The following is a 254,467-nucleotide window of genomic DNA, read 5'->3' on the forward strand; positions in this document are numbered from 1 at the left end:
ATTGTTATCAGAATGTTCTTTATTCTTTCAAGCAAGATAAAGACATGTTCCTCTCACTGTATGTTTACTTCCTTCTGCTTGTAAAAGTAAGAGACTAAAAGTTCAGATTCATTCAATGTTTATGAGAAAACTTTCCAAATCCTTCATCGTCAATGCTGTACTGATGAATTGGAATGGATATTGTGTTCAATAATGAATTTTTAATTGCATGGGAACACAAGGACTCTCTAATTGAAAACTTAAGCATATACAGGTATTGGAAAAAAACCCAAAGACATGATCACTTATCATTTCAACTGGTAACTCAACATTAAAATTCTAAAATATCCATTTTTGGGCTCAATACATGTAGAAAGAGAATTTATCATGATTTCTGGGTGATACTGTATTCTAGATACCTATCAGGTGTTTATAACTGACACATCCTATGTAAGGAACCAACCGTACTTTCAAATTTTCTTGTAATACACCAGTTATGATAAAAATTTTATACCAAGAGTTGTTTAACAAAATTATAATTGGGAAGACAAATGACTCATGTGCCATGGAAAAGAAGTCCATAAAACTATATCTTTACTGAAAGTACTAGTCTTGTAATGCCTTATTGAAATTAAAGATAAACTACAATTATCAACAGAATGCATTAACATGCTTTAGATACACATAGAATCATTACAATTAGGTAGGACAGAACATACAGACACTATTGGGAACTTGGACAGAAATGAAATAAATGGACAAGACTGACATTTGCGAGATTCTATCATCAACGAAAGTTGAAGGAGCTATAAAAATCCATGAAAGATATGACAAGAGAAATACAAGCAGCATTAAATAGAGTATTTAATAAGCATGGTAGATGGCCCAATTTTACATCCATCAGCTTCTATCAAAAACACTCCTATACCCAACTAGATTACAGAGGGAGATGTGAATATTGATGAATGTACTAAACAAAACAACTGTAAAACTGGTTATTCAAATGTATTCATTTGAAAAAGAACTTCAAAATAGACTATTCTATTGGCTAAACTGCATTACACTATGTAACAAAATTTTTACTTTTTCTTGTTCCTGGACGGAAAGTGTTATTTCCCAATTGTTTATGTCTAAAGTAAATGGAAAAGACCTATTTTTCTCATCAAACTTTGCTTTTGTAACCTGGGAGCATATAATGAAAACATGATGGGAGACTATATTTGGGGGCTAATACATGAAAGTGATTTACATTACAGTTGCAAATCTCAAAAAAACTACTTACTTATAAACATTTTTGTATAACTTTAGTATAAATGCATGTAAGTCTTGATTCATATGTTGTTTTATTCAGACCTTATGTAAATGAAAATGTACAAATTTGCCAGTTTTTACATAGAAAATATCCAGACATTATCCAGGTCACAAAAGCAAAATTTGAAGGGAATAATGGCCATTTTCTGTACTTTTACAACACAAGCAATTAAGAAATAACACATACTATCCAGGAACAAAATTTGTGTTAACAGTGTTATGAGATGATAAGTCACAGAGTATTCCAAGAGATAGATTTAATATCGTGCACTATCCACGCTATGTGCCTCTTATAACAAGTATAAATGAAAACAGAATGACTGCTTATTAACATGACTAAGTTTTACATTTGATTCAATATCAATTCTACAAAAGAGAAAACAAAAAATATTGTTTAAGTTTGGGTGAATGTTGGTTTACACCCCAAAGAAAGGGGAAGTTAAAAAAAAAAACAAGACTCTTTGCTATGTTGGTTATTGAAAGGAATTGTTATATCTTTAAAAAAAAGCTAAAGTTATTTCACTACTTTAAGTAACAGCTATTAACTAAGAGTCAGAAGTAACCCCAGCTTTATACTTCTTTGTTTTTGAATTTCAGAAAAGCTACACGAGGACTATCTATGCTGGCTGTCCCTAATTTTACAGCATAAGACTAGAGAACAGACCACTAGTCATCACCACTCACCACCAACTCTTGGGATAATCTTTAATGTACGGTGAGATTGACTGTCACATTATAACACCCCCATGGCTAAAAGGTCAAGCATGTTTGATGTGACAGGGATTTGAACCCACAACCCTTGGATTACAATTTGAGTGCCCTAACCACCTGGCCATGCTAGGCCCTGACTTTATACAATGTTCTTAAAGTTAAATTAAAAAAAAGAGCAGATATAGAAGTATGTTTAAGCAGCAATTACTAAAGTTAGAGTCATTTATGATATGAACACATCATCAGGATTACAGTTTTAGATCACAACTTTGACACTTCTAATTTATATTCTTTCACTAATAAAGTTTTTTGTCTAAGGTATATGTGAAACTTATAAAACCCAGTATCATAAATATACAAATCTATAAGACATAATTTGTGAAAATAAAGCATAAATATGGTACAATTACAATGGTACAGCAGATCTCAGATGGACCTTCTTGACAGTAAGCATTAATGAACTGGAATGAGAGAGAGCTGATAGGTCAAGAGGATAACCAATTAATGAAGATTTGTAGTAAAAATCTTCACAGAGATTTGACATTCAAGGCAGTAATGCAACTTGGTCCCATGTTAACAACATGCTAAAGACACGAAAGAAGAAAACTGGATGAGCACTTTCCCTGATGATTTACAGGAAAGAAATATCAACCAATAATGTACTCAAGGAATTAGCCATCAAACAGTAAGTTAGAATTCTGGATGAAACATACTTTGAGGTTACGCTTTACCTCAAAAGATTTGCCATGGTTAACTCCTTATGTGCATGCAACCATAGAAAGCTATAGGGCAACACATAAAGTATAACAGCTTAATAGATATAAACACACGACCTCATATGTACATTACTATTATGTATCCTTCTATTTAAATCAAGACCAAAGAAGTGTAGTCAATCCAGTGTAATCATATTCAACATTAATCAAGATCTAAAGAGGGTTGAGGCTAGCCCCCAAAATGTCATAGGTCCCTCCAACTTTTTGTGATCCATTCAACTAAGTTTTACATTTATTTATGATTTGTACCACCCCAGTTAAAGAAAACTGGAGATAGAAAGAAACCCAAGAAAAGTAAGTAGCAAAATGTAACCATTATCAACTTCCTATCAGATCAAGCCTTGAACTCAGAGCAAAACTAAAAACAAACCTGGTAATCAGTAAAGCTGAATTACTATAGTTTTCTAACATTTCTTACAAAAAAGAAAAAAAAAGGACAAGAATGCATTATTTCATTAGTTGGATATTTTTGTCCAGTTGTAGCTGAAACAAGACCCATAGTCTCCCCACATTCAGTAATAGTTCAGTCAAGACCTAAAGAGTACAAGTTTTAAGCTACACACACTACACATCAGTAATGTTTCTCATTGGTGCATTTCATCTCATTGCTTTTTAATTTGTCGTTTTTTGCAATTCATTAACACAAAGTTAAGAACAATATGATTTCTTCAAATATTTTCTGATATATGTTTAATTCACCAGTTTTTCCAAAGTATTTTCCACAAACTGCAAAGCTCTAGGTATTTCCTTAGTGTGTATTCTCTGATGTATTTTTATGTAAGAATTACTTCGAAATTGTTTGTCACAAATTTCACAACTGTAAAGTTTTTCACCAGTGTGAATTCTCTGATGTATTTTCAGTTTACTATTTGTTCCAAATTGTTTTCTACAAACTACACAATTGTAAGGTTTCACTTCAAGATGTACTGTCTGATGTATTTTTAAGTTAGATTTATTAACAAACTGTTTTCCACAAACTGTACAACTGTAAGGTTTCTCTCCAGTATGTATTAATTGATGATTTTTTAAAGAATTATTTCTTCTAAAGTGTCTTCCACAAACTAAGCAGCTGTAAGGTTTCTCTCCAGTATGTACTCTCTGATGTACTTTTAAGTCACTGTTTGTTCTAAACTGTTTTCCACAAACTGTACAACTGTAAGGTATCTCTCCAGTATGTATTATTTGATGTATTTTTAATTCACTATTTCTTGCAAAGTGTTTTCCACAATGTACACAACAGTATGGCTTCTCCCCAGTATGTATTCTTTGATGTATTTTTAAGGAACTATTTCTTCCAAAGTGTTTTCCACAAGTTGGACAACCATAAGGTCTCTCTCCAGTATGTACTCTTTCATGTATTTTCAATTGACTATTGGTAACAAATTGTTTTCCACAAACTGCACAGTTATAAGGTTTCTCCCCAGTGTGAATTCTCTGATGTATTTTTAATTCATAATTTCTACAAAACTGTTTTCCACAAACTGCACAACAGTAAGGATTCTCCCCAGTGTGTATCCTTTGATGTATTTTTAAATCATAGTTTGTCCAAAACTGTTTTTCACAAGCAGCACAACTGTATGGTTTCTTCCCAGTGTGTATTCTTTGATGTTTTCTAATATTATTTATTGTTCTGAATTCTTTTTTACACACTACACAACTATATGGTTTCTCCAAAGTATGTGTCTTTTGATGCTGTTTTAGGTTACTGATGCTTCCAAATTCTTTGTAACACACAGAACAACTGTAAGGTTTCTTCCTAGTGTGTGTTCTTTGATGTTTTGTTAATTCATTATTTGTTCGAAAGTGTTTTCCACATACTACACAACTGTAAGGTTTCTCATCAGTATGTATTCTGAGATGTTTTTTTAATACACTATTTGTTCCAAAGTTTTTTCCACATACTAAACAGCTGTAAGGTTTTTCCCCAGTATGTATACTTTGATGTCTTTTCAAGGAACTATTTCTTCCAAAGTTTTTTCCACAAATTGCACAACTGTAAGGTTTCTCTCCAGTGTGTATTCTTTGATGTACTTTTAGGTCACTATTTGTTCCAAAGTTTTTTCCACAAACAGCACAGTTGTAATGTTTCTCTCCAGTATGTATTATTTTGTGTATTCTTAATTTACGATTTGTTACAAATTGTTTTCCACAAACTGTACAACTGTAAGGTTTTTCCCCAGTGTGTATTCTTTGATGTATTTTTAAGTTACTATTTGTTCCAAATTGTTTTCCACAAACTGCACAACTGTAAGGTCTCTCCCCAGTGTGTATCCTCTTATGTTGTTTAATATTATACACTGTTGCAAATTCTTTTCCACATATTACACAACTGTGTGGTTTGTCACCACCCTGAGTTATATTATATTGTCTTAGGTCACTTGTTTTCTCAGCCACATTGTATGGTTTTGGAGAATCAATTACTTCTGAAAAGGGATCTTCTTGTCTTAAAATTTGATGACCAGGAAACTGATTTTCACAAAAGATGTTCACACCAGTCTTTATATCTAAAATCAAAATATATAATGCAATAAACACAGTTCATAATAAATACATCACACATTATCTAATTCATTTTAACAGTTTATTAAGATCAACACATATATCAATATCAAACGTTTAAAAGTAATTAATAATCATAATGCCATTTTCACCGTTTAAAATCTTACAAAAACTTTTTCCTATGGGTTAAAATAACAATGAAAACATAAAATGCAGCTAACAGAGGCTATTTCAAGATAAAGTCTAAAACCAACTGTGGAAATACCATACAGTGTATAAGAATCAAGTTACTTTCTGGCACTAATTGTCTGGATTAGTTTTAAAAGATATGTGCTTTATTTAAGTAGTTGATAATGAAATCTCTTACTGCTTTATCCTCTTAACCTGATGACTAATATCAGTACTTCCTGTTACATATATGAAATAAATTTCTATAAATATAAATATTTTCACAAAATGAAATTGTTTACTAATATATTATTTACTTTTTTTATCAAGTACAGGACAGAAATGACAAACAATGTGAATACTTCCTTCAGCATGCTAAAGGAATTGGGGTTTGGGATCACCTGAGTCGTATAATCCAGAGTGATATAAGTTGTGAGAACTCACATTCATGGAAATTAATGATAAGGGTATGGTCAAGATAACTATTAAGCTGATCTTGTTTTATTATTTTTGTTCCCTTGTAATTTTTGATGTTAGAAATACTTGTCACCACCCATAGAGAGCACTGCCTAACCCTCTTGTAATGAACATCCTATTGTGAACACATCATAAGGTTTTAGTGAGCTACATTAAAAATTTAATTATCATGATATACAAATATACTTGACATAGAAACATAGCCTACAATCCAATTTTAATATTACATACGTTTTTAAGCTGTTCATTTTATGAGATATATATTTTTTTTAATCCTGAATTTCCCTTAATGTGAGAATTGTGACATTTGTTCTCTAAGTATCCCATCTGCTCTAGATTATTTACCACTCCTAGAAGTATAAGATTTAATATATATTACTCATTACAATGTTGTTATCACTCAGGCAAAATATTATTTTTAGAGCCTTCAATATTTTGATTAGAGAGCCATAAGAAGATCAGACCTCTCTTGCCATGCTTACCTGTCTCTTCCTTTTTTTCACTCTTTCAGGAATTACCAATATTTCATTCTGATATTTAATACTTTATAATTTATAACTAATATATTAAATTGTTTTTTTGTACAGTGATTTGTCTATTTTGCTTTCATTTCAAACTTTATTCCCATGGAAAACACATTCAATAGCTCAGCTAAAATTTTAACAGTTCTTGTTGCATGTTAGAAAGCCAGAATGTTATGACAGTTACAGGAAATTGTCTGCTTTATGCATTTTATCTTTTTTTTTTTTGGTGCATTATTTAATTAAATAAAAAATTACTCAGCACAATTATAAAATTAATATGAAAAATTAGGTTGCTTCAACAGTTCACAGCATAAAAAATAAAAACTCAGGTAAGTATTTACAGTTTTTCATATATGTTCTTTATTTGTTATTGTAAAAGTAACTGACATGTTAAAATTACAAATTTTTTAGGTTAAAATAAAGAGCAAAAATAAGAAAAACTTTACATGAGGTATGCTTGTAAGGAACATGCGAGTAGTCCATGTGTTAAGTAATTTGATAGATTAACATAAGCTACATGCTTACAAACGTGATTTACAATTTCTGTAGTGGAAGTATTAGTTAGCCTCAGTTCAAAGGGCAATAAACTATAAAATTTAAAAAAAAACAACATATATCCCATTTCAAGTTTAAAGTTATTAAGGATAAATGAATATAGTTTTATGTTGTGAGTTGAAGTCATTCTAGAAAGATGAAAAAAAGGTACTTTATTTAGAGTTCTGATAGAGAAACTAAGAGGTAAAAATATTAAGTTTTACTGAAAAAAACGTTTGAAAGTTACAATTTTCTTACAATTAAAATGTAGTTCTCACAGGTACTTAACTTCCTCTCAGAAACATAGCTATTCTTGTTCAGTTCTGCCTTCTATTTAAAAAAAAAAAAAATTACATGCCACAAGCAGTTTACTTCCATTCACATGGTTAAACCCTGTCATGACAGGTTCATTGGTCAAAAGCCATGCCATCTTGTTTGTTGACTCATATTAAAAATTTTATTTAACTATCATTTTTTAAATTTATTTCATTAAGATTGGTTTCACACTGTAATTATAATTCAAATTTTCATATTATGGACTATTTAATTTATTAATTCAAAAGTAAATATATAATAAAGCACACCAACACACTGATTTTTGTGTGTTATATGGTATGTTGAATGCAGCACTGGTTCAAATTAGATGTTTGTGATGTCAAAATACAAAGTCTGTTATAGTTTTATACAAATTAGAAACTCGAATTACTGATATTGAAAAGCTAGGATATAAAATAAAATCTCCTAACTTTTCTATATTATGAGATATCACTATTTACTGAATCAATCACAGTAACATACCTCCTCACCTCTTACAATTTTGGGGAACAGTCCCTTATATTCACTAAATTCTATCTATATGTGAATAACCAATTGAAAGCTCAGAATGTCCCACAATTGTTTTTTTCAACTATTTCAAATACAACAACGTCATTTCTTTCTTTCGAGGTAAACCATCATGCTGGCAAGTTGTGTCTTTTAGCCTGTTAATTTTTTCTTTTTAAATCAACATACAGCTCCATTACCACACTAAATAAATTCTAAAGGATTTCTATGGTATCAATACAGTAAGTTATGATTTTTTTGTTTATTCAAATGTATATATATGTATATAAAACCTAAAAAAAAGTATTTCATTTGACATCCTCCAAGTGCAAAATTTCTTAACACTTAGCAACTTCAACAAGCAATAACCAAGTACAAAGTTTGTAACTAGAAAAGCTAATTGTTTATTTTACTTCTTTATTTGCTGTTCTACATTTTATGAAAAATAAGTTTAAAATCTTATTTGTAAATAGTAATAATTATTTTAGTTAACATAAACATAATTTAATTGAAATAAGATTGTATTTTACAAAATACAAGTCCACTAAAACATAGTAAGACAGGTAACTTTGTAAAGGCCAGTTTTTTATTCTTGGATATAGGATCATCAATGTATATGTACCACATATTTGTAATTTCTATCTTAGCCAGCAATGGCTGAAAAATCAATAAAAGAAAAATAATAAAAATATATAAATGTATAATGCTATAATATTCAAGCTATTTAAATTAAAGGTTTATGTTTTCAAGTTATAATTTGCAGACATTCTGGAAAGAAAAACAATTTATATTTACTTCCTAATTTTATAGTGGTTACCAAATCAGTCAAATCTATGAAACATACAGAGATTTCAATTTGATAGAAAAATTAACAGATAAAATATAAAGTTTTTCTTAAAAAATAATTGATAATTATTTGGAGATTATAAATATTTCACATGTGAAATTTGACAATTTTCTCATACATAAAAGTATTTTAATCTTAAAATGAAAATTATTCTGCATGTTGCCTGTGAATATTCTGAAAAATAAATTTACAAGAAAATCTTCAATTAAAATATTTTGCTACATAATTTAAAAAAACTGATTTTTTTGACAAAAGCCTTGTAATGTCTACTAATAATCTGCAAAAGTTTGTAAACATATTCATACATTTTCAAAAATCATAGTATAATTACATTTATAGATATCTTTGTGGTTATGAGCTGGGTGGATATCACCCAACCCATAATGAAAGTATAATTTGAAACTTTTTTGTCTTAAAAAAGGCAGGCAGGCCAAGCAGATTCTACAGTAGAGGTCTGAGAAGGAAAGCTATAATAAGGTGGAGGAAAACTGACAAAATCAGGAGAAGATAAGGCAAATTCAGTCTACAAGGATTCCCACAAACTAAATTAACTGTAAGAAAATGAAATAGCTGATATAATGTATAGTGAAATAACCATATGTATATGTCATATGTGTGTTAAAAAACAGAAGATATTTAACCTATTTATCAGATTATCCATAAGATGAACTGCAGGTAAACCAGATACTTGTTAAGCCTAAGTGAACTGAGCAGAACAAAGTATATCACTAAGTTCTGATTTAAAAACCCTTACCTAACAATAATATGTACAATATCAGGAAAAGTTTGTGCAAACAACAGCTCCAGAGATCCACACAAACAAAGTTGATATGAAGAAGTATGGTAGATAAATAACAATGAGAAAGAAATATATTTTATACATTAAAATTAAATGTGTATTGATAACACATGTATGAGATACGATATTTTGAAGAAAAAACTATATGATTAACCTAACTTATGATATTAAGCCTAATCTAATTCCAGTTATAGGACATAACTAAGCTTTAATTACAAACCTGAACATAACTATGAGTATTGACAAATCTACTTATGTTATTGAACCCTAATAACTACAAATAGTATTGTTAGCAGTAAAAATAATCAAAATCCATAACAGCATAATACCTTATTTTTCCAAAGTCAGTGGACTATATCTCAAAATGTGTGGGTCCCCAAATTCAAGTCAAGGCCAAATAAAATTCAGCCCATTTGACAAGCAACCTACCACTGAAGTAAAGATGATAATTCCAGAGTCACAAACCACCATCTGAAGCCTGTGAAAATGCTCTCACAGAAGATATAACATTCTAAATGGTAACTTAGAATTTAAAATTCATATTCAAAATGACTTGTTATGAAGTATTTAGTTCTGTAATTGGACAGAAATATAAAATAATTCCACTTTGGAATAAGTTATAAATATTACTATTGTAAAATAAATGGCAAACATAGTAAGAGAAATTGATATGAAGATACAGAAAAAGCTTGGAGAGAGCACATGTTAAATGTCTGAATACAACTGCTGCCAAACAAGAAGTGACAAAGTCACGAGTGGGAAGTCACATGGGTGTGTGGCAATATTATTGGTAGAGGTTTGTCACATGATAACTTTCATGCAAAAATCAGTTAAACCATGTGAATCAAAGGGTGCATGGGAGAGAAAAGCTTATGGCATTGAAAATTTTTTGTAAACATATAGTAGCACTTAAGAATACATACACTGTTGGCCAAAATCTTCAGACCAATGAACATAAAGAAAAAATACGCATTTTGCATTGTTAGACTCGACCACTTATTTGACTTGAGCTTTGAAAGATGAAAATAAGAAAAGGGAAAATAAAAATAAAAAAAACATTTTTAGCACTTAATAGGGGAAATGTGAACACTATGAAAGTAGCCTAAATACTAGCTGGTCAAAAATTGAAGACCATACCAAAAACAAGTCCAAAACAGGGTAGGAAATGCCCAACAAAAGGTCTCAGTAGTGAGTTGCATGGCCGTCATTGCAAATAACTGCAAACATTCGCTTTGGCATGGTCGATATAAACGTTTGAACAAGGCTGGCTGGAATGTTATTCCAAGTGATGAAGATAGTTTCACGAAGATCATGCACTGTTTGGAATTGACATCCATTTCTATAGACTTCCCTTGTCATCCACCCCCAAACATTTTCAATAGGGTTTAGTTCAGGCAAACACTCTGGATGGTCCAAAAGAATCACGTTATTTGCCATGAAAAAGTCTTTTGTCCTGTGAGCATTGTGGATTGCAGCATTGTCCTGCTGAAAGATCCAGTCATTTCCACACAAGCGAGGGCCTTCAGTCAATAAGGATGCTCTCTCCAACCTGCCAATGCAGCCAGCTGCTGTTTGACACCCCTGTATAACCTGAAGCTCCATTGTTCCATGGAAGGAGAAAGCACCTCAGATCATGATGGAACCTCCTCCACTGTGTCATTTAGAAAATGTCTCCCGTGGGATATCCTTATCGTGCCAGTAACATTGGAAGCCATCTGGACCATTCAGCTTAAATTTTTTCTCATCAAAGAACAAAACCATCTTCCACTTTTCTACATCCCATGTTTAATGCTTCTCAGCAAAGTTTAACCGAGCTGTTTTGTGGTGTGGAAGGAGGCATGACCTTTGAAAACGTTTACGGTTTTTAAAGCCTTTTCTCTAGTAGATGCCATCTTATTGTTCTTGAGCTGCATTCTGTGTCCGTAAGGGCCTTAATCTAGTTTGATGACAGGCTGGTGTCTTGCCAAACAACTCGTCGAATCCTCCTGCTCAATGCCAGTGAAATTTTCTTGGGCCGACCACTCGAAATTCTCATTCTGTATCCTCAGGATTTGTTAAGAAATTTGCAACAGCAGTTTTACTATGCCCAATCTCACCAGCGATGGCACGTTGAGAGAGACCTTGCTTTTGCAGCTCGACAATTCTGCCACATTCAAACTTTGTCAACTTTTTAGTCTTTGCCATGTTTTCACCCAATGTAACACAGGAGATGTCAGTGGGAGATGTTGACAATGCTAATGCTTGAACACAAATGACTAAATTTCATTACATGTTTACCGATTAATGCTTCGTTTCAGTATGGTCTTAAACTTTTGACCAGCTAGTATTTAGGCTAATTTCATAGTGTTCACATTTTCCCTATTAAATGCTAAAAAGGTTTTTTATTTTTAATTTTCCCTTTTCTTATTTTCATCTTTTGAAGCTCTACTCAAATAAGTGGTTGAGTCTAACAATGCAAAATGCATATTTTTTCTTCATGTTCATTGGCCTTAAGATTTTGGCCAGCAATGTATGTATGTAAGTAGAAGTAAGGTACTGTGTCAGAACTTGGTTACGAGGTTGTAGAGATTATGTACATAAAATTTGAGAATTTTCAGATAAAGTATTTTTAATTTTAACATGAAAATCAATTTTCACTTGAACCAGTCAACACTTAGACTACATGTATGCATGGTTTGTTTTTTTGAACCATCATCTTTTTATCTACAAATAGCTCTTAATGTTTAGTGATGTTTTCAAAATTTCATGAAGATACACAAAATACATTAGAAGTTAGAGTATGTAAACTGTAAAAGTCAATTTGGAATCAATTTTTAGGTCAAATTAAACAGTACCCATCATAAGAGAGTTAATCTAACATTGTATCACAAAACTGAAAGCAACGTCCTTCAATGACTGTGCATAATGGAAATGACTGGTCACATGGTAGCAGATGTGGCACTAGGTAAATGCAATATTTCTTTGAAGCTAAGAAACTTTATGTTAAATCGTCCTGATCTAAAGTCACACACAGATTGTTTTTGTCTTTGTCAATAAATAAATGATTTTAACATTTTGGCATACATCATGTGCAATATGTTTTATCCTAATTTTAATGTCAATCTGTCAACATTTTTGCATTGTTTCACAGTACCAATTCTGAGCAAATTTCATGTTACACAGACATCTGATATAGCTTTCAAGTTAATTCAGTTCACATGAATATATCACAGCAGCACATTCTCTGTACATGTTGAAACATTAACCTGCAGAAACTTATTCCAACTATTACTCTCTAGACTTATATGAAGAGAAATAAAAAGACAAGAAACACTGCTCAGTAAGTCATTTTCATCTGATGCATGCAACCACACTTGCATACATAATTAAACGTGCTACACAAATTAAGTATGCTATTTGTCACATGCAAGAAATGTCATATTCAGCCACATTAGTACTTAAATATTCCTAAGGAAACAAAAAACATTTTATCTGTGAAAATGCATTGAGCAGCACGGTAATTGGTTGTGATTATTAATGAAGGAAAAAGAGAAAATGGAAGTAGGCAGTAAAACTGGACAGAAAATGTTTCAAAATGCAAGAAATTGGATATTATTAGATATAGTTTTGAAAAAAATTGTTAACTCTCCTAATATAATGGTAATTTTTGTAATATTAAAAGGCAGAGGTTTTCTTGCTATTTTTCTGTTACTATGTATCACTTCAAACATTTGCATTATTCACACACACAAGTTCATTTGCATATATGAATCACTGCACACATGTAGTTTTTCTCACAAAAAAGTCTGCTCTGTTAGAAAATTTCTTCCTGTTTCATTTCATACAAACAATGGCCATTCTCTCCATCCATTTACAGGCAAACTTAATCTAATCCTCTTTTTCAATTACTCTGTTATTATTTTAATATTCAAACCTTTGACAAGATAAGTCCAAAGTAAATACATAAAAAAGATCTTAATCTATAACCTCTAATTAATGTTATCACAACTGGTTTAATATATTTTAAGAAATTATCAAAAAAATGAACAATTCCTTTTCAGCTAGCATCAATAAATTTAGTTTTTAAGAAAGTTTTGCCCTTACCAGATGCATTTTCCAACCTAAATTCACTTTTCTTAAAATGTTCTTGAAATTCAGTTTCTGTTTTCAAATTCATAACACTATATTTTGAACAATCCAGATCATCATCACTGCTGTCACTGAACCTTGAAATAACATTATCCTGTAAAAGATCACTAGACTGCTCTGTTTGTATGCTGACAAACAAATTCTAAAATCAAAAAACACATTCAAAAATTGAACAAAAAACAACTCGAGGCATACTAAAGTAGATAAATATATATTTTCTCCATAATTTATTAATTTAAAGCATGACAATATAAATCCAGTACAGATTTGTAATAAACATTTCTAAAACTATATGAACACTCAAAACATTGTTTGATTCATAAGATAAAAAAGAAAACATTGGAGTGGTCTTGTGGAACAACCCATCTCAACAGTGAGCATAATAGATCTTATACATTACAGGATGTGGAATTTGAAAATCAGTATACCTGGACAGGTACAGAGAAGAATTTGTAGCATGTGAAGAAGACCACTGAAATGGATTAGTCAGGTAAATGAAATAAAAAACTTAGCTACTCATAGTTGTCTTATTATGTGTGGAATAGCAAAGGGAAAAAGAAGATGATAACCAGTGATAATCTCCTCCAGAGGACAATATAAATGAGCAGTCAAGGTTCTTGTGAGATGATAAATCTTATGAGATGAGACAAAAAACAAGTACAGGAGAAAGAGAGGAAAACACAAAACAGATAAGAGGAAAAGCAAGTGGGAAAAGAACTATCTAATCTTGGCAAAACACCTCACAGGCAAAGCCAAATAACGTGGAACTGGGGACTTCAAAAGGGGAATTGTTGTATCCAAAAGGATTGCAAATTCAACAAGATGAGGAGTAGCCAACAGAGAACAATCATTCAAATACCTGAAGACAGAGACTACTCCATAGGTAGAAACTTATCACAACATGACAAATGATTCACAACAAGAATGAGAGCACTTAGTATGCACCAAGCAACCAAATGAATATGATGGCAGTGAATCCCACAAAAGGAGATTAAGATTATGGGAACATAGGGTCCACGAATGAGTGCTCACTTCTTTGTCTGATAATATAAGTAACAACCTTTGAGTTGTCTGTGAATCATATTTGACATGCCTCAGAGATATGACAGAAATTGAGTCAACACTCAATGAACAGCAAGCAGGTATAAAAGGATGATTTGAAAACCCAAATCCCCATGAGACCAAAGGCCTGAGAACCTCAGGGTTTGACAGAAGTTTCCTCATCTTAGCATTGAAGCATCTGTGAAAACATGAATGGGGAGGAGACTCCAGCAATGCCCAAGTCCTCCAAAGACAGAGAAACATTCAAGCAGGAAAAGAAGGTTGGGCTTGACTGAGGTGTGAGATGAAAACAGACCATGGTAAACCAGATATGGAGTAGGAGTGACAATGGAATTTTCCATCTGGATAATCCAACCCACACAAGTAGCTTTCCTGAACAGAAAGTAGGTGTGGGTGAAGGATTCTGTAAAAGAAGCCATCCATCCATAAACTAACAAAAAGTGAGACTATGAGAATGTAAGAAAGGGTTTATGACTAAACCATCTGACAGTAAAAGTAAGATATTTATTCCAACCTCAAAGGAAGAACATGAAACTGTGGATAAAATGCAGAGAAAAATGTGAAGCCTATGCAATAGGGAGGTGGAGATAATAAAAAAAATACCAGAAAAAGGAAAAACATCTGAGAGACAGGTATAATTCCATGACAAAATGATGCATATCAAGTAAGCAATACAGTCTGAGGAAATCAAAAACAGGGTTTCAATCCCTCCTTTTCTTGTGCACAACAAAAAGTTGGGAGTAAAATCCTAGTAGAACAGGAGAAACCCGTTCAATGACACCCTCAAAGAAAAGTTGCTGAATCATTGTTGAGAGATACTAGTGGGAGACAGAACCTTGAAGAGTAAAGGAACCAGTATAAGAATAAGAGAGGAGGTGAGATGAAAAGAGAGTCCATCTGACAAAAACATGAAGGTCTCAAGGACATGCAGCAAGATTCTACTTTGGAAAAACAAGATAAACTGACTTCCACAGCATAGTCATTGGTACTGCTAACTCCTAGCAGGATTTTAATGAACACTCTCATGACATGGTTCAGAAAAAAGGAACTGGTAAAGGAAAGAAGATCATGAAAAATGAAAACTATAAAATGGAAACTGGGACAAGTAGAAAGACAGAGAAAAATGCAATCTGGAAGATTCCACACAAGACACCAAAGTACAACAGCTACCAAATGTCATAGATTAAAGAAAAGAGGCTGACTGTAGAATCAACAGAGATGAGGGGAAAGATTCACATGTGGTAATGTGTCCTGAAACAGCAAAAACTACCAGCAAAATAAGAGCCAAGTGTGAAGAGACAGGGCAGAAGAAGACACACTGAGCAATATCAATAGTAGAAGTGTGTAGGATTCTGCTGAAAAACTCACAAGAAAATTATGGAACATGTTGGACAACAGGTGGATATACTATAAAAGATGAAGTGGTACAAGGGATAAACATAGTTGGGCAAACAGTACTTGGGAAGAACATACTAAAAGGATCAAGGTCTGAACCCCAAAAGGGATGAACATAAACCTAATGTAGGTTATCAAAACTAACTGCAATATGATGAAAAGCAAGTGCACCAGCTGCTTTATGATGTGGAATGGCAACTTCTGCATGTAAAATCTCTGGACACTCAACAGCTTGAGCCCAATATCAAGTGAAGGGTGATAGAACAAAAATGTAGATTATCAAAAACTATACAAACAAAAACATATGCAGTACAAATCTCATAAGCATCCCACATAAATATAAAAACTAAAAAGCTGTTTTTGAAAGGTGTCTTACCCACAACAGAAATTATATATGCCCTGCCTTCCAAAAGTACAAGTGTTAATACACTGAACTTGAATTTAGGTTAGGCAATGTACAAGGAGTATAGGTTAAGCAGCAGCCCTATTTGAAAAATAAAACCAAACATTCATGCACTAAAAATGCATGTGCAATAAAACTACAAATACCATAAACTCCAGAAAATGGAAAACATTCTTCAAATTAATTAACCACACAGGAACAACATATAAGCAAAATAACAATAAGAGACAATTTAAACAAAAACAAATGATTGCATTACAGACTACAGATTAAAGTCTATAAATCTTATCATTCAAACAAATCACAGAAAACAACATTGGCTGACATACAAAGACACAGGCATTAGAAATATGAAGGGGTTATCATGTTTACATACGAGTTTACTGCATCCTCTAGTGGGAACCACAGACAAATTCAAAACAGAATACACCTACAAAGGAAAATGGATGCCTAGTTGTTTACACAAGTTAAAAAGTGCTAACACAGTAAAGAAAGTGGTTGAGGCTGTCCAAAACCATGTCATCTAATCAAAATACTAAAGCAATGGCATAAGCTCTTGTTGAATAGGAGATCTCTTAGCTTACATGAAAGAAACCATCTCTCAACAATTAATCACCATGATCCCCTCTACCAACAATAGCACTTCTCCAGTCTTCATGGATTGGTATTCAGCAGCAGTCATCACCATCACGATAATAGCCCCTAGTGGTACAGCAGTATGTCTGTGGATTTACCATATTAGAAATCAGGTTTTAATACCTGTTGTGGGCAGAGCACAGACAGCCCATTGTGGAGCTTTGTGCATAACTGCAAACATCAAAAAATCATGATAATAATTTGTGAATACACAAAATAATGAGAGACTACTGAAATTGAGTGGGTAAAAGAATTACAGTGGAACCCCTCTAAAGTGGCCATCTTTAGGACTGAGACAAACTGGTCTGATTAGAGGGGTTCCACTGTACATAATTAGGGATTATGTAAACGAAAAAGGGAATGTGATTGAATGACAGCTTTCAAGGGGTGACTGAATCTGAGGGGTGGTCACTTAAAGGGGTTCCACTGAATTAATAAAAATGAAACCCAACACAAATGTGGATTAAAAAAAACAACAATATTTTCAAGTAAAATGCAGTGTCAAAAACATACTAAAGAAAAATTCAGCTCTAAGTGTTAGCACACTTATGCCATAATCAGAAAAGAAGATTGTATTCAACTGCATAGAGGGAATATCGCACTCCTATTGGTGGTTGTTGCATGCTAATGTAAATGCTTAAATGCAGCTGAACCATGTGACATACATAAGGAACTAAGCAGAAGTTAAAAGCTATTGGTGAGCAAAAATCTGCATATTGAAGGACAGTTAAATCAAGTAACTAACTTTATTGGAACTATCTGTACTTCAAATTCCTAATGTTCCAGGTATACAAGTTGTACTCTTATTTTTTTTCTCCTCAATAAAATAGTACTTTATCCACATTTCCAGATATCACACATAAGTACTAATGAAACAACCAATTTTTGAATTTTACAATTTTAGAATGAATTATTTCACTTTAAATATAAAAAAATTTTGGAAAATCATGTCTAAATTAGCAGATATCTTTTTTATTTGTTTAAAGGTGAACATTTCAACATTCTAAAAAGCTTCCTGTAAATTGGACATTAACTTCATGATTATTTCACAATAATTTATGTTGAGAATATGTTTCACTTTAGACCTGCAGAGAAAATGTAAAAAACCAAATACTTACATACAGACAAGCTTGATTTAGATTACACTGGATAATTTTTTTAGTGATACTTCAATAAAGACTGTAATTTTAAGTAAACAAGTGCTGATTATCCTAGTATTATAGATCACATTGAATAGTGTGATATATAAATATAATAAACTGCTTGCAACTGGTGTTTACAGATATTACTGTTCTTGATTATTCTAACTATCCTTAATCAATGACATGAATAAAAAACAACTATTCAAAATTAAGTGTTGATCATTCCAACTATCATAGTCTCACATGAGAAACCTGATCAATTAATAAGAATGACAATCAATTGATTATCAATTTTAACAAATCAACCATTTCAAGCAACAAAGGACCTAGTAAGAAAGGAAATATAATTATTAGTTGAAAAATGCTGATTAGCTATTATACTTGTATTATGTGTGTTATACTTGAAAAAAGAAAAAATTCTGAAATACAATAAAATTTTTGAGGTAGGGTTTACAGTTCATTTTAAGATCATTTAGAAAAAAGATATTTTAGTCTTCATTTTCAAAAAGAGTGAAGTTTAGGAGTAACTTATAGTACAATTACTAGGGTGAGTTTATTACTATTTCTTCTACTATTAAGAACTATTAAAACTTTTAAGGGCAGAGGTTGAGAGAAATTTTTTGTAGAAATATTTTTATGGTGGCATCAGTTTATTTCTACTTTTGATATTATTAGAAGTACAGACAGTGAAATACCACCAAGGTACATTCCAACTTTAAAAATTAAAACATGTTTAGAAGACCTAGCCAGGAGACTTGTGATACTTTCCACAGAAAACAAAAACAAGAAAACAACCAAAAACAACCAACAGAAAGAAGACAACTTTGACAATTTTATTGATATCCAGCAGCTAAACTTCTCAGAAAAAATTAAAAATTTATATTTTCCAGAAACACCTAAAAACAACATTTTAAACAATTTTTTCAAAGAATTTTCTCACAAAACCATCAACATAATTTCACAAAACAGAAAGCTAAAAAAACAATCTTACAAAAAGAGACATTAATTCCATTAAAAACCTAAAACAAGACAAAACAAAAATTCTAAAAGCAGATAAAGGAAATGCTATAGTCATAATGAACACAAATGAATAATCCAAAAAATGAAGAACATCCTATCAAACACAAACAAATGTAAACCAATACACAAAAATCCAACAAAGACACAGGAAATGCAACTAAACAAAATACTATTAAAAATGAAAAAAGCCAACACAATTTCAAAAACACTTTATTCCTACCTATGCAAGAGAAACTCACGCACACCACAAATATATGGTGTCCCCAAACCTCCTAAACCAGATTGTCCATTACAACCAATAATGTCCACACATGAATTGTTTAATTACAATATTGGTACATACATAGCATGGGCATTCTCCAAATATGTAACAACAGCCAGCTCATTCATCAAAGACTCCTTTAATTTCAAATCTAACCTTAATCAACTTAATCATAAAGCCTTAATGGCCAGTTTTGATGTTATATTCCTCTTACAGAAGTCCCAACTGCTGAAGCCTGCAAGATAGCCTTGGAACTCTACATCCGAGACCCTAACCCATCAATAGACATTCCCAGCAACCAATTAGCAACTCTCATAAAATTCACCACAATGAAGACAAACTTCATGTTCAACAACCACAACTATACACAAACAAATGGCCTAAGCATGGGCAACCCAGTATCACCAGCTCTAGCCAATTTTTTTATGACCCAAGATGAAACACAAGCAATTAACACAGCATTACATCCACCACTATACTGGTACAGATATGTAGATGACACGATTGCGGGATTCACATCTACAGAACATACACTTAATTGTTTTCAATCACATTAACACTATGCATCCCAACATTAACTTCACATGTGAACAGGAAGAAAGCAATCAAATATCATTTCTTAACCTCAAAATTACAAGAACCGATACACAATTTAAAACAGAAATCCACCGAAAAATCACCCATACCAGACTATACATTCCTTGGGACTCAGCACATGAAGCAAAACAAAAATTCAACATACTAAGAAACCATATAAACAAAGCCATAAAACTATGCTCACCAGATAAAATTAAAGATGAATTAGACAAAATAAAACACTACTTCATCAACATCAATAAGTTTCCTCTACAAACCCTAGAAAACATTATACACACACACCTAGACAAAAAGCAAAATCAACTAACAAAAGTAAATATATCCCATGAAAAGAAATCACAAAAACATATACTGCTGCATACCATATATTCCCAACATCAGCAGAAAAATAACCAACATTTGGCAAAAACTAGTAACAAAATATGATATTCCAGTTAATACCAAATTTATTCAAAAACCAGGCACAAAACTAAGGTCTATGCTGTGTAAAAATTACATTAACAAACACCACACCAACATTATTTATAAAATACAATGTGATAACTGCCACAACTTCTATATTGGAGAAACAAGTAGAAAAATGAAAACCAGATTCAAAGAACACAAACGTCTCCTTAACACGTTTTTGGACACTGCAAATCAAATAAATAGAACATAACCACAGAAAACACCCAAATACTAAATAAAGGAACAAACATAAACAAAGGCAAAATTAAAGAAGCCTTACTTATACAACAACTCAAGCCCAAAATGAACCAATACAAAGGAACACCTTTATACCTATATTAATAAATATATTCAAACATCTAAGCATACCCTCAACATTCCTACACTCAGTTACACAACCCCTTCAAATATGTGGTCAGCTATCAGTAAGTTACTTCTTTCTTTCTTTGTGAACCTGACGATGACCGAAGAAGGTCAAAATGTTGTTCGCTCCTCTACATAAAAAATTTTCTCAACCCAAACCAGCTGTTTTTACATATATATTTCTAGACAGTGAAATGGTTTGTGTATAAGCACTCAACTCCATACCCTTAACTGAATTTCCATAATTACTAACTAGCTCTTCATCTGTTTTGGATTTTCTTTGATATATGGGATATCTCCCAACATTTTGGGGTGCTATCAGTACAGACAATTTTCATTATGACTTCAATGATGTGAATGTAATTGACAATGGACTTCATAAAATAATTTTAAGATTTATGTTCATTAATGTTTCACAGTGTTGATTTTAACTGCCTATGAACAATTAATGTAAGTACTATGACAATAGTTTTTAAGCTATTTTTTTCATTATAAACAAACACACATACCCATCACTGGGTAAGCATCTAGTTGTCTTACAGAAACACTTGATCTCTACAGTAAGCTTTATATAGTTATTCAAAACTGGTGTGGGTTTGAGGCAAAGTGTATCTGACAAAGCAACACCCACCATAAGGTGTGATCTGTAAAGTTGATATGAAGATTTGTAAAGCTGAAAAAAACCATAAAATAAAGGAAGTAATTAGACCTAACCTAGTCAAATGCAAATGTATGTATTAGAATCACTGCAGGAAGACAATATCTGCCAGAGAAAAACACATCCAGGTCTTGCAGATAATGAGCAATGAATGTATTGTGAGTAGCCCACATCCCAGTGTGAATGATCTGCTCCAAAGGAGGGCAAAGGGAAGCAACCGTAATGATGTGGTAAATTTAATGTGGTGAGATACTGTGAAGAAGGCAATCTTCCATGGACAAGTCCGAATATGTCAGCTTTATGAGTTGACAAATCCAACCAATGAGAAGAATATGGGAACAGGTGAAAGATTACAGAAAAAAGAAAGGTTCCAGGGAATAAAAAGTTGAGAATGTGAATCCTGAAAGGAGTTAGTATGAGCCACATAAAAACTTGAAGGAGCAAACTAAACAAAAAAGCCTATATGGAGTTGAATGGGACTACAGGTGAGAAAATTGAAAGTAAGTGAATGGGTAAGAAAGCCAAACTGCATTCTTGAGCAGCAGAGGTCATAGGTGAGGAAGGACTGGTTAAGATAGAGTATATAATAAGAGGAATGGTAAAAGGTGCAAGAAACATTAATGGCACAAATATCCAATGATAACCATAAGCAAGGAGGAGAAAAAACAGAACTTAATAAAAGATTGTACAAGGAACAGATAGCAAGAGGTTCAAAATGATAAAAGACATAAAGGACCACATTAAGATCCCAATCAAGCACAAGAAAGGAATATGGAGGATGAACAATGTTAAATGAATGGAAAAGGAAGGAAATGAAAGGGAGGAACTTTATGGAACTGAAAGAAATGGAAGGTGTTCAAAAGGATGGCCTGATAACTAAACACAGTCTAAATGCTGAAGAATTGGGAAAGCTGAGAAGCTGAAACAATGAAGCTATGGCAAACAGACCAAAGTCAGAAGATAGACCAATGCCTTTGGTAAATGGTCAAAGATGAAGGCCTAGTGGTCCAGGAAAGACATGACCTGAGGGGCCAGACCCTGAGTTGAGGCAATGGACCTGACAAAAACCAAGTGTGATAATGGTGTTTGGTGAAGTTGGGAAGAACAATGTCCAATCAGGGTTGACAGAAAAGAAACTGAGATAGAGGTAAAGGCAAGGGATGTTGAACAAATAGCAGCCTAAACAGAGGGAACCATGGCCAAGCAGGCCAATATAAATCAACAAACAGGATTAGATAAGAAGTGGTCTGGTTATGGGATAGAACACTGGATAGGAGTAAGATCAGAGAGTAAGCACAAATATGATGTCCTCTTCAATCCTGGCTGAATGCACATACTCCTACAGCTGATGGGTGTGAAATAGGAAGCCAAAGGAAGGTTTTACATTCCAGTGACTGGCAAAAACATCGACAAGAGATGTTCCCAGCTGAAAGCACACTCACTAAAAAGCCTGTAAATGAAGGGGCAAATCCATGTGGAGAATCTGGTCAGCACAAGATAAATAATTGGAAATCAAATCCATACTGCTAGGCATATGGCAACTTAATACCACCATGTGGTGATTGTGGGCCCAGAAAAGAAGATCTTGAGTCCAGAAACACAGAAACATAAATTTGATTCCACATTACTTGGTAATATAACTGGTGACAGTGGAATTGTGTGGGATTACCATAACCATCTGTACCCCTCAGGATTAGAAGGAAACAAGTCAAAACCCAATGAACTGTTACGAGTTCAAGAATGTTGATATAAAATCCAGACTTCCTTATTAACCATAGACCAGAAATCTCTTGATATCTGATGGAAGTCCTCACAACATATCAAAGATGCACCTGTGAACAACTGTAATACTGGATGAGGTGGAGAAATGGAAAACTACACCATAGTCTAGTCTCTGTCATACCATCAACAAAGAATAGCCCCGATGATGAAAGAAAAGGTAACAGAATGCTCCAAGAAATATAGAGAGAAGATCCACTGATCAAGACATGTTCACTGAAGTTAATGCATATAAACTTGACTCATGGAAATGAGAGCTTTCAAGGAAGCCTACATCCCTAGAAGAGATAAAATCTCTAAAGCTATAAGAGAATGAGAGGTAAGGGCTTTTGTGCCTGCTTGCTCTATATCCCTGAAATGAAGGTTAAACAAAAATGAAATGTAAATTGAAGAAAACCAAATAAACCAAAAATTGTGAAAGAGTAAGAAGAGACTTCTCCAACTTGATCAGAATACTCACCTGTGCTGCTTGCTGGAGAAGTAAATGTGTGTGATGTTCTGACTGAAAATGGGAAAAGATGAGTAGAAGTCAGTCATCTACATAATGGTAAGTTTAAAAATCCAATAAGTGAAGATGACAAGTAAATATGCAAACAACTCAACAAAACACATAAGGATCCAACAAGAGATCAAACAACAGTGCCCTGAACTGGAATACATTATCATTCCAGTGATATATTAGTGAAGCTGAAAAGAAAACAAAGGAAGTAATGAGGCTTAACCAACCCAAATACAAATGTATGTGTAGAATCACTGCATGAGGAAGACAATATTTTTGTAAGATGTTATCAAGATTACAGTAAAAAATATTGTTAAATGCAAAGATACTAAAATGATGAATTCTAATCTGTAAAGGTACGAATGTAAGAAAAGTACATTTAATTGCCTATAATAATGGCTTAATTTATTTTTTACATTTCATTCTAATTATACACAGCCTATTCTGATCAGAAATTACAATTATTATTAATTTAGCAAATAAATATCTGTGACTTGCTAACATTAATGCTACAATAACAGAGTAAAATCATAAGATTTCTAACACTATAATATCTCTGGATTGGAAGCATTACTGATAACATAAGAATATTGAAGAATCTGAGTAGTGCTGATGTTAATACTATAATAAAAGCAGTTTAATCATCTGTGAACTACCACCGTTAATTCCACAAGAAAAATAATGTAACATATATGGGCCATTAACATTAGTGCTATAATAATAATACCATGATATCTGTGAACTTCAGACATTAATGCAGTAATAAGAACAGTATAACAGCTGTAGAGAGCAATTTACTTTATTACAGTTGCAGTAAATTTCTTCAGCTTTCCACAACAAACATTTAATCACTGTTTAAGAGACCAAGCAAATGAAGTCCTTAAAGACACTATTATAGCCACATAACTTCAACATGAAAGCTGTATATGTTTTAAACTACAAATTACCTTAGTTTCCTCTGTTCCTCCATCACAGTTCTTTTCTGGTTCTTCTTTGGCTACAACAAACTTCAAAGTGACGCCTGAAGATCTTCCTTCTGAGAAATCACCTTTTCCTGTTGCTAAAAATATAAATAATGTGTATTTGTCTACAACAAGACTGAATGTATGACTTGCTCCACAAAATCATAATCTCCTTTGTGCTACACCAGTCAAAATACTGACCACAGGTTCTGAATATGTTATACAGATAGTAATTTCATGTATGAAGATCAAAATAAAAACAAGAAACACAACAAATGACAGTGGAACTTAAAGCTTTAATTGGGACAGAAAGCAGGATAAAATAATTTCCATACAGCACACAGCAGAAATAAAATATTAGATCTTTAGAATTAAAACAAATTTCAACTTCTATTTGCCTCTGGAATAATGTAAGCCCATTCATGCTGAGCCATTGTTTGTCAATAATCAAAGGACTTTTGGTTTGAAAATTCTTTGTACAGTACATTATGTGTACTACATCACCCAAAATTTTCCATTGTCCCAGTTTTTAGATGGCTTGCTTTGAAAGCACTACAGGAAACTACATAGTTTTGACTTCAATTCAGATTTTTTGTTTGCAGCTTTGAAGGCATATATATTGTTACCAATTGTGGGAAGGTGGGTGGAAGAGTATTTTACTGGTAAAGTACCTGGTTAAAACTTACTTTAATCCTAAACCTGTTAAATTCAAATAAAGTAGATGTACCTCTAAATACCGTAAGCAAAAATACAAACATACTGAGATGAAGGAATGAAACTGAAAAGTCATACTGACATATAAATATATATCAAATGTTGAGCATCAGGACTGCAAAAGTAACATACCTAAACTACAACAACCTCGAGGGTTGTAATCAAACCAACTGAGCAAAATACAGAGGAAAAAAAAAGACACTGGATAAGCGACCTTGGTAAGAATTGGGTGAAAAAAGACTATCTTCTATAGAGACAGAAGTGAAAATTGTAGAAATATAATCACTTGAAGGAAAAGCTTTTTTTTTCACTTATGCAGTCTTCATTTAAGAATATAAAGAGGGGAAACCCAGGATATATTTAGATTGTTATACACATTTTCAAATGTGGTTCTAAAATATTAGTTAAAGAGATAGCCATGGTCAGAGAGAAAACATATTTCTGTACCTCTTAGTGAAAGATTCTCAGTGGAGAAAAACAGTAATTACATAGATTCTGGGCATACTCCTAGGGCTAAAATACCCATCATCTGTAAAAGAAAAGGACACAAAAGTAATGCAATCAGCTTAGTCAAAAAGCACTCATGGAGATTCAAAAAGAGTTGTTTTAACATCTTGGAAACAGTTCAATGGGAACACAAATTAATGAAAACAGTGAAAGTGAAAATAAAGCAAAATGGTTTTCCCTGTTGTTACTTTGGCTACAAGATGATGCTTTGCAAGGACATTCAACCTGAGATGGGAAGAGATTTCCATCATTTAAGAACATCCTCTGTTCACTTTTAGAAGATGTCACCCACTTATGGAACACCAGCACACAGGATGAAATAATGTCTACAAAAATTGTTTAAGTAAATAACTGTAAATCTAGAAAAGTCCAAAATAAACAAATCTGCCTCTATATGATGTGTCATGTTACAAGAAGTATAAGTGAACTTAACTCTTAGGAATTTGACCTCTAATAAAGAATCACCATAAGAGTCATATTAAATCCCAAAAATTGAGAGGCAATGACAAGTATATAATGTAAGAAATAGTTTAAAATGTATTTTGATTTGTCCATATATACTATCCAGCACAATGTTCACCAAAGTGTACTCTGTACTAGATGTCATTTAGAATATCCAATTAGGTAAAGTAGAAACTGAAATTTACTATTATAATGATGGGTATATCAAGATAAACAAAATGAATCAGCTGAGATGGCCAATTTTTATAATGTTATCAGAGCAAGATCAAAAGTGTGTGATTCATAAACAACCAGTTTAAAGACTTCCTAAGTTGTTTGGTGCATGTAAGAAAATAACAAGCACTTAAAGGGCCATAAAATGAAATCCTTTGAATGAAAATCTGGGTCAGTCAGGATAAGTGGCAGAATAGGTGAGAAACAATGGTCACCTTCTCTACAGCTCATGTTTTAGGTATGAAGGTTCTATCACGATACAAGTATAAAATCTGATGAGAATATATGGCAGATGATTCAATATGGCTATATTTTCCTGAACATGTTCTACTTGTTACAAGTACAAAATATATAATGAGAAAACAATGATAAAGAAATCTGGCAAAACACTCAGAAGCAGAAGTTAAGTGCTGTAAATCTAAGTACCACTTTGGACAACATCAAGGAACTCAGAAACATTATATACGAATAGCTAGGAACAGATCTATGAATAAAGGAGCATGAATGCAATGAAACTGACAAACAGCAACATGAAATATTCAAGATTGTTAAAGTAGATATTTTAATTATGGTAATGGGATCAGTTTGCTGTGAATAAAAGAAATTAACAGAAAAACCCATAACAGCATTGGCCAAAGGAGAATGATGAAGAGAATCTGGTACTTCATGAAACTTATCTCAAATAAATTTGTTTCAAGAAATTTGTGTGACCGAAGAATCACATTTTTACGATACTTAACAAGATGATTAGGATAAAACAGGAAATAGAATGTGGAAATCACTTAAGTTAAACAACTTTGTGCAGATAATTAACACATAAAAACAACAGCTATCAAAAGAAATGTGCAAGAAATGAGTTAACTGGAATAATTTTCACTCACCTAATTGGTTAAGTATGTAGTGAAAACCTACTGTTTGCATTCTGGTTTGACTTACCTTGGGCAGTCAGGATGCCATTAATATCAAGTCCCTTAAAGACGACAAAAATGATTGTCAAACTAAAAGGAAAAAAAGGAAAAGAGTCTGGAGATAGAGAACAGCTACAGCTAAAAGTCATGTTGAACAATCCAGTCTTGAAATCTGAATCTTCATGGATTGAAATGAGGAAAATTGCAAAAAGACCAAGAAAAAAAATCCATATGAATGTTTCCTCAAGAGGAAATTTGAGGAATAAGTTGTAGTCCAATGAACTAAATTTTAAAAAAAATCATTAAAGTACCCACAGCATGATTATAAACAGAAATAATGTGCAAATAATTAATGTTAATTTGTGAAAGAATTAACAATATTTCTCCTATCAGGAAAATGAGGAAAAGAAATATTTTAAACAAAACAATCTAATGTGAGCCAAGTAACCTCAGCTATTACAGGAATAGGACCAATATTTAAATTGACACATAACATAATAACATGCTGATATGTCATCAGAAAGAGAGCCAATTGATAAGTTCTGCTCTTCAGAAACAGACAGTGAAGATATCTGAATAAAAGACTGGCTAGTTCACAAACAGATAAGAGCATTGTTCCATGAATCTGATATTGATTTGAGCAGAAAATTACATCATGAGAACTGCAGGTAGTTCAGTATGTATGAAACAAATACACTGATCAATCACGGTCAACAAAGCAATCTATGAAATTACCTAGTACCCCCATAGTCAGATACAACACAATACCCCAGTTAAAGGGAATATATATATATATATATATATAAAATTAGCAAAAGTGATAACATGAGATTAATTGTAAACTCTACAGGGTGGCCTGTAAGTCCCTACCCATCCTACCCAAAAATAAGAAAGATAATGCTATATAAATTTACTAGTATACATCTGTAGCACATGAAATCTAATAACAGTTCTAGATAAGATGTTTCCAATCTAATATGGAAAATTCACACTGTTAAAGCAGAACACAAAATGTACACTATTTGAGTATAACACAAAACAGTAAAATCATAAATACATATATACATATCTATGCTTACTACTAGTTGTTATCACATTTTCTTCTTCTTTCTCCAATTTAATGTCCAACAAAGCATCCTGCTTCTCATCAGAAAAAGGTTCAACCTTCATCTTTAATATTTCCATAGTTACATCAGAGCTTCACCTTCATATTCAAATCAAAACTTATAGTTAGATCACAGATAAGATAACGAATTACAACTTGCATTATTCACAGAGGTTCCAATGTTTCCAACAAATACTAATTATAAAATTCACATTATCCTGTAATGACTTAGGAGTATGTTACAACACTGAGAATTATATCTCATATATAAACACAATATCACACAACTACTGAAGTCCCAAACACTGTATCTTCACACCACTTTTTCTAAACATTATTGATAATTTTGAGTCTTTAATTAATTCACAATTGATATGCTATCATGCAATCATAAACTCACAAACAATTTAGTTGATTGCAAAATGTTTAAAAAAGCATTGTTTAAAAGAAATACTACACACACTTCTGTAATTTTCAATCTTTGGCATAAACCAAGAAAACTTGTCATATTTTAATAAAAACTATTATATCTAAATGGCAAAAACCATAGTTTTTTCTAAGATAACATTAATCGACAGGAAAGGTAAGTAGATATTAGGAATATTAACCATGTCATACGGTTACATAATTAACATAACATCATACATGTACAAGAAATGTTTTGTTTGGCATGATGTAAATAACTTTTAATCTCAAATGAACGTGTTTTTTCACATGTGGAGAAAACATTAATGATTATCATTACTAACTTCATAAGTTTATGATTGTGTTTGTTGCAACTGAACTTCACTAATTTCTTCATATTTCATTAATACTAAAAACAGTACATAAAATATTACAACTGAAAATGCAAAGGTGAAACTATATGACGTACAAAAATAGATATCCAATGGCGTTACAACCACTAACAACATTCTCCTATGGAGAAACCATTTTGCGGTTCCAGTTTATCGAAAATTCATTTCACCTCCAGTAGGTGATAAACAGTCTTGTATACAACGTAAACAGCTATGTATAATAAAAAATAAACACGTTACAAAGCTATATTCTAAGAAACTTTCCAACGTAAAATATTGTAAGGTTAATTTACTAATATCATTTAATATAAATTTCATAGATTAATATATATCTAATTGTTTTTATTAAATTTACTTGATCAATCTTCTATCTACCATTCAAACACTGAATACTTCACTTTTGCAGAAACCATTCATTTTGTGCTTCGTCTCATATACAACTAATTAAGTTATACACTTACACCTAAATATTGGTAAAAATTTCACAAACTTTGTTTGTATCAAACGACCTCAAGCAAATAAGTAAATTAGAATATTTAAAATATAGATTACAATGCTATCCCTTTACTGGAATGAAAAGTTCTTTAAATTGTCCTAAAACAGTTTGTTTTGTTTGTTTTTGAATTTCGCACAAAACTACTCGAGTGCTATCTGTGCTAGCCGTCCCTAATTTAGCAGTTTAAGACTAGAGGGAAGGCAGCTAGTCATCACCACCCACCGCCAACTCTTGGGCTACTCTTTTACCAACGAAGAGTGGGATTGATTGTCACATTATAACGCCCCCACGGCTGAAAGGGCGAGCATGTTTGGCGCGACGGGTATGCGAACCCGCGACCCTCAGATTACGAGTCGCCCGCCTTAACACGCTTGGCCATGCCGGGCCTGTCCTAAAACAAAAATAAAATGTTGTACTAAACTATCTGGATGCTGCATAAGAATTAAACATTTTAAATACATGCTTTAAAATAATCTTAAGACTAATCAGTATGCATCACATCTGCTTCGCAGCTCTTAACTATCTACCATCCCACCGTATGACTAAAACTTTAATTTGTCATCTGAGGCTGAAGAGAATTAATTGTTTCCGAGTGCTCCTGGTTGTCAAACAAGCCTCGAAGGACCTACTAACAAGTCGAAATAAATAGATTTTTTTTTAGGGGGGTTAGTAGATTCGAGAGTTGATAAAGACTTCAGACTGATCAGACGTTATTTTCTCTACCATATTACAAAGGATATCTACAGAACAACCATGCATTTTATTTTTCTTTGCCAACCATAGATAACAGCCACTTCCTATTCATAAGCAGACACTGACAAACAAACTTCCGTGGAACAACTATCACTCAAACCCACGAGAATAGGAATACGATCAATAAGCAAGACATTAACTAAAGAAGGACAGCTTGTCATGCTCCTGAGTAGTTCTTGCCAAGTCTTGAGCCTGTCAAGTCCAGCTTCAACCATAGAAGAGCCATTGTCTTCCTCACCTTACTCAACACTAAATGCTTCACCACCCAAAGCCACAAAGTCTACTCTTCATCCGCAGTCGCCATTAATCCAAGTACCAACTCATAAAACATCGGCAACCATAAGCAGCCAAGAATGTCTCCGAACAAGTTATCTAGTCAACAATCTCGTTCTCCTCCAGTAATAGTTGTTCAAGGAATTCCAGCAACCTACAGACTGCCAGAAATCGCAGCAGAACTTAAATGATTATTTCCGAAAATCATATTCACAAAAGTAAGCCTATTACGTAGGCCTGCTGATTTAATATTCATCAAAGTTGTTCTGGTTTAATAATGGATTCTCCACAATTCAATTACACAGATTTCGAAAATAACATTCTTTTTTTTCTCTATTAAATCAGGAGAAAACTCTTACTTAGATTAAATTATTATTTCGTTTGCTCCCTCCCCCGCTAGTACAGCGGTAAGTCTACGGATTTACAATGTTAAAATCAGAAGTTCGATTTCCCTAAGTGGGCTCTGTAGATAGCCCTATGTGGCTTTGCTATAAGAAAAACACAACCATTATTTGTTTATCACAATGAACACTTTTTATTATATGTTTTGGATCTAGAATGGTTTATAAGACTCTCAGATTACGATTAAAACGAAATCTATAGCCACTATGGTTCTCAACATGTTAAGCATAATAAAGTGTAACCCAGTTTCAATAAAAATGATTCACTTATATGAAAATACATATAAAATTTTGTGATAAATTTGTACGTGATGGAAAAAAATGATATTATTTTAGTATTCAGTATACAGGAAGTTTTGTAGAACATGTAAATATATCAAGAAAATAATTCCATCACAAGCCTGTGTTACTTAAGAGAGGCGTCGTAGTCAAAAACCAATGCCCTTCGAAAGTGTGCAAAACTACTCAAACCATGGAACAGCACTGTTTTCCAAATAACGAAGCTATGCATTAATGTCACTGGCGTTGACAGTCAACCTGTGTCCTTTAATATCATCGTCATAAGTGTTTAACTTGAGAAAGTTCTCCAAGAACTCACAAGTCAAAGCATCTGAGGTCAAATGCGTGAAATTAACCAGAACTGAAAAAGGATAAGTCAAATTTATCAAAAGTAAAATCAGTCTTTGGTATATTCAGTATCCTGTTGAAACAGATAGATCCACACAAACCCCTTTTCTGCGGTGCTGTTATTGCTAGGATTCGACTTGGCTTGTTATGAATTTTGCATAAAGCTATATGAGGGCTAGCTATACTAGTGGTTCATAATTTAACAGTGAAACCTAGAGAGAAGGCAGCTAGTAATCACCACCCACTGCCAAATCTTGGGCTACTCTTTTACCAAAGAATAGTGAGACTGATTATAACATTATAACACCCCACAGCTGAAAGGGCGAGCATGTTTGGTAAGAAAGGGATTCGAACCTGCGACCCTCAGATTGCGAGCTGAATACTATAAACATCTGACTATGCCATGCCCCAAGAGTTCGTACACACAGGAAAAGAAATGGTCAATAAATTACTTACATTTGATGATAATATTAAGATCTGTAGTATTACTGCCTGTGAAGAGGATGCAACTGGTTTACAAAAGGATTTAAATAATTTATTAAGCTGGAAAAATAAATGGAATATGGCTTCTAATTATTATAAATGCGTGATAATGCGTATTGGTTACCATAATTTGAATTATAAGTATAATTTGGATGAGAACAACCTTAACTTTGTCATAAAAGAAAGGGATCTTGGGGTAATGGTTGATGAGTCTCTTAAGCCGTCCAAACAGTATGCTGTTGCTACTGGTAGGGAAGATAGGATTTTAGATTTTATCTAGAGAAATAATGAATACAAGTATAAGGAGGTCATAATTTTATAGTTCAGGTCACTGGTTAGGCCACATTGGGCTCCATACCTTAGGAAAGACATTTAATTGTTGTATATGGTTTAGAGGAGGACTACTAAAGTTGTACCTACAAAAGAGGAGTTGTCATGTGAGAAGAGATAAAGATACTTAAAATTTTCTCTTGAAAAAAGATTTATAGGGGATCCGTTTGAAGTGTTTAAGATTGTAAGAAAAATTGATAATGTTGATGCATCAACATTTTTCACATTTAACAGCGAGAATTATAGAACTAGGGTACACAAATATAGATTTGGGCAAGGTAGAAGGCATCTTCAACTAAGATAATTTTATCTATCAAATAACGGTGTTGGCCTATGAAATGGGTCGACTTCGAATGTTGAGGAGGCGGTAAATTTGAGTGAGTTTAAAAGAAAGCTTTATTGGTATATAAATGACAAAAGCTGGCTTAATCAGTTTTATTTATCTATTTAATAGTTTTAGCTTGGCTTATAGAATGGGACAGCTACGATGGACCAATGGATCCCTTGTTCCTAAATATTATGTTAATTGGTACAATATATACCAAAAATTAAAATACCTTTACTTTCCTTATTAGCAATCATTGAACTGTTTTTCTTGAGTGAAATCCGAAGCTATGGAGACAGAAGAATCGAAAGATTAAGATATTAATTTAGTGTAGTAACTTAGATCTTGTCATATTCTAGGCTTACTGCTTGATCATATGATAAAAATTGCATGTCGGTCACAAACCGCCAGGTAGGAGCCTGGCTGACAGCTCATGAAATGTGGAATAAAAAGGTTTTGATTGGCTAAAACCAGTAATACGATTAGCGTAGCTAGGTCTAGTTCTATATTTAGCCATTTTAAAAGTATACATTGCACATATGGAATTGGATATTTTGTAATCTATACAAACTTTCCTGCATAGCAAGTGCATTAAAAGTCCAAAATACACTTTATTTAACTTGTTCCAGTGAATTCAGTCTACCCAGCTGTGTGGTGGGTAGCAGTTCTAGTTGGTTGGTAAACTGCGATGCCTGCCATCCCGTCCTAGGAGAGTGGGTTACCATCCTCATCTGTTTCTACCATTAAAAACTTAGTTCGAAAGCACGGCCTTATTTACCATTTCGGGACCACAGCAAGGATTAAACTAACTCAAAAAAATAGTAATAAGCTGGCAAACAACGATTTATAAATATAATGAAGTGATTTTAATTTGTAAAACATACTATATGTTTCGATTGAACATTTATGTGCTTTCTTCAGGTGTGAAAACATATTTAATACACATTACATATATTGTAACATATTTATTGGTGTACATTATTTTAGTGCCTACATTTGTTTCAAAATTGTTTTCTTGTTTGCCTGTGATTTATATCGTTGGCTGGGTATTGCATAAGGCTTGCCTGTTCTCAAAATTTGTAGAAAATTCTTGGTGTAAAATTAACAATGTACCTCGTGTGTATGTCATACTGGTAATTGGAAGTACTATAGTACAGCGTTATAATGTTACGGTCAATCCCAATATTCGTTTGTGAAAAAGTAGCCCAAGAGTTAGGGGTAGGTGGTGATGACTAGCCGCCTTCCTTCTAGTCTTACACTGCTTAATTAGAAACAGCTAGCTCCGATAGCCCTCGTGTAGATTTGCGCGAATTTCAAAACAAACCAAATAAATCAATGTGTTTGTTTGTTTAGAATTAAGCAAAAAGCTACGCAATGAGCTATCTGTGCTTTGCTCACCACAGGTATCGAAACACGAATTTTAGCGGTGTGAATCCGCAGACATACCGCTATGCCACTGGGATCAAACCAATCTGTGTCCATCAGAGGTATGAAAATCTAGTTTATAACGTTATAAATCCCTAGACGTATCATTGTGCCAAGAGGCGTTTATACTTAACAAACGTTTAAAAATATGTTTTATATTTAAATGTTCTACAATATAACGTGGATATGGAATATTATAAATGAAAGTTTTCCTACAAATGTACAAAGTTGGAATCGCATAGGTGTAAAAAGAGTAATATTTTTAAATACTTCTCGCCAATGAAAATTAAGTACTTTAAAGGTTTTACAGTTTATTGTTGTAATATTATTATTTCGTTGAGCGGATTCTTTTAAATTATTTGGTGAAAAATAAGGTTAAGTCTAGTGAACGTAATGTTAACAAATTAATTCATAAGCTTATAGGTTACAAGTTACTGTTTGTTTATTTTTTGAATTTCGCGCAAAGCTACACGAGGGCTATCTGCGCTAGCCCTCCCTAATTTAGCAGTATAAGACTAGAGGGAAGGCAGCTGGTTATCACTACTCACCGCCACTCTTGGGCTACTCTTTTACCAACGAATAGTGGGATTGACTACCACAATACAACGCCCCCACGACTGAAATGGCGAGAATGCTTGGTGCGACCAGGATTCGAACCAACGGCCCTCATATTACGAGTCTAACGCCTTAACCCACCAGGCTACAAGTTACTATCACTTGTACAAAATTTAGTTTGTTGGTTTGGTTTGAATTTCGCGCAGTGCTACACGAGGGATATCCGCGCTAGCCGTCCCTAGTCTCAGTCTCAGTTTTGATAGCAAAGCCACATCGGGCTATCTGCTAAGCCCACCGAGGGGAATCGAACCCCTGATTTTAGCGTTGTAAATCCGGATACATACCGCTGTACTAGCGGGGGGCCTAGCCGTCCCTAATTTAGCAGCGTAAGACTAGAGGGAAGGCAGCTAGTCATCACCACCCACCGCCAATTCCTGGGTTATTCTTTTACCAACAAATATTGGGATTGCCCATCACTTTATAACGCCTCCACGGCTGAAAGGGCAAGCATATTTGGTATAACGGGAACTTGAACCAGCGACCTACGGATTACGAGTCGAGTGCCTTAACCACCTGGTCATGCCGGGCCAACTATGTAAGCTAACATTCACTGATAGGGTTTTCATTTCTATTCAACTTTAACAGAGATTAACTAAGTAATAACTCAATGAATAGACAGATTAGTGTAGTGTTTTATTCTTTGTTCTAGGATTGTTTAGGAGAATTTCCAATCCAGGAAGGAGTCAGTGTCATAAGTTATGTTTTTGATTTTGTAATTGTTTATTAGTTAGAGGGAGATGTGGGTCGTTGACGATGTTAACTAACCTGCCTATAATGATCGAAAAAGCTATATCGCAAGTAAAAGTTTCCTGTGAAGACTAAGAGAAATATCATAAATAGTGTGTAAATCAGTCAGTGCGATTTTGTTGCAGTCATGGAATTGTACCAACAAGTTAGTTATTTTAGGTACTTATATAATTATTATAGATGTGGATATCGATTGTAGCATAAGGCTACAACAATTTAAGACGGAGCATAGGTATTAAAATTAGTAGAAACATTAAGGCAGAAATAAACTATTTTCTTCCCATTAGACCTCTATCAATGGATTTTTAACAAGGATTCTTAAAAGTCAGTGTTGGCATGTACAGGTTGGCGAAAAAGTAGAGAGAAGACAGCCTTTGCAGTAGAAAACAGATTTTGGAAATTCGTTGTGTTACTGTTTGAATTATGTAATGTGCTTACTTTATTTCAGCAGTTAATGAAATGTGCCCTCTCTCTGAACTACCCTGGAATGTCATACTCATCCATATGGATAATGCTTACAAATAATTAAAGAGGTTCTAGAATAGTTGAGGAAAGAAAACCTAAAGCTGAAGTCCACGAAGTAGGAATTATTCCAACAACATGAGAATTTAATGTAACACTCGTCATTAAGTCATTAGAAAAGTAGTATTTCAAGATCCATCAAAGATTGACTTTGTCTAGAATTGGCTAATACTAAAGAACTGCCATGAGATAAGAGGATTCTTTGTACTGTGCTCTTACTTTCATAATGTTGTAAAACATTTTTCTGGCATGGTGTATTCTCTGCACAAATTACTTGAGAAGCCAAATACGTTTCGTTGGACTGGGAATTATGGAAAGAGATTTAATAAACTGAAAAAGAAATTGACTGCGCTGGTGCTTGAATATCCAAATCTAGTAGATCCCTCATTTCAGGTACAGATACAAGTGATTTTGCAGTATGAGAAGTTTTGTCATAAGAACAACGTAAAAGAATATGTAAAAGCAATGAAAACTACAACATAGGTATTATTTTGATATAACCCTAATCACGTCCATCGTTTCGGCTTATTTTTGGTTATAACAAATTAATATATGGGAAAGTATACACTCTAGATCAAATGATTGGTAAATTTTTGCAACCCAGAAGTCCAAACGACTCAAACAACTTTAACAACATATATTATCACGGATGGAGCCAAAGAAATGCTAATGCATTGTCCTAAGATGCCATGTGTTGATGAGGAACGTAAACACTAAAAAAGAGAGAAACACAGGATAAAAAATACAACCAACATAAAAACAGCAAGATGTGGTATCCAAAATGATAATAAAGAACTGATTAATGTAACATCCAATTTGAAGCTACTCAGACAAAAGATATCAGTTTGAAACCAATTACTAAGTGGCTCAAACATAATGCACAAGAACTCCCATGATCACAGAACCCGAAAACAAAATTATACTTGACACAATGGAATTCTTTAACACTGAGAGAGGCTTAATATGTTGGAAATGGGAAGATATCAGAGGGTATAAACAATGACTAAAGTTGCTACTTCTTCAGTCTGTACATTCTGAAGCACATTGTCATCTCGACAACTTTACAATGACTGAACAATTGAATATTAAAAGGATATTGGAGAAAGTGTGGTAATGCTTCCACTAACTTGGCTGCTGGGAATCTGTGATTAATTTGTGTAAAATGTGTGAACTCTGTTTGGAGAAGAAAGGTCCATAAAAGTAACAGTATGGGCAGTAACAGTAGAATTGTGTTGAAGCACAATGGAGGTAGTTGCTGTTGACTTGTTTGGTCCTATTCCACAAAGTAAGGGTTGGATTAGATATCTCATGGTTCTGTTGATTACTTTTATAAATGAACAAAAGCATATGGTGTTCCTAACAAAGAAACCAGAATTATTACATAGAAACTGGTCTCAAGGTCTGGCGTGACTGTGTATTAGCTTCACTTGGTTTGCGTATGGAATTTTGAACCAGATTTGGTTTCAGAAGTGTTGAATCCTCAGGGTTAGAAAAACCAGGACAATAGCCCTTCATCCATCTTCTGATGGCATGATAGAGATATGGTACTGCATACTGTTAAATCACTTAGCTACATATGTGGATGCAAATCAGAAATTATAGGAACAAGATATTCCACTGCTACTAACAAGTTAATATAAGGATATACATGAATCTATCTGCAACACATCATCATCACTGATGATTGTAAGTAAGCTAAAAGTGCCAATGAACCTTTTATACTCTCATCCGGGAATAGCCATTTAAAAGAGCCTCACGCAATGTCATAACCTAAACTTACTTTACCAAAGAAAGACTTAAATTAACTGATAATAAAAGGAAAAGCCGTTATAATGATAATGTTGATAAAACTGGAATCCAATGAGATAACATTGTAATGACTGTACAGTCATCATCACAGGAAAAGACAAACTCCACCATTAAGCAGATGCTGGAAAAGATAATATGCTGTAATCAAAATAATTAATGACGTTTTTCAGAATACAGAAGGATGGGTAGTTCAAGTCAAAATTCATCCATTGTGATGGGCTTTAGAAGTATGATGGTGAGAGAATGGCTAACTGGATAACTCCGGAGAAAACTTGTCAGCAAAATCTCAACTTAGTAAAAAGCCTAGAATTTTTCCCGAGACTATTTTCAGGAGATTATCAAGATTGTGATAGTCAACACCTTCACTTGACCACCTAGAATATGTGATCCAATCTTTATATCATAGTCTCGGAACAGAAAAACACCAAGACTTGACGAATAGGCAGTTTAATGTAGTGTTATATTATTGAAGTAGGGTTGTTCAAGGATTTCATAATCCAGGAATGGAACAGAGTTGTAAATTACATGTTTACCTTTATGATGTATTTGTTAATTAGAACTGTAAATCATTGGTTATATAATGGTGACGTCAGATTACGACCTTGGAAAGTTCAAATATTTTGCATCAATTTTTGTTTAACAAAATTGAAGTTAGATTATAAATACAACAGTTGTGAAAACAAGAATTATTAAAGAGAGTGTATTAATCGGTCACTTTATTTTCATTTCAACCATGTAGTTGTTAGAGTAAGTTTATTGTTTTTCGTTGGTGTTACTATTTTTAGAAAGGATTCAACGTCATTTGTAAGATCGGCCTACAAGGATATTTGCGAAAACGTAAAAGATAAATAAACTGATTTCTTTGTATCAAGTGGACTGGACTTATAAGAGTCATTTTTAACAGATAGTTTGAAACGATCTTGCCAATAAGAAAACAGCATTACAACATTATTCGTGTAAAAAAAGATAACAAATATTTCGTGAACCTTTGTCAGGAGCTATGTATGTATACAAATTTGTATAAATGTGGATTAACGAACTTATGAGATATCGGTGGTTCCTGATGAAACTGTAACAGCGAAATAAGTTATGATCATTAATATTATTATTTACATTAATAAAACCATTGCATGTAAAGATTTTATAAGATATAAAAAATAAAGGTGGCGCTGAAATACGTATGTTTTCGTTTTTGATGGAAATTTCTAGAATGTGGAAGATCAAATTTTAAGATCAAAACTTAATCGATTTACAATATATAAAATGCATAGTGTATATTACACTGAGTTTCTTAGAGTGTTTTGTGTGTAATTAACTGTACATAGTGATTGTATTCTAACAAGGTATGAAATAGAAAGATGGTACTGGAAAGTTTTAAATTTTTTTGCATATGATTGGATTGGTTCTTCTCAAGCAGAAAGTTATTTAACAGAATATCTCTCCTCTGACCTTCACAAGAATCGAAATCCTATTTTTAGGGTCGTAATTCTCCAGACCAACCGCTTTGCAAAGATGGGATTTTACATATAAAGTTTTATATTCACAGGTTTTACTACAAACTGCGCAGATAGAAATAGAATATTTTTAATTTATTTTGATTTTCACATTTCTTTCACGGGAAAGCAAAGCTTCAAATTTATTGAAAAGTTTTAGAACATTTTATATATTTGCAGTTGAAGTCTGAAGATTTTTCAAAATTTCTTGCATACGATGTTGTTTTAGTATTACACCTGCACATCACACTGTTTACGTTCTGTTCATGACAAGAAACTGAATCCCTGATTCTAGCTTAGCAAATTTGTAATATTATCCCTGACCTATTGGAGAATTCTAACCTACAAAGTTTTATACTTAATTGTTTTATAAAATATAAGCTGTTGAAATGTCATTAGATTTTTTTTCTATTTATGAAAAATTTCTTATATATCAATTGCACGTTATATTTAATAAGTTTAATAAAACAAAAATGTATAGATTTAATCTGTGGGTCGCGTGTTCGAATCCAGTTACCGAACACGGTCACTTTCAGTTGTGGGAACATTATAATGTGATGGTCAATCCCATTATTCGTAAGTAAAAGAGTAGCCCAAGAGTTGGTGGTAGGTGATGTTGACAAACTGCTTTTCCTCTCGTCTATCACTGCTAAATTATAAACAACTAGTACCGATAACCCTCTAGTAGGCACAAAATATAAACAGCTAGTACCGATAACCCTCTAGTAGGCGCAAAATTCAAGCCAAGATTTATTTTTAAAATTATTATTTATGAAGGTCATATTTAAAAGTTTCATAAGATATACAATTTGTAATGCCACAGCAGATTTTCAGTAAATATCTGGATACGGAGATCAAGGAACTCTCCCTGGAAGACATGAAGACTACATCTCAGTTTTCGAATCAGACAAAAAATTATCGATTTATATTTGACCACACCACCATCAAAATGTCCATGGTTGTTGATACTGCTTATATAAAAATGTTACAGATTTTTTTAAATATGAATATGAAATTTTATATTTAAAGGGTTCAAGAATCTTAGTGCAGAGATGACGCTGACTTTTATATTTTATCTTTTAATTTCTTCATTTCTTGACTACATTTTAAAAATGTAACGTGGGAGTATTTTAATTTGTTGGCAATTTATTGCTTATGAATAACAATTTAAGGTTTACACGAAATAAAAATGTAGTTATAACACTAATGTTATCAACCAATTTTCCCGAATAACAAGTTTTATATTTAAAAGTTTTACAAAACAAAATATACGGATAGTAATGGTACATTTGTCATTTAAATTTTCCTTCATATGATGATAAACATTTATATTTAAATTATTTTAAAATATAACATGTTGAGAAGGCACTGAAACACGAAGATTTTTTAATATATACATTTATTAAATTTTCGCAATATACAAGTCCAGTAGAACGTATTTTTGTTTTTCCTCTCTGGTAATTTCCTGTACATAAAGACGAAGTTCCGTATTTAAAAGTTTCACAAGATAAAGTACAGAAAGGCAATTCAACGTATCTTTTCTCAATTTTCTGCATTTACACTGAAAACTTTCAAAATATAAGAGGATTCAAGATATGAATTGTATTTGATATAAAATATTAAACAAGAGTAATAAACTTGTATGACAAATTTCATTACGCCTAATTAAATTTTGGCGGTACACGCACAAATACACAAGTAACTTATCCTTATACACACATCACTATTTTACTGCATGTTTTTTTACCCGAATAATTTATTTATACAGGAGGTAATTTTCAGAATCATGGCTTTGAACATTTTTCCCAGCTTTGACTCCGTGCTAGTCAGACGTGTTTCTATATTTCTCTTGCTACAATGACGCTGTCATTTCCAGGTCCTGCTGTGCCGTTCCCGCCAACTGTCCCGCCGGTAATCGTCGACGGTCTACCGCCTCACCTTTCGTCTCTTCAAGTTGCCACATTCATTGCGCAGGCTAAGCCTGGCGCTTCCATTGATCCGTCTAGAACGCGTATTCTCTGCCGTGGAGGTATCCTTCTCCAGCCGTCTACGCCTGAAGATTTGTCCTACCTCTGTTCGCCATGGAACACCCCTATGAATATTAGTTGTGCGCCCACGAAAAGCCTTACTAGCTTATTCACAGTCTTCCTTAAAGGAATACATCAGTCCATCCAACCGAGCGAAATTAAAAGCGCCGTGGAAAACCAAACCCAGTCAGTGTTATACGCCGTGCCCGAATTTATTCAAAATCCTTCCGCCAAGCTACTAAGTTCATGAAGATTGTAACACCCAGCAAACGTATTGCCGACACTATCCTACGAAACGGATGCTACTACCATATATTCCACTACAGCGGCGAACGTCCCCGACGCCATCCAACTCAACCCAAAATTCCCAAGCAACCTACACCTGTACCACAGCCGAACGGAATATCCACTATGCCCACAGCCACCCCGCCACCAATAAACCAATCATCTGAAAAGTATACCCAAACGGGTTTCGTTAATAACATATCCCAGGGCACACAAACCATCGATGAAGCACCAAAAACTAGAGAGTCTTCTACCATGACTGACAATATCCCAACAGCAGAAGCAGTCTCTCAAACTAAGACCGACATGATTAATCAAAATACCCAGTATCCTGACGTTAGGCGCTTCACGAGAGCAAGCAGGAAGGCTGCTTTTCTTGATTCGAAGTTAAGTCCGTTCCCTAATCGTTCTCACTGGCTTGACGAACCACTCGTCCCATCCAACTCGGGAAAGTCGTCGTTCATCAAAAGTATTCCCTGGCTTGACCGACTATCCAACACATCGACTGACAATTCGACCGATTAGTCTTGGACAACCCGTGCTGCTCTTTGGAAGAGTCGCCATTTTAGTTCAAAATACATCCAAGCTACCACCTATGCGTTTTGTGTTCTGTTATTATCATTTGCTTTGTAATCATATGTATGTCAATTGTTCTTAATCTATATAATCTCTTCCCTACAGCTCTTCTTCCGGGCACGATCAGGGCCTATGTTCGGCGCCCTGGCCGTGAAAGTGGGTTATCTCGGGGTACTCCCGTTTCCCCCCACAGCAAAAGGTCCGTTTCATAGAATCTATAGATCCCAGCCCTGAAAAGAGGTACGTTATTTTGATATCTAAATTTTAAATTAGTATCCAAATATTTGAATATCCAAAATTTTTAAGTGTTTAATAGCTAATACATATAAGTCATGAGACCTAATCATGTCGGCGCACTGTGTTTGCATCTCTCGGCTCTCTCCAAGTCAACATTCTTAAACATCATTCCTCGGACGCTTGTGGGTGTTCTGCTGAACCTTCCTCATCTTTCTTCGTCGTTTCTCGGGCCGGCAGGATCTCTTCTCAGCTTTTCCCGATTCTCCTCAATTAAATTCAACACACTATCAACTTCTAGGTCATTCGTGACCGTCGCGTTGTATGAATAACTAACATGCCACTCCTGTCCATATCACTCGCTCCGTAATCAGGTAACTAATTTATTCTTGCCTTGTGTGGGGTGAAGAGAAACAATAGTTTCTGACCGCCCCTGGTTATTTTTCGTTCGACCAGAACGAAATAATAATTTAACCAAAATTCCTACCTAGATCTGTCCCAATCATGGCTTCAAGCAACACAAATCCGCAAGTGTCGATACTATCGCGAGATCTAAGCAAGAGATGTTGGTAATAAATCAACGCATGACGTTGTTGACATGAAGATTGGAAAGTTATCACATTTTTACTCATTTTAAAGAGGTAAGTAGCATATAATAATTAAAAATACACGAATTCTTGAATCTTGAAGCTACCTGTATACTTTTGGTACTGGAATTTAACTAATGGATCTGGAGAAGACATTTAAATGTCACGACAAATATTTGATACTTCAAAGGTCTAAGTTACACCTAAGTTATTAGCTTAGATTTCGTAAAATAATAATAAATAAATAAAGGCAAATTCTTTAATGATAGATCTAGATTAATTGGAGAAATAAATGTTTATTAGTAAATGGCATACGTGATATTAAAATATGCGCAATTGTTGCCATTTTTTTGCGAATTTAGTTTACGCAATACGTCAGAGATCTTTGCGTGTTAAATATCACAAAAATCAGAATAACAATCCTATCAGGCATGAAGAGATGTAAAAACAAACATCAAGGGTAGATGTTTAAAACATATCTTATCTGTTTTCTGAACATATATTGGCACAGACATTGGATACAAAAGTTATCAAATTTCTATTGTGATACCAGTAGCTGTTTCTGCTGCAAAAAATCAAGGCAAAACAAGTAAACAACACATTTACCAGAATTTTAAAAAGGTTTTTTGGTTACAAGTATCTGAACTATCAACACTGAATGTTTTGTACCAATAAAGTTAAAAAAAAAGTTTCAATAGATTATATATGCAAAAAAAGTAATCAGAATGTGCCACACCAAATTTAAAAATTCTTTTCATCTCCATACGTGTGACAACTTTAAGGTTTATCTTCATGTTGATTCACATAACTCTTTGTTCTAAATTCTGTGTCACACACTACAACACTGTCATTTCTCCCAGTATGAACCTTTTCATGTTTCTTCAGATGAAGTTTTGTTACAAACTGTTTTCCACAAACATCACAACTGTATGGTTTCTTCTTAGTGTGAATCTTCCCATGTTGTGTTAGATAACTTTTTGTTCTAAATTTCTTGCAACAAACTACACAAGCATATGGTTTCTCCCCAGTGTGTGTCTTCTCATGTTGTTTCAGGTTTGTCTTTGTTACAAATTCTTTACTACATGTTATACAACTGTAAGGTTTCTCTCCAGTGTGTACTCTCTCATGTCTTTTTAGGCTACCCATTGCTCCAAATTCTTTGCCACACATCTCACATACATATGGTTTCTCCCCAGTGTGCACTCTCTCATGCCTTTTAAGATTACCACTTGATATAAACTTTTTGCTACAAACTACACAACTGTATGGTTTCTGTCCACTGTGTATCTTCTCATGAATTTTAAGATCACCACTTGTTTTAAAGTTTCTGCCACATGCTAAACAGCTGTATGGTTTATCCCCAGTGTGTCTTGTCTCGTGTATTTTTAGGCTACCCATTATTTGAAAGTCTTTTCCACATACTACACAGATGTATGGTTTCTCTTCAGTGTGCACTCCTTCATGACTTTTCAGTTCTCTACTTGTTACAAATTCTTTGCCACACACTACGCAAATGTACGGTTTTTCCCCAGTGTGTATCCTTTCATGATATTTAAGTTCACCACTTGTTCTAAATTTTTTGCTGCATATTATACAACTGTATGGTTTTTCTCCAGTGTGTATTCTCATATGTATGTTTACTGTAGAGCTATATTTAAAGTTTTTACCACACACTGAACAATTGTATGGTTTCTCCCCAGTGTGTACTCTCTCATGCATTTTTATGTCATAGTTAGATATAAATTTTTTACCACATGCTGCACAACTATATGGTTTATTCCCAGTGTGTATCTTTTCATGATGTTTTAGTTTCCATTTTGTTACAAAATGTTTTCCACAAACTACACAACTGTGTAATTTCTCTCCAGTGTGTATTATTTGATGCATTTTTAATTCACTATTTGTTCGAAATGATAATCCACAAATTGCACAACTATATGGCTTCTCCCCTGTGTGTATTCTATGATGTATTTTTAATCTGCTGTTTGTTTCATATTGTTTTCCACAATATTCACAACTGTGTGGTTTGTCACTACCATCAGCTATATTAGATTGACTCAGGTTATTTGCACTTAAATGTGTTTTTCCACACGTACCGCTGTTTGGTTTTGGCAAGTTGGTAGCTTCAGTAAATAGATCTTCTTGTTTTGAAATATTATGATCAGGAAATTGACCTCCACAACAGATGTTCTCAGTTTTTATATCTAAAATTAAAATATATAATACAGCACACAGTTATTACTAAGTACACTTCATTGATAAATTTCTACATACTTGGATACAGTCAGATATAACAAAGAAACATATGGATATTGAAACTGGTGAATAATTATATACATTAAATAACAGATGTAATGGCAAAAGTTAACATTTTTTATCACCTCAAGTGTATTGATTATAGATATTCATCTCCATACATAACAAATAGCAAGCACCTCAGTGATAATCCCAAAAATGTTTTGTGCATTGTCACATTTGTGAAAAAACTCTCACTTCTGTAGTATGATGCAATCAACGTAAGACTACACCATAATTGTATAAAGCCAACACATTCTCTTTGCTCTGGAATCTCCATGAGCACATTGGACACACCAGAGCCCATTCTTGACGAGGCAAAAGAGACACTGAAAGTGGGGAAGAAAGATGGATGGTTCTCTGAAGAATTGAATACGTACATGAAACATAGATTCAGGTAAGAAATTTGTTAAGCTCAGATTGTGCTATTTGAGTCTCTGAAAAACTAATAACTAGAGTCCCAAAGTGAGGTGATAGTGAAGCAATTGATGTGATGTAAGAAATAAGAATTGTCACTCTTTTATAAAACTATAGCAACAGAACAGAAAATATTTTGGATTTTGTCTCCAACTAGGAATGGGTACCTAGTGTAGGCAGTATTCAGTGAAAAACCTCATCCTTCTCAACTAAGAGATGTAAGTAGTTGTTCAAATAGGTTTTTTTCAAATATCTTTCTTATTTTCCTAAAGTGTCATAGGTATTTGGAATGTCATGGCTGCTCAAATCCTCATTGTATCCCACAAGTCAGAAGATCAAGAAAGTGTAGCTAGGGCAATATGTGAAACTTGTACAGCATAGAAGAAATAAGTACCCAGAATAATATGTAGGTTAATGGATGAATCTTTTCCCACAGAAAACTTACCAGCTGGTCACAAACATCAGGAATGATCCATTTTTAACGCTCGGAGCAATAATTAGAGAGTTACAAGGATTAAACAACAATCATGTCGTCTCCTTAATGTGTATCTCACTGATGCAGTACAGTTGGTTACTTTGAGCTGCTAATGAAGATAACACAAACTGTCTTGTTTTGAAGGTAATTTTTTGCATTTGTGTATTCCATAAAGTGTGAAAGATCTTAAAATGCTGAAAAATTATTGCAGAAATTCCCAACTCAACAATGAGCAATCTGTAGGGGCAAATAGGTATCACTGATTTTGTTGCCCCTATTCAGTTGAGATAGAGAAGGGCTCTCTGCAGGGCAAAACCAGTGACTATTGTTTCCATTCTGTCTTTTGCATGAATTTGGTATTTTAGTGAAGCTCTACTAAAATGTAAGAATCAATAATTCACCTCTTAAGAGTCTATGGTTAGCTCATTACGAGTTAAGCAATTCAGTACAAAGATGTGAAAGATCATTTACATCCCTACCTGCAGGACTTCATCCAGGGGATGTAAAAAGCCTGTGGCAAAAGAAACAGATAAAATTAATCAGAAATGACATTCAAAAGATAAAAAGTGTCATCTCCCATGGAGGAAAAACAAACTTGATGACTTGCTTAACCCATCCAATCAAGGGATATAGCTCAAGAAGTTAAGGATTTCAAAGCAAGAAAAGACATTCTGATTGCTTCTACAGCATCAGGTAACATTATGCTGTCCCACACAGGAGATGACTGGGGTCTAAATGATTCTATAAATTAAATCGAAAGGACGGATATTACAAAATCTCTTGGATCAGTCTCAAACAGCCTACATCTTGCAAACTGAGGTCAAGTATGGAACAAAATCAACATATCCCTTTGCAGATGGCATCTAAGGGAAAATATCAGAACAATACATCTCCTACAAGGAAGTAAAACACGTCTGAAGAGAAAGATGACATATGGATCAAGTGCCAAAGGTTTGAAAGGATAACCCCAAGAACTAAACATAGGCTTCAATACAGAACAGAAGATTGTTGAAAAGGATGACTGATAAGAAGAGCTGAGAAGAGGTCTGCAAAATCTGAATGAAGAAGAGGTAACAAGAGAAAATCAAATCATCATCACCAAAGTAATGTGTATCTGGCAAGTAGAGAAACTGATACACAAAAACAGCTAAGGAAAAGCCAAGTAAAAATAAAAGTAGATAAAGAAAAGTTAAATGATTTGAAGTCATGGCAGCTTCAAAAAACCATCTACTTATGTTGATAAATCAAGAATGGATGGTTGACAAAAAATAAGAAAAACTATCTCCATTGCAAGAAAAACCTACCAACCTTGTAAGAAACCTTACAAAAGCAACACATAAGTATGAAGGTTTGTAAAGTCATGCTGAAAGCAATACATTCAAGACCCCCATTAACCCTTTCACAACGGGTCAGGGTTCAAAGACCAAGTCAACTTATTTGTTGACTTGCACTCAAAATTTTATTGAACTATTATTTTGTAGATTTATGTCAATAAGTTTGGAATCAAACTATAGATTAATTCAAATGTTAATAATATAAATGAGTTAATTTTTTAGTTTAAAAGTAAATATTAAAACAACACATTTAAATATAGATTTTAGTGAGTCACATGGTATGTTGAAGGCAGCACTGTTTAAAATTAGATGTTTGTGATGTCCAAATACTATGTCTAATTTTGTACAAATTAGAAACTCAAATTACTGATACTGATAAGCTAGAATATAAAATAAGAACCTATCTTTTTATTTTGCTGAGATATAATTTATATACTGAATCAAACATGGTAGCTCCATTCAACTTTTATTTTTTTGAAACAGTGCCTTATACACTCTTACTATAGTACATGACACATTAATAACTAATCAGTGGCTTTTTTAGCCATTTTAATCTTTGAAAAAGCTACCACATTCTTTTGACACAAGTTTTCAAGGAGGTAGGTTGTGTCTTTAGTCTACTCAAAGTTTCATATTTTTTAAAGTCTAAATAAATCTCAGTTACTAAGCTTAATAAATTAGTGGAATTCTATGGTATGAATGTAATTATTTATGATATTTGTGGTTATCAACTGTACATATATACAAACTTCAACAAAATCTGTTTGATACCGTCCACATGCAAATTTTTAAAATGTTTAGCAACTGAGTACAAAGGTTGTAGCAAGAAGACACAACTGTTTACTTTACTTCTTGATTTATTGTTCTGTATTTTAAGAAAAATGTTTAATAATTTATTTCTAAATAGTAATAATCTATATACATACATACACATATGTATAATAGCCAAAATGTGACTTGATATATTACAAAATACTAGTCCATTAAAACGCAGCCAAGACGGGGAAAACTAAAGGTAAGTTTTACATTACTGGATACGTGACCCGAGTGTACATGCACTGTGTCAATGCAAGTTGGTTGGTTGATTGGTTGGTTGATTTAGTGTTTTATGGCACAAAGCAGCTACGCTATCTGCTCCAAACGTCCGTTAAAAAGGTAAAAATAAAGTAAATGTAGTAAAATTCATAAAAGGAAATGAAGATAAAACAGCAATTAAAAATATAAATAGCATAAAACCAATGTTGACATCCAGTCTACAATGATAAGAGAGAAACTACAGTAATAGAAGTTGTAAAAGACTTTCTTTAGCATAATGGTAAATATCAGAACCTGCCAGGAAGACTAACAGGTAAGTACAATAACCACCATCAGTCACCTGAAGTTGGCCTTTCCAGTCCTGGTTCCAGGTTATGTGTCATTACGCCCATTATCAAAAAGTAAAGTAATAAAAGTTTTAAAAAACATGCAGCAAAATTGTAATAATAACTCACCAGGATGGCCAACAGGTAGTTCAAACAGCAGCGTCAGTCACCTGAAGTTGGCCTTTCCAGTCCTTGTGTCGAGTTATTTAATGTTACGGCTATTTTCTAATTTCAAATCGAACAAGAGATTGTGATTCTTAAAAAGGAACCGCAATAAAAAAGGTATAATGAATAAATATAAAACACTTAAATGACATTAAAAAGATAGATGGCCTTTAAAAAACTAAAATCTTTATCAAGGTGGACAGTGTCACCATCACCAATAACACTGTCTAAGGTTATGGACAAACCTTGGGACAGAACATGTTTAAAATGGTACCGTGGTTGAGAATCGTAACAATGGCAAGAAAGTAAAATGTGGCTAATAGTGATTTGAGTGCAACATAGACTACACACTGGTGCATCAGTTTCAGATAAAAGAAAACGAGTTAAAAAACTGTGACCAATGCGTAGTCCAATGGCAGAGCCCACAGAGTCACCTGATTTGGAACCACCCGTATAAATTGGAATGGAAAGATGTTCAGTAAATAAAAGACGGTACTTACAATCAGGAGTATCTGCTCTATTCAGATGACTTAGAGAAAGGTCACGTTTGGGGACTGTAATAAGCCATGGTGGGATGAGCTGACCAGTGGATAATGCAATGTTATCCAAGGAATCACCCAATTCATCCAATTGCACCTGGATGCAAAGGCCAAAAGGAGCAATGGCAGATCATCTGTTCTAAAAAAGTACGGCCCACCGAGGAAGGAAAACACAACCCCAGGTAGGATGCTTTGGTAAGGAACCAACGTATGAAGAATATAGTAAAGACAGTTGCAGACGGTGAAGGTGCAAAGAAGGTTCATGACACTCTAAGTATAAGCTCTGAACTGGGGAGGTGTGCAGAAAGGCCCAGTGCAGAGCCAAAATCCTTGATGATAAATGGGATCCAGCATCTTTAAGGCCGAGGGTCTGGCAGAGCCATAGACCAGTGATCCATAGTCAAGTTTTGATCAAATAAGAGCACAACATATCTAATGTAGAACATCAATCTGCTCTCCAACTGGTGGTAGAGAGGACACAGAGGATGTTCAGTGCTCTTGTACATTTGACCCATAGCTGCTGAATGTGTGGTATAAAGGTCAGCTTACAGTCAAAGACAAGCCCCAAGAACTTGGTCTCAGGGACTACAGGCAGTGAAAATTTACCAATACGAAGTTAAGGATCAGGGTGAATACACTGTTGGCAGCAAAAGTGCATGCAAACAGTTTTAAAGAGAAAGAAATTAAAGCCATTTGCCGTGGTCCACTTCAGTACATGATTGAGGGCAGTTTGTAGTTGCTGTTCAATATACCTCATGTTTGACAACTGACATGAGATGTGAAAGTTGTTGACATGGAGCCCATTTGTAACAGTGAGAGGGAGTTGTTCAGTGATGGCATTAATCTTTATACTGAAAAGTGTGACACTCAAAACACAGCCATGAAGGACTCCAAGTTCCTGCAGAAAAGAACAGGAAAGTGTTGAACCCACATGAGCTTGGAATCTCCTGTCCATTAAAAAATGTTTAATAAAAATGGGTAAATGGCCACATAACCCATATATATGGCGGTCTTGCAAAATGCCATACCTCCATGTTGTGTCATAAGCCTTCTCAATGTTAAAGAATATTGATATAAGATGTTGTTGTTTGAGAAAGACTTCTCTATTGACATTTCAAGTCCAATTAGGTGGTTCATGGTGGAGTGCTGTCGTCAGAACCCACACTGGGTGGGCAAGAGGAGGTTGTTTGATTCGAGGAACCAAACAAGACGAGCATTAACCATCCTTTCTAAGGTCTTACAGAGACAACTCCTCAAAGCAATTGGATGGCAGTTTGAAGGAATCTTGGGATCTTTCCCTGGCTTAGAGAAAGGTAAAATAATAGCCTGGTGCCAGGCATCAGGAAAAACATTATCCTGCCAGATCCGGTTAAAGACAATCAGAAGGACATCAAGAGAAGCAGGAGATAGATGGTGCAGCATGTCATAATGAACATCATCAGGTCCAACAGATGTACTGGCAGACCGATGAAGGGCCATTTTCAGTTCCACCAGTGTAAAGGGACAATTATAGTCAAAGAGACAATCAGTTTGAAAGGAAAGAGGTGAACGCTCTGCTGGAGTCTTGATGGCCAAGAAGGTGGAGGAACAAGCAGAAGTGCTAGATACCTGGCAGAAGCTTTCACCTAGAGTATCAGCAATGCTCCAGACATCAGCTATCTCTTGGCTATCAGATAGTAAGATCGAGAGAGGAACAGAATTGTAGTGCCCACTGACCTTTCAAACCCTGTCTTTGGAACTGGTGGTAGAAGGTATGCTAGTTGTGAACTTAATCCAAGATTCCTTCTGGCTTTGACGTCTTACTCACCTTGCATGTGCATGGGCCCGATAGAAAGTGATGGGGTTTGAAAGTGTGGGATATCTATGGAAAGTATCCCAGGCCCATTTTTGAGTCCTCCATACCATGTGGCAGACAGGATTCCACCATGGACAAGAATATAGTGGAAAACATGTAGAAGTTTTAGGAATACATTGAGCAGCTGCTTGTATAATACAGTCAGTTACTGCTGCCACACAGTCATCTATTGGTGGCTGACAGCCAAAGGCAGGATCAAGTTCTGTGAGAGCAGTGAAAGTGAACCAGTCTGCCTGATCCAGCATTCACTGGGGCAAGCGGGTCGGATGGCATCGACCACTGCCAGTCTCTCTCAAAAGTATAGGAAAATGATCACTGCCTCATGATTATTGTCAACCGTCAATGAAAAAATGGGAGAGTAATAAAGGGGAGCAAACAGAGAGATCAATAGCAGTAAAGGACTGACTAGGTGCATGAAAATAAGTGGAAGAACCAGTACTGAAAAGAGAAAGGTTGTGATCAGAGAGCGTACGCTCTACAGTGACCCCTCCTGTCAGTAACACCATTCCCCAGAGGGGATGATGTCATTGAAGTCCCCCCAGGATTAGAAAGAGAGACGGCAACTGTTCAATGAGAGCATCAAGGTCTGATTGATCAAATGTCTCTCCAGGTAACAGGTAGAGAGAACAAACAGTGATGGTGTGACCCAAGGAAACACGGATGGCCACGGCCTCCAAGGGTGTGTCGAGTGGCAAAGACTGGGTGGGCACATGCTGATCAATCAACAGTGCTACCCTTCCATGTACTTGTCCATCACAGAGCCTGTCATTTCTGTACAGAGAAAACTACTGAAAGATGACTGTATCTGCAGGTTTCAGAAATGTTTCCTGAAAGGAAAGGCATACAGGATGGTAGGAACTAATCAGTGCTTTGATGTCATCCAAATTAGAATGTAAACCCTGACAGTTCCATTGTATCAAGATGGCCATTTTTCATGACGTGTCAGCGAATTGGCTGGAGAATCCTTCTGTTTACCACCATGTCTTTTTCCCTTACTGTTCTTATTTTATGGAGGTCTATCAACCTCGATGGATCCTGCCCTGGGTCGATTGGGTAGGTCTTTGTTATTGGAAGGGGATTCCAGTGACTGAGGATGTAAACAAATAACTGTTTTGCATCTTGGGGTGAGAGGAAACGATGTATCTGAAGAAATGCCTGTACCTAGAACCAAAGGATGTGAATTTTGGGGTTTGTTGGAATGTATGGGAGAAACAGAGATGGTTGTAAAAGTTAATTCAATTTTTTTAACCATGGAAGTCAAAAAGCTTTTCATTTATTTTGAGAATGATTCTCTTGGAGGCACAGAGAGATCTGTCTGCACTCCCACTGTAGTTGTGGAACGAAGTGCAGCAGCATATGTCCCAGATGAAGTGGCGGATAATTTTCAAGCGTCAAGATAAGTAATGTTATGAGTCGTTTTCAAACACTGCACCTCTTTTTCCTCCAACCATTTAGGGCAAGAATGAAAGTAAAAAGGGTGAAAACCATTGCAATTGACACAACGTGGGTCTGTTTCACACTCATAGGCATCATGGTCCTTGCCACCACAATGAGCACACGTCAGGGAACCACGACATGATGTCTTTGAGTGACCAAACTTCTGACACTGGAAACATCAGAAAGGGTATGGAATGTACGGCCATAACCTTCAATTACGATAACCTGCCTTGATGGTGGCAGGTGGTGATGTAAATGTCAAAACAAGGATATTTGTCGGCAGTGTAACTCCATCTTTGCAAGTGGAGATGCGCTTCACTGCAGAAACTCCATGGGTGGAGAAACCAGGAAGAATCTCTGACTGAGGGATGTTCTTAAAATCCCTCTCAATAATAACTCCTTGTGACAAATTCAAAGTAGCATTAGGTGTAACTTCAATAGGTATATCCCCAATTGCCTTTGAATTCAAGAGGAGTTCACTGTGTTAAGATGTGGATGTTTCCACCAATATGTCACCAGAGCAAAGCTTCTTTACTGTCTCTGGAGAGCCAGCAAGTCACTCTAGTCCTTTCTGAATGAAAAAGGGAAATATCTACCCTAAAGGTTTATCTAAAAGAGAATGCAATGTAAGAAAATGAGGTACAGGTGTTACAGTTGTTGAAGATTGCTGCTCAGAATCTTCAAGACATGGTTGTTTACCAATGGACTGTTTTTCCACTATTAAGTTTTTGTTTGGAGGATCCATAATAAAAAAAATTTCAGTGTCCACTGACACCACCCACCATGAAGCCCTATGAGAGGATGGACTACAATGTGAAACAAGGATACTGCAGCAATTCCAATTTTGTGAGCACTATGCCCAAACACCAACATCAGACACAATGTCCACAACATCTATTGAGAACTTCCAACACTGGTACTTAGTTGACTCTTGCCCAAGTGGACCAGCCAATTGACCCAAGGGGGCCACCCAAAGGCTGCCCAACTACAGGAATTCAAGGCCAAAGTAGTGTGTTAGGGTTGGACCCCTCAACCACTAGGATCCTCTCCTCCCCTTCACGGGTCGCCACGCATGGCAAACACATGGGTGGATGTTTAGATCCCAGAGGAGGTAACCTGAAAGAACAGAACCTTCCCTGGGAGATCCCCTCACCACGTACAGGAATCCACACCAAGGGGTCAATGCAAGTTACATAATCTTTGGGAAGTATGACTAGAAGGCCACTATAATATATGTGTTCATATATAGCATTATGAGACTCAACTACATAGACTAAACATTTGTATTTTCGTGTTATAATATATAGTCATTCTAGCATGAAAAGTTTTATTTATTTCCTTTTTTTTTTTTATGATGGTTACAAGGTTGATCAAGTGACAATGAAATAACAAAATACAGTCTTATTGAAAACAAATGTTCGAAGTGTTTGAAGGTTCAAGAGATTATGCAAATATTATTTCAGATTTTGGGGAAGAAGTGTTTTAACCTGTTGACTGCCAAGTATTTCAGCTGCTATGGCAACTCTGAACCAAGTTCGAAATACAACTCTAATGCTTCTTCATTTTGTAACCTTTTTTGTGATGCCATTTTGGATTGAAACTGAAACAATATGTAAATAGGTCAAATGCATTTATGATGCTGACATCTAGCATTGAAGTTAGGTATTATTGAGAACAGATTAACTCGTCCGTGGCACTGTGTTACCGATTGGCTTGGATGAGTTTTCTCGTATACAGCACTGAACAGGTTAATCATAACATGAAGTCACTTTGCACTCACTCAGACCAGTCATGAAAGACTATTTTCACAAAGAAATCTTTAGTAATAATATTTAATTAAAAAGTCTGATATTTTATATTCGAAATACTTGTAATATTTATTAAAAATCTACCATGTTGTGCAAGAATACATATGCTGTATCAAAAGTTAAAGTACAAATACTTAAAGTGTGCAAATGTATTGATGAACTCGTGTATATTTTTCTGAGCCTGTTGCTCTAGGGTTAATTAAAAAGGACCTCAAAGAAGGAAAAGGTAACCTTCATTGATCACAAAGCAGAAGCAAACTATGAAGGCCAATGAGAGCAATTAAAACAATCTAGAATCCTGGAAAGGAGCTAAAAGATGATAATACTGAAATACAATATACCAATTCTTTCAAAGTGTCTACCACAAGTGCTGTAGAATCTGACGCTGATCACCAAATTATTGCATGTTTGATGATTGGGAAAGCTGCAAATGAAGTGATAATGAAACTCTCAGAGATGAAACAAGACACTAAGCTCTAAATAAATGTAAGAATCTGATTCTAGCAAAGTTAGACATGGCACATTTGCAACTGGATATTGTGGTTATTGGCTCAATACAGGATGTCTAGAGAGAGAAGAGCTTTTCAGTGAGTATTGATTGCTTGGTTGGTGTTTTATGGTGCAAAGCAACTGGGCTATCTTCAAACATCCAGTAAAAAGTTATTAAAATTTGTAAAAACGAATTAAGATAAAACAAAACAAAGTGTAATTTTTGAATTAAAAATATAAATAACATTAAATCAAATTTTTACATCTTGTTTACAGGAGTAAAAGAAAAACTACAGTAATACAAGTTGTAAAGAACTTTCTGTAACATAATTTGTAATTATCATAACTCACCAGGATGACTAACATGCAAGTTAAAAAACTAGAGTTAGTCACCTGCAGTTGGCATTTCAAGTCTTGGTTGATTTATTTGACTTTATGGCCATTTTCAGAAAGTATAGTAATACAAGTTTCAAAAAACTTGTAGCAAAATTTTAATTACTATAACTTGCCAGGATGACTAACAGGTAGTTAAAACAGCAGTATTAGTCACCTGAAGTTGGCCTTTCAGTCCTGGTTTTGAGTTGTATGTAATTACGGCCATTTACTAATTTCAAATTGAACTAATTGTACTTTGATTCTTAAAAACGAATAACCTTACAAAAGGGTCTAATATATAAATTAAAAAACTTAAATAGCATTAAAAAGATTAAAGTCCTTTAAAATACTAAAAACATTTCTAGGGTGGATAGTATCATCATCACCATTAACATCATCTAACATTACGGATAAATCTTGGAACAAAACATGTTTAAAATGGTGCCCTCACGAGAGTCATACCGATGGCACGACAGTAAAATGTGGCTTATTGTGACCCGAGTGCAGACAACATATTTGTGCATTAATCCCAGATAAAAGAAAATGATGAGTTAAACAGTGACCAATGTGTAGTCTAGTTAGAACAACTTTCTTCTTCCAATTTTTATGGAAGCAAGGTGATCAGTCCAATATAGGGTTTTTATTTGGAGAAAGTTTGTTTTCGTGTTGCTCACTCCAAGTCGACTGCCAGCTGGAACAGAGCCGAGCCTTGAATACAGGAATGTATAGAACAGGCAAAGTAGTGATAGTGCCAGAGCAGATAGATTTAGCTGCCATGTCTGCTTGTTCCTGCAAATACCAATGTGGCCTGGTATCCAGAAAAACTGGAGATAAGTAGATGTTAATGAGAAATGGGCCAGTTGGATTTGAATATCAGTGAGAACAGGTATGAACCAACATGAAGCAATTCCAGAGCCAGTAGAGAAGTAAGCGAGTCAGTATAAAGGACACTACAGCAACACCAGGGTTTTGCAAGCACTAGCATCAGATACAATGTCCACAACACCTGTTGAAAACATCCAACACTGGCACTTGGTTGACCCTCACCTTAGTGGACCAGCCAATTAACCCAAGGGGGCCACCCCAAGACTGCTCGTTTACAAGAATTCAAGGCCAAAGTGGTGTGTTTGGGTTGGACCCCTCAACCACCAGGATCCTCTCCTCCCCTTCATGGATCACCACGCACAGCAAACATGTGGGTGGATGTTTAAATCCCATAGGAGGTAAACTGAAAGAACTAAACCTTCCCTGTGAGGTCTCCTCACCACATACAGGAATCCATACTGAGGGGTACAGTGAATATCTCCTGTCAGTTGATGTAAGAAATGACAGATGAGATAAATGAACAAATCACAGTAACAAATCAAAACAGACACGACTATAGACAGTGGCAATCTACCAAATGGTCAACAAGCTATTAAAAGATGTTGCTTTGAAGAAACTGCACTTCTTGACACCAAATATCAAAAATGGTGAAGGTATCCAGAGTTATATTCCTCCAGGTAGTAACTGTAAATGGAAGTGGTAATTATCACATCACAATAACATGAATTAAAACAAATGGAGAGAAAGAAGATGACAGTGGATCACTGAACATATTACACTCATCTACCAGAGTTCAGTTAAAGGGTTTCAAATGGGCACTACCAGAGAAAGAATGGACTAAAATCTCTCGAGTCCCCAAATAAGAAAGATCCTCTTGCAAAAGAAGACAAAATTCTTGCAACCAGAATATCAAATAACTTGGAAACAAAGACAGCTGAATCTCTACAGTAAAAATGTGAAAAAGATCCTCCTTATGAAACCAATTTGGAGTAGGAAAAGCAAATATTGACAGCATCTGATGAGTTAGCTCAAACTAGCAAGATCCTGAAGGGAAAGAGATCAAAGCAGAGGACACCTCTGAGAATGGACTACAGATTCCAAATAATCACATAACTGTAGAAATACTACAAGCATCCTCAGTGTGAAAGGCATTAAAAGCATGTTTTGCACAAGGAATCCATAAGTGCCCAAGTTTAAGAACTAATCACTCTCAGAATTGTAGCCAAATGGTGTCAGCTCCTAAAATAAAAAGAGTTAATTCTGAGCTCCTTACTGGCTGTACTTTCAGGAACACCTGAGAGGAACCACATGACAACAAACAAGATAGATGTTGGATGAACAAGACTGTTTAAGAGTTATTTGCTTTGTTTAGTAATTTATTATTTAATAACAGTTTAATCTCCATAAAAGTCAAACATATATTATTATAAAAGCAATAGTTGTGACAAGTTTCGTTACATACATATTACATATGTAGTTTAATTGTGGTAGTAGGCTTTTGTAATATTGTTGTCATCATTGTACTCATAAAAAAGGTTCCAAGTTTTTCCCATGTCTAATATACAGGGTGTTCAGAAAGTCACTGTGCACATATTTATTAACTGACATGTTTCAATATAGAATACAGGAGGTAAATATGAATGACAATTATGAACAATGTTGAAAGTGACCCCTGTTGACACTAACACAGGCTTGGATCCTTCTTATTTTGTTTCTAAACACCACTATCAGTTTCTGGCTTGAAATAGACTGAATGAATATGATTACAAAACTGCACAGTGACTTTCCAAACACCCTGTAGTTGCTACTAGAGGGTTAGATATTTCTAGATTTTTGTCATATGTTAGAAATACATAGATACAGGAGTTAGTAAAAGTTTAGTTAGTGAAATAAATAACAGAATGTGTTATTGTCAGTTTAGCTGTAATATACAATATCTAAATTGACTTTCACAGTGGTATTGCAACAAGAGATGAAGTTTTCTTGTCAGAGGACATTTTAAAGTAACTAAACCCATCTCTGTGGACTTTGATGTAAACGAGGATTATTTAGAGTTTTGGATACAATTATGATAACGAATAGAGTAACAAATTTTTGAATATATGTTTGACTTGTTTTGAATATATCTTAAGACAAGTGGATCATGTGCTGTCCATTTATTGTTCAAATCCATTGATAACAAGTCACACACCTAATTCAAAGGAATCCAAACCCATGTATACAAAACTTAATAACAAGGAAGAAGGGTATCAAATAAAATTCCTTGACATAATACTGTTGCATTATGACTAGAGTATATAAGGCAACTCAAAGAAACAAATTGCAAAAAGTAAGAAGTTAACACAACAACTGCTGAAGAAGCAATCAAGGCAGTTTGGAGAACAGGTAGGTGGAAGCTTGATAAGTAGATATGGTAGGTTGTAATGCAGAGCCTCAAAGAGAAGGGGTAAGGAGGTTAGATATCCAGGAAGTTGAACAAGCTAAAAAGTCAGAAGGAGAATATCTCCAACTTGAAAGGGGGGGGAGACATGAGCAACAGAGGCATGTGTTGCTCGATTGATCAAGTAGTAGAAAAAAACTGGAGAAACAGAAAGTAAAAAGATCATACCCATGTAATCATAGCAGTGAAAACCAAAGATAAGATTACCTGATCCTCATTAAGATGGAATTGGAAGAAAAGTAGGAGTTGAAAATGGTCAAATGAAATAAATTAATCAGGTGATTGGTAATCATGAATCTACAATAAGAATGCAACCAACTACCCAATGCATAATGATAATTTTACTGACCAGTGTTTCCAGTCCACTAGATTATTATTGGATTATTCTTGAAGAATTTCAAAAATGTGAGTTCTTGTGAGGTCTAGGCATGAAAAATTATGCAATACTAGATTTAAAACACCTGGCACACAACATGCGACAAGACAAATGGAATGTGCATAAGCCCAGTATAGGAGATTCAAAGTCTGAAAGCAGAGATTCCTGTACCAGGTGTTCACTTGTTGGTTGATATGAGCCTCAACTGAAGAGTTATCAAAATGAAACATCACCAGGAAACAAGTTAACACCCAAAGAAACCGCAAGAAGTTCGACAACATTAAGATACAAAACGATTTCATCTGCAGACCAACAGCCCAAAGCTTTGTGGTGAATTATCTAAGTCTCCCTCATCCCTGGAGGAAAGCATCTGGTGAACATATGAACATCCAGAAATGGGTGAGAAAATGTCACACCAACTGATGTATGGGTGTTGTCTAACCACCATTGCATATTGTCTCTCAGGGAAGGAAAAAGGGAAATAGTGGCAGAAAGAGAATCCACTATCTAGGAAATCCTCCTAAATTTCCTAGAACAATGCATTGGATTTATGCAAGGTTCCTTAGTTCATGAAGTGTCCCACTGTGGAGATCTCAGGTGGACATGACCAAGGGGGACGAATATGGTCATGGAAGATCACACACTCAAAGGTGACAGAACCTGGTGAGCAGCAAGTGACCAGGATGAGAGAGCACAGTGAATTAAAAGTTCCGTGGAACATAGATGTACAGGAGAAGGGAGAGCAAAACTGATGGTGGTGTTGTAGAAGACCCCCAAGTGCATGAAATATTGGATGGATCAAAGGAAGAACCTCTTAATTCAATCAACCAGCCAATTTCAGCTGTAACAGAAAGAAGGTGGTGAGTGTGAAGTCGCATAATGCTCAGAATGAGCAAAGAGAAGCCAGTCATCCATGGAATCACATCCCCATAGCCTGAAGATAAGTAAAAGCTTGTATGACGTGATAAAAATACATATGGAGCCGTCGTAAGTTTGAAAGGAATGCCCCAAATTGGTAAATCACCTGAAGATGGACTAACCAAAGCTAAGATCAAGAACTAAAGAGCAAACAGGATGTGAAGGTAGGCAAATGAAATATCCCTTTTCATCTCCTAAATCACTGACAAAAACACCCATCTAATGGTGAGAAAAAAACTCCATGATGAACTTAGGGAATGCAACGAAGTGGTTGAGACAAGAAATTAATGACCAGCTGCCAATCACCAGTTTCAGTGGGGACAATGAAAATATCGGAAGAAATCCCCCAAAGAGATGGTGAACCATTTTTTCACTCATTGAAAAAGTAAATTTTCAACTGCTTCTGACAAATGCATATATATCATGGAATCTCAATGAAGAGGAAAGGAAATAGGTGAGGAGAAACAGGAAATGAAAAAGGAAACTGGATGATGAAACCCTTCGAAAAAAACTCACCCAATGAACATAAATGAAGGGAAGCTAGCTCCAACTCAATCTAAACTCTCAGGGTAGTCACCAGTACAGATGGTGACAGGTGATACTCCATCAAGGAAATTGACAAAAAGAAGTACCAAGAGTTGAAGGAACAGTTAAGGGTTGGAAGAATGAAGGACAGGAAGAGGATTACATGAAATGTGAGGTTCTGACTGAGACAAATGAGCTACAAAAGTTATAAGGGTAGGCTGCTGGCACCTCTGGCCTGATACTGTGAAAGACTGCATCAAATATATGAAGTCTCAGAAAAAGAGCAAGATGCAAGTCCCTGAGATATATAGAGAATAAAATGGCCTAAGCTAAAACTAGTTCCTTCTGAGAAGGTCCCAACAACAGAGAAACCAAATGTGTAAGACTAATAATTATGGGCTAAAATGGAGGATAGAAAGTAAAGGGTATCAGAAAAAATCCTTCAGGATGTCTGTAAAGACCCTCCAAAAACAGATGTTTGGAAGAAAGTTACCAGAGAAGGGTAACTAAGGTAAGACAAAAGCAAGAATATGGAGATGGAAAAAGTGATGATAATCTCCTCATGGAAATGTGAGGTTAATGGCACAGCAATAATCCAAATATTGGGGGAAAAAGTGGAAAGATAGTTCATGTAAGAAAGAAGAATGAGGAAAAAAAAAGAAATAGGTGACAGGAACGAAACATCAAAAATCATGAAGACTAAATTAGGCCTAGGAGAATTGCCAGTTTGGGAATAGGAATGATTGGAAAACTCTAGAGGTGGAAAAAAAAAAGAAAACAAAGAGTCCTTGTCAGCCAACAAAGGTTCAGCAGTTTTAGTGGGAGCCATAGTAAAGTTCAGGGAGAAAGGCTGAACTGTGTAACATTTAATCTCCCAACACAAAACACGAAATAAATCCATCATTGGGTCACCTGCACCTAAGGCCACAAAATATGGTAGTTGCTATTATAGCCCATGAAGTGGTTAACTTAACTTCACGATTCATTGAACAGAAAACTTGTACAAAATTGAGTGCAGAAATAAGGCAACTTTAACTGACTGATAAAAACAAAAAATAATCCAGTTGAACAAATCAAGAAGTTTAAAATAAATCATTTTGTGAGGAAAACAAAGTTGAACACAACAATAAGCAAATGAAAAAGCACATCTCAAACACCACCAAACAAGAAGGGAATGTTCAGTTGAAGAATGCAAAGGGAATTACACGAGTCACTTAAGCACGCTATGCTATTACTGTGTAATATGACACATAATGATTTGCAGAAGACATGTTGGAATATACCAATTCCAATGAGGTTGGAGCACAAGGATTGTGGCATGTGTAAAGAAGAATTTCACAAAAACAGGGCAGCACTGAACAAGAATAACTAATATGTATGGAATTACTGTATAACTTCAAAATATACATCCAGACTTCATAAAACAATAAACAATTAAGCTTCTTTCATGTTAAACTCTTGAATGTTTCTCAATCAAAATGGCTCACTCAAACAGGTTAATTAACTAGATATTGCCAGTTTTTGCTGCTTCACTAACTAGGCCTGACAAGTTTTCCATTATACTTTCCTGAGGCATGTGTACTGCTTAGTTACAATAATTTAGCTGCACTGAAAACTAAATTTCTCATTTGCAAAAGATGATGCACATTGTCACTTTTCCATTGCATTAAAATGGAAACCAAGGATCAACCTTGTTTTTGAGATGAAACAAATGCATTTTGAGTGTTAAAAAAACACTTTACTCGCAATAACTGAAACTTAATGCATATGTGATAATGCAGAAAATAACTGCAATAATGTTACTGGATTCAGATTTCTTATATCAAAGACTGAAATAAGCAAGAAAATAAAATCTTATTTTACTAGTACACATTTGCCTGATAAAAAAAATTCAATGAAAAAAACAATGTCAATCACCAACAGAAAATTTAGGTGAATCACTAAAATAAACTCAGTAAAATTAATTCTGTATTTAGAAAGAAAGTCACTGAAAAAAACAATATATTTAAGTTCTAAATATGTGTACTTGCCATTAGTTATTGAAAAAGTTTCTACTTCATTCTTCACCAATTTGGTATCCAACAAAGAATCCTGCTCTTCACCAGAAAAAGGTTCAACCTTCACCTTTAATACTTCCATAGTTCCATCAGACCTTCACTTTATATTCTTATCAAAATTTCCAGTAAGACTAAGGAGAAACAGGTAAAGGATTAAAACTTGAATTAAAATTTAAAAAATCCACTTTCTAGCAAATACAAATTTAAAAATGCACATTATCATGAGAACTTACCAATTAATTAGTTTCATCTTCAAATTTTTTGATATATTACTAGTACTTTTATCTGATGTTAACTAATTTGGACTGTGGATAGAGCTGGGTGCTTACTGCTAGGAAGTTACTTTTATTTTAGTCAACTACTAAAAAAAAAAAAAAAAGCAACAACAAAGTTGTTAGTGTATGATGCCAAAGAACTGCAGGTACAAATGTGAAAATTAATAACAGTGGTAAGTATCCTGAGCAGACCCTCAAATCATAATTATTTTCATGACAATTACTAATTTAATTGTTTAACTAATTAAAAACAGTCGCCATGTGAAATATTAATCAGTGGAATCATTGCTTATGTAGATTAATCAAATCATCTTGCTATGTAACTAGATATTACAAAATATAATAAGACTCCATGTAGTTTTTAATTCCTCAAAATTGCCAAAAATTATTCTAAGGTGGGATTTTTGCCCAGACTTCTCAACAGGGCGATTCCCTTAGCCATTTGAACTTCTTCAATGAACATTTGGGCTTCAGAAGTTACGGAGAAATTATTGTTTTTCATTATTCCAACAAATAATTAATCAAAATTATGACTGACAAAAATAACCACCAAATCAAAATTAGTCTGTCAAATGATTCTAATATTTGGTTAATTAAAATTATGATCAAATTGATTTTCAAATATATTATCAACTAATCAAAATTAGGGTTTCCAATTATTACAACTCTTCAAATAATTAAAATATCTTCATTACATTTGATGTTATGCAGAAAGTTACCAAATAGTGTGTGTGTGTGTGTGTGTGTGTGTGTGTCTATCCCTCATAATTTTGTTTTTGTTTCAAGGTTGTTCAGCCTCAGTGATTTGGTAAAATTTGATTCAATTTTCACTTACTCTTCAAATTTGTTCATCTCATTTTTGTTATGGCTTATGGCAAAACCACTAACTAAAAACTAAAATATCCCACTTTTTAAATTTCCTTAGCAGGAAGTTTTAACTTTAAATTTATATAAATTATATATAAAATTGGCTTTTTTCATTTTTCCTTTCCTTTAACAGTTGGGTTGGGAGAAGAACAATGGGTGTATTTAAGCATGTTAAATTGCAAAACGTGAAACAATAATATTAAAGGTTTAACAACTGAACTATTCAGTGGCCCTTTTTTTTGTAACGAACACAAGTAATAAAAATTACTTCTATGGCTTCTTGAAGTTTCAGTCTCTCATTTTTGAATTTTTAGACAATAAGAAAAGCAAAAACAAATTTTGAAATTAAACAAAAACAGAAATTATTGAGAATTTTATCAAGATTATCCATAGATGCATTTAAGTTCAACTTTATGCACTTAAAAACGTTTATTTAAATCACAAAATTCTTAAAGGCAAGGAAAGTATAATTGCTTAAATTTAGCAATTTAAGGCATAGAACATTCTGATAATGTTATCACTAATTACCCAAAGTATATTTTCAATGACATTAAGAATGTTTTAGCTAATGGTTTAAAATTTAGTATTCTTTATAAGCTCTAGTTGGAAGATTATTTTGCAGAGTTGGAACAATTTTTTCAATTACTGTTACATCAACCTATCTCATGCAAATTAGTTAAGACTTTAGTATTTAACATTGGAACTTAAAAACTAGTGATATGGCTCATATTTATTGAAATAACTATAAGTGTGAATGCAAAAATTACATGCATTTAAGTTCTATAAAATTACAGCTTTAAAAATTTAAATAAAAATGAAAGTATTATGATTTCCAGATCTAATAATGGAAATAGCACTGTAAAACTAGACAAACACAGCCTCCCACATCTCAAGCTAGTTATCTTCATCTTCTTCAGTTGAACATTACATGTAGACACAAAGAATAGCACCTTATATATATTCTAGAACTCTTTCCCCAAGAAGACTAAATCAGTATGTGTCTATCATTTGATGTTTCTTTCTTGATAACTGAATTTCTGAAGGTCATTTACTTAAATTTTATACCTTTTCTCTCATAATATCTTTTGTAACTAGTGTTTTAATACCTGTATTATTAACTTGAACTTTTGCTCACTCAAGTTGATTTTTTTTTACTAATTTATTGTATATCATGTATTAGAGTTTATTATATTATTTTTCACCTGTATAATAATGATTTAAAGTACACACAATGAAATGTTATATAACATGTTCATTTCTTTACTTTGCTATAACCATTTAGTTTCTATACTGGATTTAGTAACTAGCTGAAGAAGTGCCTTGGCTCAAAACACAGTCATAAATTAAAACCAAATTTGGAATATACCTTAAGTTCTTTTTTATTAAATCTGTTCCAAGTAACATTTATTTCCAATTCTAGTGTAAATAGCATCAACTTAACAAGAAACTACCACACTATATTAACCAACTCTAACAATCTTTATGTGACTGTGTGTGTGTGTGTGTGTGTGTGTGTGTGTGTGTGTAAAAGGGTATATGCTACAATGTGGAATACAAAATTTAAACTAGGTTTTGGAGGTGACTGAAGATGTAGGACACACGTTACGGTGGAGATACACTGTCTATCAGGCTTAACCTCCATTCACCAGTCTCACATGAAGAATAAAGAGTAAAATAAAGAAAAAGAAAAAGAAATAGAATTAGAAATTAGGAAAGCAAGATGTAGGTGCTCAACCCCACAATGTCCCACATCCATATTACCCTTCACTGCCTGCAGACAGTTGTAGGAAGGTGACTGCTCTCCAAAGTAAAGAATAAAATATATAAACTATTTATTGATGTTTCATGTAAAACTCCTCTGGAGTTTCGAGGGTTCACACACCCCCACGTCACATTAATTCTAAAACTCTCTATAGCCAACAATGCAAACATTTAAATATTTAAAAGTTTACTTCAGAACAATAATTTTGTACAACTAATGTTTTTTTTTTTAAAGTTAAAATCTAAGTTAAGAGGATATGAATTTCAGTAAATCTGTACAAAATATTTGCCATCTTACTATAATGGACATAATGTGTACATATACAATGTGTTGGAAAAATAATTACATTGTGGTGCTACGTACTGAATGGCACCACAAACAAAAAAATACATAAAACTTTTTCACTCTTAAGTATTCAAGATTCAGACAATTAGAAAAATAATTACAGTATGTGCAACCTTTTTTTTTTTTATCATAAAACATGATTTTCAATAAAAGTACATTCCTTACAATAAGAACATGACTTTCGCCAGGGCTGTGCATAAGGATTTAATTACATCTTTATTGGTGTAGTATGTTAATACAAAAAATGTAGTTCTAAAAAGTTATTTTTTCAATAAACAATACCAATTCTAACACATAAAATAGCAGTTTATATCAACACAATCTGAACACTTTTCATATAATAATACCAATTCTAACACATAAAATAGCAGTTTATATCAACACAATCTGAACACTTTTCATATAATAATACCAATTCTAACACATAAAATAGCAGTTTATATCAACACAATCTGAACACTTTTCATATAATAATACCAATTCTAACACATAAAATAGCAGTTTATATCAACACAATCTGAACACTTTTCCCATGCAGTATTTCCCAGAAAAAATTTTAATCGACAGTGTTAACTTGTAAATGTTTTCCCTCCAATGTTGCATGAATACTAGTTAGTAATTACTTGCATAAACAGCCACCCTGAGGAAAGCATTTTTGCTAGTTCTGATAGTAGACGAATGCAAATACGTAAGCTTAGCTGTAAACATTAATTTCAAAACTTAATGCATTAGTTTTATTTTGTTCAAATTCTAATTAGTTTGAGTATCCAAATAGGCTGGTTTGCAATACATCAGTTTCCCATTTACTTGAAAATGCTAAATGCTTAACTGTTGGGCAAAATACCAATGTTAGTTCAGAAATGAAGAACACTAATGAGTATATAGCTTACAATCAAAGAAAAAAACAAATAACTTCAAACTCAAAAACTCATTGCTACCATGGATCTAATGCCGAATTTAACTAAACATGACATCTTGTAAGATTGTTCAAATCATCCACCCCATTTAATATAGTAAATAAATACATCGACCATTGAACTAAATCCTTGGTGCAAAAACTTCAAAAGTTCAAATTTAATAGATTTAGAGGTTGAAAACAATATTATTAAATCTACTGCATGTGAACTTGAGGCTCTCTTGGATTTGGTAAAAATTCAATATTGACCTTTTCTTCTGAATCCATTACTTCTCAGTCTGAGTCAAACAAATGTTTTCTGTAATAGTCATGGTCACATTTAGACTTTTACTTGATTAAATTCATTAATCAATACAATGTTTTCTACAAATACTATTGATGTCCACAACACAAACTGCATTGATTTTGACAAAACAAAGATTTTAAAACTAGAATAAGTGCAAATTTACAAATAACATTACAAATACAATTTCAAATTTACAAAAGAAATTTTAACAAAGGCAATTCACAATTGAAAGTCATTAAGGAACTGTTGCAATAGGAGAATATAAAGAAATTTTAAAGTACCTGAAGTATGCCTTAAAACTGAGCAAAAAAGGAGAGAAAAAGGTTTTCCAAATTACAGGAACAACTATAAATTGGTTTGTTTATGGTGGAATTTAAGTATGTTTGACATCAAAGCAACTCCATCTATATTTTGAATTCTCATCAATTTATGATCAAAGAATACAACCACTGCAGTCACTGGGTTAGATCATGGAATGCTTGGATTCACTAGTTATTCTATACATTACTAATCAGAAGTGTGGAACGTGACAATCTCATTACTGAAAAAGTGATAAAGTGGGTTAATGAAATTCTGTCAAAAGCATCAAAACTGTAAATCAGTGTTCTAGCATATACTTTCACCATAAACTGCTTTCACGCTAATTTTATTTTGATCATGTCAGCCTGACATCACTTATAGAAGCTGCAAATGTGATGGGTAAAACCTAACAACTTACCTCTAACAAACCTTGAATAATTTTCAAGCCAAACAAACTGTTTATATCCCATACATTATGAAACTGGTAATCACTTGAAAATTTAAGATCTTAAATACAAATTCTTATTACATAGATAGGAAAGTGGGAAGAAACAAAGACTTGGTATTATTGAAAATTTTTACTCCCACTTTAATGTGTGTGTGTGTGTGTGTGTGTGTGTGTGTGTGTGTGTGAAAAGATTTTTTAAAGGAAAGATTCCTATAACATAATTCCATTTAACGGACGACTGTTGGGTATACAAGACTTAAGTTTAAGAGTTATTATTTAGTTTATTCAGTGATTTAATATTTAATGATTATTTAGTTTTCATAACAAATGTATTAAAGAGTAGTGTAAAAGCAATTGTTGTGACAAGTTTAATTACATAACACTTTGAAGAAGTCATACATTGTGTAAGCTGTTTAATTGTTGTACTAAGCTTTTGTAATATTGAGACATCATCGTACTCAAAATTTCTAGGTTTTTGTCTTCATGTGTATCATTGTCATCACTAGAGGCTAGAGAGTCCTAGGCCTAAGAATATTTATAAATAGATGTCCAACAATGTAAAAAAAAAAAAAAAAAAAAATTCAGTGAAAGATAATTAGACAAATCTATACTGAGTTATCATCAGTTCAGTTGTGACAGCTAATTTCTAAAGTTAGAAAAAGTCAGAAAATGTTAAATTAGTGAAAGTGAAGTTAAATTGATTGTTGCTTTAACCCTAACAAACAATATTTAAAGTGAGGTTCAGAACTTTATTGTAATAAAGGTGAAAGAAAATTTGTCTTGTTAAAGTGTGTTCTAAACAAACTAAACTTCTCTGTGTGGACCCTGAATAAAAGGGAACAATTATTTGAAGTTCTGGATATAAGTGTTGTAACACATGATGTAATGTTAGTGAATTTATCACTATTGTTATAAGAAAAAAGAAAAAAGGAGAGAGTTAATTTGTATTGTCAATTGAGTTCCGAAGTAACTGAACTGGCCTGTGCAGACATTGTGGCAAGAAAAGAGAATTATTTAGTTTTATATACAATGGTGACAACCAACAGCGTAACAAGTTTTGTATATACATTTGACTTGTTTTGAATACATTATTTCAAAATAACCACTGCCTCTTGTAATAATTTCAAAATATGTTTGCTAAAGTAAAGATGGAAAATAAGATTCCACAACCACCCCCATCCACTTAGTCATAAATTTGTGTATTAAAAGAAAAATGTTTCTCAATCAATTCCTGGATCCAACCATGTTTTAAAAACATTTTTTGGAAAGCTCTCAGCGTTCTTAGTATATTATAAGTTTGTGACAAATCAAATTTTATTGTGAAGAATATTAGTAAAAATATTAAAACTAGTCATAAAAATAAGTTTGGGCAAACTAACTACTGCAATTTGGTTAAAATAAGTGAAACTGTCACCAATAGTAAATGTACAACTCTTGAAAACTGGAGATCAGCCTGGTCATCTGGAAAACTGGTTATAGTCATTAGAAGAAAACTGGATATCATTATAGTTTTCTATTTTTCTTTTAATTTGTTCTGTATCTTCACCTGAAGACAAGAAAGTTGTGGCATTCTGAAAATTTTACTAGAATATAACTGTTTATTTGCAAGTGACCTCTTACAAACTTAGGTAAAAAAAGATTACAAGTTTGAGAAGTTTCCAAACAAATCAAAGAAAATGAATGCTTGTCATATTTTAAATACTGTTTACATAGCCTAAAAACTGTCAATGTTGCCATTCCATTTTTCAACTGAAAAAACAAATTACGTTTAGGATACTTTAATCTGATAACAATAAAAAAGAAAAATACAGTGAATAAAACTACAAATTCATTAATAAAATGAAATTTATATAAATAAAAGTATAAAAGTCATATCAGTCATTTGAAAGATACAAAACAATAAAGTACTGAAGATCTGTTCTAGTATGTAAAATAAACCCACAAAATATTACACATATACAAACTAGTCAAATTAAAGTTTACTGTTCAGTTGTGTGTTGAATAGAGGAGTCGTTAACATCTTAATGCAATTTACACAAACTTATTTGTAGTACACTTAGACACACAAAAAGATAAAAAAAATAGTAAAGCAAAAGGAGGGTCAGTAGACTAATAAAATATTTTTGAGAAACATTGCATATACAATACAGAAAACAATAGATAAATACAGGACAATGTTATTAGAGGATTAGGAAAAAAAAACAACAAAGAAAAACACTCGTGTCATAGCCTTAAACGTACAGATGCACGTTTTTCGTTTACTGAATTTCACACAAAATTATCTGTACTCGCCATCCTTAAATTAGAGATGACAGAGTCAAGGTAGTAATTATTCAACCCCACAATTTCTTCTGCTACGTTTTATCAACTCAAGTTATATTTACCTTCATGTTGTAACCCCTTGCACAGCTGAAATGGCAAGCATTATTCTAACACTAGTAACATGCCTGTTTGATATTCTTTACCGAGCATCCGATGACTGAACTCTTATTCGGAACCTTCAGGAATCCCCGAGGTTACGTGTGAATTTGATATACATCCCAGTAATACATTTGACAAGATTTTAAACAAGAGATACATTAAAAGAAAAAGTATGCGAAATAAGTTGGTTCATTAGTGGAACCAGAAAAGTGGCTGGATAGAGAAAACAGAGGTTTGTTATAGCATGAGTTTAGTGAAACTGAATTAATTTCACAAATATTTAACCAGGTTATCTCAAGAGTTAGTACTCTTACCTGACACGTATTATTATTAGCCTCGAAGTTACAAGAGAAACAACGACTGACACAACATCTTGTAAGTTCAAAAAGTCGGAAAACTATTTGTAACTTCAACTTCCACTCCTTTCAAACTGAGTTACGCGTGCTACTCGTGCCACCTGCTGATTACAGGTATTCAGGCATATTTAAAGCGAATGTGATTCTGTTGTTCAAATACTGTAACAGACCTTTTTTAATATTATAGTCTGTGAATTTGATGAGTGAACATTTAATGTTTAATAACCTCCGAAGGTAAAGGTGTGATTCTGGTATATTTGAATTTTGCAAAAGCATTTGATTGGGTTCACGCAAAACATTTGTTTTGAAAAAAGTTATATCTATATGGGGATAAATTGACTCGTTAGGTAGAAAAGTGGCTGGATGAAAGAAAATATTTCAAGACAGAGAATTGTTTGTGTGTTTTCTTATAGCAAAGCCACATCGGGCTATCTGCTGATCCCACCGAGGGGAATCGAATCCCTTATTTTAGCGTTGTAAACTCGAAGACATACCGCTGTACTAGCGGGGGACCAGAGGATTGTTATGAAGAGAATTCAGTCAAAATAAATTAAACGTTACATGTAAGATGCCTCAGGGATCAGTATCACCTTTGCTCTTTATAAGTTACATTAATAATACTGATGAAAGAATAGTTAATACGTCAATTTGCTGATGATTCTAAGGTATTGGGAGTTTCTGCCTTTGAAGTGGATACTGTTGCTTTACAAAAGAATTCAGATTATTTAAAGAGATTCGTGAGTAAATCATGAAATCGCTCATATTTACAATAAATGTTGTTGTTTTGAATTAAGTTCGAAGCTACACACTGGGCTATCTGTAATCTACCCACCACGGGTATCGAAACCCGGTTTGTAGCGTTGGAGGTCCGCAGACATACCGCTGAGCCACTGTGGGACGTACATTAAATGCAAAATGATACATGTTGTTATCAAAGTCTGAATTAATATTTATAAATATGATTTTGATAAAATAACTTTTACGGTGTGTTTTAAGCCATATTTTCAACGTTTGACTTTAGATGTTTGCTATAAAGAGCAGATAATAATAATAATGCAATATCTAGAACTCTCATGAAAGTTAAGGCCTTTGTAAGAGTTTAGGAGATTTAGTTAGAAGTAGTGGTACCTTATAAATACAAAAATCTGTGAGAGTGTAGTACTTGGATGTACTATATGTTTTCCACCACTTCAGTTACAAAGTAAAATTTTCAAACACTGAAACACGGTGCGAAAACAAGTTACTAACTTTAACTTTCTCCAGGTTAAGTGTGAATTAAGCACCTTCTTACATAGTCTTCTTATAGAAACAATAATGTGTTTTTAATGAGTGCGCTGGGTTATTCTTGTCAGTAAATGGAACAACAATTGTTAGTGGACCTGACCTTGAACTTCACTGCCTGTTGGCATAGACGTACTATCTAAATCATTTGCACAAATTTTATGTTACAACAGAAATGCCCGACTTTAGATAATAACACTATCTAATCTAATTATATATAATGTTTCTTTGTTAGTTTTGAATTTCGCGCAAAGCTACATGAGGAAAGGCAACTAGTCATCGCCACCAACCACGAACTCTTGAGCTTTGTTTGTTTGTTTTTGAATTTCGCGCAAAGCTACTCGAGGGCTATTTGCGCTAGCCGTCCCTAATTTAGCAGTGTAAGACTAGAGCGAAGGAAGCTAGTCATCACCACCCGCCGCCAACTCTTGGGCTACTCTTTTATCAACGAATAGTGGGATTGACCGTAACTTTATAACGCCCCCACGGCTGAAAGGGCGAACATGTTTGGTGTGACGGGGATTCGAACCTGCGACCCGCGGATTATGAGTCAAGCGTCCTAATCGCCTGGCCATGAGGTAATATGCAACATACACAATAATACAAAAATAATAGAAATGAAACAATACACACGGATTACTAAATGCTACTATCAAACTCAATATTAGAGGCTCCTGAAAAATAAGCGTCATGCCTTTTTCTTATACTGAAGGTGTCGATAGTTTTGCGAAGGTAATCTATATAAATATAATAGTACTGTCTGCTGTATGTCTATGTAACGACTTTGCAGTTTGTATATTAATCTTCACCAAAACTAATATAGAGGTTTATTCTGTGACTCTTTTTCAATATTTAAATATGAATGATCTACTCCACACTAACTTCCTGTAGGGAAAGCTCTCACACTGACGTTTACCCATGTCAAAACTATATCGGGAGGGGGTGAGTGGATTGTATACAACTAGGGTATAAAAACCCTGAAAGAGATGTCTCTTCCGAATTTCTTTGGATCATACTAATTTAGAACTGGTTGCTTCAGTATATTCGAAGCAGTTGTCAAAGGTTAGTTAGGATGGAGTTTTCTATTGGCACCTGTGCCGTAACTGATAGAGGTTTGTAACTTTTGTCATCACCATCAGAGCTTAAATCAATGTCAGATGTTATAATAAATGAATAATTTACAATATCTTCCTATGTATGCAAAATACCAGAACAGTCTGATTTATGATTAAGACATATGACAATGGAGTCAGTGTCAATCTCAGTCACCTCTAATTTTATTTATAGATGGACATCTTCTTCGAATGAACTATTTCTTCTAATGGATTATTTTATGCGCAAGGATTAATTGAAACACTGTTGAAGCTTTTGCTTTCTCATTCGTTAGCAGGTTCCAGATTTCAATGCTTCACGTTCCCAATGGAGAAGCTACTGAGTTGTGATTGATTTGCATTGACCACTGCGTTGAATATAACTTTTACGCCTTTGTGATTTTTTTCACGTGGTTTTCATCACAGCCCAAGATAGTTTTTTTCTTGCACTCATTTTAATTTTAATTAAGTTGAATGAACTATTTGTGAAAACAGATCCATAGCGTTGATTTAGAAATTCTAATAACATAGAAAAAAATTTATATAAAACATGTTTCCCCAACCTGAAGACACCTTGCTTCAGACGATCCTGACCTATTAGTAAACCCACTAATACCCAGAAGTATGGCTATTTTACAAACACTTGAAGAGATTTGTTACACGAACGTTTTGTAAGTAATGATATTTCTGATCTATTCTAACAGTGTTTCACTCTAATAATGTCTGAAGAGATAAAGATGAGAAAACTGCATTGAAGACTTAGAAAGGCTAGTAAAATATATCATACAGGGTGGCCCGTAAGTCCCCACCCATCCATATGTTATTATGTTATATTCAATTACGCATGTATTATAAATTTGTTTTGTGTTTTTTTTTCAGAGAAATATGGCCGCTGTAAGCCCATTTACACTTGAAGAACATGGCGTCGCATAATATTATGCAGTGAGAATGAGAGACAGCACACAGATACACTGGATACATAAGATATATGGATGGGTAGGGACTTACGGGCCACTCTGTAGAATGGCTAAGAGATATATATCGGTAGATTTGCTATTACAATTGTATAACAAATCTATGACTGAAAGAATTTCTTGTATTACTTTAATAGTTAACCTGTTCAATGTTGTATCCTTGTTGGTGACCATAGTATAAAATCTGTTTAATAAATATATCAGTATTCAAAACGAAGTATTTGATATTTTTATTATTTCAAGATAGCTTTGGAAACTTTGATGTAGAGGAATCGATCAACAGCCTATTATGAAAAGGTTTTGGTATTAATATTTCGATTGTCTCAGAGTGAGTTTTTATTCCATGAGTAAATTCTTCGAGTTTGTAGCTTGTAGGTTTAACCCATGACTGCAGGATTTAAATAAATTCATTTATAACTCCTGTGAAATCAAATCTAACATTTATGTCTCCCAGACACTTATTATAAAGTGTCGGACAGAGCAATTAATATCAGATTTAATTAAGAAATAAGAATAGTAGTTATGAATATAATAAATGAGTTTTGCTAGTATGTGTGGAACAAAGAGAGTGAAAATGAAAACAACCTTTATTATGAAATAAATAAAAAGAAAATGCAGCAGGTTTAATTGCACAGAAAAATCACAGTTAGTTTTATTAAAATGTGCTTAGTTCCATAGCTTTATTTGTCTCAGGAGAGACTTCTGTCAAACTAAATGTGATGACCATAAAAAATGTCTATTGAAAGAACACCAAGTATAAATGAACTAAGAAAGTGCACCTCAAATCAACAGGTAAACATTCTTCTGTGTGTCTAATCAACAGAATATTCTTGTGATATTTGTTTTTCCCAACATTGATCATATAAATTAAGACAGCATCATTGAAGGCAACAAAAGAGGTGTCTAATCAGTGATGATTTATTTAAGTTGGTGAAATCAATGAAGTGTTAATAAGTGCAGAGTGAGAGATTCAGATCATTGTTAATAGTGAAATTTATATTGTATTTATTCTTATTCAATCAATTATCTGTGAAACTCTATAATTAAATTATAAGTTAAGCAAAGTACCATAAGTGAGGATTTTCTGCTGGAATGTTATCTGTGAATTTATTACAACTTTTTCAATGTGAAAGCAGGTAGAAATGTTATAGAAGAAATAAACTAATTTATAATCATTACTTGGACTAAAGTTTACATTATTTTTACTGCATGATTCAAGAGAACACATAACATTTATCAGAACACTGAATAAATCTCACCTTCAATGTGATGACAATATGGGTGAGAAGATAAATAAGAAAGAGTTGAAAAATTAAAAGAATTACAAGAAGGAATAGAAAATTAAAGGAAGATCAAGAAGGAGTTAAAAATAAAACATTATTTAAAGAAGAATTTAAAACTAAAATAACTATGACTGAAGACAAGTTTAAAACTATCAGTGGTGTAACAAGGTTGAAGAAACAGAGACAGACTGTTCTGATAAAACTTCAAGAAGCACTAAAAACATAATTTAGGTATAAAAGAAAATTGACAACAAAATACAACATCTGTAAAATAAATTAATAAATACTAAAACTAAGCAAACAAAATCTTGCTCTGTATGTTCTCAAGACATCCTACTTAAAAATAAATTACCACTAAATATAGAATATAAAAAAATATTCTGTTCCCAACAAATACAGTTTCAAACTTTAGCTAGACAATTTAACAACACTGCCTATTTGTGATACCAATGGACCATATCAAAAGGTACCATGGGAAGTGTAGCAGGCTTAGTTAAAAAATATTTTCAGAGTGAATAAGTGGAAAAGCAAACAACAAGCTGTTCTTCTTACTTGATAAAAAAGAACAGTTGGTATTGGAAATTAACATATGCTGAGACATGTATGAAAGGGGAAGCCAGCTTCAAAGTAAATTATAAGGAAATCATTTGGAAACAGTTTGAATTTCCAGTGATATCAAGGAGCTCAGTCATTGTACCACCAAGCAGTGGAATAAATATTCATGCTATTATACACTAGGAACAAATAAATCTATTTATTGAGCATCAAACATTTCAGCATTCCTGATGAATTAATGTTTGGAAGAACTCTCATAGTTCTGAAGAATAAAAATGTTATCATTATGATTATGAACAGAACAAACTAAAGAAGTCAAATGTGGATGGGATACTGCAAGAAACTGTTTATAGGTAGTACATAGATAGCAATGAACATCGGTTGTAGTCACCTTTAAAGCAAGATGTAGAAAGTATAATGTCAATCCTCATATAAAAAGAACTTATTATATTACTTATAGTTGTTGTGTAACCAGAGGTGTGGAGGCTTTATTATTGATCAATTCCAAAAATTACATGACTTGTTCATGTAATATCAGAATAGTTTCTCCAGTGGGACCCATGGCTTAGGCGAAATAAATGAAATGTGTTACAACATTGCAGCCACAAAATATATGCTCACCAGTTGTCATTCACTTGCAAAGTGGGCTGAGGCTTTCAAGAAGATAGAAATCATGTAAAATAAGGAGAGATAAAAGTAAGTGCTAGTCCTTTGGTCTCAGCTATTGTACTTGTGAAGAAAAATGGATTCACAAGGTTGTGTATAGACTACTTGGAGGTAAATAAAATCTCTAAGATAATGCCTACCATCTGCTAAGGATTGATTGTACTTTGGATGCTCTATGTGGACTATAATGGTTTTCAACATTGGATCTTAAGAATGGATACTGGTAATTGCAGGTTGAAGCAAGTGGAGAAGGTATCTTTGCAAATTATGGATTGTGAAAATTTAGTTATTTTACCATTTGGATTATGTAATGTATCTGTTATATTTCAATGATTAATGAAGTATGCATTCTCTAAAATGGGATAAAATAATCACATGTATCAAGCATCATTATTTATGTTAACAGCTTAAACTAATTTTATATGTTGCTAAACACTCTTTAATGAAGATAATTTCATAAAATTTAACATTTTTTACTTAGAAGTTGGCAATGAATAATAACCATCCACCTATATGTTTTTGAAAATGTAAGCTCAAAACTAATAGTTTGATTAGCCCAACCAATACTTAGTTTCAATGCACTAAATCAGTCATCTTTAATCTGAATGACACAAAGCTAAAAATGGTCCACTTTTATTCTTAAGTAGCACTAAGCACTAGTAAAAATTTAAGACCAATAGCTTAAGATGTGCATAAGAATTTTGGTCAAAGTTGAGTGGTCTATGTTGAATAACTTTATACATTTGGCTTATACTTAAACCAAAATTGACACGTAATTTTAAGTTTAAAGATCTATAAGTGTGCCATATTGAACAAAAAATCCATAAAAGTTATGTATACTTTTCTATCAAATGAAATTTCCATATTTTTTATATGAAGAACAAGTGAGAAGAACTTGAATCGAAATTGGAGATTTTGTATCTCGTATTTTGTAATGCATTGTCTTGGAATTTGGCATGTGAAATGAGTGTTTTATGGATAAGCCAGTACTAGAGCAGTCACAAAATCAAGCTTTAGGTATTGGAATGTTTGATCACACTCTATCCCATGTGCATTTCAATTTATGCAACAGCAGACTATGGTGCTGCTATCTTGGTGAAGTTGGTCAAAATCATTGGTAGTAAAGAAATAATGAAACTACAGACTTCTCATTACTTTCAAGTTAATCCCTCATCATAATTACTTTAGCTGGATATTTAAAGATTTCATCTTTATGGCAGAGAAACTCCACTTCTGAGTGCATGAACTAGCAATTTTCTTGCTACAAAACTGTTAACAGTTTCAAAGCTGTTTTACTTATCCACTGGAATTTTCAGGTTCTTAGCTAAAGACTTTAAGGTGTGACCAAATACCTAAATATTATCAAGGTAGACTAGGCATCTCTCTTACTGCAGTCATTTCAGTACTCTATTAGCCTCTTGAATATGACAGGTGCATTACACAAACCAAATGGCATGATGCAAAATTCACTCTGGCTACCTGTCATGCTCAGTCTGAGTATTCTTTTGGCTTCCAATCTGACTTTCTATTATCCAAGTACTAGATCCAAATTGTTGAATTAAATTGATTCTTCTAATACGTCCAGTAATAATTTGTTTTTAATAAAGAAAGATGTCAATGAGAATTACTGTATTAAACCATATGAAATCAATGCATAACCTTCATGTATATTTCTTATTCCTGATAAGCATGACTAGACACAACCAAGCATTATTTTAGGATCACATGATGCTCTCCTTTAAGATTTCTTGTATTTCAGTTTTGTCAACATCTTTAGTATTCTAGGTAATGTGATACAGTAACTGCTGCATCAGAGGTTTTTCACTTGTATCTATGATGTGGTGGGTTACCATCATTGGCTTGCCATTTACACCCACAAGTACATTGTAATATCAAACTAGCAAGTCACAGAATTACCTTTGCTGTGTTAATCTAGATTATATGTACATTACCCAATCAACAGTTCCAGTTGTATTGGAATTCACATACTTGCTCTCAGCCATGGTCCAATGTATTTTACTCTATAGTTACAACAATTTCACTTGCCATGCCTATAACCATCCAGTGAAGAGTTGAAAAAAATGATCACCCATAACTGAAACAAACATCAGGTCTTAATCCCTCATTTCATTTTAACTGTTAAATCTAATGTTGCCTGCTTTCTAAAAAAAGATGTATTTAATATCATTTGTAGCTTCTTTAACCATGTTTCATTATAATTTGCTTGGAATAAACTGCAGGATATGACTTGTGTACATGGAGACACTGTTGTTCCCTCCATTCTATGTTGTTTGCTGTTCTCAGGTTAACATGGTATGACTCTCTTGTAGAACATTAGTTCATCTATTTCACAGAGGGAACTGAAAGATACTTATGGCACTATATGCATCATGAGAGTATCAATACCAGAGCTGACATCAGAGATGATTAAATTCATTTTCTGAGCAAGATTTCCTTGGTAAAGCTAGAGATCTCTCCTCTAACATCTAACCTATTATCACCTGACAGAATGGAGACTATTCACTGGCTCTGATGATGATGTCATATGGAAGTCTTTTTATTCTGAGATGTATAGAAATGTTTTGGCTGCTGCTTTCTTGACCACAATTTTAATATTTCACCCTTGTAGCCTCATAAATCCATATCAATCTCCATAATGAGCTTACCATTAAATATGCTTGGTGTAAGCAACATGTTGTGTTCCTTCAAGTTAGTGTCCAAACCTGAAATGGGCTCTTTCAGTTTTATGAAGTATTTGTTACAGCATCTACCACTTCTTGCTTCTATTTGTCTTGGATGTGCTCAGCTGTTTGACAGTATTGGTAACTCTATTACCTTTGCATGTCAGTAAAATATGATCAGTTTACTTGACAGTGTTCTGTCATGCCACAAGCTAAACAGAAGCTTTGGCCTTATCGTTCTGAATGATATCCAGGTAAAGGAAAACTGACACTGACTGTAAGTAAAACCTAAAAATAGACCTGGTGGTATTGCCCATACACTAACAATCAATGTGGTTATATTATACTGCACAGATGTATGGATAACTAGTTAATCCTTGACATTGAACTAGTTTGATATGGTGGAGGTGCTTCGGTGAGTTCACCTGTCAGAGGTACTTCTACAACAGCTTTTGCTGCAGGATTTTTCTCTCCAACAAGTTATTTTATAATAATACTATGTCACAACAAAAACTCTTTCCCAAGCTCAGGTTATCCCTCATTTCCAATGATGCATCGTTTCTTCACCAGGAAATATCTTGACAATTTTGTCCATGAGGAAGCACTGCCAGTCTAGCATTTTAATGAAACGTCCCATGCAATGGGGCAGACCATTTGTGTAAGGGGACAAACCCTTCTTGGAATTTCTCTTTCAAGCCTTAAACTTACTCCAACAGACCAACCAATTCTCCACTTAGTTGAATTGGTAGTGCAACTCAGAAATTACAATGTTTCAATCCTTTTGTCATGCTTTCTTTCAGGTGGTTGATGACTTACAAAGCTATATTATACAAGCTCAGGATCAGACATTTCCCTGTCTGTTCACAAGTCCAGCCTTTCTAAGTAGTTATCTGTCCAAAGTCGAGAATGAAAATTTTCTTACAATATATCTTTAAATATTGAACACAAGGTTAGTTTTGGCTAGTGCACCAGAAGTAGGGAGGACAAGTAAGAAGTGTGAGAAAAGTTAAGTATCTATTGGAAATACAATTTCATTGTTGGAAAATTTTAACATAGCATGCAATTCATAACATATTTCCATACAGCTAAAATTCCACATTGAAGAATGTTAATGTGAAGACAAAACTCCTTTATTGAACAGAGATCAGAAATCCCCTGAAAATCTAAATAGGCAAGCTAATCCTTTAAAGTTGTGCCTGATCCTTTTTGAGCCACTGAACCACGTTGGCCCTAATTGGTTGAGTGGTTGATTGACGTTTATTGGTGCAAAGCAACTAGGCTATCTGCACCAAACAACTGGTAAAAAATAAGTTATTAAAATTCATAAAAAGGGATTACGTTAAAATGAAACGAAGTACAGTTTTGAATTAAAATTTTAAATAGAGTTAAAAAGGCCAATGGCCCTGAAAAATTTAAAAACACAACAGGTGGAGAGTGTCACTATCACTCATGACATTGTCCAATGTCAAAGGTGAACCCGTGGTAAAAATGTGTAAAATGGTACCATTATTCATGGTCGTAATGATGGAAAGACAGTAAAATATGGGCTATTATAACTTCAGTGTCACACAGACTACAGTTTGTTGCATCAGTCCCAGATAAAAGAAAATGAGTTAAAAACTGTGACTAATGCTTAGCATAGCCAGCATATCTTTCACCTTCTGATCCTTATGGAAGCAAGACGGCCAAGAAGCAATAGAAGATTTGATCTGGAAAAGCTTGTTGTCACATTGCTCACTCCAAGTCGACTGCCCACTGGCTTGGAGCCGAGCCTTGAATATAGGACCATGGTTCATGTTTGGGATAGACATGGCCTTGAGAGCACCAGAGCAGTCAGACTTAACTGTGAAGCGAGGTCATTCCCATGAATACCAACGTGACCTGGTATGAAAAAAAAACTGGTAGAAGTAGATGTTAGAGAGAATGGGCCAGTCGGTTTTGAATATTGACAAGAACAGGGTGAGAACTAATGTGAAGCAGCACTAGGGTCAGTAGAGAGCTAAGTGAGTTAGTACAAATAGTATAATTCGTGTACTGCATACCTTCTGAGTGATCTAAGGTAAGAGAAATGGCAAATACTTCGGCAGTGAATGCAAAAACTGTAGAGGATATTCTGTGTTCAACCACCAAATCACAACATACCATGGCAGATCCACAGAGTCACCTGATTTCGAACCATCCATATAAATAGGAATGGAAGGATGGTTTGAAAGATGTTCAGCAGAGAGAAGACTGTACTTCCAATCAGGAGAATCTGCCTTCTTCAGATGATCCAAAGAAAGGTCAATATTTATGGATGGTAGTTAACCATGGTGGGATAGGCTGACCAGTAGATACAGCAATGTTGTCCATGGACAGACCCAATTCATCCAACTCTGTCTGGATACGAAGACCAAAAGGAGCATGGTCCACCGAAAAAGGAAAATACAACTCCAGGTGGTATGCTGTGGTAAGGATCGAAGTTTTGCCACATACAGTGAAGACAGTTGCAAACAACAGAGGTGTAAAGGAAATTCATGAGACTCAGTGTACAAACTCTCGACTGGAGAAGTGTGGAAAGTCTCTGTGCAGAGCTGAAGCCCCTGATGGTGAACAGTGTCCAATATCTTAAAGGCCGAGGTCCTGGCAGAGTTGTAGACTAGAAACTCCAGTTTTGATCAAATGGTGGCATGACAATTTTGTAGCTTAGGACATCAATTTGCTCCTCAAGAAGTGGAAGAGAGAACACACAGAATGTTCAGTGCCCTTGTACACTTGACACATAGCTCCTTGATGTACAGAATATAGGTCAGCTTACTGTCAAAGATACGCCCCCAAAACGTTGCTTCTGACACCACTGGAAGCACAACTTCTCTGAGACAGCACAAGTGCATGCAAATGGTTTTAGAGTAAGAAAAGGTAAAACTGTTTGGTCCACTTCTGTAAAGGATTGAGGTTGCCTGTAGCTGATGTTCAATAAATCTCATGCTTGATGAATGGCGTGAGATGTGGAAGTCGTTGATTTAGAAACCATTTGCAACTGTGGGAGATGTCCACTGATGGCATAATCTTTATAATGAAAAGTGTGACACTCAAGACACAGCCCTGAAGGACTCCAAGTTTCTGTGAGAAAGTGTGAAACCCACATGAATTTGGAATCTTTGGTCCATTAAAAATGTTTAATAAAAATGAGCAAGTGGCCATGCAACCAATATGAGTGGAGGTCTTGCAGGATGCTTATCATAAGCTTTCCTAAGGTAAAAAATACAGAAACAAGATCTTGTTATTTGAGAAAGGCTTTTCCGATTGATGTTGCAAGTCTAATCAGGAAGTCACTGTGGAGCACTGCCATCGAACCCACACTGTGCAGGTGATAGGAGGTCATTTGTTTCGAGGAATCAAACAAGATGAGCATTAACCATCTTCTCTAAGATCTTACAGAGAGAGCTCGTCAAAGCAATTGGATGGTAGTTTAAAGGAATCTTGGTATCCTTCTTTGGTTTTGGAAAAGAGAGGACAATAGCATGGTGCCAAGCATCAGGAAAACATTCTCCTGCCAGATACAGTTAAATACAACCAGAAGAATAGCAAGAGAGATGGTGCAGCATCTCGTAGTGAAGGAATATTGTCAGATCTGACTAATGTGCTACCAGACTGATGAAGAGTAGGTTTGAGTTTCTCCAGTGTAAAAGAGTGATTATAGTCATAGAGATTGTCAGTCTGAAAGAATAAGTGGCGATCACTCTGCCCGTATCTTGATGGCTAAGAAGGTGAGGGTTGAAGCAGAATTGCAAGATGGACAACAAGAAAAGCTTTAGCTGAGAGTATCAGCAATGCTTTGGGCATTAGCAACTTTCTGGCCATCAGAGAGCAAGATCGAAAGGGGGCAGGAAATTGTTCTCTTACCTTTCTAATCTTGTCCCATATGATTTTGGAACTGGTGGTAGAAGAGATGCTAGATGTGTATTTAATCCAAAATTCCTTCTGACTTTAATGCCTGAGTGCTGAGCAAGTGCATTGGTTCACTGAAAAACAATGTAGTTTAGAAGCATATAATACCTCCAAACGATATTGCGGGCCTGTTTTTGAGCCTTCTGTACCATGTGGCAGGCAGGATTCCACCATGGATGAGGATACTATGGAAAACGTGTTGAGGTTTTAGAAATACACTGAGAAGCGGCCTGGATAATACAGTCAGTAACTGCTGGCATGCAATCATCAATCGATGGCTTATAAATGATGACAGTATTAATTTCCAAGAAAGCAGTGAAAGAAGGCCATTTAGACTGGTCCAACTTCCATCGAGGCATGTGGGTCAGGTTGAATCGACCAAGGCCAATATCACTCAAAATGATAGGAAATTGATCACTACCCCACGGGTTACTATCAACCCTTCACAAAAAGTGAAAAGGAGTAGATAGAAATTAGTAGCAGTAAAAAACTGACTAGGTGCATGAAAATAAGTACAAGAACCAGTGTTGAGGAAGGAAAGGTTGTAATTCGAGAGCATATGCACTATGGAATGACTCCTTCCCTCAATACCTGCACCACCCCAGAGAGAATTATGTCCATTAAAAAGGGAGGTGGTAATTGCTCAATGAGGGTATCAAGGTCTGACTGAACATAAGTCTCTGCAGGAACCGAGTGATGGCACAACACAAGGAAACACATATGACTTAAACTTTCAATGGTGTATCAAGTGGGAAAGACAAGTTTGGTTTGTTTTGAATTTTACGCAAAGCAACAGGAGGACTATCTGTGCTAGCCGCCCCTAATTTAGCAGTGTAAGACTAGAGGGAAGGCAGCTAGTCATCACCACTCACTGCCAACTCTGGGGCTACTCTTTTACCAACGCATAGTGGGATTTACCGTAACATTTTAACGACCTCACGGCTGAAAGGAGTTCATGTTTGGTGTGACAGAAGAAAAGAAAGAGTGGGCACATACTGATCGACCAGTAGTGCCACCTTTGTATGCACTTGACCATTACACAACCTGTAATTTCAGCACAAAGAAAACTGCTGAAGGGCGACTGCATCGGTAGGTTTCAGACACGCTTCCTGTAAGAAGATGCACATAGAATAGTAAGAATCAATCAAATTCTTAATGCTATCTATATCCAAATAAAATCCCAACAGTTCCACTGTATCAAAGTGGCCATTTTTATTTATGTGGAGGAGAATAGGGTGGAGAGTCCTTCTGTTTTACACCATGTTTTTCTTTACTGGACGAAGGTCTGACGACCTCCATAGATCCTGTCCTGGGTCGAGTAGGCAGGTCTCTATCAGTAGACGAAGTTTCCATCGATTGTAGGAGTGAACAAATAATTTTTTGCATCTCAGGGCTTCAGAAGAAAGTGAACCTAGGCAGTCATCAGAAGGAGTGGTAGTGACAGAGGTGGAAGTAGTCGTAGATTCGTCAAATGTTTTAACTATGGAGGGCAACAAACTTCATATGTTTCACAAATGTCTCCACTGGAGGCATCAAGAAATCTGTCTGCACTCCCACTATTCAAGAGAAACAGAGTGCAGTAGCATATGTCTGAGATGGAATGGGGAACAATAGCTTATGAATCCCTGGGTAGAAGATATTGTTTATATTTTTCAAGCTTGCACTTCCTTCTCCTTTATTCACTTAAGGCAAGAAATAGAGTAAGAGGGGTGTGAACTACTACAGTCAACAGTGTGATTTCAATTCGCAGATAATAACTTCAGATAATACTCTGAACATGTGTTAAATAACCACAACATAATGTCTTCAAGTGATCGAACCACTGACACTGGAAACATCTGAAAGGGTTGGAAATGTTTGGCCATACATTACAGTTAAGATAACCTGCTGTAACTGTGGCATGAGGACAAGATGATGTCAACATCATTATCAAAACATTAGTAGGCATCATAATTTCGCCTTTGGGAGTGGAAATTTAGCACACTACAGAAACGTTTTGGCTGGACAAACCAGTAAGGATCTTGGACTTGGGAATGTCTCTATAAATCCTTCTCAACTATAACTCCTCTTGTAAAATTTATAGTTGTATGGGGAGTAACCTCGATGGGTATATCCCCAGTGGGCTTCAATTCCAAAAGGAGTTTAGTTTATTGTGGTGAAGATGTTTCCAGAGCATAACTTCCATACTGACTTGGGGCACCAGCAAGACCTTCTAATCTCTTTTGAATAAAAAGGGAGATATCTGTTCTAAGGATTTTTCGGATAAGGAATGCATAATTAGAAATCGAGGTACAGAATCTGATTGTGATGGTGACTGTACAACACAGTCGTTCATGCGTGGCCGTTTTCCTATAATCTGTTTTTCTGTTTTTTTTATCTTTTTTGAATTGGTGTATCCATAATAAAGGCAATACATTTCAGTGCCCACTGACTGCATCCACCATAGATCCCGACGAGGGGGCGCACTACAATATCAAACAAGGACATTGCAGCAATACCAGAGTTTCATGAGCACTATACCCGAACACCAGAATAAGATACAATGTCCCAAACACCTGTTTAGAATGTTCAACACTGGTACTCAGTTGACCATAGCCCAAGTGGACCAGCTGATTGACCCTGAAGGGGCCATTTCAAGGCCGCCTGTCTACAGGAATTCAAAGCCAAAGTATGTGTTAGGGTTGGATTCCTCAACCACCAGGATCTTCTCCTCACCTTCACGGTTCGCCACGCAAGGGAAACACGTAAACTGAAAGTATAGAATCTTCTCTGGAAGGTCCCCTTACCACATGCTGGAATCCACCTCGATAGAGATTGACCCTGATTGTGAAAGGAAGGGTAACAGAATAGTACAAGAGATCCAGGGAGAAGTCCCTCTGATTGATGAGCTTCCAATGAAGTGAACACATAACTCTGGTTCAATTCAACAAGATATTGAGTGGAAATAAAAATGGACTTCTTCAACCTTTCAAGAAAAACCCACCTGCGCTGCTTCTTGTAGGAGTAAATGAATGTGGTTTCTGGACTGTGTATATGAAGAAGTAAGCAGGAACCAGCTGTAGGGAGACCTATTGAGTAAAGATGGCCAAAGGTGCATAACATCTGATAAAACACATAAGTAGCTGAGATTGGTCTAAACGACAAAGTGAGGGGTAAGATTCCATAGTGAATGGAAGGAGATTTCAAAAAAGTAAATAAACTGGAACAGATCAATGATAGGTCTCCAACCTCCCGTTTGCTTGGGAACTAGAAAGAGATGGGAATAAAACCGAAATTAAATTCATTGAAGTGACGTATTTCATTTAATAACATTTAAAGTTCGATTAATACTCACAGTAATACCACTGTTAGTAAAAGTAACTTATGAGTAAGTTATGTTTAGACAGTGCTCCTCAAATGGGTGGCTGTTTCATCCAAGGATTAATGAGATCAGAATGGGGTAAATATCATGGTCAATGATTAGTATCAATTATAGAACAAATTCAAGAGCAAGAAAAGAAAAATCATAAGTTATTATTACTTATTTCATTCGTAGTTTCATAAGTACATTTACTTTTGTTAATTTTATGTTATATTTTTTCTAGTTGTAGTTTGATGAACATTTGAGTCTTGTTTGTGTATTTTTGAATTTTAAGCAAAGCTGCACGAGAGCTATCAGCGCCAGCTGTCCATTATTTAGCAGTGTAAGACTACAGGTAAGGCAGAGAGTCATTACGAACCACCTCCAACTTTTTGGCGTCTCTTTTACCAACGAATAGTGGGATTGACTGCACATTATAATGGAGATCCAAACCCGCGACTCTCAGATTATGAGTCGAACTCCCTAACTACCTGGCCATGCCGGACCATATTTAAGTGGTATTTTCTAATAGCAGAACCAGAGAAGGACATGTCTTGTGTTAACCGAAGGATATCGAACCCCTGATTCAAGCATTGTGAATCCGTAAACGTATCACCGCCCCATCGGGGGTATAAATCATAATAAATTTTAATTTTTTATGTTTTAATTTAGTGCTTGTTTTTTTCCAACTGGAGTAAGTGAGCTGCTGTGAAGAGCTTATAGGGATGAGTGATATTGGAAAAGATTTTCGAATCATTGGTCCACACGACCAGCATATCGATAAATGTATCGCTTAAGTCCCACGCATGCGCATATGTGCTACTCGGATAGCACTGGTGCACAGGTAAAATTTTGCGGTACTTCGGTGGTTCTGAAAAGTTAAATAAATTTAATTTGTAAATTGTTACAGTTAAAGCAAATTAAAATAAGAAAGCAAAAGTTTTTTTTCTTCTGGTATTTAGTAAACTTGTTGAAAATACAATAAGTAAGAAAATAATTAATGCATTTTAATATATTTTGAATATCTTTTTCCTATAATTTAATCTTTGAACTTTGTAAATTGTAGTAGTAATATTATTGTTATAATCAATACCTTTAACATTCAGTTACAAGGAAAAGCTGGAGTAATACGAAACACTAGTAACATCAACTGTAACTTGTAATAAACTGTTAAACTGGTTTTTTCGAATTTTATTGTTAATGCTAAAACTTGTATTAATGACTCGTAATACAGTGCTAATAGTAATATCATATTACGATTAGTATTACTAACAGTAACAAGTGTGGAGGACTAGCCTTATAAATTTTTGAAACAAATAATTTACCAAGCATTTGATAACCATAACTCGTCAAGTACTAGTAGTACTAAAACTAATTAAATATTAATTTTATAACTTAATATACTTACCATTTTTATCAAATAATAAAATATAACCATATTCAATCATTTATTTAAAAATTAATGTTTGAAACTTAACGGACTTAAAAGTTTAACTTTTAAGAATATGTTTATTAGTTTTTGCGTTCATTGTTAAATTTACGGTTGATCTGATTTGGTGCTCATGACTGATATTAACTTTATAAATTACATTAAACTTTGAAAGATAACCTGAATTTTAAATATATATTTGTGGGGGTGTGGAGAGTGTGAATGTGGCATTTTGGTGGCTGACCCAGACTTTATATACATCTATGTATAAGCACATGAAATAAGTGGAAACTAGTTTGTTGTGCTAATTTTTTGTAGTGTTTTTTACTTATTTATTTTTTGTTTTGATGCCTGTTATTACAAATAAGTAACATAAGAAACCGTGAGAATCTAGAGAAAAGTAAAATTCTATTGAATTTACTACTGGTAATAAGAGCATTTTCTGCTGTCCCAAGATAATTTTTTTCAGCAACATAAGGAACCATGAGAATCTAGAGAAAAGTAAAATTCTATTGAATTTACTACTGGTAATAAGAGCATTTTCTGCTGTCCCAAGATAATTTTTTTCAGCAACATAAGGAACCATGAGAATCTAGAGAAAAGTAAAATTCTATTGAATTTACTACTAGTAATAAGAGCATTTTCTGCTGTCCCAAGATAATTTTTTCAGTTCTACTGTTCTAATCTATTTTAATTATATATGGTATCAATTGTGATAATCAAGTGCACCATTTTATAGGTAAAGGCTATTTGCCTAATATTTGTCCAAGTTACCAATTGATCTAGGTCCTTTATTACTTCATTCTCCTCAATACAACTATAAATGCCAAAGATTTGATATTATTATACACCTTACTAGTTATACTGTATAAATATCATTAATGTGAAAAACAGATCAGAGCTTAAGCACTGATCCCTGACTTCCACTGCTGGGGTTTTAGTGTTACTGGATTTCATTAAGAACAACCTTTTACTTATCCCAACACCCTACAGTTTAATTAATTAATCAGTTTCAAACCTCTTCTGTTTAATTTTATTAGTTAAGCTATTGTGAGGTATTTTATTAAAAGGTACACCACTATAAATCTAAGTTGATACCATTTCTATCTATCAAATAGCAAAATTAAAAAAAAATAAAACAGTTAACTGGTTATAAAAATAAAGTTTAATTTTGATGAATCTTGGTTGTTTTTCATTTATTATATAAGTGGTTTTATAAAGTGTCCATAAAATTATAACACTAAATGACTTAAAATTTCCAGGACAACTTTCTCTTTAGAAATAAGAGCAACATTTCTATTTGTTTACAAAAAATGAGAGAGATTTTCATATATGATCTTTGACCTCCATTAATACTTTTAAGAAAACTGCCCTTAGTATTTTATCTATAGTATAATATTTCATCACAAAACTCAAAATATTTATACCTAAACCCAAAGGATTAATATTTACAGAAGGGTCAGTTCCTCCATTTACAGTTCCAAAGTACTGATTGTACCTTTATTTCTATTGAAAAGAAAATAATTTAAAACCACAGTTATTTCACATCTTCAACAAAAACTTTGCCATGTTAATCCATTAAGGATTCAATCCCATATTTTAACATTTGTTTACACATGACATTATTTAATATTATCAACAAGCTGTTTCTCCTGACTTCATATTTATTTAATTTGGAATCAAATTTTCAGCTTTACTACAGTTCTGTAAATTTCCCACCCTGCCAGATGATGCTAAACATCTGTTATTTCTCCCTGATTGTCTCCTTTGTATCTTTTACAGTCCATGGGGAACATTCCTTAATGAGACCTTGTGTATGGTTTTGATGGCAGTGCCCTACAATGGTTATTCAGGTGATATTTTTATCACCTAGAGGTTATTGCTGACCCACTTATGTATAATGAGAATTATCAGTCATGTGATAGCCAGTTTACTCTTGGAGAATTAAGAAATCTGGCATTAAGTCAGTTTCAAACTTGTCTTTCAACTAGTCATCTATCTTATAGAAGCTACTTAAAGTGATTGTTCACAATTAGTGCTCTGCAAGTACACATGCTGTGTTTGTCTAAGTGTCTTGATAAAGTTTATTTATTTCTCTGGACCAATTTCTTTGTCTGCAGTCTTTACTTTATTTAACATTGACTCAGTAAGCATTGTAGTATTACTATCTGCTTTAATATTTTGATTGAATCTCCTGTTTTTCAGACCCTTCTGATATAGTTCAGTAATTAATTCAATTTCACTAAAATGTATCACAAAACTAACTCATCAACACACAATATAATCAAGTCATTAACAATATAGTGTGAATGCTTCATACAACAGCATAGCAGCACCTTCAACTCGGTAATATAATTCAACATGAGTACTAGACTTTAACATTACACCACATAATATCTTCAACTCATTATGATACAATGTTAGAAATATGTTTCAACAACACAGCATTTTCAACTCACTGATAATGTACAACACCAGTACTATACTTCAACAACACACAACATAGCATCTTCAACACAGCAACAAAGTACTTGTACAATGTACATAGTATTGAACAGTATACTAACTGTATTTTTATCTGTAAGTAGGTTACAGAACTAGGAATAAACACTTATCAACTAAAACTACTGTTTAAATATAGAATGTATTTTGTATAAATGTAGAATGTGCTCTGTATAAATATAAAATGTACTCTTAATCTGCATGAAGAAAGTTTTAAATAGTCATTTTTATCACTTAGATGGAACTATTAAACATTTTCTTTTTCACGTAGTAATATATTTCTACTTCCATTATTCACTCATATTTGGAATGTTCAAACTTTTAATGTTAAACAGATTGCCTGTGATCAAAACATGTGCTTGCTGAATTTCACTGTGATAATCTTTTGTGATTGGAGCTATAATAGCTAAAATATTTAGTTTTATCTCTTATGTGCTATATTTCATCTGCTAATTAATAAAGCTTTTATTTCCTCTCAAAGTTTCCGTAAGCAGCATGGAGAGTAAGTGTTCTTCCACTGAATACTTTTGACTTTGACCTAAACAGTTGCAATTTGTCTCTTTAATTGATAATTACAACAATATTCATGTTGATCAGAATGTTTATGTACAGTATTTATAACCTTTCTTTGTGTCACAAAAATATTTTTTTGTGGTTAACTTGTTTTGGAAAGATGTTAAACATTGAATTCATAAATGTAAAGTTGATGAATAATTATATGGACATTATTTCTTTTCTCTTATGTTAAATATTTTTTCTCTATTAATTTTACAATATTTTATGTACCATTTATTGAAACTAAGGAAATTTGGAGAAATTAGTAAGGTTTATTTGTAGCAAGCACAGTCTTCTGAGTAATTATGTTTATAAAGTTGATAACTATGAATGTCTGTTTCTGTAACATAAAATAACTCACAATTGTTTGAAACCAACATAAATCAAGTATATTTTTGTGTTAACTGCAGAACAGTTCTAATACATATAATCTTTATAAATTAAAACATTAAACAAAGTTTATATTATTGTTCAATACTCTGTTTATTCTTTTGGTTGAACAGTTTATGGACTTACAAAGCTGTAATTTTGGTTTGATCCCCTGCAGTAAACACACACAACTCAATCTGGCTTTGCTCTAAAACAAAGTGTCTTTCCATGTTTGTTTTCTGGGGAAAATATGTATTTTTTATAGTTGGTGTAATGTTTTTTATTAACATGAATCAAGTTTTTTGTTATGAACATTAAAGATTCAAGATTACAAAAAGTGTGATGTTTCTTTCAAATAGTACTCCTTTAAACCCATTTTGGAATAAACCAAATGAAGTTTTTATGAAGTGGTGATTGTATTTGGTGAATTATTGAATTATACTTATGTTGGGAAGTTAAAAAGATTGAATCCAACTATAAACTAAAATCCAAGGTGGTGTAAAGATACAGAGTGTATTATCTTAGCAGTTCTCCTGATTTCATATAATGTGGTAATTTTATATATATATATCTCTCCTCATTGTGGTAAAAGTTTGCCTTTTGTACATACTGTAATGGCTTTTTTCTATGTGTTTTGTTTAAAAAAACATTTAATATCATACTGAGAGCTGATAAGAATTTTATTATAAAGATATAAAGAAGAAGTTTACCATTGGATTTAAAGTTTTTAAGGTAATATAAATTGTTAAGCTAATATTTACTATACAGTTTGGAACATTTTCTAAGGATACAGTTCTAATTCTTAATCTGTTTCTTTGTAGTCTGATTGGAAGCTCTTTAAGATTAGAAAGATGAAGCTCTGATATAAGTATGGAAATATTAAAGATGAAGGTTGAACCTTTTTCTGATGAGGAGAAGGATTCTTTGTTGGATATTAAGTTGGTGAAAAATGAAGAAACTTTTAAATTAACTAAAAGTAAGTGTAAACTTTTGGAATTTTAACATTTTATTTTCTCAACACAAATCTTGTGAAAATTACTTGAATTACTTTGTGTGCATAAAGTTCTTTCATCATGAATTGAAAATCCTGTATTGTGTATTAGGATTATATTTCTTGTTCTAAATATTGTTGCTAGTAAAATTAGATTGCATTGTCTTGCTTATTTGTTTTTGATATGAGAATCCTGAAACCAGTGAAACTGTCATAATTGTATTCTTTATCACCACCTGCATTGAGGTTAAACCTGAGTCTTTTCAAATGTTAACTAAAGGAGTAATACAGTACTCTGAGTAAAGCACTTTGTTATGAAATCAAAGTCCATCATTTGTTGCACCTCAAAAATAAGTCCCTTCCTTAGGCAGTACAAGACTGTAAAACAATAACAATGTATATCATATTTTGTGTACAAGAACTGACATTGTTCAGTGTAGCTAGATCCTCATAACTAAGTGGTTATTTTTAAATTGGGAAATCATAATGTAAAAACTGTTGCAATATTGAGGTAGCAAGTCAGCTAGAACTAGCATTATCTAGTTAATCAGTTTGTAAATAGGATCGTGAGTTAAACATAAGACAAGCTTCCTTGTATATTTGTTTTATGAAATCTGGAAATAGTATGTAATTTGAGTACATAAACCTAAACTTGAAGGAATAAAAGTTATTGGTGGGTTTTCAGGAAATTGTATTATAACAACAGCTGACCATTTGGCTAATTTAATACATTAGTCTGTATATTAAATTATCTACATTGATTTGATTAACCAAAATTAGGATTAATTTTATTAATATCACAAAAGTAGTCAACTAATAACATTTCTTACCTCTACACACGGAACAGCTTTATTCCTAGTGCATCTGCCTATGAGATTTGCATACTATTAACCTTGAGCTAACTCCCACATAAGAATAATGTATTTAATGTGAAATTAATGCAGCATGATATCATCATTCAACATAATTTTCTCATGGAGTAGTTCAACCTAAGCACCTTTCTAATGCATTGACTAGAACTGATTGTTAATCAGTTATTGAGACTCACTGTGGTTTCTTACTGATTTAATTTCAGTTTTCTATATGATACAAATTTCTCCTTGTATATAAAGCTTCACTCAATCTTGGACAGCCTTTTAAAGCATTAAAAAATCTTAATTCTTGCATAATGTACTTGTGCCCCTTAGTTCCCTCTGCTCATTTAGCATGCATAATGCATGTGACAGCTTTTTACCAGTAAGAACAAAACATATGCTCCCTGAACAACTAGCTATCTATGTATTACATTCCATGAACTTTACTTTTCATTTAGCATGCTGTTAGTTGGAGATGTTTTTTCTTGCTCTTGATTCTTTTTCAGTTTGTCTGCTTACAGTTTGGAATTTATTACATACTTTTTTGCATTGTTTTTTATAAGTTATGAACTAACAATTTAGTATATCCACCACTTTGCTTTTTGCTTTGTCTGAAGACTCGTTTAGCTTTATTACTAAAGTCTTGTGATTGGTGCTATTGAGTGTGGAGTGCAGGATTTGATTTGGTAGAGTTTTGCTTCCTATATAGGGGCTTGGTTTGTGGTCTTCTCAATGTGAGACAGCATGAGCTGATGACATTGAACGTGACAAGGAGGAATTTGGTGAAGTTTTTCTGCTATGTCTTTTTTTTTTTTTTTCTGTCAATGATGGAGGATGTTCAACTATTATTGCCATTCCTATAGCTAATTATTCAAGTTTCCAATATTTTGCAACTTTCTCCTCTGTCCTATGGTTCATCCCTTTTTCCATTAAAAGAGGTTCTTTTTTTTCAGATTACTTGGTATCTTCTAAAAATTTTTTTTTTTTTGTGGTTGACCTTTGGTCTTTCTCTTCACTTCAGGTCCTTCCCCCCTTTGCTCTTTCCATATTTCCTTCCCTCCTCCAACAGTCTGGTTTGTTAAATTTGTCTTTTCAAAAGTATTTCAGAGCTTCTGGTCAAAGCTGCTGTTGAATAAGTATTTCCAATTTCTCCAGGTTATTATTCGAGTTTTTGTTGTCTTCAAGGGGACCAGTTATAGATCAGTTCTTTCTCAATTAGTTTCTGGAACCCTTCATATAACCATAAAATCCTTTCTGTTCCCTCATTGGGTTATCACTTTGGGTTTGTAGATAACCAAATTCAATGTAACAGATGCTTGCTTATCTTCGTGTGCCCATATCTCTCTTCTCCTGTCAATTTGTTTTCACGAATTTTAGAGTTCTTCCATTCGAGCTTGTCACAACACCTTATGTATTTGTTGCATCATCTGAACTTTGCCATCTTTATTCTTTCTGTCTAGGGCTTATCATTATATAGATGACTGGCTTCTTCTGACTCTTTCCAGTGGCCGTCTGTTGTACATAGTTGTTTACTCCACCAGGACATGGCAAGGGTAGGTTAGTTGATTAAATTAGAGAAATCTGTTCTTTACCCCACTCAGTATCTCATTCATATGGGTTTATTATTCAATTCCCATTACTGTCAGGCACAGTCATCTCCTCTTCATATTCAGGATATGGAGAGGTTGGTAGTTAGGACTATATCCTCTTCTTCTCTGCCTTTTTTTTACTGGATGTGAGCTTTAAAAGCACTCATTCTTTCTTGGGCATAGTCATATATATTATCTTCAGTGGAAACTGTGAGATTAGTGGAATTTCCTCTTGGATCCATCAAATTGTAGGTCATCCTTCTGTTTTTCCTATGGAAATACCCTGCATGGTGGTTGAATAGAACCAATATTATTGTTGTGATTCCTCTTCCATTTCCTTGCCTGCAGCAGCATCTGTTCACAGATGCTTCTTCTGTTTGTTGGGGTGTGTTTCTAAATACACATGCAATCTCTGGAATTTGGACTTTTGGGAATTAGACCTTCATATCAGTCTTTTGGATCTCTTCGTAGTTTGCCAGGTCTTGTCTCATTTCTCCATCATCTATAGGCAAATATGTGGTTCTGACATATTACAACATTTCTTCAGTAATCTCCTACATTAAGAGACAGAAAGGTACCAAGTCCAGGCTCGCCATGCTTTTAGATACTGAGACTCCTTTTTTTGGGTTCAAGAGCTCAGTAGTCACTTATTGGTTTGCCATATTCGAAGAGCTTTAACTCTGATGAATCAGTTATCTTTACTACACAAAACCTTTCCTAAAGAGTTGTCCCTAGATCCCCAGGTTGTATTCTGTTCTGGGTACTTCCCACATCAGTGCACCTGAAACTCATTTCAACACCAAAGTTCTATCAATTTGGTCTCCAGTTCCTCATCTGGTAGCATTGAAAACCCAGTATTGTGTATTTGGATTATATTTCTTGTCCCAGATATTAATGCTAGTAAAATTAAGTTTTGTTTATTGTCTTGCTTATTTAAGTCTTTTGATATGAAAATCCTGAAACCAATTCCTTCAGCCAGAAGTGGTTGGGCTTTCACATTTATGCTTTCCAACCAAGCTTCTGTTCTTCATCCAATCTTCTCTGTATCAAGTACTCTTGGTAGCTTCTTATTAGTCAGCTCAAATTTGGTTTCCACTTCTCAAACTTTTGCAGATTTCATCTCCCTCTTTCTCCATTGCTCTTTCGTCAACCTGCCATCTCACCATTACAATTCTCTAACTTTATGCTTGGCTTTTGTTAGGTTCCTCACCAGACACATGTTTGACATGGCATGTTGTTTCTCCTTTGTATTCAGTCCTTAATATTCTATGTGCCTCATCATTCCCAGTTTTTCTCTTGGCATTTTGATCAGAATCTTTCATTTCCAACATTTTCAGGTTATCAGGCTTCTTTGTCCTGAATGATTTTTTTTTTTTACTTGATTGCGGCAAATTTTGTCATCGCTTGACCTATCCCTTCTCTGTAAGTCATTCTAGCCTTTTTTAACTTTTTCAATCGTATTTTCTCCTTCTTGATTGGGATGTTAATGTTGTCATCTATGCCTTATCAAGCCATTCATTTGAAGTCTTCTCATTCTGTTCCATATTTTTCTTTCCCTATATTCTTCTCTTGTTGGCATTGGATTGACATAGGTCTGACCTCTTTACGATGTTTATCATATATTTATCACGGTGCCTATGTTGTTCTTTATCTAGATCATTCCTTCCTTCTTAAAACCTCTTCTGCCTATGAAGGAAAATTTGCCCTCTCTGCTATCTTCATCCCTTTTACCTTGCATCTTTGTTCCTGATCACTTTGTCCTGTGCGAGGATTGCATTGTATATTTTTTGTAATTCTCCTTTTCATGGTTCTACTTCATGTTTGTTTATTTTCCAGAATCCTGCTGTTTTTTTTATCTTTCTTCAATCAGTATTTCAGATTAGGTTCATTTGGCCTATTTGGTTGGCCTTCTCTTCTGTTTCCTGCCAAGGGTGTCATCTTTATCACATCACATCTCATAAACTTGGCCACATCATTATGTTATTGCTTGCTTGTTTTTTTGCCATTTGAAGGAGATTATCCAGACCAGTATGTGGACTGCTCCTCTTTTGTTTATATTGCATTACTTACATCATTAAACTGTATTATTTGCTGGCAGATACCATTTCCCTTCAGTGGCAATTCTTTCTGCTTCAGTTTGATTATGGTGTCAAAGACTGTATTCTCTTTTGTTACTCTTTTTATTGTCCTTGCGGGGCCACATCCCCTTCTGTTAATTAAATTGCTTAAGAATTTAAAAATTAAAGAAAATAAATGAAATTGTAGTTTTATTGTATAATTTGCATCAACCAATCCTCTTCCTTTAACAGAGATTGTAATACTTCTGTATAAACTATATTTTTAGTTTCTTGTGGTGGCTTACTCAGTCACTTTTGCTGCTTGTGACTAGTATTGAGGACTGTTTTTTTTTAAACATGTTACTCTGAGGTACATAATTGTTATCAGAAATTTTTATGTACCTAACTGTTCTCTCCTTCCGAAGAAAAAGTGAATAAAAACTAATTTATTTACTGAGAATTTTATGTGTTTAACCTTTCGATTCTGTAAAAAGGTTAGTTTTGCATTTGTCAGAAGACACAAATGCATTTTATGAATTTAATTGTGACAATACATTAATAGCACATGTCTATAAGATACATATAAATTTTGCTTATGCTATTTCCACATAAATCAGACCAAAGGTCCAGTCCATCTTCTGTGGAAAACATTAGATTACAAGGTTTTCATCGACACTAAAAATGTAATGTTACAGATGTTAAACTTTAATACATTGGTTTCATATTTTTATGGGCCTATTATAGGGGCTGAAAGGTGCAAACAAGCACAAACTTATCTTAAAGAAGGGTTTGCATCATTTGTATTTCCCTCATGTTTGTTTGAAATAAGATTTTTTTTTTTTTGCTCCACAAGTAATAATTTTTATTTAAATTTGAAAACCATAAACTTTGTATAAATACAATTACTGAGGGAAATGTTAAATAATAAAATTGCAAAAATAACCTTTTTTTTTTACAACTTTTCTTTATCAATATACAAGTCTAATATTTTTTGTGTAAGGTTTTATTGGAAATAATAACATAAATAAAATTTTTTAACTTCTCGCATATTTTGAAAATACATATATTTATACAAATTAACAAACATATAAATATAATCATTTCCACCAATAATATGAGTTATAATGCTTTTATATGTGTTTTTGAAACTGCTGTTACAAAACTGTTATTGTTATTATTAAACAAGTTGTTTGTTTTTTAATTTTATGCAAAGCCACATGGAGACTATCTGCAATGGCCATCCCTAATTTAACTGAAAGATTAGAGGGAAGAAAACTAGTCATTACCACCCATTGCCAACTCTTGGGCTACTCTTTACCAACAAATGGTGGGATTGGCTCTCACAATATAATACTCTCATGGCTGAAAGGGTGAGCATTTTTGGTAAGATGGAGTTTTTGAACCCTTGAATCTCAAATTGCAAGTCAGGTGCCCTTACTACCTGGCCATGCTGAGTTAAACAATTTATTGTACCAAAATAACAAATGGCAGTATATAATTTTATCTTTCTACAGCTTAATAGCTATAGGGCAAAATTATAGTAAAAAATAAAATTGGTCAATAGTTGTTTGAGATAAAAATAATACCTAAGTATACACCTTCAGGATGTTTTCTTAGAGTGCATGCAAACGTTCAGGTTTCTAGATTCTTTCCTTTTATAACTATGGCACTGATACTCATACACACACAGGATGTTTTATTAGTACAGATTAAGATCTGCACCTGCTAAATTTATTGTGTTACACACCCTTGACATGGAGTGTTCCATAAGATCAGTGTCTTGGAGCTTCCAGCTATAGACATGTTTTGGTACATTTTCTTTATTTGATCAGAAGTCATCTGGTTATGATCCATTCTGACTTTTCTTCAGTGGTTGCTAGTCCCAAATACCAGTGTGGCATGTGTTCTCCATTTTTCCTCTTTATTCATATGTTGGAACTTCTTTTTGGGCCCACATGTATCTTTTTTTCTTTTCCTCCTCATCCAGTTTTCTACATTTAATGGATGCATCTCTTTATGGATGGAATATATGGGTTGATCAACTCTTAGACCAAGAGGTCCTATTCTGTTAATGTCCAGGGGATTCCAGTTATTGGTCTTTTTGATTTTGGGTGACTTTAACTTCAGTGGGATACTTCTCCCATTGAGGCGTTTGCTGTGTCTCTTACTTACAGTTTGCCTTGATTTTAGTGTCTCTGGTTCCTCATTTTCTTACCCTGGCTATAAACGTTTTCAGCCAGGATTTGACCCACACATTTGTCTCTTCTTCTCTGGTTGATTGCATTCATCCTTGATACTTTGTGTTCATTAGTTCCACAGTTTCTCCAGTTCTAAATTCCTCCTCTGTTGCCTTTTCTTCTCTCCCTTGCTTTTCTTTACTATCTTCAGTCACTGGTGTTTCATCCATGTCTTTCTGTCCTCCATCTTCATGCCTGGTTTTCCTCTGGTTATTATGAAGGTGATTTATCTTCTCCCATTGGTTGGCTACTTTTCTGACTTGTTTTATTGACCCTTCCTTCATGGAAGTTTCTCAATGCAAATGGCCCCCCCACTAGTACAGTGGTAAGGCTAGAGATTTACAATGCTAAAATCAGGGGTTTGATTCCCCTTGGTGGGCTCAGTAGATAGCCTGATGTGGCTTTGCTATTAGAAAAACACATTCAATGCAAGTGGAATTTTTTTGTCTTTTGTTTCTGGGTTAAGGATTTCTATTGATCAACCCACTGTTGTTCTTCATGCAGGTTTCCTCTCGTGACTTTTAGAGCAGGGGTCTTTTGTCTCCTTTTCACAGATTTTCAGGTGGTCCTGTCCCACACCTTTCATTTTTCCCAATCTTGCAAGTATACACCTCTGCTACACTTTACGCGTGGATATGTTCCTTCTTGATTTGTCATCTGCTCTGGCTAGCTGCCCTTCCAGATAGGGATATTGATGGGATCCTGCACTGTCTTACATATGAACTATTCTTCCAGTGTTCCTTGTTTTACTCCACTTTCTTCTCTTTGCCTGTGGATGTTGGTGATCTGTTTATTTTCCCATACTCTTTTTCTTTCCACATATCTTCTCCTTTCTATGGATTATTTTTTCCATCCAATGCTTAAGCAATTTTTTTGGAATAATTCCTTAGTTTAACCACTTTCCCTTCATTCTGTTTCAAACTTTTATCCTCATTCTGATCCAGATAGACTTCTATGTCCTTTACTTTCTACTCTGTTATATTGCATGAATGGGTCCCTTTTGATGTGTCTTTTCCATTTCTTTCTTTCTTGGCAAATGTCCTCTTTTTGTGTTCTTTCTCTTTTGCCAATTGTGTTTGGTTCTTTATTTGACTAGGTTCTTTCTCTTTACTGTCTTCCTCTTGTACTTTGTTTTGGGTGCTTTGTCACCCAGTTTGATATCTTATCTTCTTATTGGCATTTTCTCATTGTTCTGTGGAGGTATTTTTTCACTTGGACATGTGGACTACCCATGATACATTCATCTCTCACTATATGCATAGGTTTGCATCTTTTTCCTCTTTGGGTTATTGTCTTCCATTTGTAATCATTCTAGAATATCAGAATTCAGTTAGACTTTGACAGGGTAGGTTGTTTTTTAATTACTATTCATTTTCAGGGGCCCTTTTATAAATGCTCATTGTTTGGTTCCTGCTTTGGGGCAAGCAGTGCCTGACGAAGTAATCTTCAACTGTTCATATTCATAGTCAAGCCTTGCTGACTTGCATATTAAAATTCTATAGCTACTCAACACACACTGCAAAGATGTGGTGTTTCCCAAGATGTATTGTAGTTTTATCCTCATGATAGAATTGCTTCATAACTTTGCCCTTTTCAGATCATACCCACCCATGGACTAAATGAATAAAGCAGAAGGGGGATAGCTGCCCATCCCTGCCATGCCTTGTATTGAATAAATCAGTATGGTCTGCTTTTAAAAATAGGATTTTGTTGTCAGCCATTGCACTATCTGCAGTATTGTTCCTGTGGATCTTAAACTGCATTTGACTCCACTTTTCTTCTAATGGAGTTGAGAGCCCATACCACTTTCCACTTTCAAGCCACTGGAATGATAGACCATTGAATGGGTTAACTCTAAACATAGGCTCAGCCAATCTGACTGACCACATAACCTCTTTGTACTCGTTTAAATTCGTTATAGATTTAATACTTACTTTCAATATAGTGTGTATATCTTCACAACACTTGGCAGCCTTTCAGTTAACATTACAAGTTTTTCACATGCCAAAAAGCATTTTGTGTGAAGTATTTTTTAAAAACTGGATTAAAGATTTGTCAATTAATATATTGATCATTTGTTTCGAATTGTTTATGTGAAAATTAATTTTGGTGTTAAGGTTAAAAGTACTTTTCCTGATTTGAAAAATTTTAAATTTCCTTTGTGTAATCCCTAAAGACTTCTTCATACATTTTAAATGTTTCTTTCAGTGAAACTTTATATTTTATCTGTTGTTTTCTCTACCTTAACTTATAGTGAGATTGGTCAATTTGACTGACCTTGTAACTACCCAAAAAATTGAAATAAATTACTCTTTTTTTTTTCTTTTTAGAATGGTTTCAAATTGTAACATGAAACTAATTTATTCTAAGTAACTTTAAGCTTATAACAGTATGCCTCCATTTATAATTAAATTTTATCATTTTATGATCCTTTTGATTGCCCTTTGAACCATGTCTAACAACTATTTGGTTAATAATAAGTTGTAAATCACTCTTGGCACATGTATTGAATTACATTACTTGCTTGCTGCTCATATGCTTGCCTCATGAAACATTTTTATTCAGTTATTTTACCTAATATTATCTTAACTATGCTAAAAAGATTCTTATATTTACATTTTAGTTACTTTTATACAAGTAAAGAATAAACTTGGAAAAAATGTACTTTTTCAATCTTATGTTTTTTGCTATTGATTGTTGAGGACATATAAGCCTATTTTATACTAAAGGTAGTAATATAGTCAGTTATTTTTATTTTGTTAAGTAATATATCAAGTAACATGCAGAAAGTAGACAACTGTTCTTAACTCTCAAGGTCTTTTTGGCTTGCTAACTTTGCAACAAGAGCAATTACAAATTCATCCAAACTAGTTATTAAATTTCTCGTGTGGGTACTATGAGTGAAATTGCTTATCATCTCATCTCTTCAGAACAATATGTTATACAATGTCGTTTCATAGATGAAAACCTTGACTATCTATGGTTATAGATAATGTATAATTGAATGAAAGATACAACTATTAACAAATTCTGAGAGAGAGGATGTGACAGGTTGATGTAGTGGGAAGGGTTTGATTTTCTATTCAGTAGCTCTAATAACCAAACAAAATTGAAGGCTATAAAAGATATAATTTGTTTGAGCAACAGTGATGCTATAGTGAGTAGTTGACATTTAATTTTGTACTATTTCAAGGTGTGGTGGCTAAAGTATAAAAGACAAGATGTGCCGAGAACATAGGTGACATGTTTCATGCTAGGGGAAACGCAGGAACTTTTAAAGTATTGCCTTATAGAACTAGAAACTTAAAACTAAATATGGATTATTAGCTATGATTTTATGCTCTACTAATTGATTTAACATAAACAAAAACTAGTTTAACAAAATGTTGAATATAAGACACTAAAACTTTCTGTCATACATAGTAATGGATATACAGGGTGGAAGGGTTAATGAAATGCAAACAGTATATAGAAATAATTATACAACCATTCAATTGAGAGTATGGAAGTGGTCTTTTGCTGGTGTAGATGATGGGGGATATCCTTCAGTATAAAACATTAAAAAAAATTGGAGTAAGACATCAAAATTGCAGTTTTCCCTTTTATTTGAAATCCCTCATGTGGATGTCAGTTCCCAGTGGCTGGGGTTTAGAATTATAGTAGAACCAATCAACATAAGTCCTCACAAATGTATTACAGATGTTTATATTCCTTCTTCAGTTCTACTCCATCAGAGTCACATTGGAGATAACTGTGAATTATTACAGTTTAATCCCTTGCTCTGTCACTCAACATTTTTTATTTCGACAATTTTAATGTACTTGAGGTGGTTCTGGCCAGTTTGGTTTTTGATACTGGATGCAGTCTTCCTATGACAATGTATCAATTTACCATATTCGCATGTACTCCCTTCATCAGCCACATGGTGCTAGATTCCCTTCAGTTTCATGCACTTAAGGTGATTATGGTATGATTGTCTTTCCCACTCCCACATAAAGTTCAGGAAGTTTAATCCTTTCATCTATGTAACTTGAATATTTCTCCATGTACATCCTACTTCCATATATAAATAGAAATTAGGTGAATTGTTCTGTTCAGACATAACTTCTTTCAAGCTCCTTAGGGCATGTTTGGAGAAAGGATAAATAAATTCCTTAACTCTTGACAGAAGCCTTTCCCATTTTCTATTCATATAGTCTCGATTTCTTAGCCAGTTATACTTATTTGAGCTAGGTGTGTATAACCAAATCAATAACACATTTCAAAGTACCATTTCCCAATAATTAGTTAAAAATTCACAGAATTATATATGGAACTAGTCAAACTGCTCTTAGCATATTTTATTTTACTTTTTTCTTAGCTTGCACTTCAGCATAGTTTCTCATCTAGAAATGTGTAAGTCAAATTGTATTTAGGGTTTAATTTTATATTTCAGGTAATTGTGTTATTTATGCTTTAAGATACATATTTGAAAGGATTAATATATTTTTTTTAAACATAAACCATTATCTAAGTTCACAAGGATTAGCAAGTGTGCTATTTTACTGATGGCTAAAGTTTCTCAACCTGTAATATTGGCCAGGGATACTGATGAATGTGTGTTATCATAAAAAATAACATTCTAAAGGACAGGAATGAAAAAAGAAAATTAAAATTAAATTGTATGTGAAAGAGTAAAGACGTAATTAAGAATAATAGCAAAAAGATGTTTCAAGATTATTTGATAGAAATTAAAAGATATTTAGTTATTTCTCTTTTAAGCATTTCATTGCATTGTACATTGATAATAGCTAGAGTTAGTGAAATGTTAAAAAAATTAAATATAAACATTTACCTTAAAACAACTTATGAGATTCCTTTAGAAGGTTCAAGAAGCTTTGCAAATTAAATTTGAAAACTTTTAGAAGAGGAAAAGTATTTTTATACTTAACATGAAAATCCAAGTATAAACAACTATAATAAATAAAGTTTATTTGAAATACTTTATAAATATAATCTCATTCTTGATACACAAAAAACATGAAATCTTTAATAAAACCTTACCAATCTTCACAAAAATACCCAAGAAATCTCAGAGTTATTGTAAATATTATTGCACTATACATAATTCTCCATACAAACTATTCTCATTGGATACTGCCCCGTCTCCTCAGAGTTAACAGATGTGTCTTTAACAAGATTTTCAGTTGGTGATTCCCTGAAGAATTGGTCCTTCATATCAATCTGTTACAACATTTAACAGTATATTGAATGGTTGAATTGTCTTCTTATGATTGTTTGTGGACATTTAGTTACAATCTATACAGACAACTCTATAATTGTTACCCATATCAATCATCAGGGGATCTTGCTCTCTCAGTTTCCACACACTCAACCTTCTTTTCTGAACCCATTCTTTACAGGAAGGACAAATAGTTTGTAATATTCCAGGTACCCTATATCTTGTTACATATCATCCCTCAGGGCTATGTGAGATATTACCCAAAGTAGTCTCTTGATCCTCTGGTGTTCAAATGGCTTTGCAGTTGTTTGGGCACTTCTCTTACAAATGCATTTGTAACTCATCTGAACACTAATCTGCTCTTTTTCTTGTCAGCAGTTCCTTATTCATCAGCTCTACTTTAGGATTTTTTTGAGCCAAGACTTTTCCAACCTCTTCCTCTGTGCTTACCCTCCTCTATAATTTCTTTCTTGTATTCTTTTTCTCAGTTGGGACACCATATCAAGTCCTACATACAGCGTTGTATTAGATTTCTCAACTGTGGTTTACTCTATTGAAACTTCTCCTTTGCTCCTCTTTCTCTACCTCTGTCACAATCCCTACTCCTTCAACTTTAATTTACCTTCTCCCATTCAGCAGTGTTGATACAAGTAGGTTTTGTTTGGTACTTTACAAGATGTTCTAAATTCTCTTCATGGGTAACATTCCTTCTTTCTCCTTCTATTTGCCCATCCTTGATTATCAAATAAAATGGCACATTTTCTACAATTAGTCAGTGCATCATTCTTTCTCTTCTTCCAATCCTTCTGTTTCCAGTATTTTTGAATTTATTATGTGACTCTTCTTCCAAGGTTTATCACTGTCAACCCTATCTAATACTTTTAAGTTTTCCCCTTATTGTCGTCTGTTCTCCTCTCCAGTCATTACTATGTTCTTATTTGTTTCAACACCACCATCCCTGTCCTGCTGTACCTTCTAATTAGGATTAAACGTTTTTCTCCGTTTGCTCACCCTTCCTCTTATTGACTCTTTAACCTCTTGTTCTTTGTGCCATTTTTCATTTACACCCTATTTTTTACTTCTTTTTGCCTGCCTATTCCATGGTTTCTTCCCATATTCTTTTTCATCAATTATATATTCTTTATCTTTATTATGTTTTTCTACTCAAAACATTTGCAGCTCATTAAAGGGAACAGCACATTTGTTCCTAATTTTCTTCTATCTGTTTTTCACCTTTATTTTTGCTCTGATCCTGTACCTTCTTTGTCCTGTCTATGAAGTTCAGTTTTAATTGGCCTGCACTTTTGAGGCTCGTACTTCCTCTGTTTATTCCTTGGAATACCTGTTCTGCCTAAATTATTTCTCCTGTCACCTTCACAGGATGGCTTTGTCAACTCACCTGCTTAGCCTATGCTTTCTTGGATTACAATTATCATTGTCTTGTTCAAGTTCTCTCTCATAAAATCTCTGGCTGCTCACTCCTCACTCCCCCCACCTTAGAGAAGATTTTGTTGGGTAGTACATAATCATGGGTGTAGATTTTTTACACCCAATGGGGGGGATGATTTTTGCAACCACTTATGTGGACGGTTCAATTTGCATATTGGTAATCTCTGATTACATGAACCTGAAAGCTGTAAACATGCAGTCACAGAGTAATCTTGTTGCCACGATACTTCAAGGTTTCCATGTAGATTTGTATAAGTGAGGTGTTGGGAACAGTTTTCAAAATGTTAATAGAATAAAGACAAATGTGTCACAAATTAACTGCCACATGAATTTATTCCTGCACACTGTACGGTATAAAAGATGGCCATTATACTTGACAAGGTTACTAATACTTTTCATTGCATGAATCACGTTTTTAAATATTAATAAAATTAGTAATTACCCTTGATAAGTTTATATCTACTGAAAAACTATTCATGTTTGATAAAAATAATTAAAATGTATTTGCGAACTCTTGAAAATTACACATCAGTACAATGTAGCACATCGTATTGAAAAGTATTCATACTTTCCATTGAAGTAAGATTCATTTAGTCCTTTAGTCTACATGTTCCCAAACGTAGACCTCCTTTGTGATGATCTGTTTATAAATTCTTTCATAAGCTCATCTATATGTATCTTGTCGACCTCATCTGTGTGAGTGTGACAAACTGCCACATGGTTAAGGTGGCACTGAGACATAGTTGACCTTACCCACCTCTTCAACCATCTTAATGCAGAAAAGCTGTGTTCACAGTTGCAGCTGGATACTGGACATATAAGCAAAATTTTTATGAGAAGAAACTTCACTATACATCTGCTGGCTTGTTTCATGCATTTTACAGTAAGCATCCTTTGCACCTTTCAGAGATACTGCTTTTGTTCCTTTGAACATGGGCAACTGAAACTCAAGCCGTTGTGCAGAGATTTCTGGACAGAAGTTTATAACCGAGTTGTCATACTTGCCAGATGTGATCATGTTCTCAAGTGCCAGATATTGCCTCAAGTCATTGTTGTCTGCATTGAATCTAGTGGTCAGATGTTCTATGACTGTATCTACAAATTCAAAATATAGGCTTCTGTAGTAATCTCTAGCTGTTGCAGAATGGTGTGCTGAGCCATCACCTGTGATCCTTCTGAGGGGGGGGGGTCTGCAAATGCGTGGTAGTTTCAATAGGCACCAGATCTAGGGAAGTTACCTTTTTCTCAGCATCATCAAATATCTTGTAATTTTCCTCTGTTTGCAATACCCGCAATTGCTCAACTGTCATTGCAGATGCTTTAATCATGCCATATACTATCACTGATTTTGCTTGGAATGCACAGTTTAGTTCCTCTAATGCAACTAATGGATGCTGAGCCATCAACAATCCTAAAACTGTCTTTCCTTTGCCAAATCTGTCCAGCAGACCTCGTGCTTTCACTGCTACATCTGATTTTTTATTTGTTAATTCAAACAAAGAATCAACAATGTCACTGTAGTGATCATTAGCACATGTAATTGCAGATAGGTGGCACAACCAGCATGTTGGACACAGTGGGCAGATGTATTTAACTGGACCATTGTGGCTGTCTGATAACACAATATTTTCAAAGATTGTCTTGTATTTGTCTGACCTCTGAAACAAGACATCAAATTCATGTACCCACTGGATAGAATCTCAAACACATTCACAAGCTTCAACTGCATGTTGCATTATTAAATTAGCCTTGTGTGCTCTGCAGTGAAAAAACAAAGCTGACGGTTGGTTCTCTTTTATTTTTGCCTGGCATCCACTGTACCCACCACTCATTTTAGAGGCTCCATCATAAGTTTGTGCTCTTAATCCTGATAGTGACAAATTGAGTCTAGGCAATACATCAAGTATAGTCGAGGATATTGTTTCACCAGTTGTATTGGAAACACTGTACAAACCAAGAAATGTCTCACGGACGTCAAGGTTCTCATCTACGTATCGTACACATATTGCTTCCTGTTCGGCACCTGTAATATCTTGAGTGTCATCAACCATTAATGCAAAGATTTTACTTTGCTGCACTTTGTGTGCTAAGTTTCTCAGTATTTGATGGCTGAACATCTTCATTATTTCATTCTGTGCCTGGGGTGAGGTGAATGTGGTTTTCTTTGACAAGTAGGCCATCAACTCAGGATCTTCCTCTTCCAGGAGCTTCATTAACTGCAGGAAGTTCCCCTCCGTATCAGTATGTCCACTTAATGCTAAACCTTGATGTAGTAAGAAACGTAAACATCTGAATATTTTGGCTAGACTCCTTTTGCATTCTTCCTGCTGCTTCTTTTTTCCATCATGTAGCTGGACAGTCACTGGAGTTACATCATTTGAACATTCTGGAGATATAGCGAATCTGTGCTGAGAGGAGGATTGGTGTTCGTTGAATTTCTGTTTTGCCTTTTTCCAGTTGCAAAAACCGGGGGATATGAAGGTATATTCCACTGGCCTCTCCAATTTTCCTGTAAAAAGGCCTCTATTTTCCACATTGGCACAATGAAAGCATATGACTTTTTGAGTCTGATTGTCGAAGTGCAGCCATGGGAACTCATCAAACCACTTGCCCCGGAATTTGAGATTTTGCTTTCTGTTGTGGTATTTGTTGTGCATCTGGATAATATGGCTTTCCACACTGTATCTGTGGAGTGTCAGATTTTTCATTACTGCACAAACTTCTTTCACAACTATCTGGTGATTCATGTTGTGCAATAGTTGCACAAGCGATTTCAGACTCGTCCTCTGATAAACATGGTATTTCCTCTGTATGGCAAGTTTTTATTCCTTTGCTTGAGGTTGTTGGATTATCTGCATCTGCATTGTCACTTGTAGTACTAGTAACTGGCTTGCAGAACTGTCTAATATCAGAAAGTTTCAGACGCTTGCTTGTCATAATTGGAATCTGTTTCCCAGATGACTCAACAGGCTAAAGTATAGTCTTTATTGAAAAACTCTAACGTACAACGAACGAAGATAAAACAGAATGGAAGTGGGACTGAACTGTACAATGTATTTTAAGTCGAACACGCAAACCTCACAGTGATTACCGAGCCGACTGACCGCTTGAGCATCGCTGGGACAGTGATGTGTGCTAGTTACAATGCAAGTAATTGCAAGTTTCTCAAAAAATACTTAAACATCACAAATATATTATATTCCTGTTAAAGTTCATCAAAAGGCAAACACGTTGTGATATAATGTCTATTAGTACATATATTAAATAAAAACACCTAAAACAAAAACTAGCAATACAATTCGAGTAGAGGCTTCAGGCCGTTGAAATCGCTCCTTTTGTGTTCTAATTATACAAGAAAATACAATATTTTTACTATCTATGATAACAGAATATATTGTTCTTTTACCATAAAGCACCAGAAATATATTAGAGGGCAGTGATAATCTGAAATTTCATGGATTAATGAGGGCCACAAACACAGGTGTAATGAGCCCTGTTGTAAAATCGAGACTCAGACGAAAGGGAGAGGAGGGGGTGATGTAGGGTGCATCTGGATCCGAGCGGCCTGAACCTGTTGTTAGCTGTACACTAAACGTACACTATGGTCAGTGGCTTTGGCAGCTTAGGAGAGTAAGGTGTTCGACAATTAAACCGACTAGACATGCATAAGAACAAATGGCATAGAAAAACTGCACAACATGCACATAAGATTGATGCAGCTGCAAGCTACAAATGGCTTGCCAGATCTAGATCACAGAGGTTTACACTTGGGAGTAATATTTTCGAATTTCATGCTCTGTTCAATCTGTTGTGATGAAAATTTTACTTAATCTTACACTACGTACAAGACGTAGGTAGATTCTGTGATAGTGCTTGCAAGCCTTGCATGTATACTTATGCCTACTGACTGATACTTACGAATTATCGCTTAGATTGAAAAGCTTAGAAGCACACCTTTATTAAAGATGTACATTTTGGCTACTGAAAAAGCCTATATCTAGGCCTAATTATGTAATTCGATTGGTAAGAGCATGAGAATCACAAGAACAAACACATAATTTGTAGGCCTGTAATTCAATAAAACAATTCAACAGACCAAACTGTAGGGGGGGGATGATTGTATGCACCATACCCCCCACGTAAAATGAAGGGAGGATGTATCCCACCCATCCCCCCAGGATCGATGCCCCTGTACATAATCAATGCTGCATACTTTTCCACACATTATCTTCATCATCTGGATATTTATAGGTCAAGCTATAGGCTACTTCCCATTGTCCATCCACCTAAGTGGTTCTGAGTGGTGAAGTTCTTTTTCTGTTTCTCCTACTTTTCTAAGCTCCTCTTATATTTCACAGGATTCCACTAAGTGGCAAATGAGGCTTTTCAGGGTATACGTAACTAAACCTGCACAGTGTATGGCTTTTCAGGGATGTTCCACAATACTGTTAAAAGTATTCATGTAAAATAGTTACTAAACAAGTCCTGATCCAGACTGTACTCACTCATAGACTACATGAATAAAGCAGTATTGTGATAGCTGCTTATTCCTCCAAGTCCCAGATAAATAAACTGGGGCTGGCTTGATTTTAAATAGTGTTTTTGTGGTCACCCAATGCATTGTATTAGGATGTTACATTTTTCTGGGCTCCCCATTGTAATTTCACTTCTTTTTATTTTTTTTTCATTTTAGTAGAATACAGGAATCATTGTCAATTCTCAGTTCCTAGCTTCTGGGGTGGTTGACTACAAAGAATTCTTCATGATAAATTCTTCTTAACAGAGTAGGGTAATGGTGTTATGTTTGTGTCAGTGGTGCAAACACTCGTCCTTCTGCAAGATCAACAAAAATACCCAATGCCACTTGGTTTTGGACTGAAATTGGTCCAACACATATACTTTTGTCCATCCTGCTGTTGCCAAGATGTTGATTCCTATGTGGTCTTGTACTGGATGTGTGCAGGAACTGCACACATGAGTCTTTACTCAGTTTATAAAATGGAGGTTACTTTCCCTTCTTTGTGGGATTAAGGTGAAGATGACAGGACCCTCCTCCTACTGCATATCAAATGAAAAATACCTAATGCTGCCTGATTTTGAACTGGAGTTGACCTACTACCTATGATCTAACATGCTCTAGTCACATTACATAATATTAAATGTCTATGAGCCAAAATCAAATTCTGGACTGTGCTTGTTTTCCACCCATAATAGAGGCACATATCCATAATGTAAATAAATAGTGTACCCTAGTCTGTATGAAGTGCAGTCTCCCATATATGTGCCCCTATATGTTTCCATGGTATAAAGTGCTACACTTTAGGGGTTCACTTTAGGTGTTTTGCAAAGGAGGCTCAGCCATGTTTTGCACCATTTCCTCAACCACTTCATTGTATAATTCTAGTTATTATGTGGAAGGAAGTAAGATATAATGTATTTTCAATAGACACTTACTTCTGGTTACACTTTTCATTCATTCTTCCCAGTGTTCAATGTACATTTACTTGCCTGATATCAAAGTGGTGATTAAGCAATCAGTATGGAGGGAGCCAACTGAGCTAGAAGGGTGGGTTACATTTCTATTAGTTGGAGGAATGTTGTATGTAGCAATATCATGTGGAATTATGCTATCTTAAGTGGAAGTTTCAAGGTTAGTGGTGAGCAAAAATTGTGTATATAGAGGGCAGCACTAAATTGAGAAATCTGCTATGTGAGAGAAAGTATGCACTTGAAATATATTTCAGTGTTGAAAAATTTTAATATTCCATTGTGAATAATATAACCTTGCCAGTTAGTAGGAACATAAGCTATGGATAATTAGAAATATTTTATTTTTCTAGTTATATTTTTTTTACTTCTCCTTTGCTCTTCACGTTTGAAATTATTTTGTGCACAAGATATTCAGAAACTGATAATTTGCTGATAATTCATATTTTCCTGGTGGATATAAGTTTTGTACACTCAAATTTAAATTATACAAGGGGCATGCTTTACCAAATATATTGCAGAGATTATGATTGATTGTTGCATAAATTATATTCAGTCTTGTAGATAAATATATATTACTTATACTCTAGCAGAAGAAGAAGCTAGGTACATAGAAAAAAGATCTTCAGATATTACTTTGAAGATTGATGTAACCACAGAGGAACAAAAAGGGAACTGTGATGGAGCACCAGAGAAAATTGAGGTACTTTGTAGATTACAACTTTACATTTTTTCCATATTGAAGTGATTATGAAGCTGTAATAATGTATTTTTGTATTACATTTGATTGGTATTATTAGTGGTGATATATTTCTAGTCACAAGGTGGAGAAATTCACTACAAGTTTATTATCTGCTTTACAGCTATTACACTGTTGTTACTGCAACATTAATATTTATCTATTTATGTACATTATAGTGTTCTTAATGTAGCATTGTTATTATTAGCTGTCCTCAAATGTTAACTGTTCTGACATTGATATTTTTAGTTTACAAGTATTATTCAGTAACAATGTTCTTATTGTAACATTAATATTAGCAATCATACCTGTGACATTAATAACGCTGCACAACAAAGGTTTTGCTTCTTGAACACTGTTGGGTGTTCCTTATAGATTTTTGGCTGCTGATTATGAAAATCACATCCAAATTTGCCCATCACGTACAGTTTCATCAAAATCTTCATTTTCATCAGGACATTGCTAGAATGGAAAAAGGATATCAGGGTAACTGGAATCCGTCAAAGATTGCTGACTGCTGTTGGATACTGCAACGTGATGCACCAGAGATTGAATACAAACGAAAATCAGGAGCAAAACACTTTTAATTATGCTAAATGTAATAGCGTATTAGAAACACAAACGCAGTTAAATATGTTATTGCCAGGAAACAGTTAACTGTTTATTTCTCAGAGTTCCTACGTGATGAAGCAAAACCAAAACTAAATTTGTGCATACCCACCAGGTACCTGTCATAATCAGCAAAACCTTTTCAGGAAGCAAAACTTTTCAAAAAAATTGTTGTGCAATTTATTGATGATGCTTGTTTGTTTTGCAACATTATTTTGTAGTAACACTAACATTAGCCAGCCAAAGGTTTAATACCATTCTTATTGTAGCATCAACTTTAGCTATCCATAGATCTTACATTTCCTTTTGTAACATTAATAGTGAAAGAAGTATTCGTTATTTTGTAGCAACATTATTATTATCAGGCTGCAGATGTTTTCTTACATTGTGTTCTACAACTTGTACCAATTAGGTTTGAAAATCATTTCAGATAAAACAAAACTGATACTAAATTTGGTTTTATTTAACATTTATTAAATTTTTTGTTAAATGAACTGCATGGGTTTTACATAAGTGAACATATATTTGTATAATTGTGTTTTAAATATTAAAAAATAATGGTCTACCTGAATTAACTTTGGATAGAATTTTCTATTAAATCAGCCATAATGTGATCTGATATGGATTTGTATATTAAAGCAACCGTAATGTGGTATATGATATGGATATGTAAATAATACTATCCTAGTAACTGTACTATTGCATTGCAGTACATTTTGCTTTAAAATACTGTAAGTTCATTATTAATATACCTTTTTATTGTCACTCTGATGTGTGAATTGTCTGTTATAGTGGCTTCAAATGATCTGTATATTAGTTTGTTCAGCAGTATAAAATCAGAAAGGAAGTTTTGAAACTTTGTGATGGATACACATTTAAAGTGTGTTGTAAATAGCTATTTTTGAAACTTTATGTGGACATTGTGGAACATTTAGAAATTTTCTGCACTATTTAACCATTGTATGTCAGATTAATAGTATAGAGACCTTTGAAATAATATGATGCAAAAAAATGAATAAAAATTCATTAGTCACAAAATGAAAGCAAACCAAAAAACATCTGAGGACAAGTATTAAGAATAATAATTTTTTAATTGTTATTGTGAAATTGTTATAATAAAAAATAACTGCTGTATGTTTAATTCATAAGTCACAATATGTCAACAGTTGATAAAAATATGAAATAAAGTGAATAATGCCATTTTTTAACTCTGAACTGGCTGCAGTAATTCAGAAAATTTCAAGTTACTTAACAGTTTTAAGTATTACCCTTTTTACATTTGTTTTTTAATTCTATGGTCTTGTTTGTGTACTTTGTATTTAATAGAGTAGTAATTGTGATATCAAAAGCATTACATTGCAGTGGTAGCCATTAGCTCTTTCCTGTAGACCCTATATAAACAATGCTTAGACGTGCACTTGTGAAATTTGAAAATAAAAATTTTTAGATCTCGTATGAGGCTTTGAACTCTAGTACAAATTTGAAGCCATTCTTTTACAAATCATTTAGTTTTACAAATTTTGTTGTCCATAAAATAGTACATACAGTGTTCAAATATGCATTTTAGAACAACAAAAAAAATCTGTCAATAGAATGTAATGTCACAAAACTATGGTACTCTGGCTTTCTAAGTAAATTATGAATAGATTAAATAAATTATCAGTGATTCAGAGCAGGGGTAATGATAAAAATGCTAAGAAACCAGAGTCATTTGTATACTTTGCACCATGAAATAGAATAATAGTAATCACTTTCTATTCATTAGTTATAAGTATGCCCATCAGCCATGAGAGTGGATTAGCAAACAATTTTGAAAGAGAAAGAGAAAAATGGTGGGGGATTCTAGAGGGTTTGACAAATTTATAGAAATATCAGTAACTAAAGAAGGAAAGATATTAAAATCTTAAATTATTGTTTATAGTAATATAAACTTCATGTTTGTAATTGGTTGGAAGTTTTAGAAATCAGATTATAAAGTTTTAAATTCAGAACGTGGATGCATCACGTGACGAAGAGAAATAAAGACAGTGTATCTTTCAAATGTTTATTTTGAATTTAAGAAGTTAAAACTAAGATAACATTTTGAATAATAAACAACATGTTTATGCCAATGTTATTGCAATATATTTATAACAAAAGGTTGTCACATGTGCAGAAAAGTCAGGCTGAATCTAAAAGATAAAGTTAATAATTGTCAATTTCAATAGGACACACATGAATGTAATTTTGTTTAAGAAGGTGTCACTTTCATGATCAGTGTGTGTGACATTATAGATGTTTTGTGCACTACTGTTGAACCTAGCATTCATATTCTGTTAACCAATAAAAAAGTTATTTCAATTTACAATCAGATCTTAACATATGAACAAAGGAAATTCATTGTATTTACAAATACTACTATTCAAATTATTATTTTAATTTTATTGGTGCTTGTACATTCACAAGGCAGGAGTTATAGAATCTTATTCTTTAACATTGTAAAGGCAGGTTTAGCAAATATCCATGTATTATTGGTTTAACACTTTCTCAAGGTGTAAAAAGCTATGTCATCGAGATTGTTGAATTGCATTCAAAATTTTATTCAACTATTATTCTAAGAATTTATCTCAATATGTTTGGAATCAAATTTTAAATTGTAATTCAAACTTTAATTTTGAGCTAATTTCTTTATTTAAAAGTGCATATTAAAAGAATACAAATATAGATTTTAGTGATTTGTGGTATGTTGAATGTGGCAGTGCTTAAAATTAGATGTTTGTGATGTCAAAATACTGAGTCTTTAGTTTTGTACAAATTGTGAACTCAAATTACTAATACTGACAAACTAGAATATAAAATAAGAACCTCATATCTTTTATTTTTTTTTAGATATGGCTCACATACTGAATCAAACACAGTGGCCCCTTTAGTTCTTTTCAATTTTTGAAACAGTTCTTTATATACTCTTACTGCAGTATTTGGTATGTGAATAATCAATCAACAACTCAGAACATTCCCCTGGTGCATTTTCCAGCCATTTTAATCTGTGAAAAAGCTACTACATTCTTTCAAACCAAGATATTGAAGAGGTGGGTTATGTCTTTAGGCTGTTCAAAGTTTCTTTTCTTTTTTTTAAATCTAAATACATCTTAGTTACTAAGATAAATTATAGTGGAATTCTATAGTATCAGAATAGTAACTTATGATTGTTTGGTCATTCAAATGTATACAGAAAACCTAAAAAGAAATTTTGTTTGATATCCTCCACATGGGAAATTTTAAAAAGCTTAGCAACCTAAGTCCAGCAACAACCAATTTCAAAGATATAGCAAGAAGAGAATTGTGTGCTTTACTTCTAGATTTATTGTTCTGTATGTTAATATAGTTTAATAATTTATTTCTAAATAACAGGGTCAAATCATCCAGATTTTGGAAAATTTTCCAGGTGACCCCCTTAGAATGCCTTGAAAAAATTCACATGTGCTCATCTACCCATATAATGAAAAACTGCCAAAGATTAGATCAATATCTCTAATAGTTTCTGATTTACAGCCCTGTAAAATTTAATTAATTTTTTGTTATTTTTGGCAAATTCATTTTCAGGCAACTTTGGCTACTTAAAGCTGCAAGAGTAATAGTGGTAGAAGGCTGAAATTTGTTACACTGACTGAATTAATCTCACAGAATTCAAAAATGGTCTCAAACCAAGTTTATCTCTCTTAGGATTTGCATAGTGAGGCTGTAAAATCACCTGAAAACTCAATATCATAAAAAACATTGGTTTATTTAAAAAGCCATAGCTCAAAGACTTAAAATGATGCAAAGCTGAATTTTGTTTTCAAATTTCCTATAACATATCAGTTGATAAATCAGCAATTGTTGTAATTAAAAGTGTATTAGATCTTTTATAAAAAAAATTAGTTGTATGCAACTTTTTATGATTTAGCTAAAAATAGCCCTACTTCAGGCCACAGTTTGACCATGTCACCAGTTATTCAGCCTTTTCAGATATTTACCATATATTCTTACATCTCTGAATATGATATACAAAAAAATCAGGATGGTGTTCAACCTAATTTTTGAGTTATAATTTTTAAAGTATCCTCTGACCATACGTTTTTTATTAAAAAAATTTCAGTTCAGGTGTGTTACTGTGTGCAAATATATCCATACAATTACAAAAAATACCTGTCAGAATTTTATGACTGCCACTGAAATATTCTAACCAGCCTTTCACAATGTTAAATAATGAAGTTGTAAGAAACAAGAACAAATTAATTCATTTATGAACAAGTTTATTAGCATAACTAGTTAGATCACATGGCAATGCAAATATATTGTGTATGCATTACAGTTATGCAGACATGGCTGAGTTTAAGATTCATAATATAATAAATACAAAGGTAAATCAGACACAAAAAGCACAGTGCTACAATAGAGGATAACTGAGAAAGATTATAGTCACACCAAACTGCAATAATCGTGACAATGCAATGTTTCAAAAACTGCTTTGGCGATAAATTAGCCTTAACAACATCAAATAAACATTGCTTTGTTCAAACAGCTTGAATAAATTCCTGAAATTTGAGTTTGATTATGTTGAGATCACTTAGAACATAGTGGTGAGCACTACTGCCTTGCACGGTAGCTGCACTTATCAGACGAAGAATATGTTGGAAAGGAATCCAGCTTTTATCTTTTACGTGACCTTGCAGGCCATGAGAACAGTTCGTTTCTTGATTTCTTCATAAATGACAACAACACATCGGAATGTTCATCTGATCTATCTTTTATGTTTCCCACGTACCATTCATGATCGTATATGCATGCCACATATTTCCCTGGCTGATAATTGTCATTGCTATCATTAGACCCTATTTGAGCTGCTGCAGCATCACTTTCACTGCTACTATAAACAGTTACATCTGTGTACACAACATCATCTGATAGCCTTCTCATATACAATTTGTTGTTAGAGTGGGGAATAAAGCTATGATGTAACCTAATACCTGCCACAATTTTGCATTTTTCAAAGTGCTCAAGTAGATCAAACTTTATACAATTTTGCCAGACTGATTCCTGATTGACAAGAAAGAACTGTATGCCCTGAATGTGGTTCTTTGCCCCAATGGTACATATCAGAGACACTTATAATTTGATAATTTATTTTTCAAAACCTTGATTTTTCTGAAGATCATGTTCAGAGATGTAAGAATATATGGTAAAGGCTGATTTGAATATTTCAATGAGATTCATAATTTATTTCAAACTTGTATGGATATATTTGCACACAGTGACACCTAAATTGAGGTTTTGTTTTTCAAGTAAACAACGTATAGTTAGAAGATACTTTAAAAAATTATAACTCAAAAAGTAGGTTGTACACCATCCTGACTTTTTTTTTGTAGATCATATTCAGAGATGTAAGAATATATGGTAAAAATCTGAAAAGGCTGAATAACTGGTGACATGGTCAAACTGTGGCCTGAAGTAGGGTTATTTTTAGCTAAATCATAAAAAGTTGCATGCAACTAAAATTTTTTACAGAAGATCTAATACACTTTTAATTACAACAATTGCTTGTTTATCAACTGATAGGTTACAGGAAATTTTAAAACAAAATTCAGCTTTGTATCATATTTAGTCTTAGAGCTATGGCTTTTTAAATAAACCAATGTTTTTTATGATTTTGGGTTTTCAGGTGATTTTACAGCCTCACTATGCAAATCCTAAGAGAGATAAACTTGGTTTGAGACCATTTTTGAATTCTGTGAGATTAATTCAGTCAGTGTAGCAAATTTCAGCCTTCTTCCACCTTTACCTTGCAGCTTTAAGCAGCCAAAGATAACCGAAAATAAATTTGCCAAAAATAAAACAAAAGTACTAAATTTCACAGGGCTGTAAATCAGAAACTATTAGAGATATTGATCTAATCTTTGGTAATGTTTCATTATATGGGTAGATGAGCACATGTGAATTTTTTCAAGGCATTCTGTGGGGTCACCTGTAGCCCCCTGGATGATTTGACATGGAATGACTCAATAATAATCTATGTACATATATTATGTATAATAAAATAAATATGACAACATATTAAAAAATACTAGTCCACTAAAACATAGCCAAGACAGGGAAGACTAAAGGTCAGTTTTATGTTAATGGGTGTGTTACATGAGTGCACGTGAACACAAGTTATGTAATAATAGCTGGGCATGACTGGAAGGTCAGTATAATAAATATATATATATATATCATGAGACTTAAGCTACTTAGTCTAAACATTTGTTTTTTGTGTTATAATATGTAATCATTCTATCATGAAAAGAGTGTAATTTATATTTGTTTCCTAATTTTTTTTATGATGGTTATGACATTAATCAAGTGGGAAATTCCACATAGAGTATAGAAAATAACAAAATATAGTCTTACTAAAACTAACATTTGAAATGTATTTAGGAGGTTTTAGAGATTATACAAATAATATTTGAAACTTATGGGACAAAAATAGTTTTTTTAATCATGACATGAAATTACTTTGTGTTGAGACTAGAAATGAAACATTATTTTCACAAACAAATCATTAGTTAAAGTATTTCATCTAAGAATCTTATTTTTTATCATACAAAGTACTTGTAATCTGTACTAAAAGTCTACCACATTTTGTAAAGATACACTTGCTGTATCAAAAGTTTTAGTGCAAATACTTAGTGTGCAAATGTGTAGATGAACTTGTGTATATTACACTGAGCCCATAGTGAAAGGGTTTAATCTCTATACAGTTTACTTATTAGATGTTTCTACAATTTAATTGCTTTTGCATAAAACATTAACCATTGGAATGTACAAACTCATATATAAAGTTATTTTTATTTTTATTATTAAGTTTATTTGAAGAGAGTTGTAGAACCCAATTATTTTATTTACATATTTCTGTAGTAACATGTTCATCTTGTCACAGATACAAGTCCAACCACTGATAGTGATTCACATAAAGTTTGTAGGTCTATTTGGAAACTTGGAAAGCTGATAGTGTTATATACATGATTGAAACTTGAAATATTTACCAAAATTAAAGCTATTTGCAACCCATTACCTTGAAGTTTCTAATTTATAATTATCACTTTAGATTATGCCCTCTTGTATGTAAGTGTATTTGAAACTTGAAGTAAACTTCAGTGCTTATATCTTGCATCAGATATTGTGGACACTGGGCAACTAATATGATTATCAATGTACCTCTTATATAGTTTACCTTCATTGAACTTCTATAGAAAAAAAGTAGTTTCATTATTTTTGTCTTATGAAGAATGAATTACTTTGATGGCTACCAAAAATAATATTTAAAGTATTTTAATTTGTGAGTTGATCTTAGTTGTTGTTCATAAGATCTAGTTTTTTGTTATTGAACATTGCAATACTTTGCATTTACAGTTTCTTGCAGTACTTAACACAATTCAGGTTTGTTTTTAAGATTTTTGCAAAGGTATTTCAAAAAAGTAATAGTTACAACTAATAATAAGAAATGATAATTACAAGTAACAAGCAAATACAAAATTCTTGTATGACCACTTCCATAGCATTATTGTTGACCCAAGAACACCCGATAAATTAAAGTCTGTTCATTATTACTATGAAGCACCTAAAGCATAATTGTAACATAGAAAGCTTCTTGTACCTAACTTATCACATTTGACCAGTGTAGTTTGAACATACAGCAGCTTCAATCAGTTCTTAATTCTCAGTGGAAGCTGTGGGTAATTCTGTTTCTATTCCAATAGAGCATACATGGCTGACCCTAGCAACAAATTAGTGCTATCAGTGATAATCAGGCACCACCAGTAATTTCTTGCACCTAATCTTATTGTTTTGATTACAAATTGATGTAGAGTTGTTCTCAGCTGCTTGATGATCTACATCTTTCAATACATTTTTCAGACATTGCTTCATTATCCAGTTATTCTCAAGAAGTTTTCTGTATAGTAGCTTATAAACACTGTACCTCCTACTTCCACTAGAAATATTACAGAAGTCCAGCCTTCAGTGCAACATTCTCCAACAAGCTTTTAATATCTAGCAACATTCTCTCATGATCTTATGTGTTATTTCCTTCCAAGGGTAGAGAAGCTTTACTATTATTACCTTAAGTTCTAGGCTGTATATCACCATATCAGGTTATTTTTCCAGTTGGCACAGTCTTGGGAGGAACTACAAATTATTATGATCTAAGATCAGCACATTCCTCCCATTTAACATAAGATGTAAAATGATTTCAGAGATTGATAGCTTTTTTTTTTCCTTTCCCTAATCACTCCTTCTTTCACAAATTGAATATTTCCATATTCTCTATCAATTCCTCTGCATCCTTACAAACCATAAAAGCATACTGTTCTAGAATCTTCAAGACCTGATTTATGCCTCTATATGTACCTACTAAGTCCTACAATGATGTTTTTCAGCATTTTCTTACTAGTACAATCTGGACAGCTCTTAATCTTGTTCACTTTCCACCTCAGTTAACTAGACTTGGAAGCTGTTTATCTACTTCAATCAGCAATCTGCATATTGTTTCCAACATATTTATTTACTTTTTTACCCTAAGATACTGGCTGTGCTATCTTTTTTTCTTTCTTCAGTCTTCTTTAACTCCTTTTTCACCATTTATCTACATCTTTCCATATTACCCTTTTGAAAACCACACCTGACTTTTCTAACCTTAACCTTTTGTATCTGCATACACTGCTCCTACAATCTTCTTTATTGCTAGGCTAGTTTCTTCATTTTAACTCTTGTCTACTACAGTGTTGAAATTGTATTTACTAATTGCGTTTTGACAAAATATTCCTGATTTATTAATACAAAATAGCTGACCTATTACATTAATACTATAATTGTAATGAAAATACTGTGATTTCACATGTAAATACATAGATGGTTACATAAACAGTTTGTTTTTTATGCCCATTCTTACTGCCATTTGTGATTCTTGTCCTAACCATTAGTGCTTTATTGCTATTTTCAGTTTGTTTCTTTGCAATTCATTAATCCTGTTGCAATGAGTTATGGGTCAAAGGCCTTTTCATTGTTATTTGTTAACTTGGATTCGTAATTGTATTGAATTATTATGAATTTATATGAATAAGTTTAGTATAAAACTAGATTATAATTCAACTTTTAGTATTATGCATTAATTAATTTCCTAATTTAAAAGTAGATGATAAAAGAACATATCTAAATATTTTTGTGAGTCACATGGTATATTGAATGCAGCACTGGTTTGGGTTAGGTGTTTATGATGTTAAAATACTAAGTCTATAGTTTCATATGAATTAGGAACTCAAAGTACCAATATTGACAAGGTAGAATATGAGGTAAGAATCTTGTATCTTTTAACTGTTAAGAAAAGGCTTATGTTCTGAATCATACACAGTTATTCAATTTTTTCCTTTTATGGAAATGGTCCCATATATATATATTACTTTCTGTAATATATCACATGTGAATAACCAATCAGCAGCATAGAATATCCCATTGTAGTTTTTTCTACCATTTTAATTTGTTAGAAGCTGTTTTGTTCTTTTGAATCAAGATTTTAAGGAGATAAGTTGTGTCTTTAGTTTGTTTGAATTTTCTTCTTCTTTTTTTTAATAACCAAATACAACCTAGTTGCTAAGCTTGATAAATTATAGTAAAATTCTGTGGTATTAGTGTAGTAACTTATGATATTGTGATGATTCAACTGTAAATATAAAACCTATAAAAAAAATCATATCCTCTACGTGCAAAATTTTAAAAGGCTTAGCAACCTATGTCAAGCAACAACCAAGTTCAAAGGCTATAGCTAGAAGAGATAATTGTTTGCTTTACTTCTTTATTTACTGTTCTATATTTAGGAAAAAATAAGTTTAATAAATTATTTCTAAATAGTAATAAGCTATACACACATACAATGTATAATTTAAATGTGACTGTTTATTACATAATGCTAGTCTACTAAAACACAATTAAGACAAGGTCACTTTGTAAAGACTAAAGATCAGTTTTGTATTATTTGGTACGGTATGATTAGTGTAAGTTTTGTAATGGTAGCCAGGTGCAGCTGGAAGATCAATATGATAAAAATAATATATATAAATATGTAACATTATGAGACCTAAGGTACATAGACTAAACATTTGTATTTTTCATGTTATGATCTGTAGATGTTTTGGATTGAAAAAAAGAATAATTTGTAATTATTTCATAAGTTGTTTTTTTTATGGCATTTACATTGTTGGTCACATTAACAGATCCCACATATAGTAGAGAAAGTAACAGACAAAGTGTAGAATCTTACTGAAAATAAACATTTGAAGTGTATTTAGGAAGTTTTAGAGATTACACAAATAATATTTGAAAGAAAGAATAGTTTTCTAATCATAACATGAAAATCACTTAGCACTTGAACTTGTAATGAAATATACACAATATTTTCAAAACAAATCTTTAGTAAAAATACTTCATTAAAAAATTTGATTTTTTTTGTGTACAGAAAATTGCAATCTTTAGTAAGAGTCTACCAAATTTGTGAAAATACACATACTGCATCAAGAGTTAAGTTCTTAACATGTACAAATGTATATACAAACTCCTGTATATTGCACCGAGCCTGTCATGAAATAGTTAAACTATACTGAGAAAGTTTTACATTTTAAAAATCAAAATCGGTTTGAAAAAATAAGCACATCTAAAGTTATGAAAGTCTTTTTTTTTTATGAATTTAAATTCATCATGTTACCAAACATGGAACTGAAACAATATATAATGCCCTTTACACATTGCGAATATACATCACTCATTATTCCTCCACGTTCCATGTGACTTATTATATATGCTTCAAATTTTATGCAAGCTCTGTCTTGACAGAATTTAGGGTTTTTTTTGTTGACAACGATGCTGTTCACTTTGTTACAATGTTTTTTTTTTCTGGTGTAACTTTCTTCTGTTATCAAATTTCTGGATCTTTGTTGGAGATCTTGTATAACTTGTAGGTATAAGATTTGGTGAAGGTATATTATATATGTGATGTCTGTAAATGTGGCTAAAGTGTTCCATTTTGTCAATAACAAAAATTAAACTGAAATACTTGGAATCTCAAGTTCAGATATTTGGTTATATTAAAACATCAATGTTTGATTTTTTTTCACTTCATTAGTGTATCCTTATAAAGCTCAATTTTTCTTGCTTATTTATTTAATAAAAGATATATTCAGGTATGGAGTGTTCCAATGATGATGATAATTCATTAAAATTTATTCATTCAAAACCTGAAACTACAAATGACAAAAATTAAACTTTACTCTGCATTTTTACACATTGAATATTTTCATATATTCAAAAAACAATAAAAGTGTTTCAGATATTTAAATAATTCAAATGTTAGATTTATATCACCATGTTTTAGATTATTAAACTGTAGAGACTAATCCATTTCTGTACTTTAGTGATGCCCCTAATTGTTCTTTTTATTAATCTCTGGAATGTATTGTTTGATTCTAGAATATATTTGTCAGAGTGAAAGCAGAACAGCCTGATGATGTACCACAAGATGAGGTTATTTCAAAGTTCAGTGTCAGCAGTGATGATAATCTGGATTGTTCAAAATGTAGTGTTACAAATGTGAAAACAGAAAGTGAATCTAGGTTAGAAACTAGCTCTGGTGAGTACAGACATCTCTAAGAAAACTAAATTTAATGGCAGTGGCTGAAAAAACTAGTTGGATTCTTAATAATCAGTTACAATTTATTGAACTCTTATAAGACCACTTTTTAATCTTTAAGATTACTTTGAAGTATATATATATATATATATGTTTGGCCTAGTGGTTAAGGTGCTTAACTCACAACCTGAAGATTGTGAATCCAAATCTACATCACCAAACATGCTTGTTCTGTGTGTTTGTGTCATCTGAGCTGGCCACCTGGGTGTAAATATTGTTGGCTTAAAAAAAATACTGGATGACCCAAACCTAGTTGGGATTAAAGTCATTATAAAGAAGAAAGAAAGATTTATGTTTGATGTGTCTTTTGATATCTGTACTTAAAATTATTGTGTTAAACAGTTTAAAGTGATAAAATTAGAACAGTTGAAAAACTTGTTAAAAAAGGTTGGTTAGAAATGGATGGAGAAAACAGCCATTGTTTCTACAAAATGAAACAGTAAGAGTCTTTTTGAGCTGCATTTCTTATTTTCCTGGTTTTTTTTGTAAAGACTTAGCGTGAAAAAGAGCTATTAACTCATATCATTGCCAAATATATTTTGTTCATTTCCCTAGCCTTAGGAGTAGCTCTCACTCTTAAATGTACTCATGTACATTATGTGACAATAGCCCTTCACCAATAGGTGGGTGACTTATCCTTCTTGGGCAGTAGATCCCCATGAGCACTTGCAATTGAAATTAAGTTCATTTTTAACCTCAGCACTGTTTTCAAGTTTAAAACTTAATAATTTCATGAGATTTGCACCACCTTTTAATAGTGTTAGCTTTTTTTAGTTTCCTTTTAGTCTGTAACTTCAACTTAAAGTTGCATCACCAAGTAATAAATTTTGTTTGTTTTTTATGCTTTTCTTGCTAATTCTACATGACCCTCCATTACTTGAGTCTTTTCTTTCAGCTTGGGAATCTTTTCATTTTCGTTTTCTTTCTCATACTCTTCATCTGTTTTCATCTCTTGCATACTCTACTTCTTTGCTATATATTCATGCTTTATTTTTTTATGATTTTACGTCATGACACTTTGAGATTTATGGGAAAATCTTACGCATACATGTTTTTTACCTTGCCCTCAATTTTCAACTTCTGTTGTGTCCTGCTTAAATCTTTGTTTCTGGAATTTCATTAATTTTAATGTCTTACATTTGGCTGTTTGCCTCTCCCAGTTTTATCTTGGGAACCCCTGATTAGTTTGGTTCCTGAATTTCTAAGTTTAAGTTATCATTAGGAGTCTCGTCAGGTTGCTTCCTCTTCTGCTTCTTGTCCTTTTATGCCTTTTCATTGTATAGCTTTTCTAAGGACTAGCAGCTGCTGTGGTCGATTGAGGTGACTTGTATGTGGAAGTCATTGAGGGGGGTACTTGTATTTTATTCTTGTTTTATTTATAGTTTCAAAAAAAAAGGAAAAAGTCAGAAACTGGTGTTCCATCATAGACCTTTCTTCTCTTCTTCAGTTTCTGTTTGTTTCACAGTTCAAAATGGAAGCACTATGGATGACCACCGCAGCTGATATCTCACTCGTTTTTACATATTTTAATTGTCTTGCCTTCCTAGCATTTCCTTCACTTAGATCAAATGTACTAGTCTCAGGCTTTTCCTTTCAGCATTTATTAGATATGTCCAGTCTTTGACTTTGATGCCATTGTTCTATGAACAGTTGACTCTTACTTGTGTCTTTTCAAAAGGTACCTTCTCAGTCACATCTGTTCTCTAAGCAGTAGCCCATTTGAGTTGGCTGGTCAAGTTTTCTAAGTCAATCCTGACTTCAATTCAATATTTGGTCCACCTTGGCATCTTTTTTTAATTCTTGATTCATTCGGGCTCTGCTTTTCCAAATTTGTTTGCAAGACAAGAAGCATCAAGTCACCTCAGTTTTATTTTGTACTTCCTGCATGAGATGTTCTATCTCCTTTTGAGAGACTGCTACTTCTGTCAAACATCTTTTCCCCTTTAGACCAGGATCACATTAGGCTTCTTCAATAGTATTCTGTTGCCACCCACATCCAAATTCCTACAAGAGGTATTGTAGTTGGCAGTGGATCAACTTTCTTGACTGGACAGGTTTTTTCCAAAGAAATGACCACCTCATACTCAGTTCTTTTATTGGTTCTGTTCCCAGTTAGGCATGCCAAAGATCAGTTATCAAACATCTACTTTCCTGATCCCCTGTACCTCTTTCATATGTTTTGACTTTGAATGTTCTCAGTCAGTACTGGTTTAATCTATTTCTGTATGTTTATCATCCTCTTTACATTTTGTTGACATTAATTGGCAACAATCCTTGTTGAATCCCGTTGGTAACACTTTTTTTGGCCAGCTGAGTCTTGGTTTCCTCTTTTCCACCATCTGGCATCCATGACCCCTTTTCTTTTACCATCATCTGTATTACTCTTGCTTCAGCTGTTTACATATCCCTTTCACCTAGGAAAGTCTCATCCCTTCATCTTCACAGGTGGGAGTTTTTGGTCCTGTATTTGGCAGTTAGGTTTATCTGATTTTGTAACTCCTGTTTTTGTCCTACTTGTGTTGCCCATCTACAATGTATCTAAATATATGGGGCATGCTTTTTCACCACTAATCCATCTGCTACTGTTTACCACCAGGCTGACCTCTTTTGTCCACCTTTTGGCCTTCTTTACCTGGTTGCTTGACAATGGCTTGTCAATTTCTACCATTACAAGTTATTCAGCAATTTTGGGGCTACCTGTCACCATTATGGTTATGCCCTTTCTTCCCTTGTTCTTTCTACTTTTCCTCACTCTTCTGAATTAATTTCCTTCCCTTGGTGAGACAGCAGTTAGTCTTCAGACTTGCATGTTAAAATCAGGAGTTTGATTCCCCCTTGTGGACATGGCAGAGAGAACAATGTGGCTTTGCTATATGAAAATACACACACATTGTTTTCCTTGTCCAGTTTCTTTGTCCAACTGGGATTTTAATGTTGTTTTACATGCTCTTACTCAGATTCCTGAACTGTTGTCTACTTGCTCCTTACACCATCTCTCTTTCTTAAGATCTTATTTTCTTTTCCTTTTTGTATGTGGTTATTGCAGATCAGATCTTTATGCATTTGGTGCTTCATTTACTTTGTTTACAGGTCTACCATGATTTTATTCGCTGACTACTTGTTCCTTCCATAGACATACCTTTTTTCCCAAACTCATCTCTTTATGATTGTAACAACTCTAATTGTGTCTTTTGTGTCCAGTTTGGGCAGTCAGGTGTTACTAGGAACCTCTCTTCTTCCAGGGAGTTCTTGTCTTCTATACCTACTAGATGGATTTTTCAGCTTATACAGATCATCATTTCCTGTCTTGCAGGCTGTATCATATCAAATTTGCCACCTAACTCACTCTCTGACTTTGCAATTTCAATGGCTCTTGGATGAGTTTCTTCAGGTTGGAATCTTGACTGTGCCCAACATTTTCATTCCTCATTATCTCCAAGATTTAGTGGTTTTGTCTTTATCTGAATTTCACTTTGTTCCAATTGCCGTACTCCAATATATTCATCATCTTTGGTGGATATGTGCTTTTTCTATTTCCTTATCCATTAATACTATCAATCTCATTTACTTTTTGAAAGCCACTTAGTGGTCACTGTTGCCTCACAGTATATTGTTAATTTCCTAAATCTGCATCAAGTCAGGGGTAATGGCAAGTATTAAACCTATCCATCCTGCCTCCAAAAGTGAATCTGTTGAGATGGGGTTTTCCACAAGATGTGTGTGTGTGTGTGTATATACACACATAGAAATAAAAGCTTCACATGATGATATTAAGGTCGTTTGTTTGCAGTTACGCATTTCATGCTTCACTGATCACACTGCATTATAAAATGGTAGGAAAATATAGAACATTAGTATGTTTGATTGTTAATGAGAACATAATCAGAATCACGTGATTTGTAAAGTTTTCATTCATAAAATTATTCATATCACTATTTTGGAGGAATTTCATTTAATTCTGACATATTTATGGATAAAATGTTTCTCTATCGTTTTTCTTGTTTGCTCACAGTCTCTTCTAATCTTATAGAATAGTATTACTCTGAATTTCAGGTATTTTTCCTTTGCACATTGGTTTAAATGTTTACTTAGTCCAATTTGTCGCAATTCTGGGTAATTTATCTGTTGTCTGTGGATAATCATTCTGTTCTTTAATTGGTCCCTGGTCTGCCCAATATAATCCAATCCACAACCTGCACATTTTATACAGTATATTTGATTTTTTGATGTACAGTCCATCTCCGTGTTGATATGAAAAGTTTCTCCTAAATTTCTGAATTTTATAGATTCATTAAAGACCATAACTTCCATAAATTATCATGGAAGAAGCTGCCACCAGAGGAGAGTACCTTCACATTTCCTTGACCCATAAATGCTGATTTTACCTATTAGATTTCATGGAAATGTGTTGCATTTTCTCCTGTAAAATACCTTTGTAGTGGTTAGATACAGTTGATTCAGACACCCCTCTAGTATTTCCCAATGCAAATTTCTCCCTTGTTTTTGAGTGGAGCATGGGAGACATTTACTGTTTCTAGTTTCTAGCCATCGTAGTGGTTAACTTGGAAAATTCCTCAACATTTGTGGGATTTTTCTGGTGAGAATTTAAGTGAGCAGCACAATTCAGTTGGAAGTATGGCATGGGTGTCCATGTTAGTATACTGCATCTTACTCCCTGTTATATAATGTACCAATATTCCAAAGGTTTTGACAAGCTGGATGGGATTAAGTGTTCTGTGTGGTAGTAAGTTGTATAACAATACATACCAGTCTGAAAAGTCTCATCATTACCCCAGTCACACTATGTTTTTTGATCATATGACCTGTTGTATGGCAAAGCTCAGTTTATCATATTTTTCTTCCCATCCCTGTGAAACATTGGCTTATTTTGCCTTTTGTCTTTCATAGTTACACCTGGGCAAACATTTTACCTTCCATGAGATGGATATGATCTCCCATGAATTTGCTTCTTTAGTAGCCCTCACAGTAGTGTGTCACATTCCATGAGCTTTCTTTGTCTGTCACCTTCTCAGAATAAAGCTCACCTAGGGTTTTGCAGCTGTACTTCCCCCTCCACTACATCAATGTGGTATTTCCAATAGGTAGATACCTCTATGCATTTCTTTCTATTATTCTTCCCAGTTATTGGTGCACAATATTTTTGCTTTATTTACAAATGCAGTTAATTTCCTGAGGATCTACTATGCAAGGAGATGTGACACTCTCCTATTTGTGAAGGTGTATTGTTGCTTGGTGATAACATCATGCACTAACATAGCTCATGTCACAAGTTTTTATACAAAAAAACAATTATAGTAATACATGCAAAGTCTCAAAAGCAGGTTAGAGTAAAATAGCTAGTGTGTGTTTAAAGAGTTATCTGTCAGAAATACTTTTTCAGGTAAAGAAAATGTTAACTTTCCCATATCCTGATTTGTTTATCCACTTGTCGCTTTCTTCAGTTTGTCTATGATAAACAGAATTTTCAGTACTAGGCCCATTCATTAATTGAAGTGGGATGGTTTGTGAAATTTTTGAAGCTGAATACTGCTGTATCCTTCATTCATTACAAACTTATGCCTGTTGTATTGTGGGAAATAATGATCTACTTCTCTTTTCAAAGTTATATTTAAATAAATGTTTTATGAACATGTTTTTAAAACTTAATGATAATCTGGTAATGATAGATGTATGGAGAATAACTATTCTATTTCTAGTATTTCACAAAAATATTTGTATGCATATTTCATCATATCCTTTAAGTATTGTGTGATTAACATTTTGACTGCTATCTGTTTTTACAGTATGTTCTAATATTCTTCTTGAGAAATCCATGTAGATTGAAACAAAAAAAATAATTCCAAAACATATTTACCTCTGTTGACAGTATAGATCTATCATGGTTTCCAGGGTTTCTACTCTTTGCCCATCTATGAATTGAAAACTCTTGCTCCAGTCTTTTCTACCCCAATTAAAGGTCACAGGCAACTTCTAATTTGAAAAATTATAAACCAACTTCAATGTACCATCTATCTTCATATTTTATAGAAGGATAGTTAATTCAGATAATGTAATAACTTTTTCTAAACAAATCATGTAGGAAAAGTTTCTATCAAGAGTGTTGTAATTATTCACTATTAACACTGTGACTTTTAACTAATTTGGCATTTCTACAGTTCTTTTTTCATTTATATTTATAAATTAATTAAAGAGAAATAAACTTCCCAGTGGGTATGAATTCCCATGTTCATGTGTCTGGTACAAAGGTCAACAAGACCTTTTCTCTTCCACCTCTGCTATCTACTCCTTCCTTGTTAGCAGAAAGGATGACAAGTGGCTACTTGGTTTCTCCTACTCCTAATATTGCTGTTCATCTTGGGGGATTTGCCACTCAGTTATGCAACATGATAGATATGCCTTGTTCCCCACATTTATTAGATTAAAATTCATTGGTTCATCACCATCAGAAAGAGATTTGTGTAGATTCTCAATGAATTGGCCCCCTGTAGGAGTCTAGATTGAAACCTGGGATCACTTTACGCAGATAAGTTTTCAAATTCTTCTTATTCTGATGGTTGTCCTTCAATCCAACTTTTGTCTAAAGCCTATCAACATTCCTCACAGCAATTTGAGGAAAAGTTGGGGATTATGCTGATGTCTACCTCAATCAGATTGTTTTATTAATTTCTTTCTTTGGTTCCCTGGCTTGTTTTTTGGGATTTATTGAGTAGATTTGCTTTGTTAGTAATTGTTTGTTTAATGTCTTCTGCCCTTATGGACTTAGGTGAGGCTCCTTTTCTCTGTCATGTGTTTATTTGCTGGAGTTCCAGAGATGTTAAATTCCAAATTGATACAGCCCATTTACATTCTTCATTATCATCAATGTTTCTGGCATTTATTTAGGAGAACTCGCCTGTAGTGTTTCCAAACCTCCTTCATTGGTTCTCAGGTCTATTGGTTCCCATAACAGGGTCCATTCATATTCTTGAGGATTTTCAACTTGGGTGGACTAACACTGTTGTTATTGGTGGCTATCCTGTGAGAAGGGGAGCAGAAGGAACATTATTACTTCACTTCCTGCAGGTCTGGAGTTCTTCCACCAGAGATCTATGGGTACTTCATGATGTGGCTGCAGAGTTGGTCATTGAATTTACATCATTTCCTTCACAGTCTGCTCATCCTATTGCCTTTTCACCTCTAACAGATCCATGGGAAGTGGAGCTTCACTCCCAAGCTGTAAAAGAGATGTTAATCAAAAGGGTAGTAGAAATGGTCAATCCCATTTATTTGTTGTACTCAAGAAGAGAGGAGATTGGCACTAATCAATCTATCTTAACCAATTTTTAGATCCAACTCGCTTTACAATGGAATCTTTTCTCAACCTATGATGGCACTTTGCACCATGGCTCTGGATCACCAAGTTTGATGTTACTGACACTTATCTCTATACTGTCAAAAAAGAATCTTCCCAGAGATGTCTTCATTTTTGTTTTTATATACAAGCATCAAGTGCTGCAGTTCATAACTCTACCTTTTAGTCTTTTTCTCATCACCTGCATCCCTTGGGCCTGTATGCACATCATTATATGGATAACTGGCTCCTTCTAGTTCCATCCTGTGAATTAGCAGAATAATTTTTCAGATTCTCCTTTCAGAAGCCACAAAAAAAATTTTGTCACTGGTATAATATTTATTTTTATCTGAGTTTGTTTTTCAATACTCACTTAAGCTGTGCTTAACCAATTCCTCTCGGCCCTCAAGCTGTGAAAAAAGCCTTCAGACTTATGTCTCCTCTTTCTACTGTACAAATGGTCCTCTCTCTTTTAGGGATGTGGGCATCACTTGAGCATCTAATTTCTTTGGGATGAGCACACATGAGCACTCTTCAGTGATCACTGTATGATCAGTGGACCATGCATTCTGATCCTTTGGATCATTTTATTTCATTATTAAGAAGCAACATCATGGATTGTGAATGATGGTTGGATAATAAAACCACCACTATTGGGGTACCCATTCCACCACCTTGTCCCAAGAACCAGTTATTCACAGATGCATTTCTTCAGGGATGGAAAGCTTTCCTTGAGGGTTAGAAGTTCCAGAGTATTTGGACAGAAGATGAGTCTATCCTTCATATCAACATCCTCAAACTATTTGCAGTTCACAGGGCGATGTTTCAAGGTTTGTCTCTTTGGAAGGGAAAAATTGTCATGGTATATCCCAAAAATGTCATGGTGGTATTTCAGATTTCTCATCAAGGAGGCACACATTCTCAAAACTTTTGTTTTTGTACCTTGGATCTTCTCTTTTGGGTTCATTCCCATTGTACCAGTATTTTAGCATGTCATGTTCCAGGAATGATGAATTTAATTGCAGATCACTTGTCTCAACCCAGCTGGATTCTCCTGACAGAATGGATGCTACATCACAAGTGGATTTGCTCTCAGTTTGATTTCTGGTGATAAATGCCTGTGTGACTCATTAAAATTCTCAACTGCAGTTGTTTTGATTTCCAGTATCTCATCCTCGAGCATTGGCAACAGATGTATAAACTCAGGACTAGTCAGGTTTACATTTGTATGCCTTTTCCCCGATTTGGCTGTTGTCCGAGGTTCCGACTGTGGTTCATTCTACGTCCTGTCAAGTTCTCTTTGTTGCACCATATTGGCTAGCACAAATGTTGTTTCTGCTTCTTCAGTATCTACAGGAATGTCCACCTCTTCCACATTGGAAATCTCTCTTGAGACAACCTCTTTCAGACATTATACATGCAACTGTTTGGAAATTCGTACTTAATGCTTGGATGGTATGTGGTTCTTTGCCTGACATAAAGGTTTAACTTTTAAGAGTTCTCTGCATTTAACTATATCTCTTCATAAGTCAACATGACCATTTACAAACCAAAATGAATATTTTGGTGCATTAAAAGTAATTTAAACTCTATTCATCCAAAAGTATTTACGATATCCTGATTTATAAAAGTGTTTGAGAAGAGTTGCTTCGACTATGATAGTTTTATATAAGCCATCAATATTCACTATTTTCAGGTATTCCAAATATTGAAAGGTTTCTAAGTTCTATCAGGTCAGCTGAAATCCTTTCTTATTCTTTGGCCAAAACACCTTTTTCATTTACGAAACTGGACTTTTACGGTTGTTTCACATGTGCTGTTTCATCCTCATTTTGATTCATTAGCTTCAAGTTCTTTATTTCACTTTTCTCTTAAATTGTATTTTTTATTGTTGTTGGCTTGTGTACATTGTTGGTGAAGACTTGTTTACAACCCATGTGCATAGGACTTCTTATCGTTCCACATTTGTCCTGCTTTACCTCAATATGTCCTTTCTTTCAAAGACTCTGGCAGCTGGGGAAAGGATCCTTCTTTCAAATTTATTTACTAGCTTTTTCTCATTTTGTGACTGCTCTGATCCTGATCAGTTGTTATGTCCTTTCAGGGCTCTCAATTATATGTTTTTTTACAGGAGGACCACTTGGTTGAGCACGGGTTCCTTGTCCTCTCCATAATTCTAAGGGCAAGTGGAATACTCCTTGTCCACTCAGGTGGGAAGTGAGAATGTATGTTCATAATTCCAGACTGAATGAGTTTTGTTCCTGTGGTTGAGTACAGTATTTATGATCCCACCATTCCAAGCCTGGTGTGTCACCTTTTAAACTTCTTCAGGTGAAGAAAATAGTTTGTCCACATAGGTATTGCTTACTTTCTTGTGATACCAATGGTGCAAAACACATCAATGTATGGCTATAGGTTGGGATCTAAAAGTGTATATGTATATATAAAACATTGTGTTTCAATGCATGAACCATTACTATTATGCTTTATTTCATGTAATACCTAGGTATATAGTATGCATTGTTTTAAACAAAATTGCATTAAATGCGAAAAGCAGATGGTGTCGAAAATGCTCGATTTTGTTCACTTGACATTCCATTTAATGAGCTGAAAATGAAAGCAAAAATTAAAGACATATGAAAATCGAACACACCATCTATTAGAGCAAAATATTATCTACCAAATGACATGAAATATTTTTAAAGCGTTCATTTATGAATATATTTTGTTAACTTGAATATAGGAACCATGACCCCTTAATTTAAACCCTGAGTTGTGAAACCTCAGCTGTCTGGTTGGTGCTGACCTATACCAATGATTGGTTATATCCTATTCTACCTTTTATATAGGAACTATGGCATTTGAATGGGGTATGAAATATGAGCAAGTGTTTTCAATTCTTAGATGGGCAAAGATTGGAATCCCTGGAGATCAAGAATTCTCTATATTATCAGTGCAGGTAAGTATTGTCGGAAATACATTTTGAATTTAGGAAAATGTTAATTTTTAAGGACACATTTCTGCTTTCTTAACCATGTGATTCTATCAATTATTAAATGAGATGGTAAAGGCAGTGAATTTTATTATGAATTTTATAATTTTCTAAACATCCATTATATACTGATGTGATAGACAGATGAGTTTTTGTTTTTATATAGTAGATTATTAAAATAACTAACAGTGTAAATATTAGAAATGTATTAGGTTAAATTAGGTAAGATAATGAAAAATAATAATAATCATAATTTTTTACAAGATGTACTCATGAACAGCTTGTACATTACTTCATTTGATGCAGGAGTGAGTGCTGCATGTCAGTGAGAGATATACAAGTTGTGTGATGGGATAATTAATTAGACTTGGGTCAAAGGGCAATTAAATAATAAAATTTTGTATAAACAGGTTAGGAGTTATAGTATGTAAATTTTAATGGGTACTTTGTTGTTATAAACTTGATCACACCAACCTAGCAGTTGTGAGAGGAGTAATTTTCTCCACCTGTGTGCTACTTTGTCTCATTCCTCCCTTGCTCTCAGATGACATTTGAAGTAAAAATATACTTTATTTTGCCAGTACTTTGCTGCTGTAAATATTTATTACATCATCTATTGAACCATTCCCTTCTGAGAAGCTTACAACATACTCATATGTAGCAGGATGGTTTCTGGCCCTCCTTAAAAGAAAGTGAGGCTGCATCTCCATCCCACTTCAAACATTGGCTCTGTACATTTTCAGCCAGGTCATAAGTGCTTTCACTTGGTAGAAGTATTCTTTGTCTCCATTTCCAATACTACATGAATGACTGACTCCTTTGTCCAAATTAACATTCAGAGTTGTGACCTCCCTTACATTTTGGGAGATATTATGTTTAGATTGGCTGATCAAGTTCCCTAAGTCTGTATGAACCTCCTACTTACTATATGATTCACTTGAAAGTCTTTCTCAGTTTGTTTGCACAGCAAGCTAAATGATCTTTTAAGACTTAGAGCTTATGGTTACTAAAACTCTTGTTTCTTTTTTCTTCCTGCATAAGGAGTTCTATCTCATTTGGGAATTCTGGCTTCATTTGAGCTCCTTTCTTATGTATTAATATGGCATATGAGAGATTCTAAAAGTATATTTTTTTTATTCTTTTAAATATAAAGCTTTTTGTTTCCTGGTGTAACTCCCAATTACCACCCATTAAAGCCTGCTGCAACTATGAGTTTTCATACACCATAAACAAGTCTTTATATGCAGTAAGGCATTCATCCGCATAACATAGTGCCATGTTGTTAAATGACCTTATTCACAGCTAAAAATAGTTATCATAAATGTTTAGTAAAATTTATTTTATATTTATTACAGAACATTTTAACAATTTTATTCAAAGTTTTGTTTTATTAAATCCATTTGCTATTAATTTTTGTGTCAGTATTTCAACATTATCAATACATATTGCAACTTATTACAAGTTTTACACAAAATTTCAAAAATTGTGGTACATTACTATTAAAAAAGGGTAAATCAAATATTGGATATGTAAAATATATTCTTTTTGTCCAAAATATTTATATTTATGTTTTTATCAATTATTCTACTGGATGATATTTGAAATCAACAATATTTTATATTGTTGTTTCTGATAGAATTAGAAATAAAAATACTTCAATATATTATACAGAAGCAGATTATTTAGATTTAGAAATTAAAATAATTGTTAAGTAGACTTCAATGAGTGGTGGTTGGGAGCTATACTAGTTAGTTTAGATAACTGGTTGGGGACCCTTCCTACTAGTGTCATTAATTTACTGGGCTATCAGTTAGTGCCTTATTACCATAATTGGGGCTGGAATGCTAACTTCAAGAGGTAAGTTTGTGTAACGTACTTACCCACAAATGGTAGTACCTTATTTTTACTTTTTGTGTATTTTTTCATTTAATTTCTTTTTCTTCTTTACTATGGAGAGCAGTTACCTTCCCACAACTGTCTGCAAGCAATGAAGGGTGATATAGATGTGGGACAGTCTGGGCTTGAGTACTCATGTCTCACTCTCCTAATTTCTGTTTCTATACCTATTTTTTCTGTTGCTATTCCTTTATTTTTCTTTATGTAAGACAGACAAATGGAGATTAAGACTGATAGACAGTGTATCCCTGCTGTAATGTGGGTTCTACTTCCATAGTGACCTCCAAAACCTAGAGTATATTTCATATCTCACATAGGATCTGCACCCAGGAATCTTTTCAATTGATGCAGCATTTTTTTTTGGCTTGTTTTTGGTTATAACAAATAATATATTTATGTATATACATTGGTGCTTCAGTTATCTTTACTTGTCCAAGGAAATGGCAAAATTGCAGATAACAAAAACAGTTGATAATCCGACAGTAGTTTATCTCATTAGTTAACCTGCTGTTTAATCTAACTAAAATTTTTCATTATATGCAAGTTCATTGTCTTAATTTATAATCTTATTTACTGTTGTTTAATCACATTGTTATCAAGAATTATAAAAGTCTTCTCAGTTATAATCATAAAAGGCAAGTGTCAATCAGTCATGCTCAGTTTCTTGTAACTGTGAAATACAAAGAGTCCAATTCCATGTTTTGTACAAAATTACTCTCTCTTTTGATTGCCCATTTCTATTTTTGTTTAACTGTTAACAAAGGTACAAATAAATCCTAAATTTCAGCACTTTTTCTGCTATAGGCACAGAAATGCATTCACATACTATAAATGCCTATGAAAAAATAAGTTAAACCTTAGCACAAATCTATGCATATGAATTATTACAAAATAGCCTTGTTGAAATAGTCTGTAGGTGACAATGCGTAACTGGACAACACTCCAACATAACCTGAATAAGCATCTGTGCTAAAAGGATGGCTGCCATGCAACACGAAACAGCTGATGACAACTGAAGTTGATTGAAATGTTTAATAAGTCATATTATTTATTTTGTGTGTTTTTCTTTACTATGTTTTTAATCACTAATCAGTAAAGTTACCCAAGCTACAAATGTTTTGTATTCTTGTCTTAACAGCCAAATATAAAAGAGACAAGACTGCTTGAACCAGCCAACTTACAATTTGAACACACACCAGGTCCTTCATTATTCTTCATTCTTTCTTTCCCTTAAAACTTCTCAAAATAATTATGTCATTGTAATTCTAGACAGTAACTAACATGTTTTGAAAAAACAGTCTCTCAGAAATTAGTTTTGTTGCGAAAATTCAGGTGTTGCATAATCAAGGCACTAGTGTATTGTGTCTAGAATGTGAAACAGTTTAACTTTGATTGTGTTTGTTTGACTTTGAAATTGTGTATATACATTGTATCTACAATAAGTCAGACATCATAATGTTGAATATGATACTTTAATAATAGAATTATATATATATAAGTGGAAAATTGGTACATTGAACTGTAGATTGAAATATTTCACAAATATTTTATTTTAAAATGATAAACTGAAATGTAGATAATATAATAATGTCATCTTTAAACTACATTTAAAGTTACTTTTGTTGATGTACATTGACAATAAAATTAATTAAATTTTGAATGTAAATGTGAATAAATCATAAGATGTGCAAACAAGTCAGAGAAGAATCAAAATTAAGCATGTAATTACTGGTGGAAAGTAACATTGGCTGTTATAAAACTATACTGTCGTAGTTTCACAGTTAGTTTTATATTTTGACTGATGAAAACTCTTCAACTTGCCATATTACCTGCAATTTATGGTTTCAGTGGTATTTCAGTCCAGGGGATATGTTCTCATAAAGTATGAAACTATTAATAAAAAAAAACAAAAAAACTGCATCATAATTGTTTATCTTTTTAATATTTTGACATTTGTTTTCATTGTACTGGGCAAATGAAATGTATTTAAAGTTTATTTACAAATAAACTAACGTATGTTATTATTAACAATGTTTTTCTTATCATATATTTTGAATTTAGATGTAAAGACTAGTGTAAGCATCTGTTGTGGAAGTCACTTTCCTGGATATGTTTTAAGACAAGAAGCCTCATTTACAGAAACCATGAAATTCCCCATACCAAACAATTATGTATGTGAAAAAACAAATTTGAATGGAAAGAACCTAAAACAGTCTATTATACCTCAAGTTGGAGATAAACCATACAGTTGTGTAATTTGTGGAAACCAATTTGTAACAAATAGTAATTTAAAAAGACATCAAAAAGCACATACTGGAGATAAACCTTACAGTTGTGCAATTTGTGGAAAACTGTGTGTAACAAATAGTGAGTTAAAAACACATCGGAGAACACATACTGGGGATAAACCTTACAAATGTTCTGCTTGTGGAAAACAATTTGGAACAAGTAGTAACTTAAAAATGCATCAAAAAATGCATAATAGAGAGAAACCTTACAGTTGTGCAGTTTGTGGAAAACAATTTGGAAGAAATTCTTACTTAAAAAAACATCAGAAAAGGCACACCATGGAAGAATTTTACAGTTGTGAGGTTTGTGGGAAAAAATGTGGTCTGAAATCTATATTACAAACACATGAGAAAATACACAATGGGGAGAAATCTTACAGTTGTGAAGTTTGTGGAAAATGTTTTAGATCAAGTAGAAAGTTAAAAACACATCAAAGGACACATACAAAACCTCACAGTTGTGCAGTATGTGGAAAATGCTTTGGACTAAAATCTAATCTACAAACACATGAGAGAGTACACACTGGGGAGAGACCTTACAGTTGTGCAATCTGTGGAAAACAATTTAGGACAAGTGGTTATTTAAAAACCCATGAGAAAATACACACTGGAGAGAAACCTTACAGTTGTGCATATTGTGGAAAATGCTTTGGGTTGAAGTCTAATTTAAAAACACACGAGAGAATACACACTGGGGAGAAACCTTACAGTTGTGCAGTTTGTGGAAAAAGCTTTAGATCAAGTAGTAAATTAAAAACACATCAGAGAACACATACAAAACCTTACAGTTGTGCAGTTTGTGGGAAAAGCTTTGGACTGAAATGTAATCTACAAACACATGAGAGAATACACACTGGGGAGAGACCTTATAGTTGTGCAGTTTGCGGAAAACACTTCAGAACAAATAGCTATTTAAAAATACATGAAACAATACATACTGGAGAGAAACCTTATAGTTGCACATATTGTGGAAGATGCTTTGGATTGAAATCTAATCTAACAACACATGAGAGAATACACACTGGAGAAAAACCTTACAGTTGTGGAGTTTGTGAGAAATGCTTCAGATCAAGTAGTAAGTTAAAAAAACATCTAGGAACACATATGAAACTTTACAGTTGTGCAGTTTGTGGAAAGAAATTTGGGACAAATATTAAATTAAAAATACATGGAAGAATACACTCTGGAGAGAAGCCATACAGCTGTGCAGTTTGTGGAAAACAGTTTGTAACAAATATTGGATTAAAACTTCATAAAAGAATACACTCTGAGGAGAAGCCTTACAGTTGTGTAATTTGTGAAGAACAGTTCACAAAAAGTTATAAATTAAAAATGCATCAGATAAAAATACATAGCAAGAACATGTACAGTTGTGCATTTATGGGAAACACTTCAGAAGAAATAATTCCTTGAAAATTATCAGCTAAATACACACAGGAGAGACAACTTAGTTTCATAATTTGTGAAAATGACTTTGCAATAAATATTGACTTAAACATGAGAGAATACAAATAGGTGAAATATTACTATATTATTGTTGAGTGTATGGTAAAGAATTTCTAACAAATTGTAGTGAAAAGCCATGGGATAATATATAGAGGTGAGAAACCAAACATTTGTAGAGTTTCAAAAATATTACTTACCTACTTTGGTATTAATTAAGTTACTACTGAATATGGTTTTGAAGAAGATGCATGTTTGGAGAAATCATACAATTGTGTAATGTATGAATGTGTGTGTGGGATAAATGGAGATCTTTGAAAACATGAGAGAATACTTTTCTTGGGAGAAATACTTTTTGTGTCATGTATTTTTGAGAGAAATTTGTCAGTAATTGTAACTTCAAAATACATGAGAAGGAATAATTTAGTTCCATGTGTGAAACATAATTCTGGTAAAGTGTGTTTCTCACCTTTCTTGAAGAGAAGAGTAATTCTTCATCAACAAAGAAAGATGATGTTGAGCCTTTTCTGAAAAGTTAAACACTCTAGGATTTCAATGAACCAATCCCTCTTGATGACAAGAAACTTACATGAAATAAAAGTGTACATTCGAATGGCTGGTACGGGTACTAACACTTTTATTCGTAAGCTTATCAATAAGTGTTAATACCAACACCAGAGGTTCTGAGATAAAATGAACTAATCATTCAGGATAGATACAAGTGTCATCTTGAACTATGTGTTGAGCCTTTTAAATATGCATAAATTCATTAAAAACAAAATTACATACTTAGTAAGCTGATCCTTTCTATCACCTTGACATATGATGTATATAGAGTGCACAAAAAGTGATGATCTATTAAGAATAGTAATTGGTTCCATTGTCTTACTTCATGTGAGGAACTACCAGGTTAAACTCTGCTTCACTTCTCTATCATGTTTCAGTACATTGAACTAAAAAATAACCTTTTTAAGATAATTTGAAGTTCCAGTAATATTCATCTAATCGAACTGAATCTTCATATAAAACTTTTTTAAGTAATTATGTTATATTCTGATATTCATAGTAATGTTTGAGATTGGGTGTATATGGCAAACAGCTTATTGAAGGCTACAAAATGCAAATAAATAAATATTAATAATTCTTTTTTAAAAGAAACAAATTACATAGGAATGTACATAGAGAAATATCAGCTCTGTTATATCAAATTCACAACCTTTTAAACCTGATTGTCTTGTGTAGAAGCGATGAAAAAATAGATATGTTTTAAAGAATTCAAAGGCCAGAAGTATCATCACACACACAAAAAGGGGGTATTTATTCTGTAACCTATACCATGGAAGATATATATCTTATCATTGAGAACTCCTGTCATTTTAGTGGCTTCCTCCAGTTTATTTTATTTTTTTATTTTACATTCGTGTTTTATACAAAGGCTAAAGTATGTACTGCCTTGGTTGCTTCTTTGAGTTTTTTAGTTTTACATCTTAGTTTTGTACAAAGCCTGAAGTACTTAAATACCTACTGCCTGCAGGCCCTTAAATCAATTTATTTTTTATTTCTTCTTCCAGTTTTATAGTTGTACATCCTAATTTTATACAAAGCCTGAAGTATCTCCTACTGAAGGGATTACAGTGAAAGATATGCAAAAATGCATGTTGTGTGTATTACTGGGTAGGAGAAAGTATCGCATGTGGGGTGAACCTTTGTACCTAGTTAGTACTGTGCTTGTAAGAGGAAGAAGTTCTGAGGAAAAGTTGATGTGTAACCTGATTCTCATGTTTAGAACACAGGTTACTGTACACTAATTTGTGACAGCTCATGTGTAGGAACTAACTTCTGTAGTCTTCACAACTAGAGACTGGATCGTTCTTCATATAATGACTAGACAGAAGCAGAACTGGGTTGGAGGGTAAACTGTTTCCTCTTTTGCCACAGGAATGATAACAGCTAATATATATTAGTTAAGTTGTGGTACATGTTCTACAGGCAAGAACATGCTAAATCTGTAGAAATATTGCTTGGTGAAGGTGAAATCTTATTACCCTGCATCCAAAATGTAATTTAAAATTGGGCATGTTTTTAGCAGGACAGTTATAACATTTAACAGTCTACACCCCTACTGAACTTGTGACTAATTAGAAATTATCTGACCTAACATTTTATAATAACTTTTGCTATATATAGTCCAGATTCCTATTCCTTTTGGCTCTCTTGTTTTCAAAAGTAGTTACTTATACTTCACTGAATCTTTGAGTCTGTAGGAATTAAATGCTGCATAGTGGGAAAAAAATAGTAATTAATAAACAGTATGTTCAGTAACATACAGGACTTGGATTTTAGCTAATTGCTAAGACACCTGAAACCAACTGGTCTCTGGTATCTATAACCTAAAAAATGACAGGCTGTGGAAATGTCTGGAGATTTTCTTATGATTTGAGAACAAGATCCAGCAGTTATGAACAGAACTTCTCAATACCTGTTAGGCCCTAGCAGAATTAAGTTGTATAATACAACAAACCACCACTGCTAATGAATTGTCCTTAGGTTGGAATGTAAAACAGTGTATATAGTCTTAAATTTTGTAAAAGTTACAGTTCAATTGAAAGGTTAAATGGTTTTTATGGCTTTCTTATATTTCATTTAATGGATTTGTATTACAAATACATCTGTCTTAGTGTTTTTCTTCTGGTTGTTCTTTGTATTACTTTGTGTTTCATCAGTTCTAATAATTTTGTAAGAGTTTCTCTACATGCAGTTGCATGTAAGAACACAAAAATGTTGTATCCCAAAGTTGTGTTTACATATATATATGTATTTATTTTAAGTATATTAGATGTATACTGTATTGTTTCTTTGTTGATTTTTATCCAAAATAAAATATACTATTTATCTATTATGTTACAAGTCTCTTTTACTTTAGTCATGTGAACAATGCTATGACATTTCATCAAATTCATTATTCAATATTATGCAGCAGATCATTATAATTATTTAATGTTACCATGTTCATGTAACATTATAACTGGTTTTTGATTAGCGTTGTATTTAATTGTTTAAATGGTTTTACTGTTTTGTGATTTTTCAGTGTTTATCCTTTTTTTTTTTGCAATATAAGATGTCAAAGGATTCTTTTAACTCCTGTTTTTGATTTTAAGTACAAAAATTACTTGTCATTGTTTAAGCTTTTTTTTATATATACTTCTGTATTTTTATGGGTTTTTTGTGTTTTTGTATGACATCTCTTTATGATTGATATGATTTAATATATGAATTTCTGTTTTGTAAAGGCTAAAGTAATGATTTAACTGTGTTATGAAGCTATTATATCATTATGAAATAGTTTGTTACAGCTACTGAAATGAACAGTTTTATGCTTATCAGTTGTTATATTTCATTACATCAATACAAGGTTTAGTTTGCATTTATTAGTTTCTGCTTTGGTAAAGAGCTTTTTTATGAATAATGAGATTTTTAACAATAGAATTATTAAAAGTAAGTAAGAGGGTGCAACTGAAGAGGAAGGACTTTGAAAAGTTAAGCTATTACAGATTTCTGAAAGATATCTATAACACAATTTATAGTAATTTTGGTTAAATAACAATATATATACTTACCAGATATTGCAATTTTGTTAAATAAAAGTGAAACTGTATGATTTTTTTATTTACATTTCAGTGGTGTAAGTTTCATTACTACACCAAAAGAAACTTAGTATGTGTAATGGTGCTTTACTTCTTTAGACTTGGGTGTATTTCAATGTACTGGGAAATTGTAAGAGAGTAGATACATTGTTTTATCAAGTAAATACAATCTAAAATTAGTTTATTGTTTCTTGGTTTTTAAAAGCTGTTATATTATTATAACTTATAGATAGGTTATAAATCAAGCTAAATTCATTTAATTATTAACATTATGTATATTGTTAGTTTTAATAAATTAATAAGTTTTGTTTTTATGTTATATAATTAAAGAAACTTTAGTGTAAAAACAGAGTTGTGATAAAAAATAAGTGGTTCTTAATCATTAGGCTTAACAATAACAGTATTATCAATAGGTTACTGGTATTTAGTATTAAGTACTTATTTTTAGACTTAAGTATATATACAATTGATAAGACTAGCTTAGAAGCTAAGAATTCACAGTTTGTTAGGTGTAATGAGTAGGTTTTATATGGGAACTCGTGAATGCCATGTACCTTTAAAGAAGCTAATAATGAAAATTTACTATTTTTATGTAGAGTTTGTAGGTTGAAGGCTATCCTAATCAAATGAGAGGCAATAGATAAAGAGAAGCATTGACTTTGGATACAACAGCAGGATTTCAGAAGGAGCTAAAGTATTTACATGCCAAGGATTTGTCTACTAACAATGACATTCATGGAATTAGAAATAGTACTGTTACAGTAAAAAGTTGTGAATTTAGTTAAAATGAGCCTATTCTGTTGAGCAACAAATCTAAACCCCTGGTTTCTGCTGATGAGGAACTATTGGAGGGGAGGAAAACAAAAGGGTCAGAAAAGATGTGGATTGTATAATCTGTGTGATAAAGAAGGAGAAAAGAATCTGATTATGCTGCATAGGGATATAACATACAGAGCAGGAAATATAAAGAAGGGGGCTAACAAAAATAATTTTTGTGGTACTTGTAGGGGCTAATGATGTAGGAAAAGGTAGATCAGAAAAGCTAATTAATAAGTACAAAGGATTGGTAAAAGCATTTGAAGAAAAATGTCATAATTAATTTTGTCAGGGATACTGCCCAGAATTAAATGTGGGGATGAAGCTATAAGTAATTCATTAGGGTTAATGCTAGGCTTAGGCCAATATGTAAGAATGAGTATATACAGGCTGGTTGGACTTGTGGGATTGGATCAGTACAAGAAAGGAGTTTTCTCGGGATGGATGGTTTACATTTAAAGAGGGTAGGGGCTGGCTTATTTATTAAAGCTATAAATTCAGTTGTAAGGGAAGTTTTAAACTAGGACTACACAGTGGTGAGGGCAAGGAAAAACTAAATGCTAAAAAAGAATAAGAAGCAGAGAATAGTTCATCATGGGAGATAAGTACGGAAGTAGTTGTAAGGATAGGCTTAATTTTTACTATTGTAAAGTGTAAAAATAAAGTAGATGACTTTAGGAATAATTGAAGCATGGTTAAATATAGATGATTTTGAGGATAGAAGGTTTTTTTGGAAGACATGATTGTAGGTTATTTAATAAGGACAGAATAGTAAAGAAAGGGGAAGGAGTGGCTATATATGTAAAGTATGAGTTACATCCTGTTAGAGTATAGAATATTAAGAATAATAGCAAGGATACTGAAGCCATTTGGGTTTCTTTTAGTGGATATCAAGGGAAAAAGATTTTTGTAGAAATTTGCTACAGACCACCAGGTGAAACTGATGAAATTAGTGAGAAGCTTTGCAATGAAATTAAAATTTCAGCTCTTAATGAAGTCATAGTTATGGGTGATTTTAATTTCAGGCAAATAGACTGGGACATGCTAGAGTCAAAACACGAGGAAGAAAAGTTTTTGGAAACTCTTCAGAGTGGCTTTCCTCATCAAATAGTTAAGGAACCTACTAGAAACAATACTGTTTTATAATTTATTGTTAACTTTAAATTTATAAATGATCAAGAGGATAGAATTTGAGGAATATTTGGGTGCAAATAATCATTGCTTTATTAGGCTCAATGTTTTGCTGCTTATGGAGATAAGGAATAATGACATTTTGGTTACAAATTCAAATAAGTTAATTTTGAAGGTATATGACAAGAATTATATGTTGTGAATTGGCAGCTGAGTTATTTGTAGACACTGATAACATGTAGAACATTTTTAAAGATAATTTCTTAAATATTCAAGATAAACATACTCCTTAAAGGAAGAAACTGATAGCAGCAAATAAAAAACCAAATTGTCTTACAAAGAGTTTAGTTAGAGAGAGGAAATTAAATAAAAAATATTGATTTAAGAAATTTAAATTGACTGGTATGACTGGAGAATATTAAGAAAGTTAATGTAATAGGAAATTAGGACATCAGAAAGGAAGTATGAGAAAAGGTGGGTGAAAACACAAAATTTAACAGTAAGTATTTCTTTTAGTACATTAAGGGTAAACAAAATGTTAGAATGGGGGATAGGACCTTTGAGGGATGATAAAGGAAGGCGAGTATCTGATGGTTACAAAATGGTTGGGTTATTAAATTTTGATTTTTACAAACAAAGTTGTAAGTAGTATTCGACATCTTGAACAGTTGATAAATGAAAACAAGTTCATACATAATGACTGCATTAATTATGAACTGATTAAGAAAAATTGATAAGTTTAAAAATGATCAGGCTTTCGACCAGCTAATACTTCCTCAGTATGTTTCCTAGATATTTGAGCCATTTACTACAATTTTTTGTCAGTTCTTGATTAGTGGGCAGGAAGCAGAGATTTCAAGGTTGGTATATAATTCTTCTTTTCAAGAGAGGCAATAAAAATATCCCCAGTAATTAGACTGATTAGTCTTACATCAGTTGTGGGAAATGTTTTGGAAAGTCTATTAAAATATGCTGTGTGTATTGTTTTGTTTTCATAAAAAATGTGCATACATACACACAGGTAGACAGGTAATAATGTCCATGTGCACACCCTCTTAATGTGGGTGCAAACTTTCAGGTTCTGTGCTCTTGGAGCTATGGGTCACATATTCTTTTACATGTGTTTTTTTTTTTGCTTGCTTAACTCACAAAAAGATGCATACACATGTGGATAAGCAATAATATCTAGGAGCCACACTCTCATAGTCCACTTAGTATGCATGCAAATTTCAGGTTTCTGTGTTCTTTCATCTTGGAATTATGGTGGTCAGACCTGCAGACTTGCCCTTTTATTATAGGTTGAAACTAAACTGTAGAAAAGTCCTGTGCTTGAAATTACTTTTAAGCAGTGAATAATTTAATTTCTCAGTTTAGTTAATGATGAAGAGCATTGTTCTTTATGATAAACAATATTTTACTGTATAATTATTGTTAAAGTATTTTTATTTCATTGTTTCTCTGGATTAGTCTACTAAAGTACAATTATTACAGAGTTTTATACTTAAAATACTTCAGTGTATTGTGATGTACCAAATAAATTTCTTTGTTAGAGGTTTAAGTTGCACTTATGTGTGATTACAAGGATGGGAAGAAATTAGCTAATCCTTGACCAACATGCATTTGTAAGCCTGTTGAATATAAAGCTAAAATTAATGTTAGTTAGTTGAGGACAATAGTGAAGCAAAGAGGACAGGGTAAATGTAGTATAGAAACATACCATGTTTTCTACCCCTGTGTGTTAATACACACTTTAAAAATTCATTATTTGAACAAGTATGTGCAGTTTACGTATGTTCTCTAATTTTGGAGGTTTTTCAAAACATTATTTCAACAATGGCATTTCAAGCCAACCACTAGAATGTCTATTTTTGCTAAGTAAATGTGTATTATTTATGTGTTGTTAGTTTCATGAAGTATAGTGGTTTAACTGTTTAATATATTGAATGTTATTACTCTTAACTGTTAATTTTTAGTATTATTACACTTGTACATTTGTAACTTCTGGTGACTCCTCTACATTAATAAATTTTACTGGCAGTGACTGATTTGGTATGCAATTTGTTATAACTGTAACTCCAACCAAGTATTTTCAGTTTATTTCCTATGCTGTTTATTGGCTTTTATTTGTGTGTGTGTGTGTGTATGGATTGTAACTCACATCACTAATTATCTTTATAATATGCTCTTCATTTCATTGTTTAATTTGCCTGGCAATTCCATCATACCCAAAACATTTTCATTATGTGGTGTGTACACTTTATAAATAGACCTACGAGAAGTCATTTATATCCTGTGAGAAAACAAAACAGTTGTGAAAAAACTGCTGGTAAACATGCTATCTTGTTCATTCTTTGTGAGCCTTTCCATTGTTTTGTTAATATATGTGTTGACAGTTTTGAAGTTTATTCTGTTTTTGGATTCACAGTATTTGACTTTTTGAAGGAAAATGCTCAATAAGACAAGCAGAAACATTCTTTAAGCCACTACACTCTAAAGCAGACTGTCTGTAAATAAGGCTCTAGTTAAACAATTTATAACAAAAACAGAGCATCCACTTTCTGCTCATACAAACACACACACCATTAACAAATCAATGATACAGCATTAAGAAGCTTTCTCTTTGCTTGCTTGTTGGAAAAGAGTTAGTCATGTACATTCAATGATTATTCATAATTTAGGGTAATAGATGTTTTTATTAAAATTAATAGATCAGTATAACCCACCAAAGGAACTCTTTCAAACACCATTTCTTCAGACTGATTTTCCTGTGAGTGGTGAGTGTAATGTTATACAGCCCCCTTCAAAGCTGCTTGTTGTTGCCACAAGTTTCCAGTATCTTGTTAAGAGTGATTCCTTTTTGTCCCAAAGCAAATCTTTTGATGGTAGCATTGTCTGAAGGTACTTCATTGGAATTTCCCTTAGCCCATTTACTTGCATTTCTTTTATGATGGTCATACTTTTAATTGAAAAAGGCTAATATGATACTGTGTATAATGAACAGACGTAGTCTTGTGGCTTATTACATCATTAAAAACCTACAACTCCTTCTAGCTATCAAACAAGTTTACAACAGTAGAAATGTATCACTTACAACACTGCCCCTTCCTTGATTGTGAAGTTCCTTGAAGAATTCTGTAATCCTAGTGCAAGAAATTAAGGGTAAATACCATGCTGAATTATTCATTCACCAAGTATTTTTTTTTTTAATGATTTTCTTTTCTGAGGTCTTATAGTATGCAGATATGATAACATATAGTTCATTGTTATCACTGGCTGTCTTGTTGCTGGATGGGTGGACAAGTACATCCACAGGTGAAAAACCTCCAGAAGCAGTCTCATCAGAAATTCTGGGCTTGTTAGAAGTTTTAGCTTCTGCTAACAAGTTCCTCTTTGGATTTAACCAGTTGGCACTTCTCACATTGATGTACTTCCATATCTGATTATGAAAGATAATCCTTTACTTGCCTCACCTATCCTTTTGAATTCAGCAAACCACATCACTGATTGTTTGCAGTACAGCATGCATCTTTCCTAACACCTGCATAACTTAGAAGGTTGTCCATTCTTTCAGTGACAATTATATTACTATATAGCTGGGTCATGTTACCTCAGTGTAATCCAGTCTTATTAGTATTAACGTCATAGCAACTTTTCATTTTATCACTAGCTGATTTACATCCTTCTCAAGTAGGTATGTATGTTGTTGATGGTGTTCCATAATCTCTCTACATATCTCGTGTATGACTCTCCTGAGTAACTTCTTATGAGACAAAGTACAGAAGGTCTATTAGCACATTAAGTTCTCTCATGAATATCAGTAATAAATTGCTGGTAGTTTTGTGTTTGGCCAAATGATAACTCATTAGCAGCAGTAGAAAATCTTGATTCCATGGTTTTCTGTATTCACTTATATACATGGCTAATTGATTTAACAGTGTATAGTTGTATATCTCCACTAGGCTGTGAAAAGATAGAACAAGGCTTGTTTGGTTTTCTTAAATCATAGGATCTAACATATAACTGTAGAGTCTGATTCAAAGATCCATCTATTATTTGTATGAAATTATATTTACACATCAAATTTGGGGTAATTTATTGATGAGTTTCTTTGCAAGAATTTTTTGCTTACTGGTTAAGAACAATTTATGCATATGAACATTTCAGGAAATAGTTCATCACAATAATGATGTATCTATTCTCACTGTTACTGTGGAAGAGAGAGTCAAGCATATCAATAGCAATTAATACTGGTAGTATTCCAACACATGAGCAACTACAATGGTACTGTGTTGGAATACTACTGGTATTAATTGCTATTGTTGAAGCATTATATTATTTGCTTAAGTATCTTCTTAATATACAAGTGTATGGCTACTTGAAAATTGTATAGATGACAGAATGCTTAAAATATAGAGAAGTACCAACTATAATTGTTGTTTTGATTCTCTGGTATCTTTTGATTTCTAACATACTTAGTCTTCTTATAAACATGAAAAGCCCATTGTGCCCAGTACATTTTGGTTTTAGGTTGTATGAAGTAACTGTTTGCCATGAGGGTCTTTCAGCATTATTCTTGAGCCACAAAATATTTAGTTTTAAATCTGTAGTTTTACTCAAGCATGGAGGTTGTACCAACTCACTTCCTCACAGTTAGCCCCCTCCCCCCAAGTGGTACAGTTGCATGCCTGCAGACTTATACTGCTATAAACTGGGTTTTGATACCCATGGTGGACAGAGCACTGATGTAGCTTTGTGCTTGAATACAAAACAAACAATTCTTGTAGTTATTTGTAGATGTGATTCCTTGGACTTTTGTACTTTAGGTTAACAGGATTTTCTCTACTATACTTTGTTCTTCTCACAGTTTTACATTCCTCAGAAGAATGTCTTGACATTTTCATAGTTCTGTATTCATGCAGTTAAAGCATAACTCCTGGAGTTTTGGAACTGTCTTGTTATTTGGTTTTCTTGGTTGTAAAAATTTGCCAGATAATTTAATGCTGCATGATCAATTTGGAGCATAGATATATTTGTCTATATAAATAACAATGAAGATTATTCAGGGTTTTTAAGTTGTACAATATCTTCTTTCCATGGCATTCATTGCCTTTCTATAATTGGCAGTCACCTGTTATTTTCCACAGTGTACTTGTGACAAAACTACTCCCATTGTAAAATCACAAGCATCTCTGTCTAAAACAAGTGGATTGCTGAGAGATGGGAATGTCAATGTAGGAGTGGTAACCAGTTCCATCTTTAGTTTGTTGAATGTTTGCTCATAATCAGATGTTCAGCAAAACATATTTGGCTTTTCCAGTAATTTGTGTGATGGATGATTTATGTTAAAAGAATATTTTACAAACTGATGATAGTAAGAGCACAGTCCTCTTACTTCATAAATATTCCTTGATGTTGGTCAGTTCTGGATGGATTCGATGTTCTGTAATGATTATTTTTTCTGGTTTAGCTTAAGTCATGTGGGCCATTAGAGAAGGTTTCTTGATATTCCATGAATAAGTAATGTAACTGCTGGCACTAATCAGCTGTAAGTGATGTAGCAAGCTGTTGTTATATAAGGGATTGACATTGAACTTCTTATATTTTTCCCTTATCTTCCCTTATCCATTTCATATCTTATAGTTGATTATATATTTGGTTGGAACTTTTTATCTTTCTTAATATGGAAGTACTACCTGTACAGAGCTTCATATCTTAAAATGTTCCATCTAAACTTGATAGCTGTCATGCATTCATAAGAAATTACCAACCATTAATTTATCTGGACACATTAGAGTGTTTGTTTTCTATTATGGCCTAGTCTCTCGATGTAAATATATTTTTAGTATCTCTAAGTATAAGTGCTTCTGTTACAATGACTACTTGCCTTATTTTCGTAGGACCTCCAGTCTGTAGAATAGTAATTACCACTTGGAACACCAGTATTCATAATCATAAAATAAGAACCTAGCTTAACCTCATCCATGTTTGGGGGTAAAGTTAGTTCTTTATATGCAATATTCCTTGATGGCATTTACTAACACATCATGAGATGTAGAAAAGTTTCTCACAGTAATGGTTATTTTCTAACTTTTCACTTGTTACAACCTTATGTCCACTTGCCTTTCACATCATTCCACCTTCTTTCTTCATATCTTTAAGCAGTTTTCAACATTTCCTTACTAAATTTGGTTTTACTAACCTAGTTGTAGAACCAGAGTTTATAAGCATTCAGTAATACCCCACATCAATAGATCTATCCATGTAAGATGGTGCTTTGGCATCTTGATCTGCAACCTAAGTGGATTGTAGTTCCATTGGGTAGCTTCAAAATTTTCTTTGCATCTAATCTGCTCCAGCTTGATTCTCATCTGCTGTGGTATCTATAAATTGGTCCCATGCCAAGGGATCCATCATTACAGGAGGAGTTTCTTAGTAAGATAGCAGACAAACCTTTTCAAATCTCATGTATATTTCTTAAAACCCTTTCTTTCCTCTGTTTGCTGTTCCAAACATTTACTCTGGATGTTTCTTTATGATGTCATGGTTGAAAACTGGTTTATAAGGCAGTTATCAATGCTTGGTAGTTATTTTGCTTTGGCTTTCAGCTGAAAGGTTACTTAACATTATCAAAACTGGCAGCAAGAAGAATGCATATATATTCACTAATCAACTTCGCACTCTTGAAATGATTTCGAATTAAAACTGTTGCAACTCCCATGGTATTTTCCCATCATAGTGCATTGGTTTTCCTATTGGCTGATCTTGAGTTGAAGAACTAACTTCTGTATCTATGTTTGATAGTATCATATGTGTAGATCAAGTACATTTTCTCATTTCATATCTTATAGTTGATTATATATTTGGTTGGAACTTTTGAGCTGTATGTTTTAGCGTTGTTCTTTTGCTTCACATGCTCTCTAACTCATTTTGTATACAGTGATATGGAAAAATATTCACCCCTTCTCTCTGCAAGGTTTCCACACTTTGTTGCCATCTGAGCTTTCAATCATGAAACTTTCAAATGTAACTTTATATTTAGAATCTAAATAATCTGCCCCAAACTGAGAAAGCTAAAAAAAGGCTGATATTATGATGTATATAAGTTAAATTTACAAAGAAAAATTAAATTATTCTCAACTGCATAAATATTGAGCCCCTTTCTAAACAACCATAAATTAGTTCAAGCACAAAAGGTTAGTTTAAGAGGTCACAAAAAATTAGCATAATGATCTCTGTCTGTGTGTAATCAAAGTGGTTTAACTTCAGAGTTAATGAATCTGTTAAAGTCACAACTGACAGTAATACAACAAACAAACCATGAAGATTATGGAGTTTTCCAAACAAGTTAGTGATAAAGTGGTGGAGAAGCAAAAATGAAGCAAACTTACAAGAAAATTTCAGATTCACTGATATTCTCTTTGAATACACTGTAGTCCATCATTGAGAAGAGAAATGTGTTTCATAAAACCAAGATCAGGTCGTTCTTCCAAACTGAGCAGCTAGGTTAGCATAGAACTGGTTTGAGATGCTGCTGCAAAAACAACAGTGACTTTGAAAGATTTGAAAAGTTCCATGTCTGAACTGAGAATTTGTGTTCATAAGTTGACAATATCATGGTCTCTACACAAAGCCAGCTTGTATGGGCAAGTGGCAATAAAGAAATCATTATTGAAAATGAATAATCTTGAATCGCGTACGTAGTTTGTGACAAAGCATGTAAATGATGCTACAAAGATGTGACAAAAGGTTTTTATAGTCAGACGAGACAAAAATTAAATTTTTTGACAAAGTATTACGTCTGGTACAAGCCCAGTACAGCATATCATCAAATCAACACCATCTTAACTATCAAGCATGGTTTGACAGCATCATATTATGTGAATGTTTTTCATCAGCAATGACTGTGAACCTGAATGGTGAAAAGTAGAGGTGAATCCTAGACAAAAACATGCTTGTATCAGCCAAGAATTTCATGCTTCATCAAACATTCACATTTCAGTAAGACAATGACCCAAAGTATGGAAAGTTTATGGCAAAACTTTAAGGTTGCAGTCTATAAGTGATTTCCAATGAACTTCTCAAAATTGAAGCAATTTTGCTTGGAACTATTAAGCCAGAATTACACCATCAAATTGTGCAGAGCTGGTAGAGACCTATACAAAAAGATTCACAACAGTAATTGCTGTCAAAGGTGCTTCCACCAAGTACTGACTTAGGGAGCTGTATACTTATGCAATCAGCAAATTTTAATTTATATATTACCTTGTAATTTTTGTTGATATTGAACCACCTTGACACCTTATCATATTTTGGTTCCATTTTGTTACCTATAATTATATGTGGTGGAGTGAAAATAGAGATTTGCAGTTTGAGTAAATAATGTCTTTTATAACTCCAACCCTGTTTCCTTCCATTTTTACAATCCATATTTACAAGTTTTTTTTATTTATCATGTTTGCAGGGTTTTTTATTCGCAATTAGTGACAAAGTATTGCTTGATGTGGTAGCCAACATTGTACATTATAATAAGCAGTGCTGGTAACATGCTGGTACGGTTCGTGGTGATTTACTGAGGCTGTTGACTATTTGATTACATTAGTTCGAGAAGTAAAAGAATAAGATGCCGCTGGAAATTGTCATGAATATTTGTTTGACAATATAGTGAACATTTATAATTTCTGTGTTATTAAAGTTTCTGTATATAATATCTAGTAGTGGATTATATATATGTGTGTGTGTATTTATATATGCATACGCTAAGACACAAGCTTCATTAAGCGCGTGTAAAATTGTATCGGTAGAAAAGCATACTTTATAAATAAAACTATACTTCTAAAACATCGCTTTAAATAAAAGCAGTTATTCTACACAAGTGTGTAATAAAATTTAATATTGTTTCTTTTTACTCTGGGCATGGCCAGGTGGGTTAAGGCGTTCGACTCGTAATCCGAGGGTCGGGGGTTCGAATCCCCGTCGCACCAAACATGCACACCCCTTTCAGCCGTGGAGGCGTTATAATGTGACGGTCGTTGGTAAAAAAATAGTTCAAGAGTTGACGGTGGGTGGTTGACAAGTTGTCTTTCCTCTAGTCTTACACTGCTAAATTAGGGATGGCTTGCAAAGATAGCTCTTGTGTAGCTTTGCGCGAAATTGAAAAAAAGCAAACAAATTTTTTACTCAATTTGTACGCAAAGAGTTGGCTCTATAAGACACCATTGAGTTTCTACGTGTTACAGAAATTTAATGTTCGTTTTTATTATTTAGTAATTCTTGTTTCATTTTATACTTTAGCTTTTTAAATTGACACCAGATATTTGTAAAACAGTTAACTTCAAAGAAATAATGATCATTAGTTACTCAAGAATTATGATATATTTTACCTTATATAAAACATGAAACAAATCGACTTTTCAATACTCTTACAACTTTTGCAATTGCAATATCTGATTTATTATACAAAAGTTTTGGGTGGAATGTATCGAATCACTTTTGTTGCAGACTGGAAAGAGAATAATAATTACAAACGGGCTGCTTTGGGCGGATTTTCTATTATTTTAAAGTTTAATATGTATGCATGTTTTTTGTGTACAACTTTAGCAGTCAGTAATAAATTTTTAAAGTAATGTTTGAATTGGAACTTTACGGTTTAAGGTGCTTTTTGCCAAATGTTCTATTAGGGTTTTGTGCTGTTCATAACGATCCCTGTTGTGAATCACTATCGCGGTTTATATTAACAATGGTTTGATATCTTTTATAATGTCAAAATAGTACTTTTTTATGGTTCCCTGAAGTCTTTCATTTGAGACTTGACAGTATTGGTCAAGAGAATAGGGACGTAGTGGCGAGGAATAACAAATTAGGCTTTAAATGTCACCTCTTTCAGATCGCTTATTTTACGAATGTTCTTCACTGGTCCTGCTTCGTGCACTTTACGAACACTCTTAAAATAGCTAGCGATTACCAAATATTAACATTATTTATCACAGTATTAATAATATATGTACGTTACCACTAGGAGAAGCTGGCGTCACTCCTATTATACGAATATTTGCTCCAAGCAAATGTGATTCTCAATGATGTTGAGAAAACCCACTTGTAGAGAAATATATATGCAAAAACGGCTCAATTGGGTTGAGAAAATATTTTACATAGAAGAGCGAACAACATTTCGACCTTCTTCGGTCATCGTCAGGTTCACAAAGAAAGAGGTAACTGACCGGAAGCTGACCACATGTTTGGAAGGGGTTGTGTAACTGAGTGTCGGAATGTAGAGGGCGGTGTTAGATGTTTGAATATATAATTTTATTTATTTTATTATATTAATTTCGGTATAAAGGCGTTCCTTTATATTGAAAACCAGATTCAAAGAACATAAAAAGTCACCTTCACACGTTTTCGAACACTGCAAGTCAAATAAACACAACATAACCATAGAAAACACTCATATACTACATAAAGAAACAAACATAAACAAACGCAAAATTAAAGAAGCCTTACTTATACAACAACGTAAACCCAAAATAAACCAATATAAAGGAACGCCTTTATACCTATATTAATATAATAAAATAAATAAAATTATATATTCAAACATCTAACACCGCCCTCTACATTCCGACACTCAGTTACACAACCCCTTCCAAACATGTGGTCAGCTTCCGGTCAGTTACTTCTTTCTTCGTGAACATGACGATGACGGAAGAAGGTTGAAACGTTGTAAAATATTTTCTCAACCGAAACGAGCCGTTTTTGCATATATATTTCTCTACAAATGTGATTCTGTAGAAGGTGAGTTAGGAGTTTAGATAGTGTAGTGGAAGTGATTATTGATAGCTAAACTAAGCTAAAGAGAATAGTAAATCGCCATGTTGCAAAGGGTTTTGGGGGGTTGTATTCAAATTCTAGCTTTTCGTTATTAGGCTACTTTTTTGTGTGTGTGTGTGTGTCTGGGGATGGATGTGTAGTCTTTTCGTTTTGCTGTTAAAACATGATAGATGGAAACTGATTGTCAAGGCTGAGACACTGCTGACATTTTGATTTCATTGAATCAATAAATGTTACTGAACAAGATGATTGCAAAGTCTTCATTAGTGCCAGTTTACCTCGTTGTGTTACAATGCAATATTATTAAGGGCCAGTGTGTTATATCTTGTGTTTCTTCATAAATCAGTGTAAGTAAACTTTACAATTTCTCATATATTTATATATACTTGTGAAACTTAGAATTCAGTGGTACTGTACATCTGCCATATATTTAGATGTACTAAATCTTAACTACGGGGAAAGTCTATGTTACTTGAGTTATAATAAATATGAGAATATCGTCAGCATTTACAATTATATTAAAATAGATTCACACCACAAGGTATTGTCAGTGACCAAAACATTTTGTCACGTAAACTAGAATGGACTAAGTTTTCCCTAGATAAATCGTGCACTGCTATGTTTTAACATTATCATCACAGGGAAGATAAAAGCCTTAAATTTTACTTTGGTGCCTTTTAGGTCATTAGGTTCAAAATTAGATTGAGAGTTTTCTGAATTTTTTATAGTATTTAAATACAACACTGATACACAAAATGCCCAGTTATCAGTTTGAAAATATCCAAGCTATGTTTGAATCAGATCAGCATACTCCAGCAAGTTAGAGAAAGAAAAAGGATTTTGAGATCCAGAGATCTATAAACTAACAGAACCTTTAATATTTACATGAATAAATTAGAAAACATTTGCACTTGTAAGGTGGTGTGCAGTCTAGGTTGGCTTTCCTACATAACTGACCCAAGACTGTATCCAAATTGTCTAGTGGTAAACAGTCTTTCCTGTAGTCTGTAGATAAACAGAAAACCCTTCATCATTATGTTTTAAATTAATCTCAAAGAGAAATAGTCACTCTGTCATAAAGTAATTTAACCCAGCCATATAAAATACTGACATCTATCTGATGCAGCTACTAGATGCATTGTTTACTTCTTTTCAAAGAATGAACTTTGCAACTAGTATAAATTACAAGAGGGGTGATTCATGTTCCAATGAGTACCTGATTTATTGCATGATTCAGTTGACCATTTAACTTTCTTGGCATGGCATGGCTAGAGTACTTGAGTCATAATCTGAGGTTTGTGGGTTTGAATTCTCATCCCACCAAGTATGTTCACTCTCTCAGCCATAAGGGCATTATAATAATGAGAACTCATTAAAATCAGCTTTGTTGTGTATTTGCCTAGTACCTGATATTTATTGGCTTTTCTCTTTTCATGCTGATGTATGCTTTCTTTACTTTCAGGAATTCAGCATTATTGAACTCTAAATGGCACAGTTTGTGTTGGGATAAGTGATTGCTGGGAAAATTTCCTGCATTCTATCACTTTCAAAAGAATGCTTCCTCTCAGAATGATGACCATGCAATATGTAAAGTTAATTTTGATTTTAAAATTAAAAATACTTTTTCTTTATCAGAACATTGTCAAGTTTTATTTCAACTGAAACTGTACCAGTGGCTTGGATATATGATACATTTGTCAAAAATGATGTGTTGGCATCCTTCTTGTCATCTTGTCATCACTTTTTTCAAGGTTCATTTCAAATGATCATATTCAGCAAATGATACAATGATTTCAGTCCAAATTCATCATGTGCCAACTTGCTGATAATGTTCACAATTTACCTACAAACAATAATATATGATAATAAAACATATACTTTTAGATATAGATGTTTGTGCTTCTGGCTCAATTATTCTTACAGAACATTAATCTTCCTAATAATACAGTTTTGTTGTTGTAGCACCATCTTGGTGTGAACATTTAAGGAACAACTGAGTGTATATTTGATTTTTACTCTTTATGTTGGTCATCATGAATTTCAATAAAAAATTCTAGAGGGTTTATAACTCAAATTTGAGTATAATGACTTGGATGACCCATACAAAACCTTTTATGCTTTCATCCATCTGGTAACAGTACTTCTGCAAAACCAGAAATCTTAGTTCCTTTCCATCTGCATCATCTAATGTACTAACTTACTCTCAAATTGCATCACATAATCTTCCATCTTGTTTTTTTTTTATGTTTTTGCATGTTCTAACTTCTGCTTCTGTAGCAGTTGAATATGTCCTTGTATTTTAATGCATCCAAACTGTAGCTTTGTCTTTAGGGGCTTTAACCCAGTTTTATTTTATTTTTGTATTCATTTCAGAGTGGTTTATACAAGTACAAGTCAATACTTGAGTGTCAAGCATATTTGGTTCCAGAAGATAACATATTACTATAATTTAGAGTTTGTATTTATTCCAAATGTTGCAACTTGGTAAGTTATTGGTATTTCTGTTGCCTATGAGGTGGTAACTCTAACCATTCTTAATGTGTAGAATTTTTGTACCATTTTCACTCAGGTTCATTTTCTGTTATTAACCAGTATACATGTTTGTTGATTTTAATACTCATAATCATTTTGTAAAGTGATTTCTTAATGACAAAGGCGAGTTCTCCGTAATTATAGAACCTCTGCTCTTCAGTACTCTTACACTGGCCAGTAGTCCATCTTAGATTTCACATTCTAGCCAAATTGGTTTCAAATGTATATGTAATACCTTTGGTAATGAGCATTTTTCACACTTTGTGTTAATTTCTCTAGAGATGACTTAAGACTTTCTCTTCTTTCAAAAGTTATTATTCTTGTGCATGTTGGAAGGAATTTTTTATAAAAGTACCTACCAAGTTAAATGGTGTAGACTTAGTTTTATGTCTGCTGAGACGTTTAGCAGTATTTTTATGGAGACCATTTTAAGATCCTTACAAATGAATAATTCTGTGAAAGTTGTTTTAAAAAATACCATGGCTGAATGCAGTAAACTATTGGTTTAACATCACCAAACTTGTCTGCAGTGTTTATGTCAAGATTATTTGACACAATACTAACAAATCACAGTTTAAAATGAAAAGAGATATTAGAAGTCATGAATGTTCCAAGTGGGGTAAGTTGTTTTTTTTCTTCTCTGGCAAAGGGCATCCATTTTTCTTCAACATGGAAAAAGTATCAACATGCTCAAGGCTCTATTGCAATTGCTTCATGGGTAGGTGAGTGAATAATAATATCCTCCCATAGGAAGCTTATTTACCCTCTTAATCAGAAGATCACTACTACTAGAAAATATTTCATAAGTTATTCTGTGCTGTACAAACTTAGTGCTGAATTTCTACCTATCCCTAACTCTTGAGGTGATACATTCTACCAACTATTTTCTCTCCCCCCAAATCTTTTTTCGAAATTAATGCCCATTATTTGGTTTGTATAATACTGTGATTGTTGTTTCTTGCCTGATGAATGTGGTTTTTGTCATGGTAAGAGTGTGATGATGTTCCTTTCAACACTACAACAAGCTAATCTGATCAGTATAGTTAACAAAGGAGTTGTAATAGCCATCTTTATGTGGATGCTGAATTTGATAGTGTTTGGATTAATGGTTTTCTTCAGAAAATTTACAAATACTGTGGCCACATAGTAAGATGGCAGTTTTCTATAAAACTTAACATTCTGTGTGAAAAGATATAATGCTGCTTTCGTTAAGTCTTTTCCAAATGATGTCCTCCAGAGCTCTAAATTAGGGCTTCCACCTCTCATTGTTATGTCTAATCTAAAGGAGTGCTTGACAAAGGTTGATTAATCTGGTATTTACACTAATGACATTATATATGATGGCAAGAGTGAAATGTTGGATTCATTTGCTAATTGTTTCAGTTTATTTAAGCACTTGATACTTGATTGTGTAACTCTCTTACCACATGGCCATCAAAGAGGATTACTAATGTTGCATCCTGGGAATTACATTTAACAGTAATTTTCTTTAATGACAACCTATTTTAACTCCACTGAATAGCTGTAGTTTGACAGTTTATTTGCCTTGAAGACCACCAGTCGTAACTCTGGTTAATAACTATAGTCATGAACTGCTTCTGAATATCTTGCTTTTCTTACAGCTTGATGGGTTCTGTCTCTTTGAGGATGTGGACTTGCATGGAATGTTCATTCCTTGATCAGTGAAACTTCTTTTTAAGTCCCTGACTTTGTGGTTGAACAGAATCCAGACTGTAGTGGGGGTCAGTACTTACCTGTGTTTCCATAATCCTCGTTAAGGGGCTGAGGTTCTCATCCAGGAGATTTCCAGTTTCTAGTCTGTCAAGGAGTCTCTCCATATCACCTTTCTCAAGCCTTTTCCCACCTTCTTCCTCTCCTGCAGGAGGTGGTGATACATTCCCACTTTCTCACTGCAGTCACTTATATCACGGAGTCAGGGATTACTATTTTATTTTTTCTGTGCTATCTAGCCCTCTGCCTCTTTTTGGATCCCACTGTCATCACATTGTGGTTTTCACTTGCCTTTTTCCTGGCTCCTTTCATCTCTTGATAGTTTGACTATATACCAACAAGATTTTCATCACAAACTGGTCTTTCGTTCCACATATGTCACCACTATGTCTTTATGCACAATTTTGGCTTGTCCATTGTTTCAGCTCAGCATCTGACTTCATGTTTTGGATCCTTCATTCATATCCATGAGACCTTCTATTTCCATTTTCCACCTGTACTTTATTTTCAATCCAGTATGCTTTCTTCTTCATTTCATTCCTATAGGTTATAAAACACATTCTGCCTCCTCTCACGGTTGCACTCCTGTCCTGACTCATTATTTCTTGCAAGCTTTAGTTTCTAGTGCCCTCTAGTGTTAGTTGTATTGGTTGGGTGTGTCAGCTCATTCAGTTGGCATATTTGAACTTTTCTGTGGAAGATTATTGTCTCTTCATATGAAATTCTTATATAATATGTATTTTGCTGATCACCTTTGCCATTCTTTGAAGGATGTTTTTTGACTGTAATGTAAAGTACAATACCTTTGTTGTTCATTGTCTACTAGATCTGGCTGTATCTTCCTTGTATGGCATTTTTACATGCATCCATTCACCTTTGCCTGGCACAAGTCTTGTTGCTTTATCTCCTCATTGTTTTCTTTTCAGCTTCCCTATCCTTAGAATCTTCTTTATGAATTCCATCATGTGGTGGGTGTTGCATGGTCAAATGTGCTTCGTCTAAAATCCATATTAACTGAAGTAACTATATAACACTCCTGGGCATTTTCTTGGTGATGTATATGTGTGTGTATGTATATATGTTTTAGAAATCATTAAAACTATATCTTTTTGAACTGCTACTCATGGACTTCATGAGTAAAGCTGAGGGGGATTTTAACACTAACTCTGTACTGTAATCCATGTTGATTAGTGTCTTCCTTTCCATCATTTTGCATGTTCATCTTTGAGATGGGATTTTTCACAAGATCATTTGTAGGTAAACAGCCTTGTAATATTTTGCTTCATAAATATGCCCATTCTGGACTGTATTAACCATGAACTTCATGGGTAAAGCACAAGGAAATAGCTGCCAATCTCTGTCATGTCTCACTTAAATAATCGGTATGGTCTGCTTTTGAAAATAGGGTTTTGTGATCACCTAATGTACTGTCTCATGTGTTGACTTTTCTCTGGACTCCCAACACATTTTCACTCCCTTCTTCTAGTTGAGTGTAAGGGTTCTTACCACAAACTGGTTCCAAGTTGCTGGGGTGATTGACCATGGAGACATCCCCCTGAATGGGTTCCACAAAAAGATGGTTATAACCATTCACTTGAGAGTTGGGGGATGACATTAAGCTGATGTAGCCTCTGGAGAAATTAAGCTATCACCTTGCTGAATGACATGGCCTCCTGATACTGGTTACATAAACACTGGAGTTCAGCTATAGAGAATTTAGGTTCCCTCTTACTACTTGTACATGGATGTCAGTATCCCATCACCTGTATTCTCAAGGTGGCTGGTATGGGTATTAGTACTTTATTTTAGTTGAAGTGCTAATACTCATACCAGCTGTCTTGAGAATACATTTTTACTTCAAATAGGTCTCTCTTCATTATGAATTACCCTATCACCTGGTTTTGAATTTATAGTGAACCAGTCAATACAAGTCCTCATACAGGTTTCAGGTTTTCTATCTTCCTCCCTCAGTTTATGCTGTCTGTTGGTTGTAGGTCACAGGAGTAGTATGTGAGATTGTTCCAGTTATACCCGTGGCTATCCCTCATTCTCTCTTCTCACAGGGATGTTATTCCAATTTGGATGGTTCTGACCTGTATTATGATTGGAGGAGTTGATTGCATGTGATAGATATTCTCTCAATATCAGATGTTATGTTCCCAAATTGGTAGCTCAGAGCTAATCCTGTGTCATATGGTCCACCATTCTACATCATAGGATGCATCTATGTTTATCCACTTTTTATTGTGGAATTGAGTTACTGTATCTTTCTGTGGTGAGGATCACTTTCCTACCATGTTTTATCCTATGCGACTGTACTTCTGTCATTTTACATCCTATTTTCTTGCACTTACCACATTTGGGAAAAGAATATACTGGGATAAGAAGTGGTGTAGTATCCCTCTTCAAATTTTGAGATCTGATTCTTTCATATATAGAGGTGTCCTTTGAATGCTTTTGGTCTGTTTTTCCTTGCACCAGTCCCTCTTCATCTATGTGGGATTCTATCTAATCTTGTGAGGGGAGGAAAGTACTATATCAGAAGTTATAAATTTCCAAAACTGAAAATGTATTTCCAATAGGTACTTCCCTCCACTCACACTTCTTACCTTTCCTCCCCAGTTATTTGCTGTGCTTCTGTCATTTACCAAACTTTGAACTGATAGTTTATAGTTCAGTAGAAACACATAGAGGGAACCACATGCATTGCATGGGTTACTGTGCTTGTAATGGTAGAGAAGTGACACAGGATGATTTAAATGAGAGACATGTTGGAATCATTTGATTCCAATAGGAAGAGTGCAGAAGGCTTTTGACATGTGTAATACAAATGTTTATGTATAGTGGGCAGCACCAAATAGGAATAACTATTCTTATGAGTAGAGGGAAGTAACTATCAGAAATACATTGTTGGTATAAGAATATTATAACCTCCAACTAAGATGGGTTATTCCATCCTGTTTTATTTTCCCCTCATTTTACTTACTTGCTTGGTGTTTCCATTGCACAATCATTGAGCCCATTGCCAAGACTGTTTACAACTTGATTACACATAAAATATTCATTGGAAACCAAGAAAAATTAGATGCATCTTCATGTTAAACACAAAAGCACTGATGTATATTATCTTTTTTTTTTGTTATCAAAACATTCAACAAAATTTATAGTTTACTTTTTGTTTTGTTTTTACTCTACATGTTTGTTATGAAAGGAAATATTTTTTTTACTTTCAGTGTAATGGTTTTTGTTAGCACACACACATTCTCCAGATATATAATATCAAAATTACAAAAAAATTGGATATTTTTGTTTTAAATTATGCTTCTCTATAAAATTTGTGATAAAGTAAATTATTTTGTAAGAAGTATATGATTCTAGAGCTGTTGAATTATGTAATTTTACATTTATCAAGAATGAACAAGAGACTGAAACTATCATTAATTTCAAGTTCAAAGATAAAAAGTGTAATATTTCAGTAGTTTCAGTCAAGTCATATTATAGTGTAATTTTATATATGAGGTATATCTCTTCAGTGAAATTCATTATGTCAGAAAAACACATAATTTCAAGAAGTCTTGAGTTTTGATAGAACTGAAATAAAAACAATAATCCAAGTGCTTTTGAAAGGTAGACCTTTCAAAAGCACTTGGGTTACAGAGTTTTTATTTCACTTAAGTGAGATAATACCCAACTCCCTAGTATTTACATTCATGTTTACTGTTTATATTAATTTGTTTCTAAAGATTGTCTCAATCTTTTTTTTTTTTACAAATTTTATTTGAGGGTAAATTAATATTAGTTAAAAGGGATATGTGATAGTTTTAGTTTAAATATGAGAAGATAATTAACCTTATGAATTAATATGAAAGTTATCAAAGTGATGAGAATTTTGATATGTATATATATATTTGTCGAATACTTTGTAATCTTTTCTATAGGCTGCAAGTTCTAATTCTTATTTTTTATAGGCTACAAGTTCTAATTCTTATCTTGTTTCTATCCAGCCTTAACTTCAAGCTTTAATAAGAAAGTAAAGGTAACTGTCATTTAATCATGGAAGTATTAAAGATGAAGGTAGAAGAACCCTTTGTTGTGGAAGAACAGGATAGTTTGCTGGATATCAAAATGGTGAAAAATGGAGAAGAAAGTTATACATTAGTGAGTTGGAAGTGTGTATCTTTATTTTTTTTTTGTGCTTTCTAAATAGTATGAATTAACCGCCCTTGTATATTTTACTGTAAAAAAATTGTCTTGATTCTATAATCATCTGCATGAGGTTCTTTGCCTTAGATGATTTCAGTCACTTTTATGGATGCTTTATCCCAACATTCTTGTTAATTGGCTTGGCTTATTTCAAATGATTTCTTGATCTAACTTATGCAGAGTAAGTTCCATGAAGCAGCAGGTTATCCTGATCTTTCTACTTTAGCTGGCAATTGTACTAGAGAGTAGATTCTACTACCATTACCAGAATATCTGCTCATTCATCCTGAACATCCATTTCTCACAGTAATGTTTAGAACCTATGGCTTCAGAACTGGGTGTTGTATAATCCTGTCATCTAATTAGTATTTTATTCTCAATTGGCTTAAATATTGGCCCATTACTTCTCATATTTGCATTCTGTTCTTTGTCATTCTTGTGTTAATATTATTAACCTTTGTTGTCCCTTAATTAACAAACCATTTCCAACCTTTTAATCTACAATATTTTTAAGAACCTTGGCATTGTCAAAAATAAGAAATTGTCTGAATGATCTACATTTCTTTTACTTTTGAACCCTTTGTGATATGTTTTCTTTATTGTTGTTTTTGAATAATATATTTTGCACTTATTAGGTGGAATATGTTCAGATATCTGTGGGCATGTTGCATCAGCAGGTTTTATATAATCTTTGTATGTAAAACATGAGCTGAAGGAGAAAGTAATCAGTTTTTCTCATCTGTTCTCTTACCTGCCATGACTCACCCATATTTGTGTTGAAATAATTAATTTCCATGTGAACAGTGGTGTTCTGACTTTTTAACACATCAATCAAGAAATAGGATCTTCCTGATGTTGTCTTGTTTATAAGCAATATGTTTATTAATGTTCTCAATCTTTACATATCTGCTTTCAACTTTTTAATTCCCATATCTCTAAGATACAACATATTGCTTTACAACGAGCATGAGGTTTTGAGGCAAGTTATGCCTTCACTATGGGTTATGGGCCTATTCAAAGATAAACATTATATAAATAGTACTAATAATACAAATAACTAGCTTAAATTAAGGAGCCTGAGCTGATAAGTAAGCCTAAATGGAAAAATAAATGACATTATAGAGAAGAGTAAATGTAGTACTTTAGCATCTGTTAACATAGTTTCCTATAGAAAATTAATTTAGTAGGTTAAAGAACTTACATTTTTTGTTTCTATACTCGTAAGAACAATTTGTCATTAGATTACTTGTTAAACTTAGCGTGGGGGGAAATATCTAAAGCAGACCTTACTGAGGATTATCTCAGCTGCTATTTGTGGCTGTTATAGAATTAATATTCTCCAACCCCAGAATTAACACTTGCAGCTTTCACTTGGGTTTGTATTTATTATTGTGAGTATTTTACTGTTGGAAAAATAAAATCTCTCTTTATCGGATGAAATAAATTTTGGGGTAATGGGTCATCCTCCCCTACCTTGCTGTCTACAGCCATGGGTTGTAATAAAAGGCAATTAGCGCTTGCTTAGTGTGAGGGTGCTTAGTGCTTGCTTTCACTGAGGGCCTATTACCCGGGCATCCTGTTTAAGGACATTAAACGTCTTCCCAACGGAATAATTATGTTAAAATGCACAGAACCACAAGAGTTTGCACATATTTTGGCCCACTGGCCCAAGGATGCCTTCGGGGTCCATGCCACCATCAGTACACCAAAAAACAACACGCCAAAGTTAACTGTCATTATCAGAGGTGTCGATTTCGACATCGAAGATAACGAAATCACAGAGGAGTTAAAAACACAAGGCTACGACATTGTAAAATCAGACCGAATCATCTCCTCTAGAACGAAAGAAAAAACGCCACTGATCAAGGTAACCGTCAACAATAAAGACGATCAAGATAAATTATTAAAAAACGGTTGCTTCCTATTTTTCAAGAAACACACGACCGAACCGGAAAAAACACACCAAAAGCCCATTATTCAATGATACAAATGTCAAAGGTTCGGACACACGAAAACTAATTGCATGGCCAAGGACAGATGTGTGAGATGTGGCGGACCTCACGAGGTTGCTCAGTGTCCTAATGAGCGTAACCAAGTGAGATGCGCAAACTGTCAGGGCCCTCACGCAGCCAGTTACAAAGGCTGCTCCAAATACACTCAGATACGAAACAAAATTATTTTTAAAACCACGAACAATAACAATCAAACCCACATCACCAAACAACCATTACTACAAACTCCAACAGACACACAAATCAAAAACTCTCAACCTCAACCAACACGTACTTACGCAGACGTCACACGCTCGAAAACAACACAAGCATTCAACCCCACAGAATTCACCACAAATTTATTAGCAATGCTAATACAATTGAGTGATCTCCTCACATTCGAATGAAGGCACGTGTCACTCAAGGCTGTGTGTAACCTTGCAAGTTCTTACTTTCACCTTTCCCACCTCAAACCACACCATCTTTCACTCAAAATTCATGCAAGGGAAATAAAACAACACAATGATACAACACATTAAAATTTTACACATCAACTGCCAAGGAAATCTCAAAGACAAAAGGATAGAAATATACAACATAAACAAACATATAAATACCAACATGATCATCGTATCAGAAATACTTTGCACAGAGAAACAAAACACCACAGTCTCCGGATTCATCACGCATAGCATACCTTACTCAGAAAACAACAGAGGTATAATAGCCTACTTTAGTACAGAAATATCGCATTTAATCTCAATAGAAGATTACTTTAGATCTAACATAAATGAAACCATTTTTTGTAATATACACTTTAACAACCGGCTAACTATTCCGATTCTAGCCATATATTGTTCACCAACTAAAGATATCGACATTAACTTCCTTCAAAAATGTGTTAATCGCAAACCCAAACCAATTATTATTGGGGATTTTAATTCTCCGCATACAGAACTAAGGGGGAAACAGAAACACACGCAGAGGATTGTGCATAAAAAAAATTTCATTTTAGTAATAAAATGCACCTAATTAATGACCATACACCTACACACTTATCAGCCGCTAACGGCTCATACGATGTACTCGATTTCATCATCGTACCCAAGGACATGGTAAACAGAATCTCTAACTTTAAAGTACATGATGAAATCACTAGTGACCACTTCCCCATGTTATGTATGATTCACCCTGCCGTGGCGTACGTGACTCCCTCTGCATACACCTACACCAAAACAGACTGTCTCACTTTTAATGCTACACTGGACTCGTACCTACCCCGCCCAATTGAACATGCTAACAACAAAACAGAACTAGACAATTATGTAAATCAAGTTACAGAAGCCATAAAAAAACACAATTCCTAAAACAAGAAGAAAGCAATCACTTATTCAATGGACTCTTAACACCAGAAATTCACGCACTAATAATCAAACGCAGACAATTAAGACGAACACACTATGTTACACGTGATCCACACATTAAAACAGAAATCAATAGAACAAATACAAAAATTAAACAAGAAATTAAAAATGCTAAAGAAACTAATTGGCAAAACTTCTGTAAAAACTTAGAAAAAACCAAGAACAATCCAAAAGAATTTTGGAAAAAATTCAAGAGTATTGCTTCAGACAAAAACACAAATCACATGCTACAACATATCACACACAACAATAAAATCGCAAGGACAGACGTAGAGAAAGCTGACCTATTAGCTGACTACTACAAATCCTCCTTTAGCGACCTAAATTCAGTAGACTTTGACACACAACACCAACATCATGTCAACAAGTTCATAAATACAAACCAAGCTTCATTCTCACCACGATTCCCTGGCGAGACACTAGAAGCATACTCAAGGTCAATCATTAGAAAAATAACCATAACCAAAGTAAAAATTAATATCAAGAACTTGAAGAATACTTCCCCTGGACATGACCAAATACCAAACATTGTTCTGAAAAAAACTCTACTCTCCTGTTACAACACCTCACAAACATCATGAATATTTCACTAGCGACTGGATATTACCCTGACACTTAGAAAAAAGCCATCATAACCACGATCCCAAAGAAACAAACCAACAGAACCAATCCAGATAATTTCCACCCCATCAGTCTGTTAAGCTGCCTTGGCAAACTGATGGAGAGAATTATCTCCAACCGTCTCCTCCATTTTGCGAATCAAATAACATTCTTCCAGAATCTCAAAATGCCTCCTGGAAAAATAGGCAAACAACAGATCACCTCACACGAATCAATCTATAAAGCTTTCAACAACAATCAAGTAACCATCGGGGTATTCCTAGATGTCAAAATAGCATTCGACAGCGTATGGCACAATGCCATCAAATACAAACTAAAACACCTGCAAATAAATCCACGATAGTTAAATGGATTTCAAATTTCTTAACAGATAGAACAGCACAAGTAAAAGTCAATAAAACTATATCCAAATCATTTAATATAACCGCAGGAGTGCCCCAAGGATCAGTCCTCTCTCCACTTCTATACATAATTTTTGTCAGTGACATACCTTTTCCAAATCTAACATACACACACAATTCACAATACGCAGACGACATCGCAATCTGGAGCACCTCCAGAATTTTTAGATCCCAGCACAGGCAACTTTATTGCCAGAACCTGAGTCGGGTCGTTTGAATTCGTGTTCGTATTTACTTTGACTTCTGCCTTTCGGGACGGGACCTGGCCGTTCTCTCCGGTGCTGCCTTTGCCTCGGTCTAGGATAACATTAAGAATGACCTACTTCACCCAAAAAAGAGTAAAAAATTATTTACTAAATAAATAAATAAAAATAAAACTAATAACCTTTCACGAAAGGGGACGAAGAGGAACCGCAACGTTCCTGAACACCCCAGTTGGAGAGAGAATTCTCCCGATTTCTCTCTCTCTAAACTAAACCTCTGCCACGTTAGTTTGCGTTTGCTTAGTGTGAGATCACGCATGTGAACAGAAATGTATTCTCTTTCCAGAAATTTAACCGGATAGTGATTAGTTGCATTTAGGGAATTATCGTGGAGGTTTCCCAACTTTTGTTGTTATTGTTCTTCAGAATTGCTAGAAGGTAGACATAGAAGCTGCAATACGTTTTTAATTACTCTCCTTTTAGTAAATTCGCGATTAGTGCCTTCACTATTTTTAATTGTTCAAGGGAGCTCGAACTTATCGTTTGAGTTTGTTCGTTTGTTGCGATTTAGAGTAAAGCTACATAATGGTCTGGCCATAAACTTATCTTTTACCAACTGTAACTTATGTGAGAGTGGTTGTACACGTTTAATATGTTACTTTTATTTTATATAAAATTGAAAATTTCCCTAAATCGCAGCGTTATGAAGCGGTAACTCTTTATCTTTTCTCGGTCTTGCATAACTGCTTAACTTTATTGGAAGTGTAGAGGTGGGGGTAGAAGAAACTAAGTCACTTTAACACGTTTATAAATAAGTGTATGTGCACTCACCAGAAAAAGTAGTGAAGTAGACATATACGTGTTAGGCGGCTGTATCTAGAACCATCGGAAACCGCGTGTTTTTTAATAATTTTCAATCACCAAATGATGAGACACTTCGTCATGGAAACGATAATGTTGAATGTTTCAAATCTCATAAGTTATTATTTTCTTATATAATTACCAAAAATATTTTATCTCATATTGGTTATTACAGGATCAATGGAACATAAATTTAGCCCAATAAGTAATAAGAAAACAAATTAATTGATTATTGAATAAATTTAAAGTCACTAACAGAAATAAAATGTGTACGGAAGATAATCAATGACATTATGCGGAAAAAAATGAAAAAGAAAAGGTTTCGTCGTATGCCGGAATTGAACCCGGGTTTCCTGGGTGTTAGTAGACTACACGGAAACGTTAAAATTATTTGCTTATATTCTATTTATGGTTTTATATTATAAACGTATAAACTATATATTGTTCTATTATGTTGGAATACCCTCTAAACTGGATTAATAAATCTACTCTATTTATGTAAAATTTTTACAAGGTATGTATTTCTATTAAAGGTTATTCTTTGTTTATTTCAACTTTTTTAACCAATGTACTTCATCAGGTTCTTAATTACTTAAAGCTCAGTAAATAGTTCTTTTTTATCCTCTTCGTTTTTCAGATAGAAAAATATCAAAATGGAGACTTTGTTTATTGTGAAAACCAGCCAATGCTTCCTATAGGTAAGATTAATTTGTTTTTAATCCCATGAAAAAATTTGGTCACTTAAAGTGTTGAAATGCTGATGATATTGTAATTTTATCTTGAACAATTATAAAGGTAAAGGTTATCTCTAATTCTCATTTAAAAAATGTTAAAATGATTTAGTATGAAAATTTGGAAATCTACTATGAAAGTCGTCCTATCTAATTTAAATAAAGTAGCCAATGTTACACAAAAGATGCGTATTTATGAATTAAACTTTTCTTTTTATAAAATCCAAACAAGGGATTGCAATGAACTTTTTTTGCTACAGCTAAAATGTTTACAAATTACTTTTAAAGTTACAAAAATTCCCAGCCATGTTTAGAAGATGAAGAAAGAAAAAAAAAAAACCTAATCATGTGTGGTTCTTTACACTGTTATGTAATTTCTTCCATGCCACTTGTTTTCAGTGGTTTATTTAAAAACTCTGATTTGAGTGATTCTGGTTACAAAATTGATTTAATTTGATTGTTTTAACATTCTATGACATTTTTGGACGGTCAGGTTGTTTTTATAGTGGTAGCAACTTAACAGGCTTCTTGCATATGTACTTGAAGGTCTCTCGGATGTCCCAGTGGAAGCCATGGTCAAGCTGTATTGCCCAAAATGTATGGACAACCCCAAGTCATCGCGACATCACCAGACAGATGGAGCATATTTTGGAACTGGGTTTACACACATGCTTTTCATGGTTCATCCATAATACAGGCCTAAACACCCTTCTAACCAGTTTGTCCCTCGGTATACAGACCATTTTAATTATTTTGACTGACATGAGTCTCACTGTATTAGTCCCAATAGCATTTGGTGTGGAATGTTATTTCACATAAAAATGGACCTATATGATTAAATATTTTTAAAGTATCCATCAACACAACAAAAGAGTGAAATTTTGAAATTTTTTTCTATTATTTAACTTAAGCCTGATATGTCTCAGTGGTTCGGGAACTGAACTACCAGCCTGCAGGCCGTGGGTTTTATTGAGCATCCTTTCATGAGAATTTACATCTTGAAGCTATTTTTGTATCACTTGTTACCCTTCACGCCACAGGTCAAAGGTCATGTCATCACATTTGTTGATTGGCATTTAAAATCTAATAGAACTAGTATTTTAAAAATTTGTCAATAAGTTTGGAATCAAATTGTAGATGAATTCAAACTAATACTACATGTCACTTATTACAGGATCAATGGAACATAAATTTAGCCCAATAATTAATAAGAAAACAATTTAATTGATTATTGGATAAGGTTAAAGTCACTAACAGTAATAAAACGTGTGCAGAAAAAAATCAATGAAATTATGTAGAAAGAAATGAAGAAAAAAAGGTTTCGTCCCATGCCGGGATTGAACCCGGGTTTCCTGGGTGTTAGCCAGGTCTACTAGCCAACTAGACTACACGGGAGCGTTATATTTATTTCCTTATATTCTATTTATGGTTTTATAATAGAAACATAAATTATATATTGTTGTATTATTAGATATATTTCGTAAACTTACCATTTTATTACTTTAGAATTACATAAGAAAAAAGTATTGTACAATAATAAAAATCTAACCGTGGCACGTAGTATTTTATTTTCACTCGGCAACACTCACGACACGTCAAATCATTTTCCAACACATAAATTCTATTTAAAGGTATATATTTGTTTTATTTAGAACACTAAATAATTTACTAACTATATTTACACATTCACTTTTCATTCGCTATGCAATAATTTCTAGCTTCTATGTTGTAAATAAGAAGATCTCTGTAAATATCGTTATTACTTTGTTGTTTTTGAATTTCGCGCAAAGCTACACGAGGCCTATTTGCGCTAGCCTTTCCTAATTTAGCAGTGTAAAACAAGAGGGTAGGCAGCTACTCACACCACCAATTCTTGGGCTACTCTTTTACCAACGAATAGCGGGATTGACGAGAAAATGTCATAGTTTACATATATAGAGATTCTTCTACCAAAGGTAAAGTAAAATTGAAACTCATGAAGGGGAGGCCTAATGTTTCACATGATCGCCTGTGCCCACTGCTGTAGGCTGTAGTTACGCCTACTGAAAGCTCATCACCACACCTTTGGCTGGTTAAACAAGTAAATATAGTTAGGCATGTTATTAAGGTAATTTATATACAACATTATCTAGGGGGTTAAGCCCTCTGATAACAAAAATATGTTTATTTATAACTTTTTTAACAGCCTTACTTCTAACAAAATCCTTACAATCTGTTTGTTTGTTTGAAGTTAAACACAAAGCTACACAGTTGGTTATCTGTGCTGTGTCCATCATTAGTATCAAAACTGAGGTTCAAGAATTGTAAGCCCACAGACTTACTATTGTGCTACTGGGAGGCCTCTGCTTTCTAGCCAAACCAATTTTCTATCCATTTAATAATAATTCCCCCACACCCAGAGATGTTATTATTGTAACAAGTCTTTTCTGAGGCACCTTATCAAAAGCTTAACAACTAACTGGCCAATAATTGTATAAACAATGTCTATCCCTTCCTTCTAATGATGTGTGAAAAATATTGGCTAAAGTTTCACAAATAAAAGTTCCTATAAAACTCTAGAATATAAGTTGTCTGGTCCATAGGATTTATAAATTTTTAGGTTTACTAACTTCTCTTAAGTCAGTATTTCTCCCATACATTGAGTGCTGTGGTTGAGGCATAATAATTACATCTTTCTGAAGACAATATGTAGTGTAATAAGTTTACCATCTCATAATTTTCTGACATTAGCTACTCACTATCATTTTTAAAACGTCCAGTCTCCATCCTAACATTTTGCTTACCCATTATACACCTACATGGTGGTCCGTATGTCCCTACCCATCCATATATTTTATGCATCCAGTGTATCTGTGTGCTGTCCCTCATTCTCGCTGCATAATATTATGCACAATACACTCTTCAAGTTTTAATGGGCTTACATTGGCTATATTTCTCTGGAAAAAAAAAAAGTATAATACATGCGCAACTGAATATAACATAATAATATATGGATGGGTAGGAACTTACGGGCTACCCTGTAGAGAATTTCTTATTGTTTAACTCTCTCAGCCAACCACCTTTTTTGCCCTTTTGACTTATTTTTTAACCAGGTCTCTATAACCTTCCAAGTCCTTGCTATTTTCAGAAAGTTTAAATTTCATGAATTCATTATATTTATATCTGATATGATCTCTTAAACCTTTACTGAACCATACTGCTTATTCTGCCCCACTTCCCTTTTTTCATCTACATATTTCTTTAGTATCAGATGCAAAATTATCCACTAACACTAACTGACTCAACCTTACTGCTATATTCTTTAATATACCCTAACTCAACAGGATGCAATTCACTCCTCACATACAAAGCTACTTCTCACCCTCTCTCTTCAGTACTCTACCTGTAGTAAATAATCTGTAGCTTGGTATATTAAACAAGATTTCTCTCATCAAAACTGTTAATATCGAACCAAGTCTCAGTATAACACATATTGAAATCCACTGTATCCAAAACTGTCTTGAACTCATCAGTTTAATTTCTAATAGTTCTAGCATTATGATAGTAACAATCAGTTATATATTTTAAAACAAATTCATATTTTGTGCCTGTTGTACACATTTTCCTATCAGTTATATTTCTAATTTTACTAATATCATAACTCTCATATCTCTTTAATCCTAGTTTAAATCTATCAATACAACTCAGTTAAACTGCCATTGTTTAACTGAAGCTCCTCGATTTTAATCATATTGATAACCCATTCTGAGACCCTGTTAGCAGTTCTTCTAGTGGGGACTATAAAAAAAAAATCGGTTTTCTCTTTCTGTGCCTTCCGGTATGACTTAAATTAATCTTAAATTACTGTGTTTAACTTTGCTACTTTGAATTCTGCAACATCAACTATCATTAGCAGGTCCTTACAAGGAAATTTTCTAAATAGAGACAACAAATCTAATTGAGATATTCTGATGCTAGATGCTAACCTAAATTTAATGAAGTAAAATGTGTTTCAATGCGATGACGCAAGGTACTAGGGATGTTTCAGATTGTGTTTGCGGAGAGGGGGGAGGGGACTGAGTATGAATATGCATTTAGGTTGCTTACAAACTTAGGACTGAAAAAAAAAAATCGAAATAGAGCTAGCCTAAGTATCTCAGTAAAATTATATACATGGATGACACGTTACTTCGACAATGCATATATTAATGATCTTTTAAAATGGAAATATAAATGAATAATGACACAGTTGCTCTACTGGCCTATTCACCTTTATATATCAAATTTCATATGAAAACTGAAATCATAATTTTACTGACCTCGTTATCATATCGCAAAAGTATAAACTGATGTACGTCGATGAATAGAAATACAAATCACTTCCCAAGGAAGAGTAAAATTACCGTATGTGATCTAATGATGGGAACAACTTCCTCCAGCAAAGTCGTGTTCCGTGAATACACAGAGCTTCACCTTCCTTCTGTCATTCTTTTGTACAAAGTCATTGGCAATAGAAACGAGGTCTAACGATGCTGTGCGTTCCTTGTGGATGTGGAGAACTGCCAAACTATTAAAACGAGATTGGTTCATTGTTGATCGTAGCCATGTCTTGAGTCTTCTGGCCGTCGAGAAGCTCCTACAGCATTAGTTGATGGGTTAACAAGCAGGAGTTTGACTAGAATTATCACTTCCGTGATTAGGCATCTTTGAGGTTCTTTCAGCTGCTTCACGGCCAGATAAATGTCGTTGAAGCATTCAAAGTGACGATCTTCAGAGTCACTGCGTAACAGTCCATTGAGGAGAGGTAGTTGTGCCTTGAGAGAAAGGATGTCCAGATCATCACCGTATTTGTCCGCCAAGTTCTTCAGCTCATCAGGAGTATCCTCTTCTTGAAGAGATTTCAAGAGGAGATCTTCCATATGTTGATACGCCTGGAAGCCTGGCTGATCAAAACGACGGTTGATTGCGTTAATGGCAAGGTCAAGAACCTCAAAGTACTGCCTTCTGTAGAATTCCTTGGGAGACGACGGGAACGATGGCTCACCGGCTCCTACCTCAAAACGCTTGGGCACTCTCTTCTGTCTTGGCATTTGAGGTTCGGAAATGTTGAGCTCCATTGCCTGTCGGTGCACTTCTTCATATATCTTGTCAAAATTACCATCATTCCTCATTTTATCAAGAATGCCTGCTACCAGTTTTGCATTTTGTTGTCCCTGTGCTGCAGACATGCAGGTCTTCTGCCATGTTTTTGACAAATTGTCCGTCAAAGAGTACACGGCGACACCAAGATGAAGAGCGAAGAAGTACTCAAATTTCTCCATTTGGGATCTGACACCTATTATTCGTTCCTTCATTTCAGAGTCTAGACGATCTTCCAGACAAACGTCCCACTCCAAGAGAAGCGCTTCGTAGTTGGCAATGATGCGGTCGAAGTTTTGGCCGCGAACTGTCCACCGAGTTGGGCAAATCACCTTTAGACCTGCTGTTTCTAGGTTGATGTCAGCTTTTATTTTTTCGAGCAGACCTTGACGCTTTGGTGAAAATTTTATAAGCTTGCAGATTTCGTATGTGATATCTAGGGTATCAGCTAACAACTTAGACCCTTTTGTTGCGTCACATACTGCCAAATTTAAGGCATGCCCATGGCAATGTGTATAGTGTGCCTTACGAGCATCTTTGAGGATTTGTTCAGCAACACCTCTTCATGATCCAGCCATAGGACCTCCGGCATTGTAGCACTGGCCCCGACAGTTGGCCAGGGTCAAGTTCATCCGAATTATCGCGTCCTTGATGGCCAATACGATGGTATCTGCCTTTATGGTGGGGATTTCATAAAATCCGATGAAGTCCTCATGAGGTTCCAGATTGTTGTCAATCCATCGAATACATATTGTAAGCTGTTCCTTGTTTGCAACGTCAGTGCATTCAACGGCAAGGATGGAGAAATAACGACCGTTTCTGATGCAAGACTCCACATCTTGCAATGCCATTACCTCTAATATTTCGTTCTGAACATCATGTGTAACATACTTGTTGGTTTTTTTCTTAAGCCACTTTATCATTTTAGAATTATCCTTTGCTCTGAGGTGATAAAGTTGTGTGAAGTTCGATTTTTCATCGCTGTGTCCTTGCAAAGCCAGTCCCTGTCTAGCCAAGAACTGTAAGTTCTTGATGATCTTGACCATGTTGCTCCTAGATTCTTTCTTCTCTTCTCCCAATGTCATGTCCAACATTTCGCCAATGTTAGAACATGTTTTGGGAAGAACTATTACATTTTCTACTGCCATTTTATGGCACTGCGACATTTGGTGATCTCGAAACTTTACCTTGCCTTCTTCCAGTTTGAAAAGCCATCTCGGAGGAAAGCCGATTCTTTGTACTTTGCATTGAGTTTCTGCTCTTTTCTGCCAGTAAGCAAGTGTGATAAAGAACCGTATTTGAAACCTCTATGTAGTGTTACCAAGGAAATTCTTCGTACCATGACGGTTGAAATGATCGTTTGAATTGCTTGCATTCCCTTTTGGGGTACTGGAAATTTCGTGGTTGATTTGGTTTTGACGGGATTAGCAATTCCGCCTGTAAACTGTCATCCATACTTGCTTTGCTACCTACAGAAGAATGGATGCCTTTTGAAGCTGTCGATAGACCAAGAGTTTCTACTGACGACCCGCTTTGCTGAACATCTGCCTGCTGTATAGTTTGTTCACATTTCCTTTGTTTAACAGGCAGCTTGGGACAACAGAACTTTTCCATCGATGACTGTATTTTTCTTTTTCTGGGAAGGGGCTTTGGACTGACATATTGAAATATGAAAAGAAATGACTGTATGATGTTTCCCTATTCAAATCGCCCTATTTTTTCATTTGGGTCATTTTTGGCAGAAAGAGTACCCATTAATAGGGATTTTTAAGAAGAACAATTGACCCATTTTAAGGTTTTTTTATGGGGTACGTTCTACATTCACATCCATTGTGGAATCCTCCATGATGCGCAGGAAGTCATTACCCCATATAACGTACCCATCCAGGTCCATAGGAAGCTACCTAGTTAGCTGATAACATACCCATCCCGCGCCGGTCCGTATGAAGCTATCTAGTTAGATGCGTGCGGCCGACCGGCCAGCGAGGGATCGGGGCCGTGCGCACACCCGTGATTTTTAAATGTTGCACTTGAAATTTAAAAATCACGCGTGTGCGCAACGTGTACACATCGAGCATGAGCGACAATAAGGGTTAGAATCGGTGCGAGAACTGTAAGAATATCATTTTGAGCGATAAACTTACCCATATTTAGGTCAAAATGGATTGGGTGGGGGAAAAGTAACCTATTAGAGCGGAATACACCCATTAGGCGAGTACCTCTCCTGTAAAATTGTAATTACATTAGGGAAGGGGGTGGTGGAACGGGATATTGACAATTTAGACCAGTCTCACGTACAGGTGATGTTTCCATTTATGTTTTGGATATCAAATTCAGGGCTGCCACTCTAAACTTTTATTAATAATTTTTAATTAATAATTATAAATAATTACCCATACCCACATGGTTACTGATCTTTATTAAGTGGGATTACCTTGAACATCATTCTCATTGGATTTGCTCAAAGTTAACAATTTAGAAAACCCCACACCCCTGCGAGTGTCCAAACTTGATTAAAACCATCCCGCGTGTCAGAGTTGTGCACAGTAGGCCTATTAAATGCTTAATTGTAAATTGATAGCCTACAACTTACAAGGCTACAATACATAACATAACTGCCTAAGAACAAACTGACAATTATTAATCTAAGTTTATTTTGTACCTCACTCTCATGATCCTCACTGGTAGAAGCATGATCCATCTTGAGCTTAAATTCTGTATCAAGGCATCTGAGGGAAATTTTGGAGTCGTAATGAGACGCCTGGTAGGTTTTAGAATTAGTCTGAGCCAACTTCGTGTGTAGTTTATCATGCACACATGTACGTTATGTGTATGCATACTGTGTTACGTTTTGTTTCGGTTCTTATAATGCATATATTCGTGTGTGTTGTGATAGTTAGCTCGCCACCATGCACGCAAGGTCCAAGAATAAAAAACAACAACATCGCCACATTCTATTTGAAGTCACGCAACAATACGCGCGCACAGCCCCATGCAACACATACATGATTGATAATATCGTGTGTGTCTACATCTCTGTAAGATTACGGTCATAATATGCAATCAAAGACAGGGCACGGTATGTAGTACAGATCCGCACGCGCGCCGTAGGCCTCGCTCGTTTATTTTATTTTTTTTATGTCGCGCACCTACGTCACCGCTCGTGTAGTCATGTAGGAATTTAAATAGGGTAAAACAAACGATTTTGATACCAGCAGGATGTACCAAGCAACAGAATAATGAAAATTTCATTTTAACCAAGAATCAAAATATTATCTATCTGCGACATTTCTTTCTTTTTTTTTTGCACTATTGAAAAAAAATGGTTGTTAGCCAAAAGTGTGGGGGGGGCAACAGTCCCCCCGGTTCCGCAGCCCCTGCTTACACAGTGATCTATGCTTGGCATCTCATTCCTACAATGTATTCTCTGACAAAATGACGCTATGATCCTTTTCATTAATATGGTTTTATCAGTATTGTATACATAATTAGCCCCAACATGCACCATCCTCAACTGTCTTTCAGGTTATATCAGTTATATCCTATATCCCAACTCCTGGAGAGCATAAGCATATTTGTTTGCTCTTCTTTCTCATGTCTAACTAGAGGTCTACTTAAAATTATAACTTTCCTATCCTCTGTGTTTCCCTTACCTGCTTCCCTCTCATCACTATCAAATGCATGGAAGTGGTTGTTATCCTAAATCCAAGCCAATCCTTATCCCTAAGTGCATTATTTTACCAGTTTTTTAGCCCCATTTCTTTTCTTAACTCAACTATAAGACACTAAAAATAATTATATCTTAAGAGAAGATGAAGGATTGGAAAATTATGTAATATGTACATGGTATGATCATTTTAAGTAGGTAAATTAAATAGTCACTTGACCATTGACTTTTTATATTTATTTGGTTGCACAATATTTTTCACACTCCTGAGTATGAAGTAAATTGAAACAGAAACATGTACAGTGATTTTTAAAACAGTTTATCAGTGTTTGAATAAAGGTTTTGATTGTGTATTAAATGACATTTATCAACCCCTCAGTGTATGTCTGTAGACTTATGACACAATAAACTTGGTTTCAATAACCATGGTGTAATTTTATGTTTAATTACAAACAGACAAAAATTTATTGTTTGAGTATTTTAAATATTTAAATAAGTTCTTTGAATTTAGACATTTGAATATTTTTTGTAAGATGTAGCCATCAACAAACATTTATTGGAGAGGCCATCTTTATTCGTAAACTTCATATATAAAGACAACCATATGGTTATTTTTATTCTCTTTTTGGCTCACCAATACTGAACAGTCAATCTTAGATGGGTTTGTAAATTCTCTCTGTTGGCAGTGTGAATACCAGGAAATCCACCTTTGCACTATTTACAATTTACACCTCTTGTGATCCAGTTTAAAGTTCTCTTTCATGAACTGAACCAGACATTTCCTTAACCATTCTTAAAATTTATCAAATGTTTTACCATGTATCATTATGTCATCTAAATAAAAATATAACATTTCAGGCCATATGACATACCATGTAAGTAATAGTTCAGATGTACCATAGTTGATAGTTTCTTGTATACAATTCATTTTAATTCCTTAACTACATTAGTCGATTGAGAGATACAGCAATTTAACTTACATCAGACAACTTCAGCATCTTGAACTTGGAAAAAATCTTTTGAAAGAAGTTCAAGCACTGAGACAACCTCTACTTTCAGCCTGGAAAGAACTAATTTCTAGCTCCAAACATGAGTTTCTAAGTGATATTTCTTCAGTATTTTTATGCATTTTCAAGTAGTATGCATAACTACCCACAAGTAGTTTGATACTTCATTGGTTTAATTCTGCAACTTATCAAACTTTCCAAGAACAAAATTCCTTGTTGATTGGTTTGTATCTTAATCTTGTACCACTAAAGGATTCTTTGTTAGTTTGTACAAGAAAAATAACTATTATATATCCCACTGACAATTTTTTATTAGTTTCACTTATACACCAACAAAACGAACAAGTGTCTATTATGCACACACAACTCTGTAGAAAGCATTTTTCCAGAGTTTAAAATATGTACTTCCAGTATTCATACATATCAAAACAAAATTTTCTACTTCTATAACATCTGTTTAAAATAACAGGAAGGCAAACAATGATTTATAAGTACAAGTAAGAGTTTTATTGATGGTGGAACATATTGCATGTTTGGACAAAATATTGGTCTGCCTTGTTCAGAAGTAAAAGACCAATGTTTTGCAGAAAACTTTATTATTTTACACCATCAATAAAACTTCCCTATGCTTATAATTCATTATTTGAGTATCAGTTGTTATATTAACAAACATGTTTCCTTTCTGAAGTATTGTAGCACTATTTAATGGCCATATCCTTTTGCAGTTTCACATATATACTTTTTTTTCACTTAATTTTATGGAATAGGCAGGAATGACAATGGTGAAAAGAGGCAGTATGAACCATATAACATTGCATGAAACAAACTGAACAAAGTATATATAGAATTCTGCACAGGAGTACAAAGGAAGAATGGAAGGTATGGTATTAGGAGAAAAGGTTAAACAACCTTCCTAGGGAGCCAATGTCTAAGTGAGAAAGACTTGATCGAGAGGATAACATATGAGGAATGGTAAAGGATGAAGGAAACATTAATTATATAAGTTTTGGAATAACTGTGACCACATGCTAGAATGAGGAAGAAATAGATCTTAAGGAAAAGAGAATACAAGGAACACATTACAATGGGTTCAAAGGGCATAGAATACAACATTCAGATCCAAATCTAACAGACCAAAGGAGCATGGTGAATGGAAGAGATAAAAGGAATGAAAAAGGTGGGAAATATCTGGGGAAGAGAACACTTCCTGGAAATGAGAAACTGGAGGGTGTTCAATATGGCAGCCCTATAATGAGCACCAGTTGAAACAGAATCTGATCAACGAGCCATAAAATTGCAATGGGATGGTCAAAAGCCATAGTAAATAGACCAAAATCTGAAGTAAAATCTATGCCTCTGGTACGTAAATAAATGGAAGGGCAAGTAGTATGGGCAAAGAAAGATGCTACATGAGGGGTGAGTCCCCGGAGTGAAGGTAAGGTGCTGGATGAAGTACGTCCTATTGGGGTCGTTGGAGAAACAATTAGGAAGAGGGAAATAGCAGGGGCTGTTGTTCCAGTAAGGGCCAGAGCAGAAGAAACCATGTTTGAGCCATCCAATATGGAGGAACCAACAGAACATGAGAAGGAGTGATCTGGATAAAGAAAATGACTCTGGAGGGGAGAATCTGATTGGATTGTAGGCATACAAGCCTAAAAATCCCTCCAATCCCAACTGAAAGCATCCACCTCATAAGCTGAGGAGCAAGGAACTGAAGAATAAAGGGGAAGAAAGTTTGGCATTCCAGTGAGTGGCAAATGCATATCTATGTAATATTTTGAACTGAGAGCAAACCTACAGAAATTTCCAAGGACGAAGAGACCACTCCATGGGGAGAATTTGGTTTGGATGAGATAAGTGACTGGCCATAAGATTAATAATTCCAGGGACATGATAAGCTAAAAATGTCATTTTGTAGTTGTTGGCCAAATACAGGACATACAGAGTTTGAAAACACAAAGGTCTGGACTTGGTTCTCTGTTCTTTTATAATATAGCTGACAACAGTTAAAATTATCAGAATGAACCATAACCACCCACCCCCACAGGAGCAGAAGAAAATTATAAAGAGCCAGATGAACAACCTAAAGTTCCAGGATTTTGATACAGAGATCAGCCTCCTGAACTGACCAATGACTCTAAAATAAAAAAAAGCTCCCAATCCACCAAAGAAGTGTTTGTGAACAGATGAGACTCAAAATGAGGTGGAGAAATGGGAACCCTCACAACTGTAAAATTCCTCTTGAGCCACCATTCAAGGTTGGCCCTGATTCCAGGTGCAAGGGTAATGGTATGATCCAAGCAGCATCCAATAAAGGGAATGCATGTGCTTCTGATCAAAGAGATAGAATAATGTAGGGCCTTAATGACTCTCCACTCCATATTATGGAGCCCACTTAGGAAAGACTGGGCCTGACCAAGATGAGAACTAATGAGAACCCCCAAGTGAATAAGGTGCACAGGCACAGTAAAGAACTTTTATAACTTCATCAAAAACCCACACAAGCATGTTCTTGAAGAAGTAAGTGCAAATTAGTAACTAACTTGGCACAAAAAGAGGTGAGCAGTAGCCAGTTGCCAATGTAATGATGAGTCCAAAGACCCAGTGAGTGAAAATGACATGCAAAAGAACATATTCTTAGCAAAACATAAATGGAGCTGAAGAAAGACCAAATGGCAGTGCCAAGATGTGGAAGACAGAACCCTCGTAGCTAAACCAAAGAAAAAAAAATTATTTGACACTGGGGCAACTGGACTATGAAGATAGGCAGCCAAGAAATTGAACTTGACCATCCACAATTTCAAGGAAGAAACCCATTGAAATGAGAGGTAGATCTCCATGGTGAAGTGAAATGTCTCCAGAGAGGTAGAACTCCATGGTGAAGTGAAATGTCTTCAGAGAGGTAGAACTCCATGGTGAAGTGAAATGTCTTCAGAGAGGTATACAGCCAAGACAGATCTATGATGGGTTTCCAAAATTATATATTTTTTCAGACAAGAAACAGATGAGAGTAAAATACCAGTTGAGTGGGTACAATCCATTCAATCGTTCCTTTGTGTAGGAGGTCTTGAATAGACTCAGCAAGACGACTAAACGTGATACAATCCCAAGGAGGAGGGAAAGAGACCTGGCAGTTGAATATAAGGGAGAGCAGAACTGAGGCAGAAACATTTAGGTAAAACCTGTAGAACCCATAACACTTTCATGATACATGGCCAAAAAGACACATAAATGAACATACTTAGAGAAGGTACTCAATATTTACAAATCAATACACAATAAACGTTTTTGGAATCTACAAAGTATAAAAAAATGTAAACCTATGAATCTATAAATTTTACTTTTAAAAAAATCAACAACTAAAGTTCAAAATCACTAAAGGAATTTTTAAAGATGAAAGAACCTCTAATACAAAGGATGTGAAGTCAAAGTTAATCCTGAAAGACATGAGAGTAAAAAGGCATCAAGTTAACGGCAATAATCTTTACTCAAATTTAATCCACAATTAGATGCAATTGGTAGTAAAGAAAAAGAAAATTAAACCCCTAAATAACAAATCAACACACCCACGAAATTGGCTAAAAGTATAATTGCCTATATAGTAACAATCATGCAAAACCAGTACATATACCAAACATTAATAAAAACAAAAGAATAAACAAACTCTAAATGCAAATTTAAACACAAATAGCCCAGATGATAGAGAAAAATCATACAAATCTAACTTACCAAAAACTGACCAGGTGAGACACAAAAGACGTAAAATACAAGTGCAGAAATTAGGTCCATCCATACAAGCAACCTAAACTCTATAAATGGGTATACTAACTGAGAGTAAGGAATACACTGAAGAATGTATCACAGTTATCTAGAGAAGAAGAACAATACCTAAACTAGCAGGTCACAAGGATGCATGGTAACAGGTTGAAAGTGTCATAGAAAAAATAAAAACTATAAATAGTGTGTTTATCTTCATACAATTTGATAGACTTTTAGTATTTTTCAAACAATAACAAAAAGTAATAACAAGAAAGGAAGAGGCTTCTTCACAAAAAAATCATAACATCAAAGAAAGGAATCACTGGCCAAATTTATGAGAATAACTCTCCATGAACTAAATCTTGTGCTTAACCAGCAGATATCACTGACCTTAAAATTCTGGGGCTTGTATCAAACCCACTGTATACTAACACAGGAATTTTACCAACTGCTATGTTAATTCTCTCAACACGGACTCAGTCAATATGACTGAACATGTGATCACTTTGTGCTCATTTAAAAGTCTTTATAGATTTAATGCCTCTAGTTTTCAGAATTTTTTATCTAACTTTATAAAACTTGATAGACTTTTAGTAAATGTTATAAGACTTTTACATACAAAACATTATATTTTTTAGTGAAATATTTTCAATGAACTAAAACAAAGATCTGTTCATAAATATTTGTTTTGAATAGCCTGTGTGTAAAGTAATTTTCATGTTAAGATTAAAGATACTTTTCCATTCCACAAAAATCTCAGATTTCCATTGTGTAATCCCTAAAACTTTCTTAATACATTTAAAATGTTTTTGTTTCTTTCTTGCAGTAAAACTACATATTTTATTTTTTCTACCCCATTTCAAAAAGGTCTATTTGATCAATTTCATAAATACTAAAAAAAAAAAAAAATCTAAGTTGTTCCTTTTTGTTTCTAGAATAATTTCAAATTTGTAATATGAAACTACATTCATAATGGTATACATCCATTTGCTATTAAATTTTATTTTTCTGTTTTTTTCACTACTCTTTGAATTGTGTAATTACTATTTGTGCCATTTTTGTCGTATCACTCATTGCACATTATGCTATCAAACTGCACTACCCATGAGCTACAACCTAGTTCCTCTCATTCTTGCCTGGTAAAACATTATTATATTATTATTATTACTATTTATTTTACCCTATCTAATTTTACCTGACCAAAAAAGATCCATATTTTTACATTTTAGTTACCTTTAGAGTGTTAAATAAAGAACAAACAGGAAAAACAATGAATAAAATAATTACCCAATTTCTGTTTTCTTGGTGTCAAATGTTGAGGACACTTAAGCTTATTTTGTATAGTAATGCACTAAACATTTTGTTAATTAAATAATACACCAAAGAACACAAACTAATAACATGCAAAAGGGAGATAAGTTTCACAAACAGTTACAATTTTTCTGGCTTTCTAACTATGCAACAAAAGTTGTTACAAGTTCATCCAAGCTACATGTTGCGATTCCCATGGTAAACAAAGTTGTATTGTAAGTGACATTGAGGCTTATATATTCAGACATAATATAATACGTCATTGGGTAGATCAAACCTTGATTTTCTATTAGTTATAAGTAGTATATATAATTAAACACAAAAGAGAACTTGTAACAAATCCTGAGAAAGAAGATGTGGCAGGTGAATGTAGCAAGATGGGTCTGATTTTCTAGTTGAGAGCCTTGTAACCTAACAAAATTGAAAACTGTACAAAATTATGGTTTGTCTGAGCAATCATGATTTTATAGTGAGTAACTTACTTTAATTTTGGATTATTTGAAGGGGTGATGGATAAAACTGAAAAGATGCCTAGAAAAAGTGTCACACTAACTGAAGCTCAGGATTTTTTAAATATTACCTTGTAAAATTAAGACCTTAAAACTTAAAGTATTAAAATATATATTATTATTTAAATCTTTACACTATGCTAATTCATTTCATGTACACAAAAAAGTAGTTTAATAAATCTTGACACTAAAACTTTATGTCATACATAGTAAAGGATACAAAAGGGTTAAATCTCAAATTCATATTAACAAATTAGAAAAGAGAAGTTTATCTAAAAGAAACAAGTATAAACAACAGAAATCAAACACAAGTAGTTAGAAGTGACATAAATTTGTGATCCATCATGGTCCAAATCTGCCACATGGAGAATGATTTAAAACATGTCTGTACAACAAAATGCCAACTAAGAAAGTGATCATTGTGCTAGAGTAGAAGAAGTTAGCTAGTAATAAATGACACAATATGATTGATGGAGGATAGTCACCTGATCAGCACATGTTCTGAAATGGTGAGAAAATAAAGCAGTAGAAAAGACTGGTGCACTGATAGGAAACATTTTTATAGCAATGCTTGAAGGGCAAACCAGGATCAAGATAGCTTTGGGTGAGATGAAGTAATATTGTTTTGGAAAAAGACGTTAATAGAAAAACATATTGCAATGGTCTGGAGTAACTTGCCACTGCAACCAGAGTAGAACAAAAAATAATAATAATATTTTAACAACCACAGAAATCCAAAGGGTAACTTTTAAGTTACTGAAATAAAAGTTGATAACTTACCACACAGGAAACAAATGTGTGTGAAGCCAGGACATGAAATTAATGTTAATGAACAATACAGTAAATAAATCCAAGTTAACAAATATTTCAATAAATATATGAATCAGGAGGAAAAACACAACGACAAACTTAATCACAAAATCACTAACAAGATTTAGTAACAATCAGTAATAATATTCTTCAGCTGCATCTTGTGAACTTGTCTGTGAAAGTTCAATGTACGATTTCCATTTACTTGTTAGGTCACAAGATTAATAGCTAATTATGAGTAGTGAGTTTATACATTTTTATCTAATGATGTGTTTTTAGCCACATCATAATAGCTCACAGAATGATTTTTGAGTTTTTTATTTGGTCAAGTACAAAATTTTAACTTACAGCTCTAGTATCTCTTGTTTAATATGAGATCGAAATGCACTTTTGGTTTCAGGAGGTCAAACCCTTTCAATTCATATATTTGATCATGTTTAACATTATGTATATTAATTTATTCTAATTCTGCATGATAAATTATAAAACTGAGCTGAGTGAGTGTACATGTGTTCCATACTTGATATTGCTGGCACACAAAACTATAGTTAATAGAAATGGGAAAAAAAAACTCTCTTAGATTAATTTACTCTAATCCTGCCTGAACGAATTTCAAGTGCCATAGCTATTGAGGATACCCTCTTGTATTTGTTACTAAAGATTACATATCTGTAGCAAAAATGTAATTTAATATAAGAACCTTCATAAAACTTTTGTTGAAAACATTGATCTTGTATATAATGTACTTTCAATTATTAATTTTCACTATTAAGATCCTATGGATATACAAGCAATATCAAAGACAATATGTGGACTGTATTCAGCTACAGAAAGAAACAATATGAGACAAATTTATTAATTTTAAGAGGGAAAAGGGTATGTAACATAAGATTGGTCTTTTGTGTCGATTCTAACTTTTTTGTTACATTTCTGACATACATCAAAAACTGAACCTTACTGATTTTAATTGGTGACTGTATTGTTCATTCACTTATATGAACATGACTTCAATGTTTTTATAAAATGTTTTTTAAACAGCTGCTACACAAATTACCATATGTACATAATGAATACATTTAATATATAGAGTAAGACAAATACCATGTGTTTGTATGATACTCGATACATTATATAATGTTTTTAACTAAACTGTTTCTTTTAACAAGGTGACCTAACATATGGTCTTTAGGCTGACTATTTTTATATATATGAATATTGACTGATGGTTAGCTATTACAAGAAGTATGCAAAAGAGCCTAGTAAATAGCTATGTTACATAGTGGTTTTCAACATACAGTATTATAAATAATAAATTCATCAAAAAGAATCAATTGCATAGTTCAAATGATGAAACAGGTCTTATGTGTTTGAACAATTTATATAATTATTTACTGTGTGGGGAAACAAGTCAAACAAATACCCAAACTGATATCTAAAGAATTGTTAAAATCATTTTGTGTTTATTTTAAAAATTATTTATTAAGTTTCTTATGTTTTAAAAATCCTGAATAAATTCATGAATATTCTTCACTACAGAACAGTTGATGTTCTAGTAACAGTTACAATTGCAGTGTAATGTAACAATAAATTTCGTACAATCCATAAGGTGTAATGTATAATTTAACATTGAAACTTAAAACAAGTATTTGAACATTTAAATATTTAATAAAACTACTTTTATTGTTAAATGATGTGAAACAAATTAATATTATTAATTTAATGCTTAACCTGTGAACAAATAATAAATATGAGATTATTTTTATATTACACTCAGTATTAACATACAAGCTTCTAAAAAATATCAAGCACAGTTGTGCAGAAATTCATAAAACATGAGCATGTGGTATGTAACTCAAAGGTTAATTGGTTTTCTTAGATTTGGCAAAACTATACATTTACATTACAAATATAAGTACAGGTTGTATATATTGACCATGAATATATTAAGTTATTAAACACATCATACCCGTTACAGCTGTATACTTCAGTATTTCAGGTCATAAACATCACTTGATACCTCATACAAAAATGTGTAGTATGAAGGAAAGTAGGCTTACACACACTCTTCAATATACAAGCTGTGTACATTGTAAGGTTTAACAAATTTCAGAAGTGGATAATGTGTGAAGTACTCTTCACTAAGCACACAGCAAGGACAGCAGTTGAATATGTTTAATTCTGTTTCCATCACAAAGGTCATGTTTAATACATCAAACATTAATATGGTAATAGATGAGGTCATATGAAGTATTACTTACAGAAGTATTGGTCATTAACATATTAATAATCAGTGTTTAATTTTAATTATTTTTACTGTAGTATAACAGATTAGAAGTTTCTTTAAAGTTTACTTCTGAGTGTTTTGTTGCCATTTAAATAAAACCTTAACAACAAGTATAATAGAACTAATGACAATTAGTTGTATGTACATATTTTAACATTTTCTTGTATGCTGTAGGTCAGCAGCAGCTATCCTAGATGTATGATAAATACTGGTATTTTCTATTTAAATTAGTTTTCATTCATAATTTTTACAATATACACTTATATACTATTTTTTGTGCATTTTGTTTTACTGTGTAACATTCTCTGTTACATATTTTTCTAAATGTGGTAACAATATCTTTTGTAATTCAGATGTAAGTATTTCATCAATACTATTCATTTATCACAGACATAAGTTATATACTACAACCATTGTCCTGTTACACTTTTAAACTTCTTTATCATGTTTATTGTTGTTCCATCTTGAAGTGAGGCTATATTGTGGTATTACAAGTTAGTATGAGTTAGGAGCTTTACTTCATTACTGTGAAATGGGAATGATCATTGATGTAGTAGCTACTATAAAGAATATAGAGCAGTGCACTGTGTTCATATTATCAGTTTATCTTGTAATAGATGACCTGTGCAGGATATTTATTACCTTGTTCTCATCTATCTCTTGTGAAGACATTTGAATTGTATTTTGCCCTCTTTTGCATGATCTAAGTGGCTAGTAGTTGGATGCAGACTCGGTCGTTACGTTTTCATTAAGATTTTTTTGTTCTAATTTCACATTAATACGAGCTTCGTTTTCTTGTACCATCTATGTTTGAAGTTATGCAAAATACATGTGAACTTGTGTTTTGTAGATACTTATAATTGTGTTGAGTATCAGTGTACATGAATACCATTCTTTAAGGTCATTCTAAGGCTGAGTTAAATGAACTGATTGCTACTTCAGTTAGTGTGCTTTCTGAACACAGTGTATCATTTTCAATGAAATTTAATTTCGATCAATAAAATAAATTCATACATTATACACACAAACATGTAAGTAACATTTACAGAATAAAATAATTTTAATGTTTTGTTTTTTGCTTGTAATTTCTATAACAATCTCAAGAATTTCAACATTGTACTGTTAACAGGTGATGTTTTTAGAAAATATTCTCAAAACCCATTAAGATGATGATGTTATTTTGATGAATAAAAGTAAAGTTAATAATTTGTAGTATTTAACATGTACACAAGAACCATTTGATAGTTATGTAGTAAAGTATGATGACTAAATAAATAGGTTACAAGACAGAAGGTATAAAATGTTTTATGTGCATTTTGTTACCTACTTTTAATAACTATATATATACTTGTATATCAATGTGACATATTTTATATGACAGTTTAATAACTGTATGTATAGTTGTATAACAATGTGACATATTTTATATGACACTTTAATACTTTAGTAATTTCCAGTTCCACATGTTTTTATTGTCAATCTTGTTGATTTATTTAGAACTAGTTCTCTTTATTAGTCTTTTCACCTAATGTAGTACCAGCTTTATTTATCAGTCTTTTCACCTAATGTAGTACCAGCTTTCTTTGTCACTTTTCACCTATTGTAGTACCAGCTTTATTTATCAGTCTTTTCATCTGATTGAGGACAAGATTTCTGTATTTTAAACCAAGCTGTCTTCCAATGTACCAGAGTTGTTTATCACCTAACGTTCACCAGTTTTTCTGTCAGTTTTGTTTATTGATACAGTATTAAATATTTTATTACTCTTTTTACGTGATTGAGTAACAGATTTTTGTCAATCTTTTATACCTTATTTACTACTGGTTTTCTATCATGCTGTTTTCTGAGGTATTTAAATTCCTAAATGTTAGTCTTGTCAACTGATTGTAAGAGTTTTATTAAAAAGTCAGCAACTCTGTCTTATAAAGTAACTAATTCCTTTATTGTCCATCTTGTTAGCTAACTCAATATTAGGTTTACTTTTATTTTTATGGTGACAAAAATTCCCACTTAACGTATGTGCTGAAGCTAACACTTGACGAATGGAACTGGTTTTGAACTTGAACTACTTAAATGTTAAGAATACATACAAGTTGAAGTCATGGTACCCTAATTGATAGTTCAGACATTTAACCAGTGTATGGTGGTATTCTAGAGTACAAATTATCAAGTGATGTGAGACATAGTGCAATAACTGATAGTTCAGATGTTTAACCAGTTTCATGGCAGTATTTTAGAGTATAAATAGTCAAGTGGCATGAGTCATCTTGCACTAATTTATAGTTCAGATATTTAACCAGTTTAATTTCAGTGGTTAATACACAAAATGTTGCTTTCTATTGGCTATTGTAAATGGAAAATATGTGTAGATTTAGCTCTCCAAACATGGGTTTGGTTGACTCCCCACATAACATCTTTTTGCTTACTTGTTTATAGTTTTGATACTATTAACTTTTAATGTGGTAAATATATCCTCAAACACTTAACAGACTTTCAGTAAACATTGTAAGTACTTCACATAAAAAATATATTTATAGTGACATATTTGTAATAAGCTAAAAACTATTTTTCTGTGAATATATTGAGTATTTTTGTCACTTGTTTGTGCAGAAAGTGATGTGAATGTTAAGATTAAAAATAATCTTCTTCATCTAAAAATCTCAACTTTTATTTGCTTTATCTTAAGTACAATTGTTTGTTTTTGGTAAAACTATATTTTATCTGTTATTTTCTCTACATAACGTTGGTCAGTTTGAATTATTTCCTGACAACCAAAGAAATGGTGATAATTAAAGGAAATTGTCTGCCTTCTAATATTATTATTGAATGTTCTTGGAGAATGTGTTTACATGTAATCCTTTTGTGGTGATTGTGTGTAAAGATATTTACATTGTTAGCCATTTTACTTCCTGTAGCTCAAGGTGTACCTGTCACAATGTTTTACCAAGTTATGTTTAAATTTTAAATCAACAACTTTATAATCAATATACACAGATAAACCTGGTATAAAACATAGTTAGCGAACACAATTTTAATATTATGTAAGTTTTAAGTTCTTATTGTTGAAAATAAATATTTATAAAATCCTAAATCTTCCCTGGTATTAGAATTGTGACATTTGATCTCTAGGTCTTTCCTCTTCTCTAATTTATTGTACACCCCTCCAAGAAATAATATATTTAACAGAGATTTCTCATTATAATATAGACAAAGTGTAATTTTTATATTTTTCATTGTTATTATTCTACAAGCCATAAAGTAGATAATCAGATCACCTGTTGCATTCTATTCTACACAAATACCAATAGTTCTCCTTAATGTTTCACACAATATTATTTATACTCAATAGAGGGCTAAAGTTTTAATCTGTCAAATGATCTAGTTTGTGGTTTGCTTCACACAACTCTGTCTATTATAGAGTCAGAAAGCCAGAAATTATTATATTTATAGGACAGTGTTTTTTGTGTGTTTAATCGCATAAAACATTATTTATTGTATCAATACCATCAATATATAAAAAGTAAGCTTACATTTTATGACAGCAAGAGAAAAAAAAGAAAGACCCAGGTGTGTACCTTATTCCAATTTTTCATTTGTTTTCTTTATTCATTATTATAACAGTAAGTAAAATGTAAAAACAGAAACTTATGAGATAAGGTAAAGTAAGAAATAAAAGAGATTCTTGTTAATAAGTATGCTTGTGATCAGCTCAGGATTATGTAATTTGATATGCTAATATTTATTTCATAATTATTGAGGGATTTACAACTAATGACACCTGAACCAAGTATCTAATGACAGTTACATTTTTTAGTCAAATTGTCCATCGAGATTGAAAAACTTATATTCAGTGAAGCTTTGTGCAAAAATTGTTTCAAGATTTTTTCTTTTATACCTTGTCTGTATAGAATTCTGTGGGTGTTAGTTCATCTTTTCACCAATAAAATCCAACACAATATTATGTACAATATGTTTAATACAATATCAAGAATAGAATTTAAGCTATTCTTAATTCATTATTTTACAGTATTAATCTAAAAACGTAGCACATATAAAAACATGGGCAAATATTATTTACAATAAAAATGCCATTCGTAGTTCTTGTGTATATATTTCAGAACGGCTGGTATTGGTATTAACACTTTTATTGATAAACAGAGAACAGTGTTTCGATCTTCCTAGGTCATCTTTATGTTAACAGAGAGAGTTGGCAGCTGTCTGTTGCTTGACACACGTCTTAGGGAAGAGAGTATAAACAGGTACAGGATTGAAGGGGACATTGCAATAGGATGTTAGGTTATTAATTAGTATAGGTATAAAGGTGCTCCTTTATATTGGTTTAATTTTGGTTTTAATTTCTGTATAAGTAAGGCTTTTTTGATTTTGCATTTGTTTATATTTGTTTCCCTGCTCACTATCTGGGAGTTTTCTATGCTTATGTTGTGCTTATTTGACTTGCAGTGATCAAAAACATATGAAGGTGTTTTCTTTTGTATTTTTTAAACCTAGTTTCCATTATTCTGCTTATTTCTCCAATATAGAAGTCATGGCAAGTGTTGCATTGTATTTTATAAATGATGTTGGTGTTGTGTTTGCTAGTGTAGTGTTTACTTAATATGGACTTTAGTTTTGTACCTGGTTTTTGCATAAATTTGGTGTTTACTGGAATGTTGTGTTTTGTTATAAGTTTTTCCAGATGTTGGTATTTTTTTGCTGATGTTTGGAACATATGGTTTGCAGCAGTATAAGGTTTTGTAGTTTGTCGTCTTGTGATTTATTGTTGTTTGTTTGTTGTTGATCTAGGTGTGTGTGTATAATTTTTTTCACAGTTTTTTGAGGAAATTTGTTGATGTTGATGAAGTGTTGTTTTATTTTGTTGACTTCATTGTTAATTTTATCGGGTAAACATAGTTTTATGTTTGTGTTTATTTGGTTTCTTAATATGTTGAGTTTTTGTTTTGCTTCATGTGCTGAGTCCAAAAGAATGTATAATCCAGTATGGGTGATTTTTCTGTGGATTTCTGTTTTGAATTGCATATCAGTTCTAGTGACCTTGAGGTTAAGAAATTCTCTTTGGTTAGTTTTTTCTTGTTCACAAGTGAACTTAATGTTGGGCTTATCGAGTTAACATTATTGAAAAACTAAGAGTGTTTTGCAGATGTGAATCCAGTATGATCAACATACCTGTACCAGTATAGTGGTAGGTATGAATCTGAATTGATCGCATGAGATTCAATGTGTGTCATAAAAATGTTGTCTAGAACTGGTGACATGGGATTCCCCATACTTAGGCTATTTATTTGTAGGTAGTTTCGGTTATTGAACATAATTAGTTTTGGTGGTAGTGAATTCTATAAGGGTTGCTAATTGGTTGCTGAGGATGTGTATCAATCCTGTACCCATTTATACTGCTGTCCCTTAGACGTGTTTGGCAACAGTCAAGTGCAAACTCTTTTTATTAACCTGAAGATGACTTATTGAGATCGAAACGTTATTCTCTGCTTATCAAAAGAAGTGTCAATACCCATACCAGTTGTTCTGTGATACATTTTTATTTCAAGTGGGTTTCTCGTCATCAAGTGTTCTTATGTATATTTTCACTCATCTTTCCGATTGGAACGAGGTAGAGTTGTTAAGTATATTTTATTCTTTTTTATTATTAAGTTGTTTATTTCCATGATGTTTTTTTCTTTGACATTGACTCCATCTATCTTTAAAATTTCATCACCTAGATCAAGTATCCGAGCAAGATAAATCAATGTTGGATAATCTCGCATCCTTGTCACGAACACTCCTGAAACTATCAAAATAATGTATATACATGAACTGTAAGATCTTTATAGTAATTGTTCTTTGTTCTATCTGACTAAAATTTATCTAAGAATATCTAACTTGTTTTGTTCAACGATGTTAGTGAGGTTAGACAGGAATATGAAATAGCTTGAAAAAAAATTGTCTATATAAGGAAACAAAATGCTTGATGATTTAAATTGCGTTAAGCAATTAAAATCCTTCTTCCATCAAATTATCTTATTTTCGTTAATGATTCAACAGTTACAGTTGGTTAAACTGCCGTTTGTTTCTTAGTAGTCTTTATCCTTTTCTATAAGTAAGAATTTCCCAATATGGTTATGCTTTAAGAGTGACAATCAAATCCAACTTATTCTGTCAGAAAAGAGTTGGTGGTGGGTGATAGTCAGTAACTAACTTTTATATAGTTTATCAGTTTAAAATTTGAAACCGCTTTGCGGAAATATTCTATATGTTGCTTTAAGTGAAATATATGGTAAAATATAAATTAATTGATCTGTTACGACAATTTGGTGTAAATCTCTGAGTGTGTGTGTGTGCATGTTTAGTCTTAACAAATGTTTGTCTGTACTATGGTCACCATAACTATTATACAAACTTTCTCTTTGAAACCTCAAAAGTGTAAAACTAATAAAGTGAAATTTAAAAACGTTAGAATAAAATAGTTTCAGTTACGATGGAAAACCTTTATTCTATATATGATTTCAAAACAAATCAATTATTTAGGTAATTCTTACTTTCCCCTAAAATAAAATAAAAAAAAATGCTGATTTCTACAAGATTAAATAGTGTCTGAACTTGCTTTACCTTGACATCTAGTAAGAAATCTACTAGACTAAATAATTAAATTCAAAACACAATAACAACAACTTCTACAGGTGAATTCTGACTTTTAATAATTACATTGTTGCAACCTTTGGTATGGCATCATCATCAGTTCGAAATTGTAGTTATTGTAATTTAAAATTAACAGCTACCTTATTTTCTGCAGGATTATATCATATTTACATTGACAATTTTGTTTTCCCCTATAATGAACCAAATTGAAAATAATAAACTGAACATATCATCTTTAGTTCGGTTTGTAGTCACGAAATATATTAATGAGCTAGATGTTTAGTGAAGGATCCTCTAACGTGTTTTGTTTCAAGAACAGATATAAACAAAATTAAGAGTAACAAATATTTTTATTTCTTGGTTTTCAAGTTCATATGTCATGCTGTGTTGTATCCTACAGATTGTATAATTATTATCGTGATTCATGGCATGTGCATATTGCAAGGTGACATCATTTTAGTGTCTACTAACTGATAGACAGAGAACATATTACTGTATAGTTGTGTAAATGGTTAAAACAGGCAAGCTTGGTTCTCTTTTACGGTAATAATAATAATGAGAAAACACTGTTCAGATACAAACAAGAAGCTCTTTACCTTTACTGTTTCTCATCCTCCCCTTAGCTATAAAAAATCCGTATGGTTTGTAAAGAGGTTTTATCACCTCCACAACCTGTGCTCCATCTGGTTGAAGATCAATCAGTCGACCACATGTGTAATCGAAAATAGGCTGGTGATTTATGTCAGCATTCTCATTACTATTGTGACTGGAGTGTGGTTAATACGTCATGTGGGAGAAAAAATGTAGTTAAAGCAGAGATTGTTTGTTGTTTCTCTTTTAAATCAATGTGGACTGAAAAGTTAAGACACACAATTACTGTCATACCACATAGCTGTTAAAAGAAGTCCCACGAACCAATATGATATACAAAATCCATACAATTTAAAGTTTACTATAAAATGTATTTTAAATCAAAAATAGTCTATTATTCAAAAGTAATGTTAAAACTGTTGCATTTTTCACATCTAAACAACACGCTTTTTTCAAACTATTCTTGCCGAGATTAAAAGTTAACATTAATTTATATTTACTATATTCTACTTGGACAAACCAACAGTGACTGATATTCAATGTGCAGAGTTGCGTTTCTCATTGTCTAAAATTCGAGCCACAATGCAACTAAACACAGTCAGTAATTTCATTTGTGCTCGTGTTGTGTGAATAACATTCGGCCCCGTTATTCGGCTCTAAGAACTGAATAAAGTTTCCTCTGACAGTGAGTGCTGCCGAGTGGTTGGTCAGTTATTTATAAATAAAAACTTTAAGGTGATCCTGACTTGTCATTCAGCCCTTGTGATCATGGAATACCCATCAATTGAAAATATCAGAATCAAGCTACTGAGAGACTTTCCAGGAGAGTCCGGCATGGGCAGGTGGTTAAGGCCTCGACTTGTAATTTGAGGGTGGCGGGTTCGAATCCCCATAACTCCAAACGTGCTCGCCCTATCAGCCATGGAGGCATTATAATTTAACGGTCAATCCCACTATTCGTTGGTGAAAGTGTAGCACAAGAGTTGGTGGTGGGTGGTGATGACTAGCTGACTTCTTTCTAGTCTTACTCTGCAAAATAAGGGACGGCTAGCGCAGATAACCCTCGTGCAGCTTTGCGCGAAATTCAAAGAAACAAAAACAAACTTTCCAGGAGAGTTGGAAAATTATGAACTCTCAATTTTTAACCAGAGAATATTCATATTAAAATCTAATACGGAAATCTGATAAAAAAAAAGTCAATTAGATATCCATTGGATGTTCAAGTTATTCATCCTCCAGACATATAGTCTCATTAATAGTTCTTTTAGCTAACTAGTGCCCCGAAAATAATACTGGGACCATTTTGTGGATCAGGTAATAATTATTATATGAAGACCCCTTTTCAGTACTAACTTGGCCGCTAACAAATTATCATCATTTCACAAAGTAAAATACAGTTAAATAGTCAGTATAACTTTCACTAGTATGAGAAACAATATACAAAAGGTTCTCCACAAAGTCACTTATCATGAGAGTTTTAGTGCTTATCCTTCCTCTAAACTGTACACTGTGAAAAAATGATTATGTAAATATGTATAGTAAGAAATGTATGTTTCTGAGAGGGCCGAAAGAAGTATTAAGTCCAGTCACACCATGGCTTGACCACTTTTACATGGCTAAAATTTATGTATTAAAATTTGCTTTTTGTCATACAATGATTATGTTTAGTATATGCAGTATTAAAATTCGGTATTCTATTTAAACCATAAAAATATAGAACTTACCAGTCGTGACACCTGGACTCAGTCTGGATGATCGGATCTTCTTTGATCTTTCTAATGTTTTCCTCTTTATATGGTTTATATACATGCTCACGACTGAAACAGTTTAGGATATCATCCTGGATCCGCTTTTTAAGTGACCTTTTTCCCTTTTTTGAGTTTTTGTACAAGACAAAGTCACTGTAATCGAAGCAATAATTACAAATAATTAATTTGTCATAGTATATTTAACAAAAGTGAAGTGTATGAGAGAAGACCAATATTTATTTAAACAAACAGTGTTATACTGATAAATCATTACCTTAGTGTTAATGGATAATAACTTAGATAAAGTTAATAAATATCAAGATTCGCACTAAAACAATTATTATTCAGACAGTATGAATAGTGTTTCAACAACTACTGGATCTACCGTATAGCAGTCAAACTGTAGAGTCCTGGTATTACACGAAAGAACTCGATAACACTGGGTATAGTAGATGTAATGTTGTTCACATATTCTTCTCTACTTTAATTCACAAGTTACCATAGTAACGTTACCTATAATAAAAAATGGCTGGAATAGTGTATATGGAAAAACCGTAGTTGAAGTTCGTCAAATCAACGTGCTTGAATATTTATATGGTGGCAAAAATATTGAATAAATTTGTAATGGTTATTTCAGGGTCACGTAAAATATATTTACCAAATTTGTCTCCTTGATCAAAAATACAAGAATTAAGGGTCTAAAAAAAAATTATAAGTGAAAACGGCTCTACAAGGTGTTGACGACAAAGATTATATGATAGGTCGCGTTCAACTAGTTTTAGCCTGGCACCAAAGGTCCAAAGTACTTGAAGAAATACTCAGATTATATAAGTAACTATGAAACCCAATTATATCATTGGATTACATACTTTTAATTTGATTGTAAGTTAACAGCTTGTCTGCTTGTTAACAGATTACAATCATCAATAGTACATATTCTTGAAGCTTGTCAAAATATACGTTTACCATGGCCAGATAAAGACAACTAAGAAAAGAGGCCCTGCATGGCCAGGTGGTTAAGGCAGTAGACTCGTAATCTGATGGTCGCGGATTCGAATCCTCGTCATACCAAGTATGCTCACCTTTTCACCCGTAGGAGCGTTATAGGAAACGGTCAATCCCACTATTCGTTGGTAAAGAGTAGCCCAAGAGTTGGCGGTGGGTGGTGATGACTAGTTGTCTTCCCTCTAGTATTGCACAGTTAAATTAGGGATTGCTAACGCAGATAGCCATCGTGTAGCTTTGCGCGAAATTCAAAAGAAAAAAAGAAAACCAATATATGATATACAAGAACTGCTACATATCTTTCCCTAACCGCTTATGTCCTATTTGATCAAGAAAATACATGAAAATAATTTTATAGTTTTAAAATGTTTATTCGATACTGAGTTAGTTTTTATAACGTATTAACTGCTAAGTTTGGTTTAGTTTGTTTTGAATTTTGCGCGAAACTATACGTGGGCTCTCTGCGCTGACACTCACCAGTTATAGACTAGCGGGAAGGCACGTAGTCAACAACAACCAACGTCAACTATTGGGTTGCTCATTCATCAACGTCCTTTGACATTGACCGTCATATTTTAGTCATTCCCCACGGCTAAATTGGTGAGTGTGTTTGGTGTGACGGGAGTTCAAATCAGCGTCCTGTAGATCACACAGGGTGTTACTGATTGCCATAGATTCCTCTTAAGTAAAATGAAAAATGCTAATTTATACGAAATTAAATAGCATATAAACTAACTTTACCTTGACATCTAGTAAGGAGTCTGCTATACTAAATAATTAAATTCAAAATACAATAACAACAACTTCTACAGGTGAATTCTAACTTTTAATAATTACATTGTTGCGACCTTTTGTATGGCATCATCATCAGTTCAAAATTGTAGTTATTGTAATTTAAAATTAACAGTTACCTTATTTTCTGCAGGATTATGTCATATTTACATCGACAATTTTGTTTTCCCCTATAATGAACCAAATTGAAAATAATAAACTGAACATATCATCTTTAGTTAGGTTTGTAGTCACGAAATTTATTAATAAACTAGATGTTTGGTGAAGAGTCCTCTAACTTGTTTTGCTTCAAGAGCATATAACAACAAATTAAAGGTTAACAAATATTTTTGTTTCTTGGTTTTCAAATTCATATGTCATGCTGTGTTGTATTCTGCAGGTTGCATAATTATTCTCGTGATTCATAGCATGTGCACGTTTTACTAACGTCGCGGCAGTACAAATTGCAATGTTAAGTGTCCCTTGTGTGAAAACCTTTGTAGGAACTGATTTCTCTTTGAAGTCGCAGAAGGTGTTATTGATTGCCATAGGAAGAGATATAGTATCCTGACAAAGGCAAGATTTTATGTTTTCAGTAACATCATGGTTCGTTTTGTCTGATATTAAACCTGAAGAGGAAAGATTATAAAGCTGTTTTCAATAATAACTTTACTAATATCTTTATGAATTATTTCATATTATACACACAGATTTGTTTAAACACACGTAAGTTAGATATGAAGTGAAGGATTATTTTTGGTTTTGGTGAGAGAACCTAAAAGTAACAAACTCACTATTATATTTTATTGCAACATTGTACCCGCAAAGAAGACTTAGAAACTGAACTGAACTACTTAGAAAATATTTTAGAAAATATACTTAGAAAATAGGGCTTTTATTAAAGATCAAAACCTTACAAAATATTATATTAACCCCTAGCCCTTCTATCGACATACCATTTTATACAAGAAATTTCTAATGAAATTACTCGCCTCTTCAAAAATTTGAAATAATATAAACATCATATTACCTAACCCTAAATAACTCCTTCTAAAGAAAAAAAACCAAGGCCTATACATAGCATCCCATACGAATGTATTAAGAAATATAAGGGGCAAATATCACATTTCATTTAAATAAAACGTGAAAAGAATATAAAGGTCATATGAGTAGAGATAACTTCCAGATGTTTTTTAGCATGCCATCCATTTGAACCTGGTCGTAAAATACTTTGCAACTAAACGTTTCTCCTACGTTATCCAGAAACATAAAAAAGAAAACATATTGTTTGGAAAAACTATAGAGATCATCAAACCGAACTATCTTTCTCTAAACTGTGATAATGTCTTTTGAAACATCAACCATATTTCGCTACGTTCATTCACCAACCATAGACTTGACCTATAACCCTGTCATCTGGTGAAAACATTTCTTTTACTATAAATTATTGTGTCTCTTGTCTTTGTACTTGTATATAAACCCTGTACTACTAATCTAAAGACTATATCTGAAGAAAACAGACCAATACTATTTCGAAAAATGTTACATGTTCTCCCAAAACTAAAGTTTGTATGTTTTTGAATTTCGCGCAAAGCTTCTCGAGGGCTGTTTGCGCTAGTCGTCCCTAATTTATCAGTGTAAGACTAGAGGGAAGGCACCTAGTCATCACCACCCACCGCAGGTGGTTAAGGCATTTGACTCATAACATGAGGGTCGCGGGTTCGAATCCCCGTCACACCAAATATGCTCGCCCTTTCAGCCGTGGGAGCGTTATAATGTGACGACCAATCCACAATTCGTTGATAAAAGACTAGCTCAAGAGTTGGCGGTGGGTGGTGATAACTAGTTGTCTTCCCTCTGCTAAATTAGGGACGGCTAGCGCAGATAATCCTCGTGTAGCTTTGCGTGAAATTCAAAACAAACCAATCAACAAATGCTTTATCCTATATTTAAATCGATAAATAAGGTAAAGCAGATTTTAAAAATCAACGCAGTGTTAATTGAAAAAAAAAATATGAAATTTATAAATTTGAGTTTTGATATGGAAGAAACTGAAATTGATAGACGAAACATTATCTAAAATATTGTGTTAGGTATGTAGAATAAATAAAAATATTAAAAATTCAGCTATAATATACAGAAGAAACATGATATAAAATGTTATGAGTAAAAGTAGTCATTATTAGCTTGACTATTAGGTATTAGAACCAATGATATCTGTGTACCATTGGAAATAACAAAGAGTAAACAAATTTAATGAATTATGAAACAGAGATGCATTTCTTTGTAAGAATATGTCGAAATTTCTCATAATTTTTTGTCTTATCTGAGATGCGTTTATTAAAAAAACATTTCTGCCACATCACAAAGAGATGCTGAGCAAGATTTTCCTTCGTCTTCAATATCTTTGGTCTGTAATAAATATGGTTGGCTTTGTACGTTTTGATCCTTCATAAATATCACTGGTTTGGTAGGAACCTGGTTAGGTGTACAGAATATAAGATGTGTTCGTTTTCTAATGCCTAGAATTTTCTGATGGTTCTGTTTAACTATGGCTTGAAATATTAGGCTTATTTTGTCTTTCTTTACTCTGACAAGAAAAGAGTTCAAGATGCGTATTTACTATTTCTACATGATCATTTACTTTTATCCGATGAATATTCCGAGTATATATTAGGTTTTAAATTAAACTAAACGTGACTTTTGTCATCTTCTACATTAACTATTGTTAATTGATAATAATGTTGCTTTACCTCTAAAACTGTTACACCAGTTATTTGAATGTTTTAGATGTAATGAGGTTTTATATAGCAGCCAGAAAGGGAATATTGCTGTAACGATTGTTCTTCATAAAGTCATTTGAAACTACTCTTTGATTTATTCCATCCTGGTGTATATGATATTGGAAGTTATACACGATCTGTACAAACTATATACTAATTGTCATTATCATGGCATATAGGTTAAAACATCTGACTTTGTGTAGTGCTTGAAAAGAAGCAAGAGGTCCAGTTTTTAGAAAGTGGAAGTTGATGCGTTGAAAGAAGTGTATTGATATGAAATATATTCTTTGAAGATTTCTTTCTGGTTTTGAATTGAAATTGCTTGAGAAACCTTTTCATGGATGGTTTGGCGAAGAGAAGTAACTGATGTTAGGATGGATTTTAATTCCATACTTTGGATGCTTGTTTTGAAGTTTTGTAATTGACATAAATTAGATAAAAGGGACAAAGAGGCGGTCTACAGACAAAATATATAATGTAGAAAATTTTCACTGAAATTTTAAAAGATTTTGCTAGTACCTTTAATACTAGAAAACAGAAAAATAGAAATATTTTACCTTTTTCTTTGAAGCTTTCATGGGCATAATTCAATCTTTTAGGCTTATTGCTAGCCGTTAGTTTTGCGTGATCCTAGTGAAACGAATATACATATATATATATATATTACAACAAAGTTAAGCCAAATCTACACTTTTTTTTCATAATAATGTCAAAATTGCAATATTCGAAAAAATGTTATTTGACGTATATTTCGTATAATACATTTATCAATGTTGTTTTTTAATCTTTTGTTTGTGAATGGAATAAAATACGTAAATTTATTCTGAAACTTGATGCAACGAATAGCTGAATACAAAATATAAATGAGGCTGATAAAAACCATCGTGACAAAACAATATAATAACATGGACAGCCCTAATTCTATAATAACTGAAGAAAGATCAGGCGTGGAAGTGTTCAAAGTAGTGTCCTCACAACACAAGACACTGGCGATGATTTTGAGAATAATAAAAAAAGCAACAACTTTTCTTAACACATAGCTGTTACAACATCAGCAGTATTGTCTCTAAAACACAAACTGTCCATCCAATCAAAGTTGCTTTTTTGTCTCGGTGAAAAGAAATTGAAATTCATAGCTGGCTTTTCATTATCGTCTCGTGGAAAATGTACTTATAAAATGAACTAGCAAAAACACTTTACATTGTTTCAGTAAAAGTTTGAAGTTGTGATGATTCCAAATGTATTTCTAGTTTATTTAGTGTTTTCTCTTTAAATTACTTTTAAGACATACTTCTACAAAACAGATTGTTTCCCTCTAATTTTTACATTAACAGATAATTAGAATAACAACAAAAGTTATTTACAACTTACAGTCATGAATTTCCCTTAAAATGTATTCGCAAGAACAGATGATGGTGTTATGTGGTGCGAAATAAACTGAAATAAAAAACAAATAAAACTGTAGAAAGCACTAAGTTAATCATATTAATAAAAATTGTCAAAAAATGTTTTATTTGTATTTGCACAGGAATTTTAATAGCGACATGTCACATCGTCTAATCATTTTTACTTTTAAATTGCAAGTAATTTTTACAAATCTAAACTATAAATTAGTTAAACCTCTTTAGTTGGAATGTTTATATCACACCACTACTCAGTAACATGGATTAACCTTATGTCTGTTTTATACTTACGGACAGCATCTTTGACTAGTTTGAATATTTTCACCAAAATTAACAAAAAAGACTAGAAACCATGTCTAAAAATTATTACAAATACTCTGATAGAAGTAACTTCGAACTTCTGTTATAAAATGGCTGTGCTTGCTTGTCTTGAAGCGAAGAGAAACAACACTTTAAAATTTCTAAAAAAATACTCGTACAACCCAAAATACCTTTTACCTAATACAGCACAAAAAAGTCAATCACTGATATTAAGGACAGACACAAAGTACTCTTAGATAGCGTTTCAACACTTTAAGCCAACCCGGTCATTCTCTCAGTGATGTGAGTCTTTGCAACATTGAAACCGATTTCAAAACTAAAGAGGATGGAAAGGAAAGAGAAGCCTATTGGATTCAACTGTTAACACTGTTTGACCTTAATAAACAAACCAGTGGTTTCGAATCATTAGTTTGTTCTATTTCAGAAAGATAAAATATTGAAACTCATATAGTGTGAATTATCAGTGTTTCCCCCTAATCTTTGTAACAATTATTATCTATTTTTGATACTTTTCGGATTATTTTAGTCCCTTTTTTAGTCAGTCTTCATACCTCATATTTATTTAACTTTATCGACACTTAGCGCAGTTTCTGTTGACCACTTTTCTCTTTGTAAAACAACACGTTGTTTCCACTAGAATGGTATTGGAAATGAGAAACATTGAAAGCTACTCAAAACACTTCCAGATTTCCATGATAGCGTGCTTGACGTCATTTAAACTTCACTTCACTTTATCTCCCATTTTGTTTTTACGCGGTCATTGCTTAAATCGAGATTATACAAAACACTTATCTGAGACAGTAAGACGTACATGACGCCAAGTCCTCCTCCAAATTTAGAAAATCTGTCTTGGCAACTTCGTTCACCCCCACAACTAAGTCTATACTCATTGGATTTTTAAATTCCCGCCTCCCTGAAGAGCCACGAGCCCGATAACGGCCGTTCAATGTAGATAACAAGATCTCATGTATGACGTAACTTTCCATGTATAACCCTCACTTCAATCATGAGCAGAATGAAAATAAGCAATGATTTTTGAGCCCCGTCCTCTGATCTAATCTTGGCAGTAATTTTTTATTTTGAATCCTTCAACCTCTTTCAGTCTCGAGAAAATGAAAAAAAATATTTATGAAGTGAATTTGGTAAATGCGTATACTAACAGATGAGACATTAAGTGATGTTATTAGACTTTACTAACAGAATGAAAAGGTTGTTGGCACCTGGTCTTCTGAGCGTCCTCAGTTGCTTCTCGCGGTTGCCCCGGGAAAATGTAAATCGAAAAATCTGCCAAGGAAAGAAATTACCAAAATAACATCTTTTCCCACAACATAAACTCCATTTTCATGGAAGATCTAATTAGTAAGCACAAAAACTTATGATGTAAAACAACAAATAGAAATGGAAGACAACTAATAGGTTTTTTTATAAGTACATGTCTCTACTAAATGAAGTAACACCAATGAATTAATTGTATACTAATAACAGTAGCAATATACTCGATCTCTGCCTAATCTCATACAGTATGAGCTAAAAGTTTATATATTTTAAGGTGAAAAAATATGCTCATAATGAACACTTACTTATGTGGTTCGTATTTAGTCTCTCCAACCCACAAAAATAAACCCCACCAAAGAGAAAAATTCAACTACAAAAGAACAGGTTAGCAAGAAAATAAAATATATTGGACAAATTGTTATTAAACACTATAAGCCAAACTGCCGAGAAACAATCTGAAATAGATAGGTATTGTCAAATAATCACGGAATGTTAAATTGTAAACGGCTTGAGCAAATAGCCCTCGTTTAAATTTGCACAAAATTAAAATACAAACAAACATCAGGCCCTAATACTTTCTGCAATCAGAACGCAACCTGTAAAACAGCCAAATTCCTTATACCTGTTCTTAAATTATTAACATTTAATTAATTTACTGTCCTCGACTCATTTTCTTATATTAAATAATTAAAGATCTACATCCTCATAATGGATGTTTAGTTGGTAGTTTTGACTTAAGTTATTTATTCACAAACATTCCTTTGGATTAGACCATTGACATTTGTTTGAAAAACTCTTTCCAGAGGAGTCTCTTGCTCATGGCTAAACTAAATAATAATTTAGATCTATAATAATTCATTATTTAGAGAACAGCCATTTTTTATTTAATGGAAATACTTAAAGCATTTGTCGAGATTATAGAAAGATTACGATGATAAGGTTATTTTACATTAATTCATTGTCTTAGTTGTTTAGGCTTTTTAACTTTAATCCAAGTCCTCAATTGCTTACAAAACCTAAGGTATATTTTTACCAACTAATTCCCTCTAGAGGTTTTAGTAAAATGTAGATCACTTTGTTTCACCTTGTTTTGTTTATATTAATAATTTTTTATTAGGTTTGTGTCTTTTGTGCATTCTTCCACTTAATTAATATCGATATTTACTTATTCTAACACTTTTGGAGTTATATTCACAAACTTTACTCACAAATCGAATTATTGTGTTCCTTTTTTGAATTTCCGTTATGTCGCTATGATACAGTGATGCTTAAGTATTAGTTACTACACGTTGCACGTGAGGTGGTTCTTGAGTTAGATGTATTTGTGTATGTATTTATTTACCAGTGGCTTAGCTTTTGTAATAATTTGAAAATAACATATATATATATATTTTCTTAAAATGTTTTTATTATTTCTTTCATTGAAATGTAAATCTTCTATTATATTTGTAAAATATTTTATACTTTTTTCAATCACTTGGCGACGATACTGGTAACCGTTCTTTTTCAAGCCAGAAATAAGCCTAATAGTTAACGATAAACCCTGAGAAACGTTTTGAAATGAAATAATACATGAAAACAGAATGTTAGGTAGATAGAGCAACAATAAATACAAAATATGTATATGTACAGATTCTTCTACCAAAGGTAAAGTTGAAATGAGAACCTTTACGATTATAGTGTCATATTCATAGAATAATTATCGGTAAAATTCAGTTAGATTAACATATTACAATATATAGAAAAGCTAGTGCATTTTGGTCACACTATGTTTAATCAATAACTTTTATGTCTAATTGCTTAGCAACAAAAGAAAACTGCAGACTTTCCTCTGTGCAACAGGTGCACTTATAAGGTGTTAGATATATTTACAAATTGGAAGTTTCCATGATATTGCTAATTTGCCCGTGTATAATTGACATTATAACCATTTTGGTCAACCAGGTACAAAACTTTATCACCAAAATCTAAACTATTCATGTTTTATTTTGTGTTACCCAACAATGTATCTTCTTGTGGTCAGTTATATTCATATAGATATGTTACTCACAATGGCATTTCATCAGACATCTAACTCATGGCATCACAGAAGACATATTTGGTACAAGGAAATTCATGATAATTCTACAGTAAACAGTACAATACTTGTAATAATAGACTACTCTTTTCTGTAATGCATTATAGCTCTTATCTAATAATATATAGAGCAATAGCATGATTGTATAAAAATGTAATGACAAAAAAGCAGATATTCAGAGTAAGACGTCTTTATTTTTTCTGTGAAAGCAGAGGTGTGTAGCAGATATTTTAGTACAACAATGAAGTCCAAACGACATATGAAACCAATCCTGAGCTTTGCATTCATTCCAAAAATGAATGATATTGTTATGAGAAAAAACAATTACATTTAATTTGGACATATATCATAGTAAAGAAGTTAACAAACAAGAGTCTTAAGGGTCTTTGAATAGTTTGGAAGATGTTTGATCTAAAATTGAGCTCATCGTTTTTCAAAGGAACCAATTACAGTGGAAAAACATTGTGGCCATTAGACTGGACTATTGTTGATTAATTACTCGGTTAATAAAAATATCCATATAATGCAAAGTGAAATACTCATACAGATAGTAATAAGTTCTTGAAAAGCAACAGAGCTTACAATAAAAACGATGTAATACTTATTGCCAGTAATTAAAATACCCAGAAACTTGTGAAAAGTCTCTTTTTCTGCTACATTTCACAATATGGAAACTCTTTATCAGAGAGAGCAGAAAGCAAATAATACTTTAATGAAACTTCAAATTTTGTGTTGTTATTATTCTATTGCAGAATATAGTTGTTTAAGTATTTTCATGGCATTTAGTGTTAACTGTTTAGGTCATGAAAGTATATGAACTGGTTTATCTAAATAACAGTATATAGTGAAAAGAGAAAAAAAGTGTAGATGTTGCTATACAAACACTACAGTTCTCTGGACAACACATTAAATGTCAATTCAGCGTTAGGTTTTGAAAAAAGATAGTAATGTATTTTTCATGAAAATTATTGAATATCAATGGTAGAAACAGATTTAAGACGAATGACAGTGATTAATATGTAAACATAGCAGCTATTGTTTGCTGCCTCAAACATTTGCTAATCTTGAAATTTAGTTTTACATTTACTGTCCATAAATTTTTCAAAATTAAGAAGTAGATATAAACTTCCTATATCTAACTTTATGTAATGTTTAAATATATGTATTTATAAACATCGAGAGACATGAAATTTTGTGTAGTGATGTTTTTGTGCTCATAAGGTACCTTTTTTTCTACCCTTAACACTATTTTTACCTAAAGTCCATACCAAGTGAAACATCCCCTTATCTACTACATAAAGAAGTGAAAAATACTTCTCATGAACTACCTAAGTTGTTAACTTGTCTAAACTGGTCACAACTAAGTAATGTGGCCTTTTACATCAGGGATCCTAGGAGTCACGTAAGCCATATTCCATGAACTGGTACCAGAAGACATATGTAGCAGTGAATAATTACAAGTTGAGTTACTTGGAATGTGTTGTTAAAGAGTGTGATAGCAACAAGCTTCTCAAAGAGAGAAACCACACTTTTTGCTCATAATTCGCACATGATGTTGCAACCTGGGAAAATGTTAAAAACCCAACAACAGCAACATTGAACCTCTACTAAACAAAATAGAATTGTAACGCAGTAAGTGGAAAATTAAAATAATTCCGAACAAAACACGAGTCATATTATTTACATAATCGTACAGAAAAAGCAAGTTAATAGCACAGTTATATCTAGCTGGTAGCAATTATTGACATTTATGGCTAAAGACTTACAAACTTCGTCTAATGTTCAGAAGGATCATTCAGTATAGAATACATTTCTTAATTTGAAAGTCAGCTTAATTTTTAAATACACGTTGTTATCTTTAGAAAATTTAAACTTTGTAATATATAGAGGTTATTCACGTTCAAACAAAATCTACCTATAGTACTAGCTCATCATTTCAACGTTATGTCAATGAAAAGTTTCCTATGTGTAAATTATTAGTGTTCAGAATGTGACAACGCATATTAACATTTAGATGTTCTGTAGATGCTTGAACTTTATATCCAAGACCCTAACCCATTGATACACAACCCAGTAAACAATTAGTAACCCTTATAGAATTCACTACCACCAAAACTAACTTTAGGTTCTATAACCAAAACTACTTCCAAATAAATGGCTAAGCATGGAGAATCCCGTGTCACCGGTTTGAGCCAACATTTTTATGACACAGATTGAATTTCAAGCGATAAATTCAGTCTTACACCCACCACTATACTGGTACAGGTATGTTGATGATACAATTACTGGCTTCACATCTACAAAACACACTCTTAGTTTTTCAATCACGTTAAGTTGATACGCCCCAACATTAAGTTCACTTGTGAAAAGGAAAATACTAATCAAATAGCATTTCTTAACCTCAAGATCACTAGAACTGATACACAATTCAAAACAGAAATCCACAGAAAAAGCACCCATACTGGATTATACATTCCCTGGGACTCAGCACATGAAACAAAACAAAAACTCGACGTATTAAGAAACCAAATAAACACAGCCACAAAACTATGTTCACCAGATAAAATTAATGATGAAATCAACAAAATAAGACAACACTTCATCAACAACAACAAATTTCCTCCAAAAACCGTTGGAAAAAATTTTATGCACACACCTAGACCAACAACAAACAAACAACAATGGATCCCAAGATACAACAAACTACAAAACCTTATACTGCTGCATTCCATATATTCCCGACATCAGCGAAAAAATAACCAACATTTCGAAAAAAAGTTATAACAAAACACTACATTCCAGTAAACACCAAATTTATTCAAAAACCAGATACAAAACTAAAGTCCATACTAGGTAAAAACTACATTGACAAACACAACACCAACATTATTTATAAAATACAATGCAACATCTGCCACTACTTCTGCATTGGAGAAACAAGTAGAAAAATTGAAACCAGATTCAAAGAATACACGAAAAACATCTTCACACGTTTTTGAACACTGCAAATCAAATAAACACAACACAACCATGAAAACACCCACATACTAAGTGGGAAGACAAATATAAATCAACGCAAAATCAAAGAAGTCCTACTTATGCAACAACTAAAACCAAAATTAAACCAATATAAAGAAACGCCTTATACCTGTACTAATTAATAACCTAATATCTAACTGCAGTGCCCCCTACAATTCCGTACCTGTTTATACTCTCATCCTGAGACGTGTGTCCAGTAACAGATAGTTGCCAACTCTCTTTGTTAATCTGAAGATGACCGAGGAAGTTCGAAATATTGTTTTCTGCTTATCAATAAAAGTACATGGAAGTTATACCCATTAACGAAAGAAATCCAAAAATGAACAGATACAATGGATGACACGTGTAATTAAACCGACATTAAAAAAAACAACAACCTCATAACGATATGCTTGACATTATTACTTTTAGTTTAACATTTCCTTGCTATAACGTATCACACAATTTTACAATTTGTTTTTATTACTGCTAGTAAACTGTGTATCCTTTGAACTTTAAAATACACAAATAGATGCTGCTAAAAAATAAACTAATCATAAAATATTTTGTAGTTCTCTATTTTTATATTTCATGTAATACAAACATATAATATACATATATATAAATTTAAAGTTATATATACGGAATAAATTTGCAGAAGACAAATGTGACTTGTGATACGTCAAACTTGTTTCTCTAAGATCTACAACAATAAACCGTTGCGTACTTGATCGCGAAGAACGACCCTTTATATGTACTCTACGTAGAAATTGTTAACTAAGTTTAAAGGAGAAATTGTCTTTTATATAACTCTACTTTTAAAATCTTCACTTTCAGTTTTATGTTTCTTTTTTAATTTTCCTTCTCTTTCGCTTACGTCATTTATAACAATTGATTCACCAGGATTGTTTCACTTCTAACCAATACAAATTGTGAAAGAAAACAATAAAGTTAAAACACAATACTATTAAATATTTGTATGTAGTAACTATGGAGAGGAAATAATAAAACGAACTGTACGAAGGAAGAACAAAATCCTTATGGTCAAAAGTTTCTTTCCTCGCATTCCACGGGTTATTCGGCCGGGACAGTTTGTAGGTATAAATTTTTGTATAAATATTTTAATTGCATATTCACATACGGTCATTCTATAAATTTGAATTAAATTCTTGAAATGAGAAACAAAAGTTAGACAACCAGTAACATTCACGTCACTCTACAATGTTTGAGAAGCTTAGTTATTAGGGTTAGCAAACACTAATCTGTTTTAGATAACGTCGTACTCGAAAATTTAGAAAAAGTGAACACTTCCTGAGAAAATAAGATTCGGTTTACAGCAAGTACTGTAGGAGAAAAGTGTTTGGATTCTACTGATTTAAACAGTCATTTTTTTAATCTATTAAATGTGCTACCGTTTATTGGAGAAAAAAACACCGTTTTTTTAACTTCATTTCTTAAATGCCCCTCCTCTAGTACAGCGGTAAGTCTACGGATTTACAACGCTAAAAGGTCCGGCATGGCCAAGCGTATTAAGGCGTTCGACTCGTAATCCGAGGGTCGTGGGTTCAAATCCCGGTGGTACCAAACATGTTCGCCCTTTCAGCCACGGGGTCGTTATAATGTTACAGTCAATCCCACTATTCGTTGGTAAAAGAGTCGCCCAAGAGTTGGCAGTGAGTGATGATGACTAGTTGCCTTCCCTCTAGTCTTACACTGCTAAATTATGGACTGCTAGCGCAGATAGCCCTCGAGTAGCTTTGCGCGAAATTCAAAAAACAAACAAACAATACAACGCTAAAATCAGGGGTTCGCTTCCCCTCGGTGGACTCAACAGATAGCCCAATGTGACTTTGCTATAAGAAAAACACACATACACACTAATTTCTTAAAACCATATTTATAAATTACATCAATAAAGATATAATCAAACTTTCAGGTTTAGTGCTAGTGAAAGCCGGGTTTTTGTTACAAGGACAGTACTTAAAATTCCATCTGTGACAAACAAAATAATGTTGTACGTATCGTATTTATTTTTATAATTGTGTGAATGAAGAATACCTAAAGTTGGAATTTTAAAAAGAATTTTGTTTGTGGTTCCATGTGATAGATATGCCATAATTTATTTATTGTTTCAGTCACATACATAGATATATACAGATATACATGCAATATTATAGTAAAATTAGAAAATATGACGTAATTAATTCTTTATATTGGATTTACCAACAACATATATCTTCAACATTATATAATGTTGTAATTTTTTACATACCCCATACTATGTTGTTGTGTTATTAATTAACTTTGCTTTTAGTTCGTGATTTCAGTAAATTTTTGATAATTATTTTTAAAACAATTACACTAATAACTTAATATACTGTGATGGTTTACCCGGTGTCTTCCCATCATCAGTCAAATGTCTACAATACTTTTCTTACGAAGTCCTCTCAGGCAACTTTGTTGGTTTTGGAATTTTACACAAAGATAGACGAAGGTTATCTGCGTTAGCCGTTCCCAATTTAGCAGTGTAAAACTAGAAAGAAAGCAGCTAGTCATCACCATCCACTGCCAACTTTTCGGCTACTCTCTCTTTTACTAACGAATAGTAGTATTGACCGTCACAATATCATGAACCCACGGCTGATAGGACGAGCATGATTGGTGTGATGGGATTCGAACATGTGACCCTCAGATTACGAATCAAGTGCCTTAACCATCTGGCTATCTTTGGAATGTTTCCTTACGAATGATGGTAATCATTAAAGGAACATTGATAAGGATTTAAATTTGGTAGAGTTGTCAAGAATAACCACTGTTTGGTTAAGTGGTCATTTCAGGTAAGAACAACAATGGTACTATCGGACGACATAACCTGTATATTTTTATTCAATGATAGTTCTTTTAAAAGATTTCTTTAGGGCTCAGAAGGTTAGGATGAATCTTAGACTTAAACTTATAAAAAGTAGAAAAGGCATAATTTTCTGTAAAGGAAGAATAGGGGTTACACAACTTTTTTTCTTTTTCTTGGAAGGTTCCAAATGTTTAATAGCTCTTATTGGTAGATCGCGTTTGGTTTCGTCAATATAACAGACCATACGGTCTTCATAGGTATAAAAATATATACAAGCCTCGAACAAAGAGAAATTCGGATGACTTTAGTCAGAAGAAACATTGTGTGTATGATATGGGGTTAAAACTAATCTGGAAATAAAACATAATTTGTGAGTTATAAAAATGCTATTACTACACTGTATTTTTCAACCTATGATCCTTTAACTTACCAGTTTTTCTATCCTTCCACAACTTGTGAGCACCTTCTAGATTTTGAGTGCACACCCACATATCAAATTATAAGTTTTATGTAAAAAATAATTACAAATCTGTATGATCAGTGTTACTCAGAAGTACGTGGACTTTATAATTTTGTAACATTTATTCAATGTAAGTCAAAAGAAATACGAAGCTAATCCAGACTTTCATGTTTGTTTACATGTGAACTTTGACGAGTTTTTCCAGTGAACAATTTATCTATTATTTTCTAACTCGTAACCCAAAAGCCTGTGGTTGTATTTGTTAATACATTTTTATTACTTAACATACTAATTACTCATGTCTTGTTTTTCGTACGGGTTTCTTAGTGGTTTATTTACTACAGACTTTTTATCTTACCATTTTATGATATTACAAAATTCGATCTGAACAACAACCAATGAAGACCGACTTTGAAAGTAGCTGTTGTGAACATCTGAATGTGATTGGACATTATGTACTACTTGTTCTATATATATATCGTGAACAGTGGTGTCTGTCTGTCCGTTCATCTCTGACTCCTGTTTATCGTATCCTTTTCTCGCGCTGAGTTTCAAAATTTGCGGACGAAGGCAGAGCTCAACATTAACTTTTTAAGTAACGGAAGAACAGATATGAATAATATTGACAACAAACATAATATTCTACACTGACTTGTTAGGAATCAATAATACTGTGATACACTTATCAACATGTGACGTAACGGTATGTTATTGTTAAGTGGTTTTTAGCAGAACACTTCCTGTACAAACATGCAACATCAAACATAGAAAACCAAAACCTGTTTAACACACTTACTCTAGAGTATCACACAATCTTACAGTTTATTTTTATTACTGCTAGTAAATTGTTTATCCTTTCAACTTTAAATGTTTGTTTCTTAGTAGCGTATACTTGTGTACTATACTCTAATCACAAAACATTTTGTGGTTCTCTCTAGATTTATATTTCATATAATACAAATATAATATATATATATATATAGGTTAAAGTTGTATTTACAGAATAAATCTACAGAGACAAACAAAACCTGTTGCTCCGAGATCTACACCACCAAGTCGATATACACGTTATCGCGAGGAACAACCGTTTATTTATAATCTAGGTACAATTTCTTAACTAGATTTGTAGGAGAAATTTTCGTTTTTATAACTCAGCTTTGAACATCTTCCGTCTTTTTTCACTGCTAGCCATCATTTATCAGTTTTATATTTATTTCTTCATTTTCCTTTTATTTTCGTTCTACGCTGGTACAGTGGTAAGTCTACGGATTTACAACGCTAAAATCAGCTGTTCCATTCCCCTTTGTGGACTCAGCAGACAGTTTGGTGCGGCTTTGCTATACGAAAGAACACACTTTCTCTTTACAACAGTTGATTGACGAGTACTGCTACATTTTTAACCAATACAAACTGTTAAAAGACAACAATAAAATGGAACCACAATATTATTGAATATTTGCGTATGGTAACTAAGGTTACAAGATATTAAAGTAGGAACCGAACTGTGCGAAGGAAAAGCAAAATTTTGTGGTCGAATGTTTCTCACCTTGCATTTAACAGGTACTTCGACCAGTACAATTTATGGGTATAAAGCTTGGTATAAATATTTTAATTGAATATTCACATGACAATAAATTATATAAATCTCAGTTAAATTCTTGAAATGAGAAACAAAAGTTAGATATCTAGTAAGTAACATTCACATTACTCAACAACTTGTGAGAGGCTTAGTAATTAGGATTAGCAAAGATTGAGCTGTTTCAGATAGCGTCGTACTGAAATATTTAGAAAAAGTGAAAATTTTCTTACAAAAAGGTTCTTTTTACGGCAGCTACTGGAGGGAAAAAGTGTTCGAGTTGTGCTGATATCAAGAGTCATTTTTTATCTATTAGATATGCTACCGTTTATTGTATAAACAACAATTTTTTTAAAACAATTTTTATACCTATATTTATAAATGACTTCAACAAAGATATAATCAAACCTTCAAGTTTATTCCTCGTGAAAGTCGGGCTCTTGTTACAAGGAAAGTGCTTAAAATTCTGTTCTATAATAAACAAAGGATTGTTGTACGTGTTGTAGTTTTTTTTTATAATTGTCTGAATCTAGAATACCAAAGTGGGAAGTTTTTTATAGATTTTTGTTTAAAGTTAGAAGAAAGTGATGACAAAGATCATCATAAAGTAATCTATATTGTCTCTAAAGTTAGAACAAATTAATGACAAAGAACGTCATAAAGACATTTCTATTGTTTCTTTAAAGTTAAAACAAATAGACGAGAGATGAGTGTTTGTAACATCTCTATTGTCTCTCTAAATCATAATTGTAGTTAACGACACATCTTTTATCAGAAAACTTATGCTTCCAATCTTTAATTTGTTCCATAGATTTGTTTGATAATACTGCTACCCTAATCTGAAATGTAAAGGAAGTAAAGTAATTGTCGCTATTACCAGCCGTGTCAATCAAATACCTTTTGTATTGGATATTTATGATTGTAAAGTAATCTTAATTTAGAAAAAGTAACAAAAAACACAGTGTGAGTTACCGCCTTTAAAACACCAAAATAAAATTATGGTAATATATCCAAGAAACAACTCATTCATTGAAAGTATATCAAACAAATTGTTGCCACAGGTTGTTCTCTGAAATTTAACTAGTAGAAAATTAGGTGATTTAAGTTAATTAATTAACTACTGTACATAACAAAGACAAAATCACTATTTATCCAGATGTAAAATTTTTTTTGTTCAGGGTAAAATGTTTGGTTTTGTATTTGGTAAAAATTAGTCATTTTACTTGAACTATGTATATATGCATATACAGGTTTGTTGTTTCACCTGCAGTGCCCCCTACAATCCCGTACCCGTTTATACTCTCGTCCCTAAGGCATGTGTGTCAACGGTCACATTCACATTCTTTCTTTCTTAACCTGAAGATGACCTACAAAGGTCGAAACGTTTTTCTCTCTTTATCAATAAAAGTGTTAACCCATACCAGCCGTTCTGAGATACATTTTTATTTCAATTGGGTATTTTGTCACCAAGAAAAACTGTTTAGTCTCAGTTATGACATATTTAATTTAAGACTTATATCTACATCAAACCCTCATCCATAAACTGGAACTTATTTTTCTAACTTGGTCATATTTCAACCAGAATCTACTCTGTATACGTAGAATATTTGTTTATGTTGAAACTATTAATTACTTATCTCGGTTATAAACCAACTTACCCAGAAACTTAAGTTGGGTACCAAAATTGCCATCTAGCCAACAATAATAAAAACAATAAACTGAAATATATTTTTTGTGGGGAAGAGAGAAAAACCACTTCAGGCTTCAACGCGAGTTTATTTTTAACTTTTTATTTATTATTAATTTATTTCGTTGATCATTGATTCTCTTAATATTAACTTTTACATAATTATTTGTTCATTTCAATTGTTATAGTATCTGTATTGCTTTGTTCTTTTTTCAACGGACGTAAAATATACAAAAGAGAAGAAACACATCACTGGTTATTTTGTATTCTATAACTTATATTATTCTTTCTTTAATAATATTTTGACTAAAATTATTCAGGGGTTTAATTTCCCTCGTTGGACTCAGCAAATAGCCTGATGTGGCTTTGTCATAGAAACACACACACACACTAAAATTATTGGTTAGATTGTTTACTTTACCTTTTTTGTTATTCTCTAAATTTTTCTGATACTATAAATTTTTATTGTGGGGATTATTTTGCGCTTTTCACTTAGTATATTGATTTATGGCTAGCCTGAATCCAGGAAGCTGACCGAACTACTTGAGATATTACAGGGATTACGGCCTAAGATATTATTAATAATAGCGGATGAAACAACTTATTAGAATCATTATAAATAATAAATAGAAACAGTATACTACTTATTTTCATACTACTTTATTTTTAATTGTGATCTGTGTAGATAGCTTGCTTTGTTTAGAAATCAGTATTAGTTACTAACTTGCTTGACTGTAGGCTCAGAATGGCCAGGTGAGCTAAGGTGTTCGACTCGTAATATGAGGGCCGCGGGTTCGAAACCACGTCGCACCAAACATGCTTGCCCTTTCAGCTGTGGGGGCGCTATAATGTGACGGTCAATCCCATTATTCGTTGGTAAAATAGTAGCCGAAGAGTTGGCGGTGGATGGTGATAACTAGCTGCATTCCTTCTAGTCTTATACTCCTGAAGTAGGGAGGGCTAGCACAGATAGCCCTTGTGTAGCTTTACGCGAAATTCAAAAACAGAAACAAACAAAGCTTGACTGTAAAACGTCACATACGTTACAGAGTTTTTCATCCGGTTTGAGTGTTACTTCACCAGTATTAGTAAGTATGTTTATGATACCCTATATTTCAGCAGAGCCTTAAAATCATAACTCTACTTCATCAGTTCTGCAGCACTCTTGAAACTTAATTAACTCTACTCCACTGATTGTGTGGAGATATAAAATCTTAATTAACTTTATTCCATCGATTGTGTGGAGAGATATAAATACCTAATTAGCTCTATTCCATAGATCCTGTAGAGATGTAAAAACTCAATTAGCTCTGGTTCACCGATTACGTAATGATCATAATTTAATCTGCTGTTGTGTTTGTAGGTAAAGACCGCCCCACATTTGGCGGTCTGTGATGTACCAACCACGATTATAGAAACCCGGTTTTTAGTGTTATAAACCTTCCGACTTACCACTGTATAACAATTCAGAAAGACATCTTTCACACAATAATCAAGTCAGGAATGTCTGACTTTGTTCGAATGGGACTCGTTTTAATGTAGTAATAATAATAATATATAAACGTTAGCTGGGAAAAGTGGGGGAGTAGCCTTATGTGTGCCTACAAATCGAGTTTCTACAGTTATATAAACTTTATTTAATTTGCTCTCGTTGTTTTCTTTTCCACAATACCTGGTGGAGTAATAATGGCAAATCCTTCAAGCAGCATAGGGTAGATTGCCCCAGTGACTGTGGACTTACAGCTGTAGAAGTTGGGTTTCGATTCCCGTGATAGGCTGAGCATATATAGCCCATTGTATGACTTTGTACTTAACTTGAAAACAAACAAAAATAGTAGTTTAATAAGTTATATTTGTATTAGTAAACATTATTCTCTTTTATTGTATTTTCCACCGATAACATTACTATGTGTTAGCATAACACATCAATCATCTTAGCAAACACGTCTTAGAAGCGTTATGTGACTAGAACTTCTATTTAATTTATTCATTGGTTATAACAGTCAATTACACGCGATGTAAGAACGTACCAGCAACGTAATGAAGTACTTTCCCAACACACTTTAAGATATACTTGCGTGAATATATCAGAGTAATTAATAATTCTGATAGATTTCTTAGTCTCTTGTGTAGGTTAAATCTGGTGAAATGGGTCCAATGATTACAGTTCTTTTTTAAATACTGAGACACGAGAAATAAATTCCTTCCTCCAAAGTTCTACTTCATAGGGTTTGTAATGCCTCAACAAAGTAAAAATTATATCAGGATGTAACGCTGTATTTTTTTCCGTTCCATAGTAATGTGACAGTTTTTCATTTCCACGTTTTCCGTTACTATTTATCATTTCCTCTGTTCCTGAGTATGCCATGTTGGAAAGGGTACGGGTTTGTTTGTTTTGTTTTTGAATTTCGCACAAAGCTACTCGAGGGCTATCTGTGCTAGCCGTCCCTAATTTAGTAGGGTAAGACTAGAGGGAAGGCAGCTAGTCATCACCACCCACTGCCAACTTTTGGGCCACTCTTTTACCAACGAATAGTGGGATTGATCGTCACATTATAACGCCCCCACGGCTGAAAGGGCGAGCATGTTTGACGCGACGGGGATGCGAACCCGCGACCCTCTGATTACGAGTCGCACGCCTTAACACGCTTGGCCAAAGGGTACGGGAAAACATTACATATGGATCGTTTCAGGACCCATGACTACGGCTCTGATAGCTCTGATAGGTAGTTTGGATATATTTTCTTATGTGCTAATCTCTTCCTTCCTACATTATAGTTATGTTCCTTTTGTAAAAATACTTGTGTGTTTTAACATACATTTACAAGTCACTTTGACAAGTAGTTTTTCGTGTCAAAGAAAGGAAGTCGACGTTTTAGTGAGAATTTAAATTTTACCTACTGGTATCATTTCTTTCACAACACATGTTACAAATGCTAAGAAATAAAAAAAATCAGAAGGTTATTAAAAACTGTTTATTTTGGAAGACGTTGAACTTGAGTAACTCTTAAACACGTGCATTAGGAGAAGAAATAGTCGAAGACAAAAGATTCAGTTATTGATTGTTTTAACGACACTTCAGTAGCTCAAACAACGTTAATTATTTGTAAATGTATTCTACTACTAAATAATTAATGTATTTCTTAACGGAAATTTCTTTATGTGAAAATCTTAGGGTCATCCAAACACATGAGAAGTGATAAGAACTACGATAAACATTTTTGTACAGATGTTTTAATAACTTGTTAAACTATAACTTAGAATATCTACCTTATATTTACACAAGTTTCGCTTATTGCTTTTTATCATTCTACTGGTTCGTTTAGTGGTGGTATTTTTATTTTTCCTTCAGCCATTCCCTGCTCTGTAATAAAAAAAGATTACTGTTTGGATTCATAGAATATCGATATCAAAAACGTAATAAAAGCTTTTTTTAAAACTATTTCTACTAAACTACGGACGTCATATGTATATATATATATAAATACAAAAGTCATGTTCTTGGAGACGTAGAGATGACTGTTGATAAACGAATTAAACCAAAGTATTGGAACATCTGTTATATAACTATTAGAGAACGTAGTATATCTTTCAAATAGTCCAGTGACTTTAATATTTTACAACGATTTATGGAGTTTTTCTTGATTTAACTTAAACCTCGATGTCTGTGTCTTGGAATGTCGTATATTAGCCTCTTCCCGGAAGTAACAGTGACATACACCTGTTTGTTTGCCCTTGAATTTCACACAAAACTACAAGAGGGCTATCTGCGCTAGCTGTCCCTAATTTAGAAGTGAGAAACTGGATGAAAAGCAGCTGGTCATCACCACCCTCCGCCAACTCTTGGCTTACAATTTTACCAATGAAGGGTAGGATTAACCTTTACATAATGACGCCCCAACGGCTAAAAAAAAAGGCGCATGTTTAGTTTGAGGGACATTCGAATCCACGACTCTTAGATTGTGAGTTGAATACCTTAACCACCTGGCCATACTGGCCCCAAGATTTATAGAATTGTGACATTTTATTACATTGCTTTGTGTGTGTATATTAAATACCAATAAAAAATTAGAATTCTTTAGCACCTGAATGTTTAGAGGCTTCTAATGATTATTGTTTCCCAGTGTTTTGTTATCTATCAGTTTACTAGACAGATGTAAATTTTTATTCACAGTGAGCGTGTGCTCGTGTAATCGTTACCTTTTGAGCTGTAATAACAAATTAGTGGTGACATAACTTTTCACCTGACGACTTTATTCTTGAAGTAATCTCAGTTAGTAATAAAATATTTAAAAAAATAAAAAATAGCAGAAAATGTGGCCCAGCAGTGTGTATGCAGATTTATAGTACTAAAAACCTGCTTTCGATAACCGTGACAGGAAGAGCATAGATTATGTAAAGCTTTATCCTTAATTACAAACAAACTGTAACTTAAGGCTTACCTCTTGTACACATAGGTCTACATCTTTCACAAGTGGTCGGTAAGACAATGAAGAATAGAGATCCGAGTGTTAAATAGTAAAAAAGAAGGTGAAGAATAGTGATTTAGATGTTAAATAACCAGCAAAAAGATGAAGAATATAGATCTCAATGTCAAATGGTCGGTAAGGCAATGAAGAATAGAGTTCTGGGGGTTAAACAGTTAAAAAGAAGATGAAGCTAAGAGATTTAGGCGTCAAGAAGGAATACCATGAAGAATAGAGAATTGTATGTCAAATAGTTAAATAGACTATGAGGAATAGAGATATGGGTGTCAAATAGTTAGGAAGAGGAAGAAGAATAAAGATCTTGGTGTGAAATATTTCGCAAGATGATGAAGAATAGAGATCTGCGTGTTACATATTTCGGAAGACGATAAATAATAGAGATCTGAGTGTCAAATAGTTGGCAAGATAAAAAAAAAACAAATTTGAGTGTGAAGACGTCGGTAAGAGAATGAAGAATATATATCTCGATGAAAAGTTGTCGGTAAGACAATGAAGAATAGAGATCTGGGTTCCAAGAGGTCGGTAAGTCAATGAAGAATAAAGATCTGAGTGTGAAGTTGTCGGTAAGACAATGGAGAATAGGAATCTGGGTAGCAAGTGGTCAGTAAGACAATAAAGAATAGAGATCTGGATATCGAGTGTTCGGTAAGACATTGAAGAATAGAGATCCGGATGTTAAGTGGTCTGTAATAGGATGAAAAATAGGGATCTGAGTGTTAAATAGTTAGATAAAAGGTGAAGAAAAACATCTGAATGTAAAATATTTAAGTAGACGATGAAGAATACAGATGTGGGTGACAAGTGGTGAGCAAAACAGTGAAGAATGGAGACCTGGGTTATAATTAGTTAGAAACAAGGCGAAGTATGAAGTTCTGGATGTCTGATAATAAGCAAGACGATGAAGAATAGAGATCCTGATGTAGATAATTAGCAAGAAGATGAAGAATAGATATCGGGTGTTAAATAGTTATCAGTACGATGAAGAAAAGAGATCTGGGTGTCAAGTAGTCGGTAAAACAATGAAGAACAAAGACGTGGATGTCAAGTGGAAGGTAAGACAAAGAAAAATAGAAATCTGAGTGTCAAATAGTTAGAAAGAAGGTGAAGAATAAAGAAGTGGATTTCAAATAGTCAGCAAGACGATGAAGAACACAGATCTGAGTGTGAGATATTTTGGAAGACGATGAAGAATAGGGACTTGGGTGTTAAATAGTTAGAAACAAGGTGAAGAATAGAGACTTGGATATCAAATAGTTAGTGAGGCAATTAAGAATAGAGGTTTGGTTTTAAAATACCTATTAAGAAGATGAATGATAGAGATATGGATGTCAAGTGGTCGGTAAGACAATGAAAAAGAGATATTTGAATGTTAAATAGTCAGATAGAAGGTGGCAAGACGATGAAGAATAGAGATCTGGGTGTGAGATGTTTCGTTAGACGATGAAGACTAGGGATTTGGGTGTTAAGAGATCGTTAAAACAATGAAGAACAGAGATTTAGGTGTTAAATAGTTAGAAAGAAGACGAATAATAGAGATTTATAGAAGAAGCTCAAGAACAAAGATTTCTATGTCAAATATTTAGCAACACGATGAAAATTAGAGATCTGGATAACAAGTGGTCGGTAAGACAATGAAGAATATAGAGATCTGAGTATTAAATAGTCAGAAAGAAAATGAAGAAAAATGATCTGGATGTAAAATAATCGGTAAATAATGAAGAAATGAGATCTTTGTGTCAAGTGGTCGGTAAGACAATGAAGAATTGAGATCTGGGAGTGAAACACTTCGAAAGAAGGTGAGGAATAAAGAGTTTGTGTCAAATAGAGTGGAAGACGATGAAGAATACAGATCTAGTTTTCAAATATTTAGGAAGAAGATGAAGAATAGTTGTCACAGTGTAAAATATTTTGCAAGAATTTGAAGAAAAGAGATCTTGGGACCAATTTGTCAGCTGGACACTTAGGAATAGAGATATGTGTGTAAAATAGTTAGATAGAAGGTGAAGAACAACGATCTGAATGTCAAATAATTAGAAAGAACGTGAAGAATAAATATCTGGATGTGAAATTATTATATATAATATGTAGAGTAGAGATCTGGATGTTATATAGTTAGCGAGACAATGCAGAACAGAGATCTGATTGTGAAATATTTTGGAAGAAGATGAAGATTGGAGATCTCTGTGTCAAATATTTGTCTAGAAGATGAAGAATAGAGATCTGGATAACAAGTGGTCAGTAAGATAATGAAGAATAGAGACCTAGGTGTCACATGATTGGTAACAAATGAAAAATAGAGATTTGGGTGTTAAATGTTAAAAAGAAGGTATAGAATAGGGATTTGGATGTAAAATAGTTAGCAAGAAGATGAAAAATAGAGATCTGGGTGACACGTGGTTTGTAAAGCAATAAACAATGGAGATCTTCGTGTCAAATAATCACCATGAAGATGAAGAAAGGAGATCTGTGTGTCACGTTGTCTGTATGGAATGAATAATAGAGACTTTTAAGTTAAATAGTTAGAAAGAAGTTGAATAACAAAGATCTGTCAAATAGTTATCAAGAAGATGAAGTATAAAGATCCGGGTGTTAAATAGTTAGCAAAAAGATGAAGAATAGAGAACTTGACATCAAGTGTTCGGTATAAGAATATAAAATAGAGATCTGAGTGGTAAACAGTTACTAAAAAGGTGAAGAAAGAGATCTGGATGTTAAATAGGTAGGAAGACAATGAAGAATACAGATCTGGGTGTCAAATATTTATCAAGACGATGAAGTAAAGTGATCTGGATGACAAGTGGTCGGTAATAAAGTGAAGAATAGAGATGTGGATTTTAAATAGTTAGAAAGAAGGTGAAATATAAAGATCTGGATGTCAAATATACTCTTCAAAACAAGAAACGCAAAAGGGATATTTTTTATTTTAAAGAGAATAATAATAACAGAATATTTTAATAACGTTACAAGCTCAGAGTATGTGATGTTACACGTGTTAAGGCACTGATTGTCAGACCAAAATGACAATAAAAGTTGTGCACTTTGAAAACGGAGGAAAACATCGGATTTTTCGCCAAAAACGCATGCGTGTCCAATAAATTTGTTTGAGAGATCTGCATGTTCTGCAAGTGCAAAATCCCTATAAAAGTGACGGGTTCTCGGTTTCCATAGCTCAGTGTTAAGCCACCGACACGCAATACAGTTACGCCAAGACTGACTGAAGCACAACGCAACAACGCCATTGATCGCTTGGAAGCAGGCGAATCTCGATCAGATGTTGCCAGAGCTCTGAATGTCCACCCAAGCACCATCACAAGGCTATGGAATCGTCACCAATAACATGGATCAACTCGTGACCGTCCACGATCTAGCAGACCTCGTGTGACCACGCCCGCACAAGATCGCTACATCCGGTTACGTCACCTTTGGGATAGGACCACCACTGCGACGTCTACTGCCTCAACCATACCAGGGCTGCGTAGGATTTCCGATCAGACCGTACGCAACCGTCTACGAGATGCAGGAATCCGACAGTCAGAGGCGTCATCCTCACACAGCAACATCGTCAGGCACGGCTGCAGTGGACTCGAGCACATCGGGTATGGCCTCATCGACGATGGAGGCATGTTTGGTTCAGCGATGAATCACGTTTTATGCTTCGTAGGCAGGATGGAAGAACCTGTGTTTACCGTCGCCGAGGTGAACGTTTTGCAGCAAACTGTGTGCAGGATGTTGACAGATTTGGTAATGGCAGCGTCATTATGTGGGCTGCCATCGCCTACAATGCCAGAACAGACCTTTTGCACATTTGAGGGAATCTTACGGCTCAACCATACGTCGACGAGATTCTTAGGCCCCATGTGCAACCCATCAAGGTGAACATCAACGACGTTTTTTCAACATGACAACGCCCGTCCTCACACAGCCCGACTCAACACTATCTTCTTGAGACACCACAACATCAACGTTCTTCCCTGGCCCTCCAGATCACCAGATTTAAACCCCATCGAACATCTTTGGGACGAGTTGGACCGACGTCTGCGACGGCGACAACCTCAACTCTACCTCAGCTTGCAGCAGCTTTGCAGGCTGAGTGGACAGCCATTCCACAGGATGTGATTCGTCATCTCATCACTTCCATGGGCAGGAGATGCCAAGCAGTTATTGATGCTCACGGGGGGGGGCATACTCGTTATTGACGTTAAACTTCAACTAGTGAGCGTGGACTTCGCCTTTGCAGACTTTGGATGTTCAGCAGTGAATATGCAAAGTTTCACACATGTCATACAAAACTATCCGGAATAAACTTGTTAACAATTTGTCTCATATTTTGCCTTTTGCGTTTCTTTTTTTGAAGAGTATATTTATTAGTCAGATCTAGAACTTCTGTAAAGAAGTATGGTAAAAGAAACATCTCAACTGGTATATGAAAACAATCTGGTATATAATATATTTTAGTTTTACTGGTTGTATGTTCTTTGTGTACTTCAGTAACGGTGTAAACAATTAAATATGTCAGTTTATAACCAAATAAACATGTTTACAGTTCTTCTTCTTTGTTATATTTTATTTTAAAATTGTCAAATCACTTTATCTTGTTAACAGCGATGACCAGCTCATAGTTAACAGTACGTCTTGGAGTCTCATGTCTTTTTTTATAAGTCTAAAGAATCCTATTAGGGAAAAAAACTTAATGTTATTTTGATGTCTTATCCCTATTTATCTTTCCTTAACATGTCTGAAGCATCTATAAGGAAGTGTAATAATGTCAGTCCCATGCTTATTGTTTACTAATGTGAATGGTTTCACTCACCATATCAAGCTGTGCCTATGGACAGCCTTACTATTTCCAGTAGCAGTGTGGCTCACAGAAGAGAAATGACAAATACCAAACGTGTAAAAATCAAAGCTGTGGTCATTGAAGGTTATTCAGTGTGATAGGCCAGTCTAACCTCTTATGATCCAATAGGGTCGTATGGTAGACATGACTTATAATGTAAGTGAAACTGACACAGTTTATAATAAAAGTGGTTGATATACAAAAGACGTGTGAAGTTTTTTAGGTAATATTCTTTACCTACAGTCAACAGTAGAGTAGATATGGTATCGAATTTGATGAAAATAAAAGGTTTAACTGTTTTACACATTACTACGAGGTAACCAATCTCAATGAACTTACAAGAGATCACCACATCAAACGGACAAAATATTCATAAGTATTGGCAAGAGAAAAGCTGTAGATGCTGCTCTTTACAGCAGACATGGGGTATTAGGTATTTATATTTATATACTTTGGTATGAAAAATTGAAGTATTTGTACTTTTACTCAAATACAATGATATAACATTCGTATTCGTCGAATGATTTCATGAAAACTTAATACTGAAAGAGTACATGGAAGCATAGTTTTGGTAATCGAACTGTCCGTGTAGTTTGGTGATAATAGTGACACCTTTTGAAGAGACGACAGGTTTAACCGAGGGTCAGAACATTGTTACCTCCAGTTCTGTAGTGTCATGTGATTATAACGCCACACGTATATAAGGACAAAAACGATGTTATTTCCTTACTGGAATTTGCTAAGTCAAATTGAAATGGAACATGCAAAAATTCAAATATCAATTTCAAATTTTTAACTTCGAAGAAACGTGATTCAAATTTTTGAGATAGATTTTTGATCCAGTTTACATAGAGATCATCTTCAGCATCAGAAAAATCATAGTCCTTATCATTTTCTAGAAAACTATTTAACTTTGCAAAATGTGTCAAATCAATCTTTTATAATTATTTCGCTAGGAGGTTTACCTTTAATTGAAATTCATGAATAGGCTGTGATATTTTACCTCTTCCCTGAAGCTTTGTATTCAAATTATTCAAGTGAGCCATCATGTGGCACAGAAAGTGCAAACCACACTGCCATGACAAAGTTTCAATATTACCTTTTTCAACAAGATTCTCTTTTATTTGAGGAAATAAGGAAGTAAATCGTTCTAACACTTTTCCTCTACTTAACCATCTCACATTTGCAAAATCAATGAGATCATCAAAATTACAGTCACTACTTTTCTTCAAATACTCAACAAACCACCATAAAATAATGACACAAAATTAACAATAATCTGAAGAGAATTAAATGCTGACAAAACAGGAGAGACTAATTTTGAAGATGTCACTACTGTAGACTTAATTCTTACTATCATCTTTACTGTTTTATTTATGGTTTAAACTTAATACAGATTTATCTTGCAATTAGCTTTGCCTTTACTTGTACCAAGAGAAAAGAATTAAACTTAGTTGTTTCATAATGAGCTAAAGTTTACCAAAATACAAAAAATATACAGAAATAAAGCTGAGTTAACTATATTCAGAAAATGTTTATTGATTCACTTTGGTGATGTTTGATACTATCACTTTATAATGCTGATCCAACAAAGTCAGTAATAAATATATGTATCTTCCAGAGATTATCCATTTCTTGAAAAACAATTTTTTACAATATTCAGTAAATGTTAAATAATTTAGGAAGAAAGATGTCAACATACAAGTTCTCTAAACAAAAACCATTCTAAGATCTTGAAACAAGATAAAAAAGTTTTGCATACTTTATTTGAAAAATCATATTATGAGATACCTTCATTATCTAAACATTCTCTGGGAAGTCACTAACTAGGACGGAATAATATTTATAGAATTTCTAAACTAAAATATACAATATATAACAAAATGAAAGTAGAAAAAATTAATTTGTCAAGTAAATTATTAATTACAACCACTACTCATTTTCATAAATGTAGAAAGAATTATTTGTAGGCACAGTGAACATTAGAACCATTGTTGTGAATGATTATTATCAATGAATAATGGAAATCTTTGTTTAAAGAAAAGTTTCTTAGAAGCAACTTCTATATAAATTCATTTAAAATGACCTAAAACTCCACTTAAGTTAACATTTTCAAATTTTGTAACATATAATACAATACAAGAATAAAGCAACCTTTTTAAAACCTCTGGAAATATACAATATACAAATGTAACATTACTGACAAACCACACATTTTTCAAGCTTGAAAAATATTACTCACATTACAACTTTAAATAACAAATGTGACAATTTAATGAAGAATTTAGAAATTCTATAAAGTCAAACATACAATATTCCAGTATTAATGCATTATTTTATACAAGAAAGATTACTACATGAAAATAAACTAAAACCATAACAAACAAGGCACAGACTTTGTATATATTAGAAAAAAACTAACAACCGTAAGCAAACAAAATTACAAGGAAGGACTACACGAAGAAATAGCAAGTCCAAAGCTCTAACTAATTATTTTAGATCATTATAAGTTAAAGAGCATGTCGAAACAAAAATAAAACAAAATCATACCAAAGCAGGTATCATCATACGTAAACTTTCAACTGATTAGAACATGGGCAAGAAAATGTAACTGCTATCTTCCTATCAGATATAATGTGAATAAAAACCTCTTCCAGTTAGTTATATGTAGTACAATTTTGTAAACGTTTATGATGATACAAATCAAAAGCATTTAAAAAATATTTTAAGTAGTTAAAGTAGAAAATCAAGAGTTATTAACATATTAAGTTTTTGTAATTATGTATCTTGGTTACATAATATAAGTCACACTTCATGTAAGTTGGCATTGATGACAACTTTTAACAAAAAGCAAGTCTGAAAGAAAATTATATCCACCTATGAACAAGTAATTTTTTTATTATAATGGAAGGCTATTGTTAGTAAAGAATTTTTTTCAGAAATTACCATTCTTTTCCAGCTTATTGTGGTTCCTGAAGGTTTTAAAAGACAGTTATCTTGAAACTACTATATAAATTTGAGACAAATACAGATTTAATGGAAAGCCTGAATTCATGTTAGAAACACAATGACGTGGTATTGAATGAAGGTTACAGGCCATGAACTCTCTGTAATTTTAAACTCAAGTAACAATGTTGGATCAAGCTAGATAATGTCAATAAGCACAAGTCATATTCAAAGGTAATAATTAATGATGAAGTTTTTCAAACAATACTTAAAGAAGAACTACACAATTAAACCAATAAAAACGAGTTTTGTTTTAAGCAAGCTGAGGTCAACATTCAGTTTTCTCTAAAGCTGCATAGCATTTGTCTTCTGTAATTACTAATTACACTATAAAATAAATCTTTAATTATTTTTCCACCTACAGAGTCATGTAATTTATTTGGCTCTCAGGTTATTCCCATTCACATCGTACTAATAACTCAAGTTATGATAACCCACATGCATTATTTTTCAGTTGCCATATATTTAATATATGCCAAAAGGTTTGTTAGACAAGATTTTCCCATAGTAAAATGATTGGCTATTCCATAAAAATCTAAAGTTTGTTAAATGGCTTTGCAAAACATCTTTTATCAGACATCGCAAAATGTTCACACAGCTGATGTAAGACTAATAGGTCTGTAACTGCTGGGATAATCTTTATCATCTGCCTTGAAAAGATATGTTACATTAGCTAATTTCCAGTATTCTGGTACCTGCCCATTCTTCAAGGGCTGAGAAAAAAAATACCAAGTTATTCATATAGGGTTCTATCCCAATCCTAACAATTTGTTTACCCCTTACTCTTAATATGTTTTCAACCAACCTTTTCTCTTACATTATTTTTTTATGATCCAATTTCCTGTTTTACCAACTTTCTTGATCATATATAATCTTCTTTGTCTCCTGTCACATCAGTCAACTTAAAGTTATGATACTTCAATATTTTTTCTCCTGTAGTTTTTCTGATACAAACTTGCTTTTTATTTGCTGCTGTCCTTTTCTTTCTATAAGGAATATGTTTTCCTTGGATTGATAAAAATTTGTCTTTAAAAATATTCCACATCTGATCAGCTGTCCATTCATAACAGACAATCATTGTTGCTTCCCTTCAAAATGTTCTTGTTTGCAATTTGTATACAGAATATTATGATTCTTTATCTGCATATGCAGGAAAACATTAAACCTAACATAGGAATGATCACTTACTCCCAGACGTTGCCAAATTTGAAACCTCTTGATTATTTCTACAGTTCAAGTTAACAGTAAATCTTAACTAGCAGTTTTTAGTATGTTTCTTGATTAACTGGTAAAGAAAGCCATCATAAACAGTCCTTACTCTCCCATATTTTGACTTTAGCATTTTCCAATCAAAATGACTGAAATTAAAATCATCCATAACTACTGTTTTGTTCAGTAGGAACAAACCTAGAGACAGATCATGACTTGCAGTGGTAAGTTAACTATGTCATCATTACCAACAATACTGTAGATACATCACTTATCAATGGGAAGTGAAATATTTTATTCAGTAGAAACTAGTGCAGAGAGAGATCACTACCTGTAGTGATAAGTTAACAATTTGTTCACTAGAAATGAACCTAGACACAGATCATTATTTTAAGTGGTAAGTCAACTATTTTGTTCAGTAGCAATGAGTCACAAGAGAGACCATTAATTGGGGTAGAAAGTCAGTCATTTTATGCATTACCAACAAAACTGGATACAGATCATTACTTACAGTGGTAAGTCACTAGTTTTGTTGAGAAGGAATGAGCCTGGAGACAGATGACTATCTGGAGTGGTAAGTAAACTATTTGTGGAGAAGCAACGTGTTTGGAGATAGATCATTACTTGAAGTGGAAATTCAACTATTTTGTTCAAAAGTAACAGTGGTGGAGATAGATAACTACCTGCAGCAGTAGGTCAACTATTTTGTTTAGAAGTAATGAGTCTAGAGACAGATCATTACCTACAGGGTTAGGTCAACCTTTTTTTTCTTCAGAAGGTACAAGCCTGGAAATAAATCACTACCTGTAGTGGTAAGTCAACTATTTTGTTCAGATGTAATGGAACTGGAAAAGATAAATACCAGCTCTGGACATAGATTATCACTTCAAGTGGAAATACAACTATTTGGTTTAGAAGGAACAGTTTCTAGAATGATCATTAGTTCCAATGGAAAATCAACTATTTTGTTAAGAAGGAATAAGTCTGGAGAGAAATCACTATCTGCTGCAGTAAATCAACTGATTTGTTAAGGTGGAATAATTTTAGATATTGGTTACTATTTGCAATAGCAAATTAAATAATTTCTTCAGTGGAAATAAATTCATAGAAAGCTCAGTACTGGCAGTGGTAAGCCAACATAAGGAACAAGTCTTGAAATCAATCACTACCTGCTATGTAAAGTTGGAATAGTTATGGAGGCAGATTACTATCTGGAGTGGTAAGTAAAGTATTTTGTTTAGCAGTGACAAGTCTGAAGAGAGATCACTGTCTGCAGTGGTAAGTCAATCATTTTTTTCAGTTCTTTTGAGTCTTAAGACAGATCACTATTTTCAGTGAGAATTTATTAGTTTTGTTCAGAAGGAACAAATATCTGGAATTATTACTTGTAGGTGTTTAAGTAAGTTTCTGATTCCAATGAGAAAGAAAATGCAAAAGAGCATATAACTTTTTTGTTGAGAGCTATCATCTGAGCCTTCAAGGTGAGATATTTTAAAGTAAGAATAATACGATATTTGACTGAATCTGAACACTGAATGGGAACATCGAAAAGTTGGATATTAAAACAGAAATAAATAAATAAAGTAGAACTTATATTATTATGAAATGTAAGTTTTAATATAAATTATTTTACTCATCATTAATAGCTGAAAATACTTCAAGAGCTTGAAATAACATATCATTACAAAAAATTATTCATTATTATCAGGCAGACTAGCTGGTAATTTATTGGTGAAGATTTTCATTTCTTCACCAAAAATGTAATTTCAGTAGGAATAGCAAAGAATGATGTAGAGGCCTAATTCATTGTTGGTGACAAATTTTAAGATTGATAAAGAAGCACTAATTATTTGAAAACTTGAAGAATTTCAACTGATTTGGTTTACATACTAAAGGAGTTTAGCACAGGTCAATATACACAGTTCTTTTAATTGTGGAGTCCTCCCACAACACATACATTTATGAACCAGGTTGTAGTGTGAAATCATTCATGAAGCAACTGGATATATTAAACATTTTTATGCAATTGCTTTGGTAATTAAGAAAGAAACTAAGAATAATTTACATAATCATAAAATTTTCTGGGTGTGGCACACATATATGAGGAAATGGTGAAGAAGAGATCACCTACATTGTGAAATAATAACAAGATCTATGTGACACAGTTAACTAACATTGATAATTAAAATGGATAAAAAATTGACACTCAGCACATGTGCTATAAGGTTTGAAGAAAATCTTAGTAAAAGATAGTCCTGAGTTTGACTATGATAAACAGGTGACACTATTCTGTTAACACAAATACGTTACAGAAAACTGTATATATCAAGCAATATTTGGCCATTTTATGTGGCATTGATAACCAGACAAAAAGTTGATCAAAAGTTGGGGAGAATTATATATACACATTATAAAAAAACGAAATTGGACTGTTAAGTAAATATTTCACAACCTTAGACTTGTTACAAAAGGTATATAAAAAGTATAGGTACATAATTTTTATACTTATATGTGGAAATATATTTTAGATTTTTAAGAATAAACAACTTTTATCCATATACCTTCATGATAACATTAGTTCTTGTATATCAATTAAAAGCACATAAAATGCTTGTTCTGCAGATTTTTTTATATAATTTGAAAACTCTGAAGAAGCTGATATAAAAATGGTGACAGGTTGTGGTGAATGTGAAACACTGTATCCAGTGAACCTATACAGAATGAATAATTATCCATGTTAGTTAGCTTTTACTTCTTACAGTGGTTACCCAGGATGTAATAATGTCTCCACTAATAAATAATATGAAATTGAAAATCATCATTATTTATTTGCTTCTGCAATATGGTGCTAACAATACTACAGTCAGTGTACTTGTGTTGCACTTAAACATTGGCTTTGTTTGCTCATGTATAACTTCTGTTTGTGTATGAATGTGCATTACTGTGTACTTTTGGTTAATTCCCAAGTTTATATATATAGTGCAACAATACATATATAAATATATATATACACACAGAATAATATAGTATAAAACAAGTTAGATTCCCCACTAATTCATTCATTTGTATTGTGATCCATTTAATAACTAAATTACACATATGTGTATATGGAATTTAGTAGTAAAGTCAAATTAATGAACTAATTTATAGCATCTTAGTGAATTAACATACTGGACCACATGCAAAGTGCACCAAAGTTATATGAATTAAACTGAAAAAGTTTGAAAATAATACTGCTACCTCTTGTAACTATTATAATGCACCATTTGCTTCCAAAAATTCTGTTAACCTTATTATAAACTAATATTGTGGGTGAACAATAAAATATTGTATATAACTGTATGCATGTGAAGATCAGTATCTGTGTGTGTAATCTGATAACAGAATATCCTTCTTTTTATTCAGAGCATATGCTTTTCCCATTTTTATCAACCTATAGCAATTATTTTTTGTTGTAACATTTTCAAATGCATTTTGAAACAAACTTATCTACATAAGAAAGCCTTGAGTTGAGACGAGTGTTTTATTTTTAAAATTCCTGTAATTATCGTTTCAGGTGGAAATAATAGCTCAGTTTGGTGTTTATATTATAAGAACCATTTTTAACACCAGGATAAATGCTGGATGTGGTTTATCTATTGTTATACTGTTGATGCACAATATGTTCACAGACCAAGCATTACAGTCTTGTTCTGTCATAGGTGGCTTGGCAAAAGACACTGGCTGCCCAGAAGAAATGATAATTCCTTTGTTTGAACCAGCAGTTGAGGCTATAATTGATAAGTTACTCTATATGCAGACATTGTAAATGTGGGTTGCAATAATTTTATTATCTTGAAAATATAAAGTGTGCATATTCAGATTCAGATCTAATTTACCATTGCTAATACACCCCAGTGGCACAGCATTATATTTGTGAACTCACACTGCTAAAACAGGGTTTTGATACCTGTGATGGGCAGAACACAGATAGCTCATTGTGTAGCTTTGTGCTTAATTCTAAACAATAAAATGGTTGTGTTAACTTTAACTTTAAAAACTGGTTTGAAATATTTAATTTAGAATGTCATGATTACAGTTTTTCATTTTCTCAAAGTTATGAAATTATTTGTGTCTCTTAACCAACTTTACATTTTGCAAAAACTGTATTAATCAAAGGAAAAGAACATGTCTGAGAGAATGATTCCAGTTCTGTAATAAAAGCCAGTGGAACAAGGTTAAGCACAATAAGGATTGAAAAGAGAAAACAATGGAGCTCAAGTTGTCTACAAGTTCTGTAAAGAAAGCTGTATTATTTATGAAGCTTTATTAAAATTACGAGAAAATTCATCTGAGAATAAAACTGAAAACATTTTAGCTAATCATTATCTAGTCCATATCACAGAATAAATGTTTACTTTAACCTAATTCATATTCAGGCAGAACCAAACTGATTAAACATCCATAATTACTTTACTGTAAATTCTGAAAAATTACAATGTAACATTAACTGGAAAACAACTCATTTTTATATCAAACAAAATTTTATAATTTCCCTGTTGATGTGACAAATTCTAGGTTTGATATTTTTCTGGCTAGATTCTTGACAACAATATCTAAAAATTATCCAAATGGCATACTGATTCACAAAATAATTACTGCCAGATTTTCTATTAATGTTCAGGGCATCCATTTTGAAATTCAAAGTGGATACCATTTTCAGCTATTTCAGACCATTTGCATGGAAATAAAAAATAACAATTAACATCCATGTATATGTCACCACAATTTATGGACAAGAACCTGTCACAAACATAATGAAATATTGATTTGCTATGATTTACTAACTAGACAACTTTTTAATGCATCCCTGAGAACACTCTGGTTTTGTTGACAAGGTTTGCTGCTAGCATTATTTCCATGTCAATAAAAGTTTTATCTATAGTAAAATGATTCTGACAAAATGTGGTATTTGTGGTTAAAATTATTTAAACATTGATTAAGTAATTAAGTAACGTTAGGCTTTCTTATTACAGATGATCTAGAGCCATATCACGTAATTCACGATGATGAGAAACCTACTTGAAGTAAAAATGTATTCTCAAGACAGCTGGTATAGGTATTAACACTTTAATTATAATAAAATTGTTTTGTTTGTTTTTTTGAATTTCGCACAAAACTACTTGAGGGCTATCTGTGCTAGCCGTCCCTAATTTAGCAGTGTAAGACTAGAGGGAAGGCAGCTAGTCATCACCACCCACCGCCAACTCTTGGGCTACTCTTTTACCTTATAATTGGCCTTATAATAAAAACAGAACAATGTTTCTAGTGTAGTTGCAAACTCTTTTTGTTAAGTTGAAGATTGTCTAAGAAGGTCGAAACATTGTTCTGTACTTTATTTTAATTAATGTTTCAATACCCATACCAGCCGTCTTGAGAATACATGTCAAGTAATCCTTGTAGAAAGCCCTTATGAAACATATAATAACAATAAAGACAGGGAAAAGTGTTAATTTCAAGCTCTGATTAAAATACCAGGGTGACAAAATTATAAGGGAAGATCTGTGTTCTGCCAATATTTTCCACACAGTCTTACATGCACTAAGAAGTTTGGGAAGGAAAATTCATGGAAGTGGAATAGACCAGGCATGACAAGACACAGATTAGTGTACTTGTTCTGTACTTTATTTTAATTAATGTTTCAATACCCATACCAGCCGTCTTGAGAATACATGTCAAGTAATCCTTGTAGAAAGCCCCTATGAAACATATATTAACAATAAAGACAGGGAAAAGTGTTAATTTCAAGCTCTGATTAAAATACCAGGGTGACAAAATTATAAGGGAAGATCTGTGTTCTGCCAATATTTTCCACACAGTCTTACATGCACTAAGAAGTTTGGGAAGGAAAATTCATGGAAGTGGAATAGACCAGGCATGACAAGACACAGATTAAAACAGTAGTGTGACAGTGACTCAGATTTTTAATGGCAATCATCACAAAAGAACCATAAAGGCTCATAAAATGTTTTCAAGCAGTGTTTTAACTCTACTTCAAAGTGTTTTGGATGGCTGACCAGCTCTTAAACAGTCACTTGAGACCAGTGTAGTACAGCTGAAAATTGCATGCAATAAAAATAAAGACATGGGAAAAGAACAGACATTCATGACTGAGCTGGAATCCTTGAATATAGAAGCCAAATTTAAAAGACTCACTTACCCTGCATTTGTAAACACAGATGACCGACAAAAGTAAAGTGAAAAAAGACTTGATGACTACTACAACAAGAATATCTTAGTGAACAATGAATAATTTTACATGCATAAAAAACACTATACTATAATAAACACAGGTTAGTGAAATAAATGTATAATGGTAAACCTGTTACACCATCTAGGTTACCTGTGTTTAAATTTACATTTAAAGATCAATTATTCTTTACTAATAGTCACATCTAATTTGAGAATAGATTTAAGCAAAAACTGTTATTATTAACTGGGTGCCTTTTACTCTCATGGTTTTGAAATTGGTTTGATTTTACGTCTTTTGAGTTATAGGTTATTTGGATGGACTTCTATCTCCTGCTTTCCTTTATTGGTTTTGCACCTTATTTTTTGTTTTATGTTTTACATCCAAATTATGTTGATTTCTAGGTTTTTGTAAATACTAAAAGTTTCTATGTTATGTTCACTTGTTAGTATTGAATACTTTCTCTTAGTATGTTTACTTATGTGTCTTCTTGGCTACCCTTCATGACTTCCCAGATCTCTTTCCTTCATCCTCAGGATTGTATCTCATCCATTTGTTTGTGAGTTTGTTCAAGATCCTCTATGCCCACTCAACATGAATTTTACTCTTATTTATTTCTTTTATCAAAAAATATGGAATATTGGAAACTCATTATAGATCTGTTTTGACTGTATACCTTTCTAGAGACACCTCACTTCACCATGGAGTTCTATCTCTCATTTTTGTTTCTTCCTCAGAACTTTGAATGATCAAGTCCAGTTTCTTGGCCACCTATCTTCACATCTCAGTTGCCCCACTGTGACATCCTTTTCTTTAGTTCATCCATAATGATACTGTCTTCCAGTTCTGGGCACTGCCATTTAGTCTTTCTTCAGCTCAATTCATGTTTTGCCAAGAAGTATGATCTTTTGCATGTCATTTTCACTTACTTAGCCTTCAGACTCACAATTACACGGTCAAATGGCTGCTACTACTTACTTTTTTGGGCCAAGTCAGCAACCCACATTCACTTATTTCTTCAAGAGTCCCCAGTGGCACAGCAGCATGTCTACAGACTTACACCACCAGAAACTGGGTTTTTTTAACTGTGGTGGGCAAAGTACAGGTAGACTGTTGTGTAGCTTTTTGCTTAACTTCAAAGCAAACAAACTTCTTCAAGAAGCTGCTTGAGTTGGGTTTTTCATAAAGTTGGAGAAGTTCTTTACTACCCCCAGTAGAATCAGGAAGGCTTTACCTTCTTCTCTCTCTCTCTCTGTGAGAGGTTTTATCTCTTTCAGGAATCCTTTGGTCAAGTACACATGATTTTCCTTTACTGGATGCTTCTTGACCAGTAGGACTTATCCCATAGTCTCTTGGGTCTTATACATTTACCCTCTGATCAGACTCTTCTACATAGTAATTTCCTATATATCAATTTATAAAATATATAATTTTCTATATATCAATATATAGAACAGTAATTTAAATGCTTAACTTAAAGTTATATAAAGTGATAAAAACCCTATAACCAAAGCACTTTCAAAAGGTCACCCTTCAAATGTATTTCGGAAAATTATACATATTTTTGAAACTGTCAATAACAGTGGTGTTCTTGAAATAAATGTAAAACTACAAATGTGTTAACAGGGTAAGTCAGATTACCTAATGAAAACAGGTTCATATTAACTACTAGTTTTAGATTTAACAGAAATACAAACTTTTAGTTCATTAAGACCTACTGTTTTAAAGTTTATCATTTTACTTTTGTTTTAATGTTTAATCATGAATTACATATACATACACAGACACATTCTTGTATGGAGGAAATATTATTAAACAGTGAATTAATAGTTTTACTGAATAAAACAACTACATTAAAACTACCCTCAGAATTAGTTTATAATTTTCTTTTGCCACCACTTTTTGTGTCTCTTGAACATTATATTTGCACAAAACATTTCTTTACAGATTAAACTTAAAAAGAAGCTCACTAAGTATTTGGTATAATTTTTTTCTAGTTACCTGGAACAAGACAGCTGTCATCTAGTGGTCATTAATAAATACAATGGATTCTTATTGGGTTTCTTCCTTTAATTGAGAAATCAATGTGTTTTAAATATTCAGAAAAGTATGGTAATTCTGATGATAGCTGTATATGAATAAAAAAACATTCTGTGAAAAATAAGAAACCTCAATTCATAATTCATAAGAAAAAAATAAAACAGTAAAACTACAAAGGTAGAAACCTTAAGTCATGATACAACCACTACTCCTATACATTTATCTCTTTCAAAATGTCTCTGTAGAACAACAGAAATTTTAAATTCATTGTTTCTGTTTTATTAGAAGTAGAAATACTACAACAAAATCTCTTATAATCAAAGTTCACTGCCATATTTTACATGCTTACAGAAGAATAATGACACAGAAGTTATAAAGCATACACTGAAATTAACACTTCCAAAACTGGTTTTGTGTATTTAGCATGAGCTTATGACCACCATGTAACTATGAATGTATATGCACCAAAGCAATGATGGTACCCAATGTGGTTTCACAAAACTTGGTATAGAGTATACATTACAAGTATTTTGTAAACAAAAACAATTAAAATTTTCAATTGAGGATTTTCACTAAAACTTTGTCCATACATATAAGGAGTAAGATGGTGGGTAAACAGTGCAAATGTAAAGTGATTTTCACGTCAAAATAAAAATACTTTTCTTTATCAAAAACTTTTGAAACTTTATTTGCATAATCACAAAAATTTTCTAAATATATGACTTTTTTTTTTTCTTTTCAGAAAAACTTTGTACTATTTTTCTTATTTTATCTACCATAACATATACTGGGTTGGTGGACCTATATGACCTTGTCACCATCATATAAAGTAAAGAAATATATCTAAATAACCCTTTTTCTTTCTAGAATGACAAAGTTGTAACGAGGTACTACATCTGTTTTATTTTAAATATCTTATAGCTTGTAGCAATACAGATACTTAATGTTATTGTTTATTGCATCTTGAATGGTGAGTAACTAATAATTATAACACACAAGTTGTAAATCACTGAACAAATATACATTGAACATTAATATAAATTATATAATCCATGGGCTGCTCACAAACATACTCTGTTAAGAAGAATCTCTTTTATTCTTTACTTTATCTCATAAGTTTCTATTTTTACAGTTTACTTACTGTTATAATAATAAATAAATAAAACATTAATAACATGGAATAAAGTACACACCTTAATCTTTTCTTCATTTTTTATTGTATTTGCCATAACACTTAAACTTACTTGTTTATATTTATTAATGGTATTGATACAATACATAATGCACAGAATAATAACACACAGAAAACACTATCCTGTAAATATTATAATTCTCTGGCTTTCTAACTATGTAATAATATCCTTGAAGAAATTCAGCTAAGTTCTACAACGTAATTTCAAATGACAAAATAGGCACTGCTGTGTAAAGAAAACAACAAACTTCATTTGATAGACTAAAACATTAGAGAAATATTGCCACTTGTGAAAGATGGAATGAAATACTTGGGTCTGATTATCTAGTTTGTGGTTTGTAGGGAAATAACAATGGGAGATATAAAAATTATACTGTCTATATTATAATTAGAAGTATATGTTACATTTCTTATTTCTTGGAGGGGTGTTCAATAAACTAGAGAAGAGGAAAGACCCAGAGATCAAATGTCACCACACTAATACCAGGAAAGATTTAGGATTTTATAATTATTTCTTTTTAAGAATAAGAAATTCAAACTTATACAATATTAAAATTGTGTTCACTAACTATGTTTTGATACCAAAATATCTGTGTATGTTGATAGTAAAGTTTTTGATTTAAACTTTAAACATAACTCTGTAAAACATTGTGACATGTACACCTTGAGATACATGATGTAAGAGGGCAAACAAAGCAGATATCTTTGTACACAATCAAAACAAAAGTATTACATGTAAACAAGTTTTCCATGAGCATTCAATAATAATATTAGAAGTTAGACAACTTCCTTTAATTATCAAAATTTTTCTTGTTTTCTAACTTTTGGTTGTCACCTTTAGCTGACCAACATTGTATAAAGAAAATAACAGATAAAATATAAAGTTTTACTAAAAACAAACAATTGTATATAAGATAAAGCAAATAAAATTTAGGATATTTAGATGAAGATGATTTTTAATCTTGACATGTAAATCACTTTCCACACAAATTAGTGATGAAAGTACTCAATATATTCACAGATAAATTGTTTTTTTACTTTATTAAAACCACTTCACCAAAAATAATTTTTTTTAATGTGAAACACTTATAACGTTTACTGAAACTCTGTCAATTGTTTTGAAGATATGTATACTACATTAAAAGTCATTAGTATCAAAAGTGTAAGTGAGTAAAGACAAAGACGTTATGTGAGCAGTCAAACAGACCCATGCTGAAACAGGTAAATCTGTACAAGTTCTCCATTTACAATATCCAAGGGAAAGCAACATTCTGTGTTAACCACTAACATGAAACTGGTTAAATATCTGAACTATCAATTAGTGCATCATGACTCATGTCACTTGATTAACTGTACTCTATAATCTGTATGACAAAAACAACAATCTAACATAGCCATTTTCTAGAAGATTTTGTATGCAGTGTTCATGCACACAAAAATAATTAGGCTAAAGACCATATGGTAGGTAACGTTGTTAAAAGAAACAGTTCATATAAAAACATTACCTAAGGTATCAAATATAATACATATAGATAGTATTTGTCTCACTCTCTACATAAAATGTATTCATGAGGTACATATAGTAATTTATGTAGCAGCTATTTAAAATATTCTACAAAGGCATGAAAGTCATGCTTATACAAATGACTGCACAGTACAGTTGTTAATTAAAATCTGTAAGGTTCACTAACTTCCAGTGATGTTAGAAAGCCTATTTTTATTGAAAAAAAATTCATTTTTATTATTAAAATTTAATTTAATTTTATTATTAAAAATTTTATTTTTAATGAAAAAGTTAGAATCAAGACAAAATATCAATATTATTGATTGTAAGTGGAAAGTTACATATCTTCTTCCCTCTCAAAATTAACAGAATTTTCTTCTACTGTTTCTGCTCATTCAGTGGCTAAATACATTCCACATAACAAAACTCTTTGATAATACTTGTAATATCCATGTCACTCGAATAAAGAAAATGAATAGTTGGAAGTTTATTAAATACAAGATTAATGATACCAACAAATGTTTTATGAAGATTATTACTTTAAATATTACTTTTTTGCTTCAGATAAGTAAACTTTAGTAACCAATAACAAGAGGTATCCTAGCAGACTTGGCACTTGAAAGTCTTTTAGGCATAACAAATTAATCTTAGAGACAATTTTTATTTTCTATTAGCTATACTCTTCTGCACCAGCAATACCAAGCATGTATTCTAAATTAAATTTTATTACTCATCAGAATCTCTACTTGCTTACCCTTAAATTGAGATTCTTATAGATAGGATTAGAATAAATTAATTTACGAGACCTTGATAATGGTTAAATACATTGACTGATAGGGTCTGTTCTCCTGAAACCAAAACAGTAACTAAATATTAAATTAGTCAAGAGATAATGAGTTGAGTTAAAATGGTTTACTTGACTGAGCAAACAAAAAAACTCAAAGTTATTCTGTAAGCTGCTATACTACAGCTAAAAACACCACAGGAGATAAAGATATAGTAAAGTCTTACAAGCTTTCTAATCAATTTTGTTATTGAAGTTACTAGTGGTGTAGTTATAGGTAAATTAAACCATGAAAGTAATATAAATTTATCACTAGTGATACTAAAGATCTAGTTGTAACCTTACAACATCTTGAATCTGTCTCTGTCCTGGGTAACAATTTCTCAGAGTTTGGATCTATAACTTTTAACAAAATTTGAAATATTCATATGTTTACAAATGTTTAATGTAATCACTCCAGTAACATGTTTCAAGGGGAAATATTAAATGTAATACATTGTGAGATAAGATTTTGCTCTCACAACAGATACAAATACCTACAAGATGCAATTAACCAATATGATACATCAATTTTGAAACTCAAGTTCTAGTTATGAATGAATTATGTTCCTAAGTTCTTCATGTTTAATATACAAATACCACTGACTTTACTTTCCTCTAGACTATGTGTAGATTAAATACATTTGTGTTAGGTATAACCTTAAAATTACAATACATGAACATAAAAAATAATTTGTTGTATTTTACAGAATTTTTGCAACATTTTATAAAAAGTTTATCAGCCCATAACACATACATTACTGACTTTTGTTTGTACAGTTCTAAGGTCTGAATATAGTCTTGAAATATAAACCATAAATGGTTTCAGACAACTTATTCATGAGGAGAGATACATAAATCGAGTATCCTGCAGCAAAATAGAAAGAATGAAAGATGAAATCCCTGGACCCACTTATCTCTAATTCCATATTTGTTGCTGGTTTATGATACATTTTGATAATCTTTAAGTAACTTCATTGTGTGAAATATTCTATTCTAACAAAAAAGTTCAAAACAAAATATTTCTGTAACAAAAATAATAAACTGGGATAACATATGGGTTGATATGGTTTTAGAACAGTTAGCTTTTGTCTGACATACTATAGTACCAAGGACTTACAGAGAAAGCAGTAAAACACTTACAAGAAACACCTAATATATTTATAAACATTTTAATTTTATTTGAAAAAAAATCAAAGGTAAAAGTGTACATATTTAAAAATAACTGTCTGCCTTCACAAAAAAATTTAATAACTAGCAATGTTTTCTGAATGGCTTCATGCATTATATATAAATATATATATATAAACATATACACATATAAACACACATTCATTCATTCTTATAAATAATTAAAATTTAACAATAGACAGCTAGTTAGACATGGTATTTGAGACCACAGGCAGCATAACTTCACAGATACGGAGTTCAAGATCGGGGTGAATACCCCATTGGCAGCAAAAGTGGATGCAAACGGATATATAGAGAGAGAAGTTAAAGTCATTTGTTGTGGTCCACTTGAGAAAACGACTGAGGGCAGTCTGTAGCTACCACTCAACATACCTCATGTTCGATGACTGGCATAAGATGTTAAAGTTGTTGACATAGAGCCCATTTGCAACAGTGAGAGGAAGTTGTTCAGTGATGTCATTAATTTTTATACTGAAAAGTGTGACACTCAAAACCCAGCCCTAAGAGACTCCAAGTTCCTGTAGAAAAGAATGGTAAAGTGTCGAACCCACAAGAACTTGGAATCTACTGTCCATTGAAAAATTTTTAATAAAAATAGGCAAATGGACACGTAAACCATATATATCTGGAGGTCTGGCAATATGCCATACCTCCATGTTGTATCATAAGCCTTTTCAATGTCAAAGAATATTGATATAAAATGTTGTCATTTGCAAAAGGTTTCTCTGATTGAAGTTTCAAGTCAATTAAGGTGGTCCATGGTGGAGTGCTGTTGTTGGAATTCACACTGAGTGGGTGAGAAGAGATTGTTTGATTCGAGGAACAAATAAGACGAGCATTAACCATCCTCCCTAGATCTTACAGAGACAGCTCGTCAAAGCAATTGGATGGTAGTTTGAAGAAATCTTGGGATCCTTCCCAGACTTAGAGAAAGGTAGGACAATAGCCTGGTGCCAGGCATCAGGAAAACATTATCCTGTCATATCCAGTTAAAAACAATCAGAAAAATAGCAAGAGAAGCAGGAGATATGTGGTGCAGCATTTCAAAGTGTACATCATTAGGCCCAACTGATGTACTGCCATACAGATGAAGGGCCAGTTTGAGTTCCACCAGTGTAAAGGGAAGATTATAGTCATAGAGACAATCAACTCGAAAGGAAAGAGGTGATTTCTCTACCAGAGTCTTGATGGCTAAGAAGGTGGAGGAAGAAGTAGAAGTGCTAGATACCAGGCAAAAACTTTCACCTAGAGTACTGGAAATCTGAGAGCATGATAAAATGGAGACAGAATTATATTGCCCCTGACCTTTTGAATCTTGTCCCATATGACTTTGGAACTGGTAGCAAATGATATGCTGGTTGTGAACTTAATCCAAGATTCCTTCTGGCTTTAATGTCTTACCCACCAAGCATATGCACAGGCCTGTTGGAAAGCAATGCGGTTCGAGGTTGTGAGATATCTACAGAAAGTATTTCAGACCCGATTTTGAGCTTTCTGTGCTATGTGGCAGGCAGGATTCCACCATGGACGAGGATATCATGGTGGATGTGTCAAGGTTTTCGGAATACACTGGGCATTTGCCTGTATAATACAGTCAGTTACTGTTGCCACACAGTTACCTATTGATGGCTTACAGATGATGACAGGATCAAGTTTTGTGAGAGCAGTAAAAGAGGGCCAGTTTGTGGAATCTAGCTTCCACCGTGGCACATGGGTCGGGTGGCATCAATCATGACCAGTTTCTCTCAAAATTATAGAAAAAATGATCACTGCTTCCTGGATTATTGTTAACCCTCCAAGAAAAATGGGAGAAGAGTGAAGGGGACCAAATTGAGAGATCAATAGCAGTAAAGGACTGACTTGGTGCATGGAAATAAGTAGAAGAACTAGTATTGAAAAGAGAAAGGTTGTGATCAGAGAGCGTACACTTTACAGAGCGACCCCTCTTATCAATATCAGCACTTCCCCAGAGAGGATGATGTCCATTAAAGTCCACCATGATTAAAAAGGGAGACGACAATTATTCAATGATTCTATCAACTTCTGATAGATCATAAGTCTCTCCAGGCAACAGGTAGAGAAAACAAACAATGATGGTATGACTCAAGGAAACACAGATGACTACGGCCTCGACAGGGTGTGTCAAGTGGCAAAGACAGGATGGGCACATGCTGATCAACCAACAGTGCCACCCCTCCATGCTCTCATCCAACACACAGCCTGTCATTTCTGTACAAAAAACTGCCAAAAGATGACTGTATCAGCAGGCTTCAGAAATGTTTCCTGTAAAGAAAGACATACAGTATGGTAGGAAACAATCAGTGTTTTGATGTAATCCAACTTAGAACGTAAACCTCGACAGTTCCATAGTATAAAGGTGGCCATTTTTTATTTACTCATAGGTGAATTGGATGGAGAACCCTTCTGTTTATGACTATGTCTTTTTTCTTTACTGTCTTTATTAAATGGAGATCTATCAACCTCCATGGATCCTGCCCTGGGTCAAATGGGCAGGTCTTTCCTGTTGGAAGAGGATTCCAGTGACTGAGGACATGAACAAATGATTGTTTTGCATTTTGGGGTGGCAGAAGAAGATGTATCCGAGGAAATGCTTGCACCTGGAACCAAAGAAAGTGGATCTTGGGATTTGTTGTAATGTATGTAAGGGACACAGATGGGTGTAGAAGTTGATTCATCAACTTTTTTATCCATGGAGGTCAAAAGACTTTTCATTTGTTTTGAGAACAAATTTGCACTCCCACAGAAGTAGTGGAGAAAAGTGCAGCAGCATATGTTTGAGATGAAGTGGTGGACTGCAACTTTTGAGCCTCAGGATAAGTAATGTTATGAATGGTTTGAAATGCTGCACCTCTTCTTCTTCCAACCATTTAGGGCAAGAACAAAAGTGGAATGGGTGAGACCCATTGCAATTGTCACAATGAGGATCCGTTTCACACTCGTAAGCATAATGGTTCTTGATACCGCAACAAGCACACGTCAAGGAAACATGACATGATGTCTTTGAGTGACTGAACCACTGACACTGGTATCATTGGAGAGGGTTTGGAATGTATGGCTGTACCCTGCAATTAAGATAACTTGCCTTGTTGGTGACAGGTGGACGTGGTGATGTAAATGTCAGCATGAAAATATTGGTCGGCATTGTAATTCCATCTTTGTGAGTGGAGATACGCCTCACTGTAGTAGCTCCTTGAGTGGAGAAACCAGCAAGAATCTCTAACTGGGGGATGTTATTCAAATCCCTCTCAACAATAACTCGTTGTGATGAATTCAAAGTAGTATAACATGTAACCTATGTAGGTATATCCCCAATCAACAGAGACGTTCACTGTGTTGGTCTCTAATTTAACTGACAGTTTTCACAATGTTGATCATCAAGTTCACTGTCTCTTTCAAAACTGTTGGTCATCAACTTCACTGTCTGTTTCAATACTATTGTTCTTGTGTTTCACTGTGTGTTTCAATACTAATGGAATTCAATTTCATTCTGTTTTAACAGTGTAGTCTTAATTTTCAGTCTGCTTCAACAGTGTTGATCTAACTAATTTCAAACTGTTGGTCTTGACTTTCACTCACTGTTCCAAAAGTGCTGGTCTTCAACTTCACTGTCAGATTCAACACTATTGGTATTCACTTTCACTTCCATTTCAACACCATTGGTGTTGACTTCCACTGACTGCTTTCACACTGTTGGTCTTCACTTTCGCTGGTTGTTTCAACACTATTGGTTTTCACCTTCATTGTGTGTTTCAATACTAATGGTCTTCAATTTCACTCTGTTACAACAGTGTTGATCTTCACTATCACTATAATTTAACACTACTGGTCTTCAATTTCATGGTATGTGTCAACAGTGTTAGTCTTCACTTGCACTTCATGTTTCAACAGTGTACATCTTCAATTTTACTAACACTATCAACACTATTGGTCCTCAAGTTCACTGACCATTTTCACTGTTCAATCCAACCGTGTTTCAACAGTGTTGGTCTTCACTTTCAATGGTTGTTTCATTAGTGTCGGTCTTCAATTTCATGGTCTGTTTCAAAACTCTTGTTCTTCACTTTCACTAAATGTTTCAACAGTGGAGATCTTCAATTTCTCAGTCAGTTTCAGCAGTGCTGGTTTTCAGTTTCAACGTGTTTTTGAACAGTGTTGGTCTTTAACTTAACTGTCTGTTTGAACAGTTTTTTAACACAACTGATTTTCACTTTCAATGACTGTTTCAATGGAGAAGGCATCAATTTCACGGTCCATTTCAACAGTGTTGGTCTTCACTTTCAATGAATATTTCAACAGTGTAAGTCTTCAATTTCACTGTGTTTCAATGGTGTTAATCTTCACTTTCACTGACTAATTCAACATTGTATGTCTTTTAAATTCACTCTCTTTTTTCAACACTGTTGGTCTTCACTTTCACTGTCTGTTTCAGTCGTACTGGTCTTACGATTCATTGGCTGTTTCTACAGTGCTTACCTTCATTTTAACTGACTGTTTTCACACTATTATACTTCACTTTCACTGACTGTATCAACACTGTTGATCTTCATCTTCATTGAATGTTTCAACACTGCTGGTCTTCATTTTAATTTCTGTGTAAACACTACCAGTCTTCAGTTTGATTGTTTTCACACTGTTGGTCATATCTTTCAATACCTGTTTCAACACTACTGGTCTTCAGTTCAACTTTCTGTTTAAACACTGTTGGTATTCAATTTCGCTGCTTTTAACACTAATGGACTTAAATTTCACTCTCTCTTTCAACAGTGTTGGTATTCAATTTTACTGTCTGTTTGTACATTGTTGGTCTTCACTTTCACTTCTGTTTCAACAGTGTTGGTCTCCATTTTCACTTCAGTTTCAACATTGTTGGTCTTCAGTTTCACTAACTGTCTCAAAACTGTTGGTTTTCAATTTCAATGCCTCTTTTAACACTAAGTGTTCAATTTCACTGTCTGTCTTCACACTCTTGGTCATCATTTTCATTTCTGTTTCAACACTATTGGTCTGATATTTCACTGACTCTTTTCACACCGTTGGTCTTCACTTTCACTGTCTCTTCCAACATTGTTGGTGTTCAATTTCACTGTCTATTTAAACACTGCTAGTCTTCAGTTTCATTGACTGTTTTTACACTGTTGTTCATCAGTTTCACTAACTGTTTTAACACTTGGTTTTCAATTTCACTGTCTGTTTCAATACTATTGGTGTTCAGTTTCACTGACTATTTTCACACTGTACGTCTTTACTTTTATGGTCTGTTTCTATAACAATGGTCTTCACTTTCACAAACTCTTCCAACACTGTTGGTGTTCAATTTCACTGTGTGTTTCAATACTACTGGTTTTGAGTTTTACACTCTATCTGCACTCTCTTGGTCCTACCTTTCATATATCTTTCAACATCATAGGTATTCAGTTTCATTGACTATTTCAACACTGTTGGCCTTCAAGTTTACTGTCTGTTTCAACACTGCTGGTCTTCAATTTCACTGACTATTTCAACACTATTGGTCTACAGTTTCACTGTCTGTTCTCACAATCTTGGTTTTCAAGTTAACTTCCATTTCAAGACTATTGGTGTTAACTTCCATTGATTGTTTTCACACTATTGGCCTTCACATTCACAGTCTGTTTTAACACTGTTAGCCTTCAAGTTTACTCTCTGTTTCAACACTACTGGTCTTCACTTTCACTGACTGTTTCAACACTGTTGGTCTATAACTACACTGTCTGTTTTAACACTATTGGTCTGCAGATTCACTGTCTGTTTCAACACTGTTGGTCTACAAGTTCAGGGGTAGAAATATTCTAAATTTTCAGCAGGACAGATGTCCTGCTGGGCAGTGAGACTTGCCGGACATTTGAAATCTTAGCAAGACACAACAAAATTGTCACCGGACATTACAAAAAACAAGAAATCAAGTACAGACAATTATTATACAAAAGAAAATCATTTTATTTATGGCACTGATGCATTATTTCAAAGCAAGTAGCAACAAGCCTTGTATTCATGAAAAATGACACATCAATCAAACTCGTAGATTTAGTCATCCAGCACTAAGACTAAGTTCCACGTGGACTCACAAATCGTCTGGTTTTTTTACTGTCCTTCCACCAGGATTCTACAGACTTGCAGAGTAATTCTGTGTGCAAGATCACTGGTCTTATTCTTAGCTAATTTTATTGTCATGAAGTGATTAAGAGAATCATTTATTAGTTTGAACTGCCAGTCATCCTTAATAAGTGCCATCTGGGAAAATCCACGTTCTGGTTCAGTAGATGACATGGAAATCACTTGCATGAGGCATACCAAGGCCAATATTGTTGATCCAGGGAAAGGTTTACAATCCTCAGCAGTAATTTGACTTAAAATGTGGGCCCACAATCCACTTGCACTACTAGCCAGGGACTAATCTGATTTGGCAAGTCTTGTGGCTTTGAGCAGTGTCTCGTGTAAGTCAGCTTGGCAAATATCAGCTGCAATGTTGAAACCCTTAGCTTCTAGCAGAGCACCAAAGTGGTCCAACAGTGTCTGGAGTTCATTATGGCCATAAGATGACAATGCTTCCTTGCTTTTAGGACAGTTGTTTGGTTCAAAAATTTGAAAGGCACAAATAAAATCCTTATCACATTCTTCAAATCTCTCATTCAAATATGTGACAATTTTACCTATGAAGATGGCAGTTTCTTCAGCCACGGATTGAGCAACTGTCTCTTTTGTGTCACTTTTTGAGCCTCTGGCTCTTGTCTGACAACTAATAGCAATCACCTTTCCTCTACATAACCACTTGCCAGTTTGTTCACATGTTGTGAGCTCTTTAACAATTTTCTGGGATCTCTCAACATGATTCAGATTGCCCAGCTTCTCTTCACAAACAGTTTGTCAGAAACAACGTTCACAGTAGCAGAACTGTCTTGCATTTTGAGACTAAAAGATGTCAAAACAGGCAGAACTGGCAAGAGTATGTCCATGTACAGGATTAATTTAAAGCTTTTCAAAGTATGTATAATCCTGCAGCTTTCTGTCCACGTTCCCCTTGGTCATGTAGCTTTACTTGATACAAATGCTTCGCTAAAGCTGGCCAGTTATGAGAAACTGACTCCAGAGCGTGCTCTTTGTAGGCCACCCATCGGGTTCCTGTCCCTTTTGTTGGCTTTACCAGCTTCTTTGAGGCCAGCCCAATTCTGTGGCGAATTGTCATAAAACTTCCATAGGTCTTCTGAAAAGGTTTGGATACTATCAAGATAAGGGATGTCCTTGATGGTCTTCTTAATTGCAAATTCCAATCTGTGAGTAACACAGTGGATCCCTATCAAATAAGGTTTTTGCATCTTCAATCTGTTGAAAAGTCCTTTATTTGTACCAAAATTGGCAGCTGCCCCAACAGCTGTCAGGCATACAATTGATTCAAGCCAGTCGGGAAACTTGCCATATATGGACAATGCTGCAAGTACAAAAAATTAGTACCCAATATTAGTTACCTTCTGTAAAAACAAAAACAAAATGTAAATTTGTACTTTTGAAAATTCAATTGCTCCATTATCTATTACGCTAGTTGTGTTGGGTTAAGCCACAATTCTGGAAGTAGTAAATACATGGTTCTTCTTGGTTTAAATCAATTGAAAAATGCTTGAGTTTTCACTGATGTATATTAATAATGGATAACTATGTAAACCAGAATTAAAACACAAATGTATATGAAATATTGTCCATTTTAATTTTTCTTAATTAGAAATTCAGGATAAATCCAGAAAATTCTCATCCCAGGTATTTAAGAAACCTTTACCTGAACTAAGTGCCTGTAGCAAGTGTTCAGAATCAGCCTTCTCAACTGACTGCAGACACAGGAAGTGGGTTACTGGGTAACAGTCACTGTCCAAATATCTTACATGGACTATCCCCTGCTCAATGTTGGCAGTGTCTGTTGAGCTGTCAGTCATAATGCCAAAGAATAAAGAGGTATGCAGACGAGATCTGACATTAATTCTAATTGTTTCTGCAATATACCTCATAAAGATAACTGCTTGTTTGTCATTGGCATAATGTTCTGTTACGTTCACACCAAAGTTTTACTCCTGCAGCAACAGAAGCTCTTGAAAATCGCTGAATGGTTTGACATTCAAAGCCATATAAAGGGCAGTCCTGAACAGCACAAGCAAACAATCTTTCTCAATTTGATTATGTTTGTTCGATACTTTCATCATGAGAGTTAAATCAGGTGTTTCTTTTGCTGTAGTAGCTTGACAACTTAGAACTGTTGGCGCGACTGTTTTCATGCTCCTTAACAGTAAGGCCCGGCATGGCCAAGTGTGTTAAGGCGTTCGACTCGTAATCCAAGGATCGTGGGTTCGAATCCCAGTCGCGCCAATCATGCTCGCCCTTTCAGTAGTGAGGGCTTTATAATGTGACAGTCAATCCCACTATTCGTTGGTAAAAGAGTAGCCCAAGACTTGGCGGTGGGTGGTGATGACTAGCTTCCTTCCCTCTAGTCTTACACTGCTAAATTAGGGACAGCTAGCGCAGATAGCCCTCGAGTAGCTTTGCGCGAAATTCAAAACAAACAAACAAACAAACCTTAACAGCACTTGCTCTCAGGTTGGAAGATCCTGTTATGAAGGTGTTCTTCTGCCTTCCACTGCTTTGGATATATTCCTGACAAATTGAGCAAAACATCAGTCTGGTAGCGTTATTATACTCCAGCCATGGTCAGCCTCTATTCCTTTCATCCTGGAAACGACAAGTAAGCTTAGCGCCAGTGCTAGCAGTAAGTTTTTCTTTAACACTTGGATTTGGATCAACAAGCTTGGGTTGTTTTCTCTCGGGGTTCCATAGTATGTCTTCTGATTCATTATTCTTGCTCGTGAAGCCAAACTGAAATAGATCGTGAGACTTTCCCGTTGTTTTTACTATCAGACGCCACGGTCAGATCGTTGTGAATGTTTGGTAGTCACGTGACTATACGGGACGGCAAAGATAAGGTGACCTAAAAAGCGTATTTTGTAAGCGTTCACGACCGTTTTTTTAAATTTGCTTTTTTTGTCTTAAGTTAAATCTTAAATTTTGCAAGTTATTTTCCACTCATAATAGAATATACTTTTAAGCAAAATCTATGGACTAAGCTTTTGTCTTACTTATTTTTGAGGGGACGATGTATTTGTATTCGATATGTTAGGAATATGACCACCGGTCACGATGTTCGGAGATAGATGGGAAAGTGCCGGTCAAACTTTTTTAATGGGCATGTCCGGCTTTAAATAGAAAATTTCGAACTCTGAAGTTTACTATCTGTTTCAATAGTTCTGGTCTTCACTTTCACTTGTGTTTTAACAATGTTGGTCTTCAGTTTCACTCACTCATTAACA

The 254,467-nt window shown here is 33.5% G+C and overlaps 4 protein-coding genes and 2 long non-coding RNA genes across 14 annotated transcripts; 3 read left to right on the forward strand and 3 right to left on the reverse strand.

Annotated features, from left to right (window-relative positions):
- Positions 1-825: 825 nt before the first annotated feature.
- LOC143224008 (uncharacterized) lies at positions 826-71,280 on the reverse strand. Its single transcript, XM_076452473.1, has 11 exons — positions 71,140-71,280; positions 63,179-63,336; positions 44,294-45,718; positions 42,221-42,280; positions 41,744-41,877; positions 33,427-33,481; positions 31,967-32,069; positions 28,684-28,802; positions 24,786-24,898; positions 13,531-13,717; positions 826-5,281 (listed from the first exon to the last, which is right to left on the reverse strand). Exons 2-11 carry the CDS (start codon positions 63,285-63,287, stop codon positions 3,468-3,470), a joined length of 4,119 nt encoding a protein of 1,372 aa, XP_076308588.1. The 5' UTR covers positions 63,288-63,336; positions 71,140-71,280; the 3' UTR covers positions 826-3,467.
- A 2,546-nt stretch (positions 71,281-73,826) lies between these two features.
- LOC143224285 (uncharacterized) lies at positions 73,827-74,744 on the forward strand. Its single transcript, XR_013013315.1, has 2 exons — positions 73,827-74,224; positions 74,433-74,744. It is a non-coding gene; the product is annotated as an uncharacterized LOC143224285 (long non-coding RNA).
- A 13,043-nt stretch (positions 74,745-87,787) lies between these two features.
- On the forward strand, positions 87,788-143,673 carry LOC143223490 (uncharacterized). Of its 5 annotated transcripts, none has more exons than XM_076451543.1 (5): positions 87,788-87,826; positions 92,659-92,813; positions 112,313-112,425; positions 124,585-124,744; positions 139,105-143,673. In XM_076451543.1, exons 2-5 carry the CDS (start codon positions 92,708-92,710, stop codon positions 140,742-140,744), a joined length of 2,019 nt encoding a protein of 672 aa, XP_076307658.1. In that variant the 5' UTR covers positions 87,788-87,826; positions 92,659-92,707; the 3' UTR covers positions 140,745-143,673. The 5 variants fall into 5 exon arrangements, with proteins under 5 accessions (XP_076307658.1, XP_076307656.1, XP_076307659.1 ...); XM_076451541.1 differs by having other exon boundaries at positions 87,808-87,967; XM_076451544.1 differs by lacking the exon at positions 87,788-87,826 and adding an exon at positions 87,827-87,967 and having other exon boundaries at positions 112,316-112,425.
- Positions 143,674-156,966: 13,293 nt separating this feature from the next.
- LOC143223491 (casein kinase II subunit beta-like) lies at positions 156,967-173,438 on the forward strand. 5 transcript variants are annotated; one of them, XM_076451547.1, is made up of 5 exons: positions 156,968-157,153; positions 159,563-159,673; positions 165,457-165,610; positions 171,794-171,854; positions 172,434-173,438. In XM_076451547.1, exons 3-5 carry the CDS (start codon positions 165,506-165,508, stop codon positions 172,577-172,579), a joined length of 312 nt encoding a protein of 103 aa, XP_076307662.1. In that variant the 5' UTR covers positions 156,968-157,153; positions 159,563-159,673; positions 165,457-165,505; the 3' UTR covers positions 172,580-173,438. The 5 variants fall into 5 exon arrangements, 3 of the variants coding, with proteins under 3 accessions (XP_076307662.1, XP_076307661.1, XP_076307664.1); XR_013012931.1 differs by lacking the exon at positions 159,563-159,673 and having other exon boundaries at positions 156,970-157,153; positions 165,457-165,621; XM_076451546.1 differs by lacking the exon at positions 159,563-159,673 and having other exon boundaries at positions 156,970-157,153.
- A 3,014-nt stretch (positions 173,439-176,452) lies between these two features.
- Positions 176,453-179,706, reverse strand: LOC143224009 (zinc finger MYM-type protein 1-like). Its single transcript, XM_076452474.1, has 3 exons — positions 179,668-179,706; positions 177,589-178,270; positions 176,453-177,486 (listed from the first exon to the last, which is right to left on the reverse strand). The coding sequence occupies exons 1-3, from the start codon at positions 179,704-179,706 to the stop codon at positions 176,453-176,455; spliced, it is 1,755 nt and encodes a 584-aa protein (XP_076308589.1).
- Positions 179,707-194,320: 14,614 nt separating this feature from the next.
- LOC143223492 (uncharacterized) lies at positions 194,321-197,862 on the reverse strand. The gene is made up of 2 exons (XR_013012933.1): positions 197,597-197,862; positions 194,321-196,152 (listed from the first exon to the last, which is right to left on the reverse strand). It is a non-coding gene; the product is annotated as an uncharacterized LOC143223492 (long non-coding RNA).
- Positions 197,863-254,467: the final 56,605 nt, after the last annotated feature.

The sequence above is a fragment of the Tachypleus tridentatus genome, chromosome 8, assembly GCF_004210375.1.
Source record: "Tachypleus tridentatus isolate NWPU-2018 chromosome 8, ASM421037v1, whole genome shotgun sequence".
Taxonomy (NCBI): domain Eukaryota; kingdom Metazoa; phylum Arthropoda; class Merostomata; order Xiphosura; family Limulidae; genus Tachypleus; species Tachypleus tridentatus.

What these genes read in the sequence shown, in the direction of transcription:
- LOC143224008 (XM_076452473.1), bottom strand. Translation starts at nt 63,287, where the DNA reads ATGGAAGTATTAAAGGTGAAGGTTGAACCTTTTTCTGGTGAAGAGCAG. An exon ending in GGATATTCCGTTCGGCTGTG is followed by an intron (nt 41,878 to 42,220) that starts GTACAGGTGTAG and finishes CATGGCGAACAG; the next exon opens with AGGTAGGACAAATCTTCAGG. An exon ending in GCAACTTGAAGAGACGAAAG is followed by an intron (nt 33,482 to 41,743) that starts GTGAGGCGGTAG and finishes CTGTCTCCATAG; the next exon opens with CTTCGGATTTCACTCAAGAA.
- LOC143224009 (XM_076452474.1), bottom strand. Translation starts at nt 179,706, where the DNA reads ATGGATCATGCTTCTACCAGTGAGGATCATGAGAGTGAG. An exon ending in GTGAGGATCATGAGAGTGAG is followed by an intron (nt 178,271 to 179,667) that starts GTACAAAATAAA and finishes GCTTACTGGCAG; the next exon opens with AAAAGAGCAGAAACTCAATG. An exon ending in CCAGTGCTACAATGCCGGAG is followed by an intron (nt 177,487 to 177,588) that starts GTCCTATGGCTG and finishes TAAATTTGGCAG; the next exon opens with TATGTGACGCAACAAAAGGG.
- LOC143223490 (XM_076451543.1), top strand. Translation starts at nt 92,708, where the DNA reads ATGGAAATATTAAAGATGAAGGTTGAACCTTTTTCTGATGAGGAGAAG. An exon ending in AACTTTTAAATTAACTAAAA is followed by an intron (nt 92,814 to 112,312) that starts GTAAGTGTAAAC and finishes CTTATACTCTAG; the next exon opens with CAGAAGAAGAAGCTAGGTAC. An exon ending in TAGGTTAGAAACTAGCTCTG is followed by an intron (nt 124,745 to 139,104) that starts GTGAGTACAGAC and finishes TTTTGAATTTAG; the next exon opens with ATGTAAAGACTAGTGTAAGC.
- LOC143223491 (XM_076451547.1), top strand. Translation starts at nt 165,506, where the DNA reads ATGGAAGTATTAAAGATGAAGGTAGAAGAACCCTTTGTTGTGGAAGAA. An exon ending in GAGAAGAAAGTTATACATTA is followed by an intron (nt 165,611 to 171,793) that starts GTGAGTTGGAAG and finishes TTCGTTTTTCAG; the next exon opens with ATAGAAAAATATCAAAATGG. An exon ending in CCAGCCAATGCTTCCTATAG is followed by an intron (nt 171,855 to 172,433) that starts GTAAGATTAATT and finishes ATGTACTTGAAG; the next exon opens with GTCTCTCGGATGTCCCAGTG.